At 50.4% G+C, this 270,176-nt stretch overlaps 6 protein-coding genes and 1 non-coding gene across 15 annotated transcripts; 5 read left to right on the top strand and 2 right to left on the bottom strand.

The window, feature by feature from the left end:
* Positions 1-14,077: 14,077 nt before the first annotated feature.
* Positions 14,078-14,179, top strand: LOC121498342. The gene has a single exon (XR_005989725.1). It is a non-coding gene; the product is annotated as a U6 spliceosomal RNA (small nuclear RNA).
* Positions 14,180-50,526: 36,347 nt separating this feature from the next.
* On the top strand, positions 50,527-180,644 carry CAPZB (capping actin protein of muscle Z-line subunit beta). Of its 2 annotated transcripts, XM_041765144.1 has the most exons (10): positions 50,527-50,672; positions 111,273-111,362; positions 141,358-141,479; positions 147,091-147,204; positions 164,785-164,926; positions 165,258-165,374; positions 175,423-175,488; positions 176,001-176,077; positions 177,051-177,163; positions 179,929-180,644. In XM_041765144.1, the coding sequence occupies exons 1-9, from the start codon at positions 50,670-50,672 to the stop codon at positions 177,151-177,153; spliced, it is 834 nt and encodes a 277-aa protein (XP_041621078.1). In that variant the 5' UTR covers positions 50,527-50,669; the 3' UTR covers positions 177,154-177,163; positions 179,929-180,644. The 2 variants fall into 2 exon arrangements, with proteins under 2 accessions (XP_041621078.1, XP_041621079.1); XM_041765145.1 differs by lacking the exon at positions 177,051-177,163.
* Positions 73,821-80,391, top strand: LOC121496655 (WD repeat-containing protein 61-like). The gene is made up of 2 exons (XM_041765146.1): positions 73,821-79,399; positions 79,438-80,391. Exons 1-2 carry the CDS (start codon positions 79,123-79,125, stop codon positions 80,070-80,072), a joined length of 912 nt encoding a protein of 303 aa, XP_041621080.1. The 5' UTR covers positions 73,821-79,122; the 3' UTR covers positions 80,073-80,391.
* A 5,972-nt stretch (positions 180,645-186,616) lies between the features above and the next one.
* SLC66A1 (solute carrier family 66 member 1) lies at positions 186,617-204,861 on the bottom strand. Of its 3 annotated transcripts, none has more exons than XM_041767331.1 (8): positions 203,613-204,861; positions 198,368-198,536; positions 189,376-189,505; positions 188,860-188,947; positions 188,347-188,489; positions 188,126-188,218; positions 187,587-187,772; positions 186,617-187,084 (listed from the first exon to the last, which is right to left on the bottom strand). In XM_041767331.1, the coding sequence occupies exons 1-8, from the start codon at positions 203,830-203,832 to the stop codon at positions 187,013-187,015; spliced, it is 1,101 nt and encodes a 366-aa protein (XP_041623265.1). In that variant the 5' UTR covers positions 203,833-204,861; the 3' UTR covers positions 186,617-187,012. The 3 variants fall into 3 exon arrangements, with proteins under 3 accessions (XP_041623265.1, XP_041623267.1, XP_041623266.1); XM_041767333.1 differs by lacking the exon at positions 203,613-204,861 and adding an exon at positions 202,974-203,131 and having other exon boundaries at positions 198,368-198,533; XM_041767332.1 differs by lacking the exon at positions 203,613-204,861 and adding an exon at positions 202,974-203,130.
* Positions 203,205-213,147, top strand: LOC121497588 (aflatoxin B1 aldehyde reductase member 4). The gene is made up of 7 exons (XM_041767330.1): positions 203,205-203,553; positions 207,588-207,775; positions 207,972-208,076; positions 209,557-209,653; positions 209,875-209,974; positions 210,568-210,697; positions 211,627-213,147. Exons 1-7 carry the CDS (start codon positions 203,220-203,222, stop codon positions 211,786-211,788), a joined length of 1,116 nt encoding a protein of 371 aa, XP_041623264.1. The 5' UTR covers positions 203,205-203,219; the 3' UTR covers positions 211,789-213,147.
* A 15,111-nt stretch (positions 213,148-228,258) lies between these two features.
* Positions 228,259-234,658, bottom strand: MRTO4 (MRT4 homolog, ribosome maturation factor). The gene is made up of 8 exons (XM_041764827.1): positions 234,505-234,658; positions 231,661-231,719; positions 230,562-230,665; positions 229,768-229,849; positions 229,509-229,576; positions 229,105-229,256; positions 228,685-228,761; positions 228,259-228,579 (listed from the first exon to the last, which is right to left on the bottom strand). Exons 1-8 carry the CDS (start codon positions 234,530-234,532, stop codon positions 228,427-228,429), a joined length of 723 nt encoding a protein of 240 aa, XP_041620761.1. The 5' UTR covers positions 234,533-234,658; the 3' UTR covers positions 228,259-228,426.
* A 101-nt stretch (positions 234,659-234,759) lies between these two features.
* Positions 234,760-260,877, top strand: EMC1 (ER membrane protein complex subunit 1). Of its 6 annotated transcripts, none has more exons than XM_041766737.1 (24): positions 234,760-234,874; positions 238,201-238,325; positions 238,951-239,016; positions 239,272-239,365; positions 240,605-240,733; positions 241,890-242,016; positions 242,583-242,732; positions 243,050-243,217; positions 243,693-243,764; positions 244,121-244,183; positions 244,961-245,083; positions 245,853-245,949; positions 246,278-246,400; positions 247,013-247,021; positions 248,024-248,223; positions 248,385-248,534; positions 249,219-249,380; positions 249,722-249,841; positions 253,326-253,463; positions 256,759-256,932; positions 257,484-257,694; positions 257,993-258,077; positions 259,189-259,318; positions 259,475-260,877. In XM_041766737.1, the coding sequence occupies exons 1-24, from the start codon at positions 234,777-234,779 to the stop codon at positions 259,652-259,654; spliced, it is 2,994 nt and encodes a 997-aa protein (XP_041622671.1). In that variant the 5' UTR covers positions 234,760-234,776; the 3' UTR covers positions 259,655-260,877. The 6 variants fall into 6 exon arrangements, with proteins under 6 accessions (XP_041622671.1, XP_041622673.1, XP_041622672.1 ...); XM_041766739.1 differs by having other exon boundaries at positions 246,281-246,400; XM_041766738.1 differs by having other exon boundaries at positions 244,124-244,183.
* Positions 260,878-270,176: the final 9,299 nt, after the last annotated feature.

Here is a 270,176-nt window from a genome sequence, read left to right on the forward strand (position 1 = left end):
TTGATTGCGGTTTTCAGGGCAAGGAATGAGAGAGGCTAGACGAGCAGTTGAGGATTGGCTAGTTTGAATTATGTCAACAGGCTCCAGGCTATGGGGTGACCCTGGTTGTCTGGCTACCTGGCCTCCGTGTGTCCAATTAGGACAGGGAAATATTGACTTGCTGCATGGGGGTTGGATGGAGGAGGGGCTCGGGGTGTGGGCTTTGAATTGACTGGTGTGTGTAGGATAAGGCATGCTTGAAGGCCAGTCATTTACTGTCTCTAAGAATTAGCTAGCCCTGGGAGATGCAATCTCTCCAGGATTGGCGAGGCCCTGAGATGTTAAAGCATCGTAAAGTACTGAAAGTGAAAATATGATTAATGCATAAGCCTGAACGTGAACTCCAGCAGACCAACTGTGTGTATCCCACGGACCCTGCCTCCTTTCATAGAGTTATGGTGAGTGCTCACGTTGGGTATATACTGCACACGTAATGCTTAGCACATTGCCTGGCACTTAGTAAGTTCTTTATAAATCACCAGGACTATTATGCAAAAGCCAAGAAGTAGGAGAGAGAACAAGGCATATTTGGACAACTAGGCAATGCAGCCTGGCTTTACTAAGGAATGCTAGGGAGCGTGGGGGGTGGGAGAGGCCAGGTCCTGGAGGCCTTGTTAAGGAGGGTGGAATTTACCCTGAAGGGAAAGAAGAACAACCAAAGAGTTTTAAACAAGGCTCAGATTTGTTCCATTCGGAGGGCCCCTTTCTGGCTGCAGTATGGAGAATGGATTTACCCCGGGACAGCGCTGGAGGCAGTGTGACCACCAGAGCCCAGAGCTCCACGCGGGCTTTGTCGCCCCAGCAACCAAGCAGCACTCCTGGAGGTTCCTCAGGGCCTCTGCCTCCCCCTCTCTTTCAGGCTCTGTGTGGGGGTGGGGGGGATCGGAGCTCTTGAGCAACCCAGCCCAAGCAACAACTCAGCCCATTTACGGGTCGATGTGATTGGGTCCACAATGAGTCTAAAATCAGTGTCAGAACTTTGACTACTAGAAAACACGCTTTGGGGGGCACCTGGGTGGCTCAGTCAGTTAAGCATCTGCCTTCGGCTCAGGTCGTGATTCTGGGTCCTAGGATCGAGCCCCACTTTGGCCTCCCTGCTGAGTGGGGTCTGCTTGTCCTCTCCCTCTGCCACTCTTCCTGCTGTGCTCTCTCTCTCTTTCTCTCTCTCTGTCTCAAATAAGCAAATAACATTTTTAAAAGAAAAAGGAAAGACAAAAAGAAAACATGCTGTTGTGTGCAGAACTTGAATCTGAAAGGATAGGAGAACTGGAGCTACTGCAACCACCCTGCTCCGAAAAGGAGAGCGGGCCTGGAGGTGCCTGGCTGGCTCAGTTGGTAAAGCCTGCAACTCTTGATCTCCAGGTTCTGAGTTTGAGCCCCACATTGGGTATAGAGATTACTTAAAAATAACATCTGAAAGAAAAAAAAAGAGAGAAAGAAAGAAAGGAAAAAAGAGAGAGCCTGGAGCTGCTGGGGGCATGACCTAGAATAGAAGTAAGCCAACCCCGTGGGAAACAGAAAATGAGTTCCAATGGCAACATCTGAGCCCTGAATCCAGCCTTGCCTGAAGCTATTTACTTTCTAAGGCCAACTTTTTGCCAAACCAATTTGAGTTTGGTTTCTCCCTAATACAATGGAGGTGAAATGAAAGCAAATGGCTCACTGCAATGCGTTCCCTAACACTGACCAGGTGCTATAGGTAAAAAGCAGCACAGTCCTCCGCATTGACTGGATGTGTCCTCACCAAACTAATATATTGGAATCTAATCCCCAGTGGGATGGTACTGGGAAGTGTGATCTTTGGGAGGCCATGTGGGCAGAGCTCTAGAAAATGGGATTCGTGCCCTTATCAAACAGATCTCAGAGAGCTCCCTTCCCTCCCAACACAGGAGGAGGGCAAAAAGACAAGAGTTTGTGAAGCGGGAAGCAGGTTCTCATCAGACACCCAGACTGGCAGCACCTTGACCTTGATCTTAGACTTCTCAGCCCCCAGAACCTCGAGAAATAAATTTCTGTTGTTTATGTGCCACCCAGCCTATGGTAGTTCATTCTAGCAGCACGGACAGATTAAGACACCTACTGATGGTTTTTATTAGTGAGAAGAAAAAACAAGGTTAGTATCCCAAGCCCTCCAACGCATTAATGGTAAAAGCTGGCACAACTGCTGGACCCTAGGATAAATTTGGACCCTAGATATTAAAACTTTATACCCTCTGACCCAGCAATTGGACAGTAAGCGATAAATTCTACATACTTACACAAGCAAGCAAACAGAAAGATACAAATAGAGCATTATTTATTAGAGCAAACATTAGAGATAACCCAAATGCCCATCAAAGAGAGACTGGAAAAATAAATTATGGAATTTCTATAAAATCAGAACTACCACACGCTGGCAACTCAGGCAACATGCACAGCCCTGTGCACAATGAAATATGATGCAACGCTTTATTTTTTTTATTTTTATTTTTTAAAAGAGTATATAAAAACATGGTGAATTGTCCATGATGTATCCAAGAAAAAAGTCACAAACATATATGGTATAATCCATTTGGGTCTAAGAACTTCCTATTTTACTATGTACTAGAATATCCAGCAAACTGTCAATTGTGGTCGTCTCAGAGAGTCAGCTCACCGGGAAGTTTACGTATTCTGGGTTTTTTTGTTTTTGTTTTTAAAGATTTTATTTAGTTGTTCATGAGAGACACACAGAAAGAGGCAGAGACACAGGCAGAGGGAGAAGCAGGCTTTATGCAGGGATCAAGTCCGATGCAGGACTTGATCCCGGGTCTCCAGGATCATGCCCTGAGCTGAAGGCAGACGCTCAATCACTGAGCCACCCAGGCACCCTTATGTATCCTGTTTTATCTAGTCCTTTAATGTTTTATTTTTCTAAGATATTTCTCACTTCCCTAAGGAAAAAAAGATGAAGGTGAAATATTTTTTAGAAGTCTAGATATGTGTCTACCTCTGTTCTTTTAACATTAAAAAGATACAGTCCGCATGTGTCTACCTCTATTCTTCTAACATTAAAAAGGAAAAATAGCTCAAAATGCTCTAAAAACAATGACATCATTGAAGGAGGTTAAGAGGAAGTTGTACAGATATTTCAGCAAATGTATTTAGGGTCCTTCTCTCCAAGTTCTGCACAAATTCTAGTAAGTCTTACACTTCTAAGGAGGGCATGAGCATCAAGCCCTTTGGCATTGACAGAGCTCCAAAATTACCAGATCAAAAGCTAGAAGTTCTGTTTTTGTGTTGACAAGCATCCAAATGTTTGAAAACATGGGGGAAATGGACTGACCTTTCCCCTTCTTCATCCTGTTGTTTTGGCTTTGAGCAGGAAGTGCTTTTGTATCCCATTTCACGGCCTGATGTCTGACCTAGAGCCACGGCTCCTAGCAGCAGAAGAGGAGTCAGAGGGAATGAATGACCAATGAGTTGGGAGGGAAGAGTGAATAAGAAGGTGACGATCTCTTGGTGGTAACAGAAAATCCAGCTCACGCTGGTTTAGGCAACATCTATTGGAAAAGTCCACGACTTCAGGTTTGGCTGTATCCGGAGGCTCAATAGCATGTGACCAGTCTCTGTCTCTTTGTTGTGAAACTATGTAGAGAAAGAAAAAAACCCACTTTGTATAGGAAGGCCCTTTCCTAGCTGTGGCGCTGGCGCTAGCCATTCCAGGCTTATATCTTGTTCTCTCTTAAAACTGGCAGGAAAGTGGTGCCTGGGTGGCTCAGCCGGTTAGGCATCTGCCTTTGGTTCAGGTCGTGATCCGGGGTCCTGGGATCCAGTCCCACATTGGGCTCCCTGCTCAGCGGGGAGCCTGCTTCTCCCTCTCCCTCTGCCTGCTGCTCCCCCTGCTTGTGCCCTTTCTCTCTGTGTCAAATAAATGAATAAAAAAATCTTTCTTTTTTTAAGGTTTTATTTATTTATTCATGAGAGACACACAGAAAGGCAGAGAGAGAAGCAGGCTCCATGCAGGGCGCCCGATGCGGGACTCGATCCTGAGACTCCAGGATCACACCCTGAGCCAAAGGCAGAGCTTTAACTGCTGAGCCACCCAGACGTCCCATGAATAAAAAAAATCTTAAAAAAAGAATGGGCAGCAAAAGATGCTCTGTTTCTCCAGCAGTCTCACTGACTTAAATTGGTCCTGATTCTCTTTTGTCTCAGTGCGTTCACATGGCCCTACTCAGGCAGTCACTGAAGCCAGAGGATAAAGCAGGGGGACCAGTGCAGCCTTGCCCAAGTGCCTCTTCCTTGGGCTCTTGAGAACTATTCCAGGTAAGCCATTTGAATTGAGTGGGGGGGTGGGGGGTGAGGGGAATGGCCCCCCAAGGAAAATCAGAAGAAAGGAGAGTTTCAGAAAAACAGACATAAAATGCAGAAACAGCCAGGTGGCTAGATGGAGCTTCAGCTCTCTTTCAAACAGTGACAAATGCTATGAAGAAAAATAAAGCGGGGTACTAGGGACGAGAAAAAGCAAACTGTTTCGGCTCTGCTGTGGGACTAGAACCCCTTTCCCTGCTCTTGAGGCTTTGGGGCATTTAAAAGGTCAATGCCTTCAGCTCTTAGTTTTATAGTCTGGAAATTCCCCCAGTGTGAAGTAAGGGAATTCAAGATCAACATTCCGAGGTGGGGGGGTGCAGGGTGGAAAGAGGTTCATTTTCACTCTAGGGCGCTTCAGGGTCCCGAGCTTCCCAGTGTTCAAGGGAAGCAGTGCCCTTCCCGGGTCAGGATTCTTCCATTTAACATATATTCATCGAGGGCACCTGGGGGGCTCAGCGGTTGAGCATCTGCCTGCAGCTCAGGTTGTGATCCCGGGGTCCTGGGATCGAGTCCTGCATGGGGCTCCCTGCATGGAGCCTGCTTCTCCCTCTGCCTGTCTCTCTCTCTCTCTCTCTGTGTCTCTTATGAATAAATAAATAAAATCTTTTAAAAAATAACATCTCTTCATGGAGTGCTACTCTCTCTGCTCCGGGGCGGGTCCACAGGGGCACAGCAGCCCTCGGGAGTTTGCTCTCTGAGATGAGTCAGCGAAGAAATGAACAGATGTGTATAGCGTGTCTGCTGGTGGGAGATGCCAGGAAAGAGAGAGAAAGCAGGGTGAGCGAGATCAAGGTCACCTTCTCTGCCGAGAAGACATTTGAGCAAGGACTGAGGGACCCGATTGGTGAAGTCCCACAGCTACCTGGGGGAACAGAGCTCTAGGCAGAAGGCAGGGCAAGATCAAGGGCCTTGCAGCAGGAGAACACTTGCATAATCGGACAGAGAGAGCTCAGGGAAGAATGGCAGGAGATAAGATCAGAGAGCCAGTGCGGGGCAGATGACGCCCGGTGGGCCATGGTGACAATTTTGGCTTTGACCCTGAGTTAGACAAGAAGCCACTGGGCACCGTGAACAGAGATGTGATGGAACCAGACTTCGGGTTTGCAGTGAAACAAACAGTAGAAGGAATATTCTAACAGCTGTGTGGACAACACACTGGAATAAGCAAGGCTGGGAGCAGGGAGACGGAGAAGGTACCTGTTGCAATGAGAGATGACCCTGGCCATATTTTCTGGATGAGGGTTGCAGCTAGTGGAAGAAGATTCTGGACGGGAGGCATGACAATGAATGAATGAGACAACCATGTCTACCTTGGTGGGTCATAAAACAATGGTTGTGCTGTTCGTATTTATGAGGCCATTTGGAGACTTCCAGCCAATCAACATCCAGCTCCCTCTTCCTCCTATTAGGACCTGAAGCCCCCTGGCTAGGAACTCACTTGGGGTCTTATAGGAAGGGCCAGGCCTGGCACCCTGATCCACCCTTGTAAATGGGGCCAAGAGGGCCCAATCCTTCCACCTTCTGTCCCATGGTACAGAATGGCCGCAGGACTTAACTCTCAGCCAATGGCCTCTCTAAGGACACAGAGAATGGAGAAAGGGGTTGGAAACCCCAGACCCTTCGCAGAGACAGCAGGTGAGCCTGACCTGACCTGTAGCATAACCTTAGCTATAGTTTCTGCTGCTCAGTGTCCCTCCAGACAAGGCCACCAGTGCATTGTACAACTTTGGGGGGCACCATTTCATTCTATTCTAGGTTAGTCTACAGCAGGGATGAGCAAACACGTTGGGTAGGTATTTCAGGCTTCGCAGGTCATGTGATCTCTGTTGAAACTACTCCACTTTGCTGTTACAGTGCCAAGGCAGCCATAGGCAACGTGTACACTGAAGAGTATTCTGGGGCCAGTTATTGTTCTCTGCAGTCCCGAAGGAGGAAACCAGCAGTGTTGTAAGGGAGAGGTAGTTCTAATAAAACTTTATTTGCAAAAGCGTGTGGCAGGCAAGAAGTGACCAGCAGGCCATGGTCGGCTGACTCCTGGTCTGTAGGAACAGTGCTTTTCGCCCCAAGAATTGTACAAATGTGGCTGCTGGGCTTTTGGAATTCCCTGGAAAACCCCTTTCTGCTGATTTTCCAAGCCAGACCCACAGCGTCCTCTTGATTCTGTGAACCCCCGTAGCCTTTGTCTTGGGCAACACAGGCTGCTGTAACAAAATACCATAGACTGGGGGACTGAAACAACAGACATTTATTTCTCTTTATTTCTCACACTTCTGGAGGCTGGGAACTGTGAGATCAAGGTGCTGGCAAGGTGGGCTTCATCCTGAGGTCTCTTCTGTAGGTGGCTGGCATCATGCTACGTGCTCATATGACCTCCTCTTTGCATATGCTGTGGGGAGAGGGGGTGCTAGGCCTCTGGAGTCTCCTCCTACAAGGGCACTAATCCCATCATGAGGGCCCCACCCTCATGACTTCATCTCGTCTAATTACCTCCCAAATGCCCCCTCTCCAAAAGCCATCACACTGCGGGTAGGGCTTCAAAATACGAGTTTTGGGGAAACACAAGCATTCAGTCTATAACATCTCTCCTGATGTATTTTGGCTTTGCCTAAGCGAGAGTTCATTTCTGTGGCTTGCAACCAAGAACCCTAATTGATGTAGCACTTACTCAATTTGATTTAATTCCACGAGGCCCTTAGCAAAGGGGATAGCTCAAAGTCCCTCGCTCCCACTGCTGGAGAAAGCACTCGAAGCCGATTATGACTAACAGGAATCATTAGTGTCATCGTGATTTATGATACATCTGTGTGTTTAAAAGTCTCCTCACTGCATAGTTTTAACTTCCTATCTCTTTCTTAGAAGGTTGCTGGTTTCTTCAGTCGAGGCTGCTACAAACAATAACTGCCCCCAGGATGAGTTGGTTCAGGAACCAGCCTTCCTCCCCACCTCCTCCTCCCATCAGCTGCTTGGCTTGGCTGTTAGAACTGCGTGCTTCCTGTTTACAAAGAGATATGAAATATATTAGTTAAAGAGTCCTCCCCTAATGCTTTGCTACTTCCTTCTGCTTCGCAGGATGAATTTCACTTGGCCTTGGAATTTTATTTGTCTTTGGAAGTCATGGACTTGATGATGTTTGGAAATTTATGACTATATAAGAACATATCTGTAAGGTACTCCGTTCACATTACTCATTTGTATTTTATATTTATTGACCTCACCATGTTCCAAAGAGGATTTCCTAAATGTATATTGTGCAAAAGATTAAAAAAAAAAAAAGTCAGTGATGAAACTGGGCCAAGCAAACATTAGGGGAGGGAATAAATCAGATGAATTAAGAGACAAAATAAAACATGATGTTGCCTGAACACATATTGCCTAAAATTCTGGGTAGAGGTTTCCCCGCTGGCTCAGTTGGTAAAGCATGTGACTCTTGATTGGGGTCGTAAGTTCGAGGCCCGTGTTGGGTGTGGAGCCTACTTTAAAATAAACAAATTTAGAAAAAAAATATAAAGTTCCTGGTAGACGTTAGAGATGTACTACAAATCTTGTTTTTGAGCTTCCTGGTTGTCATAGCAAATAAGGAAATACTTCTAATGTGGTTTTAAGATTAAAAACAAACTAATTACCCAAACAACACAGCTCGTTTTTTTTTTGTTTTGTTTTGTTTTTTTTAGATTTATTTATTCATTTGAGAGAGAGCAAGTATGAGCAGGAATGGCAAAGGGAGAGGGAGAGCGGTTCTCAAGCAGACTCTGCGCTGAGTGCGGAGCTTGACACAGGGCTCTATTTCATGATCCTGAGATCACGACCTGAGCCAAAACCAAGAGTCAGACTCCTAACTGACTATGCCATTCACATGCCCCGAAATGACTGGTTCTAATTATTTATCCAACAAGGGAAGTTGAATAGTTGCATTTTTTTGTTGTTGTTTTACTCAGAAAACTCAAGTATTTTAACCCCAGAAAATGCTTTTGATGCCCTTAGGAAAACTTAAAGAAGGTTTAGCGCTGCCTTCAGTCCAGGACCTGATCCTGGAGTCCTGGGATCGAGTCCCATGTCAGGATCCCTGCATGGAGCCTGCTTCTCCCTTTGCCTGTGTCTCTGCCTCTCTCTCTCTGTATGTTTCTCATGAATAAATAAATAAAATATTTCTAAAAAAAAACTTAAACAAAAATTTCACTTTTCAAATCTGATAAATTAGACTTGGCTGCTCTCACTGCAAAATAATCATGCTTTTTCACAAGCAGTCCCTTTAAGACACTTAAAAGATACTTACTATTTAAAACTTAAATAGTAATAACATGACATGTTTAAGTATTTGCTTACAGATGGATTTCTATAGGATCTGGTGGGACCTGAAAAGTCTTCCAGTTCATCCTTCCAGTCCAATATGGAAAGATCATTAACATTTTTTTCAGATTGTAGAAAAATCACATAGCATTAGATTTATCATCTTAATCATTTTAAGGGTACAGTTCAGTAGTGTTAAGTATATCCACATTTGTTGTGCAGCAGATCTCTAGAACCTTTTCATCTTACAAAACCGAAACTCTATACCCATTTTTAAAATTTATTTATTTATTTATTTATTTGACAGAGAGAGAGCGCGCACAAGCAGGGGGAGGAGCAGAGGGAGAAGCAGGCTCCCCACTGAGCATGGAGCCTGATGTGGGACTCAATCCCAGGACCCCAGGATCACAACCTGAGCCAAAGTCAGATGCTTAACTGACTGAGTCACCCAGGGACCCCCTTTTAAAAAAATTTTAAACTCTATACCCATTAGGGATCCCTGGGTGGCGCAGCGGTTTGGCGCCTGCCTTTGGCCCAGGGCGCGATCCTGGAGACCCGGGATCGAATCCCACGTCGGGCTCCCGGTGCATGGAGCCTGCTTCTCCCTCTGCCTGTGTCTCTGCCTCTCTCTCTCTCTCTGTGACTATCATAAATAAATAAAAAATTAAAAAAAAAATAAACTCTATACCCATTAAAAAACTTCCCACCTCCACCTCCCCCCAGCCCCAGGCAACCACCAACCTACTTTCCGTTTTTACGAGTTTGACTACCCTGAGTACCTCATATAAGTAGAATCATACAATATTTGTTTTTCTGTGACTGGTTTATTTCACTGAGCAACATGTCCTCAAGATTCATCCATGTTGTAGCACTGAAAGGATTTCCTTCCTTTTGAAGGCTGAATAATATTCCATTGTATGCATTACCACGTTTTCTGTATTCATTCATTTGTCTTTAGACATTCGAGTTGTTTCCACAACCCAAACTGTGAATAATGCTACAATAAACATAGGTGTGCGAACATCTCTTAGAGATCCTGCTTTCAGTCCTTTTGGGTGTAGACCAGGAAATGGAATTGCTGGGTCATATAGTAATTCTATTTTTAATGCTTTGAGGAATCTGCACTCTGTTTTCCATAGTGGCTGCACCAGTTGAAATTCCCAGCAACAGTGCACAAGAATTCCACATCCTTGCCAACATTCGTTGTTTTCCGTGAGATTGTTAGGTTTTTTGTTGTTGTTGCTGCTAAAGATTATTTATTTATTTATTTATTTGAAAGAGAGCATGGGCAGGGGGAGGGGCAGAGGAAGAAGGAGAAGCACATGCTCCACTGAGCAAGGAGCCCGATGTGGGGCTCAATCCCAGGACCCCAGGATCATGACCTGAGCTGAAGGCAAATGTTGAACGAACTGGGCCACCAGGTGCCCCACATCATTGGCTTTTGAGAAGTAAGGGAATAGTGACCAATGCACTTGCAGTTTTGTGTGTAATGGCAGTGCCTCAGCACATCAGCACTCCAAGTACCTTTCTAAGATATCCTTCCACTATTTAAATTAAATATTTGGGATTCCTGGATGGCTCAGCAGTTAAGCTCTGCTTTCATCTCAGGGTGTGATCCTGGAGTTCAGGGATCAAGTCCCTCAGGGAGCCTGCTTCTCCCTCCGCCTTTGTCTCTGTCCCTCTGTGTGTGTGTGTGTGTGTGTGTGTGTGTGTGTGTAATGAATAAATAAATAAAATCTTTAAAAAATATTTTTAGGGGTCCTGGCTTAGTCAGTAGAGCATGTGACTCTTGATCTCAGGGTCATGAGTTCGAGTCCCACATTGGGTGTGGAGATTACTTAAAAATAAAATCTTAAAAAAATAAACATTTTTAGCAATGTAATACACTCATGGAATAAAAAGCAAATGGTGTATAAGATATGCAGATTGGGAAGGAAGAGATAAAACTCACTTTGTTCCCAGATGGCATGATCGTGTTTATAGAAAATCCCAAACCATCAACAAAAACCTGTGGAACTAAAAAGCAATTACAGCAAAGTTATAGGATACAAGTTAATACATAAACACCAATCACCTTCCTATATACTAGCAATGAACAATTGGAATTTGAAATTGAAAGTAATACAGTTAGAAAGGGGAACCCTCTTACACTGTTGGGAATGCACGCTGGTGCAGCCACTCTGGAAGAGTGGGGAGGTTTTTCAAAAAGTTGAAAATAGAGCCACCGTAGGATGCACCAATTGCACTACTGGGTATTTACCCCAAAGATATAAATGTAGTGATATGAAGGGGCACCTGCACCCCAGTGTTTATAGCAGCAATGTCGACAATAGCCAAACCATGGAAAGAGCCAGATGTCCATTGACAGATGAATGGATAATGAAGATGTGATATATAGAGAGATATATAGATATAGATATCTATATATAATGGAATACTACTCAGCCATCAAAAGGAATGAAATCTTGCCATTTGCCATGACATGGATAGAACTGGAGGGTATTATGCTAAGGGAAGTAAGTCAAGCAAAGAAAGACATTTATCATATGATCTCATTCATGTGTGGAATTTAAGAAACAAAACAGAGGAGTATAGGAGAAAGGATGATAAAATGAAACAAAACAAAATCAGAGAGGGAGACAAACCCTAAGAAACTCTTAATCATAGGAAGCAAACTGAAGGTTGCTGGAGGGGAAGGGGGTGGGGGAATGGGATGACTGGGGGATGGGCATGAAGGAGGGCACGTGATGTCATGAGCACTGGGTGTTATATAAAACCAATGAATCATTGACCTCAAAAACTACCTACCTCAAAAACTACTAAGAAACTATATGTTAATTAACTGAATTTAAATTTTAAAAAATTGAAAACAGCAACAAAACAAAACAAAGCAAAAGACTCTGCTCACCTCTCTGCATTTCCATCTCTTTGATCCTTAACTATTCCCACCTTTAACTTTGGACTGGGTTTGTGGTGGTTAAAGGAAGCTTTGATTTTTTCTAAAAAAAAAAATAATAATAATAATAATACTGTTTACATTAGCACCCTCCAAAATTACATATTTAGGTATAAAATCGAACAGCATATATACAAGATCTAGATGAGGAAAACTACAGAACTCTGATGAGAGAAATCAAGGAACAACTAAAGAAATAGATATTGTTTGTTCATGGATGAGAAAACTTCATATTGTTACCGGTTATTCCCCACTGGATCTGTAGATTCAATTCAGTCAAAATGCAAGCAAGTTATTTTGTGGATATCAACAAATGAAGTTTATTTTTTAATTTTTTATTATTTTAATATTTTATTTATTTATTCATGAGAGACCCAGAGAGAGAGGCAGAGACACAGGCAGAGGGAGAAGCAGGCTCCACGCAGGGAGCCCGATGCAGGACTCGATCTCTGGGCTTGGGATCATGACTTGAGCCGAAGGCAGAGGCTCAACCACTGACTGAACCCCCTAGGCATCCCTCCTTAAACAAATTAAAAAAACAAATATACGCTAATCAAGACAGTGTGGTATTAATGGAAGACTAGAGAAATCAGTGGAACAGAATAGAGAGCTCAGAATTTGACCCACACAAATAGAGTCAATTGACTTTTTTACAAAGGCAATTCAGTGGAGAAAGGATAGTGTTTTTGACAAATGATGTTAGAACAACTGGACATCCACCTGCAATAAAAAGGATTCTAGATACTGACCTTACATTTGTTACAAAAATGAAACTCAAGATGGACCATAAAGTTCAATGGAAAACATAAAACTGAAATACTTCTGGAAGACAACATAGCAGAAAATCTAGGTGACCTTGGGATTGACCAGTAGTTTTTAGACACAACACCGAAAGCACAAACCATGAAAGAAAAAATTGATAAGATGATCTTCATTTAAACAAAAACCTCCTCTGTGAAAGACAGTTCATAGCGTGAGAAGACAACCCACAGGCTGGGAGAAAATATTTGCAAAACACGTATCTGATAAAGGACTTGTATCCAACACACACAAAGTCTTTAAACTCAACAATCCAGAAAACAAGCAACACAACAAAGAAATGGGGGAAAGCTCTGCACCAACATTTCACCAGAGAAGATGTACACATGGCAAGTAAGAATATGAAAGGATCTGAATACCACATATCATTAGGGAATTTCGAGTTAAAAGTCACAATTAGGTGGCACCTGGGGGGTTCGGTGGTTGAGCGTCTGCCTTTGGCTCAGGGCGTGATCCTGGGGTCCCGGGATCGAGTCTTGTATCAGACTCCCTGCATGGAGCCTGTTTCTCCCTCTGCCTGTGTCTCTGCCTCTCTGTGTGTGTCTCTCATGAATAATACATTAAATTAAAAAAAAATCACAATGGGGGCGCCTGGGTGGCTCAGTCGGTTAAGTATTCAACTTGTAATCTCATCTCAGGTCTTGATCTTACGGTTCTGAGTTCAAGCCCCAGAATGGACCCAAGAAAGAAGAAAGAGAAGAAAGAGAAGAAAGAAGAAAGAAGAAAGAAAGAAAGAAAGAAAGAAAGAAAGAAAGAAAGAAAGAAAGATTAAAACAACAATGAGATGCCACTACACACCTAAAATCCAAAACACTAAAAAAAATAATAAATAAATAAACAAATAAATAAAATCCAAAACACTGACAACGCCAGATGCTGGTGAGGAAATGGGGCAGCAGGAAAGTCCCTTTCACTCCTACGGGAATTCAAGATGTACAGTCACTTTGGAAGCGGGTCCTGCAAAATTAAACATCATCTTACTGTAAGATTCAGCAATGACATTGCTACAGTCGCATTTGTATTTACCCAAGTGAGCTGAAAACCTATGTCCCCACAAAACCCTGCACATGAATGTTTATAGCAGCTTTATTCACAGTTGCCAAAAAAAATCAAAAGCAACCAAGATGTCCTTCAGTAGGTGAATGGCTATAAGCAAACAGCGGTACATCCAAACAATGGAAGGTATTATTCAGGGCTCAGAAGGAAATGAGCTATGGGGCCACGAAAACCCAGAGAGGAAGTTTCAATGCGGATTGCTAAGTGAGAGAAGCCAGTCTGAAACGGCTTCGCTCACACTGTAGGATTCCACTATATGACATTCCAGAAAAGGCAAAACTATGGAGGCAGGAAAAAGATGGGTGGTGGCCAGGGGTTCAGGGAACATGAGGGCTGGTGGGGATCGGGGGTGGGGACAAAGGAAGAAGGGCAGCCCGAGAGGTAGTTTAGACAGTGAAACGATTCTACATGATACCATAATAGTGGATTCGTGACATTACACATTTGATGAAACCCATAAACCGTAGACCTCAATGAAGGGCCCCCACTGTACACTATGAACTTCGTTGCTAGTGATGTATCAGGAACCAGTCATCAGGCAGGACGAATGTTCTACGCCCCTGCAAGATATTAAAAATTGAGGAAATTGTGCTCGCTTCGGCAGCATAGACACCAAGATTGGAACGGAGAAGATTGACCTGCCATCTGCACAAGGATGATGCGCAAAATCGGGAAGCGTTCCATATTAAAAAAATTTGAGGCAATCGTGCATGAGGTGAGGGGAGAAGGGCTATACGGAAAAGCTCTCTGTACTTCTGCTTGATTTTCCTGTTAACCTAAAACTGCTCTCAGTAATCAAGTCTATTAATTTTTAAAAAGTGAATGGTCTTGCAGCAGACAATGCTGTGCGTCTTCCCGGGACCACCGGAGGTCCCCTGTTCTCATGCAGTTCTGTTGGGCCCAGGTATCTGAGTTCTGGGGGGTAGGATGAAGCAATGTGAGCCATTTCCAGGGGGGGACCTTCAAAAAGCCCCTCCAGCTTTTTCTTCTTTTTGCAATGACCCTGTTCCAGATGATGGGGCTACAAAACTGAAGAGGGCTCTCCCACCCACACCGGATTCTGGAAGAATGAGGGGGAAAAAAACCCACCTGTTATCATGCTAAGTCACGGAGGTCTTTGGGATTTATTATTGCAACATAGCATAATGTAAGTGGACCAAAATAATCACCAAAAGGGTTATAACAAAACAAACTACAACAAAAGTAGCAGCTCCCCTTCTCCTCGGTCTCTGTTTTGCTCCCCAGATGACTACTTGCAATGTTTCAGCAGCTTCTTTGAGCATTTATGTTCACATTTCTCTTTCTTTCTTTCTTTCTTTCTTTCTTTCTTTCTTTCTTTCTTTCTTTCTTTCTTTTTTTCTTTTTCTTTCTTTTGTAAAGATTTATTTATTTATTTATTTATTTATTTATTTGAGAGAGTGAGCGAGAGAGAGAGAGAGAGAGAGAGCATGAGTGGGGGAAGGAGCAGAGGGAGAAGCAGACACCCTGCTGAGCAGGGAGCCCAATCTGCTGCTCAATCCCGGGACTCTGGGATTATGACCTGAACTGAAGGCAGACGCTTAACCGACTGAGCCACCCAGGCACCCCTATGTCCACATTTCTAAATATGATTTTACTTCTAACTTCGTATTTATCCACTTTAGGTATTATCTATGAACTTCCTATTACAGCAGATCACCTTTAGTGTTCTTAAATCATCAACAACCCTGACTGTCCCCTTTCCAACTTTGCAATGTGATAAATATGACCTTTGGGGTTAAATCTACATTTAGTTTATACATTATGCAGGATACGCAAATATAGAACACTGATGAGCCAGATAGTATAATGGATTCTGTGTCCCCCCCTTTTTAAAAAAGATTTATTTATTTATTTCAGAGAGCGTGAGAGAGTGTTCCGAGTGCAAGCGGTAGAGGGAGAGGGACGGAGAATCTCCAGCAGACTCCCCACTAAGTGCAGAACCCAATGCAGGGCTCGATCCCAGGACCCTGAGATCATGACCTGAGCCAAAATCAAGAGTCAGGTGCTCAACCGACTGAGCTGCTCAGGGACCCCCACGTTTCCTTTCTTGAGCAAGTTTAAGTTTTATTTGTATCTGTGTCTATATTTGTCTCATTTTATTTTTATTTGCTTAGTTGTTGTTTTTTTTTTTTTTAATTTCCGGGTCAACAATTTTTTCCATACTTCTACAGTGGATATTTGTCATTCTTCCTTGTTGCCCAGATGTTAAACCCTTCCTGTATTTGGGGAATTTCCCCTTAGGAGACTTGTGGGAAGCAGAACGTCCACCAGAGAAGTGGGAAATTCTAGAAGCTCACTGTCTCAGCCTCTTGCAGCTATAGCACTTAACTTGGACATCACCCATCAGACGCACACATCTCAGTAGGTAACTACTGGGTGCAGAAGCAGAAAATGCGAGGACTATTTTTTATTTTATTATTTTTTATTTTTTATTTTTTTGCAGAAGTTACAGTGGGGCAGCAATGCAAGACAGCAGCAATCAACTGTGCCAGGGGCCCGTCAGTGGCATCTCTGCAAGCTGTAGGTCCACTACTTGGGGACAGCATCAGTGTCATCCTCGCTATACCAGCTGACAGCCTGGTGTGAGGAGTTGTTTCTAGTTGGGAGGCCATGATGGGCGTTCTCCAGCCCTTGTGGGATTTTATGAGTCACCTAATACTTTTTTTTTTTTAAGATTTTATTTATTTATTCATGAGAGACACAGAGAGGGAGGCAGAAACACAGGCATAGGGAGAAGCAGGCTCCCTGCAGGGAGCCCGATGGGGGAGGACCCCAGGATCACACCCTGGGCCAAAGGCAGACGCTCAACCACAGAGCCACCCAGATGTCCCCAATCCTCTTTTAATAAATTCCCTTTTTCCTTAAGTCAACTAGAGTCGGTTTCTCCTAGAAGAGCTATCGAGACAGTCTTCCACGGGGTCACACGCAGGGCCAATTTCCTGGGTGTCTGATCCCTGCAGGAGGCACCGTCCCTGTTCTCTGAAGAGCCCACCCACTTGCTTTGTTTCACCATCTTGAAATTCTTAAGTTTTAAGCAAGAAGCCTCTTCGTTTTCATTTTACACCGGGCCCTGCAAATGTTGCGGGCAGCCCTGGTGGCCTGGAGCAGATAATGCGTGAAATTCCCTATTTTCCAGGAGAGCTCCATCCCGGGGCCCTCTGTCCCCCATTCCTGTCTGGAATGAGCCCCTGCACAGGTGCCTTACTGAGTCATCCTCGTGCCATCAGCCTGGGAGCTTTCCTGGCCTTTCCCCTGGGTTGGAGCCACTGTCTCCTGGATACTGGGCTTTTTGTTTTCCTCTCATCTGGGTGGAGCACATCATCAATCACTTCTGAGAGAAAGTGCATGCGAGGTAAAATGCTTTGAAAGTTTGCATGTCTGAGGGGCGCCTGGGTGGGCCAGTCAGTTAAGCACCTGCCTCAGCTCAGGTCCTGGGCTCAGGTCATGATCCCAGGGTCCCGGGGTTGAGCCCCGCGTCCGGCTCCTGCTCAGCGCGGAGTCTGCTTCTCCCTCTCCCTCTGCCTGCAGTTCCCCCTGCTTGTGCTCTCTGTCAAATAAATAAATAGAATCTTAAAAAAAAACAAGTTTGCAAATCTGAAATTATGTTGATTCCCCCTCACACCTAATCGAGGGGTTGGCTAGATGCAGAGTTCCGTGTTAATGGCATTTTTCGTGCAACCTTTTGAAGGCCGAGCTCCTCTGCCTTCTAGCTTCTTCTTCTTCTTTTTTTTTTTTTTTTTTTTGCCTTCTAGCTTCTAATGCTGTTTTGGGGAAGTTCAGGCCATTCTAGTTCCCAAGGGTTTCCATACGGCATGTTTTTGATTTTACTTTTCTCCGTCTCTCTCTCTCCCTGAAAGCTTTTTGCCCACAGATTTCCTAGGGCTGGTCCTCCGACAACAAAACATATTTCTTCATACTTCAGAAGGTCCAAGCTGGAAATGATAATTACAGAGCCTCCCTCTTTCTTTCATTCACTAAGTTATTTATTGAGCACTTCCTGAGTGCCAGGGAGCGTGCGAAGCGCCGGGTTTGCGATGGGGACACCGTGGGACAGGGCCCCGCCCTCACTGGAGCTTGTGTGACAGCGAGCAGATGAGGCACGTGGAAATAGATCAAACAATTGCATGTGTCAGTGCTTATGACGAAAAAAAGAGGGGGTTGTGAACGTGAAGCATGAGGGTGGTCAAGGAATGTCTCCCTGAGATCAGAAAGATAGGAAAGAGCCAGATGCCTAAAGAGGCAGGGTGGAATGTTCCAGGTGGAAATTTCCACAGATGCTGAAGTTCTTATGCAAGTCTGGTGTTCAGGGGAGCCTGATTACATCTAGAATCTCACCTCTCACTCCCTTCCAGCCCTTCTGGCCTCCCTGCTGTTCCGTGAACATAGTGGGTATGCCCCAGCCTCAGGGCCTTTGCACTTGCTATCCCCTCTGCCAAGAATGCTCTTCCCCCCCATATCCACATGGCTTATACCCTCACCCCCTTTGGGGCTCCAACCTAGCCTTCTTGAGCCCATCTCTGGCTCCCATATTGGAAACTGCAAATCCATTCCCCAATATCTCTACTCCCCTCTCTCTGCTTTGTTGGTCTCCCTTCGTACTGATTTCCATCCAACGTACTGTATCTGTTTACTTCTCTTGTTTACAGTCTGTCTTCCTTCAACATAATATAAGCTTCCCAAGGGCAAGGATTTGTGTGCATTTTATTCCCCACTCTATCTTCAGCAACAAAAACAATATCTGGCACACAGAAGGTTCCCGATAAATATGTTCTGAGTGAATGGATGGCTCTGGGTGGGAAAGAGTTTGGCTTATTTGGGCACAGTAGAAGGTCAGTGTGTGGGACACGGTGAGCAGGTGGGGTAGGGAAGGAAAAGAAGGTCAGAGAGCGGGGCGGAGGGTAGACACATGGACCTGGTAAGCCATGGAAATGAGGGTGGATTTTATCCTAAGAGTAACAGAAGACCTTTCAAAAGAATCTAAGCAGGGGAGTGACATCCAATTTGAATTTTTTAAGGTCCCCTCATGGCACCTGGATTTAGGGTAGAAATGGAATCTGGAAATGGGAGATGGGTTAGGCAATTGCTGGGATAGTCCAAACCAGAGGGGATGGTGTCTGGGACTCAGGTGACAGTGGTGTAGACAGAGAGTGTGACCAGCTTCCAGATTTGACAAGAAATCTGCACTTGACTCTGGTCTCAGGCTCCTTGCTACAAAGTGAGCATGGGCTTACGGATCTTGACCTCTTTCTGTAAGATCTTCCTTCAAATTTCAAGTCCAGTTTGGTAGTTAAAGTTCCAGTTGGAACTGCAATCAGAGGAAGGGGGATCAGAGGAAGGGGATACATTAGATCCCACCAGTCCTCAGAAGTTATGACCAAGAACTCAGAGGAATCCTTCCCCTATGTTCCAAGTCCTCAACCTTGGATTTTTCTCTTCTCTGTACTTGGCTCATGGCTAGTTCTACTTAGTATTTCCTTCTTTCTTTTTTTTTTTAGATTTTATTTAATTTATTTATTCATGAGAGACACATAAAGAGAGAGGCAGAGACACAGGCAGAGGGAGAAGCAGGCTCCTTGCAGGGAGCCCAATGCGGGACTCGATTCTGGGACCGGGATCATGACCTGGGCTGAAGCCAGACACTCAACCGCTGAGCCACCCAGGCGTTCCTCTACTTAGTATTTCTTGAATCAGACCAGTCTTCTCCATCCCCAAGGAAGGAATTTTTCCTTGTTCTCTTCTGCTCTGCGCTCTTAGTTCACCTGGCTTATGGGTAAACCTCTGCATTTGCTCTGGATTGTAATGGCTGATTGGCTTGCCTGTCTTCCCCAGCAGACCATGAGGTCTGGGACTCATGGACCTTGTGGACTCATTTTTGTGTCCTGGCCTTGTCTGCAGCAACTGGCATGTAGTAGGTGCTCAGTAAAAGACTGTTGAAGTTGGGGTGCCTGGGTGGGGCTCAGTCAGTCAAGTGTCTGCCTTCGGCTCAGGTCATGATCCCGGGGTCCTGGGATCGAGTCATACATCGGGCTCCCTACTCAGTGGGGAGTCTGCTTCTCCCTCTCCCTCTGGCCCCTGCTTCACTAGTTCATGCGCTCATACTCTCTCTTTCTCTTTCTCTCAAGTGAATGAATAAAATCTTAACAACAACAACAAGAAAAGACTGTTGAACTTGATGGCCATAGCCACACTGGCTGTGCCCTCAGGACAGCCTGATTGCTAAAGTCCTCATTGTGAGATGAGAAGAGCTGGCTTTTATCTTTATCAGCCTGCAGTTCTCAATCTGGTCAGACACAGACACTCTCTCCAGGCACCTTTCCACATTAGGCAGGGACTTCCCAGATGCAAAGGACTATGAGAGGTCTCTCCAGTGAGGGCAGGGCCTTGGCGAGGCAGGGAAGGATCCTGAAGTTATCTCTAAGTAAGCTGAAAGGATTAGCTGCTGTTAGAACCACATGGGAGCCCTCAGTAAGGAAATAGCTTCTCTGAGACGGACCCTCCTGAAACTGATAACATTGTTCTCCTAAATATGAGCTACTGACTGGCCTGCTTGTCACAAAGCCCGACTCTTCCTTCCCAGCTGGGTATCTGGTGGTGCCAATCCCCCGAGGACTGGTGTGCAACCGCTAACCACAGTGGATCCCACCTGGGATCCTAGGGAGGAAGACATCCTCAATTAGCCGGCAGACACGGACCAGTAATAGTCATATCATAGGTAGAGTGTGGGTTCAGGCTTTCTGAGTGGTGCTGAAACCATACGGAGGATGAGTTGTCAGAAGTTTCCATGAGTCAGATCTTGTCAGAAAAACACTCATTCAACCTTTTATCAAGAGTATTCATGCAAACGTTAGTGTGAGTTTTCTATCACTGTGTAATGAATCATCCCCAAACACAGCAGCTTAAGACAACACCTATTTTTTTTAAAAGGTTTTATTTATTTATTCATGACAGACACAGGAAGAGAGAGAGAGAGAGACAGAGAGAGAGAGACAGAGAGAGAGAGAGAGAGAGAGAGAGGCAGAGACACAGGCAGAGAGAGAGAAGCAGGTTCCATACAGGGAACCCGACGTGGGACTTGATCCTGGGTCTCCAGGATCACGCCCTGGGCCCAAGGCGGCGCTAAACCACTGAGCCACCAGAGCTACCCAAGACAACACTTATTACGCCATAGTTCCCGTGGGTCAGAAATTTGGGAGTGACTCAGAAGGATGGTTTTTGCTCAAAGTCTTTGAGGAGGTTGCAGTCAACTCTTGACGGGGGTTGCAGTGATCTGAAGGCTTGACTGGGGCTGGGGGACCTGCTTCCATGACAGCGTGCCCTCACGGCTGCTGGAGAGAAGCCTCAGTTCCTCATTGCACACACCTCACTCAGAGCTGCTTGAGTGTGCTCATGACGTGACAGCTGTCGTGGAAACCAGGGCAAGCGATCCAAGGGAGATGGGGATGGAAGCCTCGATGGCTTTTGTGACCCGGTCTTGGAAGTTGCACACTGTCACTTCCACTTTATTCTGCTGGTTAGAACTGAGTCTCTAAATTCAGCTCACAGTCAAGGGGAAGAAGGGAATTAGAGTCCACATGTTGAAGGGAGGGTCAGAGTTGGGGTCATATTCTTAACCACTTTATCCAGTCAAGAAGAAACAGGAGGGACGCCTGGGGGGCTAAGGAGTTGAGCTTCTGCCTTCAGCTCAGGGCGTGATGCTGGGCTCTGGGCTCTTTGCAGGGAGCCTGCTTCTCCCTCTTCCTGTGTCTCTGTCTCTCTCTCTCTCTCTCTGTATCTCTCATGAGTAAATAAAATCTTTAAAAAAAAAGAAGAAAAAAAAAAAAAAAGAAGAAACAAGAAAATTGGAAGTCTTAAGGCTGCAAAAATTCCTATTGCCACGAGATCAAAGGAATTCGGCCTGAAGAAGTTCCGCATGGAGCTCTGGGTTGAGAAGGACGGCAAGTCTGTTCATTAATTCACTCATCCGTTCATTATTTTCATTCCACAGCTGTCCATTGAACATCTACTGAGTGCAGTTGGGAAACTGAAATGGAGGCCAAAGGCCTCACGAAGAGGCACAGGTATAGCTAAAGTAACAATTGCTAGCCTTTATAGAGCGCTTACTGTGTACCCAGTGCTGCAAAGAATTTTATATCTAAATATCTCTTTCATTGTCCCAATAATCCTTTGAGATGGATACTATTATTATTCTCCATTTTGTAAATGAGAAACTCAGACCTGGAAAGGCAAGGTCAGGTGCTGTCCAAGGGTAGAAGCCGTGATTTGAACCAAAGGACTCTGACCCCAAAGCCCTCATGCTTCTAGCACTACACTGTGGAAATAATGGTCACAAGTATTATTCCTACTTTATTTATTTCGTTTTAAGATTTTACTTATTTATTTGAGAGAGAGAGAGAGAGCACAAGTGATGAGGGAAATGCAGAGGGACAGGGAGAAGCAGACTCTCCGCTGAGCAGGGAACCTGATTTGGGGCTTGAGCCCAGGACCTGAGATCATGACCTGAGCCAAAGGCAGACCCTTAACCAACTGAGTCACCCAGGCACCCCTCTTCCTACCTAGTTCTGTGCTCCTGTTGTCCAGCTGAGGGCTGTGGGGCTCAGAGAGGTTGAGTGACTCTTGCAGGCTCAGCTCGTCTGGAGCTGTGGGCTGCACAGCCGGTTCCTGGGACCTGCAAGTCTGGGCTCTTTCCTCTACACTCACATAAGACTAAGACCTTTTCTGTCCTGCTTCCTGCAGAAATGGAGCTAAAATGGAAAAGGGCCCAGGGGAGCGGGGAGGGGTGTGGGAAGGGGAGAAATGATCGCTGAGGCCTGGAAGCTTTTACAAGTGTGGATCTGCCCTGGTTGGTTGAAGAACACGTCCGAATCTCTCCGGAGGCTGCGGTGAAGATGCTCTGGAATTCCTGGTGCGCCTGATGAGGTGTTGCTGCACTCAGCCTGTCAGCCAGCTGGCTCCTTTAGGGATGGCCCCTGTGGGGTCTGGAAGCTCTGGATCCTGAGGCTGCAGTAAATCAGGTCAGCTGTGGCTGGAGGGTACAGAGTCCTCGCCGAGCATCAGGCATGTTGCTAAGGTGCTGGGCACAGTCCCTCAGGGCATCCTCATGGCTGTAGACAAATCCATACTGTTTATTATTCCCATTTTACAGAGGAGAAAGCTGAGGCAGAGAAAGGGTGACTTGTCTGCACCCATGCAGGTATCCAGTCTTAAAGTGGGTTAACTGGGGTTCAGATATGGGGAGCCCTGGTGGCTTAAACCCAGTGGCCTGGGGGTATGGGACTTGCAGTTAGAGGTCCTGATTTTATGGGCACTCTTGCCTTTTGGGACCCTTCTTTCCGTAATAAATATTAAATGTGATATCTTAGGGGTATGTTGGAATAAAGGTGAATCTAATCCAGACTGAATTCATTATGATATACTCTTTATCGTTATTTTCAATTCTCTTCTGATTGTGAAATAAGTGAAAATGAAAACAATTTTGTGGGCTCTCAAGGTATTATAGGCTTTACGCACCATGCCTCCTGTGTCTAATGGGGAAGTGGGTGCTGTCTAGGCATGAGTCTTGCCTCCCTCACCTGGGCAGGGTTCCTTTACCTCTGCACCCCGCACTTTCCCTCCCTGGAATATGAGAACGAAGGGTAGCTCTATTATATATGGTGATAATGAAGGTGAAGGGAAGGAACACATGTAAAATGCTCAATAAATCAAGAAATGGTAATTGATTTTTCTGATGGAAACGTATTGGACATAGAACATCGTGTGAACTTAAGGTGTACAACAGGTTATGTACACGTCCTGTGCCTTTATGTGTAGTACGATGATTGCCATTGTAGCGATAATTAGCACCTTTATCATGTCACATGACTATCCTTTCTTTCCAGTGGCTGGAATAATTGACTTCCAGTCGCTTAACAAGTTTGATGGTTACAATGTAAGGTTGTTGTCTGTATTCCCTAGACCATGCATCAGATCCCTAGGACTTATTTACCACTCATTGTAAGTCTGTGCACTTAAATGACATCTGTCCAATCCCCCTATAGTCTTGATTTTTTAATTTATTATTTTTTAAAAATATTTATTTATTTATTTATTCATGAGAGACACAGAGAGAGGGGCAGAGACACAGGCAGAGGGAGAAACAGGCTCTTCGCAAGAGCCCAATGTGGGATTCGATCCCAGGTCCCAGGATCACGACCTGGCCAAAGGCAAGACGCTCAACCACTGAGGCACCTAGGCGTCCCTTGGGGTTGATTTTTATCTTGATCTCCAGCCTCATGTTGGGTATAGAAATTACTTTAAAAAACCCAAAACAAAAAAACCCTAGACTTAACCTTCTCAATGTTATCAGGAGAATAAATGACAACACACACGCGTACACACACTAGCAGAACAGCCAGAGCTAATTGTGTTACAATGAATATGTTATATGATATTATATTTTATATTATATATATTCCATTATTATAAAATGAATAAAATATAGTCAATAGATTGTGCATTTTCCAGAAAACTCTTAAGAATACATTGTGGTAAAATACATGTCACATAAAATTTTACTATTTTAACCATTTTCATTTTAGTGTACAATTCAGTGGCACTAAGTAGGTTAACAATACTGTGCAACGGTCACCAATGGCCCCCTCCAGAACTTTTTCTTTTTTTTTTTTTTTAAAGATTTATTTATTTATTCATGAAAGACACAGAATGAGAGACAGAGGCAGAGACATAGGCAGAGGGAGAAGTAGGCTCCATGCAGGGAGCCCAATGTGGGACTCAATCCCGGATCCTGAGATGATCATGACCCGAACCAAAGACAGGCGCCCAACCACTGAGCCACCCAGGTGTGTCCCCCCACCCCCCCTCCAGAACTTTTTCATTGCCCCACACTGAATCTGCCCCCAGGAATCACTAACTCCCTAACTCCTCCTCCCTCAGCCTCTGGATAACCACTGTGCTATTTTCTGTCTCTATAAATTTACATCATAGAAGTTTTCTGGGATAATCCCGATTATAATAATTGCTCCCATTTTCCTCATGAGTATATGCAAAAACTACAAAACAAGTTTTTTTTTTCTCTCTCTCTCTGCTACTATTCACACCAGCAACACTTCTGATACCAAATGTGTGGGTTTTTCCCACACAGAGCAATTCTCAGCAAAACCAACCTGTGCCCCACCATTCAGATCTGACACGAACTGCCCGGAGTCGGCACAGACCCCACAGGGAAGTGCTCGGCCCCCCAGTCCAGGCCTTCACTACTTTAGATTCCACTGGAAGTCTGAGCTTCCAGGACTTCTTGACTCTAAGCAGGGAGTTCCCATGCCCCCCTCCTTGGGTTCAATAATTTGCTTGAATGGCTCGCAGAACTCAGGAAACCAGTTTACTTATTAGATTACCAGTTTATTTCAAAAGGATATTTTATTTTATTTTATTTTTTAGAGATTTCTATTTATTTATTCATGAGAGACACACAGAGAGAGAAGCAGAGACACAGACAAAGGAGAAGCAGGCTCCACACAGGGAGCCTGATGTGGAACTCGATCCAGGGACTCCGGGATCACACCCCGGGCCCGAAGGCAGATGCTCAACCACTGAGCCACCCAGGCATCCCATAAAAGGATATTCTAAAGAATAGAAATGAACAGCCAGGGACTCCTGGGAAGCTCAGTGGGTTTAGCATCTGCTTTTGGCTCAGGTCCTGATCCCAGGGTCCTAAGATGGAGTCACACCTCCTGCTGGGCTCCTGGCTCATCAGGGAGTCTGCTTCTGCCTCTGCCCCACCTCCCCATTTGTGGGTGTGTGTGCTCTCACTCTCTCTCTCAAATAAATAAATAAATAATTTTTAAAAATGAACAGCTAAGGGCGCCTGGGTGGCTCACTTAAGTGTCTACCTTGGACTCAGGTCGTGATCCCAGGATCCTGGGATCTAGTCCCACCTCTGGTTCCCTGCTCAGTGAGTAGCCTGTTTCTCTCTCTGCCTGGGCCACTCCTCCTGCCTGTGCTCTCTCTCTGTTAAATAAATAAAATTTTTAAAAAATGAATAGCTAGGGATGCCTGAGTAGCTCAGTGGTGGAGAATCTGCCTTTGGCTCAGGGTGTGATCCCAGAGTCCTGGGATCGAGTCCCACATTGGGCTCTGTGCATGGAGCCTGCTTCTCCCTCTGCCTGTGTCTCTGCCTCTCTCTCTGGGTCTCTCATGAATAAATAAATAAAATCTAAAAAAAAAAAAAAAAAAAGAACAGCTAGATGAAGAGACACACAGGACAAGGTCTGGTAGGGTCTTGAGCACAGTAGCTTCTCCTGCCCCTATAGAGTCTGGGGTGCACTAGATGCGTTCCACCTGAAGGCTGACCTGCCTGGAAGCTCTCTGAATACCTTAGATTAAGGGGTTTGTTTTGTTTTGTTTTAATTTTTTATGGAGGCTTCATTACATAGGCACAATTGATTAAATCTAAATCATAGGCCATCAATGGTTGAACTGGCTCTTCAGCCCCTGTCTCCTCCCCAGAAGTTGGGGGGCAGGGCTGAAAGTTTCAACCCTCTAATCACGTGGTTGGTTCTCCAGGCAACCGGGTCCCCCAACCTCCCGGGCTTTCAAAAGTCACCACATTGACATAAACTCCCGAGCCGCTGAAAGGAGCTTGTTATGAATAACAAAAGATGTTCCTTTCACTTTTATCCCTCTGGAGCTATTTCAGGAACTGGGGACAAAACCCAAATTTTTTTTTTCAAAACCCAAATATTACAATAAAAGATGTTCTGATCGCTCTTATCCCTTAAGAAAATGACAAAAGATTTAGGAGCTCTGTGCCAGAAACTGGACAGAGACCAAATATATTTCTTATTATATCACAAGATCACAAGTGTCTAGTTTTAGCCAAGAAGCCCGAAGGTAGGTTAGGAAAATGTGTCCCTCCTGGGGTCATGGAATAGGGCTAAGGAGGCACAGGTGGGAGTCAGAGTGACCAGGCTTCAGGCAAAGTGTGGGATAAGGTGGACTTAGACTCCTCCAGGGTCTGGAGAAGAGCCCTCTCTCTCCATCCCTCCCCCACCACCTCTACCCTTGAGCCACACACAGAATTCTGAAGGCTGAACAATGAAATCCCTTTTTTTTTTTTTAATTATTTGAGAGAGAGCCCACAAGGTGGGAGGAAGGGGTTAGAGGAAGAAGCTGATTCCCTGCTGAGCCAGGAGCCCAGTGCAGCGCTGGATCCCAGGACCCTGAGGAGTCAGACACTTAACTGATGGAGCCAACTGAAAAATGAAATTCTGCATTGAGGAGGTCACAATGCTGCAACAAACCAGCAACAAGCCAGATTGTCACAGGTAGATCAACAGACTGGAAGGCTGGAGGGGGTCTTAAGCCTCATCTAACTCTCTGGAGTCACAAGGCTTTTTGTTTGTTTGTTGTTTTTATTCATACATGAGAGACCCAGAGAGAGAGGCAGAGACACAGGCAGAGGGAGAAGCGGGCTCCCCATGGGGAGCCTGGTGCGGGACTCGATCCGATCCGGGAATCCCAGGATCAAGACCTGAGCGGAAGGCAGATTCTCAACCATTGAACCACCCAGACGTCCTGTCACAAGGCTTTGAGGTGATAGGAACTGGAGCTGGATGGTCTTGGCTTTGAATCCTAGTTCTGTTACTTACTAGCTGTGTGACCTTTGACTCCTCTGGGCCTCGATTGCCTCATGTTAATGGTAGATCAGAATAATGCCTACTTCTCAGGGCCATTAGGTGGCTTTAAATGAAATTTTAAATGAATTTATGTATATAAGGCTCTTAGAACAGAGCTGGGCGTACTGTAAGTGCAATATAAGTCTTAAATTTAAAAAAGAATGACGCAGTGTTCCAACTAATGGAGAGGCCAGGTCCCTGTCCTCACTGCAGGCAGAGAAGCTCTGCTTTTATCTGTTCTATATGTCAGGCTTTCTTGTAAAATGTCATTAAAAGGAAGAACAGAGGTTGACCACCCCTGTGGTAATATAACCCCATATTTTACACATGGGAAACGTAGCCCGGACAGCTAAGTGCTCTGCCTAAGGTCCCACAGCTAATGAGAGGCAGGCAGAAAGGCTAGGGCAGGGCTGTTTCATCTATGCTGTGCTGTAAGAAAATGGGATTTGGGGGTTTTGTTTCCCGAGGAAAATCTTACTGATCTATGTCAGTAGCTCAACTTCACGCTGGCCGGCCTGGAAACAGACTTTTTTTTTTTTTTTTTTTTTGAAGATTTTATTTATTTATCCACAGCAGACACAGAGAGAAGCAGAGAGAGAGAGAGAGGCAGAGGGAGAAGCAGGCCCCATGCAGGGAGCCCGATGTGGGACTCGATCCCAGGTCTCCAGGATCACGCCCTGGGCTGAAGGCAGGCACTAAACCACTGAGCCACCCGAGCTGGCCTACTAATGAGCTTTTCACTCCTTTGTGGGGAAGGTCATTAAAGGTGCCACACCAAGGAATTGTGTTCGCTGTTCCCGGGGATCACGGAGAAAATTTTGAGCAGTCTGGACTGTAGTCCTGGGGGCCAGAACCTACCCTAATATAGACTTTGGGGTTGGCGCCTCAACTTCCATTACCTTCCTCCTCTACTGATTAATAGCTGTGAGACTCAAGGAACTGATGCCAGCTCCAAGCCTCTGATTATTCTATTCTATGCGATCACGGCAATCTTGTGCCCTTTGCCCATGATTGGTTCAAGGACAGCAGGTCTAGGGAGATATGGGTCAGTGAGACATTGGAAGATGTTTGCCAGAGTCTCAGTCCTGTTCATCGTGAGCTAGAAATACATCGCTCTGGTTTCGATGGGAAGTCCTCACACAGCCATGAAGAAGCCAGCCCAAGAACTAGACCATGTGTGTGAAGTAGGATAGAGAAAAATCCAGAGTTCTGACCACGTGGTACGCAAGCCTCCACTGTCCAATGCGGTGGCAGCTAGCCACATGCGGCTGTTGAGCACTTGCAACGTGGCAAGGTCAAACTGAGATGTGCTGTAAGTATAAAATAACATGCCGGATTTTAAAGACGTAGGATGAAAAAAAGTATCTCATTAATAATTTTATTTTTTTAATTTTTATTTATTTAAAAACATTTTTTTCATTAATAATTTATATGGCATGTTGAAATGATAATATTTTGGAAATACTGGGTCAAGTAAAATTGTTATTAACACTGATTTCGCTTGTTTCTTTTTACTCTCATTAAAATGGCCTAGAAAACTGTAAATTACGTATGTGGTCTGCATTCTGTTTCCATTGGAGAACGCTGGTCTCGACTTGCAGGTTTGTGGACTGGAGAATCTCAGCCATGTGCTCCTTTACAGGAAAGTGCGAGCACCGACTATGGGACGTCTATGCTCCAGAAGAGGTAATTCTGGAGGCTTACTTACGACGGTGAGTTCTCATTCTTTTGGCTGGAAGTAGGGGTGAAAAGTTGGACATTTTAATGGAAATTGTTAAACATACACAGAAGTAGAGAGAATAATATAATGATTCCCTCCATCCCCCAACACCAACACCTTCTACTTATGGAAGACCCTTTCTGTACCTATAGCTTAAAATGTGCTGGGTTATCCTTTTTTTTTTTTTTACTTCTTTCTCTGAGTGTTTTTTTAAACATTTTTAAAAATTTTTATTTATTTATGATAGTCACAGAGAGAGAGAGGCAGAGACACAGGCAGAGGGAGAAGCAGGCTCCATGCACCGGGAGCCTGACGTGGGATTTGATCCCGGGTCTCCAGGATCATGCCCTGGGCCAAAGGCAGGCGCTAAACCGCTGCGCCACCCAGGGATCCCGTGCTGGGTTATCCTAAAGCACATGGGAACAATCCCAAAGTTACACATGGGAAGAGGTGAAGAGCGAGATGCCTGGGTGGCTTAGTCGGTTAAGCATCTGCCTTTGGCTCGGGTCGTGATCCCAGGGTCCCAGGATCAAGCTCCCCTTTGGGCTCCCTGCTCAGTGGGGAGTCTGCTTCCCCCTCTCCCTCTGCCTGTCCCCATCCATCTTCTGTCTCGCTCTTTCAAACAAATAAATAAAATCTTAAAAATAAATAAATAAATTTATATTATAACAAATTGCATTTCCTTATGACTAACCTTGTAAACATTCTTTTCTGGTTGTAAAATAAAAATAGTACATGCTTATTGTAGAACATTTGAAAATATCAGAAAGTATAAAGAATGCATGAAAAGCCTCTTATAATCCTACCACACAATATATTTTTGTAGTACATTCTAGTCTACTTTCTCTTCGTGGAAACCATTATAATAACAATTTTTTTTCTACTTTTTTTTAACTTTACAATCTCATTCAGAGTATACTTCAAAAGTGTTCTTCAAAATCTGATTTTTAGATCGCTTCAGAGTAAAGTATCATATAAATGTACCATGGTTTCTCTTCAACACATATTACCCTGTTTTTGAACTGTAAACATAATTTAAACTGTAAGGTTATAACATAAGCAGAGATTTCATAAATCACCATTCCCCTCTGGCTGGACAGTTAAGAAGATCCAGTAAATATTAAAAATACCAAATGGGGGGATCCCTAGGTGGCTCAGCGGTTTAGCGTCTGCCTTTGGCCCAGGACGTGATCCTGGAGTCCCGGGATCGAGTCCCACATCAGGCTCCCTGCATGGAGCCTGCTTCTCCCTCTGCCTGTGTCTCTGCCTCTCTCTCTCTCTATGTCTATCACAAATAAATAATAAATAAATAAAATAAATCTTTAAAAAAATACCAAATGGTTTCTTCTTCCTACCAGTTTCCTGCAAATCTGGTTCATTTGTCCAGTTTACCCCTAGCTTCTTTCTTTCTTTCTTTCTTTCTTTCTTTCTTTCTTTCTTTCTTTCTTTCTTTCTTTCTTTCTTTTTTTTTCTTTCTCTCTCTCTCTCTCTCTTTCTTTCTCTTTCTTCCTTCCTTCCTTCCTTCCTTCCTTCCTTCCTTCCTTCCTTCCTTCCTTTCTTTCCTTTTTTCTTCCCAACCTCTTTCTTTCTAATCCAGCATTCTAAGCTTAGTGTGCAGGATGTATGAACCATAACAGCGGGGGTTAAGTTGGATGCTTGCCTGAGGACCTCGGATCTCAGACTTTATTTTATGGGCAATGGGGAGCAAGCAGGGAGCTTTGAATAACAGAGGGCCTTGAGCAGATCAGATCTGTTTTTCAGAAAGATCAGTCTGGTAGGAAATGCACAGGAGGTGCAGACAGGAGGTGATGAAGGCAGGAAGTCTAGGTAAGAAGTTTTTCCATTAAGTTCGATCGGGAGTCAGTGAGCAGTGAAAATAGAAACAAGACAGATGGGAGAAAGATCTTGCAGAGAAAGAAGGACAAGACTTGGTCATCAATGAGGAGAGAAGAATTTGGTAGAGAGGCCACTGATAATTGAGGATGGTGACGCCATGTAAGTAAAACCCTGTCCTTATGCCTGGCAGCCTCTGCAAAGCAAACAGCTAGTGTCTACTCCAAGGAGATTGCCCACCCTACGGTAGCCCCCTAATCACAAACAGCTTCCCAGTCAAGAGGATGATGTAAGACATCTTAGACTATTCCTGTGCTCTCCACATTGTACCCTCTCTCTCAGTTGGCCTTTCTCTTTCATCTAGCCTTAGCCTCCATCTACCACAACCCCTTACGACTGAGTCCATACCACCTATTTCTGTCCAACCAATATCGATAGGTTCTTGCAGATCTTTGGGCATTACATTAAAAGACCTGCCTTCGGGGCACCTGGGTGGTTCAGTGGTTGACCCTTTGGCTCAGGTCATGATCCTGGGATCCTGGGATCGAGTCCTGCATCAGGCTCCCCATGGGGAGCCTGCCTCTCCCTCTGCCTGTGTCTCTGCCTCTCTCTGTGTGTCTCTCACGAACAAAAAAAAAAAAAAAAAGACCCACCTTCTCATCTCTTTCCAGGGTTGACAATGGGAAGGAGCAGAGAGAGTGCAGAGCCCAGAGAAACCCAGTCTGCCACATAACCAAGAGAGGAAACTTATAAAGGATCAGGTTTGAAATTCATAATGCTAATTGCCCCTCAATGCACTGCCCTTTAGTGACACAGGTCTTGTCTGCTGTTGGACACAGGTGATGTCGTTGTGGTGATCCAAGCAATAATGGGGACAGTATTTGAATCTCCGTTTATCTACCTCTAATGTGGCCCGAGGGTTATCGGTATCGTTGCAGCTATGCCTGATGGTAAACTTTCCTTCAAAATCAAGTTCTGCTTTCCAATTCAAAGAATTGTCATCTTTGCCAAAAAGTTGTGTCTGGGGGGGGATCCTTGACCAGGTCCTCACATTTGTCAAGGTGTCTATTGGTGGAGAACATCCTCTTTTTTCTGCCTTCACGTTTCCATGTGGCAGGAGATCCACCACACCAACGTCTCAGCTGCTCTCGGTCCCCCGTCTTGCTATTTCCCAGAGAAGGAGGATTCATTGATTGGTGGCTCAGTGCTGTCCTTCCTTTCTTCCCTCTGGCAACACAAATGTCTTCTCTGTTCCTCCACTGGGCTCCCCCATCCAATGCTGTCTCAGACTCGGCCTCGTTCTGGAGGGTGGAATTACAAAGACCCTAAGTCATACCCCTAAAGCCAACATCTCCATAATTAGCTCTATTGATAATGATACTTTCATCTTTACCAACTCGATTCCTGTGTTGTCCCTTCATTTGGTTCCAGATTCAAGCAGGAAAAAGTGGCATGTTATTTACCGGGCTTTTCCCAAACCCTAACGGTCCCTGTAGAGACACATCTAAGATGCCTATAATCAAATTAGAGAATTGGACCTCCCAATAAATAGAAATAACACATAATTCATTTTAAGTTTAACAACAGAGACAACACATAATTCATTGTAAGTCTAACGATGAAGTGATGGGATTTCAAAAAAAGTCATGTTCTTCCAATCTGTAGCTAAAATATTTACATGGGGCCCTGGTGATATGCAGGCGGTGGTTTACAGAGCACAGCCTGTTCAAACCAAACAGTTGCTCTGTTCCTGATTTTGGAAACTCGTCAAGGAATCAGTGTTTACTTAGACAACTAGGGCCCCAAGCGGCTCTTGTGTAGGCTGGATTCAATCCAAGGAGAAGCCATGGCCCGGGAACATTCCTCCTTCTCCCCTGACCATTGAAACTCAGACCTCTCAGCTCTCCAGGGCCCTCTGGAGGGCATCCATTCCAGCCTCCGGTCAACTGTCCAGTCCCCTGGCTGGACTTTGCAGACTGAGTTCTGTTTTAGAATCGGCCCCTTGGCGCCCAACCTAATGAGTAATCCTGTGTGTGAATGTCTTATTCATTTAACTCTCAAAGAGAGGGTGTAGGCCTCAGGGCAAAGGATCTGATGCTTAATATGTGGATGACTTGAATTAGTCTAGCGTATAATGTAGGGATGGGCCAGCTGTGAGAAATACACCACAGAGAACCTAAGAAGATCAGGTCTGAGTGTCCAGGAAATCAAATCGACTATTTCTACTCAAAGTAAGAAAACAAATCACATTATTGAAGAATAACGTGTGCAAGTATAAGGATCAAGAGTAATGCATGGTAAAAGTATATGCCACCTTACCTAGGCTCTGGATAAAAGATAGCAATTGCTAGCCATGTTCTCACTGAGATAATTTTGAAAATGAATGAGATCACTATATGGGGAAACCCTGTGGCAATTATAATCGTGGGGTGAAAGTAGCAAATAGCAATGGTTTCTGTGTGCTCCATCCTTCTTTCTCTTTGGCAACCACCTTTCCCCAACCTTAGACAATTCAACGGGACTGTCACTCTCCCTGCTAGTACAGTGACGGACAGTGACTTAGGCCAGGCCAATTAGGGTAATAATCTTTCCTTCCAATGTGATTGGTCCCAGAACGGGCATGTCACACAAGCAGGGCCAATGAGAATTGTTTTCTGAGACTTGGACTCATCCTCCTCCCCTGAGGTATGTTGGTGGGATAGAAAGAAGGTGAGCCATGGCGTCTGAAGGCATGGATTCTGGATCATGAAGTTGGGCAAGTTTTGTTTTGCTTTTTACTTCTTTGAGCCTCAGTGTCTTCATCTTGGTACGCAATGGAGTAAAGCCTATCTTGCAGGGTTGTGAGATTAACGAAGATAAAATACAGAGCTTGGCACATGGTGGACATCAATGAATGGCTTCTGTTGAGAGCATTCATAATAAAAAAACCATCTTGCCTGATCGATCTTCACTCTGTAAAGCACTTCCAAATGGCTATAATTGGGAGATCCCAACTTTTAGTGAATTGAATTTTCCCCGACTCTTGAACTCTCTGGAGTGTATAGATGGGATGAGAGAGTAAAATCTTAGGATGGAAAAGTAAGTCACGGGATCCCTGGGTGGCACAGCAGTTTGGCGCCTGCCTTTGGCCCAGGGCGCGATCCTGGAGACCCGGGATCGAATCCCACGTCAGGCTCCCGGTGCATGGAGCCTGCTTCTCCCTCTGCCTGTGTCTCTGCCTCTCTCTCTATCTCTCTGTGACTATCATAAATAAATAAAAATTAAAAAAAATAATAAAAAAAAAAGAAAAGTAAGTCACGGTCCAGCCAATCCATTGGTAACAGGTGGCTGGGGTCCAAAGTTCAAGAGATTATCTTCAGTCTAGACGCTAGATCAGTGCTACCTGATAGAACTTTCTGCTATGTTAGAAACATGCTGTATCTGTACTGTCCACTATAGTAGCCATTAGCTGAGTGTGACTGTCAAGCACTTGGAATATGGCCATTGAGACCAAGGCACCTAATTATTTATTTAAATTAATTTAAACGTAAATGCCCACACGTGGCAATGGCTGCCATGTTGGTCAGAGCAGATGGAAGCCTTGAATTGGCAGACACAGAGGTAGGTGAGGATGATATCCCTTGCTTGCATGGGCAAGAGCTTGTGCAAGAAGAGCTAACACTTGGGAGCAGGTGGGTCTCCAGGGTTGGAGCAGTTGGTAAAGGAAAGTCATCTATCTAGTTAGCAACTTCAAACAATGCACACTGGTTTCTGGGCTCTGTGCGCCAAACTATAGGACTTCTGAAAACCATGTCTGATAATTGCTTTTTTGTTTTTTTAAGATTTATTATTTTTTTTCATGAGAGACAGAGAGAGAGAGAGAGAGAGAGGCAGAGACATAGGCAGAGGGAGAAGCAGGCTCCCTGCAGGAGCCCAATGCGAGACTCGATTCCAGATCTCGGGATCATGACCTCAGCCCAACTGCTGAGCCACCCAGGCATCCCATGATAATTACTTTTTAAATCTATAAGTTGTAAAGTAATTTAACCACGTTGCAGAAAGATTAGTCTCTAGAGGGGGGAAAAATCCCTCCAAATCTCCCCACACAGTGAGGATCATATTTATAGGTTTTCTTTCGGTCCTCTGCACGTGTATGTTTATAAACTATGAGCTCTATGGACATATATTTGTAGCTCACCTTTTCCCTTTATCATAAAGACTTTTCTGTGTCATCATAGTCTTTGTTTCATTTTCAATAACGTAAAATATTCTACTGGCTACACTCACTATAATTCATAGGACCATCCCCTTATTTCAGTATTTTTTAGAATGTTTCCAAGGTCCTTCAAAATGATGCTGGGATAGGTATCCTGGTGCACATAACTTACCAGTGCTCCCCCCATCTTTCTGCATGGCAGAGGAGGATTAGTTTTGAAGGCAGGCAGACCTGGGTTTAAATCCTGAGCCTTCATTCCTTGGTAGCTACATGACGTCCAATGAGATCATTCATCTCCCTGGGCTCCAACTTCTTCTTTTTTTTTTTTTTTTTTCCAACTTCTTAATCTATAGAATGGGAACAATAATATCTGCCTTTCTGAGTTGGATATTTGTAACTTGCCTCCCATACCACCTAACACTGAGATATTCAATGAATTAAATACTGTTGTATATTTTAAAATATATATAACAAGTATATATTAATCATATAAGTATATAATAAGTATAATATAAAATAAATATAATTATTGGAGATGCCTGGGTGGCTCAGTAGGTTAAGCCACTGACTCTTGATTTTGGCTCAGGTCCTGATCTCACGGTCATGAGATTTAACCCCGCATCAGGCTTCCTGCTGGACATGAATCTGCTTGAGATTCTCCTTCTCCCTCTCCCTCTGCCCTTCCCCCCTCTAAAAAATTATATATATATAATTATTTTTAGGAAGTTCAATTACTGGTAGTCTTTACAGTCTAGTCAGAGGATCTCCAAATTTCGAGAAGTTTCCTGATTTGTTTATGCTAATGAGTCTCTTGGCTGGTCTCCCTTGGTTGGACCAGAAGGACCAGAACCCCATGGGCTTAGATGCTGGGAGGCCATGGGTCCCGAAGTGGGAGCTGTGGGGGAATCGGGGAGGCATGCCAAGGGGAAGCTGCAGAACAGGCTGGGGAGGTGGGTGGGAGGGAGATCTGTCCTTCACCGACTAACCAAATGCACATCCTCCCCTGAGGCTTACCTCCTGGAGCTCTTTTCTTCCCAGGGACAAGGGTGGTGTGACAACTGAAAACAGGAACGTCAAATTAAGGGCAGAGGAGGAATTAGAAGGTGCTGGTAAAATGCACTTTACTGCCAGAGTTGGCAGCTGTGGGCATACAGATAAGGCACAGCATTTGGAATCCTGCCCCTCTGGGGATTTTAGTCTCCCCTGAGCTACTGTGAGCAAATCATTAAGCCTCTGTGAGTGATTTTCCTTGTTGGCTAAATGACAAAGGAGAATAATGTCCATAGGGAATGATGAAGCTCCAATAACAAAGAAACAACAGTTTTCCTCCCCAGGCTTGGAGCACCTGCTGGGTACCAGGTTCCAGGGCGGATGGTTAGCACGCATCCCCTTATCCGGTTGCCACGGCAATTCCCAAAGGTAGGCATCATTATTGTTACTTTCCAATAATATAAAGGAAATCATGGGGGTGAAGGCCACTGTTTACCGCTGGATTCCTTTCTGCTTTATAAATTGTAAAGTCCTGGATTGTTGCAGTTTGTTGTTAAGATCTTCTGGAGTTCTTCTCAGCTCATTCCCTGGAGATTTCTGCTAGAAAGTTCTAGAGGACTGCACAGAGCATTGAACAAACTGATTTGACTTATACTTGTTGGACACCTGCTGTGTGCTAGGCATGGTGCTAGGAATTCAGCAGTGAACACCACAGACAAATCATCCGCATAGAGGGTATATTTTTTGCCTGGGAAGACTAACAAATGAACCAAAAATGAAAAAAAAAATATTTAATATATATATTTGATATGGCAAATATATATGATACATACATATTATACATATATCATGTCCTGTGAGAAGTACTGGGAAGCAAAATTAAACTGAGAAGGGGGTTGAGTGTGACTTTATGTCCAATGGTCAGAGAGGGCTCTGTGATAGGATGGTCGCCAGCAAGGCATTAGAGCCTACAAGAAGGTGATCTCTGTAAGGGCAGGCCTCCAGCTCTTGCTCATCCCTGTAGCTCCAGTCCCCACCAGAAGCTCTGGTTCCTAGTAGGTACTCAGTAAATATTTGTTGAATGAGTGAATGAACAAACAGCCATTGTGCCAGGTGTGCTGGGGAAATGCCCACTTTAGGGTAGGCATGGGCTTTTCAATCCAGTTCCTACCAGCTGGCAGTTATGGAGGACCTTCTGTGTGCCAGGCACAAAGACCCTTTTCCTTGGAGCTTGCAATTTAGCAGTCTAAAAGAGGAGGGAGGGAGGGAGGGAGGGAGGGAGGGAGAGAGGGAGAGAGAGAGAATGAGAAGGAACCAAAGAGAATAAGGGAAGAGCAAGGGGTTAAGTGCAAAGAATAAGAGCTTCAGGGTCAGGAAGGAGTTCAGCAAGTGTATTGCCTGACATTTTTTTCTTGGTGCAAAAAATAGCTAGTTCTGCTTTTTGGATTGGGACTCGCTGAGTCAGGGGTTCAAAGAGAACAGCATGAGGATGGGAGTGGCAGATGTCATCTGCGGCAGATGGTGATGCCCCAGAGACTGGCTGTGGCCTTGAAGATGCTTCCCTCCACCCCCTCTGGCCCAGGAATCAAGGTCAGGGGCAGACAACCAAGCTCAGCTCCCCGGGGTCCCAATCCCAGCCTCTCAACCAGGCCAGCCCTTCCCGACAACATCACCCGTGTTCCACCCTTGGACTCCACACCGGGTTCAGCAGAGTCTCAGAGGCCAAGGGTGTGAGAAGAATCATCTCAGCATCTGTTATTAACCATTATTTCCATTCTTTTGGCCGCACCTCCTCCTCAGCCCTGAAGACGCTGGGTCAGTGCTTCTTTCAGCACAAACGAACTGATCTGCTGGGCCTTTGTTCAGCCTCACAAAAGAAGAGGATGATTATTAAAAGAACAGATTTTGCATTCCATCTTTACCCCAGACGACATTGCCTTGATCCCTAAAATAACTCCAGATCTCCTGGGTGGAACTTGTTCGTTCCTTTTCATCTTGCTATTTTGCAAACTGTTTATGGAGACCATCGCCATAGCGATATTATCAGAGCAGGTCAAATGAAACTCCAAATCGTTGGGCTGTTCTTGGTTTTTCCTTTGTACCTCAGAACACGACTTTTTCACCCCAAACCAGCTCTTTCATTTCTTAAAAGCACTTAAGGTTTCCACTCCAAGGAAGAAGCAGCTACTCCCGACTGATGCCCAGCAGTTAAAATCACAGAGGTGGTCCATGCTGGGACAAGGGGAGGAAGTGCTTGAGCTGAGTTTCCAAACTGAAAACCATATTTACCAGAAATCTCCTCTCCTTCAGATAAAACTTGGGTCAAAGTTTCAGGGTGTTGAAAGAGGCACTAAATAAACTAAGAGTCTGAAGGACCTTCAGTGTTTGGTCCAAGGAACATGGCTACAGAGTTCAACAAATAAACACAGCTGGCGTGGGGTGAGCCTTTAGCAAATGCTTATCTTCTTGATTATTTTTTTTTATAATCATCATCGTGGACAAAAGCCTTTATTATAGCATTCTTATGCACTGCTGGTGGGGTTGTGAATTTGTATGACTTTCATAATAGGGAACATGGCAATGGGTAGGAAAAAACTTGACAATGTGCCCTTCCTTTGATGCTAACTTCTACTTGTGGGTTCTAAGGAAATAATGAGGGAATGTGATGAGAGGAGTACACACAAAGACGCTTGTTGCTAATGATGGTGAAAAATCAGAAATGACCTATCTGTACAACATGAGGGGCTTGCTTTTAAAAAAAATCGTGACTTATCCATATTATGGATACAAGGCACCACGGAAAATTATGCCATAGGAGTCTCTTTAACAACGTGTGAAATAGGGGATCCCTGGGTGGCTCAGCGGTTTGGCGCCTGCCTTCAGCCCAGGGCCTGATCCTGGAGACCTGGGATCGAGTCCCGCGTTGGGCTCCCGGCATGGAGCCTGCTTCTCTCTCTGCCTCTCTCTGTCTCTCTCTCTCTCTCTACATCTCTCATAAATAAATAAATAAATAAATAAATAAATCTTAAAAAAAATAACGTGTGAAATATTCATGATGTGTTATTAGGTGTGGAAAAAGGGTTACAAAAATATGCCACTTTTGTAAAATATATATGTGCAACAGACAAAAAGGATGGGAAGGGTAGGTTCTAAAAAGACAACAGCGATGGTTTCTTGGGTATTTTTCTCTGTTTGTAGTGCTTTTATCTGTAATTTTTCTATAGTGAGCAGGTATTTCTGTAGCCAGATGCTTAAAATGCTATTTTGAAGAATGATAAGCTGTCATGCCTTTTCATCTATTTTTTAAAATTTATTATTATTATTATTTTTTGCCTTTTCAAATCATCTCTCTGATGGTCCTAGTGGGCAGAGACAGTCTTATGCCCAGAGCCTCCTTGCATAAAACTCATGAGATAGGAAGTCCTCAATGATCTCTTATTGTGGTTGGAATAATGAATTCACTCCGTGGTCATGAAACCCATAAATATTTAGCAACCATGAATTTCCTCTCTATTTGGAGTTTCAGGTCACAGGCTGACATATACATAGGTGTAAAATGCATAGACACCCTAATAAGACTGGCAAATGTGTTTACAAAATGCCAAGACTCGTTTGATGTTTTCGGTGAGAACAGTGAAGATTGTTGGGGGGCAGGGGATAAATACGAATAGCATGCTGTATGCCATCAGTTGATTGATGATCTTATTTAAATATCGTAGCAACCGTGTGTGGTAAGTATGATACCCCCATGTTATAGATGCGGAAACCAGGATATGGAGGTTCAGTCACCTGACCTCTCAACATCACCAGGGAGAAAGAAGATGCATTTAGTCATCAAAGAGCCCAGTTTATGACTGGAATGTTGGAGGTAGAAAGGAAGAAGTGGGTAGAGAAGGAAGACCTCTACATTTATGGCATAGTCCCAAGAGCCTTTTACCAGATTAAATGGTAAACATTTAGTTTGCTGGCTAAGGAAATTGATAATAATTTTAACTACCCGTCTTTGAGCCCTTGGAGATGATGTTGATACAAAAATGAGGACTCAGGGACACCTGGGTGGCTCAGCGGTTGATCGTCTGGCTTTGGCTCAGGGTGTCCTGGGGTCCTGGGATCGAGTCCCGCATCGGGCTCCTCACAGGGAGCGTACTTCTCCCTCTACCTGTGTCTCTGCCTATGTCTCTGCATGTCTCGCATGAATAAATAAATAAAATCTTTAAAAAAAAATGAGGATTCCAGGGTGTCATTATATTCAATCTCACTCGCTTGTGGCAAGTGGTGGAAGCCCTGCAATAATATATAGCACAAATGTGTGGGAGAGTAAATTATATAGAACCCTAGAGTCTATCCTCATTATGATCATCACTCAAAATATCTAGGTACCTCCTTGTTTTGGGGTGATATGGAAGAGTGAGAAAAGCGTAGGCTTTGGAGTCAGACAGATCTCTCTTCAAACCATCCTGGAGCTGTGGGATCTTTGTCCTGCCTTCCTGGCTCTACCTTGAGATACCTATGGAACCTTCACACTTGAATGGAAATCCTGCTTAAATTGGTCTCCCAAAACGTTTCCTGCCATATTGGAAGCTATCATGGGGAGCTCTTTAGACCTGTATTTGTGAGGATAATGCTAGCTGCTGAAACAAACGGCCCCCACCTCTTAGTAGCTAACGACCATACAGGTTTATTTTCTCCCCGAGACAGTCTGGTTGGATACTTCAATGGATTGTCCTGGGAGAGGATTCAGGCTTCTTCCACTTTGGAGTCCTCCCTCAGATCCTCTGCTTTCAACTGGCTGATGAACAAAGAGAGAGACTGAGAGTATGGCACAGGTCACAAGAGGCATTTTATGGCCATACCTGGAGGTGGCTCAGGTCACTTCCTCCCACATGCCAGTTATACGACCACAACCTACCTCAAGGGATGCTGGGAAATACAGACTATGTTTGTGCCCAGGAAGAAGTGGAAAAGGTGGATGTGTGACCTGCCCGTGCTGCATACCTGCAGCAGTCACAGGTAGTGTGGGGCAGAGGATGAAAAGTCATCCAGATGAAGCCCAACAGAAGTGTAATGGCAGCTGTCCAGGGAGTGGTGCCTGACAGAGAAATCTGGCAATCAGTTTTTTTGATCCATATAGGTTTTAAATGGGGCCAGACCTTATAGGATCTTAGATCAAGTATATCTGATCCTATCTGGCTATTTTAAGCTGTCAAACAGGCAACACCAGTGAATGTCTGAAATGGGCAACATTGCTACTGGCATTGCTCCGGGCCTCTGCACTGAGTCAACCTGACCCACCATGCCCTCTGCTTTTCTCCTTTGCATTCCCCATTGGCCTGCCTTCAGATTTGGTGATTCATTTTCCCTGCTTACAGTCACTTTACCTGCTGGGCCAGATACTTGCCGACACTACTCCGCCTTTGACCTTTTTGTCCAGAATCTGGAGTCTTTCTGACTGTAATGACATGAATTGCCTTAAATAAATAGGTCACCCACCGGGTCTCGCCTGGTCCTGGGAGTTAACAATCTCAGTAAGGGTCCTCTTATGCTATGCACTCCATTGATTTCCTTGAATAAAAAAGAAAGCTAATATTCGTGTTTATTTATTTAGAAGAATTGAAGCTTGCATAGTGAAGAAACTGTCATTTTCTTTCAAAAAGATTTAAAGTCCTATATGAGGTTAAATAATGCTTTACATGGCTCTGAAATCCTTTTCTTAAATGGTATCTTTGGAAAAGGAAGATAGTTCTATTTTAATCAAGTTCTAGTTACTGGGTCTTCTGTAGCTAGTGTATTTTATATCCTAAGACATTTTGCCTACCCAATGTTGTGAAGATTCTCTCTCATGCTTTCTTCCATAAGTTTGATACTTTTTAACTTTTTTTAAAAGATTTTATTTTTTATTGGTGTTCAATTTGCCAACATATAGAATAACACCCGGTGCTCATGCCATCAAGTGCCCCCCTCAGTGCCCGTCTCCCAGTCACCCCCACCCCTGACCACCTCCCTTTCTACCACCCCTTCTTCGTTTCATTTTTAAGATTTTTAAAGTAATCTCTACACCCAATTGGGGGGGGGGGCTCAAACCCACAACCCAGAGATCAAGAGTTACATGTTCCTCCAACCAAACCAGCCAGGTACCCCAGGTCTACGGTGCATTTTGAGTATATGTTTATGTATGGTGTGAGGTACGGGTCAAAGTTCATTTTTTTCTGGGCGCCTGGGTAGCTGAGTCGGTTAAGCATTCAACTCTTGGTTTTGGCTCAGGTCATGATCTCAGGGTTGTGAGATGGAGCTCCATGTTGGGCTTCAGGCTTAGCAGGGGGTCTGCTTGAGATTTTCTTTCTCCCTCTGCCTCTGGCCCTCCCCCAACTTGTCCTCTCTCTCAAATAAATAAATCTTTCTTTTTTATTTTTATTTTTTTAAATTTTTTTATTTATTTATGATAGAGAGAGAGAGAGAGAGAGGCAGAGGGAGAAGCAGGCTCCATGCACCGGGAGCCCGATGTGGGATTCGATCCCGGGTCTCCAGGATCGCGCCCTGGGCCAAAGGCAGGCGCCAAACCGCTGCGCCACCCAGGGATCCCCAAATCTTTCTTTTTTAAAAAAAGAAAAAGATTCATTATTTTCTACATGGATCTTCAGCTGTTCTGGCATCGTTTGTTGAAAATACTATTCTTTCCCAGTTGAATTATTGAATTACATTGGCATCTTCATCAAAAATTATTTGAATGTATATGTGTGGGTCTAATTTTGGGCTCTTCTGTGTCAACGATCTGTGTATCTATCCTTCTGCCAATGACACACTGTTTTGATTTCTGCAGCTTTATAGTGGGTCTTGAAATCAAGTAATGTATGTCCTCAAACTTTTATTTTCCTTCCTCGAGATTTTAAGGTCTTTGCATTTCTGTATACATTTTTTTAAAAAATCAGGTTAGGGTGCCTGGGTTGCTCAGCTGGTTAAGTGTCTGCCTTCATCTTGGGTCATGACCCCACGGCCCTGGGATAGAGCCCCATTATCAGCCTGCCTGCTCAAAAGGGAGCCTGCTTCTCCCTCTCCTTGCGATTCCCCTTGCTTGTGTTCTCTCTAAAATAAGTAAATAAATACAATCTTTTAAAAAATCAGGTGTATTTCTTTTTTTTTCTTAAGATTTATTTATTTGTTTGAGAGAGAGCAAGCATGAATGGGGGCAGTTAGAGGGAGAAAGAGAGAATCCTCAAGCAGGCTTCCCATTGAGGCTTGATCCCTCAACCCCAACATCATGACCTGAGCCAAAATCAAGAGTCCGATGCTTAACAGACTGAGCCACCCAGGTTCTCCTTCATATACATTTTTTTTTTCCATATACATTTTAAAACCAGTTTTGCAATTTCTCGAAAAAAAAACTTGCTGGGATTTTAAATTGGATTTCACTGAATCTATAGATCATCAGAATGAATATCTTTTTTAAAAAATCATTTATTTATTTATTTATTTATTCATGAGAAACATAGAGAGGCAGAGACATAGGCAGAGTGAGAAGCAGGCTCCCTGAGGCAAGCCCAATGTGGGACTCGATCCCAGGGTCTTGGGATCATGACTCGAGCCGAAGGCAGATGCTCAACCACTGAGCCACCCAGGTCTCCCAGAATAAACATCTTAACAATACTGAGTCTTCCAATTCATGAATAGGATACCTCTATTTATTTAGTGATTTAATTTCTCTCAGCAGCGTTTTCTAGTTTTCAGGGTACACAGGACTTGTGCATCTTTTATTAAATGGATCCCTAAGAATTTTTTATGTTTTTTTTTTAAGATTTATTTATGCATGAGAGAAACAGAAAGAGAGAGAGAGAGAGAGAAAAAGAGAGAGAGAGAGAGAGGCAGAGACACAGGCAGAGGGAGAAGCAGGCTCCATGCAGGAAACCTGACATGGGACTCCATCCTGGGTCTCCAGGATCAGGCCCTGGGCCGAAGGCGGCGCTAAACCTCTGAGCCACCGGAGCTGCTCAAATTTTTTATGTTTTGATGTTATTGTAAATGTTTTTTTTTTTTTTTAAGAGATTTATTTATTTACTTGAGAGAGAGAGCGTGCACGAGCAAGCACAGGGAGAGGGGTAGAGGGTAGAGGGAGAAGATAATCTTTTTTTTTTTTTAAAGATTTTATTTATTCATTCATGAGATACAGGGAGAGGCAGAGACATAGGCAGAGGGAGAAGCAGGCTCCTTGCAGGGAGCCTGATGTGGGATTTAGGCCTGGGACTCCGGGACCACACCCTGAGCCAAAGGCAGAGGCTTAACCACCTAGGCGTCCCCAAAGGAGAAGAGAATCTTAAACTAAGCAGACTCCCCACTAAGCACAGAGCTGACAGGAGGCTGGATCTTAAAACCCTGAGATCATGACGTGAGCTGAAACCGAGAGTCAGATGCTCAACTGACTGAGCCACCCAGGCGCACCAGTAAATGGTGTCATTTGCTTATTTAAATAATTTATATGAAGTGGGGTTCAAACTCATGACCCTAAATTCAAGAGTCACATGCTCTACTGGCTGAGCCAGCCACGTATCCTGGTAAATGGTATTTTTAAACATCTGATTTTCAGTTGTTTGTTGCTCTGATTCATTATTCCAACATTTTACTAGACTGGTCCCTTAGTCCTGCCACAATACCAGCTCCTACGTCAGTTCTGCATCTGGTTTAGTTTCATTTGCAACACTGCAGCGTCTGGTTGGAATGAGGGATGAGCACTCTGGAGGAGTTGAGGCTTGCATCCTGGACGACTGTGCTTGGAGGTTCTCTGGCTCACCATCCGACAGGTTTTATTCCCAGAGTACCATATCCCGGGGGCTATGCTAGCTGTTAGTGAGAGGACTCAAGAGCCCCTGCCTCGAGGAGCCCAGAAAGTAGTGGGGGCAAATTGCAACCGTAAAGGTGTTGAAAGTACAAGATTTCCAGAGGAACACAGAGTGGGAGGCCCCAAACTCAGCTTTTGAGGGAGAATTGTCAGAGAAAACTACATGGACGAAGGGTAAGCCTGAGACATGTTGAAGAAGCCCATCCCAAGCCTGGTGGGCGGCTGGCTGGCCAGCTTAATAAACTAAACATGAATTCTCCCAAATATGCATATAAAAACTCCAACAGCTGGCCCACATGTGAGAGGTCTTTCTGTAACTCTAAGCAAGACCCCACAGATGGTCAGGATACAAACAGTTCTGGTCCAGCAGAAGGCAGCTGTGAGTTCTCCCAGGTACCTACTCGAAAAGCCACAACAAAAGCCCTGAGATGATGATGTCTAACCTCAGACAGAGATGTCCTCTGGCCTGACTCTGGGGATGTATTAAAAAGAAGTGGATTGCTAGTGGCCTGTTTACCTCCCTGCTTCTTATTACATGTTCTTTCAAGATGCTAAGCTAAGGGGTGGAAAAAGTTGATCTAAGCTGTCTAGCCAAGACCGCCTCCTCTACAAACCACACAGTGTTCTGTCTTCAAAGGAAATCAGGATTTTGTTTTGCCTGTTCCCAGTCCTGCTTAGGGGCCCAATGACTAGAAGTTTCTGAGACCCAAAAGGAGTCTGTTTCATTGCTTTGCATGAGCTTACGCAGAATGCATGGCTGTAATAAGTCTGGAAAGAACACAGAGAAGAAGCAGCATAGAGGTAGGATTAAGACCAGGAGAGTCACTCAATGTCATGGAAGCCAATGGAAGAAGAGGCTTCAAGGAGAAAGAAGTGACCAACAGTGTAAAATGATCCTGGGGAGTCAGAGGAGGTGGGGGGATTGAGCGAAGCCCATGTGGTTTGACATAGAGGTGTGGGTGACCTTGGGGTCATTTCAGTGGAGGAGTGATGAACTAGAATGGGAAATTAGGAAGTGGGGAGAGGAAATTCTGACAATTGTGTAGCTGTGGGAGGCAGAAGACGGGCAGTAGACTGGAGGGGTTATGGCATTCATGTAGGTTTTCTCTTTTCTTTTTTCTTTTTCCTTTAAACATAAGATGGGAGAATCCTGGGACTCCGGGATCACGCCCTGAGCTTTATAAAGGCAGATGCTCAACCGCTAAGCCACCCAGGCGTCCCACAGAGTTTACTTTGTTTATTGTTCTGCAGAAAGCACTGTAGCCCAACTCAGGGTAAGGGTCCATCCCCAAAATGATGAGTATGGCCAAGACCATTACTTTGGCTTCAGCCAATCAGGATCCTCCCCTCTGGAGCTGGGGGTAGGCTCAACTCTACCAAACTAAAGATCTGAGAATGGTTGAGCTGTAGAAAAGAGAGAGTATGCCTAAGTGGGAGATACCCCAGAAGTGACCTCTGAACCAGGTGAATGGTGGGGAAGATGGAATCACCAGGAAGAGTTCCTTCCTTCTGGTACTCTTGGTAACAAGACCCTTGAATCCCACTGAAACTATAGTATATGGAGTTAGAATGTTGAAATGTGGTTTAAACCCCTTGTCTCTAAGCTGGATTAGGATTCAGTGTGGTGAGAGTTTCGAAGCTGGCTAATTCTAGGGTTCTCTTGTGTCTCCAAAGACATAGTAAAACATCCAAAACCACTGTTAGTAATCCAAGAAGATCTCCAATTCAAGGGGAACTGAAAATGGCAGGGAAGTAGAGGAGGATTGCTTACCAGGGCTCATTTGAAATTTGGGGACATCAAACTAAAGTGACAACAGTCACTTTTAATTTTCCAGCACTGTTCAGATGTTCTGATGCAGGTGGCGGTTAGGGGAATAGCTGAGCTTAACTATGTTTGCACAAGTTAGAGGAAAACAGAGAGGAAAGGGTTAGTGGTTTTTGCAAGGAGGCGAGTGTAGTGGTTATTACTGAGTGAGGAGGGAGATGAGCATGAGAGGGAGGATAAATACAAGGATCTGGCAAGATTCAAGATTTGCAGGGCTTGATGAGGTTGAAGAAATGCTTGTGTGTGGTACGATAGTAATGAGGTTAAAGTCAGACTTGAGATTATTTGGGATTGTGTTTTCTGAGTGCAATTATGGATGGGAGCAAGTACCCGGGGTACCCAGGGTGAAAGGAAGGAAAAACTCATTGATAGGGAAGAAGTCAGTGAGGGATCAATAAGATTTCTGATGGATTATGCTTATGGAGGTTGAAGTCATAAAAACTGGTACAGGAGAGGAGGTTAGTTCATGAGAGCAAAAAGGAGGGGTGGTAGGTAGAAAATACAATAGCATGAACTTTAAGGAGGGTTGGGCTTTTGAAAGAGGAGGGGAAGGGAAAGAGTACTAAAAATATCTATGGTGTTTGCCTGCCAACCCACAACCCCTGGTAGGCAGTCATGTTTAATGCCCATGGTCCTCATGCCTATGGCAATGGTGGACTGGTCATGGGTGGAATCCAACCTGTGGGGACCCAATCTAGGGACCAGCCAGGGACCTGTCCAATGAGGAATGAGGTGTCATGGTTAAAGCATAAGATGGGGCCATTGGATTTGAACTATGAAACATAAAAATAGTTTGCCAGTTAAAAGAGCAAGCTGATGCAGAGAGTAAAAGAGGGACAGAGACCCCCAGTATGGACCCCAAACAGGCTGAAATGTTGAGGGAATAGGGCTATATGCAAGCTGAGGATGTGGGACCGTAAAGATGGAATGCAGCAGATGCATTCAAAGCAGAAATGGGGCTGCCTGAGAGAGATGGAATAGCCTGTCCTCTGAGCCCTCTATGATATAACTTAATTTTCAAAGCAGAGAACTTGATTTTTTGAGCAGGGAAGCGACAGGATCAGGCCTTGGGTGACGAATGTGGGCTCTGGTCCCAGACTGCCTGGCTTTGAACTTATTAGTTATATGATTTTGAGCACATGACTTAACCTCTGTGTGCCTCAGTTCCCTTATCTGTGAAATGGGACTAATAGCATTGACCTCACAGGGTTGCAATGAGAATTAGATGAGAATATACAGGTAATATACTGGAACAGCAAGGTTCCCTATCAATCTTTTATTCAAATAAACAATTCAAGTGTTATTTCTTTCACAAACCTTTCCTTCATGCCCTGATCCCATGGCTACAAGGAGGGATACCATCTCCTCTTGGTCTTCCACTTCCCAGGTCACACTTTCTCCATCTCCTTGCTGGTTCCTCTTTACCACCTTGACCTCTTCTCTCTACATTCACTTTTTTTTTTTTTTTACTTTTTTTTTTTACATTCACCTTCTAAGTGAACTCATCTAGATGTCTTGTGCCCTTAGGTACCTTAAAATGTCATTTATTAGCTGAGAGTTCTCATAGCAACTCCAACTTCTTCTCCAGCTCCAGATTTCCATGTCCAATTACTTGTTAGACATTTCCATTCAATTCTCCAATAGGCATCTCAGACATAACTTGCCCTAAACTGATTCATTCTTATCCTGTCCCCATCAAAACAAAACAGAAACCAAAAAACAAAAACAAAACAACCCAAACCCTGCTTCTCCTACAATCTTCCACAGACCAATAAACGACAAATCTTTTTGGTGTTAATCAAGCTAAAAATCTCAGCATCATCCCTGACTCCTCCCTTCTCACACCCACCACGGAGCCATCAGTAAATATCCAGAATGTGATGTTCCCTTGCTGCCTCTGCTGCTACTGCCCTGGTGTAAGCACCTTTAGTTCTTTGCTGCGTGACTCTCAGTGACTCTCAGTTTACCTCTTCGGGCCTCTGTTTTGAGGATTAAATGAGTTACTATTTGTAAAGTACTTAACAGTGTTCATCACATAGGAAGCCCCATTTAAGTGCTTTTTAAATAAATAATACATGCCTTAAGTAGCTTTCTCCTGGCCCTAGCCCCCTACAGTCCATTGAGGACACAGCAGCCTCCTGATCCTTCTCAAGCCTAGGGCCCCATCCTGTCACTGCTTGGCACCTCTCTGACCTCAGCTTCCACTGGTCTTCTGCTCAGTCTGGGCCAGTCACCTTGGCCTCCTGGGTCCATGAACACACCAGGGATGGGACTGTCCCCATTGGTTCTGTGTCCTTGCTGGTTCTTGTGCCTCCCTCTGATTGTTACTTTCTAAATTAGCCCTTCCCAGGCCCCACTTTACTAACCTGCCCTGCCAATTCCCTCAACTTTAGTTTCCTCCGCATCTCTAATCACCACCTGACACTATGTTTACTTTTTTTTTTTTTTTGACACTATGTTTACTTAGTAGCTGATGGTCTCCCCTCCAACCATTCTCTGCAAAAGCATGGGCTGGGACTGTCACTGTTCACTGTTCTAACCTTAGGGCCCAGAACAGTGCTCAGTACACAGCAGGTGCTCAATAAATGTTGACCAAATGAAAGAATTCCTAAGTGCCACTCTTTTCTCTGAATTCCCGTAACACAGGCCTTAAACACTTACTTGTATCGATTTTTTTATGCCACTGGTAGCTTTTATTGGACTATGAGCTCCCTTAGGAGGGGGGTGCCTAGGATATGGCCTGGCGTGGGGTCATTCCGCCATTTGTGCAACCCTTTACAGTTTACAATCCCCTCACAGGTGACCTATTCGGTTTTCACAAAAAAGAGTGAGCAAGCCGGGGAGGGCAGGTATTATTAACAAGGCTAGAAAAGGCCAAAGATTTATGCGATCTGAAGAGAAACCAGAGTATCCCTGGGTGGCGCAGCGGTTTGGCGCCTGCCTTTGGCCCAGGGCGCGATCCTGGAGACCCAGGATCGAATCCCACGTCGGGCTCCCGGTGCATGGAGCCTGCTTCTCCCTCTGCCTATGTCTCTGCCCCTCTTTCTCTCTCTGTGTGACTATCATAAATAAATAAAAAATTTAAAAAAAATTAAAAAAAAAAAAAAAGCAAGGCTAGAGTCCCAGTTCTCCTGCCTTCTAGACCAAGCTCAACGGCTGTTGCATGAAGAGAAAGAGGAAAAAGGAAGAAGAAGAAGAAAAAAGACTTTCTGAGTCACTCTGTGGAGCAAGGCAGCCCCACCGGGCAAGTGGGCTGGTTCTCCGTAGCACCTCTAAAAATGCTCGCAAACTCCTAGCATTTATGGATCCGACTTTCTACCTGTGTGGTCCCCACAGCTATGCTGCAGCAGGTAGCTCTGGGGGCATCCTCCTGTCCCGTGCACCTCTGCTTTCTTTCGGCGCCTCCAAAAGGGCCTGGGATGCTCAGCGAGGCGTGTGGCCCGAGAGTCCCATTTTTAGAGATCGGGCTCAGGTGCAGCCACTTGCTCCGGGTCGCGCACGTTGCAGGAGGCCGCGCAGCGATCCAACTGCCTCCCCCTCCCCCCCCCCCCCCCTCCCCCGCCGCCCCGGGCTCGCGCTGCCGCTCTCTCCGGGATGGACCGGCCCCGGGGCAGCGCCAGTTCCGGGTCCGCGCAGGAGAGCGCGCGTGCAGCGGGCGGGGCGGACGGGGCCGGCGCCTTCCGCGTCCCCGCCGGGAGGACGGCCGCCCCCGCCTGCAGCAGCCCCAGGGCGCCGGGCGCGGCGGGCGGAAGCCCCGCCCCTAGCCCGGGCCGCGGGCCCCGCCCCCTCGAGGCCCCGCCCACGGCAGGCCCCGCCCACGGCAGGCCCCGCCTTCCCCGGCGCTCCTCCCCCCGCGCCGCGCTCCATACTTGGCGATCGCCGCGGCCCCGCGCGCTCATTGGCCGAGAGCCGGCCGCGTGGGGGCGGGCCCGGCGGGCCGGGGCGGGGAAGGAAGGCGGCGGCGGCCGGCGCGGGGGGAGGGGGGCGCTGACCCGGATGTTCACTCCTGGGCACCCGGGGAAGTGGAAGCGCCGGGCCCTGCCGCGGGGGGGAGAGCACAGACGCCGGGACCCGGAGCGCCGCCGCCGCCGCCGCCGCCATGGTAAAGGCCCGACGTCAGCCTCCCCGGGCCGGGCCCCGCCGGCGCCCGCGCCTCCCCGGCCCCGCCGCCCCGCCCCGCCCGGGCAGGGTGGGTCCCCGGGTGGGGGAGGGGCGGGGCCCGGCCCAGGTGGCCCGACCCAGGTGGCCCCCGCCCCGCCCCCCGCCCCCCGCCGCTGGGTCCGCGCGTCTCCCCGGAGCCGCGGCCGGGCCGGGCGCCCCCTGCGGTGACCCGGGAGCGGCCCCGTCCTCCCGCCCACGGCCCGCGCTGGGCCCCCTTGGCCGGTCCCCACGGCCTTCCCCGGCCGCCGTCCCCCCGCCCCCCAGGGCCGGGCTGGGCCTCTGGACCTCGCTCCTCCGTGGCTCCAGCCCGGATCTTCTCTTCCCTGCTCGCCCTCCGTGGGGACCCCCACCCCCCTCCCCCCCCCCCCCCCCCCCGGGGCCCTCGCTGGACCGTCACCCCGCGTCCCCTTCCCCGCACTCCTCCCCGCTCTTAGCGGAGCCTGCGTCAGCCGGTCGGTCCCGGGCTGCACCCTCCCTCCAGGCGCTGCTCCCTGCCCCGCGCCCGACCCCGGCGGCCCCTCCCCTCTCCCCGGGGAGCCCCTCTGCGGCCCCTGGGGAGCGAGGGGGCGAGGGGCGCTCTCCTCCGCGGGGAGGGTGGGGGTCCCGGGCTGTGCCTCCGCGGGGGAGGGCGGCCTCCCCCTGGGAGCAACGAGGCCAGGGCGGGCGCCTGTGTGCCCGGGGGCAGGAAGGCAGCGCCTTGCTCTGCTCTGCGGGCCCTTCCCGCGGCCGCTGCCTCCTGGCCGAGGGTGCGGTGCCTGCGGGGCGTCGTGCGGGGCCTGAGCCTGAGCGCGAGCGGAGGGCTGAGGGTGGGGGCAGCCGGCTGGGCGGGAATGAGCGCACAGTCGCCCTTGTGAGGCTGCAGGCCCTTGGGGGGGGGCGCCCAGCGGGCCCCGAGGCCAACATACGGCCTGGACACGATGCACCCCAGCAGGCGCAGCCTCCCTTTCCCCCTGAACTGTCAGCTCGTGAGGGTTGGAACTGCTGATTATGGAGGTGCCTCGGATCAGGTGAGCCAGACTCCGAGCCAGCGAGCCAGCTAGTTCCACTCGTGGTGTTTGTTTTGATAAGGATGGCAGGTGCTCCTAGGTTGTTGGGATGGCCCGAGGTGTCGCCTGAGGCCTCCCCAAGTGAGCCTGCCTTGCCCCTCTACTTTGCAGCCTTCTGCAGGGCAGGCTCGCCACTCGTTGGAAGGGCCAGAGGGCTTCTGCCTTACATGGTCAAGGAACCTTTGGAGATGGGCTAACAGAGCTCAGCCCATCCACCTGCTCCTCCTGCCCAGTGCTGGCAGGTGCCTGCATGTGAACTTTGGAGGATCTCGGTTTCTTGTTTAATGAAGCGATGTGGCTGCTGAACCAGGATGACTAATAAAGAGTGGCTAGGAGTTTTCTTGCTGCCTTCCTGTATTTTGATGAAAAATGTGGCTCATGCCATTTTTGATGCTATTGGACTTCTCCAGTGCGTGTGTTGCCTGGAGGTGGCCCCACCCCAGGGCTGGGTGGGGAAGTACTCCGGACAGTTTTGGGTGAGGACTGTGCAAGTGGAGTGAGGCTTTATAAATTTGCTCTCAGGACAAAAGCAGGGGAATGTGGATCCGGTGGCCAGGTGGGGGCTGCTGAAGGCAGGGTATCTGGCAGGGAGGGGCATCTTGGCTTAGCCCTGATTCTCCAAAGGTAATGGGAAATGCCCATGATGACCCAGGAGGAGCACAGTGACACAGGATGCTTCTCACAAGTCCTGGGTTTTATTTGGGTTTTATTTGGATAGTCTGAAAACTGGGGTGGGGGTGGAGGAAAGGGCTAACGTTTCTTGAGGATTACAAGGTGCCTGGCACTGTGCCGTGCAGCCCTCTTGTACGAGCCCGTTTAATCTGCACAGTCCTTTGAGGGAGGTAGTTGCTGTCCTCATTTTACAGGTGAAGAAGCTGCCGCTCAGGACGTCCAGTAACTTACTCAAGGTGTTGGCTCGGTCAGTGGAAGCATATCTGGCGGTCTCTGACCTCCATCCTCCCCATTGTCCCACGCTGCTTCTGTGGCCAAGATATAAAGGACACTGTTTAGAAAACAGAATAATGGGGTACTCAGAGATGGCAAGGGAGGAGCAGCATTTACTGACTGTTGGTTGTGTTCTGGGTCCTTTACGTAAGAGACCTCGCTTACACTTCACAGTGCAATAGTCGGATGGTGGTACAGCCATATCTGGCATAGGCCAGGACATGAGCTCTTTGAGGGCAGGGATTTTTCTCTAGTGTTTTCCATGGCTTCACCCTCTGGGGCCTAGGTAGGTACCAAAGGAAACACCTGGTACCGAAGGAAATGGCTTGGAGTGTTCTCTTTTGGGATGTGTATGGGTCCATGAACTCAGCCATTTGGATTTTCATACTTACTCTCTCAGTAGCTTATTCTTAGTATCCCCTACGGTTGTAAGGAATTTCTAACTGCTTGTTGTCAAATTGATGCCTTACATGGATACTCTAATAATCCAGACTAGGCAGTTGGGCTACGATACAAGTGATGGTGTGGGGTTGTATAATAGGTAAGTGAATTAAGACCACTGTGGTTCTTATTTTCATAGTAGGTTTGGTGGTAGAGAAAACAGCCAGATCTCAGTTATCCATGGAAGGGAAATAGTTTGAGAATCTAAAATGCATTGGACTTTGGAGTAAATTCCAAGATATTTGTTGGCGTCAGTTAAGGGCATAGGCAAGTGAAATTTATTTGCGTGCCTTCTCTTAGTAGGTAACAATCTTACCACCGTAACTCTAGGGTTTCGGAGCACTTTTCCTTACACAGCTGTAGCTTCTAACTCAGGAATGATTATTCTAACTTAAGAGTTGTGATTCAGGTGCTAGATGGTGGGGCTGTAGCAGTGAAAGGACTGACAGGGGCCCCTCATGAGTTGTTCCCCCAGCTCACAGCTGGTTTTGCCTGACAGGAGCTGATAGAAGCCTGTCACATTGTTGCAAGGTGAGTGTGTCTTGGCTGCACTCCTGGTGTGGATCAGAGACAGTTCAGCCCAGATCCCACATCACATACAGCCCTTTTCCTTTGAACCCAACTGGCCTCTGGTAGAGTGCTTGAGAAAGGTAGCCAACAATCGATAGCTTGAGATTGAGATGATAAATCACAGTTTGAGAGCAGATACTCCTATTGATAACTCAGAAGTCCTGTATTTTATATTCCATGGAGGAGAGAAGAGGACCGATGACAGCCCGGGGAGATGGTACCTGGGCAGGTATATAGACTGTTGCGAGGCCTGCTTCCCAGGCTGGGAAATGCTTGCCAGTAGGCAAATACGGAGGTGCCGTAGGGGGTACCTGAAGCTATAGGGTGATGTTAATTCTGTGAGGTTTTGTTTTGTTTTGTTTTAAATTCTGTGAATATTAGTTGCTTTCCTTGTGCAAATTTATGTGCTGAAGATGCAATGATGAACAAGACAGGGGTCTCTCCCTCATAGTTTACATTGTTTGGGGAGGGGGGATGTCACTCTTACCTAAAATTTAAGGGAGAAGAGCCTTGTTTGATACGAGGGCAATCCATTTGCATGAGACTTGGTGGGAAATTTAAGAGAATATTGGGGCATGTGCCCTGTTTCACTCCCAGACCTTCTCTGCCATAACTGTGGACGTGAATTGTACTGCACACCAGAAGCTCCTACCCAGAAGGTGTAATCTTGTGGCACCGTGGAAGCATGCTCTTCTAACCTGGGTAGCTGCCATGGATGGAGGATCTAGTGTGATCCAGAAACATGGCTTAGGTAATACCTCATCCCTGATTTTATTTACGTGGAACCTGAAGCTTGAGTGACCTGTGTGAGTGGCAGGGCTGGGACTCAAAGCTGGGTCCCCTTCACTCCTGTGCTGGACGCTTACTCTCTGTCTCAAGCTGTAAGCAGAAGGGCCCACAGTACAGTATCTGGGCCCCTTGCTTCTTGCAGCAGATCCCAGCAGTGGAGTGGGGTGTGGAAGGCTGGAGGGTGTGGTTGCAAGGCCACCCACATTAGGACCAGCTAGAGCCATGTCCTTTCTAAACCTAAGCTTTTAGAGAGTTGTGTTTCAGCAGAAGGAAGTAGACATGTATGTTTATAGGGCACCAGCCGTGTGCATGCACTCCGCTGGGAGCGTTAGCTTACTGGATCCATGTGTCAGCCCCACCAGAACAGCTCAGCCTTAGGTGGGACGTGGCATAGTATAAGCAGTTAGGATTTGGAGCCAGACTGCCTTGGGATAATAACAGGACCTCCTCGTAAGGCTTGTTTTGAGAATTAGATGAGATAATATGTGTCAAGTACTTCCAACAGCATCTGGCACATAATTATATGATACTCATCATCATTATTATTACTGTAGTACAGATGAGGTTCACAGGGGTATGTGGTGAGTGCCTCTGCAGCTGTTAAGCGGACGCACTGGGTTTTCTGACTCCAGAGATACACCCCTGTCCTCCACTCCTGATGCCTGCTGGAGTTGGCTTGGCTTGGGGCTATGCCTTGAATGAAGAGCTTCTGTTACAGAGCCTATGGCTCTAACTCACCATAAAAAAAAGTCTCCCTGTATAGGGGACACCGTGTGCTGTCATAGCCTGGTGCTGTACATCTCTGATTTGGATGCCTTGTCTGTGCCTGGTGGAGCCCCTTAAGAATTGGATCCTCACCCTCTTCCCAGGATGGAAGAAGAGGGTCAGCACTGGGGACAGAGCATGTGAGCTCCATGAGAACAGAGCCCTGTCTCTTTGGTCCTGCTGACCACCCCACACCTTGCACCAGTTGCCTGGTGCTTGGCGGGTGCTTCATCAACGCCGAGTGAGTGCGTGGTGAGAGTTGAGAGTGGTTGCACTTTGCTGCCTGCCTTGCAGAACATGGGCTCTGGAGCTGGGCGCGTGTGGGTTGCAGTCCTGCATCTGCCACTCAGCATGTGATCTGAAGTTGGGGTTCTAATCTCCCTTGGCTTCAGTTTCTTGATCTGTAGCACAAGGATAACGTTTTCTAGGGATACTGGGAGAAAGATGGGGAAAATGGCATGTATTTAATCCAGGGCTTGGCACACGGTAGATGGTAGCCGTGATTATTATTTGTCTTATTCTGCATACTGGAGAGTAAGGGACACAAATAGAAGCCATATAATCCCTGTCGTCTGATCCAGAGAGGGACACTGGATGCATCCAAAAAGTTTAGTGCAGTAGGAAGGACCCAGTATAGAAAAGGCTTAACGAGCAAGGGGAACATGTCTGTTTGGCCTGCATTCCACTTCCTCCAGGAAGTCCTGCAGACCACTTCAGCCCACAGGCAGCCTGGGTGGGGGCTGGGTGTGAAGCCCTGGAGACCTTGCCCAGGCCGAGAGGACAGGGTGGGGTGCAGTCAAGGAGAGGCCATTGTAGGCGGTGCCTGGAACAAAGCAGAGTTCAGGGGTACTACGGTCAGCCTGGAAGTTGGGAGACCAGCCAGAGTAGATCGCGCGAGTGGGGGTGCCGCAGTCCCCGAGTCCGTTGGGGAGCACCACAGTTGCTAAGCTAAGGACTGTATTTGATCTGGGACATGGTGGAGCCAGCTGAACATTTGACGGGGGCAGGTAGAAATCTGAGGAGGCTGGCAGAGTCGTGGTATTTTAGGAAGCGTCATCTGGCCATGGTGTGCACGAAGGCCCCGGGAGGTGAGAGACGGGAGGGAGGCCTTCACCAGAACCAGCCTGTGGGGTGATGAGGGTCCCAGGCACTGTGAGGCCTTGGGCATGGAAAGGAACACAGGGTGGAAGAAGATGGAGATAGGAAGGCAGAGTGAGATGCCGTGATTTAGCGCCACTGGGGCTGAGGGGGAGCGCTTCTGCGCCCGGAGCTCCCTGCTTAGGCAGCCTGATAGGATGCTCTGTCATTGATCTGGCTGCCATTTCTGGTCAGTTCAAATCCTAGATAGTAGCGTCTGCAAAGCCTTGGTGTCCTGTTAACAGCCGAGCAGGGATTTTAGTCTGGTTAGCCCAGTCATCCTTCTGGATCTGCGAGTGGCACCCAGCTCTGCTCCGCTTCCGTGGCCTTAGGCTCTGGGCAAACAACCATCTAAGACGGTCAGCTGAGGGGGGTGGAGGCTCTGCATGCTGGCTGTAGTAATAACAGGAGCTAGTTTTTATTGACTCCTTTTTAATAGCCAGAGCAGCCGTCTGAGGCAGGTTCTCACGTTACCCTCATTACGCAGGCGCGGGAACCTCGGCCTGCCTGGGCAGTCTGACCCGAGTCCGTGCTCTGGACCCTCGGCGCTGCTGCCCTAGGGTTCCTTCCATCCAGCCGTTGGTTCCGTGGATGCTCGCTGAGCCATTAGACAGACCTAGTAGAATAGGAAGGAGTCTTACATGGAAGAGGCAGGTAGAGACAGGGAAGTCTCCGATTCTGACAGTGTGGGGCACAAGTGCAGAGCCAAGCTTGGTGGAAGTCCACAACCGAAGTCCCTGAAGCTTAAGGGAGCCACTCTGTTTTCCCTTCTCCCTGCTTCCTCCTGTTCACATTCCAGGTCTTTCTGACATGTCTGCAAACCTGGGGAAGGGAGCCTTTCTCTGCAACTTTCTAGTGATGAATCTCCAGTCTCCAGTCCAGCAGTCCCATTTCTTCCAAGACAGCAGCCCCAGTGGCCACCACCTGGATGTGCCCCATACTGGTTGGTTATTGTGAGGGTGGAGTGAGTCTGTGTGTGGCAGGTGTAGATAGTGCCTGGCACTCTGTAAGTGCAGCAGGAGTGCAGGCCATGATCTGATCATTTTATTAATATGGATGCTTTCTAGGTGGTGGTTGACAGAACCTCCCAGCCAGCCCGGAAGGCAAGGGTAGTCCCCTGTTCTGCTGAGAGCCCGAGAAGTAGAGTCCCCTGCCAAAGGCTGGCAGATCTTAAGGGCTTGCAGCCTGGTGTTTTGTGGCCACGAGGATCTTACCACACTGCAGACTGCCGGTAGTGATGCCCCTGGACGTTCCCCCACCTCTTGAACTGCTTGCGAAGGCTTCCTGTTCCAGCCCTGAACTCCTCGGGGCCCTTCTGAGCTAGGACCTGCACAGAGACTGTGATGTTAGTATTATTTAGGTTTACTGTTTCAGAGGTTTCTTTAAGATTCAGGCGGAGGATTTGTTCAACATTTATCTAGTGAAGTTTCTTTAATTTAAAATATTAAGGTTATGAAAAGATGCTTTTGCTGCTGGGCTGAATGAGTAGTAAGCAGCCTCCCAGTGGAATTGTTTTCTGGTCGTACCAGATGCCCTTGTCCTTATCTGTAGCCGTGATCGGTGGATGGAGGGTTCAGGGTTGGCTTGCTCACGTCTGATGTTGCGATTCAAGGCTTTTCCGTGGTGAGGCTTTGGCCCTGAAGGGGTGTGTCTGATTTCCCAGGGTTGGGCTTCCTGCGTATATAGATAGTGTTGTGCTAACAGACTAAGCCAGGGGAGCTTTATCCACCACCACCCCCACCCACCCTCAAATGAAAAATCTGATTTTAGAGACTGAGGCCACTGAAGGAGCTACTCTTGTATTTCTCTCTGTCTCATCTTTGGCTTTGTTTTTGTTTTTTAATATTGTATTTTTAAGATATCTCTACAGCCAATATGGAGCTTGAACTGAACAACCCTAAGATCTATAGTCGCATGTTTTACTGACCGATCTGGCTTTGTTTTTATCAGTCCTTTTCCTTCTCTGCTGAGCAGAGAAGCTTGTCTCCTCGGCAGTGTATAGCCGCTGGGGCTGGATGTGGACCCCTCACTGAGGAATGCACACCCCTCCACGGCGGGGGCCAGGCTTGGCTGCTTTATGTGCCTTGCTCATTGAGAATTTCCAGTGCGGGCTGTCCTTGCTTCCTTGTGTATCCTCCTGACAGCTCCCATGTTGAATCGCTTTTGGCCGTAGGGGGTGTGGACCTCTGGTCATCCTGAGATTTGAGGCCTCTAACTTGGTCTTCAGGAGTGCCCCTGTTCAACGAGAATTGGAGGTGCCCGAGCTAGCAGTCTTCATCCTGTAGGTTATTAGGTATTCCCTCCTGGATTCTCCAGGAGTCTGGAAAGTGTCTGCCTTCTGTCGCTGTCTCTACGCTGTCTCTACACAGCCGCTGTCATTAATTCTCTCGACCCAACCCTATGAGGGTGGTTTCCTCATTGCGCAGATAAGGAAACTGAAGCTCAGGAAGGTTTAGGGGCTTGCCGAAAGGCCCCCACCTAATTAGTGGCAGAGTTGATGTTCCACTGCAGGCCCATCCCACTCCAGAGTGCGTGCTCAGTGAATTCTGCTAGCCCGTGTGGACTCACAGGATGCTTATTTTATAGATGAGGAAGCAGAGAGGTCGAGAGGTTCACCTGCAGGTCTGGCCATGATGGCTGAAGTCTGGGTTTAGACCTTAGAAGGTTTTGTTGGTTCAGGCTGTTAAAATGAAAGCGGATGGATCTTTCTGAGCTGTGGTCTGTTTTTGGGAAGCTACCTGCTAAGCCTTCGAGTGGTAGATGCGTCTTAGCCTGCCATGTAGAGTCACGTCTCGGCATTTGAGGTAGGACAGTAGTTCTTACTGTGCATATCCTAGTGATTGTGACAGGCCCCCAGTGACAACTGTTGGTTGAACAGAACCTGGCAGGATTCCCTTGGCTTTTTCCGGTGAAGCCCTCGCCCAGCCGTGGGTGCCACGTGCAGTGGCAGGTTGCAGGGCCTCTGAGGGGAAAGAGCATCATGGCCCATTCCAAAAGTTATTTGACCTTGAGCAGCTTCAGTTGGTGACCCTCACAAGGCCTCAAGCTGTTTGTTATCCTTAGGAAGGAAGATGAACAGTAAGTGCCCCCTCAGAGTGTGAGTGCCATCACAGCGTCATGCTGTCCTGGTGTGCGGGCTGTTGCTCTGTAGTGTTTATTGAATGAATAAATGAATGTCTGCTAGGCCCTTAGTAAATGTGAGTGCTCCTCCTGCTTTCCGGTGTGAGACTTCCTGGTGGGGCGGAGTCAGGTTGGGTCCTACTTGTCAGTGTCACTTTAGGTAGAGGTGACAAGAACCAAGCAAGGCCTGCCTCTCAGATGGGTTCAGTGTGCCTTTTAGTTGTTTAGGCCACCCTGCCGGTGGGGGTTGTCTGGAGGCACTGGCAGTGGCGGGCTCAGGGCTTTGTGGGACGGTGATCCTCATGGCTCTGACCTTCCCTGGTGGCACTCCGCACACCTGGCGTGGAGTTCCCTGGTGATCCCAGGCAGTCTGGATTCCGGAGTGCAAGGGTGGGGAAGGGCGAGGTCTGGAGTCTGAGTTCAGACCCAAGCCTGCAGACTTGGGTGGCTTCCTTTACTCCCTACCTCAGTTTCCTTGTCTGTGACCTGGTTAAACGAGTTGACATGTGAAGCCCAACGTGGTAACTTTGTTATTATTCTTAAATTAGTGGTGGTGTTGTGATGTGGACTCCTCACCTGCTCTTAGAGCCGGAGGAGATGTCAAAGTGGTAACTCTTGCTTTGTGCTGGGAGGAGTTTAGACTTTGTGTTGCTGCTTATCTGGCAGGGAAGTGTTCCTTTGCCCATTGCTCACTGGAGACTTGTCAGCTACGGGCCTTGCCCTGATGCACCTGACTGTCCATGAACAAGGTGTTGGAAATGGTGCTTGTGTTCCAGGTTATAATGAAAGTCACTCTTCTGGAAAACGGCTGAGTTTTTTTCTTTCTCACAGCATAGCATGAGTGGCCCAACCATAGAGTGTCGGTCACATTTGGTATCCAGGGCCTTTGAGGAGAGTGAGGCATGTGCTAGTCAATGATGATTGTCAATCCTACCCCCCCCCACACACACACACACCCGCCCCTACACACTGTGGTTATTTTCTGAGCCATTTTCTTCTCTTTGGGAGATGGCAGGTGTTCCTAGGTGCTCCCAGCTTCTACTGACCACGGCTGCATTTGTGAACTGCCACAGACCTGCAGACTCCACTGCTTTGGGCTGAATGCCCTAAGGGCATGTGTTGATTTTTAAGGCTTGTAGAGTGGAGTTTAGGGAGAAGGGAGGCAAGATAAAATGAGCAGAGGAAGCCCTTGTTGGAAGCAGCCTGGTAAGATAGAGTGGAAGGGGACTCCTGGCTCTAATTTCTACCGTGGCTGCCTGTGAACTGCATGAGCTTCAACTATTACTTCGCCTCTCTGACCTCAACTTCCTGATCTGTAAAATGCACGTAACACTTGCCTCTTCACAGGGGTAGCTAGAGGATTAATTAAGAACAGTGTACACGAAGTGCTGTAGCTCAGGCCTCCTGTGTGAGCATTTAATACAGGTTCGCTATCATCTATAGGAACTTCATCATTCATCATGTAAATTAACACCATTCCACAGGGAAGAGAATTGAGCTGAACCTAAAAATCCCTGTATTGGGGCACCTGAGTGGCTCCGTGATTGAGCGTCTGACTTTGGCTCAGGGCGTGATCCTGGAGTCCCAGGATCCAGTCCCACATCAGGCTCCCTGCTTCTCCCTCTGTCTGTGTCTCTGCCTTTCTCTCTCTGCCTCTCATGAATAAATAAATAAAATCTTTAAAAAAAGAAAAATCCATGTATTGAGGAATACCATACATCTAAAAAGCAGATCCAGTGATCACACTAAGGGGAAGCCCTGACTTTTTGGCTGCCAGGGGTCTTGCTCTTGAGCTGGACTGCTCTCTGCACATCGGCTTAGAGGATTTATCACGCCAGGAGACTTGGATCAGGGTAACCCGGGTGCTGAATCCTGTGGATGCCATCTCACGTAATCTATACCATAGCCCCGTTTGGTCATGGCTCCCCAAAACGTTATGCAGATGTGGAAACTCAGTCTTCTCTCTTCTGATTCCAGTTTCCGGCTCTCAGTACTCAGTGAAGGCTGGTCCAAGGATGTTGTTTTTATGGACAGAGGAAGTCTTTAAAATGTGGAGGTTCTAACCAATGTTCTTAAGAGCTTTTATACATTTTGCAGCTCCAAGCAGACTGTATTAGATGGCTGCCCCCGGTTCTGCTTTGATGACTTGGAGCTCATCTTAAGATGCTACAGGACTGCGGGGCGCCTGAGTGACTCAGTTGGTTAAGCGTCTTCCTTCATCCTAGTTCATGATCCTGGGGTATTGAGATCGAGCCCCACATTAGGCTCCCTGCCCACTGGGGAGCCTACTTCTCCCTCTCCGGCCCCTCCCCCAACTCCCGCTGGCCCCCCCACCAAATAGATCATAATTTTTTTTTTTTAAAGATACTACAGGAATGAGCTTGCAGTGGTTGTGGTTCTTCTTTTAAAGGGGAGCCCTGTTTCCCACGTAGTAAATTCTAACCTATAGTCAGGGTTTGGAATCACTTTTGACACCCTGAGCATGCTGTCATCTTTATTTCTGAGGCTTCTGTCTCCTCTGTGCACACACAGGTGGACTCTGAAATAATGCAGTATGGGGTATAACGTTGTTAGTGACTAAGGTGGCATTTGAATTCGGGCCCAATATACTCCATCTCCTGGCTGTGTTACACCTGCTGCTAGGGCCAGACCAAGCAGAGAGGCTATAGTTGTCTGCCTACCTACAGAACCAGTGGAATTAGTCCAACCCCAAGAGGTAAAACCAATCAAAGATACTGAAAGAGGCTTCTGACCTCAGAGAGCTGAGAGCGCTGGGCCGTGGATGTCCCCACCTGTCTGCAAGATGGACAGGGTCTTTGGCCTCTGTTTGTGGTAGCTTCTCTTTTCGTCTTACTTGGCAATAGGTGATATGCCTGGAAAATGGTTCCAGTCTTCACATTTTCTTTTATTTCTTCATTCTGCCTTTATATTTTATTTTATATTTTTTTTAATTTTTATTTATTTATGATAGTCACACTGAGAGAGAGAGAGAGAGAGGGGCAGAGACATAGGCAGAGGGAGAAGCAGGCTCCATGCACCGGGAGCCCGACGTGGGATTCGATCCTGGGTCTCCAGGATCGCGCCCTGGGGCAAAGGCAGGCACTAAACCGCTGCGCCACCCAGGGATCCCTTTGCCTTTATATTTTAAAGATTTTATTTATTCATGAGAGAGAGACAGACAGACAGACAGACATAGGCAAAGGGAGAAGCAGGCTCCTCGCAGGGAGCCTGATGTGGGACTTGATCCCTGGACCCAGGGTCACACTCTGAGCTGACGCCAGATGCTCCGCCACGGAGCCACCCAGGCATCCCTTCATTCTTCCTTTAAATCACTTCCTCCAGAAGTGAGTATTCACCTGTTACCTAGAATTCCCTTGTTCTTTTGCCTGCCATAAAACTGGTACCACAAGGCTGTAAAGCTTTCTCCCCTCTTGGCCACAGACTGGTTTCTGAGCTTGTTGAATTCCAGATGGAGAGCACACAGGAGCATCCTGGGAATTTCCCCCAGGATCCTGCTTTTATTTTGATTCCACAGTATCTGTTTGGTACATATTGATTGTTGGGGAGGCATTTCTTGAAATAACAAGTGAGAACTGGTTGCCATGGTCCCCAAGGAAGGGCCCTCCCATCATGTGACTAATTGGCAGAACATGGACACTTAAATAGAGTGTTGGACCTCCGTATGATGAGCTCAGAGTGCCTTGTGAGCCATTGAATTAACTGATAAAATCCCAGGCGTTGAATTCCTTAACATTGCCAGAATCTCTCAGGAAGGAAAAGAAAGGATTTCTAAGCCTCAGGTGATGGGCTGTGTGTTGTAACAAGTACCAGCAGATTCCGAGTCAGCTGAAGCATTCAGCGGGCCCTCAGAGTTAATAAGGAAGGCACTAGCATCTGTTGCTACCTACTTTACTTAGCACTTAACATGCATTATCCTCTTTAGTTCCCAGATTTCTCCTAAGCATGGGATCCTGTGAATTTAGGATCTTATATGAATCATAATTATGGAAGGTTAGAGACTTTATGTAAATTGCTAATAAATGACAGAGTTGGTACTTAAACCTAGCTGCTCTGATCTTACAGCCTTTGGACTGCCGTCATGGAATTCTGCTGCTCACGCAGGGCTTGAGGCCTGTCCAAATCCTACAGTAAATCGCTAGTGCAGTTGGGACAAGGGTCCTGTGTCTGACACGCTTAGAAGCTGGACCCTGCCATTAGGCTCTTTTCTGCTGCATAAACTTTAGCACACTTGAAAACTCATCCTTGATCATGCTTCCCCAGTGCTGCGTCCCAAGACCACACTTTCCAAAATGACATCGCGAGAGTGAGCTTCATGGCAGTGGGGTGGACCTGCCCAGAAAGCCAGTGCCCTTAAAGAAGAAATCTAGGGACAGGGCTGGATTCAAACTCAGGTGCCTTTGATTTAAGCCCCTGCTTTGTCGCCATGTCTGTAAGAGGCAGGGATTACAGTAGCAAGGCTCTGGGAAAAGTGGATGTCCGACAGTCGGTTGACAAATGGTGGTACAGCAGCATAACAGTAGGTAATACAGCCCTTAAAATGTGATGGTGTCAAGGGCACCTGGGTGGTGCAGTCGGTTGGGTGCTTGACTCTTGATACCAGGTCAAGTCTGATCTCAAGGTCATGAGTAGCCCCATGTTGGGCCTACTTAAAAAAGTGTATATAATAGTGTTGAATAAAGCAAAGCACTGAATGGGTCAATTCTGAATTCTGTCCTCATAGCTGTCTAGAATGTTCATGTTAGAATTGCCTACCTCCTTGGGTTTGCGAGGATTCAGTAAACGACCAGCTTGCAAGCCCTTTACTGTATCTACAGTGGATATTGATTATTTACCTGCACACACACACATGTATGTACGTATACATGTTTTCCCCTCTTTAGAGTCACTTCCTTATGATAAATCCTTAGCAGTGTATTGTAGGGCTAAGGAGGGCCAGCGTTTTTTCCCCATGCATTCTCTTAATTTTTCTCTAAGCTGCCTCATTTTTTTACCGGAAGTTGTTTTTTGTTTTGTTTTGTTTTGTTTTGTTTTACCAGAAGTTCTTTAGGAAGGAAACTTTGTCGTTACTGTAAATGGGAAACCAGTATCCGATGCCCCAAGTAGAAAGTATACATGGAGGTAGACTCCTGTAATGACTGGTAGAAGGGATGCTTATCAGGGGACCACCTAAAATCGGTGGCCACCAGAGCCTGGCTGCCTTCTACCTCTGGGCCTCAACGTGCAGCGTCCTCTCCTGGCCTTCTCCTGCCATCCGCTGTCCATCCCGCTGACCCTCCAGGCCTGGCTCTGGCCCTTCGTGTCCACCAAGCCTTCTCTGACTACCACAGCCCTGTCCATCCCGTCTGCGCCTCCACCCATCCATGCAGGTGTTCGGCGATGCTCTCTGCTTGGAGGTGGGCATGATTGGGTACCCTCCATATCTACACAGAGACCATTCAGGGTGGGGGCCACAGTCAGAAGAACCTGTTGAATGAAAGATAATTGCTGTGTAAGGGGGTATGTGCAGGTGCAGCGAAAGAGGGTGTTGGGCAGAGGGCAGCACAGCAGGGGTTCCAGGGGAGAGGCTCTTGTTGGAATGGAGTTGAAAGGACTGATTTGCCAGGAGGACACATGGTGGAGACACGGGCGAGGGAGGCGGGGGGGGGGGGAGGGTGGTGGTGGTGGTGGTGGTGGTGAGAGAACAGTATGTGTAGGAGAACCGTGGCATGTTCAGAGGGACTGGCAATAATTTAGTTGTTGGAGCCATAAGGGTAGGGGTGAGAGGGTTTGATGCCACCTGGCAGGGGTCACTCATGAAGGAGGCTCCGATTTCACCTTTGTCCATTTTCATGCCCTCCCCACACCCTGACCTGACCTATAACACAGCCTTGCCCCATGTGATTTACCAGTCGTCTTTCTTCCCTTGAGTAGTATTTGCTGGTGGTTTGTTACCCGTCCTCCTCCCCCATCATTATTTGCCGAGTGCCTCCTCTGCTCTGTGCCAAGTCCTGGGGCACTTGGCCGAATGAAAGGAGGACCCCACCTTAAAGAGCTCACAGCCTGGTGGGCGAGACACATGGCTATCTATTTGGGTGTAAATGCCAGTGACGGGGACCTTGGCAAGCGTCCTGACCCCCTTCCTTGCCTTATATAAGGGATCCCTTTGGAATCTGACAGTACTATTTTTTAAAGTTTATAATGTTTTTCCTTTTATTGTAAAAAGTAATGTGTTCATTATAGAGAAGTTGGGAAATATAAAAAAGGAAGGGGAAAAGTGGCCTGTAATCTTGCCCTGCCAGCAACTCCAGTTAACCTTTTGTTTTGCTTCATTGCCTTTGTCTCTGCATGGTTTTTAAAGGTTTCTCATAGATTGCATTCGTATTTTTATGTTATTTATGTCATGCTGTTTTTCACAATAACTTTGTGATAAAAATTTCATGAACAAGTTTTGGATGACTTAATATTTCAACTGATTAAGACTCATTTGCTTAACTGTTCCCCTGTTGTTGGAAGGTAGGGGTTATGCAGTGGAGGTCTTCGTACAGCACTTTTTTGGGGTCCTTCTTATTTGCTTGTTGAGTGCTATGACTGTTCCTGTAGGTTGTATGAAGTGTGAACTCTCCTCGCCTTTGTGGTTGTGTCTTAAGGTATGAATTCTCTCGCTGCCCATGTGATTGTGCTTTGAGGTATGAACTTTCTCCCTGTCCATGTGATTGTGACTTGAGGTATGAACTCTGTCTCCACCCATGTGATTGTGCCTTGAGGAATGAACTTTCTCCTTGTCCATGTGATTGTGACTTGAGGTATGAACTCTCTCTCCACCCATGTGATTGTGTCTTGAGGTATGAACTCTTTCCTGGCCTGTGTGATTGCATCTTGAGATATCAGTTCTCTCCCTTCATGTGTGATTGTGCATGGTACCACTTAAATGTAGAATCTAGACAAATAAAAGTGAAACTTAGTTGAACAGTGGTTGCCAGGGGCTGGGGCATGGAGGAAATAGAGTTTGGTAACAGGGCACAAACTTTCAGCTACAGGATGAATGAGGTCTGAGGATCTAATGTGAAACATAAAAAAACCTTGTTGTATGTGTGTTTCTACTTAAGGACACCATTTGATACAGCTTTTGATACAGCTTCATTCCTGGACCAGCAGCACCTTAACTCATGTCTGGATGAAGCTCCTCTAGCACACGCATGCTCTCCTTGGCACACGCAGCCTTCCCGTGCTTAGGAACGCTGGACAGCTCTGTGCTTGGGGGCCATTTTAGACCGCGGAATCAACAGAGAGCACAGAAATGTGGGAAAGGTGACACTAAAGAGACTGTGAGAGGGACTCTTGTTGATAGCGCAAGAGCCAAAACAGGAGCATTGCCTTGTTCCACCTCAGATCGTGCAGGTTGGGCAACTCCGTTTTTGCCATTCTGTGCATGTCTGGGAGTGACTGTGGAAGGGCCACAGGTATTGATTTGAGGGCTACAAATAAATTTGAGTGAGTAGGTGAATTTGCACACATGGAATCCACAGACAGCAAGAACCAACTGTGCACACAAAGTGCTGGATAAGCCTAGTGTGTGGCCACGTATCTACCTGGTGACACAGGTGGTTACAGTGATGATGTTTTAAAAAAATAAGAATTCAGGGTTGCCTGGGTGTTGCAGTCTTGGTTTTGGCTCAGGTCGTGACCTCAGGGTTGTGAGATCGAGCCCTGCGTTGGGCTCCATGTTCAGTGTGGTATCTACTTGGATTCTCTCTCCCTCTGTGCCTCCCCACCGCACTCATGCTCACCCTCTCTCTCTAAAATAAATCTTTAAGAAAAATAAAAACTAGGGGCACCTAGGTGGCTCAGTGGTTGAGCATCTGCCTTTGGCTCAGGGTGTGATCCCGAGATCCTAGGATTGAGTCCCGCATCGGGCTCCCCGCAGGCAGCCTGCTTATGCCTATGTCCTGCCTCTCTCTGTATGTCTCTCGTGAATAAATAAATAAAAATCTTAAAAAGAAAAAAAGAAAAAAGAAGATTGTAATAGAATTCTTCCACAAATTTTGATTTTTGTTGTTGTTGGGAGGGGAATTGTGGGGGAAACCATAATCCCTGCAAGTGTTGGAGACATAGTTTTCTCATAATGAGTGTGAATCTTTCTCCAAGTCTGAGAAGACTCGAGTGCTTGGTTGGGTACTACTTCCTCTTGGACACAGTCTGACTCTACTGTGATCATAAGATCCTTTGTGTCTCTGGTGATTTTAGATGAGCCTTTCATTCCTAGGACCTTCAGGGGGTGGGTGGGCACAGCTCTTGAGAGCCTGCCACCCTGTAGTGTCTTCCAGCTGCAGATCCAGCATCTGACACTGGTGTGGAAACAGAGAAGGGGAAGCATAACCAGGTATTTCGGGAACCCAAATTGTACTTTAAACCAAAACAGCCATGGTAATTTGGGAGGCTCTGGGGGGGCTTCCGGCCTTCCCCCTGCTGGGAGTTCAGTGAAGGCATGCAGCAAAAAAGAGAGGAGGGTTGGATGGTGACATCTGCTTCACTGGAGGAAGAGACCCAGATTAAACATTTCACAACTGGCTCAAGTATCCAGAGTGGAGTAAGGCTGTCTGGACAGCAGTTTTGGGGTGGGAAGACTGTTGGCTTAGCCTGGATGAACTTAGGAACAGGGATGCCCTGAGCTGTGGGCACTCACTTCCTGGTAAGAGCTGGCTTACCAAGAGGCGCTCCACACCTCTGTTCCTCTCTCTCGCTTTCACCCTTTCCTCTGGTTTTTCCCTTTAGCCGGCTGCCAGGGTGAGCCCAGGGTAGAGTTGCCCTACCCAGCTGTCTGCCAGCATATGGTGCTGTATTTTTATGTTACCTTGATCATGACTTATATAATGTTTTTCTTTAAATTGCCTTGAGCCTAACACCTCAGTCTACTTTTGCCTCTTTCTAAGCAGAAACATCCGTAAGGTCATGTTTGAGGTGCTAGTTACATTTTTTCTGTGCATATTAAAAACAGGTAAGCACTGGATCCCACTTGTCTGTACCCTTCTAAAACCCTCTCAGACCCCAGGGATTTGCACACCATATGGGAAATGATGCAGGGGTGGAGGGCACGGCTCTGGGGCTTGGAGCCCCAAGTACAGGCCCCGTCTTGACTGCGGGGCTGTGTGATCTCTGGCAGCGGGTTTCTTCCCCCCTTCTTCATACTGGACTGATGAGAGCACTGGGGGCCCTCCAGGCTTAAGGATCCCAGGCTCTACCTCTGTGGTCTCCCAGCCCTTAGCAGCTCGAGACTCTGACCTGGACCTGTAATGCATTTACTCAGAGAAATAGAGATTTAAAAATATTGCAGCTCAGGAACATTTTGTCTTCCCACGTGCTTCTTATTTTTATTTGGGTTTCAGCCCTCCTAGCTTATTAGCCAAAGAAGCTGCTTGGTCTAGTGCAAAGAATAAGGACTTGGGGCCTGGCAGCGTCATGAATCTTTCCACCCAGGCCTCCTTCTCAAATGTGGGAGTGGATGGCCCTTGTGGCAGGCCTGTCACACTGTGAAGGAGGCCGGGAGGGCAGAGCACCATGTTGTGTGACGTGGGTGCAGCGGTAGTGTCACGTCAGGTCCAGGAACAGAGTAGTTGTTGGACACAGATGTAAAGCCCGGCTCCTGGAGCCAGGCCCCCTGAATTTCTGTCCTTGCCCCTCCATTTTCAGCTGCACACATAGCTTTTGGTGTCATTTAACCCTGGGGCTGATCCCCCCGTCAGAGTGTCTGTTGGAGGGTACACCAAATAAAACAGGTAATGCTCCTGCCGTCGTACCTGGCATTCAGTAAGGGCTCTAGGCATGCTGTTGGTGGCTCTGGTGTTATTAATGAGATGGCACGTGTCAGATGAGTAGTAAGTAGCACCTGGGTACATAGTAAGTGCTCAGTAAATGGTCACTGCTGATTTGCTAGTAACACAGTGGCTGGAGCGGTGGAAGGGGCAGTCCCGGCCTCTGGGCTGAGAAGATATGTTGATTTTCTCCATTGGACTCTGGTTGGCCCTACAGACTTGCCAGTCCACTACCCCTTTAAGGTTTTGTGCCTACAGCTCACCGATAGGAACTGGACATCCATCAGATCACCCCACCCCAACTGAGCCAGGACCCAGATCTCTCCTCTGAGTCCGACCTTGAAAGAGTAACTCAGCTTTGGAGTGGGCAATATGACCTCGAGATTAAAATAAAAATTGTTGGGACGTCTGGGTGCTCAGCGGTTGGGTGTCTGTCTTTGGCTCAGGGTGTGATCCCTGGATCCTGGGATCGGGTCCTGCATCAGGCTCCCTGCATGGAGCCTGTTTCTTCCTATGCCTGTGTCTCTGCCTCTTTCTCTATCTCTCATGAATAAATCTTTATAAAAAAAAATAAATAAAATAAAAATTGTTGCATAAAGTACTGTCTCCCTTCTATCCTTGCCCTCATGGGCATATCTCCTCCAACCTGCCTCTCCTTCCCCAAATCCATGGTCCAACGCTGGTAATATTTCCAAGTCTTGTCACTTTGGTTTTTTTCCTTTCTGTAAATTCATAGAAATGGAATCACGGTATATAGTCTTTTGTGTTTGACTTCTTTCATTTAGCTTGATTTTTTTTGTGGGGGGGGGGGATCCATGCACGTTGATGCATATATTGAGATTTTGTTCCTTCTTATTGCTGTGTAGGATTCCATGGTATGGGTATATCACAGTTTGTCCATTTACCAGTTCTTGAACATCGGGGTTGCTTTCAAGTTTTTGTTATAAATAATTCTGTAAATCTTCATGGGTAAGTTTATGTGGAGACATGTTTCTTAGCTCATTTTTTAAGACATTAACAAATAAATACAAGTAAATTTTTTACTGCCCCCCCCCCTTCTGTAAATATAAAAGGGTGAGGTAGGGCAGCCCCTGTGGCTCAGCGGTTTAGCGCCGCCTTTGGCCCGGGGTGTGGTCCTGGAGACCCAGGATCGAGTCCCACGTTGGGCTCCCTTCATAGAGCCTGCTTCTCCCTCTGCCTGTGTCTTTGCCTCTCTCTCTCTCTCTCTGTATGTGACTCTCATGAATAAATAAATAAAATGTTTTAAAAAAATAAAAGGGTGAGGTATTATAAAAATGCTTCAGCACTCTGGTGTGGTTTGTTTTTTTTTTTGAAAGGGCCTTACTGCCCGATGGAAGCCCCAGATGAATCTTTAATTTGGTCATATATACTAACATCCCAGGAACCTAGGGTGCCAAGTGGCCTTCCTGGCTTCTGGAGGGGGTGCCAGCCTGCGGGGACTTCAGAGAACGTGATGGAGGTAGGAGTTCAGAGAGGATCACCCTCTGGGTTTTATTTTTTCTATTTTTTTATTTTTAAAGATTTTTATTTATTCATTAAGAGAGAGAGCAAGGATTTAAGAGACACAGGCAGAGGGAGAAGTGGGCTCCATACAGGGAGCCCGACATGGGACTCGATCCTGGGCCTCCAGGATCATGCCCTGGGCTGCAGGCGGCGCTAAACCGCTGCGCCACCAGGGCTGCCCACCCTCTGGATTTTATTCCATGTTGCAGAGCCGCTTGCTCCATGGACCATTGGAAGAGGCAAGTGGGAGGCTGTGCTGGGCTTAGATGGGGTCACATGGGTATTTTGGCATTAGAATTAAATTGTAAAAGAAATTAGCTTGTGCACTGAGCATATCCTGTTGTAGAACACGGGCGTTTAGCAGAGGGAAACTACTGGGCCTTTTATGGTCTTTCTGTGTAAGTGAGCCTTGATGAATGACCACTGACCTATTTTGAAGCATGTTCAGTTTACTGATGTGGGTGGAGGACACTGGTACAAGTTAGGTGTTTGCTCGGAACAGATGTAATTAAACTCCTATTTACTTTTACCTGACTCTGGTCTTCATTGCCTTCTAGATCCTGACACCCTCCTTCCCCCAGTAATAAATTGTAACTTTTGAGGGAGATTAGGCTTGTTAAGAATATCCAAACTTAATTTAAAAAAGGAAGGCTAATGGGATCTTTTCCTGATCTTCTGGTAGCGCTGTTAGCAGGCAGTAGGATTTAGGAAACCAGATGCACTGTATAAGAAATACGCTTAAGGATGTCTTCGGTCTTCTACAGCTGTGCTGTCCACTGCAACTTTCCGTGATACTGGAAGTGTTCTCTATCTGTGGTCCAGCAGCCACCAGACACATGTGGCTCTTGAGCACTTCACTGTGGCTAGTGTGATTGAGGAACTGAATATTTAGTTTTACTTAATTTTTATGAACTTATTAAATAACCAGGTGTGTAGTGGCTACAGTATTGGGCTGTGCAGGTATGGGTGAAGGTTGACTCCCACTGAAAAATTCTCTTTAACTTAAACTATTCTAGATTATAGCCGTAGGGAATGCCATTAAGTGATTAAAGAGCAGATTGGGTGATTATGTTGTTTCATGCACAGTACTACTTACATGTCCTGTGTACTGTTTGTGTAGCACCTTCGTGGGCGCCCTCTGTTGATAAGGCACCATGCTGGGTAATCAGAGGTTACCTTCCTTAGGGCTCAGTTTCCCTGTCTGTACCGAGGCTGTTGGACCAGATGGGCTAGATTTTTTTAAATTTTATCTTTGATAGCAAATAGCACTCATTTATTGAACAGCCCCATGTGCCGGGAGTGGTATTTGAGACGTTAAATAAATGCATTATCTCATTTCAATGGAATGATTTTATCTTTGAACCAAGGAGACTACTCCGTGTTGTTATCCTAGCCTCCTAGATGAGAACGTGGAGGCTTGGTGAAGTCCTTTACCTGTAGCTGTGTCGCCAGTTGACTGTAGAGTTCAGATACCTCGTTCAGATTTGCCTCATTCTAAGCTCATTTTTAGTGAAAGCTTTATTTATGCAATGGCTATGTTAAAAATAGATCTGTTTTCTTAAACATTTAAAACTTTTTAACTCTTTGAAAATTCAATTAGATTTTTTTTTTTTTTAAGAGAGACTATAGCAGTGCTGAAGTTAGGGGTCAGTGGCTATGAGGGTTTAGGAGTGAGGTAAGCAGGTGCTATAAGCAGAGGCCAGCCCATCTGGCAAGCTTGTGTCCTCCACGCATTTCCATGAAAGGCTTGCTTTGAACATGCTCCCATTGGGATGCCCATGCTCAGCGCAGGTCAGGCGAAGCTCAGCTTCAACCAGGATCTCTGGGGAATGGCAGTGGGCTGGGGGCCGAGCTTGGTCCTCCAACATTCTCTTGCCACCCCTCACCCCTGCCCCCTGTGCCACAAAGCAATAGACAACCATGGGAAGGCTTTCTGTTTGGGAGTGAAAAGTTGACTACCCATCTGCTTCCTGGCTGGGCATCCTTGTGCAGGTCACTCTGTCTCTCCATGCCTGGGAGGTTTCACTCCTACGTCCACCAGCAGTCCTTCTGAGGTTGTCCTGTGAAACACACTGTTCTGGGTGTGGAGGACGTGGCTGTGAATTGAGTTCTGCCTTCATGAAGCTTGCGTTCTGATTGATGGTGAGCTCTCCTACTCATCCTTGAAATAGGAGCACTGAACTCAGTAAACTACCGCATGGGGTTGTTTTGAAGAGTAGACACCCAACTGATACAGCTCCTGGTGCCCTTCTTCAGAGATGGCTGGCTTTCCTCAAGCATTTTGAGCTAGAGTCATTTACTGCCTGCTGTCTAAAGAGCCAGGATGGGGCACCTGGGCAGCTCAGTGGTTGAGCATCTGCCTTTGGCTCAGGATGTGATCCTGGGGTCCTGGGATCTAGTCTCACATCGGGCTCCCCACAGGGAGCCTGCTTCTCCCTCTGCCTGTGTCTCTGCCTCTCTGTGTGTGTCTCTCATGAATAAAAAATGAATGAATGAATGGCCAGGACACTCTTCAGCTTAATCCAGGGGGCAGATGGTGTAGATGAAGCCCCTAGAATAGTGCTGGGACTGGGGTAGTCTTCCAGTACATGACGTTTCTTTTTCCCAACACCTTTTCCCTTTGTTAGACAAAGAAATCCTTCCATGTGGGAACTCTGAAGTAGGGGCTGGGAATCTGAGCCAGGAGTGGTAGGATGTTTCAAAAAGAAGTAAATCAAAGCAAATCTCTCATTCTCTTTTTAAAAACACTTTAATTTCCTATTTTTCTCACTACTAAGGTAATACTCCATTTAAACATACAAACGTGGGATCCCTGGGTGGCGCAGCGGTTTAGCGCCTGCCTTTGGCCCGGGGCGTGATCCTGGAGACCTGGGATCGAATCCCACGTCGGGCTCCTGGTGCATGGAGCCTGCTTCTCCCTCTGCCTGTGTCTCTCTCTGCCTCTCTCTCTCTCTTTCTGTGACTATCATAAATAAATAAAAATTAAAAAAAAAATAAACATACAAACGTGTAACTTGGAAAACGAACTGTCCCTTAATTCCACCCCTCTGATAGTGCTAGGAGTGATACATATTTGTCTAGAGATTTTCTGTGTGTGCTTAAACATTTTTTAAAAAAATTGTTCCACCTCTACAGACGGCCATTCAGTCTGCCTTTTTCAGTGTGTCTTACTGTCCTTCAAATCCTTTTTCTGCGCACAAGGAATCAGGGTCCTTCACTTGAACAGCCTTGGTCTTGTCCTGAGGCCAGTGAAAGGGAGCAAACGTCCTCTGCGACTCTGGCGCCAAATGGGGATCCTGGTTAGAGATGGAGGCCTGTGGAAGGCTGGGCATAAGTGGGGAGCCCAGCAGGGGCAGCCCTGTCCCCCCACCCTATACCCACTCACACACCCTTGTGCATGGGTTGCATCCTGGCTTTTTCTAACCAAGTGGAGGCTTTCGCTCTCTGGATTTATAGCTTAGAAGCGCCATCTCCACCCAGTGGTAGTTGGAGAGCCCGCCTGCGTCTTTCAGAATTGGACCTAAATTTGGTGAAATTGACCTTCATTGGATCTTTTCTCTGTTAGTTGTTTCACGTGGAGATCCTCTTGGAAGGATCTCCACATTTTTAGATTACAGCACTGTACACATAGGCTTTCAGACCCATCAACTTGTTTTCCCACATGTGTGGAGGTGTTTCTCTACATTAAGAGGGAGTGGTGGCATAGGACAACGACAGATGCTGTGAATGTCTGAAGTTATTAAAACTTAATTAGAAAACTGTTAATCTGAACCATACAAAATTGCGATCTTTGTGGGCCAACAGTGGTTGGCTACTGGCAGTTTCATAGGGCTCAGTCTCTTAAAACTTCAGTGTGAGAAGTTTGGATCATAGATGGAAAAATTATTTGCTAATTGTCTCATTTTTTAATAAGTCCTTTCATTTCTCTTGTGCCTGTGGATTTTGAGTAGTGATGGTCATAGGCCACGTGTAGTCTTTTATCTTCCTTTTTTAAAGATTAATATGACCAGACAGTGTGCCGTCCCCTCCCCCCATCTGTTAGAACAGCCCAAATCTGGAACATGGACAACACCGAATGCTGGCGAGGACATGGAGCAGCAGGAACTTGTGTTCGTTGCTGCTGGGAGTGGAAATGGAACAGGCCCTTTGGAGGAGTTTAGTGGGTCTTTACAGAACTAAATATGCATTCCGGCAACCATGCTCCTTGGAATTTACCCAAAAGAGTTGAAAACTCATGTCCACACAGAACCTGCACAGGGGTGTTCAGAGCAGCTTTATTCATAAGTGCCAAAGCTTGGAACCACCAGGATGTCCCTCAGCAGGTGAGTGGATGAACAGACAGTGGTCCATCCCAGTGGAACAGTATTCAGCACTGCAGAGAAGGAAGCTGTTGAACCATGAATGGACACGGAGCCCTACATGCACGTGTTACTGAGTGAAAGAAGCCAGTCTGAAAAGGTCACGTTCTGTGTGGTTCCAACAGGGGGACCTTCTGGAAGAGGCACACTGCAGAGACAGTGAGAAGACCTGTGGTTGTCAGGAGTTGGGGAAAAGAAAGGCCGGGACAGGTGGAGCACAGAGTATTTATAGGGCAGTGGAAGGACTCTGTGGCAGATACCTGGTGTGAAAACTATGGACTTTGGGTGATGAGGCTGTGTCGGTGCAGGTTCATCACTGAGAACCACTGCACCACCCTGCTGGGGGACGTTGGTAATGGGGGAGGCTGTGCAAGAGTCAGGTGGGAAATCTGCGCCTTCTGCTCAGTTTTGCTGCCACCCTAAAACTTCTCTAAAAGGTGAAGTCCATTAATAATAACTTCTTTGACCTAAGACTTCTCCCCCAAGAGCAAGAAGTCTTCCTAGCCGTCCATCCATGATGGCGCTAACCTCCCCGTTGTCCGTCTTGAGGCTGCTTCTGGCTTTTTTGCATTCTGAGCAGTGTTAGAGTGGGGTCCCTTATGTGGTTTTCCCTGTATTTGGACCCCCAGGGGTGCTGTTAATGTGTCTGCGTGGGAACACTTTCACAGCCCTGGTCGGATACTGCCAGACTGCCTTGCCAGGGGGTCAGGCCAAGTCAAAACACCGCCGACGGCCTGAGGGTCCGTGTGTTCCTTCCTTGCTGGCCTTGGGTGTTTCCCCCCTAAATTTCTGATTTCATAAGCAACGAACAGGACCTCATTTTCTGTTTGTTGGTTAGTGGGGTTGACTGTGTTTGCTCACACACGCGCTGGCTGGGCGTGCACTCAGTGTCCCCTCTCCCCACCCAGGAGTCGTGTGTGTCGATGTGCTCATACACACCGGTAAGTTGTATGTTACCGGTAGGTAGTCGTGTCAGACCAGAGCTCCCCGAGTGTACACAGTGGATTACGCGGTGCCCTCCGAGCCGGCCCCTGAGCCATTGTTGGGGGAATTAGAGGTGCCTAATTAGTGCGGATCAAGCTGGAAGCCAGCACTGTAGGCCTTGTCTGCAGTCCCTGGGGCCCAGTGGTGACTTCAGTGGCATCTTCCACCTTCAACTGTTCTGTGAACTCAGCTGAAATTTGATCACATTACAGTATGGTTAAGGGGCCTAATTAGCCGGAAACCTCAGGAAATTCGAAAATTAAAGAGTCCATTAATCCCTAGGCCCCTCCTTTGGTGAAGGGCTCCAATTCCCCTTTGGTTTGCCTGATTTTCCTGCTGTGCTTTAGCTCCAGCGAGACTTGGATAGAGTGACAGCTTTTCTGCTGGAACTTCCTGCCTTTCTGGGGTTAAATGGAACCCTTTAAACCTCTCATCTTCCCTCCCCATACCACCGAGCTAATCTCCAAGTAATAGTCTGGAATGCTGGTCATTGTTCCATTTCCTGGATGAAAATCCTCCTGAGCCCAGTTAAGGTGAGTGTCATGACCCCAGCCAGACCCCTTGACCTCCTCTGACGTGGAGGAGCAGGAGCGACCTGTGCAGTAGTGTCCCTTGTGCAAGCTGTGTCTGAGAATAAGCACCCCCATTCCTTGTCCCTTTGAAACATTGGTGGTTTGTGTTGTGTTTTAGATTCCTGTGGTCTGAGCAGTTTGTGTGCTGGTAGTCTGCTCCTTCCCCCTCCTCCGGTGACCCGTGGGGGCAGCCCGAGTGAGATGGTGTGAGATGCTCTAAGGATGTCATGTGCTTCGTTGGGCTGATACTTGGCCAGGCCCGTAAGCTGGAGTAGCCTTTCTGTACAGTGCAGTCCTAGCCGGCATGGTGGGTCTGCATTCCATCCAAGACGAGGCAGTTCCCTTGAAGGGCACCTGCATTTAAGAGAACTGGACTGGGATCTTGAGGCTGGCGTTGCTGGAAAGATGTGCCCGTATGACAGCCTCAGTATGAAACCGAGATCTATCTATTGCATGTGTGCGTGTGTTGTTAGCTTCTTACGGAATAGCTGATCCTGCCTTGGATTCGCAGCTGACCCTCCTCCGAGAGGTTTTATTAGTATTCAAAGATTATTTTTGCATTTCTTTTGTTTATTTCTCAAAGCTCTTCTCACTCCAGCTCGTTCCATTTACCATGGGAGCATATTATTTGGTTGCTCTTAAAGTTATGCACCTTGCATTTAAGAACCTATAAAATACAGGAAATGGATCTTTATTTTTCTTCTGAAAACAGTCTGCCCTGAGACTGTGCTCTCTCCATGGCTTGGAGAGAAAGAGTCCGGTACCTGTGTTATGTGGGACGTGACCGTGTCCGTGGACCTCGGAGTCAGCCTGCCCTTTTGGAAGGCTTTAAGATGAGTGGCACATGTGGGCATTAGGGCTGTTCTCTTCTCTCCCTCTAGCTCCTCGGCGACTTTTACAGAAAAGGATCACAAATCCAAAGGTCAACTGTGGCAAGTGGATGATGGGAGTGACCTGGCCAGGGTGTGGGTGTGCTACTGGTAGTAAACTGCCGGTGTAGTATGTTGAAAAATAGCAGTCACATGGCCATTGGGGATCAGTGAGGGGTTCCTGCCTGTCTGGACTCCCATTACCTGCTTGGGCACACCCATCAGCTGGCATGTAGAGGGCCTTTGAAATTGGCCCCTTTCAGAGAATAAAGCTTGCTTGTTGAGTTAGATCATAGAAATGGAAGCAGACTATCATCAAAGTCTCAGATCCATGAGCCCTTGGGAGCCCCAGGCATCCTCATGGGTGTTTGCTGGCTGGTAGTGGGTGCTTTGGCCACACTCCCCTCCCCTTAGCTGGGACTCAGCCTAGCTTTGGCCTTCGCCATTTCTCAGATGGCACCTGTTTCCTCTCCGCCTGGGTAGCTCTGCCTGCTTGCCACTCAGGAGGTGTTGGTCGCCTCCATCTGCCACTCCGTCCCTCGGAGCCACCCATAACCAGCTCGGGAGGCTCGAGTGGGTGGCCCCACAGGCCCTGGGCTTCCTGGCTGCTTGGTGTGCAGTTCAGCTTCCTCTTTGCAGGCTGGTTCCGTGAATTCACAGTGTGCACACAGCCCCTCAGCCCCTCCTTCCTGTACCAGAGCTTTATCTTTTCGGGCCAGCTCCTGCTGACGCCGCAGTTTCACAGCTTTAGGCTATGGGGCCTTTTAAACCATCCGCTTAGAAGAAGTGCTTCACTAGAAATGGTCCGCCTCTGCCTTGCAGTCTCTACGCTCCACTACTTGAACCATCATTTGAAGTCTGTTGGAGAAAATTGGGACCATTTCCTGACACATGTTATCGAAGGCTTTGGCGTTGTGGTAAAGAGGGCAGGTTTGCAGCCTGGATCCCCCAACCCACTGCTGTGTGGGCAAATCACTGAGCTTCCCTGCTTGCTTGGGATGAATGTGTGTCCACAGGGTCACCAGGATAGAGATTGGACATAAATGTGTAAGGTAGACAGAATGACTAATAGTAGTTCTTAGTAATCTTAGATAACTTTCCAAAATAAAAGCAGTGGGAAACCTCCAAAAGTCATTTGTGTGATATTTTGTGGAAGAGAGTTTCTAAAGACCAGGATGTAGCTCTTACAGGAGACATTATAGAACTGACTTGCTCCCTGGGGTCTGTCTCATGTGGCCAGTGCCTCATTCCTCGTCCCCCCTGAGGGGTGCTTCATCCCCTAGTGCTCGTGTGAGTTGTAAGCATGCTGTCTTTTGTATGGCTTTCCTCTCCAAGGTTTCTCGGATTCCTTCATTTCTTTCTTTTTTAAAAAATATATTTATTTAGACAACAAGTGTGGCGGCTGTGCAGCCGGCAGGGCGGCAAACTGTTTGGCCTGTAGCCTTCCTCCTTGGTTGAGGAAATGATCAACCAGTACAGTATTCTTTTCAAACAAGAACAAGCCCATGATGATGCCATTTGGTCAGTTGCCTGGGGGACAAACAAGAAAGAAAACTCTGAGACGGTGGTTATGGGGTCCCTGGATGACCTGGTGAAGGTCTGGAAGTGGTGTGATGAGAGGCTGAACCTACAGTGGAGTCTAGAGGGACATCAACTGGGCAGGGTGTCTGTGGACATCAGCCACATGCTGCCCATCGCTGTGTCCAGTTCTCTTGACGCTCATATTCGTCCCTGGACTTGGATAACGGCAAACAGATAAAATCTATAGATAGATCTATAGATAACGGCAAACAGATAAAATCTAAAGATGCAGTGGATGCCTGGACTTTGGCCTTTTCTCCTGATTCCCAGTATCTGGCCACAGGAACTCATGTGGGGAAAGTGAACATTTTTGGTGTGGAAAGTGGGAAAAAGGAATATTCTCTGGACACGAGAGGAAAATTCATTCTTAGTATTGCATATAGCCCTGATGGGAAGTATCTGGCCAGTGGAGCCATAGATGGGATCATCAATATTTTTGATATTGCAACTGGAAGACTTCTGCACACGCTGGAAGGCCGTGCTATGCCTATCTGTTCCCTGACATTCTCCCCAGGTTCTCAGCTCCTGGTCACTGCATCAGATGATGGCTACATCAAGGTCTCTGATGTACAACATGCCAATTTGGCTGGCACGCTGAGTGGCCATGCATCATGGGTGTTGAATGTTGTGTTTTGTCCTGACGACACTCACATTGTGTCCAGTTCATCTGATAAAAGTGTGAAAGTTTGGGATGTTGGAACAAGAACCTGTGTTCACACCTTCTTCGATCACCAGGATCAGGTCTGGGGAGTAAAATACAATGGAAATCGCTCAAAGATTGTGTCCGTGGGTGATGACCAGGAAATCCATGTCTATGATTGCCCCGTGTAAACACGAGAGTCTCGCAGGCTGGTGTGCAGGTCATGACATTCCGTATCTCTCTAGCTTTAACAAAACAGAGTGTTTATTGGAATAGAAACTTAAATTTTGTAGATATGGTATCTGTTCATACTTTAACATAAAGTGTTCATAACACACACACACACACATATATATATGTTTATTTATTTAAATTCAATTTGCCAGCGTATAGTATAACACCCACTGTTCATCTCATCATGCATCCTCCTGAGTGCCCATCACCCTATCCCTCCACATACTCCCCTTATGCAGCCCTTGTTTGGTTCCCAGAGTTAGGTCTCTCTCGTGGTTTGTCTTCCTCTAATTCTTCCCATTGAGTTTCCCTCCTTTCCCTTATGGTCCCTTTCATTACTTCTTATATTCCACATATGAGTGAAACCATATGATAATTGCCTTTCTCCAATTGACTTACTTCACTCAGCACAATACCCTCCAGTTCCATCCACATTGATGGAAATTCATCCTTTCTGATGGCTGAGTAATATTCCATTGATATATGTGTGTGTGTGTGTGTGTGTGTGTGTGTGTGTATTGTCATTATCTTGATCCAATCATCTGTCGAAGGACATCTCAGGTGTGTTCACAGTTTGGCTATTGTGGACATTGCTGCTATGAATACTGGGGTGCAGGTGTCCCATCATTTCACTACATCTGTACCTTTGGGGTAAATACCCAGTAATGTAATTGCTGGGTCGTAGGGTAGCTCTATTTTCCTTCATTTCTTTGTTTCTTTTTTTTTTTTTTTTAATATTTTATTTATTTATTCATGAGAGACAGAGAGAGGGAGGGAGAGAGAGGGAGGCAGAGACACAGGCAGAAGGAGAAGCAGGCAGGGAGCCCGATGTGGGACTTGATCCCGGGTTTCCAGGATCAGGCCCTGGGCTGAAGGCAGGCGCTAAACCGCTGAGCCACCGGAGCTGCCCCCTTCATTTATTTCTAAGCTTTCATCTAGGACCTCCTGTGAGAGCGCCAGCCCTGTGGGAGACGAGTCTGCAATCCAGTGCGACGAGAAGCAGCTCACACGGGGTCATGGTCACTAGTGTAGATGCTGGAGCTGGTTGCCTGGGTTTGAATCCCACATGTCATGTCTGTTCCTCACTTTCCTCTCTAGAATGGGAATGGGGTAGTTGTTTGGAGGATGAATTAATGCATCTCACATGCTTCTTGCTCTGGTGTCCAGGAAGGGTACAGTAATTGTTTGTATTAGCACTGTCAGAGGCATTGATTCAGCAGATGTTCACCCAAGTAGTGAACAACACAAAATCCTTGCTTTGTTGGGATGAGGGAGATCATAAACACAAGCCTTTCCTGTGATAAGAAACAGCAGGTGGTGGGCAGGCGGGGCCCCCTCCTGTGGGGCCCTCCAGGCAAGGCAACAGTGCCGAGAGGGAGCCAGCCCAGGGGGGACCTGATGGGGACAGCCTGTGTAGGGGCATCAAGGTGGAGGAATGTAAGACAGGGTCTGCTGCTGAGTTGAGCCAGGTCAGGTCATCAGGGCCCTGATGACGCGGGTCCTTGTGCATCAGGTTCTATTCTGATGGTAACAAGGAGACTTAGGGTTTTAAGCAGGAGAATACTGTGATCTTATTTATGTTTTTTTTTTTTTTTTTTTTTTAAAAAGGTGGGCAGCCCTGGTGGCTCAGCGGTTTAGGCGCCTCCCTTCAACCCAGGGTGTGATCCTGGAGACCCGGGATTGAGTCCCACGTTGGGCTCCCTGCATGGAGCCTGCTTCTCCCTCTGCCTGTCTGTCTGTCTCTCTCTAATAAATAAATAAAGTCTTAAAAAAAAAAAAAAGGTTATTTCAGCTGCTGCACAAATTAAGGATTGTGAGAGGCAAGGGTAGAAGGAGGGTGAGGACAGTGGGATGCTCAGTGAGAGAGACGGTGGTACAGTGGATGTGGGCAGAATTGGGCTTGGGTCAGGGTCACAGGACGGCTAGGTTGACATTGACACCAACCTGGAGGCACCTGGAGTTTGCTGGCGGCTGGGTGGTGCTCCCCCCAGGGCTGGTCATCACCAGGCCTCACCCATCAGGATGTGTTGACTCCACGTCCAGTGCTCTTCCCACACCTCCCTGCAGCCTCTCACCATCCTGGCCGCATTCACATGGCTCACTAGGGACTGGGAGTCAGCTTGCAACCTTTTCTCTTCTTGGTGCTCACGCAGATATTTATTTATTCACTGACTGTGGGTCAGACACGGTGTCAGATCTGGGCAGTACGAAAGTGACGAAGAAGGACGTTGCCTTTGCCCCCCTGGAGCCTCCAGACCACCTCCAACCAGGTAGTCACAGCGCCCAGAAGGAGGCATGCTGCCACGAGGCTGCAGGAGGGGTAGACTTGAGCTGAGGGAATAGCAGCCCGGCCAGAAGGAACCACAGTGTGCGAAGCCCCAGGGCAGGAAGGAGCTTAGTGAGCATAGGGGGGTGTAAGGAAGACAGTGGTGGCAGGGAGCCGGATTGGAAACGAGAATGGAGAGATGGGCAGGACCCTCCTCCTAGTCACCGTTTGGGGGTGGCGGGGTGGGGGTGGTTTCCCAGGAGGCTTCGAAGGGCGTAGACCATGGGGCTGATCAAGTTTGAGTCTTCAGGTTTGCTCTGCCGCAGGTGTGGAGAGGGAGGGAGGGTGCTGGGGTGGGTGTGGGTCGGTCAGGAGACTACTGGTAGGCCAGGGGAGAGGTGCCGTGGGCAAGAGGGGGAGGGTTGGCACTGAGGATGGAGAGGAGTAATGATCATACTCGTCCTAAATGCTTCGTAGCCGTAGGACTGGCGTTTAGTGGATGCTCAGTAAGTGTTCGCTGTTTGCGTGACGGATGGGCTTTGGTGCGGGCAGTCTCTGAGGTTTCGGGTATGTGGAGGCCTCGTACTTTAAAGTTGTTCAGAGCCTTGGAGGCAGGAGTAACTGGCTGGTTGAGGGATGCGTCCTTTGCCCCTCTGCCCAGACTGTCGTGTGCAGAAGGCTTCTCACCTCCGGTCCCAGGCTTGTCACTGAGGAGCTGCGGCCGCTTGGTCTTGTGTAGCTTGTGTAGGTGGGGAGGGTGGCGCCTGCCTGCCGCGTCGCGGGAGGGCCTGCTGGCCCAGGTGGAGGCGCCTCGCAGGCTCCTCGGTGCTGCATACACGTGAGGTTCCTTTATCCAGTGTTAGTCCTCTCCGTCCTTCCTTCCGCCACGTGTTAGTTGGGGGTAGGAAACAAAGCTGTCATGTTTTGTCCCCTGGCGTCCTTAAAGGCTTCTCGAACGCCTGTGGCCGTGCGCCCTCCCTCCCGCCCACGCTCTTCCTTCCTGCCGGGCCCCCTGGGCCGTGATCCAGGCGCCGGATCTCCTGTGGGCTTGTCCTCGGGAACTCGGTGCTGACTCGGTGGGCATTTCCGAACCACTCCGCTGCCGAGGTTGAGGGGTTTTCGGACTGAAGCATCGTTAAGGCCTGAAAGTGAAACAGGAACCGCTGGTAATAATCATGGAAGGAGCAGTAACAGTCCACGCGCAGAGCTGACGGGTGCCTGTCAGCCTGCCCTGCACGGTGACACGCACTGAGCAGGGATGATTTTTGCAAACCTGATGATTCAGCAGTGTCCCCTTGGCTCCAGATGAGAGCAGTCCTGGCATGCAGGAATGAGTCTTGTAATAGCAAAGAGAATTCTTACAAATAATAAACATCCCTTTCTATTATCCAAAGATAAACATTAGAGGTGGGGTCACCGGGGTTTTTCATAACCTCTTGTGGACTCCTGACTGGTCTTTTCCAAAACAAACGTAGTGAGTTGTCTGCATTCGAGATACTTCTCTTCCCTTGCCCCTTTATCCTTCAGAAGTATGAGATTTTCCAACACAGGCCTCCCTATCAGCCGACATTGCAGAAGTATCAAAGGATAGTTTTTAAGGGTGTTTGCTTCCAAGGGTTCTTGTACCAGCTTGTCTTTTTCTGGACTCTCTTTTCTTGTTTGTGAAACAACCGAGTTGAACTTCGCTCATCTCCAAGTGATCTTCCTCCTGCTTCACGATGCACCCAGTCCAGGCGGCCTCTGCTCTGAGGCTGTAGAGATGCCCCTGACATGTATAGTAGGTAAAATGGACTTTGTGTAGATTGGATTCACACTTTAAAGGACTATATAATGAACTTTTTAAAAGTTTTTAAAAATAAGAATTCCGGGCAGCCCCGGTGGCTTAGTGGTTTAGTGCCGCTTGCAGGCTAAAGAATCTGAGGTTGGGTAATGATATTCCCATTTCACAGATAGAAGAAACTTTCTCTGAGGTTGGGTAATGATCAGCCCAGGGCGTGATCCTGGAGACCCGAGTCCCACGTCGGGCTCCCTGCATGGAGCCTGCTTCTCCCTCTGCCTGTGTCTCTGCCTCTCTCTCTCTCTCTCTCTCTCTCTCTCTCATGAATAAATAAAATCTTTAAAAAACAAACAAACAATCCTTGTTTGTGTGATTAACCCTGGCAGGAAGTCTGTTTGGAGGTCAGAAAGGCCTAGAATGCTCATGTGTTTGATTCCCAAAGCGGGGCCCACCCCTGCTGGTGAGTCAGACGTGGTCCTGCTTCGAGATGCCTTACTGTTGGCCTCTTCGGAAGGGCTCCAGCCTCATTTTGTGAATGCACGCTTGTCTTCCATTGGTCCAGACTGTAATCTGCAGCAAAGTCATCCCTGTCACCCACCTGACCCCCCTGAAGTTGAGTTCTGGCCCATTTGGGAGAACTGGGGCTAGCATCCCCTGGCAGAGCATGTGTTTGAAAACCACCATACCACTCTTGTCTAGAATCTAATATGCCAAAATGGCAACCACAGCCTTCTGAAGTCAATTCCAAAACGTAGATTGCTCCTAGGTATGGCTGCAGGAGAGAGCTGAGGCTTGCTCCCAAGACTGTCAGCATCAATCTGTCTATGAACTTGGACGGAGTTAGGGACAGCTGGGGGGATAATTGAACCAGGTGGATCAGGTTTCGAGTGTGAACAAAGATACCGAGAACTACCTTGTAATCATTTCAGTGTGAGGCATGCTCCCTTCTCCCTGGACCTTTAAGGAGGCTGAAATAGTTGAAAGGGAGCAGCCGAGAAAGAGGAACATGGTGATACCCTGTCTGTCTTCACCTGGAACTTGATCTGAAAAGGAAGTGGGGATTGTGGAAAGAGCGTGGGCCCTGGAGTTGGGTAAATGTGGTTCCAATCTTGGGTTGCCCTCTTCCAGGCACGGTGGCTCGGGGTGAGCTCCTGAACCTCATTTTCTTCCTTTCACCTACCAGGGAGTTAGAAGCAGTTGACTCAGTACATGTTAATGTGCCTAGTGGAGTGAGCATCGAAAAGTGGTGGCTGCTGTGGGGAATAGTATTTGGGCCTCCTAGAAAGGGTGTGATGATTTCGATGCTGGTCCTGTGCCTAGAGATCTACCTTGCTCTCATTTCATCTTGAGGAGTCTCTGAGGTCGGGTAATGATATTCCCATTTCACAGATGGAAGAAACTTGCACACGTGGAGGTAGGATTTAAGTAACCTGCATGAAAGTTTCATGAGAATTGCTGAGGACTGATTACTGGTGATCCCTGAGTGTTAGCACACAGAATGATTTTTTTCTTTAAGGACTCAAAAATGGTAATAGTCATGGTTTTCTCCTGATTTAGTAATAAATTGTAGAAATTTAGAAAAAAGAGCAAAGTATAAAAATAAAAATCACCTTAATCCTACTACTTAGACCAAATATTTGTTATTTTGGAGTATTTCCCTCTGGCCTTTTATGACTGTTATTTAATGTTCTGGTGGATATATAAATAGGTACCATTGTGTTTCTCTTCTGTTCTGGGTAGCAGTTAAAAACCTGGCTTCTGGAGCCAGGCTGGGTTCAGATTCCAGCTCTGCCACTTGCTAGCTTTGTGACCCTCGACGAGTTCTGTAGCTTCTCTGTACCTCAGTCCTCTCGTCTAAGAAATAGGATTAATAGTGGAAGCTATTTTATAGGCCCATTATGAGGATCGAATGAATTAGCACTAAGCACTTGGAATGGTGTCTGGCACACAGAAATCCTTTGTCAGTAAAACTGTGGTTAAAATCATAATCACCGTTTTTTGTGTATCGCTACATTTCCTTTATAAACCTGATTTTAGCTGTTTTGTAACCCACACTACGTAGACCTAGCATAATTTGCCTTGAAGATCTGCCGCTGCCTTTGTTACCCTGATCGTGCTAGTGAAGAGCTTAGGAACGAGGCCCGATGTCCCCGTGTCTCCAGTCTGAGACCAGAGGCGGAGCACCGAAGACTCCCCTCCCTGCTTCCTCAGCTCCAGTGCCAGATTTGATTCACATCTTGTCAGACCAGGGCATTTCTTTTTCTTGGCTGTTGTCAGAATCTCCAAGCCTCAAGACCCCCACTTTGCTCTCTTACCCCCGGTTCCGGCCTTGGAAAGTGTGGCCTTTCAGTCCCGCTCCGTGATACACAAGCAGACTTTGTGCCCGTCGGCCGCACATCGACTCCAGGGTCAGGAGGTGTGTGGCGGTGGAGCTGCTGGGGTTTCATCCACAAATGAAAACCACCTGGCCAGCTGCTCGGGTCAGATGGAAGCCAGATGGGGGAAGTGAGGAGGGGGCCCCCCGGGGCGGCCTGGAGCAGAGTCCGAGTGTCCTGTCCTGTCCTCTCCGCCCATCCCTGGCCTCCGCAACCTGCAGGGGATTGTTTGTAACCCGGTGTCTCTCCCGCGCCCAGATGGGTCCAGGGTGCAAGGTTCTCCCCTGTCCCGGGCCACGGCCAGCCTGGAAGTCGTGACCCAGAACCTACAGAGGTGACACGCATGTCAGATCAGACGGAAGAAGAGGAGCAACAGGTGGCTAAGTGGCCATTGGGGTGGAAACTGTAACTGTCAGGCTGAAGGGAGGCGGCAGGGAAAGTAAATAGCAAAGTTAATGGACTCCATATGGCACATGGTTTTGGATGTGAGCAAGGCCAGTGATTAGACCGAGAGACGTGAAAACAGCCCCCCAGGAAATGTGTTGGCTCAGTGACAACCTGCTGCAGACCTGGGAGTAAAGTGGGTCTGCTCCCCGGGCTGCTTCTCATGCGCATGCAGCATTTGCAGTTGAGTGAAGGAGAAAAGTAGGTAGGTAGGAAGGTAGGAGATAAAGGTAGGAGAAAAGTAGAAGGTAGGAAGGTAGGAGATAGTGAAGCACTTTGCATCTGCCTTTGGTCTGAGTTGTCCCAGTTGCCACCAGGATTTGATTCGTGATTCCGAGAGGAAAAGAGGAGGAAGTTTTTCCTCTATGGATTAAGGAGGTTGCCGGAGTGGAAAGTGATGCATTCATTTCAGTGTCTAAACACTCGTATTTGGGGGCAAAATATTAATTAGATACCCTGGCGGGAGGGGAGGAGGGAGGAGGCAGGGAGAGGCAGAGGCAATAAGCCTGTTCGGACTGATTTACAGCTAGGAGTAAGAGTTCTGCCTCGAAAGGAAAAATCCTCTCAGAGATAGAAAGAGCCGAGAGAGAAGGGTGTTCTGGATGTTTACTTTCTCCTCAGGAGCCTCCCCAGCAGCATGGCTTGCTGCTGAAACCACAGGCTCTGCAGCCGCAGTCTTAGGTTTGATTACTTGGAGATTGATTATTGGCTTGCCATGTTGGCTGCCTATTAACTCTCCGAAAGGAAAGCCCACGCACACCAGGGGAGGCCCTCGTGTGCCCCCGGAGCTGCCTGTTAGCTCCATCCCCACCTCCTCTTTCCCCACATGGAGGGAAGCTCCTGGGATACGCAAGTGAGAGTGCCCTAATCAGGGCGCTAACGTCACACCTGTTCCAATTCTTAAACGTGAGATGAACTTTGTAGTGTAACTACGGTGAATTGCACCTTGCTCCCGTGGCACAGCATTCTGGTTGAAGCCGCCACGCAGAGGAGCGGAGGGCCTGTGAGCCCCTCGGGGCTCTGAGCTGTGCCCTGTCCCGCCAGTTCTCGGCTGCACTCTGGACTGCCCTGCACCTGACCTTGGGGTGGCATCCTGGAGGCACGTCTCTTGGGGAACCTGCCAGCTGGAATCATGTAACTGGACTGCTGTGTCTGCAGAACACTCTTGGGAAGGCACGAAGGGCTTGTGGCTCCAGCTTCCTTCCAGGTGGTACAGGGCTCCCTCAAGGACGAGGCCTGGTTCCACCCGATGGGTCATTGTATTTTTTTCTCTCCCACTTGAAAACAGAGCAGCAATGACGACAAAATCCTTATTCCCAAAGAGTGACAGAAGTTTTATGTGCTCCCAGTGAGGGCTGGGATAGGTGGCACACGCCTCCTGGGGTGCCCACTGTGATCTGGAGTGTGGTGGTTGTCATTTTTTAGTGCGTGGGGTTGTGATTCCAGAAAGCAGATTCACCATTAGAATTTTATGTCTGGAAAATAAAACCTAGTTTCTACACAAATACAAACCCTAGAGGGTAAAGTTAACGAAATCCACTTGGCAGATGGATCATGGGTATTTTAGAGATTGAGGAATACTTTTTTTTTTTTTTAAGATTTTATTTATTTATTCATGAGAGACACAGAGGGGGGTGGGGCAGAGACACAGGCAGAGGGAGAAGCAGGCTCCATGCAGGGAGCCCGATGCGGTACTCGATCCCAGGACTTCAGGATCACGCTCTGGGCCAAAGGCAGGCGCTAAACCGTTGAGCCACCCTGGGATCCCCGAGGATACTTCAATAAAAATTTTGGAAATTTCAGAAAAACAGGTAAAAGAGTCAATTTCCCTACACAGGGCAAAACACTACTACCATTTTCATATGTTGTTTCTCTCCAGGATTTTGGCTTTTTTTTTCTTTAGTTGAGATTAAATATTTATATCCAACTGTGCTAATTTAACATAAAATAGATCATTTTCTCATGTTTTAAAGGACTTTCTCTGCAACATTGTAATGGTTACAGACTGATCATTTTCCTGTTGTTTGGGGAGGTTATTTCTAGCTTTTTGTAACCTATCAGTGGACATCTTTGATTTCTTTAGGGTAGATTTTCCTAGAAGGGTACAAACACTTTGAAAGTTTTTGACACATAATTGCCAGTTGCTTTTTAAGGGAATCCTACCCATTTTCTGGCCTTTCTGGCACCCAGATTGGTTTTCTCTTCTGTAGTCATGGTGCCTTTTATGTAATGCGTGATTCTCTGCTCACCTTCTCTTCCACATGGCTCACTGTCCTGTTGCTCATTTTCACTTTGGCCCATTTGTGTTCACCTTTGAGTACCTCCAGGAAGTAACATCTTGTCGTGGCAGCTTTAGAGTTTCTGTTGGATGAGAGCAGTGTTCTCAGTTTTCGTGCACGCAGCACATCCTGAACCTTGTGTGGTATTTGGGCCCTTGGGCCAGTGCTCCGTGTCCACTGCCACTTGTCATTAAGGGCAAGCCTCATGAATGGCTGTGCCCCGTGCGCAGTGGAGCTGACCTCTGGCCCCCGCAACTCTTCGCTCTCACACATTATCTGATGAGCTTCTGTGTGCAGGAGGTTTGTCCAGTGATTCCTGAGAGGCCGCCAGCTTCCTCTGCCTCTTCCTTGTGGTCTTGGCAAGTGCTCTTGAGAGAAGCAGGGTGCACCCCCACCCAGCAGAGGCGGGCCAGCGGGGGGCCAAGGCTCTAGTTCTGCTGCTGGTGCCTTTGGGGTTTTGCAACTGCTTTACCAAGGTATAATTTACATATCCTAAATCTCCCTGGTTTTGAGCATACAACTCAATTTTGTACATTTTGTAGTAAATTTACAGAGTTGCAGAGCCATCACCACAATCCAATTTAACATTTCCAGCGCCCCCAGAAAGATCCCTGTACCCATTTGCGGTCACTCCCCGTCCCCACTCCTGCCTCAGGCAAACCACTCATCTTTCCTTCCTTCTGGATGTTTTGCATATATGGAATCCTATGGATTTTTTTCTGAGGAAATTACTAGATTCTTGCAGTCTTGCTTGTGTTAATCATGTGCTAGTTACCTTTGGGGAGTGATGTCCTCTGGGTGGTGGGATTATAGGGGGGCTTTGCACTTTCTGTGATGCTTGAATTTTTTACAGAGAGCCTGTACCACATTCACAGAAGAAAAGGAGAAAAGGGCAAAAGGCACATATTTCATTTGTGGAAAATACAAAATAGTATACTGAGGATGAAAAACTAATAGTCCTGAGAATTGCCCCCTGCCCCAGATAAAACTGCTTTTACTTTGGTGTGGGGTTTCCCCCCCCATCTTCTCTGAGCGTATTTTTAAAATATAATTCTCATATTTTAAACTTTGCATCCTGCTGCCTGTACTGGCATTACAGAAGCCCTTTTCTCACCTAACTGAAAACACCGTTACAAACTTCTTGATGATTGTGTAGTGGTTCATTTTATGATTCACCATAATTTAAGTACACTGAGCTCTAAGGTCGGTTTTACTTTTTGCTACTGTAAATAATGTGGAATGAATGAATGTGTTAAAGCTTGGTGTCTGACCTTTGCAAAATCCCTGGGTCAGGGACGTCCTCACCTGAAAAAAATTATTTTTCTCCCAGTTTGCAGCTGATTTTGCAAAATTGCTTTCTAAATTTCTTCTCTGAGCTTCACCTACTCCTTGAAATTATTTATTTGGCTCCAGGGATGGGGTTTAGATTTCTAGAAGATGGCCCTTTATGGCAGCTGGTGCAAGGTGGACAGTGGCAGGGAAGTGAATGGAAAAGCCAAACTGGGGCCTCTGAGGAAGGAAGGCAGTGCCCTTGGGAGCCAGGATGTAGTTTATCTGAACAAAATCTAGTGTTTATAATCTAAACTGGGCTGAGGCACCTAGCGTTTTCTGTAAACAGTCCCTTTTTGTTCATCTTTAGTTTTCAGTAAAGGTTTGTTTGTGTGTATGAGTGAGAAAATGTCTTAGTTGTTTTAAGGGGGTTCAGTCTAAAGAGATTTTTGGTCATAGTCAAACCAGAGTTGCCAAGGGGTGGGGAGATGGGTGGGGAGATGGCAGCATGGCAACAGCAGCTCTGGGCACACAGGGACCCCAGGAGAGGCGTGGCACAAGCCCTTCAGTGATCCAGAAGGATGTTTGGGGATGGGAGGGACTGTGAACCTGCCAGCTGTCCTGTCCACACTGCGGTGTGTGTGTGTGTGTGTGTGTGTGTGTGTGTGTGTGTGCACGCACAGCATTCATCATTGCATCTCTGGCCTTGCGAGGGGTGGAACCCTGAATGTTCCAGAGAGACTGGTGTCTTCCTTAACAGGGGACACCCCTATTGCAGCCTCTGCACCTCAGTTTGCTCTTTATGAAGGTGCCAAAGTGCTGGGTATGTTGGAGGCACTCAGTCACATCAGAGTTCTTATTTGAATTTGGGCTTGTAAAGTTTTTAAGGGAGCCATGGACCTGAAATTGCCCCGAGCAGCCTTACGTACCTCTTCCAATGTGATTCTGTTATACGGTGTTTTATTTTAAAATAAAGAACATATATATATTTTAAAACCCTTTTATAAAAGACGTACTCGTTGTAGAGAACTATATAATTGTCAGGGTTTTTTTTTTTTTTTTTTTTTTTTTTTTTTGAGGGGAGGAAGGCCATGAAACCAAACCATTGCTAGCCATATACACATTTACCCCTCTGTGCCGTGAATGAAGACTTCTTCCATGCAGTTGGTGTCGACTTAGTTACTGCCGCACAAGGGAGCAGTATTTTTGTAATGTGTAGAAGGAGCCAAGGTAAAGCCAGAAGCAATGGAACTTTCCTAAAACAAACCAGAGTTGGAGATTCTAGAGCGCCCAGTGGCATCTTTGCAGGAAACCAACGAAAGCAGAGCTTACCAAGTTGAAGAGTTCTGGTGATTTTTGAAGACCCTGTGTTTTTTCAGTCCTTTAAGCGCCTGGCTGCTGCAAAGTGTCCTGTAGGGCTTCCTTGGAGGAGCAGGGAGCTTCCCTGGCCTGAATGCAAGTGGGAGAAAGCTGCCTAATGACGGATAAACAGTCCTTCGTGGCTGTAAGAGCCTGGCTTCGTTGGCACCTGGGGCAAATGCACTGGGGTGTCGCCTGATTTCAATTTGTATAAAACAAAAAGCAAAAAACTTTTTTATTATGGAAAATTTCAAGCATATAATATAACGAACCTCCGTTTACCTGTCGCCATGGCCAATCTTGTATCCTCCATGCCCACCCACTCCACCCTCCCCTAGCTTAAATTAGTTCGAATCAGATCGTCTGGTTTAAGTTTAATGAGCAATCTGGGCAACCATTCTGAGAACAAAATTTTCCTACACTCTGTACTGAAGTCTGAACAAAGAGTGAGTGATTGCTGGCTTTTTTTTTTTTTTTTTGAAAATTGTCAGTTTTAAACCTTTTTTTTAAGTTTAAAAACTCTTTTAGCTTTTTTTGTGATGAAAAAATAATGCATGCTCCTTATAATTGGAAAGCACAGAGTTTACAAAAATAATAAAGCGCTAGTGAGGCCTCATCTGGAGAGCCCACGTGATGATTTAGGAGGGCCCCCGTGCACGGCTTGCTTCTCCTGGGCAGCGTGGGGCAGCCGTCTCCTTTGCCTTCTGCTCTGGGGGCCCCTGTCAAGCTGCCCCTCACCCAGCATTCCCATTGCCTCTGACACTCTGGAGCCCGGGGAGGGTCTGAAATGAGCAGTTCGAGAGCTCTGGTTCCTAGTGTGTTGGTGACACACTGCGTGTATGTTGGGCAGGAGGGGTGAGCATGTTCTTTCTACACATGATGGGTGCCCAACAGATGGAGTTAAATGAACGTGCTGCACCCCACTCCCCCTGGGCCCTCAAAACCTTCTGTGTCTGCCTTGAACCCTACCTCTACCCGGGCTGGCTGTGCGAAAAAAACGAGTCCTAGAGGAAATGTAGTGCTCCTGAGTACACCTCCCACACTCCCTCTACTTCCAAGAAAAGTCCTCAAGCAGATGAACTCCTGGTTGGCCCAGGCTGCCTGTGTGCCATCCATGTGTCCCTACTCTCTGAATGCGGGCGGACAGATCCCAGGTTCTGGCTTGGACACGCAGGCTGCACAAAACCAAGAAAATGCATGGCAAAGTACTGTTTCAGTCTTTTAAGAGTTCGCAAACCTGCTTGTTTATATTTTGTGTATTTTAAATTCAGTAACTGTTCTTTGAAAGCGTGGTTTTTAATATACTAGTCTATCTTTTTTTTTTTTTAAGATTTTTAAAATTCATTTATTCATGAGAGAGAGAGAGAGACAGGCAGAGGGAGAAGCAGGCTCCATGCAGGGAGCCCGACGTGGGACTTGATCCCGGATCTCCAGGATCAGGCCCTGGGTGGAAGGCGGCACTAAACTGCTGAGCCACCAGGCTTTCCAATATACTAGCCTGTCTTAAAGGATGAACTAGAGTCGAGTCGGATGCAGTAATACCCGTTGGGACACTACTTCTGAATCACTCTGCCGAGGGGCCCTCACCATACATGTCTGTGGACCTTTCCTAGCAGCGTGGCCGCTTGGCCCAGTGGCTGCCACCCAGAACAGCTGGCCTGAGGCTGGCTTGGAATTTACCCTCTCACTGCGAGGAAGGTAGGACTGAGCTGCCAGGGTTGGATTTCAGGAGAAATGCTCAGTGTACATAAAAGAGCAACTTGTTTTTACGTCCTCTTTCCCAGCCTCTGTTTCTAACACGTATCTTTTATTCAAGCGTTTCCAGGATGATTATACCTCCAGGTACTTTCTACGTGGTTTATTGGACTCGTTGGTAACATGTGGTTTTTACTTCAACTGTGGGAAAAGTTGACAGTAGCCGCCCCCCCCCCCCCCACGACCCTGTTGTGCTCTCTCCTGTCTGGCCACAGGATGTGACAGCAGCTGGAGGGAGACTGCCCAAGTACAAGGGACCTGGACTCCCTCAACAAACAAACAGCACCACAATAAAACAAGTCCCGGTGCTGCGTCTAACCCGAGGAGACTGCAGCGAGTGGCGAGTAGCAGGCACGGCCTGAGTCAGTGGGGCAGACTCTGGGGGGGTGCCGGGTGCAGGGGGTGTTCAGAGCTGTGTCATATGCAGAACTGGCAGCGTTGGGCAGGGCACACTGCTCTGTGGGCTGGGACACAGGCACTCGAGGGCCGGTGCACCTGGCGCATCTTTGGTGCATCTGGGGGTGGTGAGCAGGCCAGTAGGGGGGGTGGAAGTTGCGGGTGTAAGAGCTGCTGTGTGAAAACAGGCTGCTCTGGGAGGGTGAATTCTCCCCTCCGGTGATGACCAGGTGGAGGCTAAGGAGCCCAGAGCCGGAGAGGTTTTGTGAGGGGGAATGGGGCACCCTGGGCTCACTCGAACTCTGACCTTCTGCATGCTTGAAGAACAACAGACCTTCAGCACCAAGACTTTTACTACTTGATGCCATCTTTTCCCACATTCATACAGATGTGGATGGTTGTGCTGTACGGGAAGGAGGTTGTCTAAAGTTAGTTTTATGCCTTTAAAAAAAAAAGATTTTGTTTATTAGCATGAGTGGGGGGCAGAGGGGAAGGCCGACTCCCCACTGAGCAGGGGGCTCAATGTGGGGCTCAATCCCAGGGCCCTGGGATCATGACCTGAGCTGAAGGCACTCAACCGACTGAGCCACCCAGGCGCCCCTAGTTTCACAACTTTTCTTCCTGTAAAATGGGGCAGTCTCTTGCTTTATCTCACTTATCTGATGTGGGAGTTCTGGGGATAGTTTTGGGGGAGATCTGTGGTTTCCTGTCTCCAGTGGGCTAGCCTGAGGCCAGGAGACCTCTTCCCCACGGGACTCTCTTACCTGGGATGTGTCACCATATTCCCCTTCTCTTTGGACTTTGGTAGTCTTGGGCGGAACCTGCCGATTTTTACATCCTACAAGCATGCATCCCGGCTGCTGAGTCGTTCCGTTTTCCATCCCTGATTGGAAAGGGTTTCTACCCCTGCCCCCTTGCTCTGTCTGCATTTAATTTTCCTGTGAGAATCAGCTAGGCTGTTTTCCCCAGTCGGAGGACGTCCCAACCTTGACCAGCTGCCTGCGGTAGGTTCTAAGGGAAACTACGAGAAAGAGAGGGGCCGGGCCGTTCCTGCTAATGACCGTGAAGGCCACTGAGGGCCTATCAGCCTCTGTGGGGAGTCGGGCAGATACCCTGTTACTCCCTTCTTGAACAACACAGTGTGCTCGAGGGCTGACATCCCAGCTTGGACAGGCCTACAGGGCCACCGCTTCCTGCGCTGAGTCTCGCTGGTGAAGGGAGCACAGCCCTGTGCCTCTCTGAGCTTCAGCTCCCCGGAGGGCAGGAGGAAGCTTCGGTGGCCACTTTTCCAGGGTCCTTGGTGCACTACTCGGCATTGAGATGCTTGGGAACGTCTCTCTTCCCTCGGCATGCTCTGGGTTTCCTGAAGCTCACTTCCTAATTGAATTTTCTCATTAAAACCTGCTTTCCCAAAGCTGTCGGGCAGCGGGGTCCTTTTGAGTTGATAGAAGAGTGGCTGGCTCTCTATTTTTTCTCCCTCTCCCAGCTTGATTGAGGTATAATTGAGGTTCACCAAATGGCACATGGTTAGAGTGGACAGTTTGATCATCGCTGTTTGTTTTATGATAACACGTAACATCTGCCTCCCCGCGCATGCCTTCCTCCCGTGCTTTCCAGAAGCCTCTCATGAAGCAGGGATTCCAGCTGGCAGAGCTGTAACAAGTGTTTCCATAAGCATTCCCACGATCCTTTAAGTGAGGAGCGTGACCTCGGAACCATGTGCCCGGCCCCCCTCCCCTGACGTAGGAGGAGGTGGGAGGTAAGAACAATACTGGGAGGGCTGGGGGGGCTGCGCTCCCTGTCTGGGGCACGGCCGGAAAGCTGAGCATTTGTAGGCCATCCAAACACTGTCGTTCTCCTGGGATCCCAGGGTTAGAAGGAGAGAGCGAATTGATTTCTGCCTTCACATTAGAGCAGAGACAGCTCACACCACAGCCCCCTCTACTTTTCTGAGCTTTCCTTTGGTGCTTCCCATTCGTTTTGGTCACGGGACTTACGAACTAAGTATAAGAGAGTTGGCAAACTTGGGATGTGTGGGTGGCTCGGTCAGTGAAGCATCCGACTCTTGATCTCAGCTCAGGTCTCGATCTCAGGATTGTGGGTCCAAACCCCGTGGTGGGTTCCTCTTTCTTGAAAAGAAAACTGGCAAACTAAAGCCAAGATGCTTTCTCTTTGTGTTGGGATGCTCTCAACTAACTGGTGAGTTTTTAGGTAGAGGGTTCCTTCAGTTTCCCCGGGCTGGTGGGAACACGGGGATTCCAAGCTTTGGAGCACTGGAGGGTGTCTTGCTGTGACTGTGCCTGGACTGAGTCCCGCTGCCTGCTGGGCCAGTTCCTAATCACTTCTCCGGTTGTAGAGATCCTCCGATCATATCAGGTTCTTGTCAGGCCCAGCCGAGGGGGCCTGCGTGGCTTCAGCTGGCTGACTCTGCATTCTGTGCTCACTCCTGTGACCAAGTGACAGGCAGTGATCAACATGACCGCTTATTTTATTAGAAATTAGCGAGCACCCCACTGGAAGCCTTGTCCCCTGGACGTCAGTGGTGCATGGCTGTGACTGGAATTTTCGTCTGCAGGTGAGGAAGGCACAAGCAGTGACTAGAGGTGGTGAGGGGACCTACACCCTCACCCTCGAGTCACTCAGCACTTGGCCTCAGATCACTCCCTAGCCTGTTCTAGAAGCAGGTTGTGAGGGCCTTTGACCTGAGCCACATGGTGGCATTTCTTATATTCATGAAAGACCTTACCGACTTCCGGTCTTTTATGGTAAGACTCTGCTTTTTTTTTTTTTTTTTTTTAAATTTTTATTTATTTACGATAGTCACACACAGAGAGAGAGAGGCAGAGACACAGGCAGAGGGAGAAGCAGGCTCCATGCACCGGGAGCCCGATGTGGGATTCGATCCCGGGTCTCCAGGATCGGCCCTGAGCCAAAGGCAGGCGCCAAACTGCTGCGCCACCCAGGGATCCCCAGACTCTCTGCTTTTAATGAAAGCTCGTGGTGGATTTATACATCCGGATGAGAAACTGCATTATCTGCCACGGGAGTGGTGGTGGGGGGAAATACTGTCCTGAGGAATCGAGCTTTCAGGTTCCTAAAGAACCATCCGACAAGCCATCCTTGGGTTTCCACTTCGTGGAGGTCTGTGCTGAATTAGGCCCCGCTCACAGCATCAAGCCTGGGCCGGCCCTCCTTTGATCTGACAGGGAAGCCGTCGGGCTCTGCAGGCCCCAGCCCTCCCTGGTGCTCACGGTCGCCGCCGTGCTGCAGAAGCACAGAGTCCAGCACAGTTTTCTAGAGGTTGACAGAAAGCCAGAGAGACCTTTATTTTGAAGTTTTAGATTACATCCTTTTATTTTTCCCCCCTTCCTCTTCTCTGTTGACTTAACATGTAAAATTTACGGAGCAGTGACTACATCCCATGTATGTGCTAAGTGCTATATAAGGAATACCCCCCCACACTTGATCCTTAAAATAACAGGATGAAGCGTGTGCTGTTACTACCTTCACATTACAGGTTAGGAAACCTGAAGCCCAGAAGAGGAGGGTAACCTGTCCGGGGTCACACAGCTAGAATCTGAGGCACTCAGGATTTGAATGCATACAACCTCTTTCAAACCTGTATCCTTAATGAGAGTGTTACACCACCATCCTCTTTTGCCGCCCAGCTGGCGAAAGTGGGTGAAAAATAATGGGCTTCTCTTCTTTTGGAAGACTTGAAAACCAAGAGGTTAGCAGCGGTTCTTAGGCCACAAAGAGGGCAAAGTGGCAGCAGGTGCCTGGCTGCCGAACAGTACAGGGCGGTGCTTAGGCACGCCAGCTTTGCGGCCAGAGAGACCTGTCTTTGAACCTCTGCTTCAGCACACTCACGCGTGTCACCCCTCCCAAGCTCCCTGGGGCAGAATTTCCACGTCTGATGGGAATACTTGTAGTGACCTTCTAGGATTGTGTTTTAAGATTAAAGAAGATATCGACATATAATCACTGAGAACAGTACCTTAATACGTTTTAGCTGCTACTGTTAAATTAAGCATTTGAAGTCCGTGGATCCGAGTCCGCTGGCGGAACTGCTCAGTGGAAAGTGGTAGTTCCCATGGTGGTTGTATTTGTGGGCTGTGGTGGGCAGACCCTGCGGCGGTGCTGGCGCCAGAGACGGAGTCACAGTCACGCACACTGTTGGGGTGTATTAGTTCCTCATCGTCAGAAAGATATTTTGTATTTGGAACTTGCTACTTCCCTTTCTTTGATTCTTTCTGCTCGTTGAGGGACGTTAAGCTCTTTACTCATCCAAGTTGCTTGAGACAGAGCACTGAGTATTCAGTTGAGGGTGGAAGGGAAAGAAGATTTGAGCTCAAGAAAAGGTCTTCTTGGTGAGAGACACGCCAGCACTCTAAGGAAGCGTGTGCGTTGATGGCAGAGTAGTTTTCACTCCTAAAGATCACTTTCACGTAGCCCAAAAGAACCAAAAAGAAGTGGCCTGGCCCTGACTAGATTTTCAGGCTCTCATTGGAGGGCTTACCTTACCCACTTGCCAGCGCGTTTTTTAATTCCATGTAGGAACGTTTGGTTCTTGTGCCTTCTGGAACTAAATGCCATGTGAAAGGATGGTGACGATAGCTTTCTTTGTGGAGTACTTCATATATTTCAAGAACCGTGCTCGTTTCTTTTCCGATTCTTTGATGTTGTCCTCAAAACAGTACTGCAAAGTAGGTGCTAGTAATATTCCCATTTAACGGATGGGGGAGTTGAGGCTTAGGGAGGAGAAGGCTTGTTCACATCTTCTTTGCTCAGAAAAGGCAGGTGAGAGATTTACCCTCTTGTCTGTCTGACCCCCAAGACCCTTTGCGCCAGCCACTCACAGGCATGTTGTCTGTCGTAGGTCTTGGATATTGAAGCCAGGAGGACCATAGATTTTTAGGCATCTCTCTGCTTAGCCTGTCCTGATGACCAGAAGGGAGGAACTTTGAGACTGGTCCTAGATTGGATTTGCAAACTTTTCGTGGGTTTGGTAAAATGTTGCGTTGTTCTTTACCATCGCTAAAGCATATGAAAGCGTTGGTGTGATGTATCTGAGAGTGCTGGGGGCTGGTCTTTGTTGTAGGACTCCGTTGTACTGTGGTGTGGTGTGTTGTGCCTGTGGAGAACAGTATAGGGGGTAGTCCCCTAATAAGGAGCTGCCCTTGAGTTGCAGAGGACAAGCAGGGCTTGGAGGATTTTCCATATTTATTCATATCTGAAATGGGACATAAGGAACCCAGGAGAGAAGTGGGCCAAGTGTTTTTGCTTGATGGATTAGCATTGTGTTCCTCTTTTCCTCAAGCCTCCCTTTGGACATAAGTCAGAAGGCTGCACTGCCCCCTTTTAAGTGAAATTCTTGGATTGGTGGAGCCAATCCTTTAAATCTTGCTTTTCCATCAAGATTTGTCAGTTTGCACTGTTTTCAGGAGACTCAAGCTCTCTCCCACCTCTTTGGAAGCCGTGTACTCGTGTCATTGGTGCAAACCAATGTTAAATTTCACCTGGGCCGTCTTACAAATCCATATGGGAGGAGGCTTATGTGAATTGGCTGCTTCTGCTATGAAAAAGGAGTCTGCTTTTCTTAGCCTTCCTCAGTGAACATGTGGGTGATGTTTTTCCCAAACTTTTTTTTTTAATTTGTATTTGAAATACCGTAGCATTCTACTTTAATCGTCTTTCACTTCCATGAAACATGCATCTTGAATTTCTTGTGCCATCGAGGTAGAAATGGACAGCATGTATGACTTCCATGGAAGATGTCTCAGGATTGCCCCTAATTACGTGCCTAACTACTAGCCGACAAAGTGGAAGGATTAGAAGCTTGTTACGTGACACCAGTCAGGAACATGCCGAGGCGGGTGGCTATAGACATCTGTGAAGCATTAATAATCAGACAGTAGGTAATGGTGCCCCGCACATCTTCCCAACAGGTCCAGGAAACCATCAGCCAGAGAAACTGCCTGAAAAGGTGGTTCGTGTTTTCAAGAAATCCACCCATCAGTGATGTGTTTGTGAGAACAGGGTCTGTTAATCCAAGGTGACCAGAGATTTCAGAATTTGGTTGTAGATCGAATTGTTCATAATTGGCCCAGTCTGGGAGAGGAGACGCAGCCTAACTGATTTTGTGAGCTGGCAAGCTGTCTCCAAAAGTCATTTGAAATAAGTTCTCTTTAGGTTGGGTTTTTTAACATTCTCTAGAGAGTGTTTGTCCTGGGAGGTGGTGCTGGGGATCTGGGACCACTTAACTTTTCTGAGACATGGTTTACCCATCTACAAAACTGAAATGAGCGTACCTGTCTCATGAAGCCGTGGTGAGGCTTTCACAAAACCCACATGTGCAGGGCCTGGTTCATAGTAGGCGCCTAAGTTTGGATTTTTAGTGTTCTTGATAAAGGATGACTAGTTTGGAAAATAAAAGTATATGGATGATATAGAAGTTTTCTTTGGGATCCCTGGGTGGCTCAGCGGTTTGGCGCCACCTTTGGCCCAGGGCGTGATCCCGGGGTCCTGGGATCAAGTCCCGCATCGGGCTCCCTGCATGGATCCTGCTTCTCCCTCTGCCTGTGTCTCTGCCCCTCTCTCTCTCTCTCTCTCTCTCTCTCTCTGTGTGTGTGTGTCTCTCATGAATAAATAAAATCTTTTAAAAGGTTCTTTAAAACACCATTATTGGGGCACCTGGGTGGCTCAGTGGTTGAGTGTCTACCATCGGCTCAGGGCGTGATCCCGAGGTCCTGGGATCCAGTCCCGCATCAGATTCCCTGCGGGGAGCCTGCTTCTCCCTCTGCATGTGTCTCTGCCTCTCTCTGTGTCTCTCATAAATAACTAAATAAAATCTTTAACAAAAAAAAAAAAATAGGGATTTTGGGGTGTGTGACTCTATCCCCAGACTTGAATTTTGATTTAGTTAAGCAGACAGCACTAAACTGTATAATGAAGAGACTTGTTTCTGGTCCTGGTTCATTTGCTTTTTAGTTATGTGATAAGTTGGAATCAATAAGCTTTGTAAGCCTGGGTCTCAGTTTTTCTCATTTTTAAAAGAAGTTGCTGATTAGATGGTTTCTAAGGCTCCCTTTAGCTAAACATGTCCCTGATTCTGTGTCTTACAATCTGGAGAGGTAGAGGGAGGCACACCCAAGATAAAATGCTCCACTTCCCCCAGCTGGCTCATTAGCAGAGCCAAGAGCAGTACGTAAGAAATCTGGCAGACGCGGTCCTGTCCATTGTCATCTGACCTGGGGTGTTTCCCTGCGTAAACTCATCCCCTCTTCTGTGCGTGGTAGTCCTAAAGGGCGAGCAGCAGTTGCCTTTGAGTTGAGTGTGCATCACGAGCCGAGTTTCAGTGCCTGGAACAGGGGTCAGGAAGCTTTCTGGAGCCCTGGCAGGGGTGGGTAGGGGTCGCAGCCGCAGGAGGTAAAAGGCTTCTGCCCTGCAGGGGAGGGAGGTAGACCGGCAGCTGCACCTGTGCTCCCTCCCCTGGTGGGGCCGGGACGCACGTGGTGCCCTCCAGAGCGAGTGCCCACAGCTGTGCCTCCTTCGGGACTCGGTGGCTGACTCCTTATTGAGAATTTTTTGCCATCCCACCAAGTTTACCAAGTCAGCTTTGATGCATCCCCGCAGAGAAGCCATCCTCTGTTCTGCAGTTAGAGGTTTTGGGGCTGTAAACACTGAACTGGCTGTCCCAAACCTTTCTTTAACCCACGCTACGGCAAAGATACAGCTCCACCTGCTGAGCGTGATTCCTTTTGGATCTTTCACTCCCCGAAGGGATGTGTAAGGGAAACATCAGCTGATGGCTGTTGAGTATTTGACACAGAGCCTATATAGAGGTTGCTAAGTTTTGCTCCGGAATAAATATACCAGGGAGAGAAGCACTTGGAAATTCTCACTGCTGGGTGGGGAGTCGAGGTCGTTTGGGGACTCTCTGAGGGCTGTCCCGTTTGTCTGCTTTCGACGGCCTCAGATGGGCTTGGGAACAGCAATAAATACAGAACTGGTAGAGATACTCCCTGATGCTCTCCTGGCCAGAGGGCTTCAGAAAGAAAGCCAAACAAGGAGAGAAGAGTGCAAAAAAAAAAAAATCTTTTGGGGGTGCATATGGAATTTGATCCACTCTTCCTGTCTTTTGGCTTTAGGGGAGCCACGGATCCCCTGTGCTGCCTCCTAGACAGGGTGGGACAGGGTGGGGGGCACGTGTGGGGTGGGAGTTGCGGGAATCTGTCCTCCTTTGTTGGTGCTTCATGACTTGGAAACGGAAATAACACTCCGCCTGCCTTGCTGGAGACTCCTGGCAGCCTAAATGGAAAACCTGCGTCAAGTGAGCAAAAAAATCAGGGAGGAAAGGGCCCTTGAGCACCCACAAACTGTCGTGTAAAAGTCCTAGCGGACAAGCCACGTGCTTTACGCTCTGGGAAGACCCCTGCCGCTCACGGAGGATGGGCCGTGGGGAGCTTCTGGCTGCCACACTCGCCACCTCGTTCGCGGCAGCCCGCAGCGTGGAGAGCGTCCTTAGGCCTGTGCTTCAGGGTTGCAAAAGCCAAGGCTCCCAGGATTAAGTGGTGACTGATGTAGCTCCACCCTGCAGGTGAAGTAGGAGAATAGGAATTTTTATTGTTATTAGAGCCCATCTGTGCTTTCAGAGTCTTATTAGACTGCTTTGACAAAAGCTGTGTACCCTTAACCTTGGAAAATTGTGTGCACATTTGCACATACACACCTGCCTCATGCATGTACACCTCGACCTTCACATACCTACACACACACACCCCTGCCCTCATACACACCCTTTCACACATACGTTACCCTACCTTCACACACACCCCTCTACTTTCTCACGCATGGATATGCCTGTATCTTCTCTCTCTCTCTCTCTCACACACACACACACACACCACACTCTTTTCTCTCATGCATGAGTACACACCACACACACACCACAGGCACCTGCCTTCACACACACAGCCCTTCACACTCTTCATGCATACATATACACCTCTACCTTCGCACACACAATTCTCCTCCCTCCCTCATGTGTGCATGCACACACTTGGACAACACTCTCGCATCCGTATACACCTTTATCTTCACATCCCACACACCTGCTTTCTCTCTCATACATACATACACACCCAGACCTACACAGACCCCTACTTTCTCACGCATGTGTATACATGCCCCTGCCTTTACACACAGATCCACACCACACAGCCCTCTACAAACTGTCTAGGTGCTCACAGCCGTGGGGAGGGATTCTATACCCCCATTAAGAACCTGCGATTTCTTTCTTCCATCAAAGTTGATTTTGTTTTTTGGTTGTTTTTTGTTTCAAACAAAACTAGGTTTCCAGTTTCCACGTTCATAGGAGATTAGAAGCAACATATTAGATGAGGAAGTGTAGCAAAGAGCAGAGCAGAAAACGGTAGAGAGTAGACCAGGGCCGTGTTCCAGGAGCGGTTCCTCCCCATGGTGTCCCTCTGCCAGGGAGAAACGGCCTGTGTGCACTGCTTTGTCTTCTTTGTAAACACACGGACCCTGTAAAACTCCCCAGAAGGCCTCCCTGTCTTTCAGGATTAAGACGGGGTTGGTACATCAGTTCCCCTGCGAGGCCCCCCCTTCAGTGACAGTGCGGGGAGCGCAGGCCGGTGGTTCTGAGGGTAGAGCCGGGTAGTGTCCTCCTGCTGCTTTTTCCCTGGCTGTCGCCCTCCTTGGGTCACAAGCTCCTTGAGGGCAGGGACCGTGTCTGGCTCGTGCAGCCCTGTGTCCCGAGTGTGTGCCCGTCACTCATAGGTTTCAGTGATTCAGTGACTGAATGAAGCGGAAAGACAGCTGGAACATGGTGGAAAAACCTGTCAACGTGAAGATAACAGACTCATGTACTGACTTTGCCCTGACTTTGTGACCTTGCCACACGTTCTCTGAACCTCAATCATTCATCTGTGAGATGAGAGGGCAGGCCTTGCGTGAACTCGAAAGTTCTGTCCTGTGATCTTAATAGAATTAATTTAGATTTTATTTACTTATTCATGAGAGACAGAGAGAGGCAGAGACACAGGCAGAGGGAGAAGCAGGCTCCCTGTGGGGGGAGCCCGATGCGGGACTCCATCTCCAGAACTGATCCCCAGACCCGGGATCATGACCTGAGCCGAAGGGAGACGCTCAACCCCTGAGCCACCAGGTGTCCCCTAATAGAATTTTTTTGGAGCAGAGATTTGCTTGTGAAGAAGGGACGGTGTTTCCAGCGTGGTCAAGGTCACATTGGCCCCGCCACTGAATCCGTTCACTGAAAATGCTTCCTTTAGGTTGTGTGGTTTTCTCCTCAGTTTTTATTAAAGGACAGTGATGGACACTGTGCTGAAGTGCAGTAGACCCCAGACGGTTGAAGGAGATTCGATCTGCCCGGTTGGCTTGCACTGTGGCATTGACCCTCTTGGTGCAGTAGAGGGTGTTGGGCTTTCCTGTGGGAAGGAAGAGCCGGGGGGTGAGGGGATGATGCTTGTGTTTGTGTTGGGGGTGCTGTCACTACCGTGTCCTGCCCAGAAGATTCAACCAGAGGGCAGTCAGTCAATGGAAGAAACAGTTTTCTTTGTATTAATCCAGATGTGCAGCTTTCTGCAGGGACCTACAGATGAGTTGTGGGCTGGGCTGACTGGTACCTCCTTCCCCCCAGGGCCCCCCACACACCCCGTGTTCCTGTGGGCCTGGCGGCAGGTCACAGATTCAGCTTGTACAGAATTGCTGCTTGGGTCACAGAGGATACAAGACAAGCCGTGGTTAAGTTAGACTGCATCAGTGTGTGGGAGATCACCCTGGGCTCCTGGGAAGTTTACCTTCGTGCTGTCAGTGAAGTTCGAATTTGCTAAGGCTCTCGGGAATGTAAACGAGGGAAGGTCTCGGTGAACTTGACAACAGACTGTCCAGACCTTGAAGCTTCGGGCGGTTGTTTATGTGTGGACAGATGCTGTGAAGTGCAGATCTGCCCCAGCCAGCCACTAGAGCTGGCCAGGCAGGACTTCTGCTCAGAAATCCCCGAAGTTGGAGTTACTGCTTGTCCTTGAGATGATGAACAGTGTGCTTGCAAAGGGCACAAACAAACCATACGCACGCTAACGAGGCTTCGGCACTGTCTTCTAGCAGGTGGTCCCTGCTAGGAAACGGAGTCATCTCCAACTTCTTGGGCTTCCTGCCCTTTCCAGTAAGTACTCTCCTCCTGTCTGTCCTGCCTCTTAAAGGCCCTGGCCCTCCCCTCCTCTCCAGCCAGGCAGCCACTGCCCTCGTGGCTGCAGAGGCTCCTTCTGCTGACTCTCCTGCCCCTGGTCCTCCCACAGTCACCAGAGACGTCAGTTACAAGTGCCAACTGACAGGATCACTCCTGAACCAGGTGACTTAAAACATCAGTAGTCTTTTTGGCTGGTGCTTTCTGTGGCTCAGAAATTCAGTAGGGTCGTGGTTCTGGCTCGGGCTCTCGGGATGCATAGACTGCGGGGGTGCATAGACTTTGCCTCTCACTGGGAGGATGTCAGTCACTCCTTGGAGGAGGAGCATGCCGGGTGAGAGATGGCCTTATGGCCATTTTTGGACAGGATAATCTTCTTACCTTCTGAGACCCAAGGCTGTTCCTGTCATTTGTCTATGGAAGAATCTTTAGGGATACCAATCCCTCTGAAGACGTAGATTTTAAAGTTTTCAAGGCCAGAGAACATGGCACAGAAGCCTTACCTACAGAGGAGACAACTGCACAACTAACTGCTGGGAGACAGGTCTGGAGCCCACTTAGGAAACTGCTGCCCTCTGAGCCGTTTGAGGGGAAACCAGCCCGACTGTAGGCCCCTTGGGACAGGCCCCAGTTACCTCCTCATGTCACACCTTCCTCCTGTGTGAGCGCACCATGCACGTGCTGTGCTCTTGCACACCCATCCTTCATCCCACTGCACCTGCAGAGGTGCCCCCCACCCCCACCCCGTGTCTCCTGTTGCACTGCTGGGTGCATGCAGCCGGTGATAACCAGCTCAGGTACCCTTCCCCTGAGAAGCCTTTTGAGGTTTCCTGTGCCACTTAGTGTCACCTTTACTGTAACTTCGTTCATTCTTGTGGGTTGGTGTGTTCACTGTATTAGACTTTGAGTTCATCACAGGTTGGAGCATGTCCTGTCCTTTCATTTCTGCCTAGGGGCTGAATAAACCTGATGATGATTTCCAAATTGGTCTGTGCCCTTTTACTTCATTTAATGGGGCTGAGTTTTACTGCATGTAAATGATGGGCAACACTGGCAGCTGTCTGAATTTGGTAGGAGATTTTTTAAGCTGTAGTGTTTTATTCAACTCACTATTCTGAAAAATTGTTCTCATCTGTGTTAACAGTTGTTTTACTTGTTGTCGGTGATTGAAGCAGTTTTGCACCTTTTCTTTAAGTTATGGGGAAAACTAGCAGTAAGTGAAGCCCTTTCTAACTTGGTTTATGTGTTCACACACACACAACACTTAACCCGATCCCGTCGAGCCTCACCAGCCTAAAGTGGGATAACTGCCCCTCCTTAGTCTTTGACATCCTAACAAGGCCTAAAATCTGTAGATTTTAACCACCGCATAAGTTCCTGAAGACTTTGTTTTACTCGCCATTCAGTATCAGAAACCATTCAGCATCAGAAACGGTGCTTGTCACCTAGGAAACACTCAGGTAATGATTGAATGACTAATGGAGTGGGCAGTGAACTCTGGAGAGTGACGTGGAAGGGGTCATTCTTTGACTATTTTACCTTGCAGCCTGGACACCACCCCCAGTGGGAGGTACTCCTGGTGAAGCACACTGCCTGAAGGGCCCATCCCGGAGAGAGTCCTTAGTCACCAGATGACTGTCCACACAATAAATAGAAAGCCGGTTGGGGGCAGGGACCAGGGCTGGCATCCCACCCCTGCCATCACTGTCTTTCTGGGGTCACTCCTGTTGTTGCCTGGGGCTGCGGGCCATCTGTGTTTTCTCCACTCTCCAGAACTGTGTCCTATCTGGATCCCTTGGGGTTTGGGATGACTCCCAGGTGAAGGGCTCCGGTTCACTCTAATATTAACTTTCACAAGCTGTCATTAAGCGTCCTCTTGTTCTGGGAAATCTTTAGTCATTTCCGAATTTACTGATAGACATCCTTAGCCCTAGAAATTTATTATGCAATATTTCCAATTAGGATTCATTGGGATTAATACAAAATAGGAGTTAGAATGTTTAGCCGTGGTATGTTTTCAGTGCTCAAATAGATACGGTTGGACAGAGGACTATCGGGAAGGGAACCTTTATGCTGCTGGCACCCTTGGGGGCAAGGCTGTGACAGGCAGCATGCTGGCTTGGGGCATGTGAGCAGGCTCCATGGAACGTGGACACGGTATCTCATATTGATCTTTCCCAGCCAGGTTACAACTTTTCTTCCTAGATAATACGCTGCTCAGTTTCTAGTTTATCTCCTCTGACTCCCTGTATGTTCTGGACAAAGGTTTCAGTGTAGCTAGCTTTGCTTCTGTCTGAATCTGGTTTTGGTTCTCAGGAAGATGATTAATACCCAGTTGAGAATATTTCTAAAGACCAGAAGTTTTTAGGGGTTATGAGTGGTCTGTGGATTAGAATTGCATATAAAATGTTTCTGTACATGTGCAGTTTTCTGGAGCTTTGGCTTTCATCAGAGTCTGGGATTCTGCAGTCCCTCCAAAATGATTGTTTTATTTACTTATTTTTTTTAAGAATTTTTTTTTTAAGTAACCTCTACACCCAACATGGGGCTCAAATCCATAACCCCAAGATTAAGAGTTGAATGCTCCACTAACAGAGCCAGCCAGGTGACCCCAAAATGGGTATTTTATTTTTTAGATTTTAAAAAAATTTATTTTAGAAAGAGTGAGAGTGTGGGTGAACAGGGGGGAAGGGTTGAGGGGGAAGGAGAGAGAGATTCTGAAGCAGACTCCCTGCTGAGCACGGAACCAGACGTGGGATTTGATCTCAGGACCTTAAGATCATTACCTGAAATCAGTAGTTGGATGTGTAACCGACTGAGTCACCCAGGTGCCCCCCAAATTAGTGTTTTAAATCAGGGTTTTCAAACTTGACTCTGGCATTTGGGGCCAGGTTGTTGGGGTGTGTTCTCTATATTGTAGAATGTTAAGAAGCATTGCTGATCTCTACCCAATTAGATGCCAGTAGCTCCTCCTCCCCCAATGATCAATGACAATCAAAAAAATTGTCTCCATACGTTGCCAAATGTCTCGTGGGGTTTTGTGGGGAGGACAGAGTCAACCCCAGTTGAGAAACTCTGGTATGTACCTTTTTTTCAGTAGCTGTAATTTTTTAGAGTAGTCTTTGGTTCATAGGAGAGTTGAGCAGAAGGTACAGGGGGTGCCCATATATTCCTTGCCCCCACATATGAGTGGCCTTTCCCACCGAGTACAGTTGCTGAACCTACATGGACACGTCATAATCACTCAGTCCTCGGTCTCCTTTAGGATTCACTCTTGGTGTTGTACAGACTGTGGGTTTGGACAAATGTATAATGATGTATATCCACCACTCTAGTAGCCTGCAGAGTAGCTTCACTGGCCTAAAAATCCTCCGCGCTGTGCTCTGCCTGTTAATCCCTTCCTCCCCTGAACTTTTTACCATCTCCGTGGTTTTGCCTTTTTGAGAACGTCACATAGTTGGAATCATACAGCATGCAGCCTTTTCAGATTAACGTCTTTCACTTAGTAATATGCGTTTAAGGTTCCTCCGTGTCTTCTCATGCTTGATAGCTTATTTCTTTTTAGCGCTGAACAATACTCAGCGTCTGGACGGACCACAGGTTGTTTATCCACCCACCTACTGAAGGACATTTTGGTTGCTTCCAAGTTTCGGCAGTTGTGAATAAAGCTGGTATAAACATTTGTGTGCCGGTTTTTATATGGAAATAAGTTTTCAGCTCCTTTGGGTAAATACCAAGGAGTACAGTTGCTGGATTATATGGCAAGAGTATGTTTAGTTTTGTAAGAAACTGCCACACTGTCTTCGAAGGTGGTTGTATACCATTTTCATTCCCACCAACAGTGAGTCAGAGTTCTGTTTCTCCACATCCTTGTCAGCAATCAGAGTTCTGGATTTGGGCCATTCTAATAGGTGCGTAATGGGATCTCATTGTTGCCTTAATTTGCATTTCCCTGGTAACAAATGATGTGGAGCATCTTTTCATATTTTTATTTGCCATCTGTAAGTCTTCTTTAGTAAGGTGTATGTTTAGGTCTCTGGCTCATTGGTTTACATCTTTTTAACTAGTTTGACTCGAATCATTTAGGGTTTTCCTATTCTGGCACGGTTGTGGGGGTAGGGGTGGGGACACACAGCTGTTTATGGAGTTTGAGCACAGAGCTCCAGTTTACAGCAACAGGAAAGACTTCAGGGTTAGGTTGAGTGGGGTGAATGCTGTAAAATATTTATATTTTAAAATGTTTTTAAAACATATATTTATACACACACACACACAGAAAATACTCCCAAACACATACTACCGTATATTAAAAATTTCACAGGTATTCACTGAACCATTGCAACAAGCCTATGAAGTAGATACTGTCCCCATTTTATGGATAAATAGAGGCTTAGAGAGGTTAAGAAATATGCCCAAGGTTATAGCTAACGAGTGGCAGAACTGGAAGTTGAATATAGATCTCTCTAGTGGCAACTCAGTTTATCTGCCTTCTTGACCCTTGAATGGTGTTAAAATGTGTTCCCATGCCAGCAGACCAGACCCATGTCACCATGGCATTGCCTGGCAAAGAAGGCATGGTATGATAGAAGGTTTTCACTGGACAGAACCAACGCTGCACCGTTTCTGGGGAGAGTGAGCGAGAGAGAGTATGTGTGTGTGTGTGTGTGTGTGTGTGTGTGTGTGTCTTTGTAGGGTAGTAGCCAGTTTGTTGTGTATCCCAGAATAAATAGTCACTAACCATCTTCAGCAGGAGGAGGCAAGTTGGTGCTTTATTTTTTTTCTTTTTAAAAACAGCCTACTGTATATGTCCTACTGATTATCTGGGAATGAACTAGCCTCCAGTTAACTTGATGTGTGTGTTCTTTGGTGAAATATAAAATGAGTCCTTGTCCCATAGCCTATTTATGGTTCATATACCTGGGGTGTAGATGGTTATGTTTGAAGGTTCTATTTCATTACAGCCAATTATGGCATTTCGAGGATTACTGTATATATTTTATAAAGATTCTCAATAGCGTGTTGATTAGGCTTTTAAAATTCTGAGATTGGCCTGGGCACATCAGTTGATGTCTCCAGCGGGTTGCGTTGGCTACTCCGATTGCCTTAGCTGTACTTCTCAGAGGTACGTGCAGTGGTCTTCCCTGCTCTAGCCTGGGCCGCCTTGCTCACCTTTCTTGTCACACCTCCTGAGGTCTAGCCTTCTGTGCCACAGCCCACCGGGCACTAAATTTACTCTCACTTTACCCCCGCTTAGTTTTTCCTCCTCCTTCCTGCCTCCATTATTGATCACATATTTATGATGACTGGTGGGTGGTGGCTCTGAATAAATATTGCAGCCTGAATGTCAATTTAGGCGAGTCCTGAGGAGCACACGGTATGATCCTTATCCTCATGGGCCCCTGCAGCCGCAGAGACCCCAATTTGCTGCCTTTGTGTGCTCTGCAGCTGGAGCCATGCTCCAGGTCTTGGGTGGCCTTTACCAACACCTAGCACCTGGGGTCACGTCCCAGGCTCTTGTTAAATGACTGAAGCACTTTAATGTTGGTGCGCATCTTGCCATTGATTCTTTGCCTGGCTTTGTCCCTGGCTTGGAACTCCTCAAGGGACCTGGCCTGGTGACATTACCTGACTCGCATGGCCAGGCTCTAGCAAAGGAGAAAGGTTCTCTTGCTACTCGGGCATGCTCCCTTGCAAGGCTGATCAGGAGGTAACACATCTGCCTCTCCTGTAGTCTGTTGAATTGGAAAAGGAAAGCCGAGGGGTCTTTGAGGTGTGGGTGGAATCCTGGCCTGCTTCCTACCTTGAGTATCTTCGGACATCTCCACCTCAGATCGTGCCATCACAGAGCCTGTCCCCCCCCCCCTCCAGGAGATGTGTCAGAGGGCCTGTTCTGGGCCTGCTTGGTGTTAGAATACCCTGGGCGAGCTGAAGCTGCAAGAATGCTTTTTAAAAGGGGGTTTCAGTGCTTCTGTTACCAAAGTGATGTAAATGTTTCTGTTTCTTTTTGCAGAGTGACCAGCAGCTGGACTGTGCCTTGGACTTGATGAGGCGCCTGCCTCCACAGCAAATCGAGAAGAACCTCAGCGACCTGATCGACCTGGTACGGGCTTTGTTCGTATGGTTTCTTTTGGCCGGTGGCTTGTAATTGGTTGCCTCTGTGTACCTTTTTCCATGAGGCGTTCAGAACCCAGAAGAAACCTACATTCCACTACCAAGCTCTGAGATTCCTCCACGTGGTTGTGTCTCAGAGCCCGCAAGCTCCATAAACCCCAAGACAGGAGCTTGGAAGTTGATCACCATCTGTCCCCTTGCCCCAACTGCATATTTTCAGTTTCTAGAAGCTTGCATTTCAGCACGGGGAGGAAGAGGCCACACACCCAGCAGGCATTCAGCAGTGCCTGCTGCCAGGCTTCCTTCGCTTGTTCGCTGTTGCAGAGGTTTCTCCAGCCAAGGCAGTACAAAATCGACCCTATATAATACTGCAGAGGCTTCACTTCCACTTTGAACAGCACAAAACAAAAAAGTCAGCTTTCAAAGAGCTCATCACACCTGTTTTTGAAGTATCTTTCTTTTTTCTTTTATGTTAATTCAGAATAATTTGTCTCAAAATGATGCCCTAGATTAATTGGCACCATAATATTATTTAAAATACTCCAAAATATTTAAATAAAACCTATAAAGCTATGGGAAATATTGCAAAGAAGTAAAATAAACTAAAATCGGGCCCAAGAGGCCAACTGAGTGACTCTCTTATTTGGCCAGTGCGTTCTGGCTTTGTCACCAGGTCCTCTGTTATATACACAGCACCCCTGTTGTCTTGGATGTGATGACCAGCTGCCAACCATGGCTCATCGATGAGGTGTCTTTTACAGTAATGGTTTGTAAACTTGTCTGTATGCTGTAGCGATATTTAATTCTACTGTATGAATTCAGAGCAATGGTAGTGGGGGAAACATTCCTGTGGGAGACTCATGTCATTCATAGAGGGGACTTCCCAGGAGTCCGCAGGCCATAGTCACAACCATGTGTATGGTTTGGTTTGGTTTGGTTTTTTAAAGAAGCCAATTCTGGCTATTTTATTTTTTATTTTTTAAGATTTTATTTATTCGTGAGAATGAGAGACAGAGACTTAGAGGGAGAAGCAGGCTCCCTGCGAGGAACCTGATGTGGGACTTGATGCCAGGGCATTGAGCTGAAGGCAGACGCTCAAACACTGAGCCACCCAGGCGTCCCGCCGTGTGTGTATTTATAGGCCCCCACAGTCCCAGTCAGGAGGCAGCTGTGTGACACAGTCAGCTGGGTGAGGGGGTGTGAGCTTCTGCAAAGTGAGGAGGTTTCTTGAGGTCAGTGGTCCTGATGAGAGAGGCAGCAACAGAGGCCTTGTGATGGAAGGGAGGAAGGTGGATTTAAAGACATGGTGGGTCCTGGCTGACACAGACGTGTGAAATGAGTGTGAAAGAAAGAGAGGGTTGAAATGGGAGGCACACAAGCCTCTAAATGCAGAATCAGGTCAGAACCCAGAGCCAGGGAGGCGTGAGGGATGTGGTGGCAGGCCCCATCTACAAGGACAGTGGCCCCTCTGCTCCAGCTGCTTGTTGTTGCCCTCTGGGGACAGCAATGGTCCTCTGTTACTTATTTTCAGACTTTTCTGGAAAAGCTGTACATTTGGAGTTTGACATGAGACCTCTTGGTTTTTCAGCGTTGGCCCAAACATTGAATTGGTTACATCTGATTTTGTGTAGAGTGCGAGTTGGGAGGTGAGGTGGGTTGGGTGGGGTGTTTAGCAAAAGCAGTCCTAACTGAGAAATGGTGAAGTGCGCAGTTGGACAGTTGTGAGGGGTCCTTGAGGGTCATGGGGGTGGCTTGAACTTGAGGCGGTGGTCATTGCCACTGTTCCCCACTCACTGAACCTGGCGCGTGCCACACTTGGTGCGTGGTTTGCTTGCTGGGCCTGATCTGACCCGGCCCTACAATGCTGTATTGCTTCATGTTTCTCTCAGTCGGAGATTTTTTGTTTGATCGTATGGGGCAGAGGTGGGCAAAGGCTGAAGGTATGATCAGATCCCTAATTGGGTCAGTGGCAGAGGCTTCTTTGTCTTTAAACTCAGCGTGAAAGCATGCTTGGCTGAGTGTAAACTTAGTGTGCCGATTTAGCTATCACTGTATTTTAGAAATCAACCAGAGAAGAAATGATAAGCGAATTTTTCTCAGACCCTTCTTGGTGTTCGACAGGCTTTTTTTTTTTTTTTTTTTTTTTTTACCAATTTTTATTTATTTATGATAGTCACACAGAGAGAGAGAGAGAGAGGCAGAGACAGGCAGAGGGAGAAGCAGGCTCCATGCACCGGGAGCCCGACGTGGGATTCGATCCCGGGTCTCCAGGATCGCACCCTGGGCCAAAGGCAGGCGCCAAACCGCTGCGCCACCCAGGGATCCCCAGGCTATTTTGTTCTTATGGCAACTGTATTTTCTCTGCGATCCCCCTCGTCACTCTTTATTTCAGAGAGTTGTATGGAGCTGCTTTTATGGGCACCTGGTGAACTGCTTCCTTTGCCGGGTCTGGCACTTGTCCTTGGGCTCAGCATGAAAAATCACAGCACTGATGCTGAGTGAAGGAGAACCTTGGGAGAACCTCACCCTCAGCCGCACACTGGGTGTGAGCGCTCAGCCCTGACATGCCAGTTTGCAGGACGCTCCTTGGGCTCCAAAGTGCCACCCTGTTCCTGTCCCTGATAGGGGACGTGCTGTGTGGCATCCTGTCAGTTATGGTCAGGACCACACTGCTCTTCCCCTTACAACTTTGTCTTCTGCAGAACGTGGCAGGCGAGGGGATGGAGGCGACATGGGGTTGCGGGCTCGACACCCCTAGCAGTTATTGAACACCTGCTGTGTGCCCAGAACGGAGCTGGACGCTGTGGTTTGTGTTAGTACCTCAACTGATTTTCAGTCTCCCTTGAGTGTACCTAGGACCACCTCACCCTCTTTCCTCCCTCCCTCCCTCCCTTCCTTCCTTTTATTCATAAGAGACACAGAGAGGCAGGCTCCCTGTGGGGAGCCTAATATGGAACTCAATCCCAGAACCCCCCAGGATCACACCCTGAGCCGAAAGCAGATACTCGACCACTGAACACCTAGGTGCCCCCCCCCCTCCACCTCACCTCTTTTAGATGATTTGGATTTTATGAGGAAGAAGCCAAGGAGCACAAGGAGCCCCAGTTCCTTCTGTGGGGTAACTTGCTAGGCCCCTGTGGGTGAGCCCCTCACACCCAGAGCAAGAGACTAAATACGGTGTGTCTTCCTGATGTGTCCCTCTGATCTGTTAAGGGGAAAACTGTTAAATATTTCATTAGTGATCTAAAACATAAAACAACTGTTTTATGGAGAATAATTTAGAGTTACTGTAATTGAAAACAACAGCAACGCTAGAGACCTGAAAGAGGTGCCCTCCTTAGGGCCAGGCCTCGTGGGATTAGTAGTTTGTGGGATTAGCAGTTCTCTTTTGTCCACTGCTCCATGGGGGGTGGGGGGGTTGGCCCCTCAGCTGCCCCTCGCAGGTTGTGTGGAGGCCAGCCTTGGCCCCCTCTACCTCTACCTCCTCAGGCTGAACAGGAGGCCACAATAGATTCCCATCATCCAGAATGGGCTGGGGAATCGGTGTTCTCCTTAATTTTTTAATTTGAAGTATGACGAATGTCAGAATGGAAATGGAGCATGGCTTTTCACCGAATTAGGATCTGGTAAAGCACACCTCGTTAAAACTATACTGACATGCTTCAAAAGCCAGTTTTTGATTAATGGCCTTGCCTCAAGGTCCTTGCTATGCACCGTAGTGTCTGAGGGGCATTTGGGCTGGTTTTGTACAAGATCCTATGACCAGTCCTAGAAATGACTTCTTTGAATGTTTTCCTTTCATTGCTGCTGTTTTTCTTCTGTTTGTCCTGGGAATGACGGGGCGGGGGTCTGTTTTGTTTTTAACTGGGTCTGCAGAATTCCGTCGTTAAGAGTTGGTGCTACGTGTACTCCTGTGTCTCTGAAGTTCACTTGCAGTTTTATTTCTTCCCAGGGCTGTGATTTGAGAAAACTCACACATCTAGAAGCAGTGTGTCCAGGCCTTTGTTTCACATAATCTGGGCTCAGTCAGAGGTTTTCAGAGCAGCGAATGCTCCGGTGCAAATTGCAGTCATTCCTCCCATGCTCACCTGCCTAAAATAATGAAGGGGAGGTAGTTGTTTTTGAGAAAAGTCTCCAATTTTAAGACTGACAAGAATGTTTGGATTTGCCAGCATTCTCCATGAAGGGAATGGCCACGCTTAGATGTTGGAGCCAGAGAACCGTAGGGGAATTTATCCGGTCCACCAGTGGTCCGGTTACAGAGTAGTATTAAAGAGAAATGTGGCGTATGCTTGGCAGCCAGGCCAAGGCAGCCCAATTTATCATGCCAGATGAGCTTTCCTTTTTCTTTTTTCTTTCCAGCATAGGGCTCTTGCTGCCTTGGGATTATGGTGCATGCTGGGATTGGTGGGAAATGACCTTCTCTTGCAGATGGCCAGAACATCATTTTATTACATATGAATCCCATTGTACTAGAGCGAAGCCGGCCGAAATCCATTGTTAAGCCCTTTCAAAAATACCCACTCGTCCGTGTGGGCCAAGAATCCTATGATGTTTAGATGTTCCCTTGGCTTCTTACACTTTGACCTTCTAGGGCTTTACTCGGTGCACTGGCAGTAATAGCTGAAACTTGGCTGGCGTGTATTTTAAGCCCCAAGCTGAGGAAGGAGTTTGTTTCTGCAAATTGGCACCCAGCAGGCCATCCGTCCTTTGCCCTTTTTAAGAGCAGACCAAAAATAGCCCTAAATCGTTTTAACCAGGCAGGAGAGTTTTTGCATGCAAACATTAGTCGTTTCATGTTTAACTCCTTCTCTCTGTGCTGTAGCCACCCAAAGGTCCAGTTTGGGGGGTGTCCCCAGACCTTACTCCAGGCCCGGGGTTTGGTGGGGGGATGGGGACTGCAGCTGGGAAGAGCCCTGAGCCATGCTGGCCAGGCCTGTGGGTTAGAGGTGGAGGAGGTGCCCTGGTGCTTGGACGGGGGAGCTGGGAGCCTGCTGGGATTTCGTGGTGGCATACCCTCTTCGTAGCAGCTGGCATTGCCTTCCAGAAATCGAAAGGGCCAGCTGGGTAGCAGGGTTTTGCCCTGCCAGCCTCAAACGGACCTGTACTTTGAGCGACTTGCTAGAAATCGTCCACCTCTCAAGCAGCATGAGGGCTGCAGGGTATGTGCAATCCTTCTCGCCTGACAAGTCAGAGGCCTGGGTGCACGGGGCCCCGGAAAATGAGCCAGTGGAGACCTACTGCCTAAGTCTCTGAAAAGATGAGCTCCGTGAGGCAGCCAGTGGACCACACCCTCACATTTGTGATTGCTGAAATAAAGGCGAACGTTGTATTTAATGGTTCATTAATATTATCTGTCTGATTTCTGTTAAGCATCGTTACTCAGCTTTCAGTCTTTAATGGTGGAACCAACCAGTTCTGTAAATTATCCTTCCAGTGGTAGCTTGTGTGGAACCAAGCACCGAACTCAGCTCTGTCCCCAGGTGGTGAAGACGTGCTGGGCCTGGGGACCAGGGTCCCTCCTGCAGTCCAAGATGACCCAGTTTATCTGTGCCCTGCAATGAGGAGGCTTGTGTTTTCTTTGTTTATCTTCCCCATTTATTTATTTATTTGTTTTTTGATCTTCCCCATTTAAAAGTGGTCTCACACCAGCATTTCTTCCTCCTTTGTTGCAAAGATGACCTTTAAAATGTCTTCTCCTTTCTAAAGTGGTCTGAGTTTAAGCGGTGAAAAGTTAATGGATTCAGACCCACATTTCCTGAGCAGCCCCTCTGAGTCGGGCACTGTGCACAGCCCTGGGAAGAAATGCAGCCTTTATTCCCTGGCCGTCCTTCCACAGCAGAAAATGCCAGGATCCTAAAACTTGACCCCTGTTGAGAATGACCTTGGCTGGGTTCTCAGCCGATTGGTCTTCACCGGTAATTGGCTCCGAGGAGGGCTGTCAGAAGCTGCAGAACTGAGTTATTCTCTGTATAAGAATTTCACTACACAGTTTGTCAAATACTCTTCCAGGTGCCGGGGCTCCGGGATGAAAGGCCTGGCTCCACAGGGCTGGCATTTCGTGGAGAATGTAGGGAAGACTTTGGGAAGAAGGAGGACTTGGCCGTGGCCAGCTTGGCACTCTGTGCCTTCCAAGCAGATACCCAGCCGGCACTTTTGTTGGTCTTTGCTGTTGAGTAAAGGTGGCCCAGGCTCCTTAAGGGTGTGCCCAACCAGCCGGTGCCCTCTCTCCTGCCTGTCTGCTGGCCACCTTTCACCTGGCCCCTCCCTGTGTTCCTCAGGTTCTTCCCCTGAGAGCAATCCTGACAGTTACCTAAATGCATGTCTCTGGAGTTTGGGGGGCACAGCCCAAAGTGGCTGCCTGGAATGGAGGGTTTTATGTTTCTTCTCTTTAAATAATTACATTCCAGTTCATAACATGCCCACATGATGTCAGACATTTTAATATAAAATAAATGCTTTCTGCCCTGAAGCTTTAAGTCAAAGTTGAGATTTGGAGAAGTTGGCCTTTCCCGCCTGGGGCTTGGGGAGTAGGCCTCCCAGCTGGGCATCATCTTCCCCCTGCTGGGCACCCATCAGCTGAACTGGGGGTATGGGGCTGGGGCTGGGGCTGGGGCATGCTGGTTTCAGAGCCCTGTGCCAGCCTGCATTCGCTGGTACCGAGGGAAGTTCCCTGTGAGTTTGTGTCAGGGGTGGGGGACCTTGGCTTCCATTCTCCCTTTTGGCCTAGGGTCTGCCTAGGGTCTGCCGGGAAGTTTTCTCTCCTAGGCCGGATATTGTTTCTGGAGCAGGAGCTTGGGAGCAGATCGAATAATTAGTAATCATGCAAAAGCCCCTGTACGGTTTCTGTTGGACTGATGTTTCTGAGCTTATCCTGAGCTTCCCTACAGGCGACACTGAGCTGCAGTTCCCATTTTACAAGGGGAAAAGCATTCCAGCCAAGGGCCTCCAGCAGTATTTTAATGAACTCCATTCCTTGGAAAGTTGTGGTGAGCCTTTTCATGCAAGCGTTCTTGCTCTTAGAATGGACTGCAGCTGTGGAGAGTAAAAGCGAGGGAAGGGAGAGAGCCACCCCTGGAGCGAGGTGCTGCACTGGCCCCTTCCCCTGCCTGGGGCGGCCTCTCCAGAGGGAGGCGGCCTTCCATGACCCCAGCCTGTTGCTGAGCGAGGACCCTGCCACCTAACGACGCGGCCTCTGATTGTGCCAAGGTGGCAGCTAGGCAGCACTTGTAAACTAGGACAGAATGGCATTGTGGACTTGGAAAGGGAAGTGGGGCTCCCTGGGGTGCCCTCCCCTGACCTGCTCCCTGAGAGATATCCCACGCACCCCCCAAAGGTCTCTGATATTCCGATGAGCCCAGTTATACACAACAGAAGAATGGGCCCTCCTTTGATCCAATAAGAATGAGATGGATTACCTCCTGCAGGAGCAGCCCAGACAATGAAAACTGGAAGCCAAGTGAATGAAGGAGAACTCGGGGGTCATTTGCTTTCCTTTGATGCATGTGTTCCTTGCGGGGCCGGGACCATTTCCAGGAGACTAGTGAGGTGTTCACTGGTTCTGAGCAGTTCTAGAACAGTGATGGAGGATGACTCATAATGGCCAAGGGCTCGAAATTCTCCAGAACCAGGTTATGAGAAAGCAGTCTCCTGTCACTGCTAATGTCAACCACCCGGTTCACTTTGGTTATTTTTCAGAGGTAATTTTAAAGTTATAGAGATTCTGTGTTTGGGCCCAGATTGAGAAGTTGACTCTCTCCTCTTTTCATTCTTCCTAAAGTTGTTTGCAGTGAAATGGCGTGGGAAAATAGCTTTAATGGAGACCCATCAGATGTCAGAAGCACTGATATGTATGGGCCACCTTATTGTACACATGATCTGTCACCTGGTTTCATCTTCTCAGCCCGTCTGTAAGGTGAGGACAGTGAGGATGTCCCATACCCGATGTGTCATCCAGGGGAAAGTCAAGCCCAGCTGTTAATTCCAGTGCTTGTCCACTGGATTATGGTCTTAGAAAATGAAAACGTGACAATATGTTATTTCTCGTACGTCTTGTTGCTAAAACTATCTTTTCAGGTGGAACTGTAAAAGAAATGTGTGACGAGGGTGTGCTAGTGGCCGTGGAGCTTGTAAGTGCCTGAGGAGCGAAGCCTTCGTAAACTTCTCTTCCTGCTCTCCTGGTTTGAAGCTCCATCAGAGCTTGGGGCGGGTAGAAACCGCTACCTGATTGCTGCTGCTTGGGCCTGGCTGTTTGGAGCAGTGAATGTGATGGGAATAGCGGTGCCGAGGTGATGCCGTCAGCAACTGTCTCCCAGTACACGCACTCATATTCCTGCATCCGCATGCTCACACACTCATATTGTGTCCTTTAAAACACCATTCTGTCCAAACGCAAGAGTGGGCCACTATTTCTTCTTTCAGTTAATTAAGTAAATCTAAAAATTTTAGAAAAAGCAAGTTCTTGGCACTGTAAGAACTAAAGGAATGGGTCCATTAGGTAGCTACATTTATTTGTTTGATTGATTTTCTTTATTCATGAGAGAGGAGAGAGGCAGAGACACAGACACAAGGAGAAGCAGGCTCCCTGCAGGGAGCCCGATGCAAGACTCCATCCCAGGACCCCGGGATCACGACCTGAGCCCAAGGCAGATGCTCACCCACTGAGCCACCCAGGTGCCTCACGTGGCTCCCTTTTAATCAGACATACCAGGATCAGCACACAACCCAGCACAAGCCACTTGGGATACAGGAAGGACCTGGGGTGGAAGGACAAGATCCCTCTGGTGGCGGCAGGACAGCAGGACAGTGGAAGCTGCAGGGAAGCCGGGTGCCCCGAGCAGCAGGCGGGCCATGTGTGAAGGCCCCACGGAGCTCAGAACCCGGGGCGGAAGCCAGTGGAGTCGGCCCGCATGGCAACGGGCCCGTCACGTAAGCACTTAGGATGTCTTATAAGTGACATTTATTTACGTTTCACTTGAAGAAACAATGGATTATTCAGTCAGATGGCTGAAACAACTAAAAACGTCGAAGGCCAACAAGTGAAGTGGCTCTTGCCCGTCACGTGCTCCTCCCCGTCCCGGGCCGACCTGAGTGGACAGGCAAGGAGCAGAGGCAAGGCCTCGACGGTGTTCGGTGCTGGGTTGGGGGACGCTTGTTCATGAGGCGCAGGAAGAATGCCGAAAGGATGGCTTTGACCCAAACGTGTGATTTTAACTTAAAAGCTGAAACAAAATGAAAGGCCCAAGAGCAAACTCTGGAAAGTATTTGCTGCTTATGATAAAGAATGTTGAGAAAGCGCCTTCTGAGGTCGTCAGTGTTGTTCCCGCTGGACAGAAGCAGCAGCGGGGCCTGGGCGTCTTGGCCAAGGTCACCGAGTGGCCGTGGTGGAGCCAAGCTTTGGACCCAGGGCTCCCAGCTGCTGTGTGCTGTCGCTGTTGATAAGGAAAGTGAGAATGCTCTGTTGGAACAGAGAGCCAGGTACACAGGTGAGTCAGAGGGAGCAGTGCCCGGGTCTCGTACACATCCTCTGCGTCCTTCTCAGAGGAGTGCAAAATGAAACAGGAGAGGACGGCTGGAAAAGTCACCCTCACGGATGACCTGGCTTTTTCTGCCTCGTGGATGGATTGAATTTCCTCTGGGATGCGACCTGCACAGTGCCTGTCATGAAGTTGGTCAGCTCACCTTGATGAGCTTCCTGAGGAACAAAGACCATGAGCAATGGGGTAAACAACATGGCCTACTCTGCCCCGTAGGAGCTTCACCATCCACATTACTAGAGGTTCTGAGAAGTCCTGCAGTTAACAGCAACAACATTTCCTTGAACCCAGCATTTCTCTAGCTCACTTTCATGGACTCTGCTTTGGAAAACATTGGTTTCCTAGAAAGGTTCATAACGTGCATATCAGATGACCTGGGTTCCAGACCTTTTTGGCAATGGCCGTAAGTGTGATGTTAGCCAAGCTTACAATTTTGGTAACCATCTGGTAAAATGGCATACAAAGAACACAGCTTTCCTTGTGGTTTCTTCATATAGAGAACTGCTTCAGAGAACTTCTGGCTCCTTCAGTAGGGAGGAAAGAGGAAGGTGGGGAAAAACCACTGTGTACAGTAAGCAAATCTTATCAGAAGTCAGGGACCCTGGGTCTTAGCGTTGGGTGTGCTCCTGTCTTCTCTGTGATAGGTGGGTCTCTCAGGGTCTCCTCCCTGAAGTGAGGGCCAGATGGTCACAGTCTCAGAACCTGAGTCCCGTTGCCTGGAACTAAAAGATCATCACCATGGATACTGTTGTGTTGTCATCACTACTTTCAGGATCCCCTTTTGCTGGCATAAGAGACATTGATTTCTGTAAGGTCTGTGACCGGATAACCCGCCTTGTACGGTGAAAATGTGGAGAGAGCCGAGCAGGTGGGGGGCCTCTGGCAGATGCCCCCGGGGTTGGGCTGGCTCCATTGCCTCTGCAGCTCACGTCTGTGGGTGGAGTTAGGCTGACTGGGACTTGAATCCCGTTCTGTCATCTTCCAGCTTTGAGAGTGCAGGCAGGTTGCTTCACCTCCCAGATTGCTCCAGCATACAAGATCTGGGTCGGAAAACCCCATTCCTGGAGCACTTGGGAGGGTTTGGGGATGTGTGTCATGTGCTGCTGTACATGACAAGTGGCTAATAAGTGCTGGCTTTCCAGGACCTGGAAGGTCCTTTTCCAGGACCTTGCTAACCCCTGGGTTCCACCAGCCTGGGGGCCATACCCCGACGCCCCAGGCTGCCTTCTGTGTGTGCACAGGTGGATGGTCCCAGTCCTGATTTTCATGGAGTGGGGGTGTCATAACCAGTGTGCCCTTGCAGGGACTTGGTATGTTTAACCTGACAGGGGGGAAGGAGGAGGTGAGAAGGCCCTCCACTGAGGCATCTGAGTGGTCTTGAAAACCATTCCCCTGCCTTCTGTGAACTCCTGACGGGATGGAAAGCGGGGAGACACCATTATCATCGACCCCAGGGCCAGCAGAGCAGCTCAGAGTCAGATTGGCAGGCCGGTGTCGTTGCCAGGAAGGGCAGCTGTCATTCTGCAGTGTGGGGTGATGGACTGTCCAGCAGAGGGGGGTATCCCGGCCTGTGGGAGTCTTCTCCACTCGTCCCGCTGGTGGCTTGGGCGGGCACTCTGCTCCCTCCTTCAGTTCCCTGAATTCATAATGCTCAGTCCTTTCTTGGGAAGGCCCAGTGGGAAAGCTACACAAAGTGGCTGGGTGGTGGGACAGGTAGGGAGTGTGATCTGTCCAAGGACCAGCTGGCGGATCCTCAGGGCCCTAGGTCACTTCAGCCATGCAGAGGTGCCACACAGGCCCCTAGCTGTCATCCAGGGCCCTTCTCTGTGGTCCAGTTTCCTGCTCTCTCTGCCTCTGCCTCCTTCCGTCCCATCAGGGCTGCTGCTCTCTTGCCCCAGCCTGAATCCCCATCTCTCATCTGTCCCATTCCTCACTGCCATTGTGCCCCCCAGGCACCCCCTCCCCAGTCCGAGAACCAGCCCCCGCGTCCGTGGCTCCTCCAGGGTCAGCCCACAGTGGGCCTTCCCCTTCCAGGGCTCTTCCCCTTCATCCTCTCCCTAGTCTGTCTGTCATGGTGGGGAGGCTGCTTGAGCACCTCGCCTGCTACCACGTGTTCCTGGCAGACATGCCTGTGAGGGGCCCCCAGCCACAGTGTGGATGATAGGGGTGGGCTTGCAACAGTACCCGTTTATTTTACACATGTCCTTGGACACAGATCGGTTACTGAATGATCTCCCCCCCCCCATGTACCCTTTATGCGTCCAGCCACAGAACCTATTTCAGCATGCTTGTGGAGGTGGAGCTCCTGTAAAGTTCTTGGTTGGGAAGTTTTAGGGCACCTATGAGTCTGACACTGGGTCCCTGATACGGTTGAGCGCCTGAAAGCTTGAAGGCCCAACCAGACTGTGTTCTCATCCTCACCATGTCTGAGCTGGGTGACTTCTGAGCCATGGGGGGTGGGGGCTGCTGATGACGCTGCCCTTGGAAACGAGATGTGGTGTTTGGAAAGCTTCTGGAACAGTACCTGGCGTAGAGAAAGGGGTTCTCACCCAAGTCTGGTGCAGCCATCGTGCGGATGAATGAAAGCTCTGCTGCTCACTTGTTGGTTAGTTGGTAACTGTCAGATGCTTCTCTTGACCCTTCCCATGTTTATTTAAAATACACACCACATCTTACAGGTGAGGAGACCAAGAGAGGCCTAATTAGGTGGCCAGAGCCTCACAGCTAATTACCGAGTAGCAGGGTCAGGATCAGCCCAGGTCCATTGGACTCAGAGGCCTAGTTTCCTCCCACCATGCTGCCTGTGTGCACAGCTTCTCCAGGAGCAGTTTCCTCCTCGTGCTGCAGGTCCTCACCCGACAGCAGACTCTGAATGCAGATATCACCACGGTAATTAGCGCCAGTAAGAAGTTGTTCAGCCCTCACAAAGTGGAGCTTTCCCCTTCCCATGTTGAACAGGAGGCCTATTTGAGCCTCCCCTTGTTAGAGACGAACTGCTGGTGGAGGCAGCCCGGGTGCTGATCATGTGACCCCAGGTCTGTGTGCCGCCACCAAGTAGCGCCCCTCCTTGGTCCTTTTCTCTTGGGAGGTTGGAGGCAGGTGCCTTCCAGCCCCCCAGAGGCTTCCCGTTTGCTTGCATTAAGGAATCAGCGCTCTAGAAATGGTGCAGGGCTGAAGAATGATTCCACCCTCCTTTTTTGGGGTCACTGGCCCTCATCAGGCGGGACACTCTTTATTCATTAGTCAGGAGGTTTGCGGTTGCCGCATTGCCACATCTGTTGCTGCCTTCCTGGGCCCGTTGCGCTCACAATTAAGGTTCATTAAAGACCCTGTCAGTCACAACAGGCACAGAACCTGCCTTTGAGAGGCCTCTCGAAGGGGCTGTCCCTGTGCCCTCCCCTTTGCAAATGATCACCGACCAGATTCTGGATGTGTGGTGTACCGGGCAGGGGGGACGGCGCTTGTGAAACTCCAGACTCTCAGGTCCTTGGGGGCCTGTTACCTTGTGTGTAATTGAAACCTTCACGCCAGGACCAGAATTGATGTTACAGATGGTGCTGGTAGGAGTTGTGTCAGATGGAGGCTTTGGAAGAAGTATCTGACAGCAGGCCGCTCGAGGAGAGATCCGGGGCCAAATACAGAAGAGATTTAATTATCGTTAATCTGCCTCTCTCCTCTTTCTGGAATGTGTAGGCACACTTAATTACTACTGACTGGAAGCTAAAATAACAGTCTGGGTTCAGAACAAAACCCTTTAGGAGATTTGCCCCAGGCTGGAAATGATTATTCTTCCTACAAGTGGATTTCCCCTCATTCTGACCATGCCGAATGCAAGTAGGGAGTAGGGGGGTGTCGGCCCTGGAAGGTCTCTCAGTGTTCCTTCCCCAGCGTTTTCACGCCTTGTTTCACTGACCTTCCCATTTGTGAGCTCTGCTTGCGGGGAGCCCCATCTCCAGGCCACGTCCCTCAGCGGGGCCCGGCTGACCTGCACTGCTAGCAAAGGGCCCTCTGGCTCCGGAGCGCCTGTGGCATTGTAATGCTGCTCATCCGTATCCCGAGTCTACGCGGTGCCTGGCCTCATGGATGATGCTAAATAACTAGTAGATGAGCCAGTCACCCCACCCGGCCCCAGACTCGGAGAGAGGACTCTCTGTCCATACCTTCTAAGCTGTGTAGTCTGAGGAGGGGTGAGGACACGGGGCAGAGGTGCCACGTGAAGCTGAAACGCAACTCAGGAGGCCTCAGCCCCACGGGGTCAGCGCAGGGATCGCGGTCGGTGCTGGCAACCCCAGCACGGGGCAGTGCAGAGGGGCAGCAAACCCAGCAAGTGAGCTGGGTCTGGTGCACCCTGAAGACCGAGGTGACCTTGAGGAAGCCGCTTGGGCTGTCTGTGCCTCTGTTTCCCCATGTGTACCATGCAGGGAGTTGTGAATTCACCTCATTCTCAGAGGGCAGCTGGGAGGATTAAAGGGTGTGCTGGGGCATTGTGGGGTGCTGTGACGAGCGCTCCATGGGCCTTGCCAGCTGCTGTGATGGAGAAGAATACATTGGTGCACTTGCCTTGGCTTCTGTGCCAAGTAGTGAGTGCAGGAGAAACCCGCGACCTGGAGCAGCTCACCTGTTGCAGTCCGGCTGTCCCTTAAGGATGGCTGTGTCCCCTCTCAGAGCACCCTGCATTTTCTTGTATGGCAGGTGGTGGGCGAGTGCTGCTTGATCAGGCTCTGGGAGGTGGTGCTGTCTTCTAGCCAGGAGGGGGTGGCGTGGTGAGTGGGCTTTAATGCCCTCGCCCGTGGTGCTTGACCTCTTCTTGGGTCTGGGCAGCTAAAGCATGACGCAGGCTATGACAGGGCTTGTGGAAGAGCTGGCTCTGGGAGTCTAGCACAGAGGCAGGCCCCAGGAGCATTGGGAGCAGCTCGGGCTGTTGGAGGCCGGTAGAGTCATGGTTCCAGATGCCCCAGGGTGTCACCTCTAAGGAGTGCCTCCCAACCCCTCCATCCTGTCGGCCAAGGGCGTATTAATCACTTAGGGCCGTTCGGTGGACGTTTATTGTTCCTACCCTTCCCTGGGTTACTGGATCTTTCTAACAGCCTCTGGACCTCCCTGCCTGTCGTCCTCCACCTGCCCCATCTCCCTCTCGGCAGCCAGAGTCATCTTTCCAAAATGCGCTTTTCATCATGACCCTCCACTGCCCTCTGACTCCATACTGTTATCAGGATCAAGCCCAGAGAACATTCTGGGTTTAGCAAAACTTCTTGATCTGTCTGGCCCATCCCTCCTCTGTCCGCCTCCCCCAACTCCTGAGGCCCTTCCACTCCAGCCATACTAATCCACTAGGGTTTCCCAAAGGTCCTGTGCCCTGTAGTGTTGGGTCTTGTACTCTCCCTTTACTGGGAACACCTCTCCACAGCAGCTCTGCTGGTCTTTCAGACCTCTGCTTGGGCCTCGCTCCCCCTACTCTGTGCCTTGGTCACCGCAGCCATGGGAGTCCCCTGTACTCTCCATTGGATTAATTATGTGACTTTCACTGGCTGCTAAGCTGAGGGCAGAGATCTTCTCTGCTCTGGTCACCTTTGTATCCTCAGTGAAGGCTGCTCAGGCCCCTCCTGCGTGCTGGAGCCTGTGCTGAGGCACTGGGGTCAGAGTGGTAAGTAAGATACTGTGTGTGTCTGAAGAGCCCACAGCCCTCGGTGATGGGTGGGTTTCAAGGAAAGCTGCTTGGAGTAGATGGAGCCTGAGGGTGATAGAAGAGAGCTAGCTGGACACAGAGCAGGAGCGCATGTTTGTGCCCAGATTAGGACTGTGAGTGGATGTCAAGCCTTGGGCATTGGTTCCAGCCTCGTGAGTCCCTTGCCCAGAAGTAGGTGATGGGATGCACTGCGGTCCTCCTGAGGATCAGCTGTTGGTTGCCACTCAGACTTTCTGGTTGCATAATGGAAGATTTATTGTTTGTGATTTTAAGGTTAGAGCTTGGAAACGTGTCTCTTCCCTACATTGCTCCCCTAGCCTCCCTGCCTCTCGAAGAGCCACCATCGGTCCTTTCCTGGGAAGCAGTGACCTTGCTGGTCCTGTTGACACTGTGCGCTCAGTGGAACTGCCAGCGCCACCTGCCTTTATCGTGTCTGATCTCACAGGGACCTCGGTCTTTCCCAGTCACATCTTTCAGGCTCTCCGTCACCTGGTGTCTTCCTCACAGCTCTGGTTGGTAACAGCTGCTGCTCCCAAAGGAACCCAAAGTAGGCCTCCGGCTTTCTGTTTTTCCTGAGCACTTGGGTTTTTGGTGGAGAAAAGGGGCACAGAGCCTTTACCTTTGTTTCTGATCCTTGTCACCTTTCTAACTTAGACTTGGGAACATCTTATAACTGCTAGGGGGCACAAGCTGTCCTCCAAAGTAGAGCTAAAGCATCGGTTTAAGAAGACTGTGCCACAGTGCTGCATTGGACGTCACAATGTCCCAGAAAGAAGAGTAGCGACATAGGTGTTGGCTGTGTGGGGAGAACCACTGTCTCCTTCGCCACTTGGGAGTCAAAGAGGCATGCGTTCCCCCTGTAGGGAGCTGGGGGGGGGGGAGGATATCATTTTTCTATTTTATTACAGATCCTTTGTCCATGTGCAAGATATTTAAATCCATGAGAAATGCTTGTGAGGTACCGTATAATAACATGCAAACAAGAACTGCAGCCCCCGTGTCCGAGGGGCTCGCTTGTTTTCCCTAGAATTCTGTTTCTGCCCTAAAACACCTTGATGGAAGAGCTTTTCTGCGTGCTGTGGAAAGAGCCCTTAGGAAGGGGCAGGTCCCACCTGCCTCCTCCCAGGCCAGGGCATCCTCTGTTGCTCCAAGGGACCGATTGCCAGGACTCCTGAAAAGGTGACAGGGGACAAGACCGGGGGCTTCACTCTCCACGAGAGTGTCAAGCAGAATGCGAACTTGTTGGTCACCCCGTCGGTTTCCACGTTCTTTCCATTCCGGAGATCCGGGGAAAATCTGCCGACGCTCCACAGGCTTTGCAAATCTTGCCCTAATTAAAGGGCTGCCCAGCTGTGTGCACAGCTCCTCTGCCTCAAATCTCTGCCCTTTTGTGTTTGTGTTTAAAATTCCATCTTTCCAAAAAGTTTGCCACTCAGCAAGTCTCCTTGCAAGCCCCCACTTCTGTTTGGGGGAAGTTTTCTCCTCTGGTTTCTGTTCTGCGTGTGTACGGAAAGTTCAGGTCTCTTTGAGGACGTTCGTGCAAGTGCTCTTCTGTGGTCATTTTTGTTAGCCTTGACGTGTGTGTCTTGCCACAGCTCTGGGAGGTGGCAGTGGGCGCTCCTGGCGTCCGAGCTCTTGTGCTCCTGGACACATGAGGGACTGGAGTAGCACTTTGGTTTCCTTCTGGACAAAATGAACAAAAGAGCTTAATCCTCCTGTGATTCTGGTTAGTGGGTGGGCAGTACTGCAGGATCAGGGAAGTCCTTCCGAAGGAACCTGACCTAGAGCAGCGTCAGATCCGGTAGCAGGAGGCTGCGCTGTCCCAAGGTGAAGAAGATACCTGTGGTTCTTGTCCACCAGGGCTGGGAGGCATAATTCCTCAGAAGTACACGAAAACCCCTTTCTTGGCTTTACCTTGCCTGTGGGGGGTAGGGTCCCTCTGGCTTCTGCATTTTAGGAAGCGTGTGGCATCCTGTTGCTGGTGGACCCAAGGAAGCAGTGTTACAGGTAATGTTTGGAGAGCTTTCACTGAGGTCTGAAGACTTAGGTTAGGTCCTGCCTTCTGGTGGATGAGAAACAGTGAGACAGAAAAGTGAGTTGGAAAGAGAGTCTGCTTCCCCAGGACCTAGAGAGCCGGAAGGCATCTCCTTTCTGAGAGCCACTGAGGCAGCACAGCTTGGCAGGCCCCAGCCCTGGGTGAGGAGTGCCTGGGTCACCCCTGTGGCACACATCTGGTTTGGGGAACAGATGAAAAGTCCTTGAGAGCAGCAAGGCCCGCCCGGCTTGCTTTTCCCCGACAGAGTCAGTCTGGAGTGTGAGCTAGGACATGGAGCAGCCTTGCACGTCCTTTGGGGGCCTGGGAGTTCTGACGTTTGTCTGTCACCAGGCCCTTAAAAAGCCAGTGGCGTGCTAACTGCCAGTGACCAGGTCTCTGACGAATGAAGGGGACACCGTAGTTGATGAAAATCTGTGTCATGGGCAATAGGAAACCCCGGGCTTCCCTTTAGTGAGTAGAATTAGGGTGGGAGGCTCAGGGGTGGGAAAGCATCCTGGAAGAGAGCAGAGAGGGAGTAATGTAGGTTCTGTGTACAGATAGAGAAATTTCTGATGGACTTGGACTTGGAACCTGTGGTCGGGAGCCCGTTTCTTCTCCCTCGGGCTGTGCCCCTCAGAGGCAGGCCCAACTCTTAATCACTCTTGGGTGGCCAGCAGTGCCACACTTAGTAGATGTGGGTTTGGTTTTAGGATGAACATCACAAACTTCTGATGAGCTTGCAGAGCCAATTTCCTGGAGGGTCATAGAGATGAGTACATAGTCTGTCTCGAACTGTGAGACTTTGCAGGGTCTATGGTTCAAATGAACCTTGCTGGTCATCTGGTCAAGTTACTTTCAGACATTTCTTAAATCGGTAGAGCCCTTTTTCAAGCTAAATCTTACATAGAACTGGCATGAAACAGAGAGTGGTGGGTGGGCCTTCTTACCCTGTCCCCCACCTTCTTACCCCTCCCTCCACCAGCACCCACCAGACATCTCTTCTCTGCCTCGGAGAACCAAAAGGACCATCAAATGATCTATTCCCATTTCATTAGAGACTCAGCTCTGAATTCCTGGCTGATAGTGCATCCCCTACAATGTGCTGCGCTAATTTATTAATTTATTTTGACATGGGAAAGCTCTGGGTCGTAAGGGTCAGTAGTCCAGTAGCTATTGAACGTGAAATAAAAAGGTAACACTGCCTCTGGTCCCTGATGCCCAGAGTCACTGCTTACTACCCCAGACTTAGATCACATAACATACTCTGCTGAAAACACAAACTGATCTTTTTTGCATTTGCATTGAACTTCGAGTTCCCTGGGTATATCTGTGCTCTCCACCTGGGACATTCTTGATTCACCTTTGTTTTTAAACAACAGCTTTATGGAGGTAGAGTCCACATTCTGTTAAATTCACCCTTTTAAAGTGTGTGTTTCAGTGGTTTTTAGTATATTCACAGAGTTGCGCAGCCATCCGTCTCCCACACCGTGCTCCTGTGGCCAGGGGTGCTCCCCTTCTTTGCCTCAGTCCCACAGGCTTCGGCTTCTCATGTCTTGCCTGGACTCTGCCCTGCTCCTTTTGCCTTCCTGAGGAGCTCTGGGCAGCCCTCCTCTCCGTTTCCATAGCATCCAGGACTCCCTGTCCATAGCACCTACTGTGTGGCTACATCATTTGTGCCCCTCTCTCTCCTCCTAGACGTTGAGCTCCATGTGGGTGGGGACACTGTACTTAACCCCTCATACAGTTAGGTGGGATTAGGTGGAGCTATACATTTGAATTGTATCTCTTAATGGGCCAAAGTCGAGAGGAGCTCTTGATCCTAAAGGCCCAGCCAATGAAGGGGACGCATCGGTGGCTCCTAAGTGGAGCTGACTTCCCCAGTAGGAAGAGTTATAGATTTTTCTTTGTCCATGAGTGGTCATTTTCTCTGGATGACTCAGTGAAATTAAAACCTGATGAGACATCCATCCAATGGAAGGAATCCAGTGGGAAACGTTGTGGCCAGCCAGCCAAGACGGTTTTATGCAAAGAGGGGGGGAAAGAAGGCCCTGACTTGTTCTGAGTATGCCTCACATAATGTGGCACATCAGTGTTGGCCTCGAGCCCCGCTCAGACACACAAACACAGCACGAACAATTCCACTTGAAAGGAACCGGCCGCATCCCTGGAATTTTGGTAGACTGTTAGGGTTGTTTAGAAGTTTGTGGTCTTGAGAGTTTGGGGAGAATATGTGGTGAAAAGAGCCGGAACTCTGGCAGATGACTCAGTGGCTGCGTGGCTCCAAGCCCCTCTGCTTCCCAGGATCATTGGGCTCTCGGGGTGGCTGTAGGGACCTTCAGGGTGAGCTGTACCCAGGCCTGGCTCGCTATGAGCCTCAGCAGGTGGTGCTGGGGTGGCTTCTATCGGTCTACCGCACCCGCTCTGGAAATCCTGTCCCTTGAGCCATGGTGAACCCTCCCAGGTCAGCAGGAAAGAACCTTTCTGCATTTCACCAGCGTTGTCCATCTGGCAGCTCGCTTCTCATTCGGGCGGCATATGCCCGTTGTCAGATTTCCCTTCCAGAATCTCGTTTCATGGATCTCCGAGCCCCTTCGCAGCTTTCAGGAAGGCTGGAACACGGAGGCTTCGACGCACGTTTCAGAGAGCCCGAGGCCAGGCCCAGACCTGAATGCCCAGTGATGAGGAAGCGGGCTGGTTCTTCTTTCGCCTTCCACCGTGAGAGCTCGCTGCTTTACCCCGGTGGCTGTGCTGGGACCTAATCATGCAAAACCCACTCTTGCCGGGTCCTTGTCTCTGCCCTGCCGTCCAGCTGGTGATTCTTTCAGCTGAGATGGTTTTGTGCTGCGGTTTGCCTGTCAGGCCGCGTAGCCGCTGCACCTTCCTGTGCCTCAGCGTCTTCCTCTGTGAGCGCTACTCGTTTGGGGTGACAGTAAGGCCACAGCGTGCTGCAGGGTCCCACGGCAGGGAAGTGAGACGGTGTGAGCAAGCGGTTCAGAGAACACCCGCGGCCACCAGGGTCCCAGCTCGTGGAGACGGAGATGACCCTGGAGGTTCCCGGTCCTGCCACTGAAGTCACAGGGCCTTAGTGAAAACATCGTTATTCTAAACCGGTTGTTCTGTGTAGTTTCACCTGGTCTTTTCCCCGAATGATCTGAAGTGATTTATAAGAATGCGGCCAATGCGGTCATCCCTTAGCAGGAGGTGGCCACAGCTCTGTGCCCACACTTGCTCTCCTCTCACGGGCCGGCCCCGGCCCCTACGGTTTCCACCAAGGGGTCGTCCTCTCCCCCGGGGCTGAGAACTCGCGTCTTCCTCTGCCTGGGGGGCTGGTGGTCATGGAGCCGCAGTGCCATCGTGGGTCACCGCTGTCACCCTCACTGCCAGCCAGCACCCCCAGACCCCGACCTTGGCCCCAGTCCCATCTCTGGGGAGAGGCTCTGAAGCATGTTTTAGGAACCTGCTTCCAACAGAATGTGACTTGGACTCCGGGAGATCAGAACTCTGCCCCGGGGGACCATGTCACCAGCACTAGGAGCCCTGCAGGCGTCAGGCCCCACCTTTGTCCCAAATGTGTGAGGCCCACAGCCAAGGCCTTGTGGCCACGAGGAGCACAGGCTGGGGAATTGGCTCCTCTCTGAGGCTTTGGGGCTTCATGGGAGAGGCCAGGGGTCATTAGGTCCCCGGGGCAGGGCAGCCTTGGGCGGGATGGACTGGGGGGCACGTTGGGGCCACGGTGACTTGTGTCTGCTGACTTTTCGGCCTCTGGCTTTGCGAAGGTGTTTGTTTTGTGCTCTGTTCCTCAGGAACAAGGCCTTAATTAAGAGGAGCAGGCAGGTTAGACTGCCCTGGGTTCTCTTGACTTCCTCCACCAGAGGAGGAGTCGTGGCCCTGGCCAGGGAACGGTTAATTTAATTAGGTTCCGAGTGCCTAGTTCATCCCCTTTGGGGAAGCATAGGGTTACATGTGGACAACAGGAGCCTTGTGTGTGTGCCTGTGGTTGACTCACAGATAGTGATTTTAATTTTTCTCTCAATTTGCTTTCTCTTTGTTGTGCCCCTTCCTGACCCTTCCTTTAGCAAACTCTCCTGGCCTCTTATTCCAGGCCGTGAGCTTCTAGAAGGCAAAGCTTTGGAGTCTTGAGTATGAATGACTGAAACCCAGCCCAGGAAGTTTGCCTTTATTATTTACCTGGGGTGGTTTGGGGCACCTGTCTGAGAAGAGGAAGCGGGGAGGGACTTGTTTCTTGAGAAAGTTCTTTGTTGTAATGGCATGTGAAAAATTTGTTTCTAAGTAGAGTAAAATATTTGATCAGAAATGCTTTCCTCGTGCTAGCCCTGCTGGCCAGCTTCATTTAGACACTGGGGGCACTACAGGCACCACCAGCCTCTTGAATCTGGGGTGCACACGGTTCACCATATTTTAATGTTTTCAAAATAGGGAAATTGCTTCTTACACTTAACAGGTACCTTGAATGATATTCTCGTTATACGCTTTGCAACGTATAGACGTCTAATGAAGGACATAGTTTGTACTTTCATTTAAAGAATATCATTCTTAGAGTCAGGTGACAGCTTAGTTGGAAGAGGGCTGGATCTGAGATGGGAGGGAGGGCAACCCCATGCGTGCGTGCATGCGTGTGTGGTTGGGGGTGGTGGAGGACTGAGTAACCTTTGGTTCAGCCGGTAACGACATGCTTGTTTCTGGTCCTGCTCTGCGCTGAGTTGGGGGGCTTCGGGTCTCTGCCGAGGTCCACGTGTGGCTGGAGGGCTTCGTGTGGGCAGGGAGCCCCACAGCACAGTACCTTCCCGTTGCTGGCTCCCTGTCCTGGGAGGGGTGGCTTTGTGGCCACAGATTCTCCTCTCTTCCTTACACTCACCTTGGGGCCTCCTGCCCAGAGCCTGTGTGCTGGCTCCTGCTCCTACACAGTGCCCCCCTCTTTCCTTCATTTGTGTGCCATCTCTGTGCCGCCTCCTAAACCACTGAGTCCCCACAGCCTTGCCCTTGCCACCGGGATGGCCCCTTGTGCCTTGTCGGTGTCCAGTGGCTGGAGCATGCTTCAGGAGAGCAGGCTGCGTGTACCCACCTTACCTGCCCCTGTGTCCCTGGCATCTAGCACATCCCTGGGGGGTGGGGGTGGGTGTCCTCAGCATCCACTGAGTGGCGTGAATTTCTCTTTGAGGCCGGTATTGTAGCCCACATTTCTGAGGTTAAGGAAGGGTACACTCAGCCAGGAAGTGGCAGACCAAGGATCTGAAGTTGTGTTTGCTTTCAAGGTTGGTGTTTTCCAGAACGCCACACTGTAGACTGTTTCTGACACCAGCATGTGTGTCGCCAAAAACACTCTTTAGTCTTATATTTCGTTTTTCTGTTTATTTATTTTCATTAGTGAATAAAGGGGAGAGTTTGTAGCCTTTGAAAAAATGAAAGGAAGAAATGAAACTGTAAGCAGAGACCTCTGCTGGCCACCGGGAGCTCGGGCATGCTGACACCTGGCTGCCAGGGAGCCGGGCTTCTGATGCGGGGAGGGGGGCGCGGGGAGCGGGGCGGCCTCTGCCCAGCCCTGATTTCCCCAACATTACTCATCCGAGTGTTCGACCCAGCGAACAGGGTCTGTTTTCGATTCTTATCTCTCTGGTGGCGGGCTCGCAGCCAGCGGGCAGATCAAAAGATGGAATGTGTTCGTTTAGCCTTTTTTTTTTTTTTTTCCCCAGAAACAGAGGTACAAGGGCGCACTTCTTAAAGACGGGAGTGCCGTGGATTGGATTATCCATGGGGTTGAACTGGTCTGGCTTTTGTGCCTTTTTTTAAGGGTTCATCTCAAGTTTCTTTTTCTGGTTGAACAATTGTTTTCAACGTTAATAACTAATGGAGAAGGGGAAGAGGCAAAGTAGAACCACATGGCGGCACAGACACGAACCTCGCTTGTGGCCGGAAACTTCTGATTTGTATCTCTTTTCATGTGATCCGCTGCTGGGTTAGATAGTAGAAGAGCCTTCAGTTTGAGGCAACAGCAAGAGTGGATGTAATTTTTTTTCTTAACCGAGCTGTTCTGTATCTCACATGTCCTGTCTTGGGCCACTGGCAAATAGCGCTGCGACTCCCGGGGCAGTCTCCCTCCAAGGCCCTGTTTTGCTCTTCTTTAAAATAAGGATTCTCTAACTGTTCTGTGCCTGGGGCCCTTTTGAGGATTAAAGGAGGTGTGGCGGGGAGAGTTTATAGTACAGTGCCCGGCGTGTACCACCAGATGCTGGCTGTGACTCCTGCTCATCATCCTTGGCCTCATTATTATTAAAGGATCACCTGCAGCTGTGGCTCAGGCCGTCCTAGCCTGTCCTTTACCGTCTACCTCCTGGGGTCTTTCCCTTCCTGTCCCAGTTCACTTTATTCCCCTTCCGCCCTCCTCGGGTGGCCCCCTTGGCCCCGGGGAGCCAGGTGACGGTGTCCGCTCCTCAGGTGTAGAGGGCATGGTGCCTCCTGCTCCCGGGGCTGTGGCCTCAGGAGTTTGTGGCACAGGAGAAATTGATCGGTGGAGCCCTGAACCCCCACCCCACCAGCACGGTGCTCTGGCCGGGGCAGTGCTGTTTACTGTTCCAAGTCACTTAGAATTAAGTTTAAGTCCCCCTAACAGCCTGGACTGATCTGACACCTTTGGTGTTATCCGAACATTCCTCACAAAGGCTGTTAAGCTGTTCAGATGGGCAGTTTGGACAGAAACCATCCGGCCCTCGGGTGTCGGCACCAACCACGTGTTCTCGCTCAGGGGCAGTGGAGCCGATGACACACGCACCCTGGAGTGAACTCTTGCCTTTGTTTGGACCTGTCCTTTCATTTAAATTGCTCTGCAAACTACTGATCCTTGGGACTTAATGTGATTTCTTCCGCTGTTCTAAGCACTTGACAGGACTGAGTGGGGGCAGCTTTGGGGGTTGAGGGTAGGGAGAGCGCCGGTAACTAATTGACGACAGAGATAAACTGCCTTTATTCTGGGTGTAGTAACTAATTGACGACAGAGATAAACTGCCTTTATTCTGGGTGTAGAGTAAGACCTCCAATCAGTCCCCCAGCACCCCGTGCTTGTTTCTAGGCTGGGTCTAGAGAACTGGGCTCTGCTTCCCTGGGCTTGCGGCCGGTACCTGCCTGGGCTCCCACTCAGTACCTGCCTGGGCTCCCGCTCGGTACCTGCCTGGGCACACACTCGGTACCTGCCTGGGCTCCCACTCGGTCCCTGCCTGGGCGCACACTCGGTCCCTGCCTGGGCTCCCACTCGGTACCTGCCTGGGCTCCCACTCGGTCCCTGCCTGGGCTCCCACTCGGTACCTGCCTGGGCGCACACTCGGTACCTGCCTGGGCTCCCACTCGGTACCTGCCTGGGCTCACATTCGGTACCTCCCTGGGCTCACACTCAGTACTCAGACTCAGAGAATGTTAAAAGTAGTGAGGAAGGAGTGAAGTGATAGCTGATGGCAGGATTAGAACAGCCATCCCCGATGCATTTGGAATTCAGTTGATCTCAGTGTTACTATAGAAATTCCAAAGAATTTGGCCTCCTGATAAAGAAGTCAGAACTTGGGCTGGGTTCTAGAGGGTGGTAGGATTTGAGAGGAGAATGGGGATGGGTTGCCAAGTTTAGCGAATAAAAATGTATGTCCTGAGTATGAGATTCATCATGTATCAGAATTAAAAATTAACTGCCCAATCCTGTATTTTCTCCAGCAGTCCTGAAAGGGAGGATATTTTAGGCAGAAGAACATGTGTGCTAACTTGTGTGGAGAGAACAGCGAACAGGACGGTGGTGTTGGGAAGCTGCCAGCAGGAGTGGGGGGTGGGATAGAATGGAAGTAAGACAGGTTGGTGGGTGGCACTAGGTCATGACTAATGCAGCCTTGGGCAGCTGCTCTGGCACAAATCTGTGGACACACCATGCCATCCACAGTTTTCAGTCCCCATGACAACCAAAGAGGATTCTTCGATCAAAGAAATAGGACTGATGGAGGAGAATGGATATAAAGGTATGGTTCACCTTGAAAGTTTACCCAAAAGGTGAAAATTGTACTTGCTTGGGCAAAGGATCGGCCGGCTGTATCACATCCCAGATGCTCTTCATGGAAGGGCACGTCCTGCGCCTTCAGGAGTTCTCTGCTATTCTGTGCACTGCCATAACTTTGTGGTGACACTGTAGATGTATGTTCTTCTGAGGTTGGTTAGTACCTGGCCATGGACTTAAAAGCCCACTCACAGATCTTTAGGGGTGGCTGGGTGTGGGAGCCCAGGTAATATCACCGCTCAGAAGCTCACACAGGCGCTCTCCTGATGCCCACTGCAGCCCGGAGCCCTCACCCACACCCCTGCTTCCCTCGCAGAGAGAATATAAGCCATGCATCTCCCCTCAGACCCTGGAGCAACCTCCTGAGAAGGCCCATCCGTGAGTCGCCTGGGGGCTGATGTTCAATTGCCTGTGGGCAGCAGTGGAGTGAAAGTCAGCTTTGCCCAGACCTCCTGGGATTGGCAAGCTTCCTGACCAGGATAGGAAAGGTAGGCTGGGCAGGCCATGAGAGCGGCCCTTTAGGGGACAGCTGGTACCACAGATTGACCCTTTGCACTGTTGCCTTAGCTTTGTGCTTTGAAGAACATGAGTTACGAAGTGGGAGGAGTAGAGTCCCTTCCGGTTCTTTACACTGACCTTGGAAGTTACCCTGATCTATTTGGACAGGCGGGGAGGGCTGGATCCCATTTTCTAGACCAGTGGCTGCCACATTGTTGTATTTCACAGGCCAGAAACTTTTTTTTAAAGGCGAGATGGGGGCTGGTGGAGAAAGAAAAACAGAAGAAGAGTAGATCATTAGGTTATCAATTTTTAAAGATTTTATTTATTTGAGAGCACAAGCAAGGGCAGAGGGAGAGAGAGAAGCAGACTCCCCATTGGGCAGGGAGCCCAATGCAGGGCTCAAACCCAGGACCCTGGGATCATGACCTGAGCTGAAGGCAGATGCTTAACCAACGGAACCTCCCAGATAGCCCTGGTTGTCAGTTTTTAAATAAAAAACCAAGTAAACCTATTATTTCATAAAACTAAGGGCATCTTGATACCCTGCCCCCCAAAAGGCAGTCTCCAAATAAAAGATGAACATGTTTAACTACATGAAGAATTTTGTCATTTTGATTATAGTCTCTCTTTACCTGAAGTATTTTCACCACAGCAGTGATGGTTTTTTGTTTTTGTTAAGATTTTTAATTTGCTTATTCATGAATGAGAGACCAGAAAGAAGCAGAGAGAGACACAGAAGGAGAAGCAGGCTTCCCGTGGGGAGCCTGACGTGGGATTCGATCCCAGAATCCTGGGATCACAACCTGAGCCAAGGTAGACGGTCAACCATTGAGCCACCCAGGCGCTCCAACAGTGACGTTCTTATTACAGACCAGCAGCAGCCGGTCTCCAGCAGAGCTTATCCAGTGCATTGGACACATGAACACCAGAGCAAAGGCTAGAACCCAGTCTCTTAGTTCCCAGTCTGGCCACCATTGCTGTGCTGCCCTGGGTCACATAGTAATAAAAATGTAGGACTTTAATTAAAATGCCAGCTCTCTTTGTCTAGGGCTTTCCCACTACCTCGCAATTCATATTTGGGGAATGTCTGGTTGGAACTACAAAGTGAAGCGGGTCCTTGTGCCCATCAGAGTTCAGTTCTTGACGGCAAACTCTTGATAAAGATCCTTACTGCACACCAATTTATTAACTTCAAAACAAAGCCAGTAGGTGTTCTGGAGGCTCCATGTGGTAAAATTCCTCCCTCCCATCCCAATACACCCGGCCCTCACTATCGCCAAGCACGGCTGCCATAGGTGCTGGGAATACAGGCCTGAACAAGATGAAGTCCCCACCCTGGCAAAATCTGCATTCTAAGGAGGGGAGACAGACAACAAATAAATCAGTAGACGTGTTAGCAAGAAATTACTGAAATACTTGTAATTCGTGGATTAACTTTTTGACCAGTGGTGCAGCCGAGCCTATTTTATACCGCATCCCGTTATCTTGTAAGCTTTCCTATGTGGGGGGCCGGTGGGGAAGGGGAGACAGCTTGGCTTCAGGCAGAACTGGGTGCTCAAAGGTCTGTTTTTATGCAGTGCCTGAAGCAGTGTGGTGAATTCAGGTGGGACCCAGTTTGATGTTGCCCTCAAAGAAGCACATACAGCAGACAATGCTGAGTACAGAGGAGGGAGGGTGGCATGTGGGTGTCCGTTGCTAGCGTGTGTGCCCTCCCCCTTGTTGGGCACTGGACTGAATGCCCATTGCAGGTCTTTTGTGATACCCCAAATCACGGTGAATAGGTTTTGCTATCCCCACGTTACAGATAAGGAAATCAGGTCTTCATAGAGAAGTGAAAATGACTTGCCCAGGGTCCTAAGGGTGGTAAGTGGTAGAGTCAGGAAGTCACACTTCAGAGCCTATTTGCTTAGCCTCTGCCACAGTCCAGGATGAATCGGGCCCCAGCCGTTTCGAATGGGGTTTGAAGCAGAAGTCAGGGCCCAACAGGGAAGCTAAGGCAACACTCAACAGAACAAACGGTGGTGCAAAGGGCTTGTGGTGACCAGCTGCCACATAGGTGCTCAAGACCATCCGCAGGAAAGCAAGCTACTTTCCAATCCCAGCTGCCTTGGATGGAAGCTGTTCCTTGCCTTGGCCAGGACTTCTTTCCAGGCTCTGTGGCCGTTGGTTGTTGAGCAGGGAGGTTATTTGCCGCCTTGGATAGGAGGGGGTTACTTGCTGCCACAGTGTGCCTTTGGCATGCACTGTCCCTGCTCTCAGTTGTCTGTTGAATCAGAGTTAGTCAGAGGGGGAGATTTCAGCCTCCCCTGCTTGCTTCCTGTGTGAGCCTTGGGCAGCTTAATGACTCTGGTCCTCAACTGTCTGTAGTCTTTACAGACAGGTGTCTGTAACGGGCATGAAGGTGCCTGCTTTACAGGAGGAGAGTGAGCTCTCAAGTGCAGTCTGCCAAGTATATGTAAAGGCCTCGCCTAATCCCTGGTACCTGGCAGACACTTGGATGTGCTAGGGGTTTGATGTTTTTTTTTTTTAAGATATTATTTATTTATGCATGAGAGACACACAGAGAGAGAGAGAGAGAGAGAGAGAGAGAGAGAGAGGCAGAGACACAGGCAGAGGGAGAAGCAGGCTCCATGCCGGAAGCCTGACATGGGACTCGATCCCGGGTCTCCAGGATCAGGCCCTGGGCTGAAGTCGGCGCTAAACCGCTGAGCCACCCAGGCTGCCCGGGGTTTGATGTTCTCATCATGAAAACTAACTTTGAAAATAGCCTCATTTGGGGCCCTTAGCTGGCTCAGTCGGTGGCACGTGTGACTCTCGATCTAGGGTTGTAAGTTTGAGCCCCATCTTCAGTGTAGAGATTACTTAAAAATAAAATCACAAAAGACAAAAATAGCTGGGGGGGGGGGGGTGTAGAGGACACTGGTGGCCATTGCAGATTGCGCCAGAGGTTAATGGTGTGGACATCTCTCACGGGCTAGAGGACCAGCAGTGGTCCATGTAGAGGAAACCGATGGTTTCACTGAGGCCAGAGTTTATGCGAAACGAGGTGACCATCTTCCAGTTGTGGCAGCCAGGGCCTTGTGAGCTGCTCCGAAGCACCTGGGGGCCCGGCAGAGGGGCCCAAAGAAAGCAGCCCCCAGAGGCTGGGTGGTCTCTGAGGGGGCAGTCCCCGTGTCCTCACCTTCCTGGAGGCGGTCGAGGTCTTCCAGCCGGTGGTCTGCCCCACCCCCCCGCTGAGCGGCTCTTCTGGGTATCTTTGCCACATGACTTAACTTTTCCATTTGGAAGGGCTCTTGGTGCAGTTGGCAGCCACCATCCTGGTAAACGATATGGTGGGGCCTCCGTAAACCCAGGGCCATGAAACGAATAAGTCAGCACATTGAAAATATAGCGTGGAAGTGACTCAAGCCCGAAGGAATCCGTTTCTGAAAGTGCTGCCATCCCTTCCTGGAATATTTTGGTGGAAATGGATGTTTGAATTAGGAGGAGGCGGCCTGGTTGCTGGTGGGGCCCTGTGTCCAGTTGGGCAGGATTTGTGCTGGGAGTCCACCCCGCCTGGTCCAGGCCCCGGGGCCCTCCTTCTCAGTGACACGGCTCCGTGTGGGTCCGGGATAAGCCCGCTGGAGCTCGGCGCTGCGCAAAGCTGGTGTGAAGCACCTTTGCGGCAGGTAGGGTTGACTCTGTGAGCCAACCTGGTAATGCTTGGCCAGGGGCCTGGAAAGTATTGGAAACTCCACCCCGCACGGGAGCCGGTGGGAGTTCTCGAGCACGGTCGGGTTATTCTCAGAGTTCTTTGGATTCCTATGTATTTCAAATGTTTACCTTCTTCTCAGGACATGAGCTTGTACTTTGCCCACCAGAGACCAATACCAAGCACATACGTACTTAAACGTACCAGACCACCCTGGCGACCAGGTAATTAAAGCTGCAGGCAGATTTGGAAGGAAGGCTGTGTTGGAAATCACGCTCCGCTGTAATTCAAGAACAGGTTTCTTTATGGAGGGACACAGTTGGTGTCAGACACATGTGGAAAAGAAAAGAACAGGCCCATGATTCTGGCAGAGTACCAAGGGCCAGATGTTAAATGTGCTGACCATGATGTGGCTCCGGTTGCCATTAGCCAACCTGGATTCGACGTGTTGTTTTAACCCCTGGCTCTGCCTTTTCCTTCCTTCGCGCCAGGTCCCCAGTCTGTGTGAAGATCTCCTGTCTTCTGTTGACCAGCCCCTGAAAATCGCCAGAGACAAGGTGGTGGGAAAGGATTACCTTTTGTGTGACTACAACAGAGATGGGGACTCGTACAGGTGAGCTGCCAGGCCGGGGCCAGGAGCAGTCCCTGTCGCCTGGGACCACTGAAGTCCGGCCGTCCTTCTGTCTGTCTGTCCTCCCTATCTCCCTCCCCACTTCCCTTCCTCCCATCCTTCCTTCCGTCCAGCCCAGCAGTAGACGTGTGTGGAGTGCCTCCAGTAGAAGCGTTGGAGACTTGGCAGGGAACAAAGGGCCCCTGCCCTGGCAGAGCTTCCAGTCGAACAGGAGAAGGCTGTCGTTACCACACGGTAGTGGCAGGAAGTCCTGCTAAGTTTGCAGGGTGTAGGGTGTGCATGGGGTGGGGATCTGGAGCACGAGGAGGGCCTATGTGGGTCAGGAACGTCGGAATGAAGCTTGGTCCACTACATACACGACTTTCTTTGTCTTCCATCACCATGCTGAGGGCTGTGGACAATGAGGTAGTCATTAGTCCCTGCCCTGAGCGATCACTATTCTAGATCGGGGGATGCACAGGGATGCACATAGTGGCGGGATACCGTGTGCTGTGATGCATGCCGCCAGGGCCAAGCTTATTCAGAATTTGAGGGTAGCGTGGAAGAGGCTGGGGAAGCTCCAGGATAATTTCCTGAAGGAAGTGATGTCCGAGCTAGGTTTTTAAGGGTGTCTAGGAGTCCTTCCTATTAAGAAAGATCAGGAATCCCTAAACTAGCCACCATTTCTGTGTTGGATTGCTGTAGTCAGTGCCTCGGAGAATGGTGGAGGAATGCAGTCTGCTTTAGGTTTATTTAGAGACCACTGAACCTGGGCTGAGTCTTAAAGATTCAGCTTAATGTTCTTTGGGGGCCAGGGGCAGGGTCTGAGAGGGGGAAGCAGGGAGAGATGCGTGGAGTCAGCTGACCTCAGCTCCGAACCAGCACTGCCCTTCTGACAGATTACTTGTTATGTCTGGTCTTTTGTTTTCTCACATGCAATCTGGAAATAAGAGGATCCATTCTTTGAGCAAATGCACGGGGACCTCTCTGTAAGCGTGCACTGTACATGCCGGCCCCGAGTCCGAGTCCCTCTTCTGTGGGGCTTCCATCCCAGTGAGGACACCAGGTCGCCAGCAATGCCAAAATGATAGGGACCTGGGAAAGTGAGTCGGAAGGAGAGGCGGGGCGGAAGGTCAGGGAAGGCACGTCTATGAGTGGTAATATGTGAGCTGAGACGTGGAGATGAGACAGCCGGGTCACACACCGTCGGGGTGTCAGGTCCCCGTGGGAGCTGAGCCGGTGGGGCTCCAGCTTGGCTGGGAGGCCGGAGCAAGGGTGAGGTCAGAGGTGCAGCAGGGCAGGTGGCGCCAGGCCGTGAAGGATGCAGCAGAGTCACCGGGGGTTACCAGAACTGACACACTCCACGTGTTCCAGAACGGAACTGGGTGTGAATCACAGGGATTTCATTAATACTGACTTTTCAGAGAGACCAGATGAATGTTTTATAATCATGTCCCTTTGCCAGCTTCGGATGGAAGTTAGGTGAAAAATAGATTTGGGCCTCGTCCAGACCAGAGACCCGAGTGGAGATGGCGAGCAGTTGTCGGACTGGAGGTCCCTCCTGAGAGCAGGGCCAGCAGCCGCACATGTCCCGGGGGTGGGGACACAGCGGTGGAGGGTGACCCCGAGGCTTCAGGCCTGGGCAGCCGGAAGGCGGGAGCCACTGCGTGTTGAGGTGAGGAAGACCCTGGGAGGACCTGCTCAAGGGCTATTGGAAGCCTGAGATGTCCGTTCAGTGGCAGTGGAGGTGTCCCGGAGGCTGTGGGTAGTCCCAAGCTCCAGGAGCGAGGGCAGGACGAGGGGGAGATGCAGAGGCGGAAGGCCCCAAGTGGAGGTGCTGAGGCCACCCTGGGGTAGATTGGGTCCCACTTGGGAGGGCCGGTCTCTGTGCAGGTTGCAGGCATAGCGCCAGGTCCCGTCCTCCCTGGAGAGAGGTCTGTGGCAGCACCAGATGCTCTGACATGAGGCGACATGTGGCCGACATGATCCAGGGAGAGGTGATCCTTGAGCTGAGTCTTGCTCACTCAGCTTTATTGTATTTCTTTTTTCTTTCTTTTCTTTCTTTTCTTTTTTTCTTTTCTCTTTTTTTTTTCATAAGAGACACAGGCAGAGGGAAAAGCAGGCTCCCTGCAGGGAGCCTGATGCGGGACTCGATCCCAAGACTCCAGGGTCACGCCCTGAGCCGAAGGCAGACGCTCAACCACTGAGCTACCCAGGTGTCCCGTATTTCTTCTTTCCACCTGAAAACTCCAGTTGGCCGTGTACAGCAGCTGCTCCCCAGCAGCCCGTGGACGGCTGGAATGGTTTCCGTATCCAGTACCCAGGACCGGGCCAGGCTTCCGGGGACTTGGTGCCCACAGCGCCTCTAGGTTGCCCCACCGGCTCCCGCATTCCTGGGGCACTGCCAGGGGCCGGGGGGGCCTCAGCCACCGAGGAGCCCAGGGTGTCAGGGCACAGGACTGTTCTTTCCTTCCCCCCCTCCTCAGTATAAAACTTCAAGGTCTTCTGATTCTCTCCACACATTTCCATCCTAACTGTGTTTGATCGTTTGCTTAAATAAGATCCTTATGGCGTGACCACTGCCAGCAGCACTGTTTGAAACCTGTTAGCTCAAACAAAAAGCATTCTCGGAGGGAAATGAAAGGCCTGACTTTTGAAATCTACCCGTTCCTGTCCATCTGTCTTTTTTCAAATGGCCTCCATTTAAGCTCTTAAATGTGTTCTGAGTGCCCCTTCCACTAAGAATATCCTGGGTAATGTTATGATTTTTTCCCCCAGCTACAATTACCCCGGCTCCAGGACTAACAGCTTCAAATGCTGTCGTCTGTGAGCCAGGAGAAATGTGAGTTACAGGCTTCTTGAAAATCCAGGCCCCCAGCCTGCAGGAGAGATGGGCTCTTGTGTCTCATCAGGTCACCACTAAATGAAAGCCAGTTGGAGAGGGTCTTCCAGGCCCACAGGAAGGTGAGGGCTGTTTAGCTGGGGGAGCAAAGGTCAGGCCTGGGGGTACTGAGACATCCTGAAGGGGGCACGTGGGGGAGGGGGCCCAGGTCTCATCCCCTAGCCTCTGGCAAGTGCAGGTCCTGAGCCTTGTGTCGAAATCAGTACCCTTCCACTGAATCTTTGTCTCGGGAGCTGCCAGGAGGCCTTTGTTGTTGTTGTTAAGTGCTTAGGTGTCCCTCGGAAAAAGCAGAAGGTGGCTCCTTCTCTTTGGTTTGGAGGACCACCAGCAGAGTCCTCCCTTGGGTCTTTCTTTCCCACCCTGAGCCATGAGGCTAAGGCCTGGGAGCCCTGTGCTAGGGTGACAGGTGTGGACAGGGTGGGCTCCTTCCCCACGCACCCTTGCACCCTAGAGAAGGGAAGGGAAGAGCTGTGGGAGGTGCAGGAATCCACATCCATATGTGAAAGTGAGGGGCCAGGGCGGGGTGTAGCTTCTGGGGCTGTGGGGGATTTCTTCATCCTTTAACAGCTTTCTTGAAGCCGTGGTTGAGTGCCAGGCTCTATTCTAGGTGCCAAGCAAACGGTGGAGAACAAGACAGGAAGGACTGGCCCTCTTGGAACCTCTGTTCCAGAACTGATTGCATTAATTCAAGTAAAGTAGCCACTAGCCTAGCCGCATCTCACATACTCCGAAGCCTCCTGAACCTGGGGCTGCCATTTTGGACAACGCTGATAGAGAACATTTCTGTCCTGGAGGAAAGTTCTCTGAGGCAGCAAAGTTTCGGAGGATGAAGAAGACAGGTTATAATAAGAACAGATGCATCAGCCGTGTTCTGGAAGGGAGAGGCCCCTCAGTGGGGATGCGAGGGTGCCCAGTGTCAGCTTCACAGCTGCCCCCCAAAGCCACGTAGGCCCCGGTGGGCATGGGCAGAAGGGAGCATCTTCTTGATGCTTCTTGACATAAGAAAGGGCATGGGACGGCTCTTTCTCATGTCCTGTGCCCAGTCTAGGGTCGTCACAGGGCTGGCTGCTGGTCATGGGGCAGAAGGGAGCATCTTACCCCATTGTTGAAAAGTCTCCATACCAACAGTGAGGAGAGGAGAGCAGTGGGGTGGAAGAGTCTGCCTGGAAAGAAAGGTTTCCAAAGGCTCCTTGAGCTTCAAAGTGGTCAGGGCTACTGCTGCTTCCTCTTGGGAACCAGGCGCAGTGACTCCTTCCCTGCTCGCCCTTGGTGGCCCAGCAGCCGAGGAGCTGGGATCTCTCTGTGGAGGCAGCTTGGGGGAGCGACCACCCGGCTCACGGCTCACTCTCTGGTTCCATACTTGTGATGTGCCGATGTAGGTGCCGGGGGCGGGAGGGGGGTGTACCAGTTCCCTAGAAGAATGATGTGCGTGCACGGAATTCATTAAAACTGGGGTTCTGAGGACCATGATCCCCTTTTTCCATAACATGAATCCCAAATTGAAAGGTTCTTTTGAGGCTTCTGTGAGGCAAAAGTTGCTTGTCAGCAGGGAATACGGAAAAGGCGGCAGAGGCGCTGAGGCGTTTCCATCCAGGAGTGGGGAGGACTTTGTCCACAGCCCACGGCACCACTGCCACCCTCCATTCCTCTCACCTTTTCCTTCTCGTTCTTTCTCTGAACTTAACCTGCAGGAATTAACAAGTAGGTACTTTCACTAGAACCCCCATTTCCAAGTATCCCTGTCATTAAATGCTTTCCTCAGGTGGCAAAATACATTTTTTTTTTTAATGCAGCAAGTCTTTGGGCTGGAAAAAGAGAGGCTGTTTCTCATTACTTAGCAGTCTTTTTTTCTTTTTTTTTTTTTCTGTAAGATGTCATTTATTTATTGAGAGAGAACAAATGTGTGTGCACACAGGCACACGAGCGGGGGGGATGGACAGAGGGAGAGAGACTCTCAAGCAGACTCCTGTTGAGCACGGAGCCTGATACGGGGCTCGATCCCACGACCCTGAGATCATGACCTGAGCCAAAACCAAGAGTAAGACAGTCAAGCAGCTCAGCCCCCCAGGCGCCCCAGCTTAGCAGTCTTTGTATGTGCCCATGGTCTCGGGTGTTGGGAAGGCTGTCCTGTCCCCCCTGAGGACCCCTCAGGTTTTCTCACACGTAGTCAGCAGCTACCTGCCTGCCTCCATGACCAGCAGCTCTCAGTCCTTAGCTGCAAGAAAGATCTTTGGGGTAAGAGTTTATCCAGAGCTGCTGGCAGGTCCCGGAGGCCAGAGGGGCATCTGTTGATCCATACAATGGTGAAAACAGAGGAAACTTAGGAGAAGAGTGAGGAGCTGTCACGACATTGACAGCACAGACCAGGCTGTGGTCTGGCACTTGGTATATTTTCTCCTCTGCCCCTCACAACAGCCCTGCGGGTAGCACATGGTAGCCTCATTTTACAGGCTCGGAGAAGTCAAGACACTTGCCGGAGGTACATGGCTCATGAGAGGTGGCACTGGAGGTTCATGCCGGGGCCAGTCTGCCTCCGAGCCCTTGCTTGGCAAACCTCGAGAAAGCTGTGTGTGTTGCAGGGCCTGGAAACATCTTTGCTGTGGGTAGTGGCCTTGCCTCTGAAACGTCAGACAGCCGAGCTCAGGCTCACGGCTCACAGGCCACCTCTCTGGGAGTGATTGGTGTTATTTCCTTCTCCTTCCTCCCCTTCAGGTCACCATGGAGTAACAAGTATGACCCTCCTTTGGAAGACGGGGCCATGCCTTCTGCTCGGCTGAGAAAGCTGGAGGTGGAAGCCAACAATGCCTTTGACCAGTATCGAGACCTGTGAGTTACTTCCTCCCTTCCCACTTCAGCGCTTGTGATTTAGATAAGTGAGTCACAAGGGAGGGTGGGAGCAGGCCAGGCAGCCTTCCTTGAACCCTGTCACCTGGCTCACCTCACCAGTGATAACTGAGCACTCACGGCAGGCCGCTGGGCACTAGCCTGGTGACTGGGTCAGGGATGAGGCAACTCGGCAGTGGAGCGCTCCCGTGCGCAGACCTGCGTGTGCAGGTCCCACGTTGTGCTTCCTCGTGGTCGCAGGTACCCCTGGGCCAGCACACTCTCTGCATGTCCTCTCAGACCCTCACAAACGTGAGAGCTCTTTTAGTCCTCATCATTCAGATGAAGAAGTTAAGGCCCAGGAGGATCCGGGCATTTGTCTGAGGCAAGAGGACCCTGGCCTGTCTGTCTCCGGGGCCCCTCTGTTTTTCCATCCTGTGTGCCCCGACCAGTCGTGCCTGGGGCTCAGAGACCCCCACCTCAGCTGAGGCCCTTGCACGCTCTGACCCACCGTGTCGCTGACTCCTGAGTTCTTTAGGGCCTAGTCTCTGTCTTGGAAGGTGTTTTTGCTGGGTCTGCTTAGATTCCCACCTCCCTTTCCTGCTTCCGCCTGGTCCTGCCACCCACCATAGCACCAAAAAGAGCAGCCACTTACCGACCGGCCTTGCCAAGAAGGGCTCCGGAGAAGCTTAGCCTCTGACACGGTCCTTCCTTGACCGGTAGAATCTCGTTGGAAATTCAGGTCTGTACTGAACACAGAGCACAGCTGTGAAAGGCACGGCTCCACCACACAGACTCGGTCGTTTCTGTGAAGGGCCGGACAGCGTGCTCAGAGTGTAGGCGTGGCGGGTCGTAGGAGCCTCTGTTTACTTTGAGTGTTTTCTTGTTTTACGTGTATTATTCTCTGAAAGTGTAAAAACCCAAAAAATAGACAATAAAATAAAAACATGAAAACCACCTCTCGAGCCTTGAGGTGGGTGGGCTTTGACCCTGGGCTGGTCATTTGCCCACCGGGACTTAGGGTCTGGGCAAGAAAGTGGAAGCAGGAGAAGCAAAGCACCTGAAGTGCTGGAACCATTGTCCGGAACTGTTGGCGGCATGCGTGGTGTGGGGATTCAGGACTCCGTCCCGCAGACACTTGGAATGGCTTTCTGGCTCTTAGCAGATTTGGTAAAACACCCTAGATAAAGAATTTCTCATAGGAACTGGCTTGGGAGGAAAAGTGCCACTTCTCAGCCTGACCTGCAGCCAGAAAACCCCATGACACTTAAGCAGACGAATGCAGTACAAAAGCCAGGTGGAGCAGATAGCCCTCGATGTCTCTGTCGCCCCTGAAATCACCCCCATGTGACTCAGCTTTAGCTTTGGTGTTGGCCGGGAGCATCCGTACGTACGTCGATCCCTGCAGGAGCGTGTTGGGAAAGAGGATTGCTCCTTACAGGTGATGGGACAGTCAGCCCAGGTACCTTGCCCAACCTCACATAGCCAGTGAGTGGTGGACCTGGCATGGAAACATCCAATTCCGAAGTCCAAAATCTTCACGTACTTGCCCAGCGCTGAAGGTACCCACCAAGTACTGGAGGGTATGGCCTTGATCATGGCATCCCTGCCCTCTGGGGCGTCCTCTGTGGGAAGACACCGCAAGTGAATGGATGCCACGATGTGTGGTGCGATGGGGACTGACTCGTGCTTCAGGTGGAGTGGTAGGGAAGGCCTCTCCAGGACGTGGTGGCCTTGGAGCTGAGGACTGATGCCCGCAGGGGGCCAGCCATGCCCCAGCCAGGAAAGAGTGGTCTGGGCGGGCACCTCTTAGATTCTCCAGGGGTCAGAACACTTAGGGATTAGAATGGTGACTTCCTGAATGAAGCGATTCAGACATGTGGCCTTTGTACTGCCCTTTTGAGCCAGGCCTAGGGAGGAGCCCAGGTCTTATCTTTGACTTCTTTCCTTCTCCTTCCTATCTTCCTGGTTCACATACATAGTGATGCATGGTCATCATTAGGTGTGTCCCTTCTGTGGGGCCTTTTTTTTTTTTTTTTTTAAAGATTTTATTTATTCATGGGAGACACAGAGGCAGAGACATAGGCAGAGGGAGAAGCAGGCTCCCCACAAACAGCCAGAGGTGGGACTCGATCCTGGAACTCTGGGATCACAACCTCTCCAAGATCATAACCTGAGCCAAAGGCAGACGCTCAACTGCTGAGCCACCCAGACGTTCCCCTTCTGCAGGGTCTGGATCAACTGGGGCGGTCACCCCTTCTCAGTATGCTCACACCACTCCGGGTCCAGCAAGGCCTGGGACTCCCTGGAAGTCCTTTTGGGAGGACTCCTTCGGGCACCTCCTGGAAAGACTTTCCTTCCTGGGCAGATGTCCACTTTGCAGGTAGCGGATGTCTGTGAGCCTGTGCTCGCCTCTGAAGAGGGAGTTGACCACTGGGGGGCTGAGAGGGGCCGCCAGGACCGCTGCCCGCACCCAGGTGGGAGATCAGACTGGACCAGCCCAGACCCTGAGGTGCTGCGGCAGTTTGCAGGCATGGAACACAGCCAGACGGCACACCTCTGTCCCGGCAGCATCCGTGTGCTGCTGCTGGTGGGGAGGAGAGTTCGGGGCCTTCGGTGCCGGGGGTGCGGAGAAGCCCATGTCACCCACGTGACAGCAGCTACAGGCTACCATGGGGGTGGTGGTTAGAGCGTCACTGGGGACCCAGAGTCCTGTTTCAAGCCACCCACTGTTATCAGAGTACTGAGGACACTCTCTCCTGAGACCAAGTGTGGGGAACATTTTCCCAGCTGGACCACACATGATGAGTTAAAATGAGACCCATTTCTGAGCTAAAAATTATGAAAACAAATTCTTTTTATTCCCCCTTCCTGCCTTTTTTATTATTATTTTTTTAACATCTTGGTACACTGCTTCCCTCCAGAAGTTCCCATTCTCAGAGTGCCCTGAAGCTGTTGGTGGCCACGCTGGTGACCCTAGTACGGCCCAGAACGTGACCTCTTTCATTCCTTGTGGTTTTGGAGCAGAGGGAAGTCAGCCTGCGGGTTAGGAGGCCTTGTCTCTGCCTTGTGCACAGGCCAGCAGTTACCTGGGTGTTCTAAGGGCCAGATGGTTTCATAGGATGGACAAGTAGGTCATGTCATGTCTTCCCTTTATCCTTCATCTCTGCCCCTTCCCATTGGAAAGATGCGTTCCAGAGGTGCCTGGGGTGACTGGGGCTGGCTCAGTGGGTAGAGGGCAGGACTCTTGATCAGGTTGTGAGTTCGAGCCCCACATTGGGTGTGGAGATCACTTAAAAATAAAACCTTTAAAAACAACAACAAAGACACATTCCTTTCCTGTGGGAAGGCTCACGTGGTGTCAGCCCCAGGGAATGAAGCCGCAGAGCACCTGTCTTCCTGTCGTGTTGGCAAAGGTCACTCTGAGGGGAGGCATTCATTCCCCGCAACACAGCCCTCTGTCTGCTGGCCCTGCTGGTTCTGAGCTGCTGCATGAGGAGCCGGGAGGGTGGCCTGCATTCCAGGCCTGGAGAGAGATGCCCAGAGCCCCAGGCAGACCAGACCCACCCACCCTGCCAGGAAGAAGAGGGAGTGCTGCCACCCTGAGAGCAGAACAGGAGCACCATTGTGCCCAGGAGGACGAGATGAGGAAGGCTGCCGTCTCCAGGGCGCCCCAGTTCCAAACTGGAGCTCGGCCTGCGCCCCATGGCGGTTGAGGAATGCGAGGAGCCTACCCATCCCCTGTGCTCACCTGGTCCTTGCTTCCTGATGACCCCAGATGTTTGAGATTCTTTGGAACCCTGATGGGTCACTGAGTTAGGACTGGGCTAGCCTTGCTCTCTCGACTTTCTGACCGCGGTGGACGCTCCGGGGAGCTGCTCGTGTGGACTGCTGGTGGGAAGGGCACCCCCTGCGCTGGGAGGCCCACTGAAGTCAGTGCAGAGTTGTTGTTCTGTCCTCTGAAGGTCTGGGGATTTGACCCCCACACACACCCTTCTGCGACCAAAGGCCTGAAGTGCTTTCTTGCCACCCCTCCCCCTGCCGCCCCCACTGGCTGTGCCTTAAGACTGACCCTGTAGGAATATTTTGTCCTCCAGCAAACCGGCGGACCCCTTGCTCCCTCTGCTCGTCGTGGACCTATTAACCTTGTTCCTGTCCCCGATATTCTCCTTGGAAGGACGGATGCTGGAGACTAGAGCTGAGATATGACCCAGGCCTGAGACCTAGAGCCACCCAGGCTTTTCGAGAAAGGAAATGCTCGCTGTTTCCCCGGAGGCTGCTCTCTGCCTGGAGAGATTACAGCTTCCTCATTAGCGTCCTGGGGGAAAGCCTGGATTCTGTCCTCAGGTCTGTCAAGGCTCTGACTTTGCAGGGAATTAGAATGAATTATGAACCGGAGCTGGTCCAAATGGTCACAGGGAGAGCAGGGCCAGGGTTGGGTGGACCCGCAGGCCCTCCATGTGTAACTCCCGGGGGGGCGGGGAGGGCATGGTGCCCCCCCCCGCCTGCACAACCAGCCCCCCTTGCAGAATAAATGTGCCCTCTTTTGGGGTGTGGGCAGGAGGCGAGTAGGGGCCCCTCGGAAGCAGGTCAAGTCCCTGCTTGCCTGACTCTCCGCACCTCCCTCGCTGTGTTCTCCCCTGAGTCCCTCTGACATTTATCGATGTCCTTTTTTGTCATCATTGTGGCAGAAAGGGCCTGTGGTGGCAGCTTTCCCCCGAGGAGGAGTAACTATCCAACAACTGTTGATTGCCTCACCCAAGCAGCCCTGGTCAAAGTGCCGCACGTCCTTGGGGACGTCAAGCCTGTTCTGCAGGCCGGCGGGGTAGGGTCTACTCTCAGGCCACCCTGATTCCTCGATGCCCTTCTCCGATCTGTCCCACCCTGGTCACCAACATCCAGGCCACTCGAGTCCTCTCTACCAAGCCCCGAGGTGGTTTTCTACCTCTGAGCACAGGCCCTGCTCAATCCAGGGACTGTCCCTGGAACAGATGTGGCACCTGGGGAGTGGGAAAGGTAGCAGAAAGGGCAGGCTCTTGGGTGGCTGGCTCATGGGATCGTTTCACACTCGTTCTTGGCAACGTTGACTGCTTTTTTAGGCCGAAGCCTAGGGTAGCTCATCAGTCACAGAACCCCATCACCGGATCTGCACGATGCATCTTTCTTGGGAGAGACTCAGCAGTGAGACCCGCAATGTAGGGTGGACATTTGCTGCCAGAGACTTCGCACTTGGCGTGTGAACCCCAGGATCACCACTTTGATTTCTGGGGGGGGGTTCCCAGGGAAAAACCTTCCCAGCTCTAGCTTTCACGTTGGGTCTCACTGTTGCCTCTGTCGGCCTGGATTCTGCTGAGACCAGATGTTCTAACTGCAGGGGCTGGCACGGCTTTCTTCCAGAGATGATTACTCCCATCTGTGCCAGACATCTTGCCCCGTGCTCTGCAATCCTTGGCTCTTGGCTTGCAGCAGATAATACCTTCAAACATGCGGTTGCAATTTATTGGCCTTATAAGTTAATTTTAGTGGGTGTGCAATTGATTGAAATCAAAGCTTAATGAAGGCCAGAGTCTGGGGGGTGGAGGAGCAGGGCGGGAAGGCATTTTGTGTTCTTCCCTTGCTTCGGGTCTGAGATAATCTTCAAAAGATTTAATTAGCTTTTCTAATCAGCCCTTCTTGTCTGGAAGAAGTTTACAGAATGAAACAAGTCTGGCGTCCCTTTGGCAGTCCAGAAACCCACGAGCCTCTCCGGGAGCAGCCAGGGTGCTTGGTGGATGGGCCTTCCCCCAGCTCTGTGCCTTCTCTCCCCTCTGGGGCCATGCTAGAATGGTGGTTATTCCTGCCTCTTCCTCCCATTCTCTGTCCCTCTGTCATTTGACATTTGGGCAGCGCTGGCCCCGGAAGGGCAGGGCATCCATACTCGTGTGTGGAAAAGGTTTGCTGCCGTGGCTTCGGGAGTCCTGGAAATTCCCATGTTCCTAGCTGCCTTCACAGACCTGAACCCTGGGCCCCTCGGGGTCTTCCGACACCCACCCCCCCCACCTCCCCACCCCCCCCATCATTGGATGTGAGCATCAGGCCTGGGGAATATCAGTGTTTCTGTCCTGGTAGGAATTGCAGAGGACAGTTGGCTTTTCTGAAGAAATGGGAGACACAGGGGCAGCAGGTTGGCGATGGTGGGGGGAGCTGTTCAGACGGGAGGTGAGGACGCCCCAGGAGAGGGCTCAGGCCCACCACCCTCCAGCCAGCTGTAGAATCAGGAGGAGCCGGGCCTTGGAAGGGCCTGGACTTGGTTCTCTCTTGTGCCCTGCTCGCTCAATGACCCTGGGCGAGTAAGTGAACCTTGTGGGCCTCTGTTTCCTTATCTGTTGAAGAGGGACCCCTGCTGGCTTCAGGGCTGAGGGAGGCATTCAGTGAGGCTCCTCTTGCACTGACTCGTCATGTCCACGTGGTGACCTTTCAGTTGTCAGGACAAGACTGTTGTGATTTTGCAGCAGTTATCCTGTGGGTGTCTTAGGTTCTGTGCCGTTATGGCTGTGGATACGGGGTGGTTTGGGTGCAGGCGGTGTCATGTCACCGGCCACCTTGGAAGGCTGTGGGTTCTGCTTGGGGCTCTGCTCCCGGCCCACAGTGAGACCTCGAGTAAATTCTGTAATTTACTCGAGTAATTCGAAAACGGACTGACGTAGTTCACATCTGTGGTGATGGGCGAGTTGCACAGACACTGAGAACCGACCATGCTCTGAGCAGGGCATGGTCGTGATGAGTGGGTCGGGTGCACACAGGAGGGAGGGAGCCAACATACGAAGTGCTTGCACAGGTTGCAAAGTGCTATGAAGGGCCAAACCCAGGCATGGAGGCAGGGCCAGCAGGGGGGCCTTACTCTAGGTTGGGGCGGAACTATGGAGTGTAGCGGGTTTGCCCTTGGGCAGGAAAGAGTTTGAGTAGCCAGCGTAGGACTGCTGCCTTTGGAGGGCTGGCCCTTGCTGGTGTCCAGGAACTTTGCTTTCTGGAAGGTTCCTACCATTCCTGATAGGATGGTTCATGATGCTTGAAACTCTTTGCACAAACACTGTGGCTTATGCTGAACTCCTGTCTCCCTTCTGGTATGTGTTAGGTGGAGAGCGCTCTAGCAGTAAAAACCCCGGTCACTGAGTCTCATGAGCGTCCCTGTAGATGGCACCTCACACTTGTCATAACTCATTGCTGGAGAAATTAAGTGCATCCTGTGTGACCCCTGGGAGAGGAGTCACAAGCTCTTGCAAACTTGTGTCTGGTTTCCTCAGGACTTCTCCCACGTGCCTTTCCGTTGCCTACTCCTGCCCTGTCTCCTTCCACTAGAATGACTCCTGGTGGCAAGACTGTGCTGAGTCCTGTGAGCCTCTTCGTGAATCACTGACCCTCGGGAGGTCATGGGGAGCCTGGGCTCAGCCATGAGCCTGGCAGGAGCCAGGGAGGGTGGTGGAGGTAATGCTCTGAGCAGTGGGAGTCACTCGGACAGTCCTGAGGTGGTTCCTGGGCTGTGGGGTCACTGAGTGAAGGCCGGGGCAGGGTGTGAGCAGTAGGGAGATGTACCCAGGCTCTTGTCAGGCATGGGCTTTGAGTGTCCTTCTCAGTGCATCAGGAAGGGCCTGGAGGGCCCCAGGGGCGCACAGGCCAGCTCTAAAGCATGTCCTAAGAAACTCTTTATAAGCAGTTTGGAGGCTGGATTGGAGAGGCCATGAGTGGAAAGATCCTGCCTCATACTTCCTGTAGTCTGGCTACTTGGTCCTAACTACTCGTCCCACAGTCTGGCTGGGTGAAATCTGTAGCTTAAGGTCACCCAGTGCTTCTCACTACCAGAAACAGCTGGCCATTACCTTCAGTCTCCAGATCCACAACCCCACTGGGAAGTGCACGAAAGAACTGAACAGGGAGGCATGAAGTGGTGGGAGATAATTCAGGAAAGTTCTGGAGCTGGGTGAAGCCTGGGCTGTTTGGTTTGGCACATCCGCCCTCACTCCCTGCCCCTTCACATGGGTCTGAATGGCTCATGATGCATAAACCTTTTTGTTTCTGCCCGGAGCTGGAACCTTTCCTCTTCCCAGATAGAACAGTCTCCAGCCAGCCCCGCGACAGGCCCTGCGGCAGGCCCCACGACAGGCCCCGCATGCTGCACTCCAGGGATGGCCGCGCGAGGATGGGGTCCGCATCTGGCTTTCCACTTGTTGGCAGTGTAATTAGTACTTGGGTTTTCACATGTATTATTGTATCTTCAGCCATGCGTACAGAGGGCCTCTGAGAACCCTCCCTGCCTGCTGTGGGACTCCGGCTTGCCACAGCCTCGGGCTTGTGTGAAAGTGCTGGAAGCACTTCTTGGGGAAACCTGGGCCCCCGTCAGTTGTGCCATTTTCATTGACTAGTGGAGAGAGGCCAGTCGACTTTCCAGGGGCGCTGAGCTAGTTAGTCTGCAGCCAGCCCCCAGGGGGCTGAGTTTCGGCTCTGCCGTGCTTTCTCCAGCCCCTAAAGAGAGGTTTTGACAAGCCTGCAAGCTGCCCCCAGCCCGCAGAGCCATGATGGGAGCGGCCACCGCAGGGCCCCTTCATCTGGCGTCCTAAAGCTGCAGCTCTGGGGTTGGTGGCCCTGGCAGGCACTGGCTCTCACCTGCTTAAAGAAAGTCAACCAAAAAGTAGGAGTGTACAAAAAACCATTTTGTGTACAAACGTGGCCCCCTGAATCAGCATCAGAGACCGTGGTTCCTCCAGAACTCTGAGGTGCTTACAAGCGTATGGCACACAGTCATGCTTTGGATTGTGCAGTTTCACGCATTGGGGTGCAGACACCCACGTGGAAGGAGGGACCAGCTCCCCCCATGGTCGAGCTGTGCTCCTGGCTCCCGGGAGACACGTCTTTTCCCAGATGCTGCTTTTTGCAGGTATTGAGGGCGGGTGGTCTTAGGAGGGTTTAGCCAGCAGGCCCTAGCTGCCTCACTGAGGTGAAGGAGCCCCCTGGCTGCTCAGTGTGGGATCCTTTGTTCCTCTGACCGTCTCCCCCACCTTGAACCAGCATTGTGTGCAGAGGTGCGGTTGTGTGTGTGTGTGTGTTCATCTTAGCTAAATTCCACCACACAGGCTGAGCCAGTGCCCACCTGCACTGTTGCAGGACCCCCTCCGCACAGAGCCAGCCAGACCCAAGGGCCAATCCCAGTCCCAATCGCAGTGGCTGGGGCACATTTCTGTCGCTGTCTAGGTTTCAGTTTTCTTAACTGTGAAATAACGTATTCAAAGCCCTTGACACAGAATGGGTTCCCATAAATGGCAACTCTTGGACGAGAGTGGCAGCCCCACAACTCAAGGCCTGGATCATCAACATTTTGAGTCGTGGGCAGAGTGGGCCGGCAGGATGGTTGAAGGGGGTCCAGAGATCCAGGAGACAGTCGCGGCAGCACAGCTCAGTCAGATCCCAGAGCCACATCTGCAGCCCTTGCAGCAGCACCCTTATTTCTAGAGAGGCCTTCATCGTGTCTCTGCAAGTACAGAAATATAAAAACCCTATAAAGAGGCTGTAAAGGAATAACAGCCGTGATCCAGATGTGCACTTTCAATGCACAACTGGCATTAAAGCCACACATGCCTAAGCTGATTGGTGTGCTTGCTCGGGGCACCGTCGCACCTGTGTGTCCTAGAGGGAATTTCCAGAGAATACCTGTCCTGTGTCCACAGGCGGATGTGGTGGAAACAGCTGGTCACACACACACACACACACACACACACACACACACACACAAGGCCCGTTGGATCTCAGTGGCACATCCCCCAGCCCAGAGCCAAGTACCCCCCTTTATCCATTTGGTGCAGAGCTAAATGCAGCCCCCGGGGAAGTGGGATGGGACCGTGCTCACGGGGCAAGCAAGACCTTGCTTCCTGTGTGCAGTTCAGAACAGGCCAGGGTTAGGAGGAGGGAGATGTGCCCTTGTCGGCCCAGAGAGAAAGAGACTTGGGAAGTCGACGGCCACCAGTTTGTGCCTGCTCTGTGCCAGCCCTTTCTGCTCTCCTGTTTCCTGTGAGCCTCCTGCTGCCTCCACGAGGTGGTTTCAGGGATGCACCCGAATGGAAGCTGGTACCCCAGAGTGGCGGAGGAGAGCCCACATGTCCCGGGCCTCCTTAGCTGTGGCTGTCAGCGTGTCTTCAGCTCTCCGCAGGCTTTCCAGAAGCTGTACCCACCGGGCAGCACCCACGCCTCCTGTCGGATGGGGAGGATGCTTAGCCTCTCAACAGTGGCGTGTTTGGAGCCAATGAGAAGGGAACGTTGGGCTGCACTGCCAGGATGGAGGCCAGGTTTTAGATGCCTCTCCAAGCAAATTGGAGGGTTTTCTTTTTTCCTGGAGTAGAATTGAATTGTTCCCACCTGTAGGTAGCAGCTGCCTTTTTATGCTCTAAGGATGTTTAAGGATGATCAGAAAAACCAACTGCTGCTGGTAGCTGAGAACTTCAGTTTCTTTTTTAGGCTGGGAGGAAACAAGAAGGTATTGTTCTGGGGCCAAACCTGAGCCACTGGTGGAATGGGTCTGCCTCGGGGCTTTATTCTTCCTGCCTTTGCCATAAAAATCAGTCAGCGGGCATAGGAATTTCTGTTTGAACAGGTGCCCACATGACCTCCTTGTCAATGTCAGGACCAAGTGCCAGTTACAGTAAAGTGTGAACCTCAGGCCTTGCTGCTGCTCGATGAGACCCCAGAAACACAACGGACCACAGACGTGACCCGGGGACCCAGAGTAGGGAAGGAGAAACCTCCTGGAATCTAACGGTTTGGGACATTTTAAGGGACAGTCTTCCTAGCTTGGGACAGGATCCTGGAAGGATTCCACTTGTTTTAAATGGACTGACATTAAAAATATGTGCAGCCAGAACCCTTGGCCTGGCATTTCAGCTGGTGCCACCACATCTGTTGGCTCTGTCCATCCCTCCTCCTCGCTGATGGACCCTGCGGTCTCTAGTCAGATCTGAGGCCATGGGAGTCCCCCACCCTCACCCCAGCCTTGATACTGCCCCCTCAACTTGAAAGAAGTGTCTAGGCCATAGGCATCCTTCCAAATTGATCATCCCTTTCTCCACAGAAGCTTCACTCCAGCCTCCAGGACTTTCTAGAGCCACTTGGGAGAGCTGGTGCACACAGTGTGGAACTTGGTCGAACTCATCTGGGTGGCACCCTACTTCCGTGTATGTTCCCACACATAAGGGTCTCCAAGGAAGAGTGGCTTGGATCAGACACGGATGACAGACTCAGAATCCCCAAGGATACATGGAAATGGTGAAGCCATGACTCTGAGAATTAAATATAACAGATCTGAGTGGAAAATCATATTCTTAGGTCCGTTTAAAAGACGGGTCTTTTAAAAACCAGGTTTTTAAAAATCTAGGACGTGGGAGAGAATTTTACAACACGATTAAAAAAAAAATAATTTCATGGGAGAGGATAAGGACAAGCTTGTCTGTGTCAATATGAGTGAGACGTGGTGGCCAGGAAAGCTGTTTCAGCCCTGGGCTCCCTGGAGGGGAAGTAGCCTCCCCCCACAAGAGATGTGCTGATAAACACACAGGGCGTTGACTTCTGTTCTCGGACCCTTACAGTAGAGGGTAACCAAGGCTTGGGGACTTGAAGTCATGTCTTATGGGCAATAATGTAATGACAGGAAGGCCAGAGGAGAGAAACCTTGGCATTAATGTAAGCCATCTTTAGTTAAAAAGACTCCATGGGAGAAAAGCATTAAGTTCTTGTTTTGTGTGGTTCTGGTGGGCAGTCGGTGCAGGTGGTCAGTCCAGTGGGAACTATTTGAACTCTTCAAAACAAAAATGGTGGCCCCGGTCAAGTAGTGAGTTTCCTGTCACTGGAGGCATGTAAGCAGAGTCTTGACCACCTTGATCACGATGTTAATAATCTGTGCTGTGGTTCTCAGGGTCTGCCTCTTACAGGCTCTCTGATGCAGCCACCGAATCCCCGGCAGTCTGAGCTTAGGAAGACCCCACTGAGCTTGTGAGCCAGCTCCTTCGTTTTGCAAATGGGAAAACAGTCTTTGGCACCACACTGGTGCCAAATAGATATTCCTTGCATTCCTCTTGGCGTATTGAACAAAGCCAACAACAGAAGAAAGCCCCTACATGCTCTAGCATCTAGGGGGCTTACCTTGTAATGCCCCTGACTCGGCTTGGGGCCTTGGGCCTTGGAGCTTGGGGATGATGGCCTGGGCTTCCGCATCGCACGTGACAGCACGCTGCCAGGGGGTCTGCGTCTGCTGCAGCCTCCTAGCCCAGCCCACGTGTGGCGAAAAGACCATGTCTGTGTGAAGCCAACAAGGGCCCGCTCCCAGCAGCTCTGTCCTGGCTGCGGTTCTTCTGGGAGGGTCGTGGCCTGTGACTCATCACCTGCCGGGGCCTCCTTATGAGACGCTCGAATCCGGCTCTTCTCCCCAGAGGCGTTTTGAAAGGAGGGAGCTCAAGCCGATCACAGCGCATTCAGTGCATTCCAGTCCCATCTTCCCTGATACACGTGCAGCCCAGTGTTGGCCAAGACTGGGGATTGGGTCATGCTCGCTTACAGCCCAGGTTCCCAGAACAAGTTTCCACTTCCTTTTGTGAAGTTGGTCATTTTGAGTGTGAAGTCTTATGTTTTTCCTTCTTTTCTACTCTGCCCCACGCCCCGGAGATCCTGCGGTTGAAGAATTAGGGACACAGAATCTGTGTCTGTGACTATGATGTGATTCAAGTGCAAGGGTCATTTTCCGGGAAAAATGCTGAACTCTGAGGACAGGAGGATTAACTGGCACGTTGGGCTTTTAGTCGGTCCACGTTCAGGGATCTGATGGTAGAGAGTAACGTGACCAGATGCTTCACTGTAATTCCCTGTGCTGATAGATAGGTAACCCACCTGCCGGTCTTGCCTTGTGCTCCTGGCTCGTCCTGGGCACAGGTATCCCATGGCGCCCCGAGCTTCTGGAGTTTACGGAACCCGTATCTGCCTGTTGTCATCAAGTACTCGTTTTCAGATGGCCTGACTTCCGGAGCCAACGCACGGTGGCCCCGTCTCCTTAGTGCCAGCCGTCTGAATTCTCTGTTCCATCTGCCTTAGAAAATGTTCACCCTCGGGGCGCCTAGCTGACCCAGTGTCTGGAGCCCACAACACTTGATCTCCGGGTCATGAGTTGGATCCCCATGTTGGAAATGGAATCTACTTCTTAAAAATAAATATTTGATTAATTAAAATTTTTTTAGAAAACAGATATGAAGCATTTACCCTTACTGAGAATGTCTCAGAAGCCCCCCAAGACCATTGGTGGAACCCTCCGATGTGTGGTTGAGGGGGTTTGCTCTTAAGTGACACCAGCTCAGAGTCTGACTCGTTTCCTCTGCTGGTGTTCCTGGGGCTTTCAGAGGCCCCACTGCCTCATGGTTCGAGACTCTCTGGGGTGGCTTCTCCAGTGTCCCTGCCGATGGTCCTCGTGTTGTCCAGCTAACAGATCATTCACCCTCTTCACCATCTGTGGGTTTCAGGCCTAACCAAGAAAAGCCTATGCTCTTGTCTTTGGGCCTCTGTGTCTGAAAGTTCTCCGAGCTGCCCGCTGACCGGAGGGTTCACCGCAGGAACTCTGGGCCTTGCCTCTTGAGCTCAAACACCAGTGTCGTGGCAGTTGGTACTGGGCCTGTCCTCCCTCCCTTCCTGGATGGCGGAGGCTTTGAGAGGATCGACCCCTGGCAGAGCCCAGAGTGGGCCCGGTTGCTTCCTCCTTAGCCTGCTCTGCGTCCTGGGCCACGCTTGAGTGTTCATTCACGTTGACGTGCAGGGCCCGAGAGCGGGTCGCTGGCGATGGTAGAGCCACCTTATTGAAATGGCATGTTAGCATTTAAACAATATTAATACTATTTGACTCATTAAATATACAAAGGCCAGTTAAAGTGCTTCCATGTGTGTGCTGTTAGTTCTGGCGGGCGACTCCTCAGATGGCTTTATGTGGTTTCAGACAACATTTTAGCACATTCTTAAAATACCCACAAAAGCCTTTATGTAAAAACTCATAAATGTGAACCACATAAAAATTATTTTTTTCCTGTTTCATGTCATTATGATCAAAGTACAGTAGGTAAGAATAAATTTTCAAAAACTTGTTGAGGTCCCTCTTTAATTAATGCTTCACTCACAGAGCGAAGCCGTAAACCATGTAATGGGGGGCTGTCTGTATGCCCCACAGTTACCCCGCCACCAACCTGCTCACCGCGGTCCTGACGGCACTTGTTGGAGAGGCTGGTGTTTCTGGGAGATTCTGAGCCGGCCCTTTCTGATCACGCAGTCTTCTGCTCCCTTTGTCTTGGAGCATCAGGTTGAGACTTGCTGCCACCCTAGTCCCTGGAGATGCCTTTTGGTGAATGGAATGCAGGTCCGTTGTTGAATTGTTGTGGTCTTGGGGCCCGGCCTGCAGAGGCCGGGTTTCAGCACGTCCGCCTCACCCCGATAGGGAACACCCCAACGGGACTCAAAGTGAGATCGCAGCATCGCCTCCAACTCGGCTGCCGTTCCTTTATTACACGTCAGATCGACTGTAAGTTCGGCTGCTCCCCAGTGGAATACTACCTCAGCTATTAAAATCACTTCTGGAGATCGTGTGGCTCCCTGGAAAAGCGCTAACAAATTCTGTGCCAGGCGCAGAGGCCGAACTCAACACGGCACCATTGCTGCGCTTGTCGTTACGTAAAAGTTAACACATCTGGACAAAGACTTGAGGGGATTTGGAAGAATCAGATTTATAGGATAAGTTGATACATGGTATCGTGAGCTGGTTTTCATGTCTCCCTGTTTTGTCATGTCCTTGCAGTGAACTTCTTAATTTTGGAGAAGAGAAAAGCTACTCACATAGAGGTCAGAACTGAGTTTGCTTTTTTACCTCCTTTGTCTCCCACATCTTGGAACTTTGGGCCCAGTCAGCGCGGCCCACAAAGGAAGCTGAGGATGCCAGGGAGAAGCTGCCCGAAGCGAGAGCCAGGCCACCGGGTGGGGCGCCAGAGTGGAAACGGCCAGTTCCACCTTATAAAACATGAATGCGGTTGTTATATTTTCCGGAAGAAAACAAACCTAAGGGATGGGACTGAGGAGGATCAACCGTAGGCTGCCTGGTGCTTTGGAGCTGGTCTCCGGGTGGTGCCGCCAAGGGCTCTCAGGCCACCGGGGTCTCTCCCCAGGTTCCCTTCTAGGGCAGCCTGGCCCACCTTCCCTGGTATTCTAACACGGTGCAGGGCCTTTGGCAAGACCACCGTTGCTCCCTGGTCGTGGGGATCAGGGTGGAAGTGTAAGAATGACCACTGGGCATCGGGCCTCCACTCCTGCATGGCCAGTGGAAAGAAGGGATTATTGGCCCTTTCTAAATGTCAGCACAAGAAAAGCCACAGTTTGTCGAGCTGTTTCTTCCCTTTTGATGTGGGGCTTCTCTCCCTACAAGCCGACCAGAGGGAAAACCAAGGGTTAGAACCCAGCCCTCTCCCTAGCAGCACTGGGATTGTCTGGACTGCTCTTCCTTCAGGAGTGCCGAGTGCCTCCTAGTGAACTTGTGAGCTGAGGGAATCACCAGGACTGAGAACAGGGCAGGAAGGCTCCCCCAGGCCCTGACTCGAGCTCACCCAAGCACCACAGGGTGTCTGGTCTAGAGGTGACCGATAGACCTCCACCCATCCCAGGTGCATTCCAGGGCAGCCTGTGGGACCAGGATGGCCCTACAGAAAGAGGTGGGGCACAGGTCCCAGACCTAAATACTTCTCTACCCCCTCCCGTCCCCGGAGAGCGGAGAGCGGGAGTGTGGAGAGTGAGTTGGAATAAGTAGGGTCCCTGAGTGCCCACTGTTGCAGATTCTGGGAGATCACCTAGGATAGCACTGAGCTCTGCCCCCCACCCCCAGGTGTGTTTGTGCTCTGTGTTGCCCTGGCCTGGAGCCAGCCACTTCCTGCCCTGGGGCCAGCACCTCCGTACATCTGTCCAGCAGACCCTCACCACGCTCCTGCTGCGTTAGCCCTGGGAGGGTAGGCAGTGCTAGGAATGGCAGCTGACAGCTTTATCACAGTGGATCCTGCGGGGATGGAGAAGTGGGGACAGGATGTGGTGGCAGCAGCAGGCCGGCCCCACTCTGCCCGAGGAATTCCAAGGGGGAGAGGGGAGGGTAGCAGACCTTGTAGGGACCCTTGGGTGCCCTGTGGGCCTGCGGTGGGTTAGGGCCACGGCACCCTCCAGCCCAAAGGCAGGAGGCTGTCGTTCTCATGAGGAAAGGCTGCTTCCTTGCTCCGATTGTTACACACTGGTGTAGATCACCAACTGACCTTCGGATCAAAACTTCTTAATTTGAAACAGTTACGGATTTACAGTAAAATTACCCCCAAAAAAGAATTCTTGTGTACCCTTCACCCACATTCTCTAAATATTAGTGTCAACTCTGTACATTTTTAGTATATAACTGCTTTGTTGAGAAATCACAGACATGTTTATTTTTAGTACTTATTTTTACTAAAATCAATAATAGTCTTTGGTCAGATTATTTATTTTCCTGGGGGTTTTTTTGTTTGTTTATTTGTTTCTAAACAGTCCCATAAAGTAGGTATTACTGTTACTATTTTATAAAGAAGCTAATGCCCAATTCAGTGGGTACCTGCTAGCACTTAAGAAACAGTTGGTGGATAATGTGCGGCCACAGCTCATGATGGGGGGTGCTGGGGCCCGTGTCCCCCCCCCCCCCCCCCGAGCCCATGCTCACACACGACACCAGCTCTCCCAGCAGGTCCCAGAGTGTGCCTGCCACACCGTGGATTCCAAGGTTAATTAGGGTCACAGAGGCCACAGACTTGCTGGTAGCGAACGTGCTAGGCCGCAGAGACGTGCGTTTTCCAGTGTTCTCGTTGGTCGTCAGCAGAGTTCAAGGCTCCACATGGCAGCTGGTGACCCGCCTGTGCCCCGGCAGCCTCGCTCTGCCACTGTCACCTTGGGTCTCGGATTTGGGACCTGGCTCGATTTCCTTTTCTCCTCTGGCCTCTTCTTATATTTGTTCTTAGGGATTTTTCCATATCGATTCAGACCTGAGTAGGGAGCTCCACCCTCAGCTCAGCTCTTCCTTTCTGGGGCTCTGGGAGGGGAGGAGTGTGCTGCTGTTTTTCCCCTTTGTCCCCCCTGTGAGATAGCCATCCCCAAAGACGGGAATGTTGAACAGTGACCATTACCCCGTAGTAATGACCCACTGACCGTCCTTTCCACGTCACACACTTTGCTGGATGCTTCCTCTGGAAGAAACCTGGAGCCCAGAGTTGTTTAGTGAGCTTGCTGAAGACCACAAAGCTAGAGTCAGTGGCAGAGCTCACACTCCGATTCATCTTTAGGACTCATGCACCCGATCTTTCTGTGACTCCTCCCCCAACCAGCAGGTGCTCAGGACACATGTGAGCAACAGCCCTGGGACCATCACAGGGAGGGAGGGTCCTTAACCCCAGACGTTCAGATGACGCTTTGCTGAATGAACCCCCAGGCTGCTGATCTTCAGTCTGACAGGCTTAACGTCTCATGGGCTCGGGCCCCTGTTTCCGGCAGGTATTTTGAAGGCGGTGTCTCGTCTGTCTACCTCTGGGACCTGGATCATGGTTTTGCTGGAGTGATCCTCATAAAGAAGGCTGGAGACGGATCCAAGAAGATCAAGGGTTGCTGGGATTCCATCCACGTGGTGGAAGTGCAGGTACGCCTCCCCAGCGGGTGTTCTTGAAGGGGCAAGTGCTGTGATGTGCAGACCACCCCCCCCCCCCATCTCTCCTAAAAATGCCCCAGAACCCGTGAGATAAAGATAAGTCAGGATTGCGGTGGTCACTGACGGTAAAGATCCCCGAAGAACTGAGCACTTGTGATCACAGATTTGGTCCCTTAGAGACCTGCTGGGATTTTACAAGGTCACGTCGTGGCCCGTATCTAAGGCAGGGACAGGTTAGAGTGACCCCGGGTCCAGGGGCCGCCTCAGGCTCTCCTCAGCTCAGAGTCCCTCCTGGGCTTCTGATCCCTTCCTCGTCCCGCAGGAGAAATCCAGCGGTCGCACCGCCCATTACAAGCTGACCTCCACCGTGATGCTTTGGCTGCAGACCAACAAATCCGGCTCTGGTACCATGAACCTCGGAGGCAGCCTGACCAGACAGGTAGGGTCTCCCGGAGGTTTGATCTTTGGGTCTGGGTGCGGCGTTTACATTAAAATGCTCCTGGGCCGGTTAGGACACACCCCTGGTAACAGGTAGGATGAGTGACTGTCGCTGTGGTGACTTAGATCCCTCGGGAGGACTGTTGGTTGCGAGTGACAGAAGTACAACGTTGCCGTTACGCAAAAATGAAAACAAGGCCGTTCGCATAACTGAGAGGCCCAGGCTTGGTTCGGGGTGTCCGGGCCCAGGACGGGAGCTCCGGCACCGCCTGGCTTCTGCTTCTGGCCCCGGGCAGTCCTGGGGGGAGCTCTTCTTTCAGAATTCCGTCTGCCCTCACCCCAGAAATGTCTCCCTGGCCTCGGTTGCTTGTGTCCACCACGGGATCACCTCCTGAGGCCGAGGGGCATGAGGCAGTCTGGGCAGGCTGGGGGGCACGTGACTGCGGGGAGTGGTATCGATGAAAAAGGGGTGTCGGATTCCTGCACGAGCACCTGGCCGCTTTTCACGGGGCGCGGGGGGTGGCTGCGGGCAGGCAGCAGACCCGGGCCCTGGGCAGAGGCGCTCTGTGCCGAGACGGGGCGGGGGGCGGGACTGGGGGTGACGGCACAGCCAGAGGGCGGCGGCGGGCTGCTGGGCCAGTAGGCAGCGTCTCCAAAACGAGGAGAAAAGCCGAAATAAAAGCTGAGAGGATCCGGAAGAGGATGTGCCTACATGAAGCATCTGAGCGGGTTTCCGGGCCTTCCTGCGCGGGGGCCCGTAGGGACCCGTCACGGCGGCGCGGGGCCGAGCCTGTGTCCCCTGAGCCCCGGCCCCCGCACAGCCGCGACGCTCCCCGGCATCCCTGGCGAAGGCTGGAGCGGGGCCTTTCAGAACTCCTCACGTTCATCCCCCTCACGAAGGAAAAGCTGCTTCAGTCGCAGGATCCCGACGTCGAGGTCGGAAGAGCTGAGAGCTCCCCTCCCAGCCCGATGCGACCCCTGCCGCCCCCTCGGCCGGACCAGGGAGCACTGGCCTCTGGGAAACACCCGGAACAGACGCTGTGGCCCAGCGTGCCCCGGGGCGCTTCGGCCGGCACCTCACCTCACCTCACCTCACCTCACCTCACCTCACCTCACCTCACGAGTGCGCCGCGTCGCTCCCACCCCTTCTCTCTCAGCGGCCTCGGGGGTCCAGCGACTTGTCGTGTGGTCGGTCCGTAAGAGGTTGGTGTTTGTCCTCACAGTTTGACTTTCACCCGCTCGCTCCTCAGCAGTGAAGCTGACTCTTGGTCTCAGCTGTCCCGGGGGTCGCCGTTCCTCTTGGTTCTGTCATTTGCACCTTAACCGGGATGACTGTGACTTTGTGGTTTCAAGGCCAGATGCAGAGCCCTCCAGCGGGGCTACCGGACACCTCAGACGGAGGCATCGGTCTGATAATCACCTTTTGTAGGTGCTTTTCTTAGGGGGAGTTGGCTGACCGGCTGTTAATCCACCGTCTGAGCTTCACATTTTTAAAGAAACGCCCTTGGAGTGGTCTGTGGTCCGATACCCACCGCCACTTCCGTCTGGCTCCCCGCCTCAGTAGGACCGGGGCTGCAGGCGTGGCCGCAGCTGCTTCCTCCTCACCGGGACACACCCCGTCACTGTAGCTCAGGCCCATCTCCTCCTGCAAGGAACGGGCTGTGCTGTTCCCCACACCTGGCCGCCACCCACCCGAGGCAGCCGTGTCCCTGCACCGTCCTCAGCAGCACTGAGGAGCCCGTTGGACACGGAGATCTTTGGCCCTGTCCTGACCCACCAAATTGGGATCTCAGTTTAGCAAAAACTTCCAGGTAATCTATATGCACACCGACTTTCGACAGGTGCTCCTCTTAGGTTCTGCACCCCACTGCACCGTCGGTGGAGGGTGGTCCCGAACCCACACCATCCGCAGCACTTCTCTGGCCACTAGCAGGGCATCCCACAGGCAGCGACAGTGCCCCTGACGCTGTCCACCTGAAGATGGCCTCAGATCCCACCAGTTGAGGGCTCAGGCTCCTGCCCCCCGCCCCCCCCCCCAGACCTCTTCAGATGCCAGCCGCAAGTCAGGGTGCCACCTGTGCTTCTGACCGGGGTCTCCGTGACCCCCTCCTGGGATCTGATTACTTCACTGGAGTGGTCACAGAAGCTCACCCAGGGACTCATTAGACTGGTTTATCAGAGTACACAAATCAGCAGCCAAGTGGATACATCAGATGAGGTCATAAACAAAGGAGCTTCCGTCGTCTTGGAGTTGAGCTGGCCCAGCATGGTGGCACTTAGAAGCATTCTGTTCCCCAACCTGGAAACTCTCTGAAGCCCCCTGCTCCCCTGCCTGGAAATTGGGGCGGTACTGAAAGTCCCCCGGTCACCAGAGGTGTTTTCTAAAGTCACTCCATTAACGCGAGCCCAGTGTAGGAAGGGGCTCATTATGAGTAACAAGACCCCCAAGTCACCTGGACGGCCCTGAAGTGACTTCAGGAACGAAGGACAGGAAGCCAAGAAAGATGGCTCCATAGTGGCTCAGGAGAATCCAAGGCTTATGGGAGCCCTGAGCCGGGAACCGTGGACCAAGACCAGTACACGTGAGGAGTGTGTGTGTCTTGGTCATCTGAACGAATATATGTGTTTCTTACAAATCAGGTTGGCCCAGCTCCACGTGCCTCTCCATCTTTTGCTTCAGTGTCCTTAGCAGCTCACGTCCAGGATGTCCCTCCCCTCCAAGTATGTCTCAGGTGAGCTGAGAGCTGGACTCAGAGGTGCTGCTTCCCCCAGAGCAGACCCGTCTTCCCATCCGCTTCAGATGCCTCTTGAAGCATCTGCGTGTAGGACCCCCGACGGCGCCATCCCAAGGGACGGCCTTCGCCTGGTGTCTCTGTGTGAAGGGAGGAGAAAGCACAGACCCAGGAACCCCTGGTCTCCCCGAAGTCGGTGCTGGCCACAGCACAGCGCCCTGGAGAATGTCATCCAAGGGAGCGCCTCACCCACCCCGGGGCCAGTAGTGCCTGAGCTCTTGAGGGTTCCTTTTGATAGCAGACATCTTTTTAAGAGAGATGAAAATTCCAATCTTTTAATACCTCTATTTGATAGAAAAAAAAAATATGAAAAGGATGAATTCAGTGACTCTTTCAAGTGGATCTGTAGCCACAAAACCATGGATGTGCACTTGAAAACTTACAGAGCAGGTGTTTTGTCAGCAGGCCTGGGGCACATATCCGAGCCTTAGGCTTTCCGTGCTAAGCCTCCACCGCCTCCACTGAGCCTAAGCAGCCTGAGGCCACCAGGGATCTTGGGTGTCCCTGGGTGGGGCTGTCCCCACTCCTCGGAACCGAGGCTGGTGCATGGACACCAGGCCTTTGTCCTCCAGGAACGACTGGCCGGGCAGGCAGCCGAGCCCCCAGGCAGCGAGCTCTCCCACTGGCCGGGCAGCCCACCTCCCCCACACCCTGCCACCTGGGCACCAGTGGAACATCCTAAATCTGTATCCGGAGACAGCTTCCTGCACCACTTACCGCTCCAAACTGTTTATAATTCCACTGGTTTACGGCGACCGGACAAATATTCCATCCCCAGCCTTCCTGGTAGTTTCGGTCAGAGCGGCCAGCCCATGGCCAGGGTCTGGTTCCGGCTCGCCGCGAGCAGCGTCCTGCCAAGCCACATGGGCCCGATGAGGGGCTCTCCTCAGCACACCGGGCCGTGGCTGCAGGACTGTTTGGACTGCCTGGTGCTCTTGGGCTTTGATGAGGAAATTCATGCCTCTGTCATCATCCCCACGGCCGGTCACATAACTCATCTGAGGTGCATTAAAGCCGGGGCTGGTTTCCAAGGTAAGTAATGTGAAAGGAGAGCCAGGGCAGCGGCGGGGGAGACACATCTCCGGCAGTGATGCATGGCTTCTGAGCAAATGGGAAACGGGTCGCCGGTTGAGCCGTGTGTCCCAGATGAACCTCGAGAAAACATCTGGTTGCCTTGGACGGGGGACACAGGGGTCCCAGGTGAGCCGAGCAAACCCATGGTAAAGGGTGAACATGCATGGTGGTTTGGGGGGCTGTCTCCGGGCTTAGACGCAAGGTAGTGTTACCTTTCCCACGTAACAGGTGAGGAGACTGACGTTTGAGCCACAAAGTGATTTCCTCGCGATGATCTGGCTAGGACAGGGTGAGGGAGCTGTTAGAGTCCCCCAGGAGTGAGGTGACTCGGGCCAGATGGAGGCCACCAGGAGGGCTGGAGGGGATAAGCCCGCACCCAGGAGGTCAGTATGTGAGCTGGTGTGAGCCTCAAGGCAGGAAATAACGGAGGGCAGGGAGAGGGGAACAGAGAGGGACACATTTTGGGATAGAGCGGGCAACGTTTGGGTGACCTACCACCACGTGAGCCATTGGATCAGAGGAGGCTTCCCCATTTGAGCTCCTCCATCAAGTAGTGCTTGTGGTGACCAGACCCAAGGTGTCCCTCTGGAAGCTAGGCCTCGCTGCAGCCACACACTCAAACCTCATGCCTCGTGTGTGTCTGGAAGGACCCACATCACCGGGCACCAACCCTGCAAGCTCTCCTGGCCAGTGATGAGGCACATTCCTCCACAGAGCAGCCCCCCGCCCTCGCTCCTCAGGGCACAGCCCCTGTGCTCCCTCCCCTTGCCTGTTCCCTCTGTCCCCAGGGGTCCCTCCCCAGCTTCAGAGGCTTTGTCCCCAGCCCTCTCCTCTCTCAGTTGAGGCAGCTGTAAGTGTAGGACATGGAGAACTTCCTTCAAATGGTTGGTAAATCTAACAATGACCCATGAGATGAGTCACATGTCGCCCTCACCCATCACCTACCCTTTGGCCCGCCCTTCCCTTCACTCCCACCTAGCACAGTCTCCCTTAGGGATGTCACTGGAAACGAGGCAGGTACATAAAGTGTTTTGGCAAATCCACGCAGCCAGGGGGCTGGGGAGGGAGGGCGCGCGGTGGTCTGTGTGGGAGCCCCGCACAGCCAGATCATGCAGTCCTTCCAGGGGAGGAGGGCGGAGGGAAGGCTGTGGAGCAAGTAAGAGATGTTGTAAGCCAAGTACCAACATGTTGTAAAGGAAGTTGCATTGAGAGGTCACTTCTCCTGTGTGACAGCTGGAGACGTGAGAAAGAGGCAAGATCATAAATCTCTGGAAGGAGATCCAAGGTTTCCGATCCAGGGATGGGCCCTGCAGATGTTCGTTTGATATTTTTTTCAGATTCTAAATATTTAGAAACAAAGGTGGAATGTTTTGTCGAGTAGGGGGATTAGGCTGGTCCTTTGCAAGCTGAGCTCTCTCCCCACTCAGGCGCAGGCGCCCTGTGACAGATCTTCACGCAGTAAGACTCCAGCAGAGGCACCTGCCCGGGTGTCATGGCAGAGAAATCCTCTTTGACTCGAGCTTGGCAGTCAGGCAAGGCCAGGCTGTCCATCCTGGTGAGGGGAGGAGGCCCTCACGCTCCCCCGGATGTAGGGGAGCAGGGCTACGGGCTCAGGGAGTGCTTTCTTGCTGTGGGAGGCACAGCTACAGCTGCAGCCGGCTCCCTGTGTTCCCGGAGGTGGCCTGGAGGCTCCAGCGTTGTGGCTTCTAGGGACAGTCAGGCCACAGAGGAAGGGACTGGAGATCCTGGGGTGGGGAGGGGGCCGAGCAGGGATGGATACTGTTGGGAGTCTCCAAGCCCTGGACTGTGGTCCGTCTCAGATTTTTTTCTCATAAAGAATGTACATGAATGTGAGCACACGGAGAGGTCTCGTGGAAGAAAACAAGCTGTGGAATTGTCCAGACCTGGTTCAGTCCTAGCCTGCTGCCTTCCAGCTGTGTGACCTGGACAGACCACTCCCCCCTCCCTTTTCCAAAATATGCATTTTCACCCTCAAGCTAATAATGCTTATTCGGAAAAGTTGCTATGGTTTGTGCTCAATAAATAACAGCTATTTCTGCTACTACCACATACCTTACAAGCAGAGACTTTTCCATCTTCTAGAATACTTCTGTAGTTTTAGGCTCAATTAAAATTTCCCTAAACCGGGGCAAACCGAACCTTCCTTGAGAGGCCCTCTGGCCATGTTAAGTCCTGGCCTCCAGCCCAGCTCCTAACCAGAGCCTGGTTCAGTCATCGGGAGGACGTCGCCGGCTTCTGCGGAAGAGCCAGGACCGGAGGAGCCCCGGGAACGGAGCTGCCATTCTCCCGGGCTCCGTCCTGATCCTGCGTGTAGTAGCTCATTCAGCAGAGGCCCGTGGGCTCCAGGGGCGGAGCCATGGAGCAGGCGCCGGCTGTGCTGCAGAGCGGCCGGAGAGGCTGTACGCACACCCCTTCCGAGGTAGACAGCCTGCCTTCCAAACACCATGTCCTTCCCATCTCCAGGCCACAGAGAGGAGGAGGTGCTTGATGGGGACGAGCGGGCTGGGCCCAGACTTCAGACTTGGTTGGAACCACCTTGTGGAACATCTGTGCGGCCACAGCACATAAAAATGTTTTCGTCTGGCAGCCACTTTTATAAGGATGTAATAATATATGCATTGCAAAAATAGTCCTATTTTTGGTGGGTCAGCATTTCCAGCAAGCTGACCCTGACCAGGTGTGGAGGGAGTCAGCAGGGGTGTGGGCAAGGGGGCCGTGGAAACGTCTGTGTTGCAAGACCTCTGCCTGCACCCCAGCCCTTGTCTTCCTTCCCCCTCCCCGGTCCCTGCTAGGCCTTTCCTTGGGCTCAGATCCCCTGCCACGAGCTTAGGGACCTCTTGTGCCCTTTAGGGGAGACCAAGCCTCCTCACTTTCCCCCTCCCTGTCCCCCCTACCCTCACACCCACCCCAGACCTCTCTTACCTTTGGACAACCAGTAGTTTGATCCTGGAGCACAAAGATGATACCCAAGAGGTTGGGTTGCTGATGTGACTTTACTTACCCTGATGGCCCAGAGCCCTTTGCCAACAGCTCTGACCCCAGTGGGGTGCCTGGCTGGTGTAGTCGGTTCCGCGTTCAGCTCTTGGTTTCGGTTCAGGTGGTGGGACCGAGCCCCCGTCTGGCTCTGTGCTCAGCCTGGAGCCTGCTCCAGATTCGCCCTCCCGCTGCCAGTCCCACTTCTATGCGTTGCGCACACACTCACTCTCTTTCTCGTGTAAATAAATCTTTAAAGAATTAATTAAAATAACATAAAGTGGGCCCCTCCACAAGCTCAGCCTGAGGTTGCCAGGAGTCCACCGCCTGCTCGGGACTGGGGAGGGTGAGACTCACACTCTGTGGGAGGACAAGACTCGTGGGGGTCAGGCCCGTCGGGCTTCTCCCTGACAGCCCAGCCGCGCTCCACGCTGCCCTCTGGCCCAAAGAACCTTTTCCGTGTCAGGGAAGGGAGCACACGGTCCTGAGTGGCTCAGTTGCTCAGTTGGTTAAGCGTCTGCCTTCGGCTCAACTCGTGATCTCTGGGGTCCTGGGAGTGAGTCCCGCAGGATGGAGCCCTGCATCGGGCTCCCTGCTGGGGGGGGGGTCTGCTTCTCTCTCCCCCTCTGCCTGCTGCTCCGCCCACTTGTGCGCTCACCCTGCACACGCTCGCTTGCTCTCGCTCCCATTCTCTGCCAAACAAATCTTTCTTAAATATTTTTTTTAAATGGGTAGATGGGGCAGCCCCGGTGGCGCAGTGGTTTGGCGCCGCCTGAAGCCCGGGGTGTGATCCTGGAGATCCGGGATCAAGTCCCACGTCAGGCTTCCTGCATGGAGCCTGCTTCTTCCTCTGCCTGTGTCTCTGCCGCTCTTTCTGAATAAATAAATAAATCTTAAAAAAAGGGGAGGGGGTAGATGGATCACCATCCTTCCTGACCCTTCAGCATGCACAAACTCCAGTTGTCCTGACAGTAGGGTTTTGGCCGAGGGCAAATGTTCCAGCAAATGCTATGGGGTGGCCCGGGGGGGGGGGGTAATTTAGGAAACCTGGAAAGATGGGGAGTAGCTAGCACATCTCTGTTCAGGAGCAGTCTGACTTCTATTTTGTAGGGACCTGTGTAGTCTTCTGAGGATCAAGACTCCCCGGGATCGCTGGCCCAGGGGTGCTGGGGGCAGGGCAGATACTCCGTTCTTGCCCATTCTTGGGGTCAGGGCATTCGGACTTTCTAGTGCATAAACTCCAGCTTTGCCCATGGGTCTCTAAAACTCCGACACCGACACCTTTAACTGAATCCAGCCTTGCAGATGTGGCCGGGCCCAGACCTTCCTGAGTGTTGGAGCCCTGCGGCTGCAGCGCCATCACGTGGTCGGGCCAGGCCCTGCCCCGACGGGGACACCGGGAACCCACCTGTAACCCGAAGTTGTGTGAAAGCTCTTGTGGCTGCTTGTCACAATCTCACCGAGCTTGAAATCCTCCCAAAACCATGCGTCTCTTCACGGGACTGGGCTCCCATTTTATACTTGGCGAGGTTCATGTTTGAGGTGGAGAATGTGACTTGCACTGTCCCCAGCCAACTGGGCGGAAGAGCAAACGTGCTGTGGCCCGGGCAGATATCGTGACATCCTTGAGCTTTCATTCCCTTGGGTTGGAAACAGAGTTCTTCTAGGGACTGAACAGAATAGGTGAGTCTGCACCTGGCAGCTGCTGTGTCCCGGACCAGCCCATGGCCCTGGCTTCCGATCATCTGGACCCTTGGTGCTGTCACCAGGATGCCCATAAGGCGCTCTCAGCTGTGCCTTCTTTAAGCCCCGGACAGGCAGGCTGGCTCAGGGCCAGGCAGGAGGCCTGCGGGATGCCGGGGAGGCCACCCCTGGGAACCTGCCAGGGGCGTGAGCTTCCTGGAGGGATTCTCGCAGAACTTGGTCGCGGTGAGCCCATGTGTGGATTCCTAGATTTGAGAGAGCTGGTTTAGATGTGCCAACAGATGATTTTTTAAATTTTTATTTATCCACTAGAGATACAGAGGCAGAGACACAGGCAGAGGGAAAAACAGGCTCCCTGTGGGGAGCCCAATGCAGGACTCGATCCCAGGACCCCGGCATCACACCCTGAGCCAAAAGCAGGTGCTCAACCACTGAGCCACGCAGGGGTCCTGCCAACGGATGATTTTTAACAGTCTCATCAAAAATGGTGTGGATCAGTGTCAGACTCGTGTCTTCCTTGTTTCACGAAGGTAGGGCCAGCCCCCGCGTGTGCTGACTGGTCAGGGATGGCTGCTCCCCAGGATGGGGCTGGCCTCACTCACCCCGGGAACCTGATTAGTTCAATGACGTGGGTCTCTCCTACCATCTGCTTGCCCAGTTGTGGTTTCATCTTGCTTTTAACTGGGGCTTTTCTACCATTTCTGGCCTCGAAATAATTCTCCCCGATACAGAAGTCAAAATAGGTGAGAAGCAGCAAAGCCTCTGGCCTCCGAGCACACCGCCGTCCAGGTCTCCAGCCCCAGAGGCCCTTCCCCCGCTGCCCTGCCCGCGTTTTCTCCACTCGCCTGAGTCCATCCTGAGCTCTGGCTGCCCCGATGACACGCTCTGATCTTTTCATCCTGTCTCGGCCTCCGCGTCTTCAACCACTGTCCGTTCCGTGACCGGGATGTTCAGCACCCTCCGGGGCACCCCGCGAGCTGTGGACACGGGGACCTCTCCTGGAGGAATCGGCCTCATGGGAGACGGGGGGTTCTCAAGCGGGAGCGCCCAGGTCGTGAAGCCCCGGCCCCACCCGCTGCCGCCTCTAATAGCTGTAACGGTAACGATTATCGGGTCAGAACAGACCCCGCGAGGCTCGATGGCTGGGTCCCCCCCAGGACCCCACTTGGTCACAGTCTAGGAACCTGGGTCCCGACGGCCGGCCCCGCCACCAGTCCGCGCGTCCCCTCAGCCCGGCTCCGGGCTGCTGGTCCCTCCCTCCGAAGCTGCGCCGCAGGGCCGTCAAAGCACGGCGGAGGCTCCCCCGCAGGGGACACGGACAGCCCGAGCCCGGCCTGGTGGTCCTCTGCTGGCCGAGCTGCGTGGACCAAAGCTGAGGCCCCCCCCGCGGGGGTGCCACGCGGAGCAGCCGGCTCTGCGCAGCCCGGGCTCGTTCGCAGGAGCGCGCGGGCCTCTGACGCCGAGGGACCGTCTGATCTCTTGCAGATGGAGAAGGACGAGACCGTGAGCGACTGCTCCCCGCACATAGCCAACATCGGGCGCCTGGTGGAGGTGAGTGGGCCCCGGGCTCCTCCCGGCGGGGCAGCCCGCAGCGTGCGCGAGTCGTGTTGCTCGGGCCTTGCCCATCTGCCCGGGGCTCGGCTCCCCAAGCCCGCGGGCTGGCAGGCGCCCCAGCTCAGCCAGGACGCACCCGTCGGGGCCGCGGCCCCTGCCTTCCCTTGGCCACACTCTGTGTTGGTCGGGGGACCAAGGGGTGGAGGCGTGGTACAGACACGGGGAACCTGCCAGTGGCGTGAGCTCCCTGGAGGGCCATCGGCGTTGGCCACTGGTCCCCGAGTGTTGGCTTCTCAAGCCTGAAGCCTGGGAAGCGCTCCGTGGAGTCTCGGCAGGCGGCAGGCGTGGGGGCCTGGGGGCCTGGGGGCCTGGGGGCCGGCCTGGCTGTGGCGCGGTCCTGCACCTCCCCCCTGTGGTGGCGGCGGGGACTGCAGGGGTGAGCAGCCGGTGGGGAGGGTGGGCCTGGGGCCTCCCGTTTGCCGCCCTGACCTGACCGACCTCCCTTCCAGGACATGGAAAATAAAATCAGAAGTACGCTGAATGAGATCTACTTTGGAAAAACAAAGGACATCGTCAACGGGCTGAGGTAACGTACCCACAGCACAGGCTTCACGACCAAAAGACGTGGGTTTGAATCCTAGGCGTGCTGCGTCGGGTGGCACCGGCCTCGGGTCGTCGCTGGCTCCTGCCTGCTGTTGTGTTTGCTGGTGGGCGCTCACGTGGAGCCCATCGGTGCCCTCGGGACCGCGAGGGAGTGCAGCCTGTCGGGCGGCCTGCTCTTCTCTGGAGCCCCCGGGGCTCTGGTGGCCGTGACCCTGTCCTGAGCTGCCCCCCCCCCCCTTCTGGTGCCCTCGGTTCTGCAGCACTGGCCCAAAGGAAGGTGGAAAGGGTTCTCTGGGCCGTCGAAGTCCGGCGGGACAGGGCAGGAGATGCAAACCGTGTGACGAGCACTGGCCTTGGGGTCAGAAAACTAAGAGCTCCTGCAGGTGCTGTGTGACCCCCGGCTGGTGGCTCCTTTCCATGGGCTTCCCCCAGCCGGGGGGGCAGGTGGGGTAGCCTCTGCCCTCAGCTTCAGTCCCCAGAGCCCCGTTCCATGTGTCAGACTCTGCTTTGGGGCCGACAGCAGAGGCAGGGAGCCGCTCCGGGGGCTGCCCTGACTTGTGGATTCACCCAGGAGACAGATTCCTGGTCTCCTGCTCGTATGGTTTGAAATAGCGAGGAGCCCCCTGGATCTGCATCTCTCCCGTTTTCACCTGCTGGTGGGGAACTCAGTCTGGCCCCTGGCGGGTTCTGTTCCTCCTCTGGCAACATCGCTGTCCTCTGGTCACCTGGGGCCCACGCTCCGTCCCGCAGACACGCTCCCGGCAGGGGGGCGGTGGCCAGGTCCCCTCCAGCCTCGAGCTCAGTGGCTCCCCCTCTGTGCTGCGCCCCGGAGCGCAGGGCCCTTGGACACGGCTCTCCTTCTACCCCGTACGCCCCTGCGTCTCCAGCAGTCACCTCGTGTTCCTAGGTGCGTGTCCCTCCCTCCCGCCGCACTCATCTCTGACCGCTCTCTGTAGATCTGTTGACGTAATCCCCGACCACCCCAAGTTTCAGCAGCTGCAGAGGGAGCTTTCCCAAGTGCTGACCCAGCGCCAGATCCACATCCAGCCTGATAACTAAGCCGACGCAGGTACCCTGCCTGAGAGGCGTGAGCACCCTCCCCACTAAACAGGACTCACCAACCCGCCGCCACTCCCGGACCAGCTGTGGCTGCGCGGTCCTCTAAACCACCACTAACCCCCGTGTCGGCTCACGGCTGTGGGCGCCGCGGTAACACGTAGACTCGGCCCCGTGTAACCCAGACCCGTATCACGTGTGTGCTGTGTGTGTGTCTTGCACTCTGGGCAGGGGTGGGTGTGGGGCAGAGACGGGGCTTGGCCCTGGCTCTGGAGGAAGCCCAGTCTGGGGATTAACCCTGCGTCTCCAGCAGAAGCCGCCGGTCTGCACTGCTCTGGTCTCAGAGCCGGGGTCTGGGCACGGCCTTCGCTCGGCCGCGTGCCCCAGGGCAGCCTCCCCGAGCCCCCTATCTGTGCACTGGAGCCTCTGGCCTCCCCACCAAGCATCCCAGAGGCCAGGTGAGCCTTCTCCATGGGAAATGGTCCGTTTGGGGCTGTGGCTTGTGAAAGGAGTGTGGGGCCCCAAGCCAGAGGCTAGAGCACAGAGCGGAGGCCAGAATCCCCCCGGCTGGGCTTGCTGCACCCCCAGACCGGTTGCTGCTGGAGCTGCTTGGACCGGCATAACCTTCTGCCCCTAACAAGCTGCGGCCGTCCTCTTAAACGCCTCACACTGACGGAAAGGAGCAAGTGTTGCTTGTTGAGCACAGCTGTGAACCCCAACTTGAGCCCATGACAGATACAGATGGGGGAAAGCCCGCGTCCTGGGAGAGGAGGGAAACTTTTAATCCAAGGCGCTCAGAAGCCCTCAGGGCAGGGCTAAGGGATTTCTGCCCAGACCAGGGACTGGCCACAGAAGAGAAGAGGCCCAGCAGGATTTCGGGGGAGCGGGGGGCATTGATGCAACCAGGCTCCTCTGTGTTCATGGGACTCCAGCGTGTCTGGGCCTCTGAGTGCCACCCTCAGGCCTTGCGCTGGGACGTCCCATTCCCATCGCAGCGAGAGGAAACCTTAAAGCGTGCCGTGGTACTGCCAGCGTCTTCCCCAGCCCCTCAGCTTTTGTTGGGGGTGGGGTGGGGTGTAAAGTCTTCTAGAGCCCTGCCCTGGGTCAGTCCCTTGGCCACCCCCTGGAAGCTTTCCAGCATAGAAACCACCACCACCACCACCACCAAGCAGTGGGCAGCCGGGCTCTCCATGGGTCCAGGACACGTCCTCCTTCCCACTCTGAGCCAGCACTTCCTCTGGGCATTGATTGGACAATGATTGGCAGTGACCTTTCCAGGCTGTGTCCCCCAAATTATATCTCCAGGCCATTCTGAGCCCAGTCTCCCGTGCCTTACCTAATCTCCCTCTGGTTCTAACTCTGGAACTTTCTCCCTTGTGGAGGTTGAGGATGGGGCCCAGGCCAGGCCTGGTGTGCTTGGCTGCTCCTTCCCAGAAGAGCCAGCACCCACGCAGGCCGGGGAGCCGTGCGAGCTGTCGCTTCCTCCCCCTGGAAGCTTTTCTAGAAGCACATGGTGGGCTAAGAACCGAAGCCCAGGGCCACCAGGGCTGCCGTCTGACGCTTCCCTTTGCTGCCGCTGAGCCGGAGCAGCCCAGGATGCTTGTTCAGAAACATTCCACCGAAAACCATGGCACTTCTCCTGAGAGTTTTTTAGTGGTTTATGGATCGGCTTATCCGTGCCACCCTCAGACTTGGGAGGCCACGTGCCATGATTTTTCTGGGATTCAGTAGCCAGAGCTCAGTTTGGGATGTTCTTGGTTCTCCCAGTTCTGGAAGTCGAGGATTCTTTTTTGCCCCGTCTTCCGGCCTTTTCACGGCCGATGCATTTCAAGCCTGAGATTCCCACGGGCCGCAGTGTCCACAGCTTTCCTGCCAGGCAGCCTGCACCCTTCCGTCACTGCTTCGAAACTGTTGAAAAGTTTATAAGAAGTTTAGCAAGTTCTTGGTCAACACGTTGGGTCAGTTTGACAGAGCGACCTTTCAGGCCCTTGGGGGGGGGGGCACTTCCCTGAGCCTCACTTTCCTCATCCGTGGATTGGGGACACCAGGAGGCCCCCCGGGATCTTTGAGGGGAATGAGAGCTGTGTGGGAAGCACTCTGTGCACCGCCCGGCCTCTGCAGAGCTTAGCGGCCGCTTGCTCTGGTGCAGAGCTTAACGCCCGTGCGCAGGTGCACCGGTCCGCACGTCCCCACAAATCCAGGATCGGACAGCAGGGACCCAGGGCCTCTCGTCTCCGTCCCATGCTGCCTCCTGAAATCCAGGCTGAGGGAGCTTCTCGGCCAAGTTCAGCTGACAGTGCCGCACAGCAGCAGGCTGCCCGCGCCTGCCCTTTGGGGGCTGCCCTGGACGTGCACCCAGTCTGCTCAGATGTCCAGAGGTTCTTAAGCGTTTGCTGCGTGGGGTGGCCCTGCACCCTGCACCCTGCACTTGGGGGGTGAGCCGCGGGCCGCCTCTGCCGGGCAGGGGGGCGATGAGGGGAGGCTCCCCGGCAGGGGCCCTGAAGCACGAGGGGCTCGGCTGCGTTGCTCTCGAAGCCCAGGAGCCACCCTCTGGCTCAGGCTGACCTTGGGACCCGCGCCCGGAGGAGTGGAGTGGGGTCCTGGTGACCCCAGGCAGGCCGTGCACGGAGGCCCCCGCGCCTCTCCAGCCCCCCCGAGCCGACGTCAGCCCGGCGGCCCCACGCCACAGTCACCCGGTCACCCGAGGAGGCAGCGTGACCCGGCCCTCGGGGCGCCACTCCCTGCGACAGGCACTGACGCCCTCTTTCCCCCCCGCAGGTCTGTGCAGACTTTCGCAGACAAATCAAAGCAAGAAGCTCTTAAGAACGACCTGGTGGAGGCCTTGAAGAGAAAGCAGCAGTGTTAGAGCTCCGCGCCGCGCCTGCTCGCGGCCCGCCACGCGCTCCTAGAGTCCTTTCTTAGAAAACTCGTCCTCTGCCCCCCGCCCCGCCCCACCAGGTCCCGTAACACCGGCATCGCGACCGCACAGCGCCATCTCCCCAGAATAAAGCCCAGTAAACACCCCTGTCTCCGAGGCCTACTTCCCACCACGTTTTGCTATCAGAACTCTCCTTGTTTCCAGAGCCCGTGTGCTTTTGTTTGCCCCAGGCCCCCCCCGCCTCCCCTCCCTCCCCCCCTTTTTGTTACATTGGTGTAAAAAATGTAAAACAAAAAAATTTTATGAACTAACTGTGGTGTGTGAAAGAGAGAAGAAAAACTGGAAATCTGATTCCACGTGTGTTTGGGAGTTGCTTGGGGTTGGGGCCGGGGGGACAGGGGACAGCTCCCGGAGAAAGGAGGTGGCCCTCAGCGTCGTCCTGCACAGACTGGCCCCTGTCCCACGGAGCCCACGTGGTGGGGGCGCGGAGTGGGGCCTGCTGACCGTCTGCTCTTCTGGCCAGGTGCTTTTCTGTCAATTTTTATGGAATGCAAAAGGAGTTTTTTGTTTTATTTTGTTTTTTTGTAAAGCTTAAAAAAAGAAAATCTACATCTTATACTTGAGCTTCCATACTTAAAAAAAAAAAAAAAGAAAAAAAGAACAAAAAAATAAACAAACTGGGACGCAGTTAGCACCGGCCTTGTGTTCTCTCTCACCTCGCCGCTGTGCATGGCCTGGGGACGGCTGGCCCCGGGGGGGCGGCAGAGGGGGGACCCCCACGGTGGGCGAGAAGAGGGGCCCTTGCGGGGCCCAGGGCTGCTGCTCTGCTCCCCAGCCCACGCGCCCGGAAGAGCTGAGCACCCCATGTCCTGTCACCCTGGGTGTGGCCTCCCCCCACCCCCACCTTCATCCCCGCAGACCCCCACCGTGTGTGGGACTCCGCAGTCCCTGCTCTCCTACTGACACCAGGCAGCTGGGGGGCCAGTTCGGGGGTCCCACGCCCTGGCTGTGGGGTGAGCTCTGCACCCACTTAACACCCCTGGGGCGGGTGGTGGTCTCAGGCCCTTTCACCCTGTCACTGCGGTCTTGACAAGTCAGCCTCCGGGTCGCTGAGCTCCCTCTGGGGCCCCAGATTCCAAGACACACACCCCCACCCCGTTCCAAACTCCTTCGTTTGCATCACTGACTGCAGCACCACGTGGCACATCCCCTGGACCCTCAGCCACCGGAGGAAGCAGGCAGCGTGGACGGGGCCTCACTGATGCTGCTGCCACCCCCACCCCCCAGCAGCTGCCTGAGTGCGGCCACACGGCCCTTCCCTGGCGTGACCCAGGCCCAGCCAGTTCAGTTCTCGCCTGACACTCTCCGACAGGAAAGAGCTGGGAAGGTTTCCTGCTCCCAAGATCCTGGAGCAGCCCCGGCCCCTGACTTTCCAGCTGCCACCCACCCGCTCACCTTCACCTTCCCTCCCGGAGCTCCCCACACGTGCCTGCAGCTCTGCGCCAGCGAACCCTAAGGAGGCTGGAGGGAGGGCAGCTCCCCACCTGCTGGCCCGTCCTGGAATTCTCGGTGAAGCCTCTAGAGCAAAAGCTGCTTTTTTCTTTTTTTTTTTTTTTAACGATTTTATTTATTTGGGAGAGAAAGAACATGAGCAGAGAGAGGGGCAGAGGAAGAGGGACAAGCAGACCACGCTGAGCGTAGAGCCCCACGCGGGGCTCCATCCCACAACCCAGAGAGCATGACCCGAGCCGAAATCAAGAGGCACCCAGGTGCCCAGAGCTCCAAGCTTTTTAAAAATAAAGTGCATCTCGTTCCAGTTAATGTTAAGAATTACCTATCATAGAAGTGAAAGTGTTTCATCATTATTTTGTCAATGTAACATTTGTAAAACTTTCAGCCCGAAAACCAGATTACTTAATCCTACCTTGTCGGGTCATCATTTCAGCCCGAACCTACCTGCTTCGCTACAAATATTTTGAGTGAGGGCTTGTTACTGATTTTGCAATTCTCTTTTCTGCCCTTAGGAAGTAGATGATCTATTATTAAATAGAGAACTTTAAAAAAAAACGAGTTGGTGCTATTTTTGTGTCATAAAAACCTTGATTATAATTCATATCACCAACAGTCTATTCACTTTTTTAAAAGATGAAGTTCACAGCATAAACATTTTCTATAAATTCAATTTAAAGAAATTTTCTAACGTCTATTGAAATGTACAAAACTTTTTAATGTATTTTTAATTTTCTATAATTTTCTCTTTCAGAATACTATGTCAGGGGCACTTGGGTAGTTCAGTCAGTTAAGTGCCTGACTCTTGGTTTCGTCTCAGGTCATGACTCAGGGTTGGGAGATCGAGCCACGTCGGGCTCCCGCTCAGCACCAGCATCTGGTTGAGATTCTCTCCCCCTGCATGAGTGCACGCATGCTCTCTCAATTAAAAATCTTTTAAGATTTGATTTATTTTTGCTAAAGATTTTATTTATTCATGAGAGACAGAGAGAGGCAGAGAGAGAAGCAGGCTCCATGCAGGGAGCCCGACGTGGGACTTGATCCCAGGTCTCCTGAACCAGGCCATGGGCCAAAGGCAGCACTAAACCACTGCGCCACCCAGGCTGCCCATCAATTAAAAATCTTTATACTTCAGAGACACGTAACCCTATCACTGTTCTCTACCTTTTTTGTTTTTTTTTTTTTTTTTTTTTTTATTTTTTTGTGATAGAGAGAGAGAGGCAGAGACACAGGCAGAGGGAGAAGCAGGCTCCCCGCAGGGAGCCCGACCGACTGGATCCTGGAACTCCGGGACCACAACCGGAGCCAAAGGCAGACGCTCAACCACTGAGCCACCCAGGCGCCCCTGTTCTCTACCTTCATTGTGTGACCTTTAAAAAAGTTTTAAGTAATCTCTACACCCTAGGTGGGGCTTGAGCTCACAACCTCAAAATCAAGAGTCACACGCTCCACCATGTGACCCAGTCCAGTGCCCCATCTCTGTGCAACTTTTCAACGTCAATGGCCAATTACTGCTTCACAGAATGAAGAGTGTCACATACATGCAAATTTTTGACTGGTCTAGTGATGAAATTCTTCACAATTCCTCATGCACATTAGGCATTTGGGTTACCATCAAATAGTAGAAATGTTGCAAACTAGAATATAGTTTTAATTTTTTTAATTTAAATTTACTTAACATATAATGTATTCTTGGTTTCAGAGGTAGAGGTCGGTGATTCATCGGTCTTCTAGAACACCCAGTGCTCACTCCCGTCACGAGCCCTCCTCAATGTCCATCATCCAGTTACCCCATCCATCCATCCACCCAAGATGTAATATATTCTTATACCTGTAACTTTCATGCAGATTTAGTAATCACTAACTTGGGTTTTTTTTTTTTTTTTCAAGTAGTGTCCTGGAGCTAGAACTCCTACACCATACACTCCCGTGTCAAGTGTACACATTCGGTAGTGCTGTGATTGTGCGTTACGGGCCTGCCTCCTTCACCAGGTGGAGGGCTCCTGGAGGGACAGTCACTCTCATTCACTTACTGAGCACCTACTGTGTACTGCGGTGAGCAGGACAGAAGTCAGCCCACATTGTGGTGGGGGTAGGGTCGTGCCCACTAATAAAAATCATCTTTACGGACCACTTCTGTGCTGGGCACAGAGATCCCAGTGGGTGGCTGTGTCCTCGGGGCTGCAGGACCGATCGGAAGGCAAGCCCCACTCCCCCGCAGGGCTAACAGTAACCTGACCAGGTAAGCGCTGGCAAGTTGGGGCAGGGAGTCAGGTCTCAGCACCTGGCTGCCTACCCAGGGGCCTCCGCAGTCCATCCATCCAGCAACAGTGAAGGCCAAGTCCAATAGCAGAAGAGGTAGAGAGGGGCGTGAGCTGTGGGGTGCTCCCCTTTCTCCACTTTGGGGGCTGAAGGCCACATCGACGCTGTGGCTTAAACCCCAGGTTCACTGAATTAACCCAGGGGAACCCCCCCTCCCGGGCTGGGAGGGTCTGGGGACACACATGCAGGACCCTTCCTGCTGCCACGGAGACCGCCACCTGCCTGCTTCCCCCATCCCACCCCCACCCCGCCAGGACTCAGGGGACAGAGGGACCAGGCTCTGCGCAAGGCGTCTGCACTCACGGCATCTCAGTAGTTACAGGCTAGGCCTCTTTAGGGGGGGCCGGCCCGGCCTCCTGCTCCCCATGAGTGTCCAGAGGGACAATCCCTCCCGGACAAGGGCGAGTGACAAGTGCGGAGCCTGGGCCTGAAACCCGAATGCAGAACCCGGGCCGCACACGAGGCGGGAGGCAGGGCCTGAGGCCGCACCTGGAGGGCAGGCCCCGCCCTCTGCGGCACCCCCCTCCAGCACCTCCACCTGCGAGCCCCACCCCCTGCACACCTGGCCAGCCAGGGGGGACTGGCGGACCCTCGGCCGCGGAGGACAAGCTCCTCCATTTACCTCCCGGCCCGTCACTTGGCCGTGACCGCGTCGTCCGCAGAGTGCTCCAGGGCCTGAGCCCTCCCAGCCGGGCCTTCCCGAAGGGGAGGGGACCGGAGCCCGGAGCCATGGGGCAGGACACAAGGCGGGACACAAGGCCGGGCACCGCAGCCGCAAGCCAGCGCCTCCCGGGCCAGGGCCGCGCGCAGGGCTGTCCCGCTTGTCCCCGAGCCATGGGACCCGGCTCCCGCCACCACGCTGAGCGGGCCACCAGCGACCAGACAGGGCACAGGGCGCCTGAACCAGCCCAGGCGGAGCCAGCGGGAGGTGGGGGGCAGAGGCTCAGCCCGCCGGGGGGTGGGTTCGCGGGGCGGAAAGCTGCTGGGGCCCTCAAAGCCGGTTTTGCATCCTAAGTGCCCGACCCAGGAGGGCCCAGCCCGGCCCCTCACGCAGTGGGCGCTCAATGGCCGGGCCGACTCGCCCTGGCTGCCCCCCTGCACCTCAGAGCACCCCCCATGCCCCACCCCGTCGTGTGTCGTGTCCCCCCGACCCAGTCTCCCGCCGCCCCGGCCCTGCCCCACGACCCTGCCGTCAGCCTGGCTTCTGGGGGCCCATCCTGGGAGCAGCCCAGACCCACAGCTCCAGGCCTGTGCACACACCTTCCCCTTCCTGACCCGCTCTGCCTCCAGGATTCTGCTCCACGGGGGGCCCCTGGGGGGCTCAGCCTGTTAAGCATCCGCCTTCAGCTCAGGTCATGATCCCAGGGTCCTGGGATAGAGCCCCACATTGGGCTCCCTGCTCGGCAGGGAGTCTGCTTCTCCCTCTGCCTCTGCTGCTCCCCCTGCCTGTGCCCATGCTCTCCTCTGTCATATAAATACATAAAATTTTAAAAAAGGAAAGGAAAGGAAAGGAGAAAGGAAAGGAGAAAGGAAAGGAGAAAGGAAAGGAGAAAGGAAAGGAGAAAGGAAAGGAAAGGAGAAAGGAAAGGAAAGGAGAAAGGAAAAGAAAAGAAAAGGAAAAGAAAAGAAAAGAAAAAAGAAAAGGAAAGAAAAGAAAAGAAAGAAAAGAAAAGAAAGAAAAGAAAAGAAAAGAAAAGAAAAGAAAAGAAAAGAAAAGAAAAGAAAAGAAAAGAAAAGAAAAGAGAAAAAGAAAAAGGAAGGGAGGGAGGGAGGGAGGGCGGGAAAAAAAGAAGAGTCCGCTCCAGGGCCCTCCTCCTCCTCCGTGAAGCCTTCGGGGGTCTCCTCCCGGTCAAAGCCCTTACCCCCAGGGCCCCGCAGCCGTCTTCCCTCCGTGCTGGCAAGGACAGGAGCCGGATCCCCCCATCCCAGCCACCCAGTGCGGCCAGGGCCTGGGCACGCTGCACCCTGCAAATCTGAGCAGCACCTCACTGGGCTGTGGGCCCCCTGCGGGCAGAGACCGCAGACCCCACGGCCGAGCTCCCTCCGGCCCCCAGGGCAGAAGAGGAGACCGGGAGAGCCCGAGACACGCTTCTCCCCCCACCAGCCCTCGGGCCCCACGGTCATGGCCAACAAGAAAGTGGACTCAGAACAGGGTCTGGGAGGCAGTGAGGTTGGGGCTCCGAAGCGGAGCTCTGGGCTGAGCTGTCCTCCCCTGCCCTTCCCCCGGACCTTGCCCTCCTCCCTCCTGCCTGCGACACCTCCCACGCTCCCCCTGCTGTCTCCTGCTCATCCTGCAGGTCACCTCCTCCAGGAAGGTCTCTCCTCCAGCTATAAATGCTCAAAGCTGACCTCATGGCGCGCTCACTACGTTCAGGCTTCCGGGCTGACGTCCGCCGCTACTTTCACCATCTTATAAGAACAATAAGAACATACGAACTGGGAACAGTGTCATCCCATTTCACAGACGAGGTAACTGAGGCACAGAGAAGCTGAGATGCAGACCCAAGATCTGAACCTTAACTACTCTGCTTCTTCCTGACACCGCGAGCCCGGGACCCTGTCATTCTCGCTGCTGCGTCCTCACCCCCAGCGGTGGGGTCTGTTACCCAGGAGCAGGGGAGAAAACCCGAGGTCCCCCGGAGGCTGAGCTCCCGCTTGGCCCTGCCACAGCCCGACCTCCGGGCCCCAACCTGGAAGCTGCTGCCCAGAGCAGCGCGGACCCCAGCACCTCGGGGAAGGAGCAGAAGGACGCCTCGCTGGCAGGGACCGTTTACTCGGCCGGCCGGGGTCAGCAGCAAGGTCCTGGGGTCACCCGGCTGCGGCCACGCCCCGCTCCAAGGAGTGTGCACGCAGGCGGACAGAGGGGGCCGGGGGTGCAGCTGCAACCCCTCCCTCGAGGCTCCCAAGGGACAGCAGCTTCAGACTGCGGGGTGTCCCAAGGGGGCGGGGGCTGGCCCTGGCGCCCCACTTCCTCCTCGCTCCCCGCAGAGTCCGGGTTCCTGGAAGTGGCGGCCAGGAGGTTTCGGAGGTGGGGACACAGCTGGGCCGGGGCCTCCAGGTGCCCCCGGCTCCCTCCATGGCCCAGTCCGGGGGCAGCAGCACCGGGCCGGCCCATACTTGTCCCCTCCTGGGAGTGGCCTCTGGGGGTCCTGGTCAACTGGGGAGGAGGGGCTGGCGCTCCGAGGAGGTGGCGGTGTCCCTGTACACCAGGAACTGTATGGAGATCTGGAGGCGCCGACGTCAAGGCCAAACCGAGCGGAGGCTGGGATGGACGTACCCCTGGGGGCCTTGGCTCCCTGGAGAGCTGCTCCCCTCTCCCCTCCACCCCGCACCCTGCCCCCACCCCAAGGCCAAGGCCCCAAGCCCCAGCTGCAGCCCCCCCCCCCAGGCTCTAGAGGACAGCCTCTTCCCCCCCGGCCCCGTTCCTCAGGGCCTTTGCACAAGCTGAGGCAAGGCCACCTCTCCGTTGCCTTTGCCGCCCCCCCTCCCGGTCCTCCTCCTCCCAGGAGCACTTGCAGAGGCCTTGGCTGACCTTCTAAACCAAGACAGCCCCTGGTGTGACACAGACAGGTTTCCCCCGAAGTGCTCAGTGCCACCGCCGAGAAGGGGGTGCCAAAGGCCACTTCACCGAGCTGGGAGCTCCCCAGGGTGCCGGGCACACGGACTCCCCTCTCAGATAGATGGAGGCTGCCACCTGCCCCCCGCTGCCCCCGACCCCGGAGGATACGATGGTGTCGAGCAGCAGCACGCCCAGGCTGCCCACGAGCCAGGGCAGGTGGTGCAGCAGGTAGCTGCCCTCGCTCTGGCCCACCTCGGGGTTCTTGAGCAGCACGCTCAGCCCGTACAGCGTGTTCCCCAGCATCACCAGGGCGAACAGCGAGTAGGAGACGCCCTGCGTCGACTTCCTCAGGAACTGGGGGGCGGGGGGGGTGGTCAGAGGCGTGGGCCGGGGCTCCTGCCACTCCGTCCACCCCGTCACACCATGTGCCCGAGCTGGCTTCCCGCCGTGGGCCCGCGTCCAGCATCCGCACTCCCACCACCCGGCCCAGGTCCCCGGGAGCCCGGCTGCCCCTCGCTGCCCCCCCGCCACTCCCTCCTCCCCTCGGAGGGCTGCAGGCTGAGCCCCCCCACACCTGCCGCTGCGCCCCCGTCCCGGAGGCAGACACTGAGGCCCGGGGGAGCCTTCCCCGCCCCGCCCGCCCGGGCCTTCTGCACACAGAGCACGCGGTGACCGAGGGCCCCCCCCCCGCCCCTGCCCAGGCTCACGTTGGTGCGGATCTGAGGCAGCCGCGACAGCAGGTACAGCACGCTGGACACGGAGCCGATGACGAAGCCGATGATTTCCTGCTGAGTGAAGGGCTGAGAGGGCAGGGGTGCTCAGCGCCCACGAGGGGCTGGGGTGCGCCGTGCCATCGGGCTCCCTCGTGGGGGAGGCCCACCCGTGGCCGGCGGGGCCCCAGCCGCCACCTCATGCACCCCCCGCTCACCTTGCTGCCCGGCTCCACGGACAGGAGCGTCCGGGCCCGGAAGACCTCGGCCGGGGCAGCCTCGGGGCTGGCGCGCCTCAGCAGCGGGGTGCCGCACGCCACCCCCGAGCCGACCAGGAGCACGGCGTTGATGGGGGCAGACACTGCGCCGGGGGAGGGAGCCAGGGTCGCACGGGGGCAGCAGCCACCAGGATGCGCCCCAGCCCCTCGGGGCTATCTAGCCCACCGTCCGCAGCAGCACCCTCCTCGCAGCACCCTCCTCCAGGGCGGGGCGCCCATGCAGAAACAAACGCTCCCGGGCCACCCCACCCGCAAGTGACCCCGGCTGTCACCCCTGCTCAATCCTCGGGGCCACTGTGACCTGTGTCCTCGTCATCTCGGCTCCAAGCCCAGGTGAGGTCAGGTGAGGCCGGGGGAAGCCCACCTCCCCCGAGGCCCGGCCCTCCCGCCACCCCGTCCCCGTCCCTGTCCCCGGCCACCCGCCCGGCCACCCGCCCGGCCACCCGCACTCACACGCCGAGGGCCGCTTCTTAAACTTGTAATGAAAGTAGAGCGACAGCATGAGCAGGTCCGCCAGCACGTAGTACACGGCCGTGTAGGTCTGCGGGAAGCGGGGCTCAGGGCACCAGGCGCGCAGCAGGCGGCCCGACCCACGACCCCGCCGTCCTGACCTCCTGGGGCCCCGTCTGGGTCCCCGTCCCTGAAGGACGCGGAGGGCCCGGCCTGCACGGACGGAGGGAGGTGGCGGGCGCGCCTCGGCGGGGCGGACGGGGCTCAGGGGTGAACTGTGGTTCCCGGCACCTGCCACCCCGCCCCCCGGAGGCAAACCTTTCCCTCACCCACCCTGGCAGCTCAGCGGGGTGCCCAGCACCCCAGAGGCACCCTCTGGTTTGACGTGCTCGTTCTGCAGACGGGCGACAGGCCCGGAGAGGGCACGGACCAGCGCTGCACAGCAGGAGCAATGGTCGGGGGCGGGATGCTCCTGGTGGCTGCCCCCCACCCCCACCCACCACCCCCCGCGGGACCCACCTGCAGGGGCAGCTGGTCGGCCAGGAAGGAGCCGATGAGGTTGCAGGAGTCTCCTCCGATCCAGCCCAAGAGGAACCACAGAGACAGCGCCTGGTCCATGTTGCCGGCCTTGCAGGCCTTGATGTACTGGCTGCAGGAGAGGAAGATGACACGGGCTCAGGGGAGGGCGGGGCCGCGGCGGGGGGGGGGGGGGGGGGCTGGGGGGGCACAGGAGGTCCCCTGGGAGCCCAGCCTCCCTGCAGGCAGGACCCCCAGGAGCCTCCCTGTGCCCTTCGGGGACGCTTACCGGGGGAGTTCTCTGCCAACCAGGGGTCTCTAGGGCATCAGATTCCCCTCCACAGCACCCCGGAGCCTCCCCGGGGGCACCTGGAGTTTGGTGTTGGGACCCCGCACTCACTCTCCTACACAGGGAGGCAGGGGTTCAGACGACGGTGGCAGTGGCGGGAGCCAGGGCCTGTCCTATGCTGTGTCCCGAGCAGCAGAGGAGAAGCTGGGCCAAACCACAGCCCGGTTCCTTCAAAGGGCAGCGGGGAGGGCGGGGCTGTGCCCCCGGAGCTCATGCCCTGGTGGGCGGCTGGGACCCCCTGGTTCCTTTCCCAAAGACTCTCTCTTCAGACCTCCGGCCGGTGTCAGTGTGAGGTGACAGCACAGGTGACAGGCCTCAGCAGAATCCTGCGCCCTTGGTGCTGCTAACCTGCCGGCCCTGCAGAAGCCCCCGAGGGCAGCTCTAGTCCGAGCAGGACAGGCCAAGTCACCTCACTCGGGGCCTTGGCGCCAGCGTCACAGCCAGCGTCACAGCCAGCGCCCCGGCTCCGGTCGCTCTGATCCTTTATACAACTACCATTTACTCTACATTTCTGTTTAATCGTCTGTATTTATTTTATTTATTATTATTATTTTAGAGGGGTGGCAGAGGGAAAGAAAAAAATCTTTTCTATTTAAGGTTTATTTGAGGGAGAGAGAGTGGGGGTGCAGGTGGTGGGGGATAGAGGGGGAGAGAGTGAGAGACTCCCAAGCAGAGTCAGTGCAGAGCATGGAGCTGGACGTGGGGTTCGATCTCACCAACCCTGAGACCATGACCTGAGCCGAAACCCAAGAGTCGGCCGCTTAACCGACAGAGCCACTGGGGTGCCCCTCGTCTGTGTGTATTTAAATAAAGGTCTAAAGAGCACCTCATCCCACCCATCACCCAAGTCAGAAGCCGAGAAGACAGATATGGCCCCGGTTCTTCTCACGGCCTCCCTGCCCTCTCCTCCTCCTGTCGGGTCCCACCCCTGCCCGTGCACCTGCCTGTCCCCCATCTGAGCCTGGCTCCCCCCGAATCTGTCCTCCCTCTCAAGGGCCCTTCCGAAGTCACTCGGATCCTTCTGCGGCTCTCCAGCGAGGGCCTGCATCCTCCTGAGCGTGTCCTCACAAGGCCCCAGGGCCAGCTGTCCCTCTGTCCCCACCCCTCCACCAGGACTTATTTCCCTTTCTCCAGACTCTTCATTGGCAGCCAGACAGCTGACTCTCTCCTCTTCCTTTTTGTCTTTCGTGGCTCAGGAAGTATCACTTCCTCCCCACGGCCTTCTTGACACAAGCTCGCCGGTGTCCTCTACTTCCTCCTCCGTAACACGGGGACGTCCTTGTCCCTCCCAGACGCAAGCTCCCTGAGGGCAGGAAGAGTGTCCAATGCAGGCCTGGCACCCAGAAGGTCCCTAAGTAAGGTCTAGCCTATGGCCCTTACAGCCCCTTGTAGCACACGTGACTTGGCAAGTCCTAGATTTCAGGGACCGTGACTGTCTCACCCAAGGAAGGCTGAGTCCTAAGGAGGGGCAGAAAAGCAGGCACCTTCCTGCTGTCACCTGGGGCTCTCTCCCAGGCCTCTGACCCCCTCCCTGGTGAGCCAGCCGGCCTCCGGCAGGGCCAACATGATCTCAGCCAGCTCCCCAGGTAGCTCTAGAGATGCGCTCACTCTGGAACAGGGCGTCTCTCCGTCAGCCTCTGTGAGTCACCCACACCTGTCCTGTCAGCCTGGAAGGGCCTCTCCAATGCCCCCGACAGCGCTGCTTGCTGGATGGCTTCCACGGCCTCCCAGCTGGCCTCCCTGCCTCCGGTCTCACTCCTTGCCCTACCAGTCCTTTTTCCCTGAGACTCCCAGACTGCCTTTTCAAGGTAGCCAGAATGGAAGCGCTGTAAACCCAAAGACGGCACCTATTTTTGTTTACTTGCAACCTGCCTACTACATACAGCACCTAGAACAAGCTCATTCAGCAAAACTGCCAAGTCCACAACAGGATACTAGGATAATTCAGCGGGGGGATGACGGTCTTTTAAATACATGGTACTGGGGATCCCTGGGTGGCGCAGCAGTTTGGTGCCTGCCTTTAGCCCAGGGCGCGATCCTGGAGACCCGGGATCGAATCCCACGTTGGGCTCCCGGCGCATGGAGCCTGCTTCTCCCTCTGCCTGTGTCTTTGCCTCTCTCTCTCTCTCTCTCTCTCTCTCTCTCTGTGACTATCATAAATAAATAATAAAAAAAAAAATTAAAAAAAAAAAAAACACATGGTACTGCGACAACTGGGTATCTCCAAGCTAAAGAACGAGACTGGACTCCTACCCCATACCGTGCACAAAATACAACGTAAACTATACCAAAGACCCATTAAAAAGAAAACCACAGGGACGCCTATGTGGCTCAGCGGTTGAGCATCTGCCTTCAGCTCAGGGCCTGGTCCTGGGGTCTTGGGATCGAGTGTCACACTGGGCATCCTGTGGGGACCCTGCTTCTCCCTCTGCCTGTGTCTCTGCCTCTCTGTGTCTCTCATGAATAAATAAATAAAAATCTTTTAAAAAAGAGAGAGAGAGAGAGAAAGAAAGAAGAAAGAAAGAAAAGAAAAGAAAAGAAAGAAAGAAAGAAAAGAAAAGAAAAGAAAGAAAAGAAAAGAAAAGAAAAGAAAAGAAAAGAAAAGAAAAGAAAAGAAAAGGAAAGAAAAGGAAAGAAAAAATGACAGGCCCAAGGTGGAGTCACTTAGGCCAAATCACCAAACAGGGGCTTAAAAACTAACCTAATCATATTTCAACCTCCCCCAGAAACGTAGTCTTAATCGCTCAGGAATTTTCTGGTCAGTAGCAATGAGGTAATCTGTCCCATGTCACATGTCTCCACCCCCCACAAAGGAACATGACGTCATCTACCAAGACCCCCTGCAGGAAAGTGAGCTTGCAGGATCTAATCCCTTCTTTTTTTTCTACTAATTCCTTGCCCCACTGTCTTTCCTATAAAAACCTTCCATTTTGGAAAGCTCCTTAGAACATCTATTTGCAAAAAAAAAAAAAAAAAAGAAAGAAAGAAAGAAAAGAACATCTATTTGCTGGGCGCCTGGGTGGTTCAGTCAGTCAGCTGTTTGTCTTCAGCTCAGGTCATGATCCCAGGGTCCTGGGAGTGAGTCCCCCACTGGGTTCCCTGCTCAGTGGGGAGTCTGCTTCTGCCTCTGCCCCTCACCCTACTCATGTGCTCGCGCTCTCTCTCTCTCTCTCTCGCAAAAACAAATCTCTTGAATTTTTTAAAGATCTATTTGCCGTGTAGGATGCTGCCCAATTCATGAATGACTTAATAACCCAAACTGTGTCTTCAAATTTCACCAGTGGAATTTTGTTTTTTAACAGACCTAAATTTAAAACCTCCTCTATCATACTGTGATTCATAATAAGAATTATAGGGGCGTGCCTGGGTGGCTCAGTCGATTAAACATCTGAGTCTTGATTTTGGCTCAGGTCATGATCTCAGGGTCCTGAGATGGAGCCCGTCTTGGGCTCCACGCTGGGTGTGGAACCTGCTTAAGCAGGTTCTCTCTCTCCCCCTCTGCCCCTACCCTAAAAAAAAAAAAAAGAAATTGGTCTTCACCCCATCCCTGGCATATTGCTTAGTAAGATTCCTGGGATTTCCTAAGTGATTTGAGCAATACAGGTGCCATTCGTTATGTTATTTTGGAACGCCTCTGGGTCACCTCAAGATGAGGGCTGGTGGCTGTGATGTGACTAAACCATTGGTACTTTCACTCCCGTTGCCCTGACCTCTGGGGAAGCGAGAGGGACTGGAGATGGGGTCCAATCGCCAGCTGCCAATGATGTAACCAATCAGGCCTGTGCAGCGAAGCCTCCAGAACTCGAACAGACAGGTTCAGAGAGCCTCCAGGTTGGTGACTGGAGGACCCAGCAGCTCCATGCCCCCGTCCACATCCCCTGCCCTGGGCATCCCTGCCAGCTGGCTGCTCCCAAGTTAACCTCCTTTCATAAGAAGTCCGTGATCTAGTGAGTCGACCGTGAGCCGTTCTCCCAAATGAGTCAAACTCAAGTAAGGGGTTTGTTGGGACCTCCAATCTATAGCTGGTCTACACGTATCAGAAGCACAGGTGACAACGTGGACTTGCCACTGACATCTGAAGGGGGAGGGGCAGCCTTGTGGGACCGAGCCCCTAACCTGTGGGATCTGATGCTGTCCCAAGGTAAACAGGGTCTGAACTGTTAAATGCTGGACGGTGTGGGGAAAATATACATGTGAACACTGATGTCAGAATCAGGTAAATCTACAAACCTGTTGTGGAAAAGAGCAAAAGAGGGCTTGACTACCACCATTCTGACCTCAAACTTTTTATACATTTTAAAATTTAAATTTTTTTAAAGATTTTATTCATTTATTCAGGAGAGACACAGACAGAGAGAGAGAGAGAGAGAGAGAGGCAGAGACACAGGCAGAGGGAGAAGCAGGCCCCATACAGGAGGGAGCTCGACGCGGAACTCGATCCCGGGTCTCCAGGATCAGGCCCTGGGCTGCAGGCAGCGCTAAACCGCTGAGCCACCGGGGCTGCCCCAAATTTAAATTTAATATGACAACATATAGTGTAACACCCAGTGCTCATCCCATCATGCACCCTGCTTAGTGCCTGTCACCCAGTCCCCCCGTCCCCCCACCCTCCTCCCCTTCTGCAACTCTTTGTTTGGTTCCCAGAGTCAGGAGTCTCTCGTGGTTTGTCTTCCTCTCTGATTCTTCCCACTCGATTTCCCCCCTTCCCTCATGGTCCCTCTCACTATTTCTTACATCCCACGTGTGAGTGAAACCACATGATGATGGTCTCTCTCCGACTGACTCATTTCACTCAGCACAAACCCTCCAGTTCCATCCGTCCTTTCTGATGGCTGAGTACTATTCCACTGTGTGTAGACACCACACCTTCTTGATCCATCCATCTGTCGAAGGACATCTCAGCTCTGTTCAGTTTGGCTACTGTGGACACTGCTGCCACGAACACTGGGGTGCGGGCACCTGTTGTTTCACTACATCTGCTGGTAAATACCCAGTAGTGCGATCGCTCGGTCGTAGGGTAGCTCTATTTTTAACTTCTTGACAAACACTGTTTTCCAGAGTGGCTGCACCAGCGTGCATTCCCACCAACAGTGCAAGAGGGTTCCCCTTTCTCCACATCCTCACCAACATGTTGTTTCCTGTCCTGTTAATTTTAGCCATTCTCACTGGTGCAAAGTGGTATCTCATTGTGCTTTTGATTTGTACTTCCCTGATGACAAGTGATGTGGAGCATTTTTTCATGTGCCTGTTGGCCATGTGTAGGTCTTCTTTGGAGAAACGTCTGTCAAACTTTCTTTCTAAACTTTCGTCTTTAAGTAGGTTCCATGCCCAGCACAGGGCTTGAACTCACGACCTGAGATCAAGACCTGAGCCAAAAATCAAGAGTCAGAGGTTTAACTGACCTAGCCCCCCCAGGCGCCTGCCCCTTGGCCTTAAACTTTCAATCTTGATTAAGTTCTTCTTTCTAGCTTATCCCTTAACTCAGGCAAAAGACCACGTGGGCAAAGCATCCTGGGAAGGGAAACGAAAGTACCTGCTCAAGCAACAAGGACTGCCCTGAGCCAGCAAGACCCGGAGTGACTGACCCCAAGACAATGCCTGATCTGACCTTCACTGCGCCCCCGTATGTTCCCACCGACCAGAGTCCCCCACTGTCCTTATATAAACCTGGAGGAATTTTCAGCACCTGGGAGACAGTCTTTGAGACACTAGTCTGCAGTCTTCCCAGAGTCAGCCTCGTGGAGATAAGCTCCTTTCTCATTTCACCACCACTCATGTCTCTGCCTTTGGGTGAATGCTCAAACCTGATTTGTCTGGGACTCCCTGGAGCCAGCTGCGCTCCTCGTACCATAAGGGTAGGTCTCTGTTACTTGGGTTAGGCCACGATGTTTTTTTAGATGTGACACCAAAAGCACAAGCAAAAAAAGAAAAAAGAGATAAGCTGTACATCGTCCAAATTTAGAACTTCTGTGCTTCAAAGGACACTCTCAAGGAAGTGAAAAGAGGACCCACAGAATGGGAGAAAATATTTACTAATCAATCACATGTCAGATGAGGCTATCGTATTCAGACTACATAAAGAGCTCTTACAACTCAACAGCAAAACGAAAAATAATACCACTGAAAAGTGAGCAAAGGGGGCACCTGTGGTGGCTCCGTCTGTTAAGTGTCTGTCTTCAGCTCCGGTCATGATCTCAGAGCCCTGCATAGGGCTCCCTGCTCAGCAGGGAATCTGCTTCTCCCTCTGCCTCTGCCTGTGCTCTCACACGTGCTCTCTCTCTAATAAATTAATTAAATTTATTTATCTTTTGCCTTTTTTTCCCAGAAATAATTAAATTTTTTTAAAAAAGAAAAAAAAGGGCAAAGGATCTGAAAAGACCTTTTCTTAACATCACTAGCCATCAGGCAAATAATAATCTAAAACCATATACAAATCATAAACTATATAACGAGATAACACTTCAAACCCATTAGAATGGCTATAATGAAAAGATGGAAAAACATATGCATTGATAAGGATATGGACGCACTGGAACCTCACACACGACTGGAAGGAATACAAAAGGAATATAAAATGGTGCAGCCTCTTTGGAAAACAGTCTGGCAGTTAGTTCCCTGTTAAAAAGAAAACCACAGGGGATGCCTGGCTGGCTCAGTGGATGGATCATGGGACTCTTAATCTCAGGGATGTGAGTTTGAGCCCCACGCTGGGGATAGAGATTACTTTTAAAAAAAAATCTTGGGACGCCTGGGTGGCTCAGCGGTTGGGCGGCTGCCTTTGGCTCAGATCGTGATCCCAGGATCCGGACTGAGTCTCATATCTGGCTCCTGCAAAGAGCCTGCTTCTCCCTCTGCCTATGTCTCTGCTGCTCTCCCTCTGACTCTCATGAGTAAACAAATTTTAAAAAAGAAATTCTTAACAAAAAAAAAAAAAAAAAAAAAAATCAGAGGCCCAAAATGACATCACTAGGACCAGACTAAGTCATGAAATCAGGGCTTAATAATGTTTTTTAAAACATCCTTAAAAGAGGAACACCTGGGTGGCTCAGTGGTTGAGCATCTGCCTTTGGCTCAGGTTGTGGTCCCAGGGTCCTGGGATGGAGTCCCACATGGGGCTCCCCGTGGGGGGGTCTGCTTCTCCCTCTGCTTATGTCTCTGCCTCTCTCTGTGTCTCTCATAAACAAATTTTTAAAAACTTAAAAAAAAAAATCCTTAAAAGATTAAATACAGTTACCACATGACCCAGCAATTTTACCACGTAGGCATACACCCAAGAGAAGTCAAAACGTATGTACCCACAGAAACTGGCCCATGAATGTTCAGTGGCCTTCACCGTAACAGCCAAAAAGTGGAAACAGCCCAAATGTCCATCTGGGAATGAATGAATGAATAAGATGTGGAACATCACACATTAGAATATTCTTTGGAAATAAAAGGAATGCTGTCCTGACATCTGCTACAATGTGGGTGAGCCTAGAAGCCGTTCTGGTAAGTGAAAGAAGCCGGTCTTTCACATGCTCTATGATTTCATTTACAGGAAATGTCCAGAGTTGGCAAATCTATATAGAGACAGGAGGTAGACAGGTGGTTGCCAGGGGCTGGGAGCTTCGGGGGGAATAAGGAATGACTCATTTCTTTAGATTTTTTTTTTTTCCCTAGGGTGATGAAAATGTTCGAAAACTGATTATGGCAATGGATACACAGCTCTGTGGATATTCTAAAAACACCGAATTATACATCAAAAGAGGCTAATTATATGATATGTGGATTATCTCTCCAAAAAGCTATTTTTCAAAAATGCCGAGCTCCTGATGAAACCCTTATCTTCCTCAGGATAAAGAGCCCATCTCCTGACAGTAGAGAACCCTCACATTGCAGGGCCTTCGGACCTCACGTCTCCCCGTGCCCGACCCCCACACACTCTGTCCAGCCCCAGGACTCTGCCCACATTGTGCCAAGGCCCAGAGCCCCGTGCTTGATGTACACTCTCTCGTGCCATCCTCACACCAACCCTGGGAAGGAGGGAACAACATTCCCATTTTGCAGATGAGGAAGCTGAGCTGTGGAGCAGCAAAGTGACTCTCCCAAGTCACAGTGCGTCTCCGATCCTCAGTAGCTGCAGGGATCACACTATTTAGTAATCACTGCTTGCCGGCCACCCACCAGACTGTCACAGGACAAGGGCTGTGTTTGGGGCATCTGAGCCCTCCTACCCCTCTGCTTCCTCTCTTCTTAGCTGTGCAACCCAGGGCAAGATACTTAGCTTCTCTGACTTTCCATTCCTTCCATCCATAAAGTAAGGATGGTAACTGTACCTGTTTCACAGGGTTACGAGGATTAAGTGAGCTAAGAACACTTCAAGTGTTTAGGACTGAAGTACGTAGTGTGCACTGAACAAACAGCAAGTGTTAATGTTGTTACTATTATCTGTGTGTCGGCATCGCACAGCATAAGGTGGGACCTAGGGTGCGGTTCAGTGCAGGGCTCTCCAGGGTGGGTTGGAAGTCAGCAAGTGGGAGTGGTGGAGGGCTCACGCTTGACCTTGAGTCTGGAGAGGCCCAGGGCCGGTGATCTGCCTCCGGGCAGTGCCTGAGCCATCACCCCACCGCACCCCCTGTCCCGGGCCAGCGCCCTGCCATTACTCACGGGAAGGTGGATGCTGCAAAACAGAGAATGGAGATCAAGCCCAGGCCCACGCTGGCCTCGTCCCAGCCGTCCTGGGCACATTCGCCGAACACGTCCCATATCCACTGGCGGGAGCCGTTGGGGCAGTCAGAGAAGTTGCCGGAGCCCACCTTCTTCCAGACCATGGCTGCTGTGGGAGTTCGGGAGGGTGTCCAGGGAGAAAGAGAGGGGGCCTTTAGCCTTGGGAGGTCCGGCCCCTGGGCTCCTGAGCTCCTGGCCCCCAGGCTCGCCCTTCCCGTTATCCCCCAGCACAGGGCAAGCCCCCAAACCCTAGGACACGCTCAGCCTGGAGGACAGAGAGCAAAGCACCCTTGTGACAACCACCTGTGCAGGGAGAGCGCTGGGTCTGTGCACAGGGTCGAACGAGCTCAAATGCCAGCTTTACCAAAACTCGTCAAGGCCGCGACTTTGGGCAAGAGCCTCCGCCTCCCTGGGCCACCTGTAGGGTGATTAGCCGGCCTCCCTCCTACAGTTGCCCTGAGGCTGAAAGGCTTCAGGCAATGAGCCCTCAGAATCACTTTGTTCCTACTCCCCAACATTTACATTGTTTCCAATCTCTGATTTGTAAGTTAGACCAGCAGGGAGCTTGTAAATTACAGGAGGCCCCATTAAGGCCCCATTAAGTAGGTTCTCTTATTTAAGGTAGGGCTGTCCGCCCACAGGGGTCAGAGGACAACACCTCCCCAGCCTGGGGGGTGGGGCAGCTTGTGCAGGCCGCTGGATTCGCTGGATGCGAGCCTGGCACCCCGCCGATTCTCCACCAGCACGTGTGGGGCTCCTGCAGCCAAGGAGTCGAGCCACCTTCCCATTCTCACCGCCCACAAAGCCTGAAAGTGGCAGGTCCCAGGAGCGGCAGGAATTTCCCCTCCTGATGCCCGGGCGCCCTGCAGTGGCCACGGCAGTCACCTTCTGTGAGACAGTCCCAGACAAGGCAGAGCGAGCGGAGCCCGACGGCGCCACCTCTACCAGGAGAGCCTCACCAGGCCCCGGATCACCAAGCTCTGCTCCTAGCACCTTGCAGGCATTGCCTCATTTTGTCCCCACATCAACTCCATGAAGGGGACACGGGGGCTCCTGATACATCCCAGGCACCAGGGAAGTGACTTAACATCGGGCCAGGAAGCGGTGGAGGCAGGAGTCAAAGCCGGGCCTGGGACCCCAAGCCGCAGCTCCTGGCCACCGTCACGCTGCCTCAGGCGCTCTGTCCCCGTGGGGCAGGCTGCCCAACCCCCCCAGCAGCCAGAGGCAGACCTGCCCTTCTCTCCCCGTGCCCAGAGGCTGTCCTCGCCGGACTGACTCCTGAGATACCTTCAGTTCCTGCTGCCCTCAGCCGGCCCAGGATCCCCATAAAGCAACGCCCTGTGCCCCGGATCATGTCTGTGGCCCCCCAGATTCATACATGGAAACCTAACCCCCAGTGTGAGGGCATTGGGGGGGGGGGCTCTGGACGCGCTTGGGTCAGGGGAGCAGAGCCCTCAGGAAGGGGATGGGCGCCCTTATACAAGAGACCCCAGAGAGCTCCCTCGCCCCTTCCGCCACGTGGGGGGACACAAAGACAGCCATCTGTGAACCAGGAAGCAGACCCTCACCTAATACCACATGTGCTGGTGTCTTGACCTGGGATTTTTCCAGCCTCTTGAATTGTAAAAAATCAATGTTTGTTGTTTATAAGCCACCCGGTCTTTGGTCTTTTGTCATAGCCCTTGAATGGACCGTCACTCTGGCCAGACTCTTGGAAGTGAGGAGGGAAGGAAGCCAGTCAGCTTCTTTTCTCAGGAAATGGGACTCTCAGGCCTACTGTGATGGGCCATGGGCAGAAGCCCCAAGCCGGGGGTAACAGTGTCCAGGTCACGTGTGCCAGGGTCACTGCTGTATCTGCAGGGCCCGGCAAGGGTGGCTGACAGCCTCTTCCTGCATCCTGGCCACCCACCTGGATGCCCTTTAGCACATCAGGGAGCTCTTCACCTGACGTCCTGCCACCAGCACCGGCAAGGCCACCCAGGCTAGCAGACCGTCTGGGTAAGTACTGTCATCTTTGCTGCACTAAAGGCATTTCCAAGCAAGTCCTTTGTCCCCCTACTAGACCCCCACATCGCCCCCTTACAGATTCTATCCCCCTTACAGATTCTGTGTCTGCCCATCCAGTTCACTGCCACCCTCGTAACTTCCCTGGGAGGTGGGGGATACTGTCCTCATTTTCCAGGCAAGGCTGGGTAGCGTTGCCCAAATAAGGAACCTGCCTGAACCTGTCTGTAGAATGAAGATGATGACCCTGGCTCCTTGGGGTTTGTGGTGCAGATGAAATGCACATAAGGAAGGCTCTCAGCCCATGCGTGACCGAATGTGTGCTGGGGACTATTTTAAGGATGAGAATCCAGGAGTTCAACCACCCTGAGGTCACCCCTTGCCTGCTTCTCACCAGGTTAGGGAGGAAATAAAGTGAATACATCACTGGTGAGGGAAGGGGGTGTCTTGAGCATTATAGCTTGGCTCACAGGGCCCAGAGCAGTGGGTGGGTGGTCCCCGATCCTTCACGGGGCACATGCACAGCTCAGGATGCTCTAAGACACACCTGATCCTGACCGGAAGAGGCCTTCTCCCGGGGGCCATCATCTGTAGGTTCTGACCCAGCTAGGGAGCCTGCCTGGGCGCTAGGCCTGGCTTCTGGGAATGGGCCTACCTCCTGGTCACACAGCAGCATGAGAATGGATGTCCAGGGTTGCAACAAAGCTTGACTGCATCCAAGGTGTGACAAGGACCACAGCAGGGGTGGGTGCCCTGGCGCCACAGAGGGCACAGGTCCAGAATTCAGGCTCAGTGTCTCTGGACTTCAGATCAGGGACTTTGGGTTTAAGAAGCAACCCCGGGTGTGCACCAGGGGTGGCTAAGTCAGTAGAGCTGGCTAAGTCAGTAGAGCAGGCAATTCCTGATCTCAGGGTTGTGAGTTCAAGCCCCACGTCGGATGTGAAGATTACTTAAAAATAAAATCTTAAAAAAAAAAAAAAAGCACTACCAGTTGTTTCTGGTGCAAACAACCACGCTTGGAGAAAGCCTGGGCTGGAGAAGGCATCTCCGGCCGCACCCAAGCTCCTCTCTTGGATTCCAAGCTGAGTCAGGAAGATGCTTCCCACGGAAGCTTCCCATGGAAGTGGCAAGCCTCCAGGCTTCTGCACATGTGGTCTCTTCCCTTAAGAGGGTCCTTCTCAGGGGATCCCTGTTTGGCTCAGTGGTTTAGCCCCTGTCTTTGGCCCACGGCGTGATTGATCCTGGGGTCCTGGGATCGAGTCCCACATCGGGCTCCCTGCATGGAGCCTGCTTCTCCTTCTGCCTGTGTCTCTGCCTCTGTGTCTCTCATGAATAAATAAAATCTTTAAAAAAAAAAAAAAAAAAAAGAGTGTCCTTCTCCCCCTGGAGGGCCGGGTAAGGAGACACTAGTACCTCGTTCTAACATGCTACCTCAAAGACACCTTGCAAAGGCTGGTCAGACGACACCTGTCACCTCTTCCCCTCCCCCCCATTCACATATCTGAAGAACGCTTATCACATTCCTCAGCTAAGCCTGCTCCTCAAGCTCATGCCTCTCCCTTCACGCTAGTTGTGATGGACTCTCAGGGCCAGAAACAGCAGCTGCACAGTAAAGGTCCAGAAAGAGGGGACAGAGAGAAAGAGAGACCGAGAGGAAAGGCAAGGGAAGAAAGAAGGAAGGGAGGGAAGAAGGAAGGAAGTAAGCAAACTAGCTGTGAGCTCAGATGACCTAGGTTCGAGGAGAGAGCACTCTAGAACTGACCGGCCGGTGTCCACAAGCACAGAACTGCAGGGCAGGTGACTGAGCCTCAGAGTTCCAATCTGTACAATGGGGGGGGGGGGATAACCTATGTCTCCACCCCCTAGACCGACTGCAGAATTAAATGACATAATCCAGGCCAAGGGATTAGGAGGGTGCCTGGCACAGATTAGCCACTCAATGGTAACAGCCTGGGATGGCTCTAGTGGGGGGACACCCCCCCCCCGGGAACCCCTCCCCGGGGCACGAGCGCGAAGCAGCCTTCGGTAGGTGAATGGACAAGGCCCGGGCCAGTCCTCAGCCTTCCAGACCCAGCCTCCCCGGCCACACACTTCAAAACTTGTCCTGGGCACAGGAGGGGAGGGCCATCTGGGCTCCCTGCAGAACACGGCGTCCCCACTGCAGGCCTCGGGTCCCCGGCCACCTGGTGACTCAGGCCAGCGCCGCCGGCTTGTCGGGGATAATGACAGGGCAGCGGCGGGGGTCAGCGCTCAGCCGCGCCGAGGCCCCTGCCCTGGCCTGCCCTGCGGAACACAAAGCCGTCGGCCCCGCCCGCCCGCACCGGGGGCTCCAGTGAGGACCCAGACCCCCGACCCCCGGCCAGGCTGGTCCAAGAGACCCCCCAGGGGCCACCTGACCCCGGCCCCGAGCCTCGTCCCAGGACCTCGCGCCCCGGGGAGGGGGACGGAAGCCCCAAGACGGCCCAGGGGCTGCACGAGGCCCCTGGAAAGATGCGGCGGGGGCGCCCCGGAGTCCCGACCCCCAGCCTCCAGGCCGACTCACCGCGCCACGACCCGCCGCCCGCCCGGCTTCTGGGGTCAGTCTGCTCAGCCCCGGTCAGCTGACCCGAAGCCCCGCCCCGGAGCCGCGTGGCCCCGCCCCCGAGCCGCGTAGCTCCGCCTCCTGCGCGAGGGGCGGGAGCGAACCGCGCGTGCGTGGGGGCGGTGCGCGTCGGCCCCGCCCTCCCTCGGCCCCGCCCCCAGGCGGGTGGGCGGGGCTCCGGGCGCCCAGTGCGCAGGCGCCGACGTCATGCTGCGCGCCGTGGGTCGCGCGGTGGCGGGCGGTGCGCTGCGCTGCGCCCCTGGTGTCCCGGCGCCCGAGCTTCGCGCCGCCGCCGCCGCCGCCATGTCCCGTCCGCTGTCGCCGTCGCGGGCCGCCTCGGGCACCCCGGCGCGGCCCGCCACCGTGCTGGGCACCATGGAGATGGGGCGCCGCATGGACGCCGCCGCCAGCGCCGCGGCCGTGCGCGCCTTCCTGGAGCGCGGCCACACGGAGCTGGACACGGCCTTCATGTACAGCGACGGCCGGTCGGAGAGCATCCTGGGCGGCCTGGGCCTCGGGCTGCGCGGCGGCGACTGCACAGGTGACCCCCCCGTCCTCAGGCCCCTGCACCTGTCGCCCCGGACTCCGCTTTGTCCCCACCGTCCCCTGGGGGTGCAGCTCCGGAGCCGGGTCCAGTCCTGCGCTTCCTCCCCGCCTCGCTTTCTCGGGCCCCTCCCGAAGGCGGTGGTCTCCAGAGCCGGGCGCTGCCCCCTCCAGCCCTGCCGGGTGCCCCAGCCCGCCCCTCTCGGCGTTGCCCTCCTCCCCCCACCCCACCCCGTGGCTCCCCGAGCAGCACCCTCTTCTCATCCTGGTCTGTCATCAACCCCTAGACTTTGCTCCCTGCAGTTGGCAGTGCCCCGCCCCCCAACCCCCCACCCCACCCCGGAGACAGCTGCATCTAGGCCACAGAGCAGGCGGGAGGGAGCTGGGATGGAACATTCGGAGTGAGGAGGGTTGTTCTGGGGCTGCAGGTGGCTCCGGCCCGCCCCCAGGGAGCTTACAGTCTAATGGGAAAGGTTGAAGCCCAGAAGAGGAAGCACTTTGGGGGGATCAAGGGGTCCAGGAGAAGCACTAGGGAAGGTTCGGAGAACACCAGAACTGGGCCCTAAAGGGTCAGTTGAAGTTTGCTGCGGGGGACGCCTGGGTGGCTCAGCTCTTGAGCATCTGCCTTCAGCTCAGGTTCTGACCCTGGGGACCTGGGATCGAGGCCCACGTCGGGCTCCCTGCTTCTCCCTCTGCCTGTGTCTCTGCCTCTCTCTCTCTCTCTGTGTCTCTCATGAATGAATAAAATCTTTAAAAAAAAAAATAGTTTGCTGGGAAGAGAATGGGACAGAGGGGCATTGAAGGCCGAGGGCACAGCTGTGCAGACCAGGCTTGGAAATGCAGCGTCTGGTATGTGGAGGGACAACCTGTAGACAGGTGCGACTTGGGTGGTGGATGGATGTGCGCCGCAGGGACTCTGTCCCTCATTAGCCTGACGCCGTTGAAAGTGCCGAGGAGGGTGCCTGGCACATGGTAGTGAGTAGGAAAATGTTGGGATTTGGAGCCGACAGCCGGGAAATAATTTTTGAGACTTCTTTTGTGCAAAATAAGGTGGTTTTTATCAAGCACAGAGTGGGGGTAGGACCTGTGGGCAGAAAGAGCAGCACTGGGGTTGTGATGGGTGACTGGTTCTGTTCTTTCAAGTTGACGGGTTTAGGGTCAGCACAAACCTCCAAGGTATTTTGGACACTGGATTTCCAGGACCTTGAGGGGGCTAGCTATTATTAGGAAAAAGTCTGTTTAAGGGGGATCCCTGGGTGGCACAGTGGTTTGGCGCCTGCCTTTGGCCCAGGGCGCGATCCTGGAGACTCGGGATCGAATCCCACGTCAGGCTCCCGGTGCATGGAGCCTGCTTCTCCCTCTGCCTATGTCTCTGCCTCTCTCTCTCTCTCATTGTGTGCCTATCATAAATAAATAAAATTTAAAAAAAAATTTTTTAAAAAAGTCTGTTTAAGGGTCTCTCTCCTCCTTCTGCTCCTCCCTCCTAAAATAAATAAATCTGGGATCCCTGGGTGGCTCAGCGGTTTAGCGCCTGCCTTCGGCCCAGGTCATGATCCTGGAGACCCGGGCGAGTCCCACATGGGGTCGAGTCCCGCATCGGGCTCCCTGCAGGGAGCCTGCTTCTCCCTCTGCCCGTGTCTCTGCCTCTCTCTGTGTGTTTCTCATGGATAAATAAATAAAATCTCTTTTAAAAGTTAGTAAAAATGTTAAAAAATATAAATTTTTTTAAAGGAAAAGTTTTACTCTTTAGTATAAACTCAATCATGAGACCCTTCAGATATGTGTTAGTGGGCCATAGGCTTGTTGGATGATTGCTAACATGTATCTTGTGGGGAGGGAGGTAGAGATCAAGGAAGTTTCCAAAGGAATTTTTATTTTTATTTTTTATTTTATTTTTTTAAAGACTTTTACTTCATTTACTCATGAGAGATACAGAGTGAGAGAGGGAGAGGCAGAGACACAGGCAGAGGGAGAAGCAGGCTCCATGCAGGGAACCCAATGTGGGACTCGATCCTGGGTCTCCAGGATCAGGCCCTGGGCTGCAGGCGGGCTAAACAGCTGCGCTACCGGGGCTGCCCAGGAATTTTTATTTTTATACGTTAAAGTAGACCTACGGGGGGCAGCCCCAGTGGCGCAGCGGTTTAGTGCCGCCTGCAGCCTGGGGTGTGATCCTGGAGACCCGGGATCAAGTCCCGCATCGGGCTTCCTGCATGGGGCCTGCTTCTCCCTCTGCCTGTGTCTCTGCCTCTCTCTCGCTCTCTGAATGAATAAATAAATCTTTAAAAAAAAAAAAAAGAAGAAAGTAGACCTACAGGATCCTGGGGGAAGGGGGCAGACCAAGATTGCCTCTTGCCCTTAGCAAAATATTAACATTGAGGCTGCTGAGTCCCTAGAGAAATGTCCCTCTGCCTGTCTCAAGGACTTGTCAGGGGCACCTGGGGGGCTCAGTGGTTGAGCGTCTGCCTTCTGCTCAGGTCGTGATCCCAGGGTCCTGGGATCAAGTCCCGCATCAGGCTCCCTGCAAAAAAAGTCTGCTTCTCTCTCTGTGTGTCTCATGAATAAATAAAATCTTAAAAAAAAAAAAAAAAAGGACCTGTCAATAGGCTGTAGGCAGTAAGGAAATTTAATTTTTTCTTTTGCCTTTGTTTCCGACATCAGTGGGGCCCAGTAAACGTTCACTCATATTTTTACAAACATCCTCTGCTGCTCTTCTGTCCTTCCCAGCTCTTGTGCGGGAGCCCCTCTGGGTCCTCCTTCAGTTCATAGCTTGGTGGGGCTGGAGGAAGCTGTATCTCAGACCCACGAGTTCTGGTTAACCCTGCTGCCTCCCCCTTAACAACGAAGATTTAGTTTCTGAATTGGTTTTTCTCTTCCCAGCCCTTCCCTGCGTCCTTGAGCCTGGGCACTCGCTGAGCCAAAGTCCACAGGTTGGACTTAAGGCAAAGTTCACACCAGGAGTGCAGAGGATTTGAGAATTGTGGGGGGAAATGGAGAAAATGTGGGCAAGAAGCTGGGGGCCTGGTTCTCTCCTACATCCCAAGTGGCCATGTGCCTCCTCTCTGACCTGCAGAGTTGCCTTTGCCAAGTGTGAGAAGTGTAGAATCCAGACACCTGGCGCGCTCTAGCCCTTCTTGGCTGCTTGCGTGGCAGTACATTATCCCATCCTCATGGGGATCGTGTGTCAGCAGTGGATGCACAGATGCGCACACTGCCCTGAGTGCAGGGGCAGGGCATCTGCAACCGGCTTCTGCTCCTTTTGCCTTGTACCTCTCAGATTGATCTCTGGCAGCGGCACCTGTTCAGGCAGCTGCATCTCTGCAGAGTTCTCGAGGCAGCCTCTCGCCTCCCTGTGTCCAGGCCTGCCCCCTTGAATTCCCTCCCAGCTTCAGACACAGCGAGCATAGCTTTGGTTGACAGTATTTGAAAAAAAGCATTTGCGATTAGGTCTGTCACCCTTCTCTTCTTGTCCCCTGTCCCATCGCTCTCTGCCTGGAGTTGATGCTCTTATAACTCCGAATTGCAGGGATGGGCCTCCACGGACTGTGTGTTTGCCTTTGTGACTCTGCCCATGTTCCCAGGGTCCAGAATGTGCTTCCCATCCTTCCATGTCGGCCTGGACTCATTCTTAAGAGACTCAGCTCCTGGGTCATGACTATAGAAAGCCTACCCTGGAATTCCCAGGACGGCCACACTCCTCTACTCTGGGCTCCTTTAGTGCCGGGGAGGCTTTTCTCTATTGTACTTACCTTAGTGTAATATCACCTTTAGGCTATGAGCTCCTTGAGGGCAGAGAATAAGTGTGCTTCTAGGCAAGGCCTGGTGTGGCCAGCAGTTTGGTGACATACTAGTGATTATAACAGCAGTGAGCATTGATGACATAAATGTCATTATACAATGCTCATGATCTCCCTATGAGGGCGGTACAATTGTTATACCCCCATTTTACAGATTAAAGAATTGAGGCTCAGAAAAGTGAAGTAATTTAGGCGGTCATATAATAAGCCTCTTAACCATTGCTTGCTCCCCTCAAAGTGAAAATTGCCACCAAGGCCAATCCCTGGGAAGGGAAGTCCCTGAAGCCTGATAGTCTCCGGACTCAGCTGGACACATCCCTGAAACGATTGCAGTGCTCCAGGGTGGACCTCTTCTACCTACATGCCCCTGACCACGACACCCCCGTGGAAGAGACGCTGCGGGCCTGCCACCAGCTGCACCAGGAGGTGAGGCCAGGCCCGAGCTCCAGGAGGTGGTCTGCTGCTCCTCTTCTCGGCCTGTCATCACCCAGGAGAGGGGAGGCACCAGGGTAGTCCCAGAGCAGAGCTGGGGACAGACCCCAGCCCCACGCGGCCCGCCCCTGTCTCCCCTTTCTAATGTCCTGGGCCGCGGTGGGTTCTGACGGGGACCTCTCCCCCGCAGGGCAAGTTCGTGGAGCTGGGCCTCTCCAACTACGCCGCCTGGGAGGTGGCCGAGATCTGCACCCTCTGCAGGAGCAACGGCTGGGTCCTGCCCACCGTGTACCAGGTGAGGGCAGGGGCCGCAGGGGCCTCAGGCGCCTGTCTGCAGGGCTGCTGCTGATCCCTGGGTTCTCTTGGCCCCTCCGACGGCCTCCTGTGCCCTCTCCATCCCCGCCACTCCCCTGCTGACTGCCTGGAGGTGCTCCCAGGTGCCGTGGGGCTGTCGTGCAAGCCCTTTAGCTTGTCCAGGAGGCACCTGCTCCCTCTGGCCCTGGCTGCCCTGCCACCTGCATGTGTTCCTTGGCCCCTTCCTTCCTGCTCTCTCACCGAGTGCGTTAGCCTGGACCACTCTTCCTCTTCTCCCTGGTAGAGAAGTAAGTGCTCAGGCCTCACTGAGGTGGCTCGTCCCCTGGAAGCCTTTCCCAATGCCCCAGCAGAGCCTCCAGTATCTAGACATCACCTTTATGCATTTAGGGAGTATTTGTGAGCATCTGCTGCAATCCCAGAACCCACCTCCATAGTGACCACCTGTCTTCTTTTTGTGTATCTTTTTAATTGAAGTATAATTGATACATCATGTTATTTTAGTCTCAGGTTTATAGCATAACAGTCTATGTTACGCTGTGCTCACCACCAGCGTGGTAGCTACAGGGTCAACATGCAGAGCCAGTCCAATACCATTGACTTATTCCCTCTGTTGTGCCTTTCATCCCTGTGACTTACTGGTTCCCTAACTAGAAGCCGGTGCCCCCCATTTTTGCCTATCCCCGAACCCATCTCTTCCAACAACTGGTAGTTTGTTCTCTGTGTATATGGGTCTGTTTCTGCTTTTTTGTGTTTGCGTTTTGTTTTTTAGATTACACATATAAGTGAGATCACACAGTATTTTTCATTTAGCATCATACTCTGTAGGTCATCCCATATTGTCACAAAAGGCAAGACTTTATCCTTTTTTACATGGCTGAGCAGTACTCCTTTATCCATTCAACTAACGACGGCGACTTCTTTGTGTTTAGTCTGACGCTAACACCTGTGGGAGGCAGAGGCAGAAACCTGGCTGGACTTGCTCGTGTGTGGCAAGGCAGTGTCCAGCCACAGCTGGCAACAATAGCTGTTTGTGGAATGATATAGCCGCCCGGCTTCCCTGCCTTGGGCCCAACACCATCGTCCCATCCCCCACCACCACTAGGAATTTGGGAAATCATTGCTGAAGTCCTGAGCAGGTTTTGACTGATAATTTTAAAAGAAGGCTGGGGATGGGGTCCAGAGTGGGCCCTGGGTGGCGCAGTGGGTTAAAGCGCCCAACTCTTGGGTTATGGCTCAGGTTTGATCTTGGGGTTGTGAGGTTGAGCCCCACATCAGGCTCTGCGCTGAGTGTGGGATCTGCTTTAGTTTTTCTGTCCCTCTTCCTCTGCCCCCCTAACCCACGTAAGCTCACATACATGTGCGCACGTTCTCTTTCTCAAATAGATAATAAAGAAGAAAAGAAGGTGGCTAGGGTTCCTTCCCTTGACACAAGCAACCTCTCCTGGCTCTTCTACCTGCAGGGCATGTACAACGCCACCACCCGGCAGGTGGAGACGGAGCTCTTTCCCTGCCTCAGGCACTTTGGATTGAGGTTCTACGCCTACAACCCTTTGGCGGGTATGGGCGGCTGCAGGGGTGGGGGGCAGGCTCCCCCTGGGGTGGGAGGCCATTCCTGGCCCTGTCTCTGCCTATTCCTGACACAGTGGAGGCAGGGAGGGATTTGAGAGGCTGGGCTGTGTCCTCCATCCCTCCTGGGCCCCCCCACCATCCCCTGCCCAGTCCAGAACAGCCTCTGGGAGCAGCGTGGGCCTGCTGATCTGACGGCGGTCTTCCCACAGGGGGCCTGCTGACGGGCAAGTACAAGTATGAGGACAAGGATGGGAAACAACCCGTGGGCCGCTTCTTTGGGAATAACTGGGCTGAGACCTACAGGAATCGGTGAGCTGGGGATGGGCTGCGTCAGGGTGGGTGGGGTGCAGGGTGAAGTGGAGAAATTCTATGCTGCTTTCCTGGGGGTTCCAGGTCTTCCCTGCTGTCTGGACCTATGTCTCTTGATTCCTGCAGAAATTACCAAATTCTGGAATTTCTTGTTTTCTCGGGACCTCTGTGAGCAAATGGAGATCCATAGATCTTCCGGGTCTTCCAAGTCATAGCTCTTCCCTGAGAAGTGCTTATCACTTGCCTGAAGGAAAGAGTGAATCCCAGATTGATGCTCAGGACCCCAGGCCTCAATCCTGCCCCTGGTACTAGTTACCTTTGCTTCACTAGGTAAAGTAAGGGCAGACATTATGAGTTTTTAAGAACTCATGAAAAGGTTAAAGATGTTTTTGAGGACTCTGGTAAGACCCCTTTAACTGCCTTATGTGCCCAGTGGTTCTGCTGCCCAATAAAGTAGACGTGATGCTGGAAGATCACTGGTCCCTCTTCTCTGCAGAGTTGCGTGGGCATAGCTGCTGTGCTTGGCTTTGTGGCTGTAACCTCAGTGTGACCTCATGTTATTGACCCTTGTGCCACCCTCCCCACTTGCCCAGCTTCTGGAAGGAGCACCACTTCGAGGCCATTGCCCTGGTGGAGAAGGCCCTGCAGGCTGCGTATGGCAGCAGTGCCCCCAGCATGACCTCGGCCAGCCTCCGGTGGCTGTACCACCACTCCCAGCTCCAGGTAACCCAGCCCACCTGGAGGGGGCACTACTACCCCTTTTAGGAGAGCTAGAATTACCTTTACGTGATTTCTAAGTAGTACATTCCCCTCCCCCCCACCCAAAGACTTTATTTGGGGAACACCCTGCTGGTTCAGTCAGTGGAGCATGTGACTCTTGATCGCAGGGTCGTGAATTCATGCCCATGTTGGTCATGGGGCTTGAAAATAAATACAAGAAATTTATTTTTCAGTCATCTGCACACCCAGTGTTAGGACTCAAACTCACAACCCTGAGACCAAGAGTTGTGTTCTGCACCAACTGAGCCAACCAGGACGAGGGCTGCGCGTCCATGTACTTAGTACTCAGGCCCTATGCAGTGTCATTCCCCCACTTCTACAGATGAGGGAGTGGGTTCACACAGCCATGCAGGGGGTAGACGGTTTCTCAGAACTCAATAGCCTCACTCTTTGGTGGGATTTTGGGGTTGCCCTCTCCTTGGCATCCCCTGTTTTCCTAACTAAAACCTTTCCCTGCATCAGCCCATTCAGTTGCATGGTGTTTGAAGTACACAGTGTAGTTTCTCAATAAACGGACGCCAAGTGCCTGCCATGGTGTCTCGTTCCCATAACCATGTTGAAGATCGAGAAGCTGGAGTCACAGGGAGGTGGTGTAACCAAGCGGCCGTATGCGGCTGCTAGTCTCAGAACTGGGCTCTGAGCCTAAGTCTGTCTGAGGATGAGCAGCGTGACAGCAGAGGGAGAAAAGACAGGGCTTGTGGTCACATAGTTAAGGTCCTTGAAGGCATCTCAGGTTCCTTGTGGAACTATATTCAGTGTAAATAAACACCAGAGCCCAAGGCTTGGCGAGGGCGGGGCAGGGCACAGAGGAAGTGTGGCCGAGGTCGCCACGGTGCGCAAGTGTGGTCCCATCTGGCTGTCTCCCCTTGCAGGGTGCCCGTGGGGACGCAGTCATCCTGGGCATGTCCAGCATGGAGCAGCTGGCCCAGAACTTGGCGGCGACTGAGGAAGGGCCCCTGGCACCGGGTGTGGTGCAGGCCTTCAATCAAGCCTGGCACCTGGTCGCCCACGAATGTCCCAACTACTTCCGCTAGGGCCAGGCCCGCCTCCAGCTGCCAGAGGTTTCTCTCTTTCAGGTCACCTCTTCTGTTCTCATCCCAACTAGTCTGCCTTAAGCTGATTTAGTGGACTTTTTTGATTGTCTGGATCGATGCATTATTTTTCTAGATTCCTACCTGGCTCCCAGTTGCCTTCACAATGTGGAAAGGTTGGGGCTGTTGTCCACTTTGGAAGTTCCTGTCTGAATAAAGCAGACACCTGACCTGACTGTAATCTAGGCCCTGAGTAAACCCCACGAACCTATGTCCTTTACTGTCTGCAACCTGTTTTCATCCTGCTCCAGGGAGGCAAGACTGTGAACTGGAGTCTCCAGAGGGCAGAGGTGCAGCACACACTGCCCTCAGGAGGGCGCCTCCTTATCTCTGTCCAGAAACCAGCCTGAACTCTCAATGGCAGGACTGAGGTCTCCTCACTCTGCTGGTGATAGGAGAAGAAAAGGAGGCCATACACCCAAAAGTAAATATTCTAGTTCAGAATCACTTCATGAAATAGAAATAGAGTTCTTGGGGCAAAACCTGTTAGCATCCCCACCAAGAAGCAGAAAGATGCCCCTGGGGACCCCCTAAGATGTTGGGTGACATTTTTAACAGCCTCTCAGTTTCACCAGTGGCTTTTCTCTTGTCCTGGTGAAAGCCTCCTGTCACCTTGTCATCTCTAAGACTCTCAGCCTTGCCCAGGGTCTCCTGCTGTTGAAAGTGGAAATGTGACATGGGCAGCTGGGGTCCCCATATCCCTTGGCAAACCCCTACTCCAAGCAGGGGACACCTGAGGCTAAAGAAAAACCCCATTTCTGATGGTGACTATTTGACCATTCCCAGTACAGAAAATCAGTCTAGCCCTGGGCAGGGAGTTGGGAGTTAGCCAAGCAACAGAGGTCAGCAGTTGGAGCTTCCAGATCTTGAAGTGAGACAGAGGGCTCAATTTGGAAATGTCAGACCAAACCACCAACCAGAAAGTCTTTGTTCTAAGAAATGTTCTGTTTGCCATCTAGAGGGAGATACCTTGCAGACAAAATTTTATTCTCTTAAGAAGCAGTCACCCTCCCTTGTCTTCACAATAAAATGGATTCTTCCCCTGAGTGGAATGGTGTATCAGTTACCATTGCACAACTAGCCATCCTAAAATTGAGTTGACTAAAATGGCAAAAATCCTCCAAGTTGCAATTAATCTGAAGATTCAATGCAATCTCTACCGAAAGTCCAACTGGTTTTTTGTTTGTTTGTTTGTTTGTTTGTTTGTTTTAACAGAAATTCATAAGTCCTAAAATTCGTATGGAAATTCAAGGGACACAGAATAACTAAAATAATCTTGAATAAAAAGACTGAGTTCTCTGATTCTTTATTTCAAAACTTACCATAAGCTATAATAATAAGACGTGTGGTGCTGGCATAAGGGTAGACATATAGATCAATGAAATAGAATCGAGAGTCCAGAAATAAACCTTTACATATATTTTCAGTTGGTTTTAGAGAAGCATGTCAAGACAATTCAATAGGAAAATAATAGTTGTCAACAACTGATGCTGGGACAACTGGATATCCACATGCAAAAGAATGAAGTTGATCCCTCTCCTCACACCATAACATGCACCAAATGAACTCTAGGATTGTAGACCTAAATGTAAAAACTAAAACTATAGCGGATCCCTGGGTGACTCAGTGGTTGACCACCTGCCTTTGGCTCAGGGTATGATCCTGGAGTCCTGGGATCAAGTCCCACACCGTCTCCCTGCGTGGAGCCTGCTTCTCCCTCTGCCTGTGTCTCCGCCTCTCTCTCTCTCTCTCTGTCTCTCATGAATAAATAAACAAAATCTTAAAAAAAAAAAAAAACACCAGCAACAGAAAACAAGAATTTGACAATATCAAAATTTAAGATGTATGTGCTTCAAAGGATCCCATCAAGAAAGTGAAAAGGTGGGCAGTCTGTGTGGCCCAGCGATTTAGCACTGCCTTCAGCCCAGGGCCTGATCCTGGAGACCCGGGATCAAGTCCCACGTCGAGCTCCCTGCATGGAGCCTGCTTCTTGTCTCTGCCTGTGTGTGTCTCTCTCTGTGCCTCTCATGAATAAATAAAAAATAAAAATCTTTAAGAAAAAGTGAAAAGGTAACCTACAGAATGGGAAAAAATATTGAAAAAAAAAGTCCTATATCTCCTAAGGAACTGGTATCTACAAGAACTCTTGCAACTCAATGATAAAACCCAATTTAAAAAGCTGGCAAAGGATTTGAATAAACTTTATTCTGAAGATGTACACATGGCCAATAAACACATGGAAAGCTCTTCAACATTATTACCCATCAGAGAACGTAAATCAAAACCACAGCGATCCTGCTTTGCACCCACCCGGATGGCCATAGTGAAAGATGAACAATAACAAGTGTTGACAAGGATGTGGAGAAACTAGAATCTCCACTGCTGGGGGGGAATGTAAAATGGTTCAGGCACGGTCTGGAAACTGGCAGTTCCTCAAAAGCTAAGACCTAGAGTTACCATATGAACTGGCACCTCCATCCCTTAGGTGTCACCAAGAGAAGTGAAAACATCACACAAAAATTTGTATGTGGATGTTCATATTGGTAGCCGAAAAGTGGAAATAGCCCGATGTCCATCAGCTGATGAGTGGATAAATGAAAGGTGGCCTATTCGTATAATGGAATAGCATTAAAAAGGAACAAGATGAAAAAACATCGACAGTGTGGACGAAACATGTTTGAAAATATGCAAAGTGGAAGAAGCCAGTCACCAAAGACCTCCTAGTGTATGATTTGGCTTACATGAAATGGCTGGAACAGGCAAATCCACTAGAAACAGAAAGTAGGCTAACAGTTGCCGAGGGCTGGAAGGAGTGTTGGAGGAAATGGAGAGTGACTGCTAATGAGGTCAGGGCTCTCACGGGGGGTGATGGAAGGCTCCAGAACTATGATGGTTGTGCAACTCCAAATACACTAAAAGTCATTGAGTTATATGTTTATGTGTGTAATATGTGAATTATATCTCAAAGTGGGTGGGATTTTGTGGGGGCGGTTGGTTTTTTGTTCTTTTGGGCTTTTTTGGGTTGTTTGTTTTTTAGAAAACAAGTCATTAGAAAGAAAGAAAGAAAGAAAGAAAACAAGTCATTTAGCATGAATCTGCTCTTGGGCAGGGCTCAATGCGGAATGCTCATCTGCTCCCAGTGTCTGAGAAGTGACTTTAAAGCTGAAGGTAGAATCACCTGGGGGCCAACACACTGACATGTTTGGTGGTTGATGCTGATTGTCAGCTGGAAGGCCAGCTGCTGTGGTCAAGTGGTACATACACTTCCATGTGACCCCTTCACGTAGCCTGGGCTTCCTCAGAGCGTGGCTGCTGGCTTCTAAGGGTGAGCATCCAAGAAAACCAGAAGAAGTCTTAATGCCCTATATGTCCCATCTTTGGAAATCCGTAACATCACTCTTGCCCATGGGGTGATTGTCAACATTATGTCATAAGAGGGTATGAGAGAACCGACAGTCATCTTTGAAAGACAACCTCTGCCACGGGAGCAGTGGTCCTGAGCAGTCAAGTCAAGAAGGTGACTGGTCAGGAGAACTTCAGTCCTGAGCAACCCCACTAGGGATGCGTTCTCTAGGTCACGTTCCGTCTAGTAGAACGTTTTGGGTAGTGCATCTCATGTGTTCCATGGTGGTTTGAATTCACCCGTTTTTTACCTAAAATAAGGTTTTTTCAAAAAGAGGAACAGTAAGATCTGGAAAACAGCACATACTTAACTTCAAACTAAGGTATATAAAAGACTGGAGGATGATTTGAAATAGATTTTGTACATTCAAACTAATGTGGTAGAAAACTGCTGAAGCTAGAAGCTCGAGGGAGGGAATCTGGGCTGATAAATGTGTTTACTTCCCAATCTGGTCTACTTGTTAACATTAGCGGTGTCGAATGTGAGGGTTAACATCAGTACCTCAAATTTGCATTCTGAATACTTTTTAGAGGCCATAAAGAAGATGGGAATGCAAGGATCCATACTACTCATGAGAAAATACATCTTTTTAAAGATTTTATTTATTCATGAGAGACAGAGGAAGAGACACAAGCATAGGGAGAAGCAGGCTCTCCACAGGAGCCCAATGTGGGACTTGATCCCAGGACTCCAGGATCATGCCCTGAGTCAAAGGCGGATGCTCAACCACTGAGCCACCCAGGCGTCCTGAGAATACATTTCTACTTCTAAGTAGATTTTTAATTTAATAGGACTTTTAAAAAAGATTTTATTTTTCATTATTTGAGAGAGAGAGCATGAGTAGGGGACCAGTGCAAGGCTCGATCCCAGGACCCCAGGATGATGACCTGAGCCAAGGCAGATACTTAACCGACTGAGCTACCCGGGCACCCCAGGACTATTTTTAACACGACACCATGGTGCACCAAAATTTGTGTGTGCTCATTGCAAAGACATTTCATCTTCGATGCTGAACTTTGTGATTGAATTTAAAATAGCATTCAGGGGATGCCTGGGTAGCTCAGTCGGTTAAATGTCCAATTCTTGATCTCAGCTCAGATCTTGATTTCAGGGTTGTGAGTTCAAGCCCCATGTTGGCTGTGGAGCCTGCTTAGTTAATTAATTAATAGCATTCACCAGAGTGCCAGATGTTTTACCTTTGACGAACTTCCAAGAGCTTTACTTTGCATGCAGTGGATAGAAGAAAAGTTTAATGATTATTAGAACGATGGGATCCCTGGGTGGCGCAGCGGTTTGGTGCCTGCCTTTGGCCCGGGGCGCGATCCTGGAGACCCGGGATCGAATCCCACATCAGGCTCCCTGTGCATGGAGCCTGCTTCTCCCTCTGCCTGTGTCTCTGCCTCTCTCTCTCTCTCTCTCACTGTGTGCCTATCATAAATAAATAAAATTAAATTTAAAAAATTTATTAGAACGAACCGATTTTCGACTTGAAGTGTCTGGCACTGATAGGAAATTGGCATTTTCCATTTGTGAAGTGTTTCTATCATTGATACCAGCATGTCAACAGCTACTGCTGGACACTTAGGACATGCCTAAGGAAACTTGGATGACAAATGAGCAAATTTAACTGAGAAGGATAACTACTTAATCTAGATCAAAAGCTACCTGTCACAGTAATAAGAAAATGAACCTTCCAGGGACACCTGGGTGGCTCAGTTAGTTAAGTGTCCGACTCTTGGTTTTGGCTTGGGTCATGATCTCGTGAGTCCTGAGATCGAACCATGCTCAATGGGGAATCTACTTTATTCTCTCCTCCTGCCTCTCTCCTCACTCGTGCGCTCTCTATTGCTCTCTCTCATAAATAAATTTTAAAAAGATAAACTGAACCTTCTGCATTGCACAAGGTTATGACTAAATCATAATCTCCAGATACTATTCTACTTCAAAAAATAGCAGTGATTTCAAGATGCTCATGCCAGCTGTCTTAGTCTGTTCAGGCTGCTATAACAAAATACCATAGACTGCTGGCTTAAAACACTTATTTCTCACAGTTTTTAGAGGCTGAAATGTCCAAGATCAAGGGGTCAGTGTATTCAGTGTCTGTGAGAGTTCTCTTTGTGTTTTGCAGACAGCTGTCTTTTTGCTATATACCCTCACATGGTGGAGAGCGCTAATCTGTGTCTTCCTCTTTTCAGGACATTAGTCACATCACAGGGCTCTACCCTCATCACTTCATTTAAACCTAATCATTTCCCAAAGGTCGCACCTCCTAATACCATCACATTGTGGGGGTAGCGTTTCAACATAGGAATTGGAGGGGGCGGCCCGGGTGGCTCAGTGGTTTAGTGCCGCCTTCCGCCCAGGGTGTGATCCTGGAGACCTGGGATCCAGGTCCGCATCGGGCTCCCTGCATGGAGCCTGCTTCTCCTCTGCCTGGGTCTCTGCCTCTCTCTCTCTCTCTCTGTCTCTTGTGGATAAGTAAATAAAATCTTTAAAAAAAAAAAAAAGGAATTTGGGGGGAACTCAGTCATTCAGTCTGTAACACCAGTTCAGGTTCGTGTTTTCTGCTTGTCATGTGGCCAGTGGGATCATTACGTTCTCTGTGGTGGATATAAACGCTGGCAACCTGTATGAATAAGGTATAGATTCATTATCAGTTTTCTTAAGAAATGGAAATCCAGTATTTGTTATTTGATTAACTAGACATCTGGCCTTTCCAAATTGGCAATTCCTTTGACTCTGACTCTTTGGCTAACTTGTTAGAATAACAGCTCTTCCGTGCTGATGTATATCCTGCCTTAACAGAGGAAACCTGGACATACAGCCTTGGAAAGTAGTTTAGGTTTTTTTTTTTTTTTAAGATTTTATTTATTTATTCATGATAGTCACAGAGAGAGAGAGAGAGAGGCAGAGACACAGGCAGAGGGAGAAGCAGGCTCCATGCACCGGGAGCCCGACGTGGGATTCGATCCCGGGTCTCCAAGATCGCGCCCTGGGCCAAAGGCAGGCGCCAAACAGCTGTGCCACCCAGGGATCCCCAATGTCTTCTTTTCCATATCCATTAAGGCAAATATGCTTTCACCTGGCAAGGTATGAAATACGCATGCTCTTCCTTTTGCTGAGTTATTTAAAACTCCCCTGGATTATTTCATTAATGAGTCAAACGCTAGCACAATAATATCTGCTGAGAGATGTCCACATATTCCATTACAATAACGAAACTAAGAGTGTATTCTAATAGTGGTTCCCACATAAGACAATGGTCTCATTGCATGCCGTCCAAGCTCAGCTAAAAAAAATGGACAAGTCTTGATTGAGGACAAAATTCAAGCCACATCCCTCAAGTAATCTTTAGGTGGGGCTATGTAGGCCGCTTCCAAAGGCTTTTCACAAGTCATATAAGACAAATTATTGGCTTGAGGCCCTGAGTCATGAAGGATAAAGCCTAACATTATTACGGCCCAAGGACAGCACATTCTGACCTGGAAATTCTATCAAATCTTCTGTGTCATGTAATTAGATAAATATCTAAACGTGAGGGACGCCTGGGTGGCTCAGCAGTTGAGCATCTGCTTTCGGCTCAGGGTGTGATCCTGGGGTGCCGGGATCGAGTCTCACATCGGGCTCCCTGAAGGGAGCCTGCTTCTCCCTCTGCTTGTGTCTCTGCCTCTGTGTCTGTGTGTGTGTATCTCATGAATAAATAAATAAAATCCTTTCAAAAAATAAAAATAAACGTGAAAGAAGCCTCCTAAAGTAAAAAGCTTTGAAAGTGGTCTGGGCAGCTATAAATCAAGCTCTACTTTCAGATCCTCTATCCCATTCAAACCCCCAAAGAATCATAGGTGTCCATAATAATCAACACAGCTCATTAGAGGCTTTGTCATTTAGACATCACTGGTATTTGTGTCCTCTGAACTTTGACCTGGATCTTTCTGTTGCACAATGCATACCTTCTGAGCCACTCTATTATTAGGCTTTAGTAGATAGACTGTGTCATTTAAGAGGAAGCTCTAATTCTCTGACCCAATATCCCCATCCCTAATAAGTTCTTTCTGAATCAAAACCATGAAAATTAGGTCATGTCTGAAAAAGAACTACTGTGGTATGATGTTAGAAGATCCAATCAAGGGGAGAAAAAAAAGATCCAATCAAGGACAGAGCCTGGTCCCCAAGACCTTAGCCATGTTCATGAATAAATAGTCCATCCACCCTTTAGAGACTGAGACTGTCTCAACTGCTGCTTTACACAAATCATGCCATTTGTGGTAACATGGATGAACCTAAAAGGTGGGAAGTGAAATGAGTTAAAACAAAACAAAACAAACACCACATGTTTTCACTTATATGTGAAATCTAGAAAAAAAAAATTAACAAACAAAAAATTAGAAATATAAATACATAAAATAAATGGGTGGTTGCCATGAGATAGGGGATGGGAGGATGAGTAAAATATGTGAAGGGGATAAAGAAGTACAAACTGCCAGTTATAAAGTAAATAAGTCCTGGAGATGAAAAGTACAGCATAGCGAATATAGTCCATAATAACTACACTTACCGTGGTGAGCAATTCACAGTGTACATAATTGTCAAATCACTATGTTGTACACCTAAAACTAATATAATATCGTATGTCATCTATATTTCTATTTTTTAAAATTTATTTATTTGAGAGAGAAAGAGTACGAGTGGGGGGAGGGAGAGGGGGAGAGAATCTCAAGCTGAGTCCCTGCTGAGCACAGACCCAGAGGCAGAGCTCAATCTCACAACCTGTGAGATCATGACCTGAGCCAAAATCACCAGTTAGACATTTAACCAACAGCCACTCAGGCACCCCGTTCTTAATAAAAAATTAAAAACTAAAAACTAAAAAAAAAAAAAAAAAAAAAAAGAATTCAGGATGCCTGGCTGGCTCAGTTGGTGTAGGTGGTGACTCTTGATCTTGGGGTTGTGAGTTTGAGCCCCATGTTGGGTGTAGAGATTAGTTAAAAATAAAATCTTCTTTTTAGAAAAAGAAAGAATTCAGTATCTTTAACATATGATATGACTCAGACAGGACTCCTGGGAGGCTCAATAGTTGAGTGTCTGCCTTTGGCTCAGAGCATGATCCTGAGGTCCTGGGGTCGAGTCCCACATTGGGCTCTCTGTGAGGAGCTTGCTTCTCCCTCTGCCTCTGTCTCTGCCTCTCTCTCTGTGCCTCTCATGAATAAATAAATAAAATATTTAAAAAATATATGGCTCAGGTGATCTATTTCTTTTTTTTAAGATTTTATTTTTTAAAAGTAATTTCTATACCCATTGTGGGGCTCACACTGACAACCCCAAGATCAAGAGTGACATGCTCTACCAACTGAGCGAGCAAGGCACCCCTCTATTTCTTCTTGAATGGGCTTTGGTAGTTTGTGTCTTTCAAGGAGTTTTTCCATTTTTTTTTTAAGATTTTATTTATTTATTCATGAGAGACACAGAGAGAGAGAGAGAGAGGCAGAGAGACACAGGCAGAGGGAGAAGCAGGCTCCATGCAGGGAGCCAGACGTGGGACTCGATCCCGGGACTCCAGGATCACACCCTGGATGGAAGGCAGGTGCCAAACTGCTGAGCCACCCAGGCTGCCCTTCTTTTTTTTTTTTTTTTTTAAGACTTTATTTATTTATTCATGAGAAGCAGAGACACAGGCAGCGGGAGAAGCAGGCTCCCCACAGGGAGTCCAATGTGGGACTCCATCCCAGACCAGGATCACACCCTGAGCCGAAGGTAGACGCTCAACTGCTGACCCACCAAGGTGTCCCTCCTGTTTCTGATGTAGGTGATATGTATCTTTTATTCCTGATCAGTCTGACTGGAAGTTCATCAATTTTATTCATCTTTTCAAAAACCTTGCTTCAGTTTTTTCTGTGTTTTTTTTTTCTTAATTTTTGGTTTCACAGGTCATTTATTTTGGCTTTTATCTGTATTATTTCTGTCCCAACTTTGGATTTAATTGGCTCTTGTTTGAGGCAGCCCAGGTGGCTCAGAGGTTTAGCGCCGCCTTCAGCCCAGGGCGTGATCCTGGAGACCCAGAATCAGGTCCCACATTGGGTCCCACATCAGTCTCCCTGCATGGAGCCTCTTTCTCCCTCTGCCTGTGTCTCTCTCTCTGTGTGTCTCTCAGGAATAAATAAATAAAACTTTTAAAAAAAATTGGCTCTTGTTTTTCTGGTTTCTTAAAGTGGAAGCTTAAATCAATGATTTGAGAAATTTATTTATTTATTTATTTATTTATTTATTTATTTATTTATTTATTTATTTAAGATTTTATTTATTTGACAGAGAGAGAGCACAAGCAAGGGTACCAGCTGAGGGAGAGGAAGAAGCAGACTCCCCATTGAGCAGGGAGCCCAATGTGGGCTCTGTCCCTATATCATTTTTTTTTTTTAAAGATTTTATTTATTTATCCATGAGAGACACAGAGAGAGAGAGAGAGAGAGGCAGGCAGAGAGACACAGGCAGAGGGAGAAGCAGGCTCCATGCAGGGAGCCCGATGCGGGACTGGATTCCAGGTCTCCAGGACCACGCCCTGGGCTGAAAGCAGGCACCAAACCGCTGAGCCACCCAGGATCCCCTATCTTTTGTATTTAATATGATTATTGATATGATTGGGCTTAAACTGATCTTGCTATTTGTTTCATCTCTCCTTTGTTCCTTTTTTTTTCATATTTACCTGCCTTCTTTTGGCTTAATTCAGGATGTTTTATGAGTGATTTTACTTCTACTATTACCTTCTTAGTCACACCTTTTAAATTTTTTCAGTGGTTGTTTTAAGGTTTATGATTTACGTTTTTAACTTATCACAATCTATCTTCAAATAATAGTACACCAGTTCACTTATACTTAAAATGGCATAGTGCCATTTTGTTCCATTTCCTGTGTGCTATTGTTTTTATATATTTTACTTCTACATTTGTTGTAAAAATCTACCTTTGCATGATAAACAACATACTGCTATTCTTTTCCTTTAAACAATAGCTTTTTTATGTTTGTATTAATATATAATTTACACGCTATGAAGTTCACGCTTTTAAGGGTATAGCTCTTTTCTTTTTCTTAAGTTTTATTTATTTAAGTAATCTGTACACCCAAGGTGGGGCCTGAACTCCAGATCTTAAGGAAGAATCACATGCTCTCCATGAGTGAGGCAACCAGGTGCCCCAGGGGTATAGTTCAGAAAGTTTCAACATAATCACCATCACAATCAAGATGTAGAAGAGCTCCATTACCCCATCCTCTGTCTTCCTACCTGAAGGCCTGGGAAGGACTGATTAGATTTGTCTCTCTAGCCCTGTCTTTGCAGGAATGTCCTGTACATGGAATTATCCAGTACGTAGCTCAGCAGTTGAGATTTACCCATGTGACTGTATTTATCAGTTAATTCAATGCAGTTTATCCATTCTGCAGTTGAGGGACATTTTGGTTGTTTTCAATTTTTTGTCTACTACAAATAAAGCCTCTAAAAAACACTGGTGTAGGGGAACCTGGGTGGCTTAATGGTTGAGTGTATGCCTTTGGCTCAGGGCATGATTCTGGGGTCCTGGGATTGAGTCTGTCATCAGGCTCCCTGCATGGAGCCTGCTTCTCCCTCTGCCTGTGTCTCTGCCTGTCTCTGTGTGTCTCTAATGAATAAATAAATAAAGTGTTTTAAATTAAAAAAAAAAAAGGAAACAATGGTGTATATATAGGCTTTTGTATGAACATAGGTTTTTACTGAGTCATTTGGTAAGCTTATGATTAACTTTATAAAAACGCAGTATCTTTTTAAAAAGTTAAAAATGAGGGGCGCCTGGCTGGCTCAGTAGGAAGAGCATGTGACTCTTAACGTCCAGAGCTGTGAATTCAGCCCCATGGTGGGTGTAGTAAGTAACTGACGTAAGTAACCTAAAAACAATGGTTGAAAATGAACATGTTTTATGTTGACCCACCTTGACCATCCCCAGCACTTCATTTTTGCGAGTGTAAATTAAAATTTCCTTCCGTCTAACGATACTTCTATCTAGTAGGGTGACTTTGCTACTATGAATGCTCTACGCATCTGCTCGTCTGAACAAAGTGTTTATTTTGCCTTCATGTTTTTTTTTTTTAAGATTTTTAAAAAATGTATTCATGAGAGACACACGGAGAGAGAGAGAGGCAGAGACACAGGCAGAGAAGCAGGCCCCATGCAGGGAGCCCGATGCGGGACTCGATCCCGGGACCCCAGGGTCACGTCCTGGGCCGAAAGCAGACGCTCAACTGCTGAGCCACCGGGGTGTCCCTTGCCTCCAGGTTTGACTGGCGTTTTCGCTTGGGGATACGTGATTCCAGGCGGGCAGTTGTTTGCATAGTTGACCGTGTCACTGCACAGGGGCTCGAGCTGGGGCCACTGGTCAGTCCCCACGGGAGATGCACAGAGTCGCCCCCGGGGCCGCGGGTCGGGGCGGCCGGAGCCCCCAGCTGAGGCCTCCTTCCAGGCTCTGCAGCACCCAGGAAAGCCCCCTCCCGAACGACCCTGGGGCCCTGGGACGGTTCAGGGCGAGGCGAGGGAGGGGGGACACGTGGCCGCCACGTGCTGGGCAGCCCGGAGATGGTCACCGGACGCGGCCCCCCGGAGCTGGCCCCGGCCTTCCCACACAGCGGCGGCCGGTGGGAGAGCATCGTGGGTGGCCTGGGCCCCGGGCTGCGTGGCGGCGACTGCAGAGGAGGCCGGGCTCCCCGCAGCCCCAGGACGCCCCCACCCCACTCCTCAGGCCCATGCACCTGTCGCCCTGGACACCGCTTTGTCCCTACCTTCCTTTCCTCTCCTTTTCCCTTCCGGGAAGGGCACCCGGGAGCCTCCCTCCAGCAACGTCCCACCCCAGTCTGGAAAGGACTTGGTCACAGGTCTTCTGGGGGCCCCCCCGAAAGCGTTGATGTGGCGCTGGGGAGCCCCTGCCCCCTTTCCCGGCCCCCGCAAGTGCCCTGTGCCAGGCCCATCTGCTGGAACCCGGCCCCTCCTGTCCCCGCATTCCCTGGCTCCCCACCCTGGCGCCCCACGATCAGACTTTGGAACCTGTGGGGGTCTGCTTCCTCCTTGCTCTGGGCCCTCGACTTTGCTCCTCGGGGATCCCGGTGCCACGCTCAGTCGTGGGAGCCTCAGTGGGCGGTAATGGGGTGTGGGGGTGGTGGGGTGTCTAACATTCCTGTGCTAGCCTCTGAGGTCGTAGAAGGCAAGTTGAGGGGAACCCACCCCACGGAGCTGAGAGGCTGGACAAGGACGGCAAGCCCGCAAGAGGGAGCATTGACATTGAAAACCTGAGGAGTTTGCTGGAAGAAGGACGAGGACAGGCCTTAGTGCTGTGGGTGTGGCCAGTGGGTGTGCCAAGGCAATGGGATTTGGCAGTGCCGGGGGTGTTGGAGCGAGCAGATACGGCGAGGGGGGCGTTGTGTAAGGGCAGGGGACCGTCCATCATCAGTCTGGTGCCATCTGAAAAGCTGGGGCAGGGATCCCTGGGTGGCTCAGCGGTTTAGCACCTGCCTTTGGCCCAGGGCATGATCCTGGAGTCTCAGGATCGAGTCCCACATCTGGCTCCCTGCATGGAGCCTGCTTCTCCCTCTGCCTGCGTCTCTGCCTCTCTCTCTCTCTCTCTCTCTCTCTCTCATAAATAAATAAACACACCTTAAAAAAAAAAAAAAGAAAAGAAAAGAAAAGCTGGGGCAGCGCCTGGCAGGTACCTGGAGTTCAGCAATGTAGGCGTTTAGTAATAGTAACGGTAACGGTAACGGTAATGTTGTTAGCACCCCGCTCGTCTCGCGCTCACACTCCTCTCCTCTGCCAGAGTCTCGCTTGGCTTCTCCGGTGATTCACAGCCGCTGGACCTGGAACAACTGGCAACATGCCCGCGTTTCTAGATCACCTGGATGCTCCTCTGACCCCTCTGGGGCTTATTTCTCAACGTTTTCTTCTTTTTTTTCTTTCTTCTCTCCAAGCCCTCCTTCTCTCTTCTCTCCTTCTGGTCAGGCTGGCGAGGCCAAGGTCCTTAAACCTCAGATCTGAAGTTTCATTCACACGAAAAAGAGGTGGACGAACAGAACAATTCCAAGCGAGCAGTCCTCCAGTCCACGGGGAGCCCCCCCCCCCCCCATCAGTGCCGCCACCTAGGATCCTTCCTGAGGGCCAGAGAGCAAGTATTAAATTAGCCCCGTCCTGGTGCGCAGGCGGGAGAACACTAGCCCCTTCTCACTGGGATATTTCCCAGGTGATTTCTGGATTTCCCACCTTGGGGCCCATCTGTGGCCTCCTGCGTCTCCTGATTTCCTGTCATGGTCTCCTTGCTGGTCACCCCACCCCGACCTGCTGCCCGAGGCTCTTCATCCACGCTTCCTTCACATTTGTCTTTCAAAACTGCAGAACTGGGGACACCCGGGTGGCTCAGTGGTTGAGTGTCTGCCTTCGGCTCAGGACGTGATCACGGGGTTCTGGGATTGAGTCCCGCATCGGGCTCCCTGCATGGAGCCTGCTGCTCCCTCTGCCTGAGTCTCTGCCCTCTCTGTGTGTCTCTCATGAATAAATAAATATCATCTTTAAAAGCAAAACAAAACAGAACTGACCACTTAGGTCCTCAGCTGGAAAGTGTTCAGAGGTTCCCATGGCCCCATAAAGTCCAGATTCTGCGGGCGCTCTCGAAGGCCTTTGCATCACGTCTGTGGCCCTTCTCTTGCCTTGTGTGCCCCCTGGACCTGGTGCTCTAGCTCCCTGGGACCGCAGGCGTGGCTCCTCACACACCATGTTCTTTTTCTCTGGGCTTTTGTCCTTGTCATCACCCTCTGGAGTGAATTTCCCATCCTTCCTCAGCTGGCAGCCTGACTTCCTGCTGGAGACCAAGATGCAGATTCTAAAGGCCTTCCCTGAGCTCGCAGGGGGCCTTCCTCCTGTAGCCCCTGGGCCCCCAGCACCTGGTGCACATCCCTGCTCACTGTAATGCAGCCCCTTGGACAGTGAGGCCTCGAGGGCAGAGACTGACTGTTGCGCTTACCAGCTCATAGGGTCTGGGAAATAATCCGTCTTAGTGAGGACACTGGTGAGGATGACAATGAGCACGCCCATTCAAGTTCTGATCCATCCTTGGGACCACCACACAAGATAGTACCACTGTCACTACCAGTTTACAGTTGAGAGGAACGAGGCTCAGAGAGGTTAGGTAACTCGGTCAAGGTCACAGTTAGTAATGGCAGAGCTGGGATAGGAACCCAGGTCTTTGTCTTAGTCATTACTCTGGACTCCCTCCAGTGTTTGGTAAACTGGCCTGAACTCTCATTTCACTCTGCACTCCCCGCCCCCCCACTCCCTGCCCATCCACAGTGAAAATCGCCACCAAGGCCAATCCATTGGATGAGAATTCACGGAAGCCTGAAAGTCTCTGGGCTCAGCTGGACACATCCCTGAAACGATTGCAGTGCTCCAGGGTGGACCTCTTCTACCTACATGCCCCTGACCACGACACCCCCGTGGAAGAGACGCTGCGGGCCTGCCACCAGCTGCACCAGGAGGTGAGGCCAGGCCCGAGCCCCAGGAGGTGGTCTACTGCTCCTCTCCTCGGCCTGTCATCACCCAGGAGAGGGGAGGCACCAGGGTAGTCCCAGAGCAGAGCTGGGGACAGACCCCAGCCCCACGCGGCCCGCCCCGTCTCCCCTTTCTAATGTCCTGGGCCGCGGTGGGTTCTGACGGGGACCTCTCCCCCGCAGGGCAAGTTCGTGGAGCTGGGCCTCTCCAACTACGCCGCCTGGGAGGTGGCCGAGATCTGCACCCTCTGCAGGAGCAACGGCTGGGTCCTGCCCACCGTGTACCAGGTGAGGGCCGGGGCCTCAGGCGCCTGTCTGCAGGGCTGCTGCTGATCCCTGGGTTCTCTTGGTTCCTCCGACGGCCTCCTGTGCCCTCTCCATCCCCGCCACTCCCCTGCTGACTGCCTGGAGGTGCTCCCAGGTGCCGTGGGGCTGTCGTGCAAGCCCTTTAGCTTGTCCAGGAGGCACCTGCTCCCTCTGGCCCTGGCTGCCCTGCCGCCTGCATGTGTTCCTTGGCCCCTTCCTTCCTGCTCTCTCACCGAGTGCGTTAGCCTGGACCACTCTTCCCCTTCTCCCTGGTAGAGAAGTGCTCAGGCCTCACTGAGGTGGCTCGTCCCCTGGAAGCCTTTCCCAATGCTCCAGCAGAGCCTCCTCATTCATCCAACAAATGTCTGTACTTCTACTTGGTGCCAGACATTGCTCACAGAACTTAGTGGACTGTGATTGCTTCTTTTCTTGATTACACCTGCTGACGCTCCACCTGGCTATTAAATCTCTCAGAGCAGGGACCTTGTCCCATTGGCCGGTGGGTGGAAATTCCATGTCCAGCCCATGGTTGGTGCTCAGAGTGTGGGCTGAATGACTGAAGTTTGCTTTCCACTAAATGTATGCCTGGATTGTTAAGGTCCTAGGATTGTTAGGGTCTGAACTTGCAGGCTCTGCCAGGGAAGATTTGGGGCCCCTTCCCTGACTTGTGCATCCCCTGAGGCTGGTCCTTCTACCTGCAGGGCACATACAAAGCCATCACCCTGCGGGGGGAGGGCCGTATGTCTTGAAGTAGATTTTCTTACTCTGAGTTTCTCACGCAAATAATAATTTGTGCAAAACCCGACCATGAGTAGCTACCAAGAATAAAAGTTCCCAAGATGCTATGGGCAGTTTTCCTATGTGCTCTGGGTGTCAGCAGTGACTTTACTCTGATCTCAGCGCAAGTGTCCAGCCTTACCATCTGTGAGACTCTCAGCGCTGGCTGGGTGGGGACAGGAGTGGGGGTGGAGGAAGAGAAAGAAAGGGGTAGGAAGGGTGACCAGGGTTCCTCCATCCCTTGGCAAACCCCCGTTTCGAGCAGGGGCACAAGGGCCAGAAGAGAAGCCCCGGCTCTGGTGGCGGCTCTCACGTTCCCAGCTGTCATGTCAAGCAGGAGCCCTGGAAGCTGGCTCGTGGTAAACAAAAGGAATCCGGAATCAAAACAAAAGCCCAAAGCTGAGGCCTTTTTTCTAGGAAAAGTTCTCTTTGCTGTCCACGGGAGCCACCCTGCAGCAGCTTTATTCCTTACAGAAAAGCAGTCGGTCCCTCGCCCTCCCTGCTGTTTGCCCAGTGGGTGGCGCCCCTCAGTCCAGGTCCAGGGCCTGTCAGCCATCGTCCTCCCCTTCGGATTCTTCCTCTGCAGACTCCGAGGCACTCTCGGGCAAGTCCTCTCCCATCTGCTGGAACCTTCCAGACTGTGCATCCCACATGTATCTGATGGTAACTTTGAATTCAGCCATCTCATACCCAAAAAGCTTCTGCAAGAGACACAGGGAACCAGTGATGAGGAGGAGCAGGTGTAACTCTAAGTGGCCAGAGTCCCTGGTGCCACAGCACGCCAACTGCGGCGGGGGAGTACTCACCAGCACGCGGGCCTGCTCTGGGGTCAGCACGTCACCCTCCTTGCACACCTCGTGGTCGGACAGCAGGGTCACCACACCTATGGGGAACGGGCCCCCACACAGCTCTCTGCGGGCTGCCCAGAGCTGGGTCGGAGCTGGCTGGTCCCCCGCCCCCCCTTGCACACTCAGGCTAAATCACAAGTGTGCAGCTGCCCAGGAGGAGCTGTGGGGCGGATGCATTCCTCACGCCCCTTAGCTGCTGTGTCCTGGCTGCAAGTTACTGTCCACTCTTGCCTCGACCAAGAGATGGTCACTTAGTCCCATCTTCACCTGAGACAGTGGAGGCTGGCAGAAATAGGCTGCTCAGCCACAGGGGCCAGAGGGCATGTGTCGGGTTTGGGAGCTTGTGTTCCCAGCAGCTAAGCTGTGATTTCCCCATACCTCTCTTGAGGGCAGTGGGCAGGCCCAGCTGCCTCAGCTGTGGCTCCATGGAGTGGGGGAACTGCTCCAGGGGCCCCGGGTCCAGGGTCACGGTGAAAGTTGCTTTGTTTCCTGCTCGAGCGAAGTCCATTTCCGTGTATTTTGTAAACCACCTTGGGGAAAACACAAGTGGTAGGAGGGGAGGTTCCTGACTGGCCCACCTCCCCGCATGAAGCCAGGCTCCCTTGGCCTGGCCTCCCCTCCCAGTCCGTGTCTGGTGCGAGACAGGCATCAGCGTGGAGCACAGTGCTGCAGAGAACGAAGACTCAGGAGCGGTGTTCCAGGAACCAGTTTTTACTCAGTGCCTCCATACTGTACAAAGTATCCGGATTATTCCTTCCCTGCTACATCTCAAAAACACTTACTCATTCACTTCCTCCTTGGTGCGGTTGGTGAAAAGCAGGCCGACCTCACCCTTCAACTTCTTGCTGACCTACAGAATGAAAGGGGCCAGCCCAATCCCATTAGACATCTGGCAGTATCTGCAGATGTTTTTGGCTGACACAGCTGGTGGCAGGAGGTGGGCGTGGGGGACTACCTAGGGTTGGGGGTTAAGGAGAACCGAACCTTAAGTGAGGTTTTGCTCTCCTCATCCCTCCACCAGCCACATGGCCAGAAACTCACCTGATGTAGGTTGTCTTTGTACTCGTCAGCTGGGCTTCGACCCAAGGCCACCATCATCACCTTGTTTTTGCCAAAGAACATTCTACGGAGGAAAATGGGTTTGTGAAGAAGTGCCCCACGGACCTTCCCCCACTTAGGCGCCTGTACACCGGCTCTGGTCCTCTGGAGCCAGAACTCAGGCCCAGGCTATTCTGCAGCAGGAGGTGTGGCCAGAGGCTCCTACTCCTTCCATGTAGCCCTGCCAGCCCACTGTCCACAGCCAAGGACCCCTTTCATTATTTTCATTATTTCAATATTCACAATACTTAGTCTAGCAGCCCACTATGGGTATTTCGTGATCCCCTAGACTTCCCAGTCTGGATGTAAGGAAGAGGCACATTTACTGGTCTGAGGCAGACCAGGGTCAGCACTTGTACCAACACAGATTCAGTCCAACGACGGGTACCTGCCATGTGGCTCACGCAGCCTGCCCTCGTGTGCATCCTGGAGTACACATTCTAAAATTGATGGGATGTTCCTAAAAGCATCAGACCCCAGGGGGAAGGGAGCCCCTTCTCCTGAGGGATCACTGTTCCAACATTCCCAAACAACTATCAAGTCCTCCCCGCAAGGAGCTCAAGGCAAGAGCAGCTGTAACAGTTAAAAAGTGCCTCTGGAGGGTGTGGCACTTTGTCCTCACGAAGGTGGTTATCTGTGGGACCCAGGTACCCGAGGGTCAATCACCACCCCTGTGCTTGGAGAGCATCCTGACTCCTTCCCTACTCAGAAAGACCCTTATCCCATTGCCTACTTACCGGCTGTGCTTCCAGGCATTCCGGATGTCCTTCAGCTTGCTGTTCCTCATATTGGCCACGGAGAAGATGAAAAGGTACTTGTATGTGTCCACACATTTCCGAAGCTATGGGACAATTCATGGGGCTCTGGAGTTCAAGGGGCAGCATGGGTTGGGCCTCAGAAGGGGAAGAATCTGCTCTAGGTCCCTAACAGCCGTGGAAGTTTAGAGCTGGAGGCTTCTAATCTGGTTGTTTCCTCCTTACTTCTGTCACTGAAGCCAAGTTCAAAGATTACAGGGGCTCCCCCAAGGCAGGGCAGGTGTGGTCTCAAAGTGCAGGGTAAGCAGAAATCCCATGGTCTTCCAGGTCTCTGACTTACCTGCGCCTGGGAGTGGAATGGATCGCTTTGGTTTGCCCATTAACTGACAACCTAGAAACACTTAGCTACACTTGGAAGACTCCTGCTAAATGGAAATCTATAAAGTCTCATTATTTACTCCCAAGGGGAGGTGGCTCACCAGCCCTGCTCTGCCAATATTGCTGGCTGCAGTGATGATGACGTGGTCTCAAGGAAAAGGAATCATTGTGCCGGAGGAGACTCTCCTCTCACGCAGCCTGCAGTAGTGTGGACAGTGGGCTGGCGCATTTACTCACATCTGATAACCCCACTGTTGTTTTTTTAAGTAATCTACTTTACATGGGACTTGAACTCATGACCCCAAGAGCAAGAGTCCCAGGCTCTACCAATGGAGCCAGCTAGGGCCCCCATAACTCCAAAGCTTTCTGACATTGGGCAGGCCACCAAATCTCCCTATGCTCTGTCACCTAGAAGACAGTGGTAACTCCTCCAGGCACACTGCAAAGACGGGGTGCACAGCACACATGGAGCACTTAGTGGGGTGCAAGGCACAGAGGAAGAGCTCTGTCAAAGCTGGAAATCACTGCCACGGGAGTTTCTAATGCTGCTGCTGGGGGAAAAGGGCTGAACCAGCACCCTGTGGTGGTGTTTTTTTTCTAAAACAATTTTTCTGGCAGCCCCAGAGGCACCTTTAGAAACCAAATTCAAGGTCTAGAACAATAAAAATGAAAAATAAAGAAAATAAAAAGAATGAGCTCTTACCTCTTCTATCAGGTTCTGTTTCAGTTCTAAGCCTTTCTTGGCAGTTTTGGTTAAGGAAACTAATACAAAGAAAAGGAGAGATGATGAGAGGCGAATCCAGAGGCCCTGCAGACTCATTTCCCTCTCCCCTTCAGTAGCTCAGCTGCACCAAGCCGGCAGGAGGAAAGGCAAGGCTGTGTATTCCCAGGGTCCTCCAACCGCCTCCTCTCTAGGGTTCCTGAGCCTGGAGATCCCCTGGCACATTTCCTATTACTTAATGAACCAGGTGGTCCTGTGCTCCTCTCAGGCTAAACTACAAATCCGAGTGGGGACACTGAGGCGTGGGGGCAGGGCTCGCTCCTGTCCTTGGAGTGCTTTCAGTGGCACTTAGCAGACTTAGCTGGCTGAGGTAGCTCCCTCCCTATCTGCTCTCCACCACGGTGCACAGAGAAAATCTTTGGTGGCCTCAGCTGTGGCATGATGAGTCTGGGGGCTCTTCTGGGGGCTCTGTCTCCTCTGCTACATCTTGTTCTGCAGTTTGGACTCCTGGATAAAGCAGTGTCTCTGTGGGGAGGGCAAGCACCTCTACCCAAGAGCTAGGGGCTCAATTTCTTCTTAACCAGAAAGATACGGGATTTGTGAGATCTCACCAGAGCTCTCTCTATAGAACCCAATCATCCCACAAACATTTAACAGGGCATCAAATGCGAAGCCGTGGGTGCCCCCAGGAATAGGCCTCTCCTTATTCATCCCACCTGGCACTCACAAGGCATATACATAGAATGGCAATCACACCAGTCAGGGCAAGGGCAGCGCAGGAGCGGAAACCAAACGCCCTTGTCCATTTCCCACCATTTCCACTGCTATAACTGGACCAAGCCAGCCTTACCCCGTCTTACATTACTGCTGATCTCGCTCATTCCAACTTTGCCTTCTATCTCCACCTTCCCCAATCTATTATCATCAAGGCAACCAGGGTGATTTTTAAAAAAACTTTTTAGAGAGAGAGAGAGAGAGAGAGAGAGAGAGAGAGAGAGAGAGGTGGGGAGGAGCAAATGAACATGGGGAGAGAATTTTTTTTAAAGCATTTTTAATTTTTTAAAAAAGATTTTATTGATTTATTCATGAGACACACACACAGAGAGAGGGGGGGGGGGGCAGAGACACAGGCAGAGGGAGAAGCAGGCTTCATGCAGGGAGCCCGACGGGGGACTTGATCCTGGGTCTCCAGGATCACACCCTGGGCTGAAGGCGGCACTAAACCACTGAGCCACTGGCGCTGCCTGGGGAGTGAGAATCTTAAGCAGACTCCACACCCAACGAGGAACCTGATGTGGGGCCTGATCTCATGAACCTGGGATCACGACCTGAGCAAAAACCAAGGGTCTGACACTCAACTGACTCAGCCACCCAGTGCCCCTAGAGTGATCTTTTTTTTTTTTTTTTTTAATTTATTTATGATAGTCACAGAGAGAGAGAGAAAGAGGCAGAGACACAGGCTGACGGAGAAGCAGGCTCCATGCACCGGGAGCCCGATGTGGGATTTGATCCCGGGTCTCCAGGATCGCGCCCTGGGCCAAAGGCAGGCGCCAAACCGCTGCGCCACCCAGGGATCCCCCTAGAGTGATCTTTTAAATGCTGAACCATGTTGGGGTCCTGGGCGGGGCGGGGAGGGGGGCACGGGGGTATTGGTCAGTTAAGCGTCTGACTTTGGCTCTGGTCATGATCTCAGGGTTGTGGGGATTGAGCCCTGTGCCTGGCTCTACACTTGCTGTTTTTTTTTTTAATTAAAGATTTTTATTTACGTATTTGTTCATGAAAGACACAGAAAGAGAGAGAGAGAGACAGCAGACAGAGAGGAAGACGGGGAGATCAGAGGCAGAGGGAGAAGCAGGCTCCATGCAGGGAGCCCAATGTGGGACTCGGTCCCGGGTCTCCAGGATCACGCCCCGGGCTGCAGGCAGATGCTGGACCGCGAGCCACCCGGGCGTCCCTACACTTGGCGTTTAGCTTGGAGTCTGCTTCTCGCTCTCCCTCTGCCCCTTGCCCATGCTGGGTCTCAAATAAATAAAATCTTAAAAAAAAAAAAAAAAAAGTCCAAGTGTGTCATCCCTGTGCTCCAGCCTTGGGTGTGAAAGCCAAAGCCCTGCCCACTGCCCGTTCCTTGCACACTCTGCTCCAGCCACACCGGCCTCTTGCCCCGATCTTCCCTCTCCTTGCAACAGTCGTTCTCCCGGGGAGCTCCGAGGACGGCTCACTTCCCTTCCTTAGATGTTCGCTTATTTACTGGCTCATCAGACACCATCCCTGGATGCGCTAGACGGAGTAACATCACTGCTGTCTCCCTTTTATTTAGCTCATGAGACTCATCACGATGTGACCTGATTTGACTTTTGGTGGGTTTTTTTTTTTTTGGGGGAGGGGGAATGTATTTCCCACGACCAAATCGTTAAAGTCCACGAAGGCCCTAGGCCTCGCCTGCTGCACCTGCCGCCGCCCCAACACCGCGAGCGCCAGGCCCCGAAGCATCCGTCCAGCGACTGTGCTGGGGCCGGGATGCAAGAGGCGCTACCGCCCGGCGCAGGTGGTCGGCGACCGCCTCCCAGGAGCTGGTGGCGGAGCCAGGCCCAACTACAGGGCGACCCGGGCACCAGCGAGCCTCGCAGGGGATTCGGGAGCAAGTCCGACCGCGCGGCGAGGGCGCGGGGGGCGCCGGGCCGCGGCCGGGGTGGGGAAGGGCCACGGCGAGGTGGCGCGCAAGCCGCGGAAGGGCCGCCGACGCCCCGCGCTCTCCGCTCCCTGCCCCGGCCGGCCCCGGCTCCCCGCCCGCCGCGCCCCCGCGGCCCCCCGCGGCTCCCCGCTCACCTTTCTTGTCGCGCTTGGATTTGGGCATCGCGCTGCAGGCACGTGCGGCGGCAGGCGGCGCTGCCTGCTAGGACCCCGGCGGCGCGGGGGCCTCTGGGACGGCCCTCGGGGGCTGCCCCCGCGCGTGCCTGCCTCAATCCACGCCGCAGCCGGCTTCTCCCCGCCAGGCGGGCTCCAGGGCGTCTTCCCGCGCGCCGGGGGTCCTAGCTGCGCGGGGGCGGAGCCTGCGGCGCGGTGCATGCCGGGCGGGGGCGGGGCGCCCGGCTCTCATCATGGCGGCGGCGGCGGCCCGTCTCCGCTTCTGGCTCTGGGGCGCCCTGCTTGTCCTTGCGGCCGCGGTCTACGAAGACCAAGTGGGCAAGTTCGACTGGTGCGTGCGTGTGGGTCACGTTCGGGAGCTGTGTGGCTATTTTCTCAGCGCCAGCCTCGCGCCTGCTAAGGGGAGGACGGGTCGCGGGCAGCGGGACCGGCCGCAGCACCGCTGGGGGGCTCGGTGCGACATGAAAACGTGGGTCTCCGCGTTCAAGAGTTGAAAGAGGCGGGAGACGGCCGCAGGAGAGCATTGGACGAAGCAGCGTCGGGGCCGCTTCTCAGCCCGTCTCCGCGGGCCTGACATTGAGGCGGGCTTGGGGTTGTGGCCGGAGGCCCCGTTTCCGTGCGGGTCAGGCTCGGGTCTACCGGGGGGCGGGGCCCGTGGCCCCTCAGTGGACTCTCGCTTTTCCTCGACTTGGCATCTCGGGTGCGTGAGCAGGGGCTCGGGTCTCCCTACGGGTCCTAAACCGAGCCCCATCTCCGGTCATTCAGCCCCACCCGGCCCCGGGCTCAGGACGGGCCCAGCACGTCTCCCATCAGCTGGGAGGTGCCAGCTTTCTTTCTTTCTTTTCTTTTTATTTATTTATGATAGTCACAGAGAGAGAGAGAGAGGCAGAGACACAGGCAGAGGGAGAAGCAGGCTCCGTGCAAGGAGCCCGACGTGGGACTCGATCCTGGGCCTCCGGGGTCACGCCCTGGGCCGAAGACAGGTGCTAAACCGCTGAGCCACCCGGGAGTCCCTGTAAAATGATCTTATTAATAGGTCATCATTACCTACAGTAGGGGTGAGAATGAATGAGATCATTGAGTTAGCACAATGTCTGGCGCGTGGGGTACAATTAAGTATTACCTATTATCAGGACTATTCAGGAAACAGTTAATTCTTCAGAGCCCAGCTCAGGTAGCTCCTCCTCTGTGAAATGTTTTCTGTATCAGATACATTGATTCATGTTTTGTGTGTGTGTGTGTGTGTGTGTGTGTGTGTAGAGGTCAGTAGTTGTTTTGGGTGCTGTAGATGGAGAGGTAAGAAAGCACTCAGTCGGGGATCCCTGGGTGGATCAGCGGTTCAGCGCCTGCCTTTGACCCAGGGCGTGATCCTGGAGTCCTGGGATCGAGTCCTGCGTCGGGCTCCCTGCATGGAGCCTGCTTCTCCCTCTGCCTGTGTCTCTGGCTCTCTCTCTCTCTCTCTCTCTCTGTGTCGATCATGAATAAATAAATAAAATCTTTAAAAAAAAAAAAACAGTCAAGCGGGGCAGATGTGCATGTGTGTGGTTTAAGTTGGTGTGATAAATGCAACGTAAGGGCAGCCCGGGTGGTTCAGTGGTTCAGCACTTGCCTTTGGCCCAGGGCGTGATCCTGGAGACCCGGGATCGAGTCCCACGTCGGGCTCCCTGCATGGAGCCTGCTTCTCCCTCTGCCTGTGTCTCTGCCCCTCTCTCTCTCTCTCTCTCTCTTTGTCTCACGAATAAGTAAATAAAATCTTTAAAAAAAAAAAATTCAACCTAAGTCATATTTTTAATGATGTGGACAAATGCTCACAATGCAATGTATATGTTGCGCATGTACAGCCTGTACATGTATGTAGTATGGTTCTAATTTTGCAGAATAGTACAAACATGCCATTTACAGATAGGAAAATAAACAGAAGGAAGTACCCTAAAACATTAAAGAGTTTTTGGTGGTGGTATGTTAGACATTTTAAATTTTTAAAAATGCTTTTATGTATTTTTCATATTTTCTATAATGAGCAGGCATTGCATTAGTTTGGCGCCCCCTCCCACCCCGCAGAGAAAGAGCATACGCGAAGGAAGGGCAGAGGGAAAGGGAGAAAGAACTGAAGCAGGCTTCATGCTCAGATGACATAGGGCTGGATCTCGTGACCCTGAGATCATGACCTGAGCTGAAATCAAGAGTTGGATGCTTAATTGACGGAGCCACCCCTGAGCAGGCATTACTCTTACAGTTCAGATAAAAGATAGCAATATTTTATTTTAATTACTTATTTTTAAAGATTTTATTTATTTGACAGCACGCACACAAGCAGGAGGAGTGGCAGGCAGAGGCAAAGGGAGAAGCAGGCTCCCCACTGAGCAGGGAGCCTGACGTGGGTCTCTTGAGGCTCATGAGCCTGGGTCATGACCAACTGAGCCACCCCCGGGTGCCCCAGATAACAGTATTTTAAAAGAGAGCATGGTAATTAGAATCAGAAAGTCTTAGTGTTGTGTTCTATTTCTGACTATAGTTAGTTGACCCCAACAGACTTTAGTTTACTTCTCTGTAGAATGAGAGTAATAACATTTGCCCTATGTATTTCATAGAGCGTTCAATAGATATAGCGAGAATTAAGTACATGAAAATACAGGTAGAAACTGTTGTGTCATATAAGCCTGTTTCTTTACTATCTGCTGAGTTGCTTCCCTTTTTTTTTTTTTTTTAATTTGGTCAGACCAAACAACATAAGAGAAATTTAGTGTAAATGCCATGTGTGTTTAGTTTGCCAGAGATGAGAGTACTTTTCCTGTAGCAGCAATGTGCAGGTACCTTCCATGTACTTGGTAGTGTGCCATGCAAAGCTAATTGTATTCCCTTTATGCTTGAGAGGGGTGTTGAAAGGGATGGGAAATATTCCAAGGAAAGCGTGAGCAATGAGTCAAATGGATCCTGAACATGGGGTGGGCTCGAAAAGGCTGAAGAGAACAGAAGCCTGACCCAGTTTGTGGAGTTTTGTTGGAAAATTCGCATGATTTTTTTCTCCAGGAGTCAGAATAGAAGGGCCAGTTGGACTGTATGCTTGTGGACAACAGACTTTGTGTCTCTTCCCTCGTGTAATAGGAGTGTCTGGTCCGTTAATGAATACAGAGAGGACTGATGTTTGTTCCTGTAGGAGATTTAGGCCTGGTGTTCTTTTGGGTGGCCCTTGAGATCAATATGTGCTTGCATTTAGAAGTAAGAGTTGGGGGCAGCCCGGGTGGTTCAGTGGTTGGCGCCGCCTTCAGTCCGGGGCATGATCCTGGAGACCCGGGATCGAGTCCCATGTCAGGCTCCTGCATGGAGCCTGCTTCTCCCTCTCCTGTGTCTCTGCCTCTCTCTCTCTCTTTCTGTCTCTATGAATAAATAAATAAAACTTTTTTTTTTTTTTTTTAAAGAAGAGTCGTACTTCTTACCTATGAGGGTCTATTCTCTCTTCTTGTTCTCCTGGTTTCTGACTACATTGCCTAGAAATCTTCCTTTTGATCAGATTTCCTCATTAGCAGACATTCTTCACACGTCCTAAGATACCCATGATGGCGACCACCTCACGTGTTGGTGCAGTGGTCTCTTCACAAAACACTTTTTGCACAGTGATGATTTTGGCCCTCACACTTCTTGTCCTCACTTCCTCAGGAGACAGCAGTATGTCGGGAAACTCAAGTTTGCCTCCTTGGAGTTTTCCCCTGGATCCAAGAAGTTGGTTGTGGCTACAGAGAAGAATGTGATTGCAGCATTAAATTCTCGGACTGGGGAGATCCGTGAGTGACCAGTGTGGGCCGTAGCTTGGGGTGGAGTGGCTGAGCCTCATGAATCCAGGATGGCCCATGGCCTGTGTAGGCTTCCTGGTTGCTTCCCAAGTTAGGGACAGATTGGCCGAAAGATGCATCTCTTACCGGATTCTGATTCTTTTTTTCAGTTGTGTTAGCTTTGAATATTAACTGTTTCCCTATAACGACTTTTTAGTTTATTCCTTTAGCCTGAGTTCTAAGAGTTCTTAAGATACTATTTCAAAAAATCCATTTTTCTCTTGCTACTTTTATGGATGTTTTTAGGCACTAAAATCATGGTGATATAATTTACAATCACTATTTTTCTTGTGCATCTTAAAGATCCTATTATTTTGTCATGCATTTATATGTTTAAGGTGGTGGTGGGAGGGTGGGAAGTGAGGAGACTTCAGATTGGGACAGGACTGGCTCCTCTCAAACCTTCCTCCCCTCAGTACCCAGTGAGTGTGAGGGGATCATTGTCAGTTAAGTCTAATCCTCTTCTCCCTGGAAATAAAATGAAGTAACCAAGGTGCAAAGACCTCTTTGGTTCTCTGCTACCTTTTTGCACGCCTCTCTCTAGTTAATGGTAATATCTGACTCTTGTGTCTCTCAGTGTGGCGCCATGTTGACAAGGGCACAGCAGAAGGGGCAGTGGACGCTATGCTGCTCTACGGACAGGGTAAGCACAGTCCTGCTTGGTCTCTTTCGTGGTGTTGGTCCATCTTCCCATTCCTCAGTTCCTTCCTTCGTACGGGGTCTGCTAGTGAAAAAAAGGAGTGTTCCCAAAAGGTAAGGAACAGGTATCATAAATAACTTCTATTTGCATCCATACATCAGAGGTGTGGCTACTGCTCACAGCCCATCAGAGGATAGTCTGATACCCCAACAGAGTACCAGTTGGGGAGATGACTTCACCATGAATTTTCTCTTCCAGATGCAGTCACTGTGTCCAATGGAGGCCGGATCATGCGTTCCTGGGAGACTAACATTGGGGGTCTGAACTGGGAGATTACCTTGGACAGTGGCAGGTAGAGGGCAAGAAGCTCTATTTTTTTAACTTAAATTATTTTTTTGTTTTTTTAAAGATTATATGTATTTGTTCATGACAGAGAGAGTCAAACAGGCAGAGGGAGAAGCAGGCTCCTTGTGGAGAGCCCGATGTGGGACTTGGTCCCAGGGTCCTGGGATCATACCCTGAGCTGAAGGCAAATGCTCCACCACTGAGCCACCCAGGCATCCCAAAATTTTTTTATTTTTAAATATTTTATTTATTTATTCATGAGACAGAGAGAGGCAGAGACATAGGTAGAGGGAAAAGCAGGCTCCCTGTGGGAGTCCAATGTGGGACTTGATCCCAGGGCTCTGGGAATTCACCCTGAGCTGAAGGCAGACGCTCAACCACTGAGCCACCCAGGCGTCCTGGAAGCTATATTTCAGGTAGCCGTGGCTTGAGGTTTTGCTGAAACACAGGTCTGCATGGACAGCAATTCAGGGTCTTTTGACTTTTTCCTCACAGGCCACTGAAGAACCAAATAACATCAAACACCCTGTGTCTTAATGATCTGAGGTCATGGAACATGTGGTTACTCTGCCAGTGTTTCTTGAGCACCGATTGGATGCAGAGCTCTGTGCTAGGTGCAGTGTTTATCCTTGCACTTGAATGCTGCTCCTAACCTTACTGTGATATGAGAACTCTAATGTCCTAGATGTAGGAATGTAATATAAATCTTTCAATGTTTTAATTTTATATTGAGAGAATAGCTTGGGCAACTGTTCCGTCTTTCCTGGGATTGTTTCAATTTTGGGGTCATTTGCATTAGTGTATATCTCTTCTGATAATAATTTATCTGATTAATATTTGGCGCACCCCCAGCCAATGGGAATGCACATGTGACTCTGAGAAGATTTCTGTTGTCAAGAAACACATTGTCAGCTGTGGGGAGGCAGGCACATAGCCTGTAATCTCAGTACGGGGTGACAGGTGCCATGGTAGAGGGATGATCTACTTGCTGGGAAGTCCTAGGGGAAGGAGGTAACAAGACTGAGGAGGTTCACAGGGCTTCAGGGAAGCAGTACAGCCAAGTGGTTGAAAGGGCAGCCTCCCAAGTCAGCTAACCAGAAGCAGAGCCCATATTAGGATCCTGATGCATTTGACCCCAAGGCCTATTTTCTTACCTACTAAGCTACAGTGGTAGTGTTCCAGATTGTCTCCTCTCATCTGAGACACTGGAGGTGCTGGCAGTGCTCACCCCTGCACCTGTGCTCAGTTTCCAGGCACTTGGGCTGGTAGGTCTGCAGGAATCCGTGAGGTACATTGCGGTCCTGAAGAAGACCACTCTTGCCCTGCATCATCTCTCCAGCGGACACCTGAAGTGGGTGGAACACCTCCCCGAAAGGTAAGGCCACCTTCCCACCAGGTGGTGGCTGCCTCGTTCTGCTCTCCACAAGCTCCTGTTTCTGAGGGTTGTAACATTTATTCTGACTCCGGCTCCACTTGTGTTGGCCTCATGTGTCCTGTGTTGGGCTCACTAGATAGAAGCCTGCACTCAAAGGCCGTGCTACTTCTGGCATTTCTTTGCAGTGAGTGGAAGATTCTCAAACTGGGCACTAGAGACAGTCCAGCAAGGGGAGTGGCTTATTCAATTATGGTCATAGCACTCTGGGCTTTTTGATTTTTTTTTTTTTTAAAGATTTTATTTATTTATTCATGAGAGACACAGAGAGAGAGGCAGAGACACAGGCAGAAGGAGAAGCAGGCTTCATATAGGGAGCCCGACGTGGGACTCGATCCCGGGACTCCAGGATCACGCCCTGGGCCGAAGGCAGGTGCTAAACCACTGAGCCACCCAGGGATCCCCGGCTTTTTGATTTCTAATTCAAGTCAGACTGAGCCTTTCATTCATGTTATGAATCAGAACAACTGAAGAAGAGCTCAAGGGAAGAACTGAGCAAGGTTTGAGATGGTTACTGGAGGTCCTAGTCATGGAAAGCATTAAAGCTCTGAAGGATCAGGAGGGAGGAAAGAAAGGAAAAGATTTGCTTAGACCTGTGGTTATTTTCAGGGCATAAAACTCAAATTTGCATGTGGCCAAATGCCTGGCACCTGGGAGCAAAGCAGGCCCAGTAGGAATTGCTGGCAGCTGCAGTGTGTCTGACTTACCTCCAGGGGGCAGCCTTACTCAGCCGATTGACGCCCTATAGGAATTGCCTAGCGGTGCTTCTACTTTTTAAGAGCCAGGAGTCTGGTTTTTACATGTAAAGTCAGTTCTAAATTTTTTTTTTTTTTTTTTTAGTTTTAAATGTTGATGGCTGTTTTACTTATTTACTTTTAGTTTTTGAAGATTTTATTTATTTATTCATGAGAGACGCAGAGGCAGAAGCAGGCTCCATGCAGGGAGCCTGATGCCTGTTTTAAAAGAACCAAACCAAACAAAACCTACTTAGGGACTGCTAGTTTGTGATCTGTGGGCAGGGACCTGGCTGATTTTAGAGGACCTGGAGTGGGCCTGTCCTGCTGCTGAAGCTGTTGCTCCTTGCTTTTTCTTCCCTTAGTGACAGCATCCATTACCAGATGATGTATTCCTACGGTTCTGGGGTGGTGTGGGCCCTTGGAGTTGTTCCCTTCAGCCACGTGAACATTGTCAAGTTTAATGTGGAAGATGGAGAGATTGTTCAGCAGGTATGGATGGCCAGGCATCTGGCTTGAGGAGCCTTGTTGATTGTGGAGGGGAATATATGGAGCCCTTCTTTGCATTGGGATCCAGGGAACTTGGCTGGGTAGATGCAAAAGCCATTCATGGTCCCTGATTCTGGTCAGTTGGAGGCTGCTTTCTCCTCATCAGGTGTTGGTTTAAAGCCCTCACATTTCATGCATGGTGCTTTCCTGGGAGGGCTGGAAAATTATGTAGGTGTTTTCACTGCCTGTGGGTTTTTCAGAACGTACTACTGTGGAAGTAGTGATAGAGAACCACATATGATAAGTACAGTAGAGAAATGCTTATCTGAAGTGTCAGGTCTTAAAAATGACCTGGTATATTTTTCCAGTGAAAAGAAAATCTTAAAAAAAAAAAAAAAATTCTGATTTTTCCATCTTTGGAGCTCTTGAGAAGTTGGGAGGGATGGGAAGAAGTCCTTTGGAACGAGCCATGAAGAGAACCCTCAAGCTTAGGCCCTGGTGGTGACCTTGCTGATGAACAGAGAGGAAAATGCAGAAATTCTCACAAACGTTCGCTATCTCTTTTGTAGGTCAGGGTGTCAACCCCCTGGCTTCAGAGTCTTACTGGAGCCTGTGGTGTGGTGGATGAGGCTGTCCTGGTGTGCCCTGATCCAAGCTCACGGTCCCTCCAGACCTTGGCCCTGGAGACAGAGTGGGAGTTGAGGCAGATACCACTGCAGGTGAGAGGTAGTGCTGCTGCTCCCTGGCCTGAGGCCTTGCCTTTGCTGCTTAGGAAAGTCTTTCTCCACTGTCACTGCTTCCTTCCTGAGCCTTGGCAGTTGGAAGAAAGTCAGGCCTCTGGCTGAACTCATGTAAGGGGAAATAGGTAGGCCACTCTTCTCTTTAGGGAACTTGAATGGCCACTCTTCTAGAACCATATGACTTGGCCTCGGCCTCGTTACTTTCACTAGGAAAATGAGGTAGAGGCCTGGGATTGATTGGTGAATCAGTGACTTGCCTGCTTTTAGCCCTAATCCTCTTCCTTCTTGCCTTTCAGTCTCTGGACTTAGAATTTGCAAGTGGATTCCAACCCCGGGTCCTTCCAACACAGCCCAACCCAGTGGATCCTTCTCGGGCCCAGTTCTTCCTGCAGTTGTCCCCAAGCCACTATGCTCTGCTGCACTACCGTCACGGAGCCCTGAGTCTGCTCAAAAACTTCCCACAGGTAAGTTCAGGCTGTATGGGGCTAGGATTCAGGAGGATCTAGCCAAGCCATGATACTAGTAAGTCCTGCTTGTGAATCTGTAGATGTTTGCTCTGGATCCAGACATCTCTGGGTGTGGTGTGAGAGGGGTTAGCATTAGAGCAGAAATGGAACACTTTTTCTTCTGAGAATTAACAAAGGATCTTCCTCTGAGTCCATAGGAGAGTGGGAGTAATTCGAGCTTCCCTATAGATACCAAGAAAAGCGTGAGACTTAGGGTTGGGCTCTACCTGTGTTGCGGGTAGGGGAAGGGCCTGTTTTCAGCTGTGGAGGCACCAGGGGCCTCCTTCTGTTCTCAAGTGTCCTGGTTGCCATGCTCCAAAGTCAGGAGCACTTTCAGCTCCAAGGCCAAGGGACCTCCCTAGGGAGATGCTCCTTTGTAAGGCCGCTGGCTGGTATAGGCCCCATTTAGGAACTGACACTGCTTTATTCCCAGGCTGCGCTGGTGAGCTTTGCCACCACTGGAGAGAAGACGGTGGCTGCAGTGGTGACCTGTCGCAGTGAAGTGGTGAGTGTCGAGAGTAACGGTCAGCACTGGAGGGTGTTCCTTCCTTATGTCTATCGGGAGCCTTGAGAACCAAAAGTCAGGGCAGTTTGAGTCCAGGGTGCAGGAAACTGTTGAGAAGTAAGTTCTCAGTTGCTCTATAGTGCTTTCAGCACACCTCCTTGTCCTCAGGAACAGGAACCTAATATTGCAACCCTACTTTCATCCGCAGCTGTTAAGCTATGTAGACTTGTGAGCAGTAGTGAGGAGTGACGTCTTCTCCTGGGTGCTGAGATGACATGGAAAAGACGGCTTAATTTCAGGGACTGGGGAGTGACCCCGTGGCTAAGTTTTCTCTTCCATCCTTTTCTTTTCCCTAGCAGAAGCCTAGCAGTTCTGAAGATGGGTCACTGGGGAGCTTTGCGGAGAAGCCCAGTCCCCAGGTACGGTGTGGCATTGCGCACTATGCCAGACCCTGGCATCCAGGAAGGCTGGAGCGGGTCTCCCAGAGCTTTCAGCCTCAGATGGCATTTGCTGCAGTCTATGAATCATGTTTGTCTGGATCCTTTGTAGTTGGGAAATTGGATGTAGGATCCCTAGTCTGCTCTCAAGCACTTTTTCCTCTCGCTCTGTTTGCGCATGTCCTCTGGGGCCCTGGCTGGTATTGCTGAGTGGTGATCTGTGCAGTTGCACTACAGCAGGACACAGGACCCTGGGTGGGACACTTTCTGCTGTGTCTTCCAGCTCCTGAGTTCCTTTCTTTTTTTATTTCTTTTTTTGGAAGATATTTATTTGATAGAGAGAGCACCAGCAGGCAGAGTGGCAGGCAGAGGGAGAGTTAGAAGCAGGCTCTGAGTGGGGCTCAGTCCCAGGACCCTGGGATCATGACCTGAGCTGAAGGCAGATGCTTAACTGACTGAGCCACTCAGGCTCCCCTCTCCTGAGCTCTTCTGAAGAGCTTTGTGATTTCCTTGCTGGGGTCTTACCTCTGTAGGGGAGGTCAGCTGCTCTGTACTGACTTCCTTCTGACACAAGTACAGTGGTCCTGTTTGGTTACTCAGATACCTTATTTCTGCCTTTCTTTTTTCCTTTTGTTTTTCTTTGCATTTCTTCTTGACCTGGCCCTTCATTAGGGTAGTTAACCCCAATTCCCGAACTGCTTTTGTGGGACTTGGCTTTAGGGGATCTCTCTAGTTGACCCGTGCTGTCTGTACCCATAGGACTCATTGACTTGCTTCAACCAGACCTACACCATTAATCTCTACTTAGTGGAGACAGGTCGGCGGTTGCTCGACACCTCCATCACGTTCAGTTTGGAACAGAACGGCACTCGGCCAGAGCGGGTGAGTCAAAGGCTTTGTCTTCGGGCTCTGGCCCGTGGGCTTCCGAGAGTGGGTGTCCCTTCCCTCAGGGCCAGGTCACAATTCTTGGGTCCTGTGTTTGGGCTCTCTGGACATGAGTTCAGTTCCTCTGAACAGCTGACTTGTCAGAAGTCCTCACGATTAGTAGTAGAGGCAGGTATCATTTGTGCAAAGTGGTGAGCGTGCCAGGCACTGTGCTGAACTACTTACTGATACACTAATTGATTTAGCTTTCTCTCCAGTCTTGCAAAGTGCTTACTACTGCCCTCGTTTTAAAATTAAACTTGTGCCTTGTGAGATCCAGGACCCTGTCCAGAGTCACGGAGCTAGTAAGTTGTCACCAGTGCCCCAGCCTGCATTTTTGGTCGTCGTCTTATATGGCCTCCATGCACAGTTAGGGTGTTCTTCAGCTTCCCTGGGCTGTGGCTTCCCCATCTCCAAAATGGAAGCTCTGATCTTGGCCTTCTGCTCACTTTGTGGGGAGTGATTGGAGCATATGGAATGACACAGTGCCTGAGAGGCAGTCCGGTTCCTCCTCTGAGAGGTCTAGGCTGCAGCCTAGTGGCACTGTGCTGGCTCTGACAAGTTCTTGTTATCTCATTGAGGTCTAGGCAGTAAGCCGTATTGCTTATATGGTGAATAACTTCGTGTGCTGAGCCTTTAACAACTTCTGATACCTTGAATCTGGGGGTCTGGTGCTCAGAGACATTTGGGTTGTGGCTGACTGCAGTGGTTGGGACTTTGCTTACAGCTCTACATCCAGGTGTTCTTGAAGAAGGACGACTCTGTGGGCTACCGGGCCTTGGTACAGACAGAGGATCACCTGCTCCTCTTCCTGCAGCAGCTGGGTGAGCAGACCTCATCCAGCCCGTTTTTTTTAAGGCCTGCCCAGATTTCTAGTCAGACTATATTTTTGGGGCCGTGGACTGGTTTCTGGGAAAGATTCCAGGGGAGTGTGGCCTGAATATTTTTTAGAGCCATATGTCATCTGTTTTTGAATAATCCCTTAGCATTCCAGGGTGGGATCTGGAACTTCCCTTGTACTGTTAAATGCCGCCCCCTGCTGTGGCTGCTTCTCTGCCTGACGTGAGAGCTGCTGAAATCCCTGAGCCACATAGAAGAGCCTTTGGGCTATGGGGAAGGCAGGCTTGGGTTTCGTAACCAGGGTTTCTGTAGCAGGGAAGGTGGTGCTGTGGGGCCGGGAGGAGTCGCTGGCAGAGGTGGTATGCCTGGAGATGGTGGATCTGCCCCTGACCGGTGCGCAGGCTGAGCTGGAAGGAGAATTTGGCAAGAAGGCAGGTACGCACAGGGGACTCTGGGACAGCAAAGTGGTTGGAGGGGCTGCTCCAAGAATGAGTCTGGTAGTTAGACGACAGGAGATGCTGGCTCACGGCATCCTCGGCTTTCTGGGTGCAGTCATTTTGCCAGTGTGTGTGGAACTAGCTCTGCGACCAGATTCCAGTGCATACATGGCCACGTGGTTTAGGTAACGGTTCTTCTCTCTGAAAGGAGCCACTTAGAAACCCTTCTATGGGAAGATGCTGAGGAAAGAGTCTTAACTTAGTAGAGTAGTAACTACCATTGTCTCAGTACCTCAGATCTGCCAGGCACTGTATCATACTTTGTCCCCCAGGCACCAGCCACCTCTTTCTGGAGAGGTGTAACTGGGTTGATGGGGTTGTTATGGTAATCGGCGGTGTCCTCTGGTGCTGGCCGGTCCCAGGCCCCAGAATGGACTTGGTTCATTCCACTCTGGTCAGTCCTGCCTCCTGCCTCTCCCTCCCATCCCTCACTCTGCAGCCGTAGTTACTGAGGGCCTACTCTGGGCCAGGCACCTTGGTAGGCATTGTGGGTTTTCTTGAGCCGAGGATTAATTTGATTTTACTGTTTATTTCTGCTGCCCGGATCCAGCAATTCAAGGTAAAATCTGCTTCCTGCTGCCTTGTTGCTCATTGCCTGCCCACGTGGCTAGCTTTTGGTTAATTCTTTGTTTTTCCTGACCTGCATCAATGAGGTACATAACTGTGTGTGCATGGACTGCTGTTCCTGTGACTTGTCCTGTTTGCCTCTCACTTCCTTGAGCTGAGGTTGCTGGAAAGTAGCATACGCAAGGGCACCACTCTTTAGGGAGCACTCACCGGGGACCCTGCATGGCATGAAGTCCTGTGTGTAGGTCATGTGGTCTTCGGACTATTTACAAGTTTACAGATGAGGAACCAGAGGCCAGAAGTTATGTACATTTCCCAGGTCACCCAGCTAGTGAGTAGTAGAGCTAGGATTTTAATCCAGGCTGCCAGACGCCAGAGACCATCTCTTTACTCATGCTACCTTGCTCTGGTGGCCACACTTACCCTGTGGGGAAGACTTGAGGGTGGCACCCTCATTGACAGGGTCAGGGGTGAACGATTGCCCAGGGGGGTTGGTGGCAAGTAGGTCTGTTGGGTGTAGGTTCAATAGTGAACAGGGTGGGGGTAGAGCAGTGGGTAATGGAAATTCCTGTCCACGGCACACTTACTTCTGCATCCTGCGCTCCCACATTCTCCCCACTTCTGGCTTTCTTGTGGCACCCAGAAGCCTTCCTCTGGCCATTCTGGATGCGGGCTGTGGTGGAGACATGCTCAGCATGGCCACGTCCTGCATGGCTGATCCCTGACCTCCTGGTCTCCTTTTCCAAGATTCCAGGAGGTGAGAGAACTGCGAGCCAGGAAGATAGGTTTTGGAAGTTCATGCATGGCTATACCCGAGTGTGAGATTAGTAGCTTCAGATAAGGACTGCCCTTTGGGCTTGCTCCTTCATGTATGGATGGCTTGAGTGTTCCAGGGGAGCCGGAGAGATTCCCCCATGAGGAAAAGCTTCTTGCTGGAAATACCTGATCTAATGAGGGGTGAGCCTCAGCTGTGTTACGTTTTCCTTGACACCAGACGGCTTACTGGGGATGTTCCTGAAGCGCCTCTCGTCCCAGCTCATCCTGCTGCAGGCGTGGACTTCTCACCTCTGGAAGATGTTTTATGATGCTCGGAAGCCCCGCAGTCAGATTAAGAATGAGATCAATATTGACACCCTAGCCAGAGATGAATTTAATCTCCAGAAGATGATGGTGATGGTGACAGCCTCGGGCAAGGTGAGGTAGAGGGTTTTAAGCCCCCAGTAGCAAACCTTCTGAGGTTCTGTGACTGGGAAGCAAAAAAGCCTTTGGTAGACACTGGTTCTAATTTCCAAGGATGGAATCAGTTCTTCAGTTTGTCTTTCTAGTAGTGAGTCAGTTATTTGTTTATCTTGCAGCTTTTTGGCATTGAGAGCAGTTCTGGCACCATCCTGTGGAAACAGTATCTCCCCAATGTCAAGCCAGACTCCTCCTTTAAACTGATGGTCCAGAGGACTACTGCCCATTTCCCCCACCCCCCGCAGTGCACCCTCCTGGTAAAGGACAAGGTGAGGCTGTCCTTCTCAGGTTTGAGCCAAAGTGGGGGTGGCTTTTTAGTGTTGTGTAAGTTGAATTTCTCCTGGGCCTTTGGAATTCTGGGAGAGCTAGGGACAAGTGTTCAGGGGTTAGAGCTCTGTTTGTTCCAGCTGTTTGTCTAAGTGGAGGAAGCACCAAGGACCGATGGGGGTTGACTCTGGAGGGGGTGTGATGTCACCAGACCTGGGATGAGCCAGCCCTCCTTCCCAGCTGAGCAGCTGCTTTCTCTTGAGACAAGGGAGAGCAGGATGCAAAGCTATTTGTTTCTGCCTCCTGGGATTCGCTGGATTTTAGCGGATTCATTCAGGTGTCATTAGAAAGGGGCACTTTCTTGGCTTGGTAGTCCCTGCTGGAATGGCTGCCCGGGGTTTCCGAATCCGTACTTGACCATTGTGTTTGTTCCTCAGCATGTGCGGTACTTGCTTAGCTTCAGAGCCAGGGACTGTTTAACTGTTCACCTTCTGACACGTACATTAGCCTTGAGGATGGTTCGCCTTTAAGTGAAACTTTATTTTGCACAAATAGGGAATCCATACAGAGGAGTCTAGAGAGTCTGTCAGAGTTGAGCTGAAGTCCCAGCAATCGGGGACTATTACCTTTAGCATTTGCATTCTTTTCCTGTTGGTGGGGTCTGACAGTTTGCTTGCCCATTTCAGGACACGGGCATGAGTTCTCTGTATGTCTTCAATCCCATCTTCGGGAAGTGGAGTCAGGTGGCTCCCCCAGTGCTGAAGCGTCCCATCTTGCAGTCTTTGCTTCTCCCCATCATGGATCAAGACTATGCCAAGGTGCTGCTGTTGATCGACGACGAGTATAAGGTAGGAGACTTCAGAGTGGCTGGAGAACCTCTGGTGGGTTGGGTGGGAGGAAGGTGGTCCCGAAGCAGCTGGTGGCCAGAGCTGGAGCTCTGTGCGGTCAGCCCGTGTGTGGGCCTGAAGGGCATCTCTGCGCCACCCGATGGCACTTCTGCACTTGTGAAAACTCAGGCTCTTAGCAAAATTAGATTTAAGCCTATTTGGGTTCAGTGGACTTTAATTCTTTTCAGATGGACTGTTTGATTCTTAAGGCTTTTTGATGGTGAACAGTGATGAATCTTGAGAAACTGCACAGAGCATCCTTTAGCTTTAACTCTTTCCTTGGGCTATCTGGGATCTTCAAGGTCACAGCGTTCCCAGCCACTCGGAATGTCTTGAGACAGCTACATGAGCTCGCCCCTTCCATCTTCTTCTATTTGGTGGATGCAGAACAGGGACGGCTGTGTGGATACCGACTTCGAAAGGTAGGGAAAGCACGTCCTGGTGGGACCTTTCAGGGGAGGGGTATAAGTGTTTCCTGGATATTGGCTCAGAAGTGGATTATGTTCATTTATTGTAAATATGGGTCAGCATAGTCCTGATGTCTGATTCATAGTCCTTTCCATGTTGAGCAGCTGCTGCCTGGTAGGCAAGGTTCTAGGTGCTGTGAAAAGAGCAGTGCCCAGTAGATGAAGTCTCTGCCCCCTTGGAGTTATGTGTTTTTTGTTGTTGTTGTTTGTTTGTTTGTTTTTACAATTAATTTAGAGAGAGTGCGCGTGAGTGGTGGAAAGGGCAGAGGGAGAGGGAGGAGGAGAGCACATTTGAACAGACTCCTTGCTGAGCAGGGAACCCGACGTGGGGCTTGATCCCAGGATCCTGGGACCATGACCTGAGCTGAAATAAAGGGCGGGCCGCTTAACTGGCCCAGGAGGCCTCCCAGCTACTCCTGCTCTCCCCATGAATTTTTGTTTGTTTGTTTGTTTTTGTTGTTTTTTTTTCCCCCATGAGTTTTTATCTTGTGTTCCTTTCCTCTAGCAAAGGGAAGGGATGTTGTTGTTTGTTCTGGAGAGGTTGGGAGGTAGGAATGGGGCTTGAGTAATGGCTTGCACTTCTGTATGAAGATGATAGTATTGACCACTCTGGATAGAATGTGTGCTTTGAATCTTATTTTTAGGATTGGGATTGATTTGCTCTAATGCTGGCGTACTTGAGTCCAGCGCTAGCAAACCGTGATAGACACTGGCTCTGAGGGCCAGCCCTGAGCTCACAGGAGGCTGGCCTTGACCTCATTAGCTGAGCATGTACTCACGAGAGGCCCTCCACCCTGTCCCGCGGGGCGTTTTGAGAGGCAATACAACATAGAGCTTAAGAGCTCGGCTCCAGCTGCCCAAGTGTGAAGCCAAGCTCTATCACTTACTTTACTTTGTGACATTGGGCCCGTGACTTCTTGGGCCCTGTTTTCTCATCTATAAAATAAGATGAGAGAGGACCTACTCTAAGTTTGCTGTGAGGAGACAGGGAGTTAATGTGTGCAAATCACAGGAAGCAATGCCTGGCACATGGTAAATGCCATCTAAGTTTTAGCTGCTGTTGTCTTAAAAATGCAGTGACCTTTCTTGACATTTTGTAACAGTTGACCTTTCCAGAAACAGCATGGGAAATAGTCTCCCCAGAAAACATTCTTTACCGTTGTGCATAAAAACATTGCCCCTTCCAAGTTGTTAAAAAGGGGGACCTTGAGGGACGCCTGGGTGGCTCAGTGGTTGAGCCTCTGCCCTTCAGCTCAAGAGGTGTGATCCTGGGATCCGGGATTGAGTCCCCCCGTCACAGGGAGCCTGCTTCTCCCTCTGCCTGTGTCTCTGCCTCTCTCTCTCTTTGTGTCTCTCATGAATAAATAACTTTAAAAGAAGGGGGGTGTACCTTGAAAGAGATGCACTTTGTGGATAGAGGAGAGCAAGTCTGCCAGTGTCATGATGGGTGGAATCCTGAGGAAATGGGAAGAAACAGTGGCCAAGGGAGGGCAAAGTACACAAAGCTTATGTGGGAAATAAGCCAAGTGCAGTCTTGGGTCTTTGACCTCCAAGTGCATTTACTGGGGCCTTCCTCCCTGGGGATGCTTTAGGAAATCCTAATGGTTTCACAGGAGCCCATAGCAAGGAAGCCTAATTTGCTCTTAATAAAATTTTTATTAAAAAAAAATTTCAGTAATGCATGAATTATATTCTCACTGTAAAAATTAAATGTAGGACATAAACAGACTTCTTCAGCCCCGCACTCAGCTGCCTCCTACAGATGGAACATGTGTAAGTGGTTGGCCATGCATCCTTTTTTTTTTTTTAAGATTTATTTATTTAAGGGAGTAGGGGGAGAGAGAAGGCGTGCACGTGTGAGTAGGTAAGGGGTTAGAGGCAGAGGGAGAGTCCACAAGCAGACCCTTTGCTGAGTACAGAGTGCAACACACAGGGCCAGGGGATATTTCAGGACCCCAAGATCATGACCCCAGCTGAAACCAAGAGAGTCAGCCACTTAACCGACTGAGCCACCCAGGCGCCCCTTCCCCCGGCCTTTCTGTGTTTTTACAGATAACAGAGTAACAGTGATATGGACTATAATACATATGGGGTTTATATGTAGGTTTTCCTACTGAAACAGAATTGACCTGTATTTTTTTAATGTAAAATTTGTTCCTTTTACATAATGTATTTTTTCATTATTTTGTTAAGTCCATTTTTTAGAACATTGAGAAAATGCAAAATCATGAGGTTATGGCTCGCTTCTTGAATGCACTATGTACGTGGCACTCAGATCAGGAAGCAGCATGGCACCAGGGCCCTTTCCAGTCACCCCTCCCCTTCCTCCCAAGGCTTCATGTATACATAGTATGGATGGATAATTATTTAACTATAGGGCGCCTGGGTGATGCAGTCAGTTAAGTGTCCAACTCCTGGTTTCGGCTCAGGTCATCATGATCTCAGGGTTGTGAGAGTGAGTCCCGTATTGGGCTCTGTGCTCAGTGGGGAGTCTGCTGGAGATTCTTTCTCCCTCACCCTCTGCCCCTCCAGCTCATGCTCGCTTGCCTGCTCTCTCACTAGCGCTCTTTCTCTCTCTCTCAAATAAATAAATAAATCTTTATCTTTTTATTTTCAAAAGATTTATTTATTTATTCATGAGAGACAGAGAGAGAGAGAGAGAGAGAGGCGGAGACAGAGGCAGAGAGAGAAGCAGACTCCATGCGGGGAGCCTGATGTGGGACTTGATCCTGGAACTCCAGGATCTTGCCCTGGGCCGAAGGCAGCCTCTCAACTGCCGAGCCACCCAGGCATCCCAATAAATAAATCTTTAAAAAAATAATATATTTAACTGTAAAGGTTTGTGAATTGGTTTTCTTGACCATAGAGAGCATTTCCTGTAATGTTTTGTTTGTTTGTTTGTTTTTTAAAGATTTTATTTATTTATCTATCCATGAAAGGCACAGAGAGAGAGAGGCAGAGACACAGGCAGAGGCAGGAGCAGGCTCCATGCAGGGAGCCTGATGTGGGACTTGATCCCCGGACTCCAGGATCATGCCCTGAGCTGAAGGCAGATGCTTAACCGCTGAGCCACCCAGGTGTCCTTCCTGTAATGTTTCAGTGTCCCCGCTAGCTTAGCAATTTATTGCTGTATTCAGATACAGGAATTGTAGTTATTATTAATAAGTGGTAAACTTTTCTTGGATAGTTCATACTCAGATAAACAGTGGGATACCACTGAACATTCCTTTCTTACTAGCTTCAGTATCTTGCCTCAACAAACTAAGAGTTCCATAACTTCTGTACAAACTAGATCCTTTTTTGCTGTTTTCCTAGGAGCTCTGATCTCTGTTTCTTCTGGTACAAAGGCCCCAAATAAAGGTGTCTGGGATATATAACTGTCATGGGTCTGAGTGTACCCGCCAGATGATAAGTGCTGGCTTTCTTGCCCTTGCCCTAGGATCTTACCACTGAGCTGAGTTGGGAGCTGACTATTCCCCCAGAAGTCCAGCGCATTGTCAAGGTGAAGGGGAAGCGCAGCAGTGAGCACGTTCATTCCCAGGGCCGAGTGATGGGGGACCGCAGCGTGCTCTATAAGGTATGGTTCTGTAGTTCCAGGGTTGAGGAGGGCAAGGGTTTGGATTCTGGCTCTAGAATTTGATAGATACTTGATCTTGAGTGAGTCATTTCATTCCTTTGAGCCTTAATTTATCACCTATGAGATGAGCATAACATCTCCTCCTAGGGTCATTGTGATGATCACATAGATGCTCGTGCATAAGGTAGTACCTGGCATATGGCTGCTACCCAGTACATTAGCTCTTGTTTTTATTGATAGTGCTGATAGAACTTTCTGGAGTTAAGCCTTAGTTAATCCATTAGAAACTCCATCTCTGTGATTCAACACTAGTTAGTGGCAAGGGAAGGGAGACAGAGCTAGTGGGTTGCAAAACTGCTGGAAGAGAAGGCAGTCCTTGTAATGCATGGTCATTAATTATACCCTCTGCAGAGCATGGATTGAGTTGGAGGAGGATGTGTGATGCAACAGGGTAGCATGTCCAAGGTAGCTGATGGGGAAGCTGCTTCACTGGGCATGGGGCAGCACTGCAGGGTATAAGCCAGCTGGACTGTCCAGGTACAGACTTGGCTCCACTGCACGCTAGCTGCTCATCATGGCTAATTTTCATATGTTTCCTGAATGTATATATATTTTTTAAGATTTTATTTAGGGATCCCTGGGTGGTGCAGCGGTTTGGCGCCTGCCTTTGACCCGGGCGTGATCCTGGAGACCCGGGATCGAATCCCACGTCGGGCTCCTTGCATGGAGCCTGCTTCTCCCTCTGCCTGTGTCTCTGCCTCTCTTGTCTCTCTCTGTGTAACTATCATGAATAAATAAATAAAATCTTAAAAAAAAAAAGATTTTATTTATTTATTCATGAGAGACAGAGAGAGGCAGAGACACAGGCAGAGGGAGAAGCAGGTTCCATGCAAGGAGCCCGACGTGGGACTTGATCCCGGGTCTCCAGGATCATGCCCTGGGCCAAAGGTGGCGCCTAAACCGCTGAGCCACCTGGGCTGCCCCGAATGTGTATTTTTAAGAATATAATGGGGTTAAGATCACCTACATTGTATGATCGTTTTTGAAGATTAAGAACAACATGTAACATGGTTAGAACAGTGCCAGCCGTGTAGTTAACGTTATTAGCACTCTTGATTTGAAATCTTTATTGATGGATGCCTTCCATTTGGCTGCAGTTTGACTTATTCAGAAAGGCCAAAATAACATAAATTCTAAAGTACATTTGATTTGTACTAGAAAAAGTGTTCATTATGTAAATTTACCTTTATGAGTTAAAATTTACTAGAGTACTTGTGTTCTTCTACATTGAAAAAATAATAGCCAGAGTAGGGTTTTTTGGATTTGTACACATCACACAAATTTTTTAGTTTTTTTCAGGAAGCTTCCTTCTGTTTTGGCCTAATTTTAGATTTACAGGAAAGCTGCAAAGATGGTACATTGAATTGGCATGTACACCTTACCTGGCTTTCCCTAGGGACTGTGGTGCATCTGTCTGAACTAAGAAACCAGCATCAGTACAAGACTGTTAACTACAGACTTTCTTGGGGTTTCACTGGTTTTCCCATGAAGGTCCCTTTCTGCCACAGGCCCAATCCCAGGCCGCACGCCCCATGGAGTTGCCATGTTTCTCTAAGTCTCCTCTGGCCTGTTTAGTCTTTCATGATTTTGATAGATTTGAAGAGTACTAGACAGGTGTTTTGTAGACAATTTTGGTTTGTCTGATGTTTTTCTCATGGTTAGACTGTGGTTGGGGGTTTAGATGGAATACCACAAAGGGAAGCTGTCCTTTTTTTGTAGGAGTGGGGGCTTGCTAGCGGGATGTCAGGTACTCTTTTAGACCCTGGGGATATATCAGTGAACAAAATAGACAAAATTGAGGTTGTTAATATATTCAGGAGCATATCAGAGAGATGATTAGTTCTACAGAAGAACAAAGCCAAGAAAAGGGGAGTGGGAAGCTGGGATTGGAAGGGGGTGGAATTTAAAATAGGGAGGTTAGGGAGGGTCTCACTGAGATAGTGACACCTTAATGAAGGAAGAAGGATAGTGCGTAACATAGAGGAACAGGCTTCTGGACAGGAAGGCTGGAGTGGACCTGGAGTGTTCTAGAAACAGCCGGGGGGGCAGTATGACTGGAATGGGGTGAGTGAGGAGAGTCCAGGCTGCTGGGGTTGAGGGTGGCGGGGCATATCACGGCCACCACTCTCGCCTTGATGTTGAATGAGTTGGAGTGCCAATGGGAAGTTGGGAGCACAGATGTGACATAAGTGACTAAGGTTAAGGGCTCACTCAGCTTGCTGGGTCGAGATCAGAAGACCAAGGGAGACAGCAGGCTGACCTGCTCTTGCAGTAAGCCAGATGACATGGTGGCTTGACCTGGGGGGGGTGGGGGGGACCAGAGTCCAGGTGCTTCTGAAGGTAGAATCAGTAGGATATGCTGATAGGTGGGATGTTTGGGGAGCAAGAAGGGAGTCAAGGAGTTGGAGGTTCCGGATCTCCACCCTGACACACTGGGGAGGCCTGCGGGGAGCAGGCTTTAGGCATGGGCAGGACAGGAGTTCCCTTTGGGGCGTGTCAGGTTTGAGGTAGGACATTTAAGAAGAGATACTCAGACGTCAGCCTAGAGTTCGGAACAGTGCAGCGTGGGTACGTGACCTTGGCCATTGGCAGCACCCCTGAGTGGCCTGACCATGAGAGCCAGTGTAGACGATGTCCAGGAGATTGAGGAGATGAGGAGCCTGCAGAACAGACTGAGAAGGAGGGGCCAGTGGGGTGGAGGAAAACCGGGGAACACATGTCCCGGATGCCAGGTGGAGAAAGTATTTTGAGAAGGGGTGATCATGTGTGTCATTTTGTACTAGCAGGTCAGGTGAGACGAGGATGGAGACTCGTCCATTGGTTTAGGGTAGGGAGGGTACTGGTGCAAAGAACTAGCATTGCCAGAGCAGTGGCTTAGGTGAGCGAGTGGGCAGACCGGATTGTATCTTTAGTTAACCATTTACTGTGTCTGTGGTGTTAGCAAGCTGCTTAACTACCTGAAGCCTTTCCTCACCTATTACATGTGGATGACGGTAGCTCCATTCCCAGGTTTGTGGGATTCAGTGAGGTGATGTAGGCAGAGCACCTGACTTGGCACATGGCACCGAGTACAGTGACGACGGACACCAATAGAAAGCTCTTGTGGTCAGGAAGCCCGATTCCTCCACTGGGCAGGTGGGCTCCAGGTCTGCCTCTCCACCCAGGGCTTACAGCACAGCAGAGCTTGTGATTGGCCATTGTGGCTCTGAAGGAACTCTTCCCTCCTCCTCCCCAGAGCCTGAACCCCAACCTGCTGGCCGTTGTGACAGAGAGCACAGACGTACACCATGAGCGCACCTTCATTGGCATCTTCCTTGTGGATGGTGTCACCGGGCGCATCATCCATTCCTCCGTGCAGAGGAAGGCCAAGGGCCCCGTCCACATCGTGCACTCAGAGAACTGGGTGGTGGTAAGGAGCGGCAGGTGGACGGGTGGGAGTTGCAGGGATGCGACCCAGCCAAGGCTGTGTGGCTGGTCTCCCTGGGTCTCGAATACTTTCACTGCCTCTTGTTCCGGAAATTGGTGCTGCTTTCTATTTCTGTTGGATCTAGACCCCTGGATGGCAGCTGACGTGCTGGTTAGGGGGCTAGGCTCAGGAGCTAGATGGCTCTGGGCTGGTGGCAGCCCTTCCTTGTCCCGCCGGTGTGACCTTGAAGGGTTATTGAACTCTCCGTGTTGTGTAACTTGTGAAGTAGGGCTAGGAGAGTGTCCTCTGGTCTGACTTGGAACAAGTACCCAGACCCTAGCTGGTAATTTTTCCAACTCCTAAGTATCTTGAGAATCCTTTGTCTTATGGCAAACTTTGGGTAAAGCTAGAGAAAACTACCCTGAGAGTTAGTAAACTTGGTAGCAAGAAGTTTCTTGCTGGGTGGTTTCTTTCCTTCCTGCCTTCTTGTGGAATACCCCTTTTGAGCTGAACTTGTCAGCTCAGTCCCCAGATGCCACCCCTCCTCTCTGCAGTACCAGTACTGGAATACCAAGGCCCGGCGCAACGAGTTCACTGTGCTAGAGCTCTACGAGGGCACCGAGCAGTACAATGCCACGGCCTTCAGCTCCCTGGACCGCCCCCAGCTGCCCCAGGTCCTCCAGCAGTCCTATATCTTCCCCTCCTCCATCAGTGCCATGGAAGCCACCATCACTGAGCGTGGCATCACCAGCCGGCACCTGCTTAGTGAGTAACAGGGGAAGGGTCTCTGGGGTGATGGTTTCCTCCATGTGCCACGCCCAGGCCAGAGCTGGAGGCACGCTGCACGCTGCCGGCACAACGCTGTTTGACCACTAGGGGACGTTAGTGAGGAGGGCTTTGTATCAGTAGGCAGAGTTCCTTAGTCCAGCTTTGCCACTGTAAGTGACCCACTTTTTTGGATTTGAAACTCTATTTTAAATTTCTGTGATAATGGTATTTTTTGTGACTAGTCCTGGTTTGGATCACTGTGAACACTGACTTCTGTTGACTTGTTTCTGTGTAGTTGGGCTACCTTCTGGAGCAATCCTTTCCCTTCCTAAAGCCTTGCTGGATCCCCGCCGTCCCGAGATCCCAACAGAACAAAGCAGGTGAGATGCTTGCAGGTAGTGCTGAAGGCCCCTACCCTAAGGAGTGTGGCCTGTTGGTTACGTTTGGTCCTCAGCCTGCTGCATGCTGCCTTGCTATGCTGGGGGCTCGGGCTGTAGCAGGAAACAATCGGACGAAAACCTCTGCCCTCGTGGAGCTAGCTTAACATGCTGGTGAGGGGATGAGACGGACACTGAATAAGATAGGCAAGGGAAATAATACTGTGTTAGGTACTTATAAAGGCTACTGAGAAAAAATTAAGAGGGGACCAGGGCTATGGAGGGTTGGGAGGGGTGGTACGAGGGGTTGTGTACTTGAGAGAGTGGCCTGGAAACGCCCCTCTGGGAAGGTGACTGAAGACTGGAGGTGGTCAGAAGCCAACCTTTGGCTGTCTGAGAGCAGACTTCCCAGGCAGGGGAGAGCTGTGCCCATGCACTGAGACCATGGCTGGTGCGCCAGAGGCAGGGAGGAGGCCACGCTGGCTACAGCTGTTGTTGGGGGTGGGGGACGTGAGGAGATGGGCTTAGGGAGCTAATGGAGCTGGGTCATGTGGGGAAGCCAGTAGCTTGTGACCGTTGGCATTCAGTTTTGTATTGCCAGCCATCATCTATCTGGTACTTTCTCACTTTTGTTCTGAATTCTGTTCACTTAGGGGTGTGGGGAACTGAGCAGTGTCAGGGGAGAGCAGATCTGCGTTTGCACAGGAGGCAAGGGGGAGTGCAGTGTGGAAAGCGGGGCAGCTGAAGCTGGGCAAGCATGTGGGGTGAGGCCAGGGTTTTCCAAGGAGCGTGGACCAGAGTGGGAATTGTCCTAGAGGCTCCACGGGTGGGTTTTAGAGTGGCCCTGACTTCCTCTTCTAGTGTGAAATACTGGCTGGCTGGTACTAGATGTAGAACAAGGTAGGAGTACAGATCTCACTCTCCACACAGGTTTTTCTTTTGTAGCCCTTTCTAACATTAAGCTGCTAAATTTTTAACTATGTGATGCAAGGAGACTTTGAAGGAAAATTTGAGGCTGGACATGTCGCCTCAAAGCCTCCCAGGACTGAGAAAGGGCAGCCAAGAGATCCCCTTGCAGGAGTTCTGAAGGCTGGTCCTGGCTGATGTCTTACAGAGAGGAGAACCTAATCCCATATTCTCCAGACGTGCAGATACACGCAGAGCGATTCATTAACTACAACCAGACGGTTTCTCGAATGCGAGGTATCTACACAGCTCCCTCAGGCCTGGAGTCCACTTGTTTGGTGAGTAGAACTCACAGCCATCCTGAGTGGCAGCCGCTCTTTGCTTCACCCTGGGGAAACAGCTGAGGATTCCATTTCCTTTCTGACCAGAGTTTGAGGTTGTGGTAGACCACTGGCCACCTCTCTTACATATTTCTCGTTCTGTCTGCCTTCCAGGTTGTGGCCTATGGTTTGGACATTTACCAAACTCGAGTCTACCCGTCCAAGCAGTTTGATGTCTTGAAGGATGACTATGACTATGTGCTGATCAGCAGTGTCCTCTTTGGCCTGGTCTTTGCCACCATGATCACTAAGAGACTGGCACAGGTGAAACTCCTGAATCGGGCCTGGCGGTAAAGACACGGGACCCACTGCCAGAGAGCTGAGGGCAGTAAGGGCCAGACGAGAAGCTCCAGCTGCAGAGTGATGGGCCGGGGGAGGACGTGTGCTGGGTGCTCATTTCAGCTGAGTCGTGGGGAAGATGGGCACTCGTGGAGACTCCTTTCAGGACATGTCTGCTGCAGCATCAGGGGTGGATGGAGGCTGAACTCATTCTCTCAGGCGGGAATCTCAGAGCATCTCGACGGACTTGCCCTGAGAGTCTGAAGGACATCGCCCTGTTTCCTTCCTCTGCCCGTCTGCGAATGGTTTTTCTTTACTAAGTCCCCCAACAGATCGTTCTGTTTTGTGAGGCTCACTTCACATGATTTTGGTTCACCTTTTCTGTTTCCCAGGCTCATCTAGAAGTCCTTCTGACTGTTTCCTTGCCTCCTGCTTCAGAATCAGGAGGGAACTCTTATTGATAACTCCACCTCATAGGTGCTTTTGCTGTTGTATATTGGGGAGAAAGAAGATCTACGCTTATTTGAGGCTCAAAGATGGATCCAGCATCTCATGGATTCTCTCCCAGGAGTTGAAGAATCTATATATGGTGTCAAAATTCACTTGAAGCCCCTAGTTTGGAGTCTCATTATTTTGGGCCACCCAGTCCTTGGTGCAGTTTATCAAAAGTTAGGTGTGTCACAGTGTCCTGTTCCGCTGGTCATTGCCCATGCTTTGCACGTAAGGTGTGTCCAAGCCGAGGCCACCTTAATACTACTGAATTGCCTGAACCTGCAAGAGATTGCAAGGGAAGAGAGACTCTACCCGTTTCTTGGTACTTCCTAACCTTTCATTGTACCCCCAGGCTGGTCTAGTCCTCTTCTGACCTAGTTAGAGACAGGTATCCTGTTTAAGAACCTTATTTATTTTTTACTTTTAGATACAAATTAATGAGTGCATCACCGTATTTCTCCTAAAGTGAGTAGATTTTAAACGTTACTGCTGTAACCTTTGCAGCTTTAAAAAAGGGGAGAGGGGACCAGGGTTATGAAACTGGCACATTGTGGAGGGAGCATTGCTGATTGGCTGGGCTGACATGTCTGCCACAAATGGAAAAAGTCCTAAAGGCTTCCTTTATGCACCTTGGGGAATTATGGAGTTTTTCCTATGGAGGATTAAATGTGCAGAGGAGACCATCTCTAGCCTGTGGGGAGGAGCAGTTCCCTCAGATGTGTGAATAAAGTGGATGATGAAGGGCATGAATGTCTGACCTTTTTTGTGATGTGGGACTCTGAGACAACTTCTGCATTAGAGGGAACCAGAAGCTGTGTATTTTAGTAGGGAAACATGCCAATTTAATCATCTAGGAGTTGTGTTATTTATTATTACTTTTAAAGATTTTATTTATTTGAGGGCGGGGGTAGGGGCAGAGGGAGAGGGACAAGCAAGCCCCCTGCTGAGTAGGGGAGCCTGCCTCGGGTTTTGATCCCAGGACTCTGTCATGACCTGCGGCAAAGGCCGACACTTAACTGACTGAGTCACCCAGGCATCCCAAGAATTGTGTTATTTAAAAACAAAACTTGAACTCTTTTTGCTGTTATATATGCTGCTGGTTAATAATGCCAGAGGAAGGAAGAAAAATGAGAATCATTTTACTTGAGTAATAAAATTGTCAAATTAATTTTAATGAGTGAATGAACATCTAAGTATCTCCAGAAAAAAACAGGCATCTCTTCATCCAGACTCAAGGCACAAGTTTGTTTAAAGTGTCCTGGGAGAAGGGAATACATACAAGTTAAAATAATCCCACCCTGGTTTTGAGAAAGCCTGGCTGGAATCTCGACTATCCTAAAGAATGTGCAAACTGCATCATTAGTTACCTACCACGCCTTGCTGCCTGCTGTTTGCACAGCACCCCAATCTGCTAGATGCTAGTTTTCACTTACCTACCTATATGCCAGAATCCGAAAGAACAAGCTAAGTGGAGGGAAGCTGTGTGCCTTTCTGTAAAATGCCCTGTATTTTAGCTTTAATCATTACCATTTTACCAAAAATTCTCTCAAAGCCGGTGTTTGAGAGAGCTAAGGCTAAGGTCCTGTGTCTGTCCTGTATCATTCCTTTGCCTCTCGTCTTAAGGCCACACTTGGTTCTGACTAGCTTGGCTCAGCCTCTGCCTGTGGCTTTTGACCCTGTTGCCTGCCAGTGCTCTGATCTGCTTTCTTGTCTTCCTCTTTTTCTGTGCATCACCCTCAAGCCATCTGTTTCACCCCATCTTCATTAATTATGTTCATTTGGAGCCCCCTGCAATGTTTCACTTGAATTAAGTTCTTCAGTATTTTTTATGTCCTGATTTTTAAATTTTTTAATTAGTTTGGACAATATTCAAGATCTTTTGGTGCAGAACTTTTTAAAGATTTTATTTATTCATGAGAGAGAGAGAGAGAGAGAGGCAGAGACACAGGCAGAGGGAGAAGCAGGCTCCATGCAGGGAGCCTGACGCGGGACTTGATCCTGGGTCCGATGAGGGACTCAATCCCGGGACCACAGGATCATACCCCAAGCCAAAGGCAGACGCTCAACCACTGAGCCACCCAGGGATCCCCTTGGTGCAGAATTTTGCAGCTAAATAGTATTTAGTGATTCTCAGTCCCTGTGGGGAATATTGGGTAACAGTCTGTAGCTTTTGTTATAATTTTCCCTACCCTTTGACTCTGCAATCAATTTTTGGGGAGTGCTTATGAATTAAATACAGAGTTGGTTAAAACATTCAAGGTCAGTAAGAACTTTAAAATTTTTTTTTTGATAGATGAGGGGCACCTGGTGGGCTCAGTTGGAGGAGCATACAACTCTTAGATCTTGGGGTTGTGACTTCGAGCCATACAGTGGGTGTAGAGATTACTTAAATAAAACTTTAAAAAAAATTAAAAATTTTATAAGGGACATTATTCTCTTGGGATGTCATAATAGTAATGTATTATGCCCCATCCTCCTCTCTCTTAAAATTGTGATTTACTGATTTAATAACACTTTTGGAAGAGTGACATCTGTTCCCCTATCCCCAGCAAAAAAGAAAAGTGAGTAGGCTAACATGCAGATAACATGGTTTTACTGTCAAAACAGTAAATGGGTGGCTCTAACAGACAACTGACCCTGCAATTTAATAGCGGAGCAAGTTAGAGATAAACTTCTCTGAAACCTACACAATGTAGTTTTTTTTTTTTTAATAAAGATTTTATTTATTTATTCATTAGAGACCCAGAGCGAGAGAGGCAGAGACAGAGGCAGAGGGAGACGCAGGCTCCATGCAGGAAGCCTGATGTAGGACTCGACCACAGGACTCTGGGATCGCGCCCTGAGCCAAAGGCAGACGCTCAACTGCTAAACCACCCAGGCGTACCTATAATATTTATGTTCTGTTTAAAATCAAGGAAAAGAGACTTATTTTTAAGTGACTTAGGAGACAATTCCTGATACTGTGACCAGAGGGAAATTTCTCAATGGTTCTATACGTAACATGATCAACAATGCCCTTAACAACACCTCTGGCTAAAATATGAGTTGTAAAATCCATTTGTGAGGGAGGATGGGGTCTGAGAAAATATAACCTCCAAATTCAGCCTAGATGCACAGCTAGTTCTCTGCTGGCTTGGCTTAAGCTAGGGATCAAGTTCAGAGTAGCTGGAGGACAAGATGGTAATATATATGTGGAGGTGCCCACCACAAATGTGATTCAACCCATCTCCTTCTGAGTTGTTGGTTATTCTGTGGCTGTCTCTTTGCCCAGTTGGTTTCCATTGTATCTTATCATCTATCATTTGCCTTGTGTCAGCTGTCCCCAGTGCTTTATGTAACAAAGTGAGATGCTGACCATCCAGATCTAGAGTAAACTTCCTGGAGCATAGCTATTCTGTGGTGCCAGATAAGCAAGTGGCTGCTTATCTGCTTAAAATCTTAAAAAAAAAAAAAAGTCAGTCTATATATAACAACACACTGATGCTACTGTATTTTTTTTTTAAAGATTTATTTATTTATTTATTCATGATAGAGAGAGGCAGAGACACAGGCAGAGGAAGAAGCAGGCTCCATGCAGGGATCCTGGGTCTCCAGGATCATGCCCTGGGCCAAAGGCAGGCGCTAAACCACTGAGCCACCCAGGGATCCCCCTGATCCTACTTTCGATACTTTTAAAATGTTATTTTTTTTAAAAAGACTTTTATTTATTTATTCATGAGAGACACACACAAGGGGAGAGAGAGGCAGAGACACAGGCAGAGGGAGAAGCAGGTTCCATGCAGGGAGCTTGACGTGGGACTGGATCCTGGGTCTCCAGGATCAAGCCCTGGGCTAAAGGCGGCACTAAACCGCTGAGCCACCAGGGCTGCCCAAAATGTTTTTTAAAAAAGATTTTATTTTTTTTATTTTTTAAAATTTTATTTATTTATTCATGATTGACACAGAGAGAGAGAGAGAGAGAGGCAGAGACACAGGCAGAGGGAGAAGCAGGCTCCATGCAGGGAGCCCGATGTGGGACTTGATCCCGGGTCTCCAGGACCAGGCCCTCGGCTGAAGGTGGCACTAAACCACTGAGCCACTGGGGCTGCCCTAAAAAAGATTTTATCCATTAATTAGAGAGAGTGGGAGAGAACAGAGTACAAGCAAGGGGAGGGGCAGAAGGAGGGAAGAAGCAGGCTCCCCAGTGAGTAGGGATGCCAGGTAGGGGCTCCATCCCAGGACTCCAGAATCGTGACCTGAGCGAAGGTAGACACCCAACTGATTGAGTCATCCAGGTGCCCCTTAAAATGTTATTTATAAACAAAAATAGGGGATCCCTGGGTGGCTCAGTGGTTTAACGACTGCCTTTGGCCCAGGGCGCGATCCTTAAGTCCCGGGATTGAGTCCTACATCAGGTCTATCATGAATAAATAAATAAAATCTTAAAAAAAAAAATAAATAAATAAATAAAACCTTCCCCCATTCTCTATGTCCCAGAGGTCACCACTGAACAGTTTGGCATATATCTCTCCAAATCCCGTAATACCCTGTAACTTGATTTTATCACTTAATGTATCATGGGGAGATTCCCGCATTAGCAATATGGATCTCCCAAACCCTCTTTTTTATGGTCATGAGGTTGAAATTCTTAAGCGTTATTCCATTAGAGATTTTTATGAGATCAATCGAATGCTCTTTCAGACAAGTCTATTCTGTATTATTTAGACCATCTTTCCAGTAAGGATTTATGATGATGTAAAGAATGTGTGCATGCCTGCCTTCTCTTAAGGCACTACAGTATGACCCTGAGACTGACTAGAGCCATTTTTCTATGAGTGCTGAGGCTTATGTACATTTTTTAAAAATATATTTATTTATTTGAGAGAGAGAGAGAACATGCGTGCACAAGCTGGGGAACAGAAGAGGGAGAAACAGGCTCCCCACTGAGCAGGGAGCCCAATGTGGGGCTCGACCCCAGGACCCTGGAATCATGACCTGAGCTGAAGGGAGACACTTTAACCAACAGAGCATCCAGGTGCCCCCAGGCTTATGTAAATTTCTGATCCAGGACACTGAGAAGGTGCCTTTCCCAGTATACAGACTGATGACATTTTGGAGGGTGTCTTTATAAAATAACCACAGATTTATATGGAAGTAAACTCTTGTCTGTTACTGCCTCACCTGCACTCAGATGTGTGAAAGTCAATAAACTGAAAATGAGCATTTAAAAGCCTCGTTTATACAAATAAGTGCCATTATTATTTACAGTTTTGGTGATGTGTATCTCATGTGCTGTCATAAAATAAGCTAGATTAGAAGACTGACAAACCAGAATGCTGGTTTATAGAGGACAATGAAGACGACAGTCATGAAAAGCAAAATACTTAATGTCTGCTAGTGGGAATGCATATCCTATAAAAAAGCCTACATAATACATTAAAATGTTATTATAAGCCTGTTTGGTTATTCTGGAGTTAGAATAGAGGAGGTGGTATCATATGCATGTTTTGTAACAGGCACGCTTCTGCAAAGAGACCAGGACTCTGCTGACCAGGACAGCTCCTATCCCTTCTCCCCTCACTGGGTTAAAGGAATGTGATATAATTATTTTACTCCACTCTTTCTAGATTTTTACCTACACTACTTTATTTCTGCTAACTCCCTGCCATATATATATTTTCTGAATCACAAAGTATTTACAAACTTTTAAAAAACTTTTTATTTTGATCCAATTTAGACTTAACAGAAATGTTACAAGAATAGGACAAATAATTCTGATACCCTTCACTCAGATTCCCCAAATATTAACATTTTACCACATTAGCTTTATCTTTCTCCCTCCCATCTCTAAATCTGATGGTCCAAGATTTTGCTGAGTGTAAATCGTAAAGGAAGGCAATGCCAGGTCTGAGGAATAATCATTTTACAAAACAAAACTCATTGTCTTTTTTTTTTTTTTTAAGATTTTATTTACTTATTTGAGAGAAAGCGGGAGGAGGAGCAGAGGGAGAGGGACAAGCAGACTGTGCTGAGTGTGGCGCCCAAGGTGGAGCTCAATCCCAGGACCCTGAGATCGTGACCTGAGCCGAAATCAAGAGTCAGTAGCTTAAACCAACAGAGCCACCCAGGTGCCCCTAAAACAAAACTCTCCTGATACATTTGCAATGTTATGTAAGCTATCTGGGTTAAGCTGTATCTAATAAACTTCATTTTGTAGAAGTTTGCCAGTCAAGCTTTTACTATTTAATTCACATTAGCTATTGCTGAACAGCATTGCAAATTTGGATGTTCACCTTATTATCATTTTCATTTCAATTTTGATCTTTTTGTCCTTAGTTTCCTCTAAGTCTTGCTTCCTGCTCTTCAGTAAAACTGACATTCTATTCTAGTCCCTGTACAATTGCCAAAATTGCTTCTCTTTCTTTAAGCAAGAAGGCTGCAAGGCGCATTTTTCTTGTTTTAAATTCATACCATATAAAATGCAGTATTATGAGAAAAATAATCAGTATTTGTGGATTACAAATGACTCATATTATGAAACAGAATTAGGCTTCTAATCTATTTCCTTATAGTCTTGATGTTAAAAAAAAAAAAAAAAATCTCTGTTCATTGGTGAATTTCCAAAAAGGAGCTGCTCTTCATTTGTAGCAGTTTCCACAAAATATGCACTGTTGGTTCTTGAAACTTTGTAAAAGCTTGAGAACAGGATGATCTTTGTTGGGCCCTGAGAGTTAATACATGTAGTTTATTCATGGAATGAAGAACACACAAGACCTACCAGGATTATTTCAAGCAACTCTTATCAGATGGATTTTTTTTGAAATAAAATTGCCAGTGGGCAAACTGGGTAGCTCAGAGGTTTAGCACCTGCCTTCAGCCCATGGTGTGATCCTACAGACCTGGGACTGAGTCTTGCATCGGGCTCCCTGCATGGAGCCTGCTTCTCCCTCTGCCTGTGTCTCTGCCTCTCTCTCTCTCTCTCTCTCTCTCTGTGTCTAATGAATAAATAAATAAATAAAATCTTAAAAAAACAAATCCCAGTATTTCTTGCTTTGGAGGTTCCTGGAGTGACAATGAACTCTTATTGTTTGCATTTTGTTTTTAAAGACATCTTTTAAGAAATGTATTAATTGGGATCCCTGGGTGGTGCAGCGGTTTGGCGCCTGCCTTTGGCCCAGGGCGCGATCCTGGCGACCCGGGATCGAATCCCACATCGGGCTCCCGGTGCATGGAGCCTGCTTCTCCCTCTGCCTATGTCTCTGCCTCTCTCTCTCTGTGACTATCATAAAAAAAAAAAAAAAAAAAAAAAAAAAGAAATGTATTAATTTATTTGTTAAGGGGGGGGAGGGGCGGAGGGAAGAACGAGAGAATCTTAAGAGGTTCCATGCCCAGTGCAGAGCCCCCTTGGAAGTGTGTGTGTGTGTGTGTGTGTGTGTGGGCGGGGGGGGGGGGGGGGGGCTTTGATTTAATGACCCTGAGATCGTGACCTGAGCTGAAATCAAGTCAGATGCTTAATCCACTGAGCCAGCTGGTGCCCCTTGTTTTTAGATTAAAGTCTGATTTTTACCTGCTAATGTATATACATTATAAGTATACAGTTGAACAAATACTGTGTGTATATCTAAGCAACCATAACTCCTGTCAAGATGCAGAATGTTTTCACTTGCCAGCCGGTTTCTTTCTTTTTTTTTTAGATTTTATTTATTCATGAAAGAGAGAGAGAGAGAGAGAGAGAGAGGCACGCAGGCAGAGGGAGAAGCAGGCTCCATGCAGGGAGCCCGACACAGGACTCGATCCCAGGACTCCAGGATCACACCCTGGGCTGAAGGCAGGTGTTAAACCACTGAGCCACCCAGGGATCCCCAACCCAGTGGGTTTCTTCACGCTTTCTCGTCTGTATCCCCACAGTGACACTATTCAATCATGGCTGCTGAATTTTTTTTTCACTGCATTTCTTGTAATATGACCATATCATATCTCTTGTAAGTTTAAAAATTTTAGTTCCTTACTCAGCCACTTGGGATTAGAAGGAAACTAATACTTTAAATCCTTCAGTTAATAATCCCCCCAAATGACTATTCTTTAGTTTCTATCTTATTTTCTGGACCAGAGTATTAGAAGCTTATGTTTCATCTAGAAGTCTGTTTTAGTCCTCTATGTATTGCCTTCCTTTCTTGTTTAAATTTAGAATGTGGAGGAGCATCTGGCTGGCTCAGTTGGTAGAGCATGAGACTCTTGATGCTGTGGTCCTGAGTTCAAACCCCACATTGGGCACACAACACATCTTACTTAAAAAATTTTTTAAGGGACGCCTGGGTGGCTCAGCGGTTGGGCAGTTGCTTTCGGCTCAGGTCATGATGCTGGGATCCAGGATCAAGCCCTGCATCAGGCTCCTTGCATGGAGCCTGCTTCTTCCCCCACTGCCTGTGTCTCTGGCTCTCTGTGTCTCCCATGAATAAATAAATAACATCTTTAAAAATATATATAAAGAAAAATCTTAATCTGGAGTGCTTTCTCCAAATCTATGAGCCAGAAATATTAAAAAGTAATGTGAGTTAAAAAAAATAAAAAGTAATAGGAGTTCGGTACAGGAGCAAATTTCCCTGTGATAGTCTGCATTTGCCTTTTTACTCTCTCTTCCAGCAGCAGATGGATGGGAAAAGAAGGGAGTAGAAACATTTGATCTTCTGTTCCTTGAGAAACCTGTCCAAGAGAACCTCTGCAGATTAATTTTGTCCTTTGGGTGAAATAAAATTAATGTCCCAAGAGCCACTCTAAAATTTTAAGCCTTCTTCTTCAGGCACTGGGTTCAGTATTTTGAACTACTGCAATATTCACTGTGTTAGGGCATCCTGGGTGGCTCAGCGGTTTGGTGCCTGTCTTCAGCCCAGGGTGTGACCCTGGAGTCCTGGGATCGAGTCCCACATCGGGCTCCCTGCATGGAGCCTGCTTCTCCCTCTGCCTGTGTCTCTGCCTCTCTCTCTGTGTGTCTCTCATGAATAAATAAATAAAATCTTAAAAAACAACAACTAAATTCTTAAAAAAAAAAATTCACTGTGTTACGGAAAGGCTTCATTCTCTGTCTTTAACTTTTTGTATTTTCATGTTTAAGAAACCTGCCAGTGTCACTATTTCCCCCTGAGAAAATAAAGGGAAATCTCTACCGTTATCATTAAAGCTACGTTTTCCTCCAACACTAGCTTTGACTTGATTGCATTTTATTCCTAAGGTAAAATAGCCCTTTTGTTACTACAAGTGCAAATCGATCATCAGGTCACCCGTTTAGCTATCAAAGAGTTACACCGGTAGCAAAAGGAGCTCCTCCAAAACTTGGGGAAGAATTTCAGGGCTTCAGGGTTTTCAAACCATCCACACTTCTTGCAAAGGGACCTGGGGGCCATAGGCTTGACGTCCTGCGCCGACACCCATGCGCCGCCCAAGAATGTTCTCGAAGCACGCGTACCTTTCCTTGAGTCAACTGTCAAGTCAGACTGCTTTTCCCCTCTTAGATCTGGAACCCAGGTCGGTTTATCTGGAAAAAAAAAAAAAAAAAGCCCCTTATTAAACCTTCCATCCTTTCTCTGCTAGCATTAAAGTGGGGAGAAACAACCTGCCGCGTCAAATTGCAGAGAGCGGTGAGCAGTGCGAGCTGGCAACATAGTGGGGGTAATCGAGACACAAGGTGGGGGGCCCCGGGGGGCCTTTGGCTCAGCTGGTGACCCCGGGGTCCTGGGTTCGAGTCCTGCACCAGGCTCCCTGCGGGGAGCCTCCTTCTCCCTCTGCCTGTGTCTCTCATGAATAAATAAATAAAATCTTTAAAACACACACACACACACACACACACACACACACACACAACGGGGATGTGGGCCCAAATTCGGCAAGACTAGTGACTGCAAGTTTTTTAAGTATCACTGTGCGGGGCGGGGGCTCTCGGAAGGGGAGCGAGCACTCTCGTCTTTAGGTGTCTCCGGCGCTGGCCCTTCTATCCGCAGACGCACAGCCTGCTCCGATGCCCGGGTCTCCCCACCTTCAAGCAAACCCCCGGCTCACCTTTCCCTGATGC

The sequence above is a fragment of the Vulpes lagopus genome, chromosome 8 (assembly GCF_018345385.1).
Source record: "Vulpes lagopus strain Blue_001 chromosome 8, ASM1834538v1, whole genome shotgun sequence".
Lineage (NCBI taxonomy): Eukaryota > Metazoa > Chordata > Mammalia > Carnivora > Canidae > Vulpes > Vulpes lagopus.

Excerpts from the sequence above, each read along its gene's own strand:
- EMC1 (XM_041766737.1), top strand. The coding sequence starts at position 234,777 with ATGGCGGCGGCGGCGGCCCGTCTCCGCTTCTGGCTCTGGGGCGCCCTG. Across the intron at positions 249,381-249,721 it reads TGATCGACGACGAGTATAAG|GTCACAGCGTTCCCAGCCAC; the intron begins GTAGGAGACTTC and ends GGGATCTTCAAG. Across the intron at positions 258,078-259,188 it reads ATCCCAACAGAACAAAGCAG|AGAGGAGAACCTAATCCCAT; the intron begins GTGAGATGCTTG and ends GATGTCTTACAG.
- LOC121497588 (XM_041767330.1), top strand. The coding sequence starts at position 203,220 with ATGCTGCGCGCCGTGGGTCGCGCGGTGGCGGGCGGTGCGCTGCGCTGC. Across the intron at positions 209,654-209,874 it reads CGCCTACAACCCTTTGGCGG|GGGGCCTGCTGACGGGCAAG; the intron begins GTATGGGCGGCT and ends GTCTTCCCACAG. Across the intron at positions 210,698-211,626 it reads ACCACCACTCCCAGCTCCAG|GGTGCCCGTGGGGACGCAGT; the intron begins GTAACCCAGCCC and ends CTCCCCTTGCAG.
- MRTO4 (XM_041764827.1), bottom strand. The coding sequence starts at position 234,532 with ATGCCCAAATCCAAGCGCGACAAGAAAG. Across the intron at positions 231,720-234,504 it reads ATCCAAGCGCGACAAGAAAG|TTTCCTTAACCAAAACTGCC; the intron begins GTGAGCGGGGAG and ends TCTTTGTATTAG. Across the intron at positions 229,850-230,561 it reads AATGCCTGGAAGCACAGCCG|AATGTTCTTTGGCAAAAACA; the intron begins GTAAGTAGGCAA and ends TTTCCTCCGTAG.
- CAPZB (XM_041765144.1), top strand. Across the intron at positions 165,375-175,422 it reads GAGGCAGCCTGACCAGACAG|ATGGAGAAGGACGAGACCGT; the intron begins GTAGGGTCTCCC and ends GATCTCTTGCAG. Across the intron at positions 176,078-177,050 it reads GACATCGTCAACGGGCTGAG|ATCTGTTGACGTAATCCCCG; the intron begins GTAACGTACCCA and ends CGCTCTCTGTAG.
- SLC66A1 (XM_041767331.1), bottom strand. The coding sequence starts at position 203,832 with ATGACAGACCAGGATGAGAAGAGGGTGCTGCTCGGGGAGCCACGGGGT. Across the intron at positions 188,948-189,375 it reads CCGACCAGCTGCCCCTGCAG|ACCTACACGGCCGTGTACTA; the intron begins GTGGGTCCCGCG and ends CGCTTCCCGCAG. Across the intron at positions 187,773-188,125 it reads TGCCTCAGATCCGCACCAAC|TTCCTGAGGAAGTCGACGCA; the intron begins GTGAGCCTGGGC and ends CCCGCCCCCCAG.
- LOC121496655 (XM_041765146.1), top strand. The coding sequence starts at position 79,123 with ATGATCAACCAGTACAGTATTCTTTTCAAACAAGAACAAGCCCATGAT. Across the intron at positions 79,400-79,437 it reads TCATATTCGTCCCTGGACTT|TAGATAACGGCAAACAGATA; the intron begins GGATAACGGCAA and ends TAGATAGATCTA.